The following is a 288,358-nucleotide window of genomic DNA, read 5'->3' on the forward strand; positions in this document are numbered from 1 at the left end:
ATGCAAGGCATGGCTGGGAGCCTGCTGGAATATTGCATGCAAATTTAATCACCCATGCTCTGGTCTCCATGAAAAAAGTACAGGCAACTAACAGGGAAAAAAAGGAGTCTAAAAGATTCATCTTCTTTAACTAAGGGAAGAAAAGTCTGAGAGTGAATATCGTGGTTTCAGAAATATAACAGAGCTGAGAAAAAGCAAAGTGCTATAAGTACTACTTAATCTAATTGAGAAGGCAGATAATGGATCCAGACTGTCTAGGAATACAGGTAGGCTGGAAGTCAGGATGAGTTTTATCCATCAAAGCAGTGCGGTCTGGAACAACTTTCCAGTATAATAAATATAGCGAAAGCCATGTATAGTTTAAATCTTGATCACTTTTTTTAAAAAATCATTGTATATTCTGAGGTCCCCAAGTGATGTTTTATGCAAAGATACAAACGTCGAAAATGTGAGTTGAGGCTGCTACACAACTGTCGTTGCAGACAAAGTTTACTGACAGTTTTTGAGCTGGAAGAAGCATCGCTGGTTTATCTCAGGCTCAGAAAGCCTGTTCTGTCCAACGATTAGGAGACAATGAAATCTTACCACAAGCTAAATTACTTAAGAACAGTAAATATGTATCAGAATGCAGAAGGTTTGGTACAATGCTATGACTACACATGTTTATAGTACCACAGGATTCATAAACATTTTGTGCTAATTTGTTCAACTACTAAGGCTGTTACTCCATTTATAACATTTATAACTTCATTTATAATTTGAAAAGCTTTGCCAAACAAATAGTTCTGAAATTATCTGTGTTACTAGAAGTCTCTAAGATTTCTCTTTTGTTTTTGTAGAATACTAGCTTTTAAGTAGAATCCATAAATCCTTTTTTCTAACACTTCTTTTTACTCTCAGTATCCAAATGCATATCACGTTGATATCTTTTAAAAAGTTTACTTTTATGCCAAGATATACCTGACACGAAGATGTATGGAATGTACAAAAAGAGTTGAAATCAGGGTCTCTGAATAAACAGTATGCTTGATGCCATGGTCCACTGGAACCACATGGAGACATCAGCAATCCAACTCATCAATGGCACAAGAGGGATTTTTTGGTGGGTTGAAAGGGCCTCTGACTAGTGTCCCATCAATGATTTCAAGTGAAAGGATGAAAACTTTTTATTAGTGAACACATCTGTTCTCTGAAAAACAGTATTGCAAATACTGTACAAAAAATCCTTATTATTTGAATGATAGCATCCTGAGCAATAAGCACCCAGGTATTCTAGTCTCAGGTTCTAAAATATTCATGCACACATACTAGGATGGTCTGAAACAACAAACAGCATTTGAATCACACAAATAATTTTAAAGAAGTGATGGAGAATAGCGCATTCAAAACTGCAGTTATCAATAGGTCTGTAAAATCAGAAAGCTCTGCCGCAAAAGAAGTGATTGAAAACTGATGTGGTGAAATGGCGAAATTAGTGTGTAGCTTTATGCTCACTGCAATGGCTCAGCCTCTCTTCTACTCCTCCTTTTCCTGAGAATCAAAGATGCTGGCCCAGCCCAGTCAGCAGAGATACCAGCCAAAGCACTTCATTATTTACTGGAAATACATTAGAAAACAGGTTTCTAGAGCTTTCTCTGTTTTCTGGCTAGTGCGGAGCTGGGTAGCTGAGAACGTAACTCAGAGACCCGTGAGAAGCAGCCGAGCCCGGCCAGCAAAACGCTGCAACTCGCAGAGCTGCGGGAGGGAAACGCACTGCCCAAAGGAGGGGACTGCTTGGCTTTGCGATTGCCCCTGTGCTCCCTTAGGCTGATACCAGGTCTGCAGTTCATTGAGTGTAAGAGTATGTATATGGTATGAAACCAGGAGGAGGCAAGCTGAAAGCCCTTTTTTTCTTGGTTTATACCCTGCTGAGATTGTGATAATTTTTAGCATAAATTACTTTTTGCACTTTCCTCTCAAACCTTAACAGAGATTTAATGCCTGTAGAAAGAAGCATGCATCACTGTACGGCTTTCTCAAGGTTCAGGCACTCCACAATTTGGGTGTTTTAGGACATACAATTTATGTCTTTTGATTCTTCTCGATATGCTGTCAAATTTTCCAAGCAGATTAGAGCTCTGGTAGGGAAAGTCCTAGGATAAAATTGAGGACTTCTCATTCAGCTTAAACCCACAAATTTACATCATACTGCTTCGTGTGTATTTTCTGCTCATGATTGTGTAAGTATAGATTTTGTTACAGGAAGACTTCCTAAGGAAAGCAAACAGCTAGTGAGTATTTCTTTGAGTGAGTTAATGTGCAGTTTTTCCTTAAATACTTAATTTTCTTTAAAAAGTGTAAAATTTTGTCACCTTAGTAAAGAGGAGAAACTACAGCATGTGTCTTAAGTGATCAGTTTTCAGATGGCTAGAATTAGTTACTGTAGGGTCTAATCTATTTGTGCGCAGTGTTGGGTAACCTGAATTACAAATTACTTTATTAAGAATTTGCCACCTAACTGTATGAAACTGATTCAGCACAATGGCATTTAAAGCTTCGGAGCTCACCAGGAAAATTAAATCCTGTCAGATGCAGACAGTTTGTGCAAGGTGGGTTTGGAGGAGGGTGGGCTGAGCGGGATGCTCCTTGTCCGCTTGCCCGCAGGACACAAGGCAGATGGATGGGCTCATGTCACCCAGGAGCCAGGGGCTTAATGCAGGGGCTGCGCATTGGGTAGCTCTCTGCCCCGGTGTCCAACTCCTCTCCTGGCAGCAAAGGCAGACATGGAGGCTCTCCAGTCTTTTAAAGACATTGACAGTAGTTGAAACCTATCTTTTGGAGTATGATCCCCCTGCTTCTGGGGGTTTTGTAGTTTTTGGAATGGTCATTCTATATTATAATTTTGAATATAACCACCTTGACTCTGCCCAGGTGCCCCTCTCTCTCTCTCTCACTGTCGCGACTTTGCCACAACACTCTACGTAGCTGCAGTCCCCAACCACCCTCATATATTTCACTGCTAGGATGCTATCTTTTCAACATAGCAAAACTGAGTTTCTCAAGTATGCTTTGCAGCTGATTAAGCCTTTGACATGGTGCTGTCAATACTTTCTAGACCGACTGCTTTAAAACACGTTACTTGAACTTCTTGACGAGTTTTTCTAAGCTAATTTTCCCTGCATTACAATTGCATAATAGTCTCAGATCGAACTCTCGTTAAACCTGCTGCAGCTGTTTTAATTTGAAATAAAGAGATTTTATTTACATCTTTCAGTTCCTTAATTTATTCGATCTCAGGGGAATCGATTGTTCTTGGGCATTGATTCATATTTAAATTATCTACACGAAACGCATTACTGAGTATTAGAATAATAACATAATAATACTCTGATTAAGGTGGTAGTTTTAAATCACGGATATAAATGTTGTTCCATAGGTTAATTTTTGGGTTGTTCCATAGGTTAATTTTTGGGAGAGTATGTACTTAGCACAGCCACACTGGCTCCTTAACAAAAAATATTATTAGTATATAGAATGTAAAGTGAAAGCTCTAAGTATTTTATAAATAGTATTGATGGGGTTTTGCATCCAAGAAAGATCATGATGTTAGATATATTAAGTCTTTACGTTCACTAATGCATGTGATTAGACACAAATATCTGCTTATAATAGAATCTTACTGGAGAGCTCGGAAAGTGTGTTTGTCTGTATGCACAACAGTTTAAATAATTCAAGGACAGAGGGAACTGTAGTTACTTGAATAATAGATAAATCAGCAGACTGAGAGGAAGAGATCTAAAATAAAACTAGTTATCTGAAAAGCTCTGTTCAGTGACAGGGGAGATAGTTTTGATGACTCAGAGGTTGTCTATCTTCAGAAATTAAGTGAAATAGCTGTCTCAGAAAATAGTGGCCATTTGAGGATTTACAATGAAACAGTTATTCTGACTATTTCACCACAATTTCAAAGGTAAACAAGTCTTGACTGCTGACTTATTTATGAGTTTAGCTGCTGGTGTTTATTTTAAGTTGATGTTTGCAAAAGTTGGATGACTTAAATGATTAATAGTAGAGTCAGAGATTGGTAACTACAGCCATCCCAAATGTTTCTATGTAGTCCATTTACCTTACTAGCACCGTGCTATCCACAGTTGAGGTGTCGGTATGGGAGACTAGATAGTAAAAATATTCTTCTTATAAAGAAGGTAAAAGAAAATAATTACCTTTTTCTATCATAGACATTACTAGCAGGAGTCTAATTTAATCATGCATGTTAGCACAGCTGAATAAAGTTGCCACTATATATCGAGATGCCTGAGAAGGATTTTGTGTATTCTTCAATGTGTGGCTGGATACCAACCCAGGGACCTACAGCACTGGGCTGTCTGTTTTGCTGCTACTTAGGGTAGTTGATATTAAAGGAAATACTGGGAAACTTAGGTCTGAATGTGAGAAAATCTGGAGTAAAGGATTTTTGGATTCTCCATCCAATAAAACTAAGTCCCAGTTCTTAGAGCTATTATCCTAATTCTGCAGGAAGAACACATGTAAAATCAGGCTTATCTGCAAAAACACTTCCACTGACAGGTAAAAGCCCAAAGTGTTTGGGTTGTGGAGGCTGGAAAATTTGGTCACGTATTTTCATAAGCACCTCCCCCCCCCCCCCCATCTCCTCCCTTGCAGCAATTGGTACAGTGATACGTATTAGTTATTTTCTGCTTTAATGAAGCAGTCTGAATTGTTCTCTCTTCTAAGTGTATCTTTAATAACTCATTATTCTTGATAGAGTTTTGTAGATATATTTATCCAAACTTTAAAAAGGTAGCCCAATACTGATTCGTGTGGGACATCACCAGCCAATTTATCTCTCCTTAATGAATTATTTATAATTTCCCATTGTCAGTAGCTCATAAGCCACTCACAAGCCAGCTTTTGATTAGACTAATTGTATTGTTGTCCAAGCCAAATTGATTTAATTTTCTCCCTAGACTATCATATGCCTCCTTATCAAATGCTTGTCTAAAATCCAAGTATATCCATAGCACACCCTCGCTTTGGTTTTCTGCTTAAAAACTATCAATCAAGCTTGTCTGGCCAGCTTTATTTTTAGTATTTCCATGTAGGTTTTTTTCCATGACAACAGTCCCATCTATGGACTAGATAGTGACAGCCCTTCATCTGTCACACAGGGACTACAAGGGCTCTGGGACACCTCATGACATTTCTGAGCCTCACCTAGATGTTCACCCAGGCCATGAGGTGGGCTCAAGGACTGCTCTCCCCAAAGTCCTCTGAAAGAGAAGGGCCAAGAATAAACAAAAAGCAGCATTGGCTATGGCCCACGGTCCAGCTATCAAGCCTAAATGGACAGTAAATTGTTTCACTGAAACAGGCACAAAAAGACATTCTCACCAAACATGGGGAAAGCAGTGAGAGAATTAGGATTGGGAATATCAGAGGCAATATGGGCCTACCTGACACATACCACCTGGCACGTTGCTGCTCTCAGGAGCTACGGGATCCCCTGGGGATAGGACACAACCCATAGCAAGGCAGGTTGTGTTAGTTCTGCTGCAGTCCAAGGTGATCTCACCATGTGGTGTTTGCTCCAAGATGATCTGAAACTTTACCTGGAATTGAGGATGCATGACGAGGCTGGATGATTTTAACTTGGTCTTTCAAGGAATTCAGGTTTGGCTTGAGGTAAAGCAAAGGTTCCTTCATGAGATGTTATGCATTTGGGAAAAAATAATGAATATGTTTGTGGTATATTTGCTATCATGATTGCTAAAATACAATAAGTTGTTACTCTATAGTAAGGGAGGAGTTGTTTATCAGATTAGTACCAAGTAATTTAAATGGATTCTAGTATATGTTCTGAGTTTCAAATCTGACTCAGTCTTTCTGACGAAGTCTTTTAAAAAGGAACCAAACATTGCATGAATGACATTCAAAGAGTGTAATGTGTATTGAAGCATGTTAAAATTTTCTGTGTTAATTGATTAGATATAATGAACTATCTGTCCTGTAACAATTGCTTTTTTCTTCACTGAAACAATTTCAAATTTTCCCTTTACCTGCCCCATCAATGTCATTCTAAAAGTGTCAACACATATACTGAAATGAAATTTAAAATAAGAATAACAACAATAAATAAATAAAATATAAGATGTTTTTAAAACAGCTTGAAGAGCTCCTTCTATATCACCCAAGGAAAATGGAGATTCCTTACCACACATTAGAAAAATATGCTTTTCTTTTGAGCACAGACACTTAATGCCCAACTCTAGCCATATGAGCACGGATCATTACATTTTAGTGATTTTTTTTTTCAAGTTGTTGAGGCCTTGAGGAAATTTTAGATGCAATGTTGTCTTGAGTATTTTGTAGCCATATGCCACCTGGCATGCAATAAGGCCAACTCTACCACTGTAGTAGACAAGGTAGCTTTCCTGTTCAGTGAAAGGACAAATTATAAGAGCAAAAAAAAGTTTGGGCCCAGTACAGTCTCTTAAACATTTAGTAGCAACAGCACTGTAAAGCAGAGGAGGAAAAAGTCCCAGGAGGGCAAAAGTAGTGGGATCACTGTTTTTTAACCCAAAGTGAAGTCCTGTGTCTTCTGGCCCACATATGTGTCTTCAGCCTCCATATTTTTCAAGTGCTCTCTGAGCAGCACATTCTCAAGTCCTCTCTGACCAGCAGTCATTTAGGTGTTTTGCATAAGAACAGTTTCAGTGGGACAAACCCAAATATATCGGTGTTTATGGTACACACCTGCAAGGTGGGAAACGTTGGTTCAAGTTTCTATTTCAGCCAAGGGATGGGAGACAGCTAACTCAGATCTCCAGTTTCTAGACAGAGTATCCATCCAACTGTGCCAGTCTCATCATCAGGTGAGTGTCTGTTTTATGAGAAAGAAAGGACTGACCAGATACAGATGGTTAACTGCAGGAGGCAGGTGCTGGCTGTGAACCCCAAAGTAGCTGTGATGCTTCACACTGTTGGGGAACAGCACAGGCCAACTGCTCCATAGGGGAGCTTTGTCTGTGCGTTGTATAGGGGATCCTGGATTTTGAATTCCCATGTAATCAGGCTCCTCGCAAGATTAATTATCTGTCCTTTGTCATAGCTGAATAATGGATAAACAAGTAAAATCAGTTTTGTTACCTCCATGTAGTATCTCATCACACACTTCCATACTGCTGTTTATACAACTCTACTCCATCATCTTTATGTTTTAAAAGAAGGCAATGTTTGTACTAGAAGAGATATTGGATATGTCCAAGCAGTAACTGAGCATTCTTACATGACTACCAGTAGGTTTCTTCGGCTGGACTACTGGTTTCTGCTGGCCTCCAGTCAACGGTAGGGTCTGCTCTCTCGACGTTTCATCTATATCATTGCTTTGTTTCAAAGCTGTAATACTTGAATAGTAGAAGCAAAGCTGAATCACATTAAATTTCTTATCTTCCACAGAGACACCTGAGATACCTCAGACTTTTATGCAAATGAAATATTTGATGTGCAGAATAATCTAGTAAGAGTTAACTTGTATGTTTACAAGAATTATTTCCACTGAAGAGTAATCAGGTATGCTCTCATAGTCCTCCTCTAATTCAGCTTCTATTTAACGGATTTGTTGTGTCCAGGTTGTGTCTTTTTATCTGTACTTGATGCTATTAGCTCTGCTGACTTCTACCTTTTTATTATGTTTGAAAGCTACTTTTTTTTCAGACTACTAGTTAGAAGCCATGGGTCAGACACATTTATATACAAAACCACCACATGTGGGATGGATAATGGCAATGAAATTACCATGAAAATCATTTAGTCTGAAAGAGTGAAATTACATCTATTGTGCTCCCAAGGAGACAATACATGAAGTGCTAAGGGAAGGGTTATAATCAGATACTTTGATTAAGCTTATCAAGAGAAACACGAAAAGCCGCTATTATGAGTACCCGTTCCCACAGTCATTGGCAATTTTCATAGTTAAGTTTTCAAACAAACAAAACAAAACAGCACACACACATCCCCAACTCCTCCCCTAAATTATGAGAACAAGTAGTACCAGTTTAGGTCAAAGATAATGTTTCCAATATTTGTAGAGAGTTAGGTATCAAATTTTTCGCTGTTAATTTTGGCTTAGAATAAGCATCCAAAATCTTGGTGGCTTTACTGGACTTCTTCAATCTTTAAAGCAGAATTGGAAAGAATGAAAGAAAAGGAAGGTATTACTGTTTTTCTTTTTTCCAGACCTGCAATTATGTCTCTCTCTAGTCAAATTGAGAATGTAGCTATGTCAAATAGATTTATCTAACTCTTTGGCTATCTATACCTTTTTCTTTTTTGTTTTGATGTGAAAGACCTTCTTATTCCCAACCTGCCCCAAAGTGCCACTGAGTTATTTCAAAAACAAAACCTCTTTTTCCTGAAAATTATTTTCCCCCCAAAAGTATGAAGCTATGTTGTCTCTTGGGTCCATTAAATCTCTTTCTGGATGAAAGCTCAAGAACTAAGTCAAGACAGACTTTCATGTCTTTTACATTTTTTCAACATGTCCAGAGAAAGAGTACAGCTTGATAGTCCCAGAGAAAGTGGCAGCACTCGTTCCTGGAGCACAGCAGGCTCTCTTCTGAACATTGTGGAACATGGGAAACCTCCGCTTTGCACAGAAGAATGAAATTTACCTTGAAATTGAAAAAAGTTGGAGCTGAGCAGCCAGGACCAAAGGGGGAGTTACATGCTGAATTCTGTAGTTTTAAGACTTATTGGAGTGGTATATTGCAAATGGATTGCATTTCCGTTCTAAATTCTACTTTGGTGTCTGGCTACTAAGTAAACATCCATGTAATTCATCTGATAATCCAGCCTTACAATCCCCCCTCGTTTGGAAAAGTCAAGTCCCCCAGATAAGCTGTCTTGAAGATAAAATGAGAAAGTATAAACTTTCTAATATCTTCTAATACTGTATTTTTTATGCTATTTTATTATAACTCAGAAAAAAGTGAAGTTTTCTGCTTTGGTGCTGTATAGTGTCCTGGTTTCAGCTGGGACAGAGTTAATTTTCTTCCTAGTAGCTGGTATAGCGCTGTGTTTTGGATTTAGGATGAGAATAATGTTGATAACACACTGATGTTTTAGTTGTTGCTAAGTAGTGCTTACACTAGCCAAGGACTTTTCAGCTTCTCATGCTCTTCCAGGGAGGGGGCACAGCCAAGGCACCTGACCCAAACTGGCCAAAGGGCTATTCCATACCGTATGGCGTCATGCTCAATATAGAAACTGGGGGGAGCTGGCTAGGGGCGGCGACCGCTGCTCAGGAACAGGCTGGGCATTGGTTGGGGGGTGATGAGCAATTGCATTGTGCATCACTTATTTTGTATATTCTATTATTATTATTATTATTATTATTATTATTATTATTATTATTATTATTATTATTATTATTTCCTCTTCCTTTTCTGTCCTAATCAACTGTCTTTATCTCAACCCACGATTTTTTATTTTTTTTTCCCCACAATTCTCTCTCCCATCCCACTGGGGGACGAGGAGTGAGCAAATGGCTGTGTGGTGTTTAGCTGCCTGCAGGGTTAAAGCACAACAACAGTATAAAACCACTTGCCAGTTTATTGGAGGTCTGACTCTAACTGATTCTGTAATTAGAATTTTTTTATATTATTTTATTTTATTTCTTCTATGTATAATACCCAGCTGATCTCAGTAAAGCTGTTTTCCAGGTAATTCAAATAAAATGCAGTTCCCTGTTGTTCTGCCTTATAGAAGAACAAACCTATCTGAGCAACAGTAAGGTATAATTACATTGAATAGGTTGATTGCAAAGAGACTGCCAGTCCACTGCTGTCTGTTTTGTGAGGCCTCTTACTGCTGGGAGCCTACAGCCAAATTTACATGTTTAAAATGTTGGGTAAAAGTAACAGATGAAATTTCAGCAACTGTGGGCTGTTTCTTCTTTTGCAGGTCCTTCCACTCTACAAATAGAAAAGTTACATTAGCAATATATAGATAACATTCTTAAATGCATTATGCTAAAGCTAAGGCCTGCTTGGCTCAAATGTTTGATGCAATAAAGTAATTTGGCTTAATATAGAACTAATCAAGGCTCCATCTTGATGTGACCCAAGAAAATAACTATCTTCTAACAATCAACTTCACAAGCAGTAGATAATTATGCTTTCTCTTTTGCAAAAATGTGTATTTATAGTGTAGCAGATAACTGTGCACTGGATATATTCTTGGAAGCCAAGATAAAGCCCTTTTACTTTTCTGCACAAATAATCTGGTTTTGAAATGCATTCCAATGTAAAAATGATGTTAATGAGTATGCTGCAGTAACCTCCAGTGGCAATACCATTGAAATTTATCAAGTAGGATTTTAAAGTGCCTACATCTTTATTTTTGTGATTTTCAAAAGGTCCATTTTGACCTCAAAGTGTTACTCTTGACTAAAATAACAACCTGTCCTTGAGTTTTGCCGAGTCTTCAAAAACTGATGAAAATTTTCATCTGAACTGAGACAGCCGTCTCAAGTCATGCATCTGGTTTGTCCGTCCATTCCCTTTTAACAGTTAATCTGCAAATGCAGTTCATCATCTAGACTGGAAACCAAAGTGTCCGTAGGCTCTGCAGTTGTTGATTTCAGTTGCCAGAAGATCAGAAGAACTGAAAAGTTTGCTGCTTTAAGAGTTTTATTCCTTTTGAGGCTTCTTTAAAGAATAAAACGTTACAAAATCTTCTTGCTAGCAGAAAAAAATATTTAACCCATGATTTTTTTCTTCGTACTGTATTATAGTGTTGCGACATTCAGGAGCTAACTATGATTATATAAACTACTAAGCCCTCATTCAGATGAACAATATAGTATTCAAAATTATAAAATGTTTGAAAATAACATGGTTATGGCAATGGTTTTGTTTTTGTTCCTTACAGTGGAACTATTCTTTGCTTAAAAGCTTTAATATCTTATGCAGGAGGGAATTTCTCCAGGGAAATTCACACACGTTAGTTAGAGGGAAGGAAAAATTCGTACTCATAAATTTTAATGTGTAATTTATTTGCTTGTTTCTGTGGATTAGTCTGAAGAAAAATGTGAAGGGCAAAGGCCAGCATGGCTTGATTAATGGTCCAAAAGGCTGTTCAGGGATTAGGAATCTGGATGAATTGTTTAAAAGCATCTAGAGTTTTAAGAACATCCTTCTAAATGTTTTAACTTAAAACAATACCTTTGTAAATTGCATAATAATAATTCTTACCATATGGTGAGCATAACTGTATTCAAAAGGCCTCGTTCCAATTTCACTTGCTCTGGTCTATTCAATATGTGGCAGTATACTCTTGTCATGTACAGCAGTAGATGAAATATAAATTGGTCACTAGAGATAAGAGAAACAAAAACATGTGCCTCTAACCCCTAGTTCATATCAACATTACAGTACTACAAAAGAAGTTATAAAATATTTGAAATTAACAAGGTTATGGTAATGGCACCTTGGCTGTCTACCTCTGTTTGTAACAACTAGCTAGGTCCCTAAGAGGTCACTAGCTAGAAGGAAAGTAAGATCTATCTCTAAGTCCAAATCAAAGATTACATTTTAGTTAAAGAATTGGCTGCATTGGTTACTCCTACCAAGTAGAGATTAAAGTTTGTTTTGCCGGCTTAAGCACAACTCAACAGAGTGAGAATATGCAGTGAGGCTCGACTGGAAACAAACCCCAGATAGCTGGTACACCTAACCAGGCATGCCACCTCTTACTAGCAGATAGTATTGTGATATGAGGACCTCCTGATTACAAATATTATACTTTTTCCAGTTATATTTAAAAAAATGCTATAGATAAATAAACAGGTACTGTCAAAGACACTGTGAGACAATAATTAATTTAAAGAAATATTTACTGACTGACTGTGTCTCATTCCACTCCTGTAATAGTACCTAAATCTAACTGTGGGGAGCTTTTTTCAGGTTAGAAAAAAAAAAACAAAAAACAAAACAAATAAAAAGAAAGAAAAAACAAATCTGAACTAAACAAAAAATCTAGGCAAGAACTTTTCCTGTTTTCACATAAACTTCAACCCCACCTTATTTAGATAAGCCTACAGCAAATAGGTTAATGAGGAACTTCTGACCCAGTGGCTGGGAAAACAACTCAGAATAAATGTACAAATATAGCATGAGTTTCCAAACGGGAATGATGCATAGATGTCTGAATTGTTTCTGGCACGGGAGCTCATGAATTATATTTCCTCATGAAGAAATCCATGAAGTAATTTGGAATTCTCCCAACAGAGCTATCAGGTACCATATATGTATTGGAAAAAACTTACATGAATATCTTGATATGCCGTGATCTTAATCCTCAGAACCAAAGATAACAAACTATATGTGATAAGAAAGCAGATGAAACATAAGAAAACAAATCTCTGAAAAATAAAAGAGAAAGTTGACCACAATGGACTAAGAGTAGTGTCATTTATCACAGCATTTTCAAACTGAAGTAAAGATTTCACATGGGGCAAGGCTTGACTCACCACGGGACATCAACACTGACATCGTGAAGCCCTTCCTGTATGACAGTGTCATAAATTCTGGAAAAAATACAGTTTCCAGAGAAGCAATCCTTCAGCATGGGTAAATGAGAAAATACAGAGCTCTATCAACAAAAGGAAATCAGCCAAAACAAAACTTCACTTCTCAAAAACGTTTTCAGAAACTCCAACAAGCCCACAACTCTTCTATGTGAAGCAAAATCAATAAAAATCACATCAATAAAAGCAATACAGAAAAATCCAAGAGGATGTACATGAATAGTAAAGAAATTTATACAAATGTTGAAAGATGTGATAGTAAACCACAAGGCCTACTACATTCATCTACAATATACTTAAATTATAAGGGCTAAATAAATTATGAAGCTTAACCCGAGAAAACTTTAACAACAGAATTAATAAGCCAAGTATGCTACAAAAGCATCTTAAAGAGAATAAAGACAGAGTTTAGCAAGAGCAGGGTAGATGTTAACCAGTCTTCAACCACATTTTCAGCCATAGAAGATTAATCAAAGATGCATCAAACAACAACAAATACTTAAAATATGCACTACAGATTTTAAGAAAGTATTTGATAACCTCCTTCTTGGAACACTGTATAAGCAAAAAGAAAATAAATATGATATGATGGTTTTATATCAGGTATAGCTTGCACAGACAGGGTAGACAGACAATGACAGACAACGTTAGCATTGATGTCAGAGAGGTTCTCTCAACGTGGCGTTTGGCACTGAATTTATAAGCTTTTAGGATGGAGTCGGACAGATAAAGTGAGAACAAAGTGGTCCCACAGCAGAACATTACTTGGGTTTTGCTAACAATACAACTCTTACATGAGACAACCAGCTAACAGGCAAACAAAACAGAAGTTTTCAGCACTGTAAAAAAAGATGGGTTAATAAGCAGTCATAAAAACCATACTGAGCACCCAATATTTTCGAATTTCGGCATTGTATTAGAGGGCAATGAGTATTAAGACAACTTGCTTTCCATGTACCTTCCTAGCAATATGCAGATCTGAGAAACAGTCAGATGGAAACTAACTGCATTATGAATTGGGAAGTCAGTTGTATCATTCATTAAATCAAATGAAATTTGGTTACTGCAAATTTAGGAACTGAAGACCAAAATAATCTTTGTTTCAAATGTAATTTCCAAATTCACATCTGAATGTCTCCATAACTTTAAAAGCAAGTGCCTCAGGAAAACAGTAAATATTGAGCAGGAATTAATTTATAACAAATCCATAGATTTTTCCCAAAGTTCAATAATTCCAGTACGTGCTAAGAATGAAACTACAGGCTGTATCACTGCCTGAAAGGAAAAACATGGAAAAGGCCAATGGAAGTAACTTGTGGTGGCAAGGTTCAGGGAAACTTAGAGAATATAAATGGGATGAAGAAAGGGGAATAGAAAAGTTTGGGCTTTTTTTTTTTTTTTTTCCTAGTTCTTGTTTGACTGTATGGGAGTATCCAGATTCAGACAAGAAACAAACCATTGCGTATTTTGACCCTCAGATCTCTGCACTGTTATTATTACCTTTCATGCCTTGGGGAAAGCTCATTTTTGAAAGAAGCTGTTACGTCTCACAAAATCCCTCATTACAACTCTGAAGTTACTGCTGTTTCTTATGAATGCAGCTTCCTTTCACTTTTATAACTGAGAAATATTGACCTTGGGTATTTTGAACCTGCATTTATAAAGCTGATGATGCTGACAGAATGAATCACACACGCTTGCATTTCCATTTCATTCATATGTCTTTTGAATTGGGGTTTTTTTTACATATCCTATCCTGAATTTAGACCTTGGAAAATTGAATTGCTAGTTGAATTATAGTGCTAAGTGGCACTTTAGAATGCCTATTGAAAGTTCTTAGGTTTTTTTATTCACCATATGCAGTACTAATTTTTGAAAGTCATTAGGGTTAGCTTATTCTTCTGAAGAACTATTTTTGGAAATTAAGAATTCATCTTCCCTCCCCTCTCCCTGCAGCCCAGAAGACTTGTTTTTGCTGGTGAAGCGATAGATGCTGAGCACACGAGTGCCTGAGCCCCACAGTGACACTCAGCTGCTGGACAGGATCAGCCAGGGAATGCAGACCTGTTCATTGCAGAATTGGCCTGGCAGGTAACCTGCCGGGCAGGGTAATTTCTAGGCACAGGTGAAGCAAGCAGTTCTCTAAAAGCCACTGTAGGCCCACAACTTACTTTTGTCTTTGAGCCCTGAAAAGCTACAGTCATTGCTGCGTTGACAGGAGACCACTGGGTACATGGCAGGAGGAGGGGTGCTGGTAAGCCCTTCTCCTTCCACTGGAAGCAGAGCCAATGCTCCCACCTTCTCTTGCTGGCAGGCAACTCTTTGTGGCGGTTCTTTAGCTCGCCCCTGATCTCTGGCTTGGATTTTATCATGCTTCCTTCCGTTTTTTTTCAGCAGGAATGGACAGGTTCAAGTCCTGGTTCCTCAGTCGTGGAGCAGGAAAATGCAAATGAAATGGTGTCTACACTGCTGAGAGACCCTGAGCTGGCACTGTGGACTGACAGTATGTCCATGCATGTAATGCAGGTGAGCCCAGGCCTGGCTTTGGTCAGTATGGGCCAGCCACATTAAAGGCCTGCTGGAGTACGCCCTCCTAAAACGATTTCCAGCCTGGAGGAAGCTTACGTCCACCCAAGTCAGAACCACAAGAGAGCAGCTTGAGAAAGTCCAATTCATCTATACCAGCATGCTGCTATATGATGAAATATTTGTACTGCATTTCACACAGAGCAAAGTAGAAGAGCACAAGCCTGCTTTTAATTATGCTGGAGTAAGTCCAAGATGGTACTGCAGAGTCTTCGGAAGCCACTCAAGCTTTATGCCTGTCTAAGACCCATGCCTGAATCACTTGAGCATGCTGACTAGAAAGCTAGAGATCTTGTTTCCACTTTCTTTTGGAGTTTTCTGTTCTTATACTGCTGCTACCAGCCCTAAGTGCATCAGTTCTTACTTTGCTCATAAAGAAAGTAGTCTAGTGTTTCACTTAGTACTGGAAGAGTCTATGGAACATCTATAAATATATATATAAAATTATATACCCTGCTCCTGGGCTAAGTCCCTTCTGAATGTGATTAGCCTTGAAAAATGTGGAAATTCCCAGTGCTTTTAGACCATAAATATGTCAGGATGCATCCTTTTTCTCACTTTGTGCTGTATGGGTCGAATATGAAAGGATTATTTTTTCATTCTGCCTTTTTCCAATCTGGAAAGACATGATATGTATTTATTTATTTGAGTGAGCAAAAATTCATTTTCCCATTCTTGATATTACTGTTTATTTTATGATTGAGGTCATCATAAAGGGCATCTTTGAAATGTTTTTCTTTCTTCCTGATAGCTTTTTTGATTTTTTTCCCCTGTAAAAATATTACTTTTTAGTTGAGTGAATTCTGTTATTTCTATTGTCTCTTCAATTAAGCTTTTTAAAGTGAAGTGAGGGAGAAGGAATTAGAATCAAGAAACGGCAGTTGAGCCAGCAAAAATTTTCCAGAAGCACTGTTGAGCTACAATGACTGTATCTACCATATTTCTGTTGTAATCTGTTCCTCATTTCCTGATCAGCCCGTGCAGTTCTCTGAAGTTTGTGGCCTTAACAGGTGTGGCCTGGGTCAGGTATGGACCTTAGAGATAAACAAGCCAATCTTTTCCCCTCAGTGATATCCTGCAGAAAGTGGAATTGTCCACTGAGCAAAACTACGAACCACCTGTGCTTTGGGAAAGGAATCTGGGAGGAAGCTAAAAGATATAGAAGTATTTGTTTAATTAACAAACCGTGGAAAATCAGTGACTATACCCTTGAAGAAGAGCTACCAGACTGATAAAAGGGAACATCTTGGCACCAAAGGCTGGATGGTGGCCAGAAAAACATGAAGTCTGATAAAACTGCGGTAACTCGGTGAAGGGTAAATGTGGTGAGGGGAGATCGTGACCACCGACTCAATTCAGGACCAAAAAGACCCCCCCACACACCTGAAAGGAGCATGTGTGCTAATTTGCATAGCAAGCAAGGCTAATTTAAATATAGTAAACCAATAGTGTATGAAATGTTAATCACTAACCAATAAGTGTAAAATTAGGCGGGATTATACTAATTGTAGTGGGCTAAATATCCTGTAGTGTTGTACGAAGGCGTGCTAGTTTTGTGGATTTACCACCTAGCACCCATCTCTGCGCAGACATGAAATAAAATACCTCTGCTCTTTGTGTTAATTGGCATCTGCACACTGGGCTAACGACCCCGCTTTTGGGACAACATCAACTGCAACCTATTCATTCTGTTCGTTCATGTATTAATTTAGATGTTATAGACTAGAAAAAGGAGAAAGGAGATAGCTTGCTTCAGATACATTACTTTTAAGGGCAGTTCTAAGTTACAATTCCAGGAAAAAGCCACTCCTTTTTTTTTTTTTACATTAGAGTAGGTATTCTAGATCTGTATGAGGGAACTAAAATAAGAATAAGTTCTTATATTTCTTAGTTTTTTAAATGAGATTAATCAATACTAGAATATCTCATTCAAAACTTTGTTACATGCTCCAAAACTGAAGGTTCACAGACAATCAGAAACAAATTTGTGTTCATGTTGCTTTGCAATATCAAGTCACGTAGCTTTGGGCCATTCTAATGTACATTGTACAGAGCTTCCTTTTTTAGCAAAAAATCTGCAAAAGGATTTTGTCATACAAATTAACATCCTAGGCCTTCTGAAAGCAAAAACCTTTTTTCTTAAAAAAAAAAGCATCTAAATTAAATAAAAAAAAAAGAATGTGTATGTAATAGATTATTTGTACAATATTTTTATGTAGCGACTTTAGTGCATAGGACAAAGGACTCTTGAAGACATTCTGAGCCACTTAGCTTGGGAAATCGGTGAGTTCCCAGTCAGCAAAGCAAACCATGCTGGTGGGATCTCATGAGTTGGTATAGGATCTCCTTGTGCAGCTCGCTGAAGGAACTCAGCCTTCATAAGTATATGATGAAGTTCAGGATAGTTCTCACATCCAAGCAAACAACAAACATTCGTGACAAAAAAAATCAGTGTAACAAGTATCTGCCTCCTAAATTGCTGACTAGATAGGCTTTAAGCATATTCTCATACCAATCTTATATTTTGGTGGGGAGACTAGCCCATCTCCTGTGTAATATGATTTTGAAAATAATAGATGAGACTAAAAAATAACAAACAGGGAAGTAAATATTTTCAGATGTGCCAGCTCTGGAGCCAGCATGGAGCATTTGTTGTGATGAATTGGTTAAATGGGCACAAAAAAGCAACTAAACAAGCTAAAGTTAGTAATAGGCAGCTGCAGGCTGAAAGCTTGCCCAGTTTCTGAAGACTGTAAAGACGAAAGATAGTAGAAACTTTATTCATGTTCTATGTGTTTGTGTTTCCCTCAAAGAGGGTTATGAAGAGTGTTAAGAGGAAGAAATATATTCATACATCCTATATTGTCTACAGTCCTGTTGACAGTCTGGACAGTTGGCAGAAGTCAAGAGCTTTAGAGTTTTTTCTGTCTGTTTTGTGTCCCACAACTCTGACTTTCTGCGTTTGCATTAATATGGCAAAATCTGTGATCTTCTTATAACCTTCTTCAAACAAAATTTTGGTTATGCATCTCAAAACATAGCACCGAAATGATGTTTAGTCACTGTAAGTGCAAAAAAACTCCGTACACATTCTCTTTGGTTTACATCAGGATAATTCAGAGCAGAATTCAGCCAATGTTTTGGATACTTATTTTGCTTATTTTTCCTGGGTTTTGGCAAGGTACATCATGGTCTGTTTAGTTAATGCAGTCTTGGTAACAGATCTTGCTTCATCCATTTGCTGTTGAAGGTTGGTGGTGTTCAGGGATTTGAACGTCGCTGGATTTACTATGAAGCATTAATGGATTTGTAAAACAGCAAAATGAGAACTTGCTACCCTGCTTGTCCAGTAATGATTGCCAAGAGTTTTAACAACCTCTTGAAAAGTAATGAAAATCCACTGTAGTGATCCTTCCCTAATAGCAAGGATCTGAGTTTTATCATTGCTTGCCTGCTCAGAGATTTTGTGAGTCCCAGGGCACACAGCCCCATATATTGGAAAATGTAGCCCAAGGGGAATGTAACAGCACAAGATGTGCTCACAAAATAGAGGCAAAAATTTAAATTTAAAAAAAAAAGAAGTGTTCGGGGTTTTGCTTCAGTCACTGAATTTCCCATGTGACCAGTATGACCAGAAACTCTTCCCAGTAGTATTCAGGCTGCTTCTTCCTTCCTTACACAGGGCTTAAGTAGCAGTATAGCTGTGGTTTAGTGCATGGGCAACAGAGTAATTTGCATTAATGCCATTGTTGTAGACTGTGATTGGAATCTATTTGCTTCTTTGTCTTTTGCTGATAGGAAGTTTGCTCCCCTAAATGCAAAAGAATGAGAAAATGAAAGCATCCTCTCTCCTGCAACACAGCGTGAGGTCCCAGAATGTCAGTGCTGAGGGCTGTGTGTAGAGTCCAGTCCTCTTGCCATTGCAGAATTTCTCAGATTTACATTAGCATTGTCACTGGAGAAGATTTTGGGGTGGTTAGGAAACCTCTTACTTGTTTTTTTAACCAGTTTTGGTCAAATAGAGGGCCAGATATGCTTAACATAGGATTTTTTTTTCATTTTCCGTTGTCTGGAATGGAATTCTGCTTCATTTACTTGTGTGTCTGCTCCTTGCTGTGTCCCAAATTTGGGGTAATACTCCTACGTAGACAAAAATTCCGTTGTTATCCAAAATACCTAGATTTCTGCATAGGCATTTTCACACTTAAAAACAGAGGAATAGAGCCCTCTACCCTGACAGAACTGTGAATGGGAATTGAGCACAACTAAGGCCAGAACCAAAACCTAGATAACAACTGCATAGACTGTTGGTATTCTTCTTATATGTTTGTGCAACTGAATTAAAGTCAGTGCATGAACCCATTATTTTCATTAGCTCTGGAAGTGACGGGGTTTTTCCTTATATATTTATATATTATTTTTGTTACAAAAATTGAGTTCTCAGATCCAAGATTTTCTGCTAAAAAGTAGGTTAAATCTTTATAATCAGAAGCTAAATGTGATTTTGATATCAGTCAGAATACTACCTAGCATGTGTGACATATTTTTGTAAATTAACAGTCTAGAATTCATCTCACTCAGTAATCACCATTTAAAAGGTAAGCATGACATCTAAGCACCCTCCACCTCAGCGATGGGACAAAGGCACCTCCTGCCATCCCAGACTGTTGGGATGAACCACTTCCTCCCAAGTGCCTGTTTCTATAAATTTCTGGTAGAAGGTGACCAGTAGTTTCACTCAAATACTTTCTTCTTAGGTGAAGTGAATCGCATCTGAGATTAATAAATTCAGAGAAATATTGGAGGGAAAAGAAAAACCAAACCAGACGTTCTGCAATGCAGGGCATTTGTGTGCCTTCCCACAAGTAAAATTATGCTTTGGATAATAAATGTGCCTATAAATATCAGGTAGCTATGGGAATTTTTAAAGATTGTATGTTGCTGGAAGGATAAATAGAGACTGACTGCCAGTGCTAGCAGGATGGTAATCTTTCTCTCAACAACAAACTTGTAAGTTGCTATTCCCATGTGAAACATTGTAGAGGACAACATGTAAGAATCTAGTATAATAGAAACTGGATCAAAGTGATATGCTTAATACACTGGGTAGATTTCAGTAGTGAACAAAAACTAGAGCCCACCAGACCCTAGGAATTCCTGAGTGTTCTGTAATAAAGTTCATTTTCACCACATAGCAAATTATTACAACCTTAAAAGGCAATTTCATCTTTACCTCAGCCTGAAATGACCCTTTCCCCCCCAACTAGCCTGTTGGCTAGCCTTTTTTCTTCAAAAATTCTGGGATAAGTAAATACTCAGAAACTTGGGCTTTAGGGATACATCTAAAGATTTAGGAACTTGAGAATAGATGCTTTAATGTTGAACTGCTAAAGCCTGGTCTTTTAGCCTGGTCCTCTCCTGAACAGAGCCCCCTGCACTCATCCTCATACTGCACCTGAGAATGGATACCCAGTTCTTGTCACACTCACCATACAGACCCCTCGAGCAAACCATGAGTAAGCTCTGAGGTTACATGTGAAACACAGCCCACCTTGCAGTACTTTTTGCAGGGCTGTACAGAGGCACTGCTATATATTCAAGTTCTGTAGTCTGTAACCATTCTTTGAAGAAGTATGTATAGTTCTCGCTTCCTTTTTTTTTTCCAAGTAATACTTTTTTTTCTCTCTGAACACAGATACTATTTCCCTACTTCAACACCTTTGTACTCTAGAGCACAGAGCCCTAAGTGAGAGAAAGAAATTCAAATATGACTACAGCTTAGCAGCTCTGCACCCATCTCTTAGGAAAATGCCCTCACCCCAAAGCTACAAGCTGCTCAGGAGACGGGCAGTGCTCCAAACTGCTCCAGCTGAATCCATTCCAATGTGCAGAAAGCAGGTTATTAGGAAATATTATATACTTTTATTTGCTCAAATTATATACCTGGAAAAATGACAAACTTTGGGGCTCAAAATGGCTTCATCAAGGCTACCAAGACAGAAAAAAAGGTAACTGCAGTAAGATTAAATTAAGCACACTTATGTTTCACTTGTTTTGATACAGTTTAATCATCTTGGAACTTCTTGCCTTTTTTGCTAACAAGAAACCTTTTCCCCAGACTTGTCTGTTTTCCCACCTATATTAACTTGTCTCATGGAAGACACCTACTTCTGCTTCCAAACCTTGTCTTTGATGTCTTCAATACAACCAGGGAAAAAAGGAAGGCAAAGTTATTTGAGCTACAAATTGCACAGAAGCAGCTATGTAACCACAGGGGTGACGTGTATGGTCTGGCCCTGCCTGCCAGGAGTGTGTATGTTTAAAAGATATAGGCTGATAAGATATAGATACATAAGATATTTTACATCAAAAGATCTAGGTAAAAGATATTTTTTTCAATACCTAAACTTGTATGTTATATTACTATTCTGGAGCCCTGGCAAACTTTGCATCCCATTACCTCAATCTTTAATAAATATTTTGTTACTAGAAGACTGAGAAAATATCATCAGATGTTAAGGAATTTCCTCAACAATTACTTGTTGATATTGCTGTCATTGTCCTAACTTTGTCCAGTGTGACTTAGAAGTCCTTATGCCAAGTGATCTTATCTCTTTCCTTACCAGAAAGCTTCTATATTTTGACAGAGGAAAGCAAAGATAAATAGCATTTTCCCTCCCTTTCCTTTGTGAGCATGAAGCTTATCAAGGGATCAGAGGAAATATCAAAAGACTATTGTCCCAGTGTTTACTATGTCTTATTGGCAGCTAAACAAGTGGAACAGGAATAGCCTATATACTCAGGAAAAAGCCACGGCTTTGACACTCTACTCTCTCGAGGCATATATTCAAGAGGATTCCTTCTCTCCAAGGAGGATTACAATTTTTTCATTCACATTCCTTGATTCCTAAGAGTTGCTCAAGCTAGGGCTATAGTGAGACATCTAAGCCCCTGAGGGCAAGCTCTATGTTTAGTGAGATGATGATTTCTTTTTCCCCTCACTCTGGTCTATAACATGCAAGTGCAATACCAAGTGTATGGCTCTAAATTTTCCGTTACACAAAATCAATCTGCATACCTGCAGCCAAGAATCATAGCAGCAGCATAAATGCATAAATGCACCGGTAATTTCTGGTATCCAATATGTAACAGTTTTGCAGAGTAAGAAAGAGTGTAGTCTTCACTGACAGTTTAATAAAAGAAAAAAATATATACCAAATGTAAAACTCAAGTTGTTTTTGAGTAAAGTATCATTTTTTTACAGGGTGAATTGCCTTATTGAATTCATAAACAACTCCAAAATCTACCAAAGTAAATCCTCTTCAGGCACAAAGAATGGACAGCAGCAGCAAAATAAGAAAACCTTCCCCCAAAAGACCTGGGAAAACAAAGGTCCCTGATGTTACCTTAAATATAATGAATACTAATAGATACCTGCTAAAATAAGCTTCCAATATAATCTTGTCAATCACACCAATGATTTGTGCAAATGGCGTTTGATTTATGGACAATTATGCTCCGTTTTCTTGAGTGAGTTGATCCTCAGTTGACATTCACTTGGTTTCTACCACTCTCTTACCAACATACTACTCCACAGCATCATGAATGTCAGTGTGTTAATGACTATAAAGACTTTACAGTAAAGAAGACTAGTTGTATTTCTAGATAGTTACCATCTACATTTTGAAAAGATGTTACTGGTGATCTTTGTTTTAGCTTACAGACTGGGGCTTTGGAGAGGTCTACTCTCAAATGTCTGCACAAATTAATTTGTGTACTAGCATTAGAGTCTGCAACAAACACTGCTAGTTTGTGGCTTATGAGATCAGATGTATGAATGGAGAAATTTTGTTTCACTCCTGCACCCTTTAAGTAATTTCTCATCCTAGGAGTGAGTCCACTGTTTTCTCCACGGTCTTCTGTGCCACAGATTGCTTCCAAGCCTGCCACTCCTGTCTGCGGGAACTCCCCTAATGCACAGCTGGACCCTGGTCATGTAGTGTCGCAAAAAAAGAATATCCATTATCCACTCAGAAAGGGGTAAGATAAATGCAGCCAAAGATCAAAATCTAGGGTGTTCTCTTTTTTTGATCACAATTTATTAAAATGAGCTCCTGTGCTCAACAAGTAGGAGGATGTCGGACTTCACCTGCTTTTCAAAGTCCTGGAGCTGGTGAATGAATTTCCTTCCCAGCCGGTAGCAACTATAGGTGTGACTACTATCTTGAGCTCTTCAGACTCTGCCTTTGTCAGGCTTCATTGCAGTTTAAACCAATTTCTAATCAGAGTACAACTGATATATTTAAATATGAATCGCTACATTTGGGCAGAATGAGCATGGAAATCAGTTCAATTACATTTTCCAGGCTACACAGAAGTCAGTAGACAAGAACACTATTTGTGTAGAGATTCTTGAATTAAATGAACGTGTTAGTCAGCATGTTCCTTAACATGGCATTCAAAAAGTTATTTCTTAGACTGTCTTCCAGCTGTTGTATAATATTCTGATTTCATTTATTATATGTGCAGTCACGCAAATTCTGTTGACGTCAGTTGTACTTCACTCCTTATAATTAGTGCATAATGCTTTTCTCATGTTTAACGCAGGGAAGTGGAGGAACTATTAATTTTTCTAAAATAATTAAGTTGTCATCAAAATATAATGAAGATAAGAAAATTAAACAAACTCTCTTATGAGTCTGGATGAAATTTAAACTGAAAAAAGGAGATGACTATCTACATCTGAGTTTTTTTTCCAAAAGTAAATAACCTTATTTAACAGAAAGATGGTTCAGCTGGTGCCTTGACAAGTGTGTACATCTGTCACATTGGGAGCAACCCCCAAACACTTAAATAAATGAATAATTAAGGATATCATAAATCTTATGCCACCCACATAATTATGTCACTTTAGTAAATTATCACTGCATAAAACAATCGACTTGGAATGGATTCTTCCGGTGCAAAAGTATCAGAGTGCTGACATCCAGCTTAAAGTTACCTTTGTCCCCCATCAGCTCTTCTGAGCCTGAAATTGATGAAATTCACATTGAAATAAATGAAAAAACTCTTATTGACTCCAAAAAGCCTCAAAATAATGCAGATCTCTTCATAGATAAAAGACAGGATCTAGCCTATTATTCTTATTCATGCCTATTCTAAGCTTGAAGTAGCAGTTTTAATGTCTTGATTAAAAAAAAAAAATCTAGCATGCTAGTTCAAAATGCTATTACAGTAAAAAATAAAATTAAGCCTGGAAAAAAGAAGGTATGAAGGTAGTTAATTAATTAATTCTCAAGAAGGGCATCAGAATCAGCATGGTCAATGCATCCCTCACCATGCAAAAGCTCCCACCAGTCATTCATTTAAACCTTTTGCATAACTGCTTTGACAAAAGTGTGCTTTAGGAAGAAATTTAAGCACTAATGCCAAGACTAAACCACAGATACTTCGTTTTATTCAAGCCTATTGGAAGACTGGAGAATATCTATTTTGCAGAAGAGAATCTGAAAAAGTTTTCTTCAAAATATATTTCTTCTTCTTCCAATTTCCAAAAAAAGACTACTTTTCATTGTTGCAGAAGACCAAATTTGTATCTTTTGGCATAACCACAGGGATGGTTACATCTTGCAGATAACATCTCTGAGAGCTGCCAAACCTTGTAAGGACAGAAAATCCAATGACTAAAAGCATTATTTGTTTGACTGACTTCGAAGAACTCAATGATCCGTGAGCAGACAGAAACAAAAGTTTCATTTGCACGGTACAGCCTTGGGTATGTGGGACTTTTCTGTGCACTTAGTTCCAGGCCCAGTTAGCCCAGCATATACAGCTGAGAAATTGCAGCCTATTTTCCACCTTCTAAATAGGGACCTGATCCAAATCTCAGTGAAGTCATGGGCATCTTTCCACAGACTCCAATGGACTTTGAACCGGGCTCTTTGTTCCAAACACTGCTAGTAAGGAAAGCTGTGAGAAAGTATTATGAGTGGTTGCTCTGCTGAGCCTCTTTAGGAAAAACACTCATCTGTAAGATGTGGCTATGCACATGTAAGTGTGTGGGTGTGTATACAAATTTATATACAAACAGGAAAAAAACATTTTCATAAGTAAACTTCTTTCCTTACACGACTCCCTCTTGTTGCAGCTATTTTGACTGGAAGTACTATAAACAGAGCAGGACAGATATTTGTATCATTCAGACAAGGATTTCTCTTGGGTCAGCGTAAAAGCAAACAGAATTAAGTCTCCTCTTGAGTGAGGCATGGGATATGTCTTGGTCTCCTCATACGTGCATGTAACCTAAGCTTTCCATGACCCCCTTGTTTTTGTTGCCATCTTTTCACAACTACTTGACATCACCCACACTGGCCTTATATTCCCTCCCCACCTCCAAATGGCTGGTGGCTCCTTGCTGTTCCTTCTATTCCACTGCACCCAAATCCCGTCTACCCTTTGGAAAATCCTGCCTGTATCCTGAATAAACTGCCTCTGTTTCTCCAGGACAATTCTTAATGACTGAGAAGGAAAAAGAAAAAAAAAGGAAAAAAAAAGAAAAAAAAAAAGCCAATGGAATTTTTCCATTAATTCTCAATTGATTTCCATTGAATCTGCCCATCTCTCCCTTCCAGGCTCCAACTCACTCTCTTTTAGCTGTATTTGCAATGGAAGTTCTTTACAAATGCAGACTTAACCTTGTCCAGACTATTTACTCCTTACACTGCCAGACTCCTTTGATTCTCATACAGTGTAGTTAATTTTTGCTCAACATATTCATACTATGCAAAGGGACAGTTTGAGGATTTTGCATTAACTTAGCTCAGAAAATAATTTTACTATGCCCTAAAAAAAAGAGAAACATTATCCACACCAGCGATGTGTGAAGACAGCAGGTCCCCAAATCTGCTGCTGAAAAAAACAGTGACAACCTCCTTGTGTTTGTCTTGCTGAGCTAGTTGGTAGCTACAGTGTTAGCTGCAAATACGAAGTTCTGACTTGCAACCTAAAAGAAGATTTTGTTTCAGCCTGAGTTTTGGCTGTAGGAAACAACACACTCCACACCACCAAGTATCTTGTAATTCATCCTGAAATCCTCCAAATTCACCAGCTTCACTGCTGTTTCCCATTCTATCCTTCTGTTGTAGAGCTACAGACTGCTCCCATACTGTTAATACTCCACTCAGTTCTTCTTCCTAATCACAGGCGATTGAAGGTGATGGGTGTGACTACAATGCAGGCTGCTTCTCAGTATGATAAATCAGCCTTTGTTAAGGTCTTCCATACCAGAGTTAATTCAGACAAGGGTACCACAATGCTATTGAGTAGGCAGCAATCTCCCTGCTCAAAACTTAGGAGCAAAAGCTCATTTTTGTATAGGATTCAGGGATTTGGGGTTGATTGGTTGGTTGGTGGGGGGGGTTGGACTCTCCTTATAATCACATCGCTGCTCCAAAGTTCCATAACGTAAGTTTTGTTTGTTCTTTAAGGGCATCTCAGGGAAAAAGATCTTGACAAAATTATCTGAGAGAAACCTGGATCCAGCTAAAGTCGACAGGAATTTTGCCACTGAATTTACTGAGACCAATGTTGCACCTCAAGGACTGTAGATATCTTCCAACCCTGTTGGATCTGTTCTTGTTACAGCTGATCAGAAATTTCCTGTTAGGGAAAATATAGGAGCTAAAGCACTTATCCGTACTGGATCCTCTCCAATACCAATTCCCTTTTAGCTTCCAAGCAAGGCATGAAATATAAAAATGAGCACTCTTCTTACTGTCTGGACAGCCTCCCAGCCATCTGTCTGAAAAGCCACTATGTAGAAGCTTCAAAACTGTCTTCTTTTTTTTTCCACAGGTAGCTTTGCTTATGGTCTGAAAAGCAAGTTTCACTCGTTGAGTGGAACACAGTATTGAGACTTTCCACAGTGACTTCTTCTGTTTTGGGGCAAGACTTTTGCTACATTGAGGCTGAAGGGAATATTCAACACCCTAAATGTTAGGGGCAGGTAGCAGGTGCCTAAATCAGGAGCCCAAGTCTAATGTGTCATCTCTGATGGCTCTAGAGGAGGGTACAATGTGCATAAGTTAGGCACCTACCTCTCTTCATTGACCATAAAATTCACTGTGTTCAAAGAGAAGGGTGAAATTTACTTCCATGCAGGCTACCCAAGCAAGAAACAAATCTTGATCTCCTAACAGTGATATTAAATACAGATTGTGATCAGTAAACCATAAACTGTTGAAAAAGGTCAGGACTGAGAACCACCCAAAAGTCTGAATAGCTCTTGAAGCTATTAGAATCCCTTTTATCTGCTAAATTGGGTTGGACAACCTTGTGAGAACTGTTTTTTTATGAGTTTTTTTAGTTCTTTCTGCTTCTGGATAAGCTGTAAATAGCCTGAGAAAAGACTTTCTCATAGTATTTTGGCTATTCCCATTCTAGTCCCAAGAGACCTGGAGCAGTGTGAAAACAAAGATGGAAAATAATTTTTAAGATTGCCTAAAAGCTTGAAATTGAAAGAGAAGTGCATGCTAAGAGGGTTGAGGAGAGAGGAGTAAGGTAGATGATAAGGCCAGTTTTTTGATCTGAGATGACTCCCCTAGCACAAGAAGCTAGGATGACAGTTGACAGGACCATAAAATGCAAGAACAGCCCTATTCAGACCAAAGATTTGTCTAGCCTGGTATCTGACCAGCAGCAGATGCCAAATTGAAAGTACAAGAACAGGACAAGCACATATTCATACCTCCCTGGGGCTGCTCCCAGTGGCTTGTGTTTTATGGCTTTCTTGAGCTGGTGACGGCATCCCAATTGACTGCTTATTCAAGAGATGGGCTACGCAGCCCCTTCCCACGGTGTGCAGAGAGATTATAGCTCCCGCACATCCTCTTTCTCCTGTGAATTCACCGTCCACCTACCAGCAGCTTTCCTCATAAGGCACAAACAACCCCCATTGCTCTGAGCTGATCTTTCCCTGTACAGCAGAGAGTTCACATCTTACCAGCAAGGAATATTGGGAGGAGATTTGTCTTATTTATACCAGCCTAGAAAACAATTCAAAACCATTGTGGGAAATGAGGGAAGGGTAGAGGGAAAGATGGGAGATGAACCTCCCTCCCACAGACTGCTACTGTCAACAACAGCTAATTTCCCCCTGTATTCAGGTCCTGGCTTGTGCGAACAAAACCAGAAGGAGAGCTCTGTCTCCCAGGAGACAGGCATCAACACAGAGAGAGGAAGCTACGGCAATCAGGAGGCAGAATTACCTGTCAGGAAAGTATTCAGTCAGGCACACACGTGCGTGTTTCCTACGCTGGCCCTATAACATCCATCAGCACAGCTCAGCCCAGCCCTACAGCCACCGCTCGCTGCTGCCTGGGATTAGAAGCATAAGCCTGAGGACAGCAGAGCAGCCGTGCCTAGGGCTGAGGGCCCCATGGAAAGTGGAAAATTGCATGGAGCTTTGTGTTAACAGCAAATCCCGGTGCCATAAGAATCAATTACAGTCTTTTAAATCAGAATATTCGTGAGGCAGAGAGAAGGGAGGAGACTGGTTGATCTTAATTGAAAGTTTTTATTACTGAAATGCATTTATTACTGTGTAATATATCTGCATATTATAACAGGTTATATTACTACTAAAACAGAAATCACAAAGAGTCCTGTCAGTAAAAAGGAGGCAACATTTAACTTACTTGTGTTACAAGTGTACTTTCTATCCTGATATGTCAAGTGGTCCCCTTGTACAGAATGGGGTGGAAAAGGAATCCCTTAGTTGCTGTTAAGTGTTCAAGCAGATGAAAGAGAATATGTAGCCATAAGAGGTACGACATCTATCCTTGCATAACTGACTCAAGAAGGTAAGGCCAACAGAATTAAGACACTGAATAAACCCCATGGCATTTAGAGAATCCCACTCAGCAATACAGAGGGGTGCAGGAATATTCTCCTTACAGACAAATTGTCCTTCCTTTAACAGCTAGGCAGGTGGCCAGCAGGGATTACTAACCTCATTAATATCTCATGTTTAGTTCTAGCTTATAAAAAGAGCTGCAATTATGCAAGTACATGGTCTATGCAACTATGTGTTCTTATCGCTGTTTCCCTCCTGTCCTCTTCTCCAGTCTCTCCATTTATTTTATTTGTTTATTGTGTCTGAATTTAGACTGTTAGGCTCTAAAGATCAGAATCATTTGTTTGTACAGTTAGCATGATGAGATAATCTTGTTCTGACGGGAGCTGTTGTAATACAAATATAATACAAATGATGCTAAATTGTTAATGTTGTTAATCTGTTTGACAAAATCCTTTTGCAGTTATTTTACTAATAAAGGAATAAGCACTCTGGTGAGCAGTATCTGGATTAGAGCACTGGAGACTCAGGCCCAAAGGTACGGCATACTCTCACCTTTCCCTCCTACATTCCTTAGATGATTTACGCTGCAAACTCAGCTGTCCTTGTGACTTTTTCTCAGTTCCTTCTGATCTTGGACTAAAGGCAATTGCTCGTTCCTGAAACCAGCTCTCTTTCTCATCACTTCCCCTGCTCCTGTATGTTGGGGAAGAGACCAATGATATAAATGCTTGAGGTGAACACAATTCTTTTTTGGTAGATCTGCTAAAATTGAACAACCAGTGGGGAAAAAAGGCAAAAAAATATGTTTTTTCTTTCCTTAATATGAAAAATTTAAGCTAAATATTTTCATCTGTCCATCAACAAAATGTTTCATTTGAATATCAGGCACATCCTCAACTGTGATGTAATGAAAGGATGAGTGTGACATTAGCCTCTGTAAAACTGGAGGCAGGTCATCGCACTTGGTTAGGGCCCTAAGGTTGACTTCTCTGCTCTTTTTAAAACATTTCCACATTCCTCGCCATGTTCCTGCCCTGCTCTATATGAAGTATAAAATACCAATATTGTCACTGAGACAAAGAGTGACTTTATAGGTCGGCTGTTGCCCCTTTCTGTGTGCAGTCATGCTTCAGTGACTTCATTTCTATGATTAGTATTTTATAGTTAGTGGTAGACTATCAACAGGGGAGTGAGATGCTTGGAAAGCGGGAGCAGTGGATGCAGATGTCTTAAGGCGAAAGGAGAATTTGATGTATGGTCTCCATTCCTTGGGTAAAAGCCTAATTGCTGTATCAAAGGATACAACCTCTTCCAGCATTTTGCGAATCTGACTGATGACTTCTCTTTCACTGTTTTGATCAGATTAGCTCTAAATAAATAAAAAATAAGTTATTAATAACTTTTTATAGTATGCAATAAGTGTATAATGAATAATAATTTTCATTAACAACTTTTCTCTGAATTCAGTCTGCAATTACAAGTGGTTTGGGGTTATTCAAAAGCATATTTTCTAGTTAATAAATGGCTCATGTGGAAAATATCATCCAATGCTGACCTTAGCTACAGACGAACATAATTCTCCCTTAGCTAAGATGTTTTCAGACTGTTGTTGGACTCTTCATGATTTAACATTGCAGATGAAACATAATGATGACTGTGCTGCAGAAAAGTAGTTAAACAAACATCTTGTAGCTGTGAATTTACACAGGACAGTAAAGCTCAGCTGCATCAACTTCTTTTATAGCATCACAGTGCAACCCTGAGATTTTGCAGAAATTTCTTGATATATTCCACATTAATAATTCAGAGCATCTGAAAATGTTTTTTGCTCTATACAAAATGGCAGTCAAGAGATAGTATGCAACTAATGAAGCAGCAACCAATAACCTCTAGCAGTCAGCAATCCAGCAAATCAGTTCTGTTCTTTTTCTTTTTTTTTTTTTTTGAGAAGGATTACTATAGCTTGAAGTTGTGAAAATGAGTCTTGCAACAAAACCTTCTCATATTACTTCAGGATATCTATTTAATTCCCCTTTTGCCAGCTTGTCTTCTTCCTACACCCCTTTTTTTGTTTTCAGACAGGCTATGTGCGCAAAATTTTAGGGCCAGCTAACAGATGTCTTCATATAAACCTTCACTTAGGGGAAAAAACAAAACACATTAGCTGAGTCTGTACAAATACCTTGGCTCATTCTTGAACTCCAGAAAGTGCTTTAAAATAATTTGTAGTCTTTCATAAAAGTCATCATTTCACTCAATACTTGAGTCCACCACTTGAGCTCTGCTTTTTGGTATTACTAGGCCAATGATGAAGACTGAAGTCTTGGCTTGCCATGTTGACATAAAAAGCAGGGGGGATGCTGGCTTTCACAGGAAGCATCCACTTCACACTGACACTGTGTACATGTGGTCCTGCTCCTCTGCATCCTCCTCCTCTTCCACCCCCGATTGCACTCTGACTCCAGGGCTCAGGACTGGGACAGATAGTGAGAGAAAGTGCTTGAAGTCCTGCTGGTTTGCACCTGGAGCTGGAGAAAGTGCTTACAAATAGCACCACTTCTTATTTGTTGCATCTGTGTTCTGCCACCACACTGCAGACACATTTTTTTTTCTTCTGTATATATTTACAACTATTCCATCAGCTTAAAACAAATAAGCAAAACCATCCACCAGGCATACATATGTATTCAGGGTTAATGTAGAGGTGGAAAGGGTAAAGGAAGTGGATTACAAGAATAACACTGGTCAGACTGACAGTCTTACAGTGATAAATTAGAAATGCATTATCCCTCCATAAGAATGTGCTTGAAGTCAGTCATTTAAGGCCATGGTTTTGTAGACTTAATATATGTTAAAAAGCATTTTTACTTCCTCAAAGTAAATTAACAAGGAATTTTCAGGAATTAGCACAGCAACCTTTATGGAAATGTTCCACTGAATTTAATTACAACTAAAAAAATTGGAGAGGAGGTTATGTGAATTAAATAGGTTTATAAAACAAATTTTAAATCATAGAATTTGAAAAGAATGAAATAATTGTGCATAATTTCAAGCTTTTACAAAATTAATTAGCTAAGCTTATCTCTACTGTAGAGGTCTCTGGGAAGTTTTAAATAATTTTAGAAAGATTATTATTCTCTGTTCATAAAGGATAGAAATATTCAGTACAGATTTTTTTACTGACTAAAGATGTTGTGTGCTTGGCAACCTCACTGAGCTCATTGGCACTGCGCAGATTTGGTGACAATGGTTTGAAACCCAGAAAGTATCAGCTAGAGATCAAACCAGAACACAGTGAAAACACAGGAGAGTGCTCTGTGCAATACCCTTGCAACAGGAAAACACCTGCTTTCTTGAAGGCTTTAGCGATGTTGGTTTTCCAGATTCAATACAGAAAGCCTTATTTTGCTCCTATTTAGAGCCGCCATCTAATCTGGGTTCACCACTGTAGTGTTCAAAAGGTACTGAGCATGTTTAATCATTTATGGAATAAATTTATGCTTAACTGTAAAGCTCTTAACATCTAGACTGCAATTTTTTTGTTTCATTTAATTCTTCCTCAAAAAGGTACTTACTGTTTTCAGTTTTCTGTAACTCACCAATTTCAAATGAAACAGGAGTACATAGAAAGCAGATAAAACTCACTCGCTATTGTTTTGTAACACTCTAAGAGTTTCAGCACTTTCGGTGTCATACACATCTGCAATTATTAACTGTTAAATAAAAAGTGCAAATATACTGCAAATGAACTGGTTTGCTTGCTAAAAGCCCATCAGTGTCATGATAATAAGGCTAAAGCAGCATTACTAAACATTTTTTCTATATAGCTATTCTGGCAGAAATTAATGGACTCGGAGTTGATTAATGTTGACCAGCATTTTCCATTTAAGGGTCTGTTTGAGGTTGCCTACAATGTTTTATAGAATAGAACAGAACAGAACAGAACAGAATAGAATAGAATAGACTGGACTATTTCAGTTGGAAGGGACCTACAACAATCATGTAGTCCAACTGCCTGACTACCTCAGGGCTGACCAAAAGTTAAAGCATGTTGTTAAGGACATGTCCAAATGCCTCTTAAACACTGACAGGCATGGCAAGGGTGGGGGGTGTTGCTTATAACAACTGCACATTAAAACAATCATTCCACTGAGAAATTAGGGGACCTCTTTGGTTTGGAGGATTGTCCAGGCTTTATTCCTAAGTAAATCTTCCAAAATTTGCATATGTTGCAAAGTTCTGAAAAATCACTTGGCAATAGAAACTTGCTAGTATTTAACAGCTAGGTAACTCTCCTGAGATTTTATTTGTACTCAGTATGCTGCAATCCATGCCTGCCCAGCTTGAGCTGTTCTTTCCTCACAATTGCTCTTTTCTCTTGATGGTGCTGAAAATATTAAGGTTTTGCTGTTCTCTCAACATACTTATTGTATGGAAGTAATGGCATGGGAGAGAGGGGGAGAGAGAGTCTGTATGAAGCACAGGAGGAAACAGAAGAAATAGAGGGAAAAATGTTCAGGGCATAATATAAAAATGATACATAGTTAGCAAAACCTGGAATCCTCAATGCATGCCAGAAGAGAATGCTGAACTCCATGACAAACACTTCAATAATATTAAGAGGATATCTACCTGTAGGATATATCCTGATGTTATTTTACCGTTTTCGCAAATTGAAATGACATCCAAAATTAACTTAAGTAATGTAATGGTTGAAAAATCAAGCTTTCAAAAGATAAAAAATACAACATGTGCATAGGTGTGATGTGCACAGGTGTTATGGTGAAGGTCCAGGAGACCTAAATCTCACTGAAAAACCTAATACTGAACTCTCATTATTGCTGGACTAACAAATGGCGCCAAGAGAGCTCACTCATCCCGCACAGAGTGGCAGCTCATGGCAGCAACATGTACGCCTGTCCTCCCCTGTGGTTTTCACAAGCCCTTTGTGGCATTAGTGGGAGGGCGCTGAGGCTGGAGCCTCCAAGCAGGCAGAACCCACTCTGTAGTCAAGCATCTCCATGCTCAGGATGCAACTGTAAGATCACCGTGATGGTTATTCCCTCACTATTTTGTTCCTTATACTTACACATTTCACCCCATTTGTTGTTTGCTTGAATTCCCTTCCTCCCTCCCTCCCCGCCCTTCCTCTTCCCTCTCACCTTTGCCTCCTCCTGTCCTCTCTCCCTGCCTCCTGCCCTCCTGTTTCCATGAGTGCCTCTCCAGGTAGCTGTGACATGCTTTAACAGAAAGCAGCAGGAAAAGCATAATAGGAGTGATCTTTGCTTGGATACAAAATATCCACATGCTTCTGTCATTCCTGATCTGTTTTCTTAAGCTCCCATCTCCCAGACTTTACGTTACCAGTATGCGGCACAGCAGCACAGCAGTGCATGGCCTTCACCGCCCACCCAGACCCATCTCCCTCCCACGCTGGTGTGGGAGCCCTTGCCCACGCACCAGTGGTGACTGCAATGCTCTACGGACACAGACAAAAGGGTGAGAATCTCTGCCTTTGCTTCGGGTCTGGTCTCATTCCTTTTTTAAATCTCCACCCACAAACTTCTTTTCTCTTGCTCTTCTTAAAATTGTTATCACAGATAGCTCTGTCTTGGGACTTCTCCAGCTCACTATGCTACACAGGGAAAGACCCTCTCTTTATATGAAGTATATGTTGGTTTCTTGTCCATTTCACTGCTTACATTCTGATGAGACAACAAGGTCTACGAATCACTTAGAGACCCTTCATTATATTTATCACAGGAACATTTTAGCCAAAAGACCTTCCCAGACCTTCCTTATGCCACCTCTGACACCAGAGCAGTGTAAGCTGAATGATGAGGACAATCAAGAGTTTGTGTTTTTGCAACAACCTGGTGGGCAAGGGTGCCAGCAGCGGAAAGGCTGCTGCATGCTGGAGGTGTGGATGTGCTGTAGTTCATTTGCTGTTTTCCTATTTGAGAGTGGGTTGCCTTGTCTTTGCTACCCAGTTCAGTTTTATGGGAGGAAACAAGCCATTGTTTTGTGCTGAAGGATGAACTACAAAGAAAGGGAGGCTTGAGCTAGGACTTGGTGGTTATCTGTTTTGTTGCCTTTTGTAACAGAGGAAAGTGGCTTCCTGCTAGCAGCGAAGCATCAATACTTAAAGGTGGTTATGAGGGCTTCTTTTCCTGCAGTCACTTGTGACTGAGGAGGTCAGAAGTGTTCTGTTCTGGCTAGTGTAATAACGGCTCATCTCCCAGCTATACAACCCCGCATCCACAAAAACCCATGGAAGGCTGCCTGACTGCTGTCACCGAGGGACCAGGTGAGGTGCTGATGTGCTTTTGTTGGCTTTAGCCAGGCATGGAGGCATCCTACAGGAAGTAGCATCCGGTCCCTAGAGGATGATGTACATGGGTCATGTTGGTAGGCCTGGCCTGAAGGCCTGGGATGTCAGAGGAGTCCTCCACATGCTGTCCTTCAGAAGAGCTGAGGCCATGAAGGAAAAGGCTTGTCCCCCTCCAGTAGTAGTCTGTAGGGGCAGACAGGCCCTTGGAGGTACAGTGGAAACAAGCAGCATCACAGAGGCTGAAGTTCAGTCTGGCTTCCCTCTCTTTCTGCTACAAAAGTCTGGTTGATCAAAGGCAGGAGGCTGTGCTGGCTATGCCAGGCTGCGTGGCAGGTCACAGGGCGTGCAGTGTGGAGATGAGGGGGTAAGGCTGGAAAGCCCTTGCAGGATGGTAGAAAGGTAGTGGGATAGATGACTTTCTCAGAGCATGTCTGGCATTCGATGTTGATTTCTTTGGGACTGTCTGAAGCACTCTCACCAAAGTTTCTTAAAATTGCAGTTTGTAGGTTGCTAGAAAGTACTGTAGGAAGTCCTAAGCAATTAGGCTCCAAGCATTTCAGCTTGGAACACAAAATTAGGTAGTTAGCTTTTGACCTTCATCTCTAAGTCCCTACAAAGAGCTGATAATAACGTAGCACTTCAGCTGGGTGCTGTGAAAATTAATCCATTACATATGTGAAGTACCCAAATACTCTGAAACTGAGCACATCAGAACAGCCATTGAGAAAATTGACAAATATCTGTTCTGAGGAGGGTTTGGATAGCATGAATTAAGTAAGATCCCTGAGGTCACATACTGAATAAAAATAAAAGGAAATATTACATATCCATGCACTGAATGAGGCAGAAATACTGGGGGAAAAATATGATCATGTAATGAAGGTCTGAATTGTAATGCACAAACCAGAAAGCCAAAAGAAAGTTACAGGCAATCTTAAGTCTTGTGTTCCGAAACTTTCGAATGCTTGGTTTTGTGGCTTTAGTGCATCATTTCTTTTGACCAAGCTCCCTCCTCTCCCCTCCCCTCCCCTCCCCTCCCCTCCCCTCCCCTCCCCTCCCCTCCCCTCCCCTCCCCTCCCCTCCTCTCCCCTCCTCTCCTCTCCTCTCCTCTCCTCTCCTCTCCTCTCCTCTCCTCTCCTCTCCTCTCCTCTCCTCTCCTCTCCTCTCCTCTCCTCTCCTCTCCTCTCCTCTTTGTCCCTGCCCCTCCCCTCCCCACACAGCCACTCTCTCACTCCCCCCCAGTGGGGTGGGGGACAGAATCAGAAGAGTAAAAGTGAGAAAACTCCTGGGTTGAGATAAAGACAGTTTAACAGGTAAAGCAAAAGCTGCACACACAAGCAAAGCAAAAGAAGGAATTCATTCACTACTTCCACTGGCAGGCAGGTGTTCAGCCATCTCCAGGAAAGCAGGGCTCCATCACACATAATGGTGACTTGGGAAGACAAATGCTGTAACTCCGAACGTTCCCGCTTTTTTCCCCCAGCTTTTCTTGACTTCTACACATACAAATAACGACTTTTTAGAAGGCGAATACTTCCAAGCATCTCAAATTGACTGGATTTTTCCCAGCTTTTTAGAGCTTGATAGCATACAGAAAAAATCAGAATGCTCAGATGTTTTTGTTCTAACATGTGCTGAGCATGTGACTCATCTTTACTGTGCCCTGAGATCCAGCAGAACTTGGATCCAGGGCTTAGAGAACAACAGACCAAAGTGACAGTTCAAGTTCGTTGGTTTATGTTTTTAAAGGGAATAAAATTCCTAAAACGAGAGAGGTTTGGGGCCACCGATCCACATAGCTGCATTAACTGGCTTAGAAAATATTTCAAAACTATAATTGCAACCAGTTGCACAGTGCTAATTAGATAACTTTGTAATACTGAGGCATAGGGTGGGACCAAAATTGAGCTTGTAGCTTGTTTCTGCTCTTTGTAATAAGCTCGTTTGTGCAGTGTGATGTGTATGGTTACCTCTGCATTGCCCAGCCGGACAGGCAGGCACAGCAGGAGCACCTCGGGCCCACTGGCGGGGTCCGTGGGCAGGCACAGCCCCGGGCTGGCTCCAGGCTCTCTGCCAGGCAGCCACGCGGGCAGGAGACAGAGCACACTCCGTGCACAGCCATTTCAGGGACTACTGCTTCTGAGCAGCAAAACCACAGCCCCAACCCCTACCCTCAGTATTGACAGATATATGTAGAGAGTGCCTACTTGCTGTGTGATCTTGGAGAAGTCACTTCATTTCTTTTTGCCCACAGTTCTTGCAAGTACGTGTCTGAACAACGCCCAACAGCACGGAGCCCAGGGCTAGGGCTATCACGGGAGGTCTCCAGGTGCTATAGTAACACAACAGCTCGTTATTAACTTTAGAACTCTGCCGAATCTTTCTGCAAATGTTTGGCAGGATTTGCAAACCACTAGTAATGCTTCCTAAATATTTAAGGCTTCCACGTCACAGCAAATGAAGCACCTTACACCAAAACAGCTGGTGAGAGCTCAGCAGTTCTGAAAATCTGGTTGTTTTTATTTAAACGATTACATGGAAGACTAGCTCTTCTTGTCCTGTCTTCTTCCCATGTATTTTTGTGAGCACTTTAAGAATATTAATGGTAGCACAATGATAACTAAAAATCAAGTTCATGTTTTAAAACAAGAATAGACTGTTATTACGAGATAGTCTGGCTTCCTACAGAGGTGCCTAAGATTCTCTGTGCAATTCCTTCACCAAGTCTCAGTTCACCTACAGCATTTATTTAAAAAACCCCACATCTGATCAGATCAACACCTGTCTTTAAATAAAGATATCTATCCCATTCTTAAATAAGCTACTTAGTAGATGGTTACTAGCACTGGTCAGAAAATACTTTTTCCACTGACAAAGTAATTTGAGGGTGGGGGTAGGATTCCACTTGGAAAAGCCAACACAGAGTTGCCGGGGAAACGCATTTCAAGCAAATTTTGCTTTCTTTCTTTTCCGTAAGTGAGGTTACTTTGTTGAATTACAATTTCCAAGATGCACTCTGGTCTTTATTCTTCTCAAAAGAAGCATAGTATATCACTGGAGGAAAAAAAAAGGAAGTATCAATTGCAATGGAATTCCAGGTTCTGGGTGGCAATATGATGATTGTACCGAAGCCAAAATATTTTCCATGTGAATATTTATATTCAAAATTATGTGAAAAACAGAAACATGGTGAAAAATATAAACACTATAGATAATAAACTATCTTTTACTAATACTATTTTTTGTCAGTTAAAAAACCCAAACAAATATACTCTCTTCAAGGCCACAGAAGACAGTGCTATGACTGACAGCCAGAAGGCTTCCAGTTCTGCTTGAATATTAGAGCAATGTGTGATGTTCCAGGGAGTTCTTCTGCCTCTGAACAAGAGATCAAGAAAAAGAAGAAAAGCTTGGTATTGATGCGGAATTTGGGAGACAGATGTTCAATTTCCTCCTTCAGCACAGACATCCTATGTAACTCTGAAGACGTCATTTGGGTTTCGGTTGCAGGAAAGGCTCTGATAGCCTGATGCTGAGCCTTGCAATGCCCAACTCATAAGTTGCTGGTCTCCAAAGCAGGAGTCAATAACACAAAGATAGGTTCTAGCTCTCTCCAATGCACAAAGAAGGCACAAACAGGATTGTTAACTGGCAACACGTGAAGCAGGGGGGCTGCCTGGAACGGTCAACAGGCTACAGCGAGCATATTTTGAATTCTACCTCATGCTAGGTCCTTGCTCAGGGTTACAGAGAGGTGCCTCTCTTAAGACAGAAATAGTCCAGCTAGCTCTATCACCTGATGTGCCAAAACTCTTTAAAAATTGTTTGGGCAATATGAATGATTTTTACAGCTGTTATCGTGCTCACTGATATTGTTCTCTCTGAGATCCAGATTTAGTTCCTTCCGCTGCTCTCTCTCTCTCAACTCTGGAAGTGCCCTAATCAGCAACTATCAGCTATTGTAGGGCCTGGGAAATCTTTGTCCCCCTAGTGAAGCTCTACTGCTTTGCATAAAGGTAATGTTCATGGGGTAAGAGACAAAGTCCCTAAATGTGAGTCTGCCATGGCAGGCTAACAGCTGGGGGGAGGGAGTCCTGTGTTTCAGCCACTGCCCCGAGCACTGCTAATGCATCCCAGCTGAGAGCTGTTTAGGTAAAACACATAAGCAGTGTACAGGCAAAATGCATAAGCAGCATTTTGGATCTCAGGACTGTCTTTTGAAAATGCTAAACTGCTGAATAAAAGGGGGAGCTTCCGGTTGTGCTTTAAAAGAAAGAGCAGACAAAAGTGATTAATTTACTGGTTTTTTTTTCAGGTTCCCAAACACAGGGGCAACAGATGAAGATATGTCTAGTTTGTGAATCTGGAATGGCCTTTGGGACAATCTCTCCACAAGCTACTTACCTCTGTTAGACCTGAGGTCCTACAGGACATTTGCAGAAGCAAAGCATCGTGCACAGGGAAGCTCATAATCAAGAATGCAGCATCTGTGAGGTTTTGATTCCTCCAACAGTAAGCAATGGCTAAACAGAGTTTTGGGGATCACAGTTTTGTACTTGCCCTCTATTTTCCACACAACGGCTTTTTTCTTTTATTGTTATTTTACTAGTTTATTCTTTTGTCGTTTAATCTGTTTGTGTCTCAGTCTCTCATCTATGAAAGCAGAGGGATGGGCCTACCCGAACTATCAGCTGAGCTCTGAAAGCAAAGGCTATACAGATTTTGAGTGATTATCATTGTCATTAGGATAAGGCAGATGCTTAAAATAAAGCTAAAGCTGAGGACATGTACTCTTAGAGCAGTATAAATCAGTTCTCTCGCTTAAAAAAGGTGATATCCAGTAAAATATTTTTGGTTAATTCCATTTCTTCTTTGTTTACAGTGGACTTTTATATGCACTATAGTATACTGAGGACAGAGTGTTTTGCATTCAAGTACAACCTCCCAAAAGTCATGCCACCTTAGTTACTATGGAAAGATAGACATTAAGTTGACAGAAATTTTATGAAAATAGCTGAATCAAAAAGGGAAAAATTCCACCAGTCTATCAATCCCCACATAGGAGAAGAATGCGGTAGTAGTTCAGGCCTTGCTAGAAAGAAGAGAATTCATGGAAGACAGAAATGTTAGAAATGTTCTAACCATGGGAAAAACGTCAGTGGGAACTTGACCTTATTAGGCACTGATGAATGCACTCCTCCCTCAAGATTTTTCTTCCATATGAGTTCCCTGCACTAATGTTCTCACTTAAAGCTAAACACAAATCCTAAAAAAACTTGTTCTCTTCCATTGGTCCTGCAATTACTTTTTTTGTGGTTGATCCTATTTAGATTTTAAACTTCTAGGAGCCTATACTTTTCCCTAGAATAAAAGTTTTATACTCTGGAAAATCTAGTTGCTGGTTTCATAGCAAGTTTTTAAGCAATTGAATCAATCACATTAGATGCTTATGGAAAACCTCTGCTCTTCCGGTAGGTTTGCTCTGCTAGATAATGCAAGCTAAAATACAATTTCCTCTCTCTATAGTATATGGGATTTAATGAAGCTGCAAATAAAAAAAAAAAGCAATATCCCTTTTATTCTAATATGGGCAGACTCTAGTCTGTCTGGAAAGATTAGTAGAATAGTTACATATCCTAAGTCAGAAGTGACATCCCAAGACCAAAGGCAGTGAAACTAGAGCTATTCAGAATAGAAGGGATTTTCTCTTACGCTAACAAAAATGTTCTGGGTTTTCATGGCTCTTTATTATTCATTACTTAACTTCAGGAACTGAACTAACCCTTTAAAAAATATTCAGCATTCATCAGATTTGAAAAAAGGTATTAATAGATTACAACAAACATCTTCATTTTCTCAAAATAATGATCCAACAAAACACAATATTTACGGGGCTTTTTAAGTTACAGGGGAAAAAAAAGTGAAACAAAACCCTCAAACAATCTTCTACCCAAATCCCCATTTTTTACAAATGGTAGATAGCAGACACATATCAGCAGTATGATCACAAAGGGCTCACAGCCTTAGGAAACCAGATACAATTTTTTGCAGACCACTTTTAAGACAGGGCTTCAAATTTGCAGCCAGATAAACTCCTTCATCTTAAATCTTAGTATGGGAGTTCATGAGAGATGAGTAGTTTTCTTACTTAAAAGGCCAAGACTCCAGCTGACACATGCTTTACAGGCTATAACTGAACAGATGTTGCTCTCCATGTTCAGCAAATAAAAATATTACAAAGAATGTGTATACAAATATATGCCTAAAATGAAAATTTCAGCGTGATACTCTCGAAATTGAACGGCGAAAACCATTTTTATTACTATTTTGAGGTCATCTGATGTGAAACTGAAATAACCTTAATCAAAATTATGCTGACACAGTATTTCAACAAGTTTATACCATCTTTTTCATCAAGTTATTTTAATACAGCTTTTTTTCATATCTTTATGCATTTGGGGGCAGGAAGTGGTGGAAGATATTCTACTAGCTGGGGTGGGAAATGGAGGATATCTTACATACCAAGTTCATTCACATGTGTGCCTAGGCATATACAATGAACTAAAGAAATAAAAGACAGTAAATGAGAGAGAGTACAATCTCACTTTGGAAACTGCTAAAAGAAAGTTTACTTTTCATTTAATTAGCAATTGGAATAAACACAAAAGAGAAGAATTGCATGTTTCCTGCCCTACTGGTTTGCTTCGGAATGCAATAACTATATTTGTTCAGGCTTTCCTCAGTATTTTGAGCAGATGCCACAATTTAATCTCAACAAAATTTTAAGAAGAGCATCTCTTCATTTCCTGCAGCCTAGGAGACCAAATGCTGCCTTTGGGCTCAGGAGAGTGGAATTCAGCCTCTGGCCCGTGGACTGACCTCAGGAAAGCCATGTCATCTCTCTGAGAAACTTCAGCTTCACTGCTTGTTTGGGCTGGCTGGGGTCTTGTGAATGCCACACACAGAGGTACAACTTCAACATGAGAAATGACAAGTGCTCCCCCGCAGAACAAACTTTCTGAGAGATGAGCTTAAGCCCCATTAGGTAAAGAAGAACTCTGCACACTGATTGGATACTCTTAATTGCAAGGCTCTGGAGCAAAATGATAATTCTTTCTCTGAGTGGACTCTACTCAAGGGAGGTTGAAGCGATGAAGTGCGTGCCTGAGACCCTGAGCTCCAGCGCACACGCTAGAGTGACAGAGAAGCCTTAGGTCATGGATCTCTCTTCAGCATTTTCTAGAGGTTGGTTTGGGCTGTCCCCACTCATAGTGTGGGCTGTTGCAGTTCTTCTGAGATGTGACAGTTCCCTGTGTTCACTTCATAGGCACTAGCGAGAGATTGTTATTACTCCATAATACTACTGATTAATGGATAGGGACAGGAAAAAGCAATGCATGTGTTTGAGAAACCACCAGAGAGATGTTTGTAACTGGGGACAAAGAAAACTGGTGCAGCACGGTTTGACTCGGTATGAGTAGGTACAACTAGAAGAACAAAGAGCTTTACAGAGCTCTGTAAGTGGTATGAATGCTTGTATTTGATGTAATAGAAGAAGTTGCATTGGAGGTATTTAGAAATTAGAATGACTTGATCAAAACTTTTGGCATCGCAGAAGTCTATGCATAGGTATATGACTGGAGAGAGGTCAAGAAGCAAACCAAACAGCTAAAGAGGAGGATCAGAGATCAAAGTAAAAAACAAATTCTCCTACAACTGCTATCTTCTACTCTGGTAGGCACTCCCTACAGAGTGCCCACTGTATTCAGTACCAATTTGGAGGCACTTCCTAAACTTTCTTATGAGATATATTGCACATGGAAGCACAAAAGAGAACCTGAACTTTGTCACTTTATAGTCAGACTTATTTTTAGACAAATAAAATGTTTTAAAGGAGTGCCTTTTTTGTATGAATTAAATAGCTGGAGCACTATAGAGCAAATTGCTAAAATGAAAATTTTGCAATACGCATTCTGTCATAACTTTATGTGAAGTAGGTGAGTGCAGATCATGTAGAAAGGCATGAAAGCTATCCAGTGGCTAATATTTGGTCCCATAATCAAGCATCGATACCAAAGCCTTCAAACAGAATATCTGGGCTATTTCACTTCATCTGGAATGAGGAATTGGAAACAAAGACCCATGCTAGCATTCAGAAATGTATTTAATTTTCTTTGACAAGATACCCAATTATACGGTTTAAAATCTTGGGGATAAATTCTCCATCTTCTGTTTGTGGATGGAACTGGTTTATAGCTGTTTATCTGATTTGTTTATAATTCAGTAGGAAGGATTTGGAAATTAGATTTATCTTTCAGAGAAAGTTATTATAGAGGAATGAAGCAGTTTGGAACAGTAATAATAAACAAGGATATGTATTCATCTTAGCAATACTGACCTTGCAGGAAATTAATTTATATTTTTGTTTCTGGGTAATTCCAGAGAAAACTTTACTAAATAATACACAGCTTGTTACTGAAATACATTTTATAAGTATAAATATTTGGAGTTAACTAAACAGTTTCAGCATTTGTATTGGGACTCAATCCAGCCTTGTGGTGTTAAGGCTGCTTAGTCTTCACCTTAGAGCACATTTTTAGGATAGGATCCTAAAATCATAGCCAAAGTCTAGAAACACATTGACACATGCTTTTGGAAATCACAGTCTTCCAGGAACATGAACAGGAGCTGGCAACTCTTCTCACCAGGGCAGTCTGCAAGGACGAGGATTGAGCCCAGAATTTTCTGACACACATTTTTCTTTTGTCCACTAGCAACGGGTGTTGGGGCTTATAGGACTGTTTCCTTTTAAAACTTTCCTTTTAGCCATTCTTTGGATGATATTTTTAAAACTTAGCCTCTGCCAGATTTTTCTTGATTTATAAAAAGAAAACTAACTGAGAGAGAGATCTGGATAGTCTTTAGAAATAATACAATCAAAGCCAGCCATACTGTCATAATGAAGATTTTAAAATGACCATTAAACAACATCCTATCCTGTATCTTAAGATGGCCCTGACATACAGTGTTTCTACAGCAGTTAGTGCCATATCCCTACATGCCTAATGAGATTCAAGGAAGTAAATAGTCCTTTCTGTGTGCACAGAGTTTTTTCCAAAAGACCTCACACCTACTTTGCTGCAGTAGCCATACCAGCTCAAACTTGTGAGCGATGGTAAAGTCTGTGAAGAAGTATCCCATGTTCCCATACTAATAAGGAAGCAATTGGTTTTTTCTATCAAGTTACTTACAGATCACTGTAGAAAACTACATTTTCCCAAATAACTAGTTGGTGGTGCTTAAATCAGTTACTTCTCATTTATTGGTAACAACAAGAAGCTTTCTGAGGATGACGTTCACAGATTATCCTAAATCACTAATGACATTCAGACGAGGATAGTTCCCCTTCAGGAGACAATCTCTGTGGATGTGAGGAAATAGCCTCAAGCTGCGCCAGGGGAAGTTTAGGTTGGATATTAGGAAAAACTTTTTCACTGAAAGGGCAGTCAAGCACTGGAACAGGCTGCCCAGGGAAGTGGTTGAGTCGACATCCCTGGAGGTATTTAAAAGATGTGTAGATGTGGTGCTTAGGGACATGGTTTAGTGGTGGACTTGGCAGTGATATGTTAACGGTTGGACTCAATGATCTTAAGGGTCTTTTACAACCTTAATGATTCTATGATTCTATACACACCCATGCTCTTGAGCCAGAGGCTTTTCAGTCCTAACAGTACCTGCAAAAGACATTCCTCCTTTGTGTGCTCTATACTTGAGCTGGGAAGCAACCTGTTTCTCCCAAGTGTGTTTTTGCCTGTAGCATTATGCCCCACAGTATCATTCTTTGCTTCCTCATGTACATTTATTATTCTGTCCCTTTGCAAAACAGTATATTGGTTTTCCTTTAGAGATGTATATTGTCTTTTTTCTTTACATTCTGACTACTTTTTGTTCCATCACGCTGTAATGTTCAGCCTGTGTAAGGCATTGTGTTAAATGGACATTCCTTGCATTTGTTTGGCTTAGGAGAACACGCTATACCAGAGGAATATCATATTTATGCTGCCAAGAGCTAATAAAGAGCATCTTGGAAGATCTTTCAGTTCTACCTCTGACACAGGCAAGCCATGCTGCAGACTACTGTCTACTGATTGCTAATGCAAATTTTGTTTTGGAAGTAGTGAAATACTGTGGGTCATTCCTGATATGTTGCAAGTCTTTGGAGTTCCTGTTATGAATATTACTTTAAACTTCAAGGATGAGGGGACTCCTAGACTGTATGAGGTATGTTGTACCTGATTAATTTATGGAATAAGTGATGTATGAATCAATTTATTTGCCAAACAAAATATCAATCTAAATGGATCTTTCTGTGCTTGCTAGTTTGGGAACACAGTGTACCATGGACTTGGCTAATGCATATTGCTAGTTGCTGTTCCTGCTCTTTAATAAAATCTTTTGAAGTTGATATGATTTCAGCTTTCCATTTCCTTACAGTTAAGTGGACACCAAAAAGTGCTTAAGAAAACTTAAAATGGCAAATACATTCTCATAAAAAATCATTAATAATCTTGCCTGTCAACAAGAAATAAATGTGCACGTTAAACTAATAAACAAGGTGTTTACTAATGTGTATACATTTACACGAATTGTATGAAAATCCAAAGACCAAATTAAAACTAAAACTGATGTGAAAAAAAAATAAGTAAAAGGCAGAGTTCTGATGCTGCCTGCCCTTTTCCTGTTCTCTGTTTCTTTATCTTTCAGTTTCTTCTTACACATTTTGGGTAGAGCTGTAGAGGAATTAAATAAACAGGGATTATTTGCCTCATTTGTTCATCTCCCAGGGAATCGCTTCTAATCCCAGGTCCTGCGCAGCTGCAGGTTACTGAGGATGATTCTGGAGAAGCAATTTGCCCTCTGCCAGTTAACTACTTGCAGAAGAACCAGCAAAGATACATTTGCTTATTGAAACTACTGGAACATAAAGTCTAGCACCATCAGGATTTCCATACTAATTCAATACCCTGTCTGTGACAGCAGCAAGCAACAAATATGTAGAGTGTAAAAACAGGACAAAGCCATTTGGTCTTTCATAAGCATTCTCCCAGAATCCAGTGATTTGCATTCAAAGTGTTTCCTAAGCCAGTGGTAATATCTTTGTATTTAAACCTCTGTAGGCTTTTCTTCCATTAAATTGTTCAGTGTCTAACCTGTATAAACTTTTAGGAACCCCAGCATCCTTTGGAAAGGTCTATGCATTGTCTGTGCATTGTGTGAAAAAAAGTAGCTTGGTAGTTTAATTTCATGTGCTAACTAGTCTTTGTATTGAGAAAGAGCACCAGCAATCTTTCATTATTCATCTTCATGCCACCCACACATGTCCCCTGGAATACCATTTAAAAATTTGTACCATATTAACTCACTACCAATCTTCTGCACAAAGATTTGAATGAGAAATTGCACACAATTGTTAGAAGCTCAGTTCTTTCACTTAGGAATTCCTTTAGGATCCTTTCGGAATATTGTCAGATCTAGCAGTTACTGTTCTTTTTGTCTGTTTGTTCCATAACTTCTACCAAAATCTTGACTAGAGACAGATTTTCCTGAAACATCATTTATAAGCAAGGCTCTGCCAAGGTGAGCTCTCTAGACTCCTTCACTGTGATCAGAGGTGCAAAGCTCCAGCTTACTTGCTGCTTCTGATGTGTTTGAGCAAGACTTTACTATTAGTACTGATGCCATTTGGAAGCTCGTCTCCTGCCCTATTCTGCTTTTTCACAGGTAATATGTGGAGTTTCATGGTATTTCTGGTTTTCCTCATTTGGCCACATTTTCACCTTTTGAAAGGTTCTTTCTTTCTTCTAATAACCTCCCTTACCCTTTTGTTCAGCCATGCTGGATTTCTTTTTGTCTTTCTAAAATGGGATGCACTTGCCCTGAATTCCTATATGGTATCTTTGAATAGCCTCTTTGCTGCTTGCCATAGCTTCACCTTCGACTATCCCTTTTATTGAGCTTCCTCCTCTGTATATAATTCTTCTTTTTGAAAATAAGAACAGTGGCATTCTTGTTTATGTATCTCCTACCACAACTGAAAATGGAACCAATATCTAGGCCTTAGCCAGAAACATCACTTATGCGTTAATGCAAGAGGCTCAGGGGCATCATACTCCATAGAAAGTGACACTGTTGAGTATCATCCTATAGACCTTTCTGTACTTCATCATTCCATGAACATTTATTGCATTTCATCATTCCATGAGCAACCACCTATTTCTTCAACTTTGTGCTACCTTCTTGAATTTGATTCTTCCCTTATGCACCCTTTCTGCAGCGTCATGTCTGCATCTTTCTTCCCACCTGCATTAACTTAATCAACGCACTCAGCCCTTGGCAGAATGGCAAGCCCTTTGTATTTCAGAGTAGCTACAAGCAAACAGAAAAACATACCATTCATTTTCAGAAACACATAATTCTTTTCAGAAACAACAGAAAGGCTCTTAGTTTCAAATTCAGTTAGGTAAGTGACCTCTATGAGCAATACATTCAAAACGAAGTAGTAATGAAGTTGCTGTGGCTACTGCGGTCAAAAGCATAGCCGCTGGGTATTTTGAAATCCAGATATTGATCAAACATTGCACTCCCCAGGTAAGCTAGCATCATGGCTTGACAAGTGGGAGTTGGCAAATGATCTTAAGAAGCTATTGAGGAAAAAAAAGAGTGAAATACCACCATATGCTATCTAGTGTCCAGCCAGTACAAGGTGGATAGACAGCAGTGCAGAAAGGCCAGATGACAAAACAATAAACAGTGAGAACATGAGTAGATGACACTTGGAATCTGAGCCCTGGAATTCATCATCATTATACAACCAAACTGCAAATCAGTAGCATAGGGCGATGACTGGCAGTTAAGGGACAGAACTGCAGCAAAGACTTACAGGATGTGTGAGTTCGGGGCTGCTTCAGTAACAGAGAAGAAGTAAATGAGTAACATCAACATGTAAGTTTAGTATTGCTTGAAAGCTGGTGTTAGCATTTGATCTTACAATCTTTCATGTCTTCCTGTGCCACTATGGACTAAGATACTTCTAGTGAGTAGATGGACTTAGTTCAAGCATAATGTAATTTGGAGCTCATTTACTTTAGAGCAGTCCATGCAATCAAAGCTCTGTGATGAAAGCTGTTTTTCAGATAAAAACCATCAACATTAAACGTTTGTTACCAATTGGCATATGCAAATGCATTAAGAAAAAGGGGGAAAAAGTGGAATGACTAGGAAGGGAAAGCGTGAACTGTGTGCTCTTGCTATACTCTATTTTCGATCCAGCCAAAAAAAAAAAAAAAAAAGCAAACCTTAAAATCTCTGCAGACAATTGCTCATAATCATCTTCCAGGACATTCTGAGCTTGTTCCTTTGCTCCTTTGTTTTGGGTTCTTGTCTTCTTTTAACTGCTTTGTGCCCTGTGTCATCACTAACAACTGTGGAAGGAATATGTAAAATACCATCAAATTTGGAAAAATAGGACATTACATCCATTCCAGTCATTTTGTTCCAATGTAAATCACTACATAAGGTGCAAGGCAATAAAGACTGAGCACCATTGTATTTCCATAGCCTGACCTTAATATTAAATTCTATGACTAGTGAGTCAGTTTCTGTCTGGTATTTTGACATTTGCCTCTCACTAATCATTCTGCACAATTCCAGTAAAAACAGTATATATTAAAGCAGGGAAATTGCATCTCTTAGGATTAATTTCTAAATTTTCAACCTGAAATAGCATTGCGAGTGGGGAAAAGTTGAACTGGCATTTCAGTTTGGGAGATTGGGTTAGCTAATTGTTGGCATATATAGTTAGTGCATATCATTCCTCAATATATAAGGTGCCCCACACTATAGCTGCTATAAGATACTTATATGGAGACTGTGCCATCATTTCTGTGATGATCAAAAGCCCAGCCAGCTATGTGCTCACCTCAAAAAGAGCAATGTGATTTATAGAAATTTTAGGTTTGAGCAGCATTGACATGGTTTAACAGCCAAGCGCTTGATTGTGTTCCCAGCTGAAGCCAATGGGACTGCTGTCATTGATCTCAAGGTGAACAAGGTTGGGCCAGAAATGCAGGATTAAGGCTAACAAGGCAATACTCAGTTTCTCTTGAGGGTTCAATGATTTCAGTCTGAGCTTCCTCAATATCCACTGCAGCTACACAAACGCAAGGACACTCCACATCTCTCTAGAATCAGAGCAAGAGATTTTGGAGTTAGATTCTCAGGCCTTAGTTAGCACTTGTTGAAGAATGATTGAGGAAATACGGGGCAAGATGCAGCCCACAGACATACATTTTTCTAGCAAAATGTAAGCATCTAGGGCCTACAGGCACTCTACTGCATCTATTCAAAGCCACAGTTGGCAATACTCATCAGCAGTCCTGGTCAACTGGGGAGGTCCCAGATGACTGGAAGCTAGCAAATGTGACGCCCCTCTACAAGAAGGGTCGGAAGGAGGATCTGGGGAACTACAGGCCTGTCAGCCTGACTATGGTGCCGGGAAAGGTCACGGAGCAGATCATCTTGAGTGCCATTATGTGGCACGTGCGGGACAACCAGGGGATCAGGCTCAGCCAGCATGGGTTTATGAAAGGGAGATCCTGTTTCACTAACCTGGTCTCCTTCTATGACAAGGTGACCCACTTAGTGGATGAGGGGAAGGCTGTGGATGTTGTCTACGTGGACTTTAGTAAGGCCTTTGACACTGTCTCCCACAGCATTCTTTCTCCTGGAGAAGCTGGCTGCTGACAGCTTAGGTAAGTGCACTCTGCACTGGGTTAAAAACTGGCTGGGCGGCCGAGCCCAGAGAGTGGTGGTGAATGGAGTCAAATCCAGTTGGCGGCCGGTCACGAGTGGTGTGCCCCAGGGCTCAGTACTGGGGCCGGTCCTGTTCAACATCTTCATTGATGATCTGGATGAGGGGATTGAATGCACCCTCATTAAGTTTGCAGATGACACCAAGCTGGGTGGAAGTGTTGATCTGCTGGAAGGTAGGGAGGCCCTGCAGAGGGACCTGGACAGGCTGGATCGTTGGGCCGGGGCCAACTGCATGAGGTTCAACAAGGCTAAGTACCAGGTCCTGCACTTGGGTCACAGCAACCCCATGCAACGCTACAGGCTTGGGGAAGAGTGGCTGGAGAGCTGCCTGGCAGAAAAGGACCTGGGGGTGTTGGCTGACAGCTGCCTGAACATGAGCCAGCAGTGTGCCCAGGTGGCCAAGAGGGCCAATAGCATCCTGGCCTGTATCAGGAATAGTGTGGCCAGCAGGACCAGGGAGGTGATGGTGCCCCTGTACTCGGCACTGGTGAGGCCACACCTCGAGTACTGTGTTCAGTTTTGGGCCCCTCACTACAAGAAGGACATCGAGGTGCTGGAGTGTGTCCAAAGAAGGGCAACAAAGTTGGTGAAGGGCCTAGAGAACAAGTCTTACAAGGAGCGGCTGAGGGAGCTGGGGTTGTTTAGTCTGGAGAAGAGGAGGCTGAGGGGAGACCTTATTGCTCTCTACAACTACCTGAAAGGAGGTTGTAGCGAGATGGGGATCGGTCTCTTCTCCCTAGTAACGAGTGATAGGACAAGAGGAAATGTCCTCAAGCTGCGCCAGGGGACGCTTAGGTTGGGTATTAGGAAAAACTTCTTCACCGAAAGGGTAGTCAGGCACTGGAAGAGGCTGCCCAGGGAAGTGGTTGAGTCTCCATCCCTGGAGGTATTTAAAAGACGGGTAGACGTGGTGCTTGAGGACATGGTTTAGTGGTGGACTTGGCAGTGCTGGGTTAACGGTTGGGCTTGATCTTAAGGGTCTTTTCCAATCTAAATGATTCTATGATTCTATGATTCTATGATCTTTTGTGTAATACCACAGCAATAAATGCACTTTCCCAGGAAGTGGAAAATGTGGGTTTCCAGGGCCACGTAAGCCTGAGAGGGTTTGAACCTACAACTCCTAGCTGTCCAATCTACCAGGCTCTCTGCTCAAAGACGTCCTTCATGTCTCCTCTTGAAGCCAGGCCATTATGCAGCCACAAATCTGCCATTTTCGATTCATCTATTTCTAACAACTTTCACACCAGTTAGCTCATCTCAACCAAAGAAAAGTATCAAAGATGTTATTTTCCTCCATATTTCATGAAAATGGATGACCAAACAGAAGAGTGGCTTGTCTGTCACCACCACCAAGTGACAAAGAACAGCACAATCTCGACCCTCCTCTGGTCCCAGTGTGCCTCTGGGTTGGTAATCGGGGCACACTCCTGCTCATTCACAATGATGGCCTTGATTTAGGTTGAACTAGGGAAGACGTGGAAATTAAGTCCTCAGCAACCCCGAGTCTACTGCGGCACAAGGGTTCATAGCTACTTTCTCCTACTTTAATGTTGGTTTTTGGGTTTGGGGTGTTTTTTTTAAGGAATTAATTCTGCTCAACTAGGCCTTTGCTCTTCGCAAAGCTTTCTGGATCCTGAATGGACAAAGGCATCTCATTTCTAGAGAAGGACAGAACACACATCTGCTCCTAATATTTCATTTTGCAGATAGATGCCTGCTCACTCAAATGCCCATCTTTCTTCACCCACTAACACTGGCAGCCTGTGTCGCAATTGCCCTGCCTTTTCTTGCTTTTCAGACCTTTGCTGTTTAACTTGGGCACCTGAAGTGGGTGGTATTGATTTTGTCTATGGAACATTCCTGTGGACTACACGGGCTTGTTTTGTCAACATATATTTCTTTTACCCTCCTGTTACATGGGAAAATTCTTCATACAACCTTCAGTAATCCATTCTTGATTAGTGTCATTCAGATCATATTACACTGGACGATTAGGCTTCACTTACTACCTTAGGCTGTTGAATTTTTCTCTTAATGGAGACAGCCATTTTAGAGTGTTTGAAAGTTTGATTACACTAAAGGTGAAGTTTCTCCTTTCATATCTCCTGTGTAGACTTGAGCTAAGCAATAGAAATGAAGCCCCATATTGATAACTACACTGAAATCTCATCTCTCTTCTTTCTAAAATTCTTGCTTTATGTATATCCCATTAGGCAGATGGTTATTCAAGGTTTTTGACAGAATTATGTTCTGAATTTCTAAAGTATGCTGAGTTTCAGTCTTCTTCCTGAAGTGTCGAAAAAAAAACCCATGATGTAAACAACGTTCTATCCTAAAGACACAAAAACTTAACAATCAAAACAACTTCAAGCTGTAACTTACTCTGACTAAAAATTTACTATATATTTACTTGGCTCTATTCCAAGATTTAAAATCATGCAAAATTAGCACTCAATCTTTTGACTACATTAACGCAATTTCTCCCCCTCTCCCTTTACCAAGACTAGGCGTGGCTTGGATTTTTCATCTCTTTTTTAATCATCCTTTAGTACAAGTCTTAATGTTTCATTTTCCCTTGTTTCTGGACAAGAGCCCAGTACAGGGTTCCTGATACAAATACTCCCAGATTACAAAAAAATGAAGATCCAGATCCAGCTTTTGTAAATTGGCCTAAAATCTGCTTTGTACCAAGAAAAGGTTCCACTGAACAAAAAATCTTCAAAAAGTAGAGCCTGGTAGAGACTTTTTTCCCCTTTAGCAAAATTTATGGTTGTTTTGAAAAGCCCCAAATGGAAAAATTTATCTAAAAACTAAATATTTGTATTTCTGTCATATTTTTGATGAAAAATAGAGATTTTCCACAAAGGTGGGCACTTTGTATAGAAAACTACATTTTCTGTGTAAAAAGACAAAAAATCCAGAAATCAATTTTCTGTAGAACAGTGACTTTGATGGAAAAGGTTGGAGAGGGACTATTTACCACAAAGTAGGATAAGGGCTTGGAAAAGACCTCTAGAGAAGCCTGGTCTAATATTGGTGCACAGAGCTACATTATAGAATCATAGAATGGTTTGGGTTGGAAGGGACCTTAAAGATCATCTGGTTCCAGCCCCCCTGCCATGGGCAGGGACACCTTCCACTAGACCAGGTTGCTCAAAGCCCCATCCAGCCTGGCCTCAAACACTGCCAGGGATGGGGCATCCACAGCTTCTCTGGGCAACCTGCTCCAGTGTCTCACCACCCTCACAGTAAAGAATTTCTTCCTAATATCTTACCTAAATCTACCCTCTTTCAGTTTAAAACCGTTACCCCTTGTCCTATCACTACACTCACTGATAAAGAGTCTCTCCCCATCTTTCCCGTAGGCCCCCTTTAAGTAGGCTGCAATAAGGTCTCCCCGGAGCCTCCTCTTCTCCAGGCTAAACAACCCTAGCTCTCTCAGCCTGTCCTCATACGGCAGGTGCTCCAGCCCTCTAATCATCTTCGTGGCCCTCCTCTGGACCCACTCACACCATGTCTTTCTTATGCTGGGGACCCCAGATCTGAATGCAGTACTCTAGGTGGGGTCTCTCTCGAGTGGAGTAGAAGGGAAGAATCACCTCCCTCAACCAACCAGCCACAATTTTTCATGCAGCCCAGGATGCGACTGGCTTTGTGGGCTGCAAGCGCGCATTGCTGGCTCATTCAGTTTTTCATCCACCAATACCCCCAAGTCTTTCTCCGCAGGGCTGCTCTCAATCCACTCATCGCCCAGCCTGTATCCCTGTCTGAGATTGCCTCAACCTAGGTGCAGGATTATAAAATCCTCTTCACTGGCTGATCAAGTTCTATCTTGAAAAGCAATTTTTTTCTTTGCCCTCGCTGTTAAAATATTTGTCCAAAACAGCTATCTGGATATCAATCTATGCATTTACTCTCACCTAGGTTAATTCACTTGTTATTCTGCCAAATTTCCTTTCGTCTACATAGTTCCTTTCCCAGTGACACATTTAATCTCAGTTTATATTTTTTCAGGCTACTGAACCAAGCATTCTCTAAAATCCTTAGGTCTTCATTTATTTGCTCTGCACCTGCTGAATTCATCTTTCTTGACTGCAGATTGCTGAATTTATATGCAACACTCCAGATGAGATCTGACCAGTCCTTTGTGTGTTACCTAGCCTCATTACTTTTCTACTACAGAAAGTCTCTCTCCCATATGTCCTAAGATCACATTTATTTTTCAGAGTCACATCACATTAACACTTGTATTTGCCACACACCGACTTGTACACACAGGTCTTCCTACTATTGCCCTTTAGCTTATGGTGGAAACACCTGTTCATTCTTTGTTAGCACATGACCTATTTTGCTATATTAAATTTCCAACTTTTTTCTAGCGCTTAATTTTCAGTTGATCCAGTTCTGTAAGATATCCAGATACTGCTTGCTGTTGATGACACCTTGAATCCTTAGCAAATTTTGTTTTGTTAAAAATGAGAACAATTACTAAAAATAATAAAATAGGACCTCAGCCTGATCTCTGAGGAACTTCACTGTTATTTCCTTTCATCCCCCTATTTACACATCAGCATTAATTTGTCAGGTTTATTTAACCACATTTTGGCCAAATAAATTTTTCATTAAGCTCCATCATTTTAATTTTAACTAGCAATTTCTATGGCACTGTATCAAATGCTTTACTGATAGCTATCTAGAATAAATATAATGTCTTTTTGTTGTGTAGAAAATATGTCTTAGTAAAGAAAAGTATTGAATTATGCTGGTACTGGCTCCTCTTGATAAATAATACTTTTATTTTATTCTATTTTTCATTTGTCTTCCCTTCTGCATCTACTCTTCTCTATTTTTCTAAAGCCTTGCTTGCCACTCTATCAGTTCATTTTTTCTGCCTTTTTTGAGTTTTGCCTCTAGAGTTTTGTGGCAAAGCCTATCCTTTACTTTAAATTGTACAAAAAAATTATCATTGTAATAACTAACCATTACAAAAACCCTAAAACTAATGGGGACAATTTTCCTCTCACTGGATCAGAATAAAAAATACTTCAAATTTTCAGAAAAAAAAAAGATTTGATTTCTTCATGTCCAGTAAAAGACTCAAAAATCACTGATCAAACTTGGAACTCTGTAGTAAATCAAAGCTAAAATGACATTAGCCGTGTATTTTCCATTATGCCAGATACCCAAATTATTTATTTTATATTTAATTTATAAATGTAAAAGATCAGATTCTACTTCATCTATACATGTGAATGTAACAGAATACCTATTAATTTAATCTGTTCAAGAAGCATGAATGAAAGGACCTGCCTATAATGGAAATATGAAAAATAGAATACCCTGGCCAAGAAATTGGAAAGGTTCATTATACTGAAGGGACTTCTCACTCTTTTGAAATTACAGAAGACCTGGGAATCTTATACATTTGAGGCAGAGAGGACAAAACTGCACACTTTACACTAGGTATTATAGACTACACTCTGTGTCTTTGGTGAACAATGTCGCAGTGCCTTATCCTGATGGAAGACTTCACAGTTACAGACATCTCCTTAATCAAGCCAGTTAAAAGTCTGTGAGTCCCGAGCTTAACATACCAAAAAGAAAAGTCTTTTTGTTTTCATAGAATTTCTTTGTGTTTCTAATCTGCAGAAACCTATTTTTGAGTAGCCAAGCTACTTGCGCATTACAGAAAGACCACTCTGAAGGGTTCTTCATATCACTATGTTGTTGGTTAGGAGTATGTGCTGTTCGGATGCACGTGGTATGCTGATGCTGGTAAACTGCCATTTCACAGGCCACTGCAACAAAGCAGTTTGTGGAGCAGTTTGAGCATCATCACTAGAAGATATGCTCTCAGCTACAGCATGAAGCTACTCTTCATGCCTGGAGACAGCAGGGGACTGCTGGAGATGCTGAAATGGAAGAGAATGAAAAAGCTGAGGTGACACTTAAGGACAGCCTTTCCTTAGAAAACTCTCCCTCTGCACGGTATTGCTTCTTTGTCTAAAAAACAAGCATAAGGTTCAAGAGATTATGCAGACATAAGATGATCAGTAACGACAGCAAAAGTTCGAAATAACTAGGAGGACTTTTTGAACACCTGCTGGAGCTGCAGATGAAATACACTGATGAGTTTCTTTAGTTTGTTCAGAGAATCTGCATTTCACCTTCTTCTCTTACTGCAGCTACTGCAACACTTGGTGCAGGAGGGTCAGCTGTTGGACAGCAGCAACACTGTGATGCTTCTGACAGCATGGTGTTGTAGCCACATGTCCCCTGGAGCCTGTCCAAGGTCTGAATTCCCATTGTCATGAGCAGGACACGTATCATTCGCCCCACTCGGGCCTGGCACCTTCTTTGTTGTGCTTCCATCTGATCATCGAAAGAGGCTCAATAAGATTATCTATGTTAATAGTTACCAATGCTAAAATTGGGGGAACTTTAATCTTCTCCAATATAAAAAGTCCGATCAGCACGTACATTAAAGTCACAATTCCTTTTTCTTGGGAAACCCTCTCTAATGTCTAATTCTAATGTCTAATTAATGTCTAATGGCTGATAAAATCTTCCCTTCAGTATTCGGACTGCAGGAAAAAAAAAAGCCTAACAAAATGCAGTATGACAGTAGAGAACGCCTTTGGGAGATTTAGGAATATCTGATGAAGACCTAGTGTCTTTGCTAAGTGTGAAGACTTAGGAAGAGCATCCCTTTTGCAATGAGACTTAGTACAGCGTTCCGCATAAAGTGAAAGCAAAAAACCTCTCTGTGGTCTCAAAAGCAGGACTCAAAACACGTGAAATAGCTTGAGCAGCTCAAGAAAGAGCCACTCTTGAAAAAGGCACGTTGTCCAAGACGGCTTGTACACATGCTTTGAGGGAAATCCTTCTAAGTTTTTCATGTGATTCAGGTATTTCTGGCAACTGTATGTCATGCATTGTGTAAACAATAATTGTTAGATGATTGAACAGAAGAAAATCTACTTTTAAACAATGAAAGCAATGGCTTTTTAGTCTTTATACATGACAAGAACATGATTTGTCGACAGAATACAAATTGTCAAAACACCTTGAACTCCACAAGCTTATAAGAATTCAGCTCAAAGGGGACTGATGCCATTGCTTCAGTATGGAAAGCTGTCAGCTGCTTCTCCATGGGCCTGACCAAAATCATACAAGCTACTTATTGCCAACACTGTGTATCAGAGGACTCTGAAGAGACAGATGGCCAGGCAGAAGGTACTTGTTACTTACAACTCTACTGGCATGTACCTTTCCTTGGTAGGCAGACTTTTCCAACAGCTGGAATTAGAGCAAACCTTTTGGCTCCTGCACATGCCATGGGAGCAGAGAGCTTGCAGTACCTTGGCATTGCTTGCCACTAGGTCCATTACCTGCAACTAAACTTTCCATTTCCACTTTTACTGTAACACCCAGGCTCTGCTGATTCAAAATAGTTTCTATTTCAGTCAAACCGCATTTACTTTTCTACCACCTGTGTTGCAAAGAGGGGATGAATTTCTCTTGATGTCTGGACTCCATCCTTTTCCTCCATGTCTGTGCAGTCCTTCTGTGCCTCATGGATACCTCCACAAAATCTCTTTCTTTGTTCCTTCCTTTGAATTTGACAGGCCATTCTTGGAAATGGCATCAAATCTACTATGTCTGTCTAAATTTATATGACCCCTTGGTTCCTTCATAACCCTATCCATTCTTTGCTACATAAGAGTATCAGTCTCATTCATATATATCTCTATATATCAACAACTGGTTTAGTTCCATTCTTGTTCTTTTTTCCCCCTCTACATCTGCTATAACAGAGCACTGAATTGTGCTACGTTTAAGTGAAAAGACCTTGAACCATGTTTTCTGGGCTTCATCCATCAATAATTTGTATTCTTTTCAGGCAAAAAAAAAAAAGCACTTAGCTATATCTAAACAAAAATATTAGTATTTGATGCCCCTCTTTCATCTGGTTTCTCTTTCATGTCAAAGAGTCACTGGGAACAGCAACAGAAGAAATGTCTGAGAAATAACTGATGATTTTTCTTTTTGCCTTAAAATGCTGATTTATTGAAAACAAAACATCACAAAAATCTGACTCTGGACAATCTTCTGACTCTGGACAATATTCTGATAGAACAGATACTAGTTTCAAAACTTCTTTGCCAGTTCTAGGATATGTGCACTGCCTGCTACCCAAGATACTAGTTTCTGTCATTCCACAGAAGGAATAATGATGACAGTTCCCAAGACTGTTTCTACACAGAATGGTAACACTAATTTGTTAATTGGTTTCCCAGGCTACTCAGCTTCAACAGCTTAATGAATCATTTGCTCGAAGAATCAAACACTGAGTTTTGGTGTCTGGCAACTCTTGTGTCCTCAGCCGCTGGGGCAGTCCAGCTGGGGGACAGTCTCATGAGAGTGACTGGATTTAAAGACTGCTTTCTTAGCAGGATGCCAGTCATCACAAAGTGACTAAATTTCACTTCACAAAGTGAAGAAATAACTTCTGAAGAGAGAGAAAACAACAGAAAGGATTTTTCCAAAGCCTTGCAATAATGATAAGACATCAGATTCCTGTAAAATATGAGATTAGAGAAATGGTTTTGAAATTGTTATTTTGGAAAGACCTATAGCTCTTAAGAAATTGCTAAGAGCATCCCCAGACTGCATGTATCAATAACCAGGAGCCCAAAGAGGAACCTTGGACACTGGTCTTGGGAATCAGGGGGGTTGCACTGTGCAATTCTCCATTTCCAAGAGGTTTGACCTGAAAGTCTGCTTGGGAATCTCAGAGCTAGCAGCACAACCAGGTTCTTCTCCAACACAGCTGGTTTAGAAGTAGGTGCAATTTGGCATTTCGGTCCACCTGTCACATACAGATCAAAGTCAATCCAAAGGGGTACTATTTTCTGTTACAGTGAAAATATTTTCATTACTTGATCATATGCCATCCTACAAGAAGTTTTTCTTTCTCCATTAATGTTTCCCTCTGCTCTCAGCATGCAGGTTATAACACTGCTGTTCATGGTTTGTAGTATTTATTTTTAATGATATCACAGAGGTTATAATCAAGTCTTTCTTCTCAATATATGAAAAGAATTTTTGCAAATGCATTAAAAAATATGAAAATTCTCTTCAGCTTTTCCCTAGAAGTGTCCTTGGTTTGCTTATAGCTGGTTATTTTGGGTGGCATAAGGATATTTAGGACAGTCTTATGTTGCCTGCTCAGTCCCTTTTAATACATAGTACTTAAATTACAGCACATATAAGACAGTGGAAAGACAACTCTAATTTATTCTCATTCTCAGCTAAAAGCCAGCATATAAACTCTGCTTTTTCTACAACAAAAGGCACAGGGTAACATAAATGTCACTTAATTATATACTTTAAATGTCTTGTGAGGCAAAACCAAGATCCATGCCTGGTGTAAACTGCCAGGCAATAATACAGAGTTGCCTTAAACTGTTGGTCCTCTATTGAGACCTGGAAAAAACAGCTTGGGGGGGAAGAAAGATTTTGTAATACAGTTGCTGATCTGCCCAGTGATAAGACTGACCCTGCCAGGGATCACTTCACTTACCCCACATCTGTGTGTGGGTTTTCATGTGTGTCTGGCGGGGGGGGACCGTGCTCGATTATCTTAACGGTTTCACGGGCAAAAGGCATCCCAGTGCTGGCACCGGTACGCTGTCGGGACGGGCACCCAGGCCCCTCTGGTGTGTCTGCATGGGAAGAGGGGGCTTCTCGAGGCTGGCAGAGCGGGGTAAACGCCGTCCATAACCCGGCAGGAGCCCGGGATGGCGGGGAAGCACCTGCGGGTCGCCGGGGTGGGCGGGGGGCGCCCCGGCTGAGGGGAACGGCCCGCACCTCTTATGGGGGGAGCAACCGCGGCAGGGAGAGGGAGGAGGAGGAGAAAAGGAAGCCGAGGAGAGGGGCTGAGGAGAAGCGGGAGGGAAGGGAGCCGGGGTCTAGAGGAGGAGCTGAGCGCAGAGAGGCGGCGGCGGGCAAGGACTCAGTCGGGCCGGGAGCTGACGGCCGCCGGAGCGGCGAGCGGGAGGCGGCCGGGGGCAGGTGCGGGAGCCGCCTACAGCCGCAGGGCGGCGGCCGCCCGCGGGGCTCGGGGCTCGGCTCGGCGCCCCGGCAGCGCGGCGGCGGCCCCCGGGCCCTATGGTGCCGCAGCGGGACCCGGCTCCTGCTCGCCGCCTTCGGAAGGGCTCCGCGGCGCGGCGCGGGGCAGCGGAGCCCGCCGGCCCCGGCGCTTCGCTGGCATGAGGAACCTGCCGATCCTCCTCCTTTCCCTCTGCTGCAGCCTGGGGCGGGTAAGTCACCCCGCGCTCCCCCCCGGCCCTGGGGGGTGACTCGCCCCTCCAGACCGCGGACGGGGCGAGCCCCGCGGCTCTTCCCGCCGCCCCCGTCCCTGAGGTGCCTGTGCGGAACCCCCCGGGCTGCCGGCTCCCTCACAGCTTCCCCCCTTCTCCGGAGCGGGGGCGCTCAGCGGTAGCCGCAGCAGGTGCGGAGACTTCGGCCCCGCCGCACTCACTTCGGGAGACAAGTGACTCCGGCCGCCCGCGCTTACCGGGTGTCCCCGGGCGGGGATCTCGCAGGGGAGGCGGCTCCTGCCCCCGCCGGGACCCCTAGCCCGTCTCCCCTCCGGCGCTCCCGGGGACGGGCTCCCTGGCCGCACGGGCAGCGGCGGGCCGGGCCGGAGGCGCAGGCGGCGGGGGGCGCCGCCCCGCACCCCCGGGCGCTCCTGAGGGGCCGGGACGGCTCCGCCCCGGCGGGGCAGCGCGGGCCGGGCCCGGGCCCCGTCCCCGGCGGAGCGGCGCTGAGGGGGCCGGCGCCGGGCCGTTCGTCGCCGAATCGCTTGTCCCCGCTCTCTTCCCCGGCAGCCGGTGGCCACCCCTAGTTTGCTGGGAGTTTTCACAGGGCACTGCCTTGGTGCAGTCCGGAGGGTCGCTAGCAATCAGAATTATCGTCTGGAGAAAAGGAGGCTCAGGGGAGACCTTATCGCTCTCTACAACTACCTGTAAGGAGGCTGTCTCTTTCTTCTCCCAAGTAACCAGCGATAGGATGAGAGAAAACGGCCTCAAGCTGCGCCAGTGGAGGTTTAGATTGGATATTAGGAAAAATTTCTTCACCGAAAGGGTTGTCAAGCACTGGAACAGGCTGCTCAGGGCAGTGGTGGAGTCTCCATCCCTGGAGGTATTTAAAAGGCAGGTAGATGTAGTGCTTAGGGACACGGTTTAGTGGTGGACTTGGCAGTGCTGGGTTAACGGTTGGACTCAATGATCTTAAAGGTCTTTTTCAACCTAAACGATTCTATGATAATATGAGGAGGAAAATCTGCATGATTAATTTCTCTTTAACTGGATAACAACGTACAAAGCATTCAGAATATTAAAGTCCTCAAATTTAGGGCATCTGCTTTTAACATATTTATATTTTCAAGTGTTTCTTCAATTGTTTGTAAAAGTCTATAACATTGCTGGACACATGATTTATGAAAAATAAAAAAATCTGCCCTCTAAATCTTTCCATTTTTTGTTATTGTAAATTTAAAACAACAGATCATGTCCAACAAAAGTCGGGAAACCATACTGAAGGTAAATGTCATTGCTTGTCAAAAGAAATCTTTTTCCAGTCAAACTGCTGTTCTGGATGCCTTAAAAATTGTTAAGCCACTAAGAACGTGGAGAGACTCCTCAGCTGGATTTCCAGCTAACTGTGTACCTTTACAATGTGCAACACAGCACAGACGGTTCTGCCTGCAAAGGGTTACCTGCCCTTGGTAAAGCAGAGGGAAAGGTTGATGAGCACTAGCCCTGGAAGGTGGTGAGTGCCCTCAAAATCCATTTTGGGGTTCCTGATGTGTTTTGGGAAGTGGTTAGTACCACATAGTCTTGAACCCTAAATCTCTTTAGCTTGGTGAAGTACATCTGAATGAAACTGGTGTATGTATTAGAACAAAGTATATTACAGTTTGGCATGCATCCCGGGTTTGAAAAGTAATGTTGTGTTACCTTTGAGTACTAACAAATTTATGTTCTCAAAGTAACGTTTGCTATTAGATCAGTGATGCTGAGAAACTTGCAGTTCTTTTGTAAGTATGAGAGAGAGAAGTCACTTATTTGGCAGGTTTCTTGCTTGCAGTAGCTACTTTGATTTACCCCTCATTTAGTTAACATTTCTATTTACTGGAACATACCTTTCCAAGACCCAGTAATTATAATACTTTTTGATAAGTAGGAGATCTACTTTCAGTTACCGAATGCTTGCAGTTGTAAAAACAAACAAACAAAAAAAAATCAAAATCTGTTATATGAAAGGAAAATGCAATTTAAAACATCATGTATACATGGGACTTTATTTTTCATGGGAGCTATCTGGATGGTAGATAATACACAACAAAACACAGATATTTTCAATATAATGCTGAACCTTCTATTATAAGTGCTAGAAATCCTAAATTATGTTAAGGATCTGTACAAATTCACTTTAAGAAGACAAAAAAAATCTGCCCTGAAAACATATAATTCCAATAGCCAATATAGAGAAAATGAAGTAAGGTTCTGATGTTATAGATGGTGAAATGAGACATTTGGAGAGGAGACAGATTTTCATGAGTTTTCATAACAGCTCCTGCTGTTAGACTTAAGGCTATTACACTGTATTTTTAAAAGCCGCGCAAGTGGCTTGCCCACACGGAGACTGCAGAATAACCAGGTTCTCAGTCCTAACTCTGGGTCCTAGGTTCTGGGTCCATGATCACAGCTTAATTAATTAAGTATTGCCATTTAAAATAATAGTGTCTCATGAATCAGATACTATTACCAGATTCTGCTAATAAATGTCTCCTAGAAAAAGAGAGAGAAAAGGGGAGAGAGAAGCTTGGAGAGAGACCACCCTTTTCTTGGTACAAGTGTGAGGATGACTGAAGTACAGCATAGTCACATTTTATTTCATTATGATGTCATTTCATTTGAGCTAATCTCACTGTCCCTTCAGCTCCAGTGGCCATTTCTGCTTTCCCATTTGTCACTTACTACAGTCATTTCCCCCATGCAGTCTCTTATGGACTCTGCATGTTTCTCTCTTAGGCTCTGGGAATCCAACTGACTTCAGTACAACTTCCCGGTGTCGTCTTTCTCTCCCCGCTACTGCTATATGCGTGTCTCTTCCCATGGACATAAATAATCCTTTCTGAAAACCAAGGAACTGGGGGCAGGGCTATAAATGAGTAAAGGCAATAGTACTTTCATTTTCAAAGGAGTGGGGTTTTCTTCCTGTGTAGCACTTGCTTGAATCAAATAATCATTCTCTGGGGCCTTCAGGAGGTAAAATATACATGGTGGAAAAGGGAAGAAAAGCAAAATTTACCACGTCAGAGAGAACGCAGTTTCATTGGTTTTCATGTTCTGTGATTCGTATTAAACTTTCAGCTTCCTAACTTACTACAAAAGCAAAAAAATCAAATGTGTTTACTTTCCTGCTTCAGTTTAACTCAGTTTTTCTGGACGAAAGTGTCTCATCAAACAATATTGGTGAATGCACTAGAAAGTTAAATATTTTCTTGTAAATGACAGTTGGCCTTGAAATGCTGCAGGAAGGAGCCAGTGAATGCTCTAGTAGATTATTTTAACATTTTATTTTGAAAAGTGTGAGAAGCTAAAATGGGCAACGACTGTGTCTGTAAAATGCCTAGCACATACTTGGGCAAAACCAGTGCCAGTGATGTGGATTTCGTTATTGGTATTTGCATCCTTCATAAAGCATTTTAATTCATGTTTCAAGACCCTGGCCTGTTAATTTGACACAGGTGAATGGTGTCCATCCAGAATGCAGGTTTCAGCTGGAGATTCACAAGGAGGAAACAAGGTGCATGGAACTTCTAAAGAATACAAAGCCAGTGGACTACAAAGGTAAGAAAAGATAAGCTCTAATGTAGAGACAACTGGAGTATTCAAGATTTTCTCCCTTTACTTTCTTTGTTGTTGTGGTTGCAGTTGCCGTATTTGTCTGTACCGTGCTTATAATTTTATGTATTTTAGAATTTATGCAGATTTTGCGTTAAAGGTACAGCTGCAGCAAGCATGTTGTGAGAGGTGTGCCAGGCGCTAGGCACGCACTGGGTGGGACGCTAGATGGGAGCAAATGCATTCTTATGTTTTAAGCTGTTGCTGCTAGTATTTCCTGACTGGCAGAGAAGCTGCAGGCTGGTGATGACAGGACCAACAGAAAGAGCAAGTCTGAGGAAAAGTTGAAAGCCTTGGATTCTAGCTATGGTTAAAAGTCAAGTACTAGTGGCAGGAATGATCTCTGGGTTTCCCAGGCAGATGCTTCAGACAGAAGATCAGATTCACACCCAGAGTACTAGAGAGTCATGCAAAGGAAGAACTGGACTGTAGTGTTACATTCAAACCCCAAATTCTCTCTGTTACTTTATTGTTTTTATTTTCTCTCTACATAGAAAGATAAATATATAGGTACAGATATGGCCAATTGTAATTTAATAGAAGAAAGAAGGAAGAGGAGGTGTAATTTATTATTTTTTTAATTTTAGATTTTACTAGATTTCCTTGCTACGTTTTCATGTGAATAGAACATAAGATTATGAAAAAATGACATTTTTCTTGTAAGTTGGAGCTGCTGATAAAGCCATTTGTTCAGCAAGCAAAATACAAAGGCGACAGATAAATCCAGACAGCTAAATAAAAAGCAAATCTGTAACACTGAAGTAGCTAGGGCAGAACTTGGTTAAAAGTTTTTTGCTTTTTAGGAAAGTTGAAAGTGTGTATTTATTAATTTTAAAAATTTTTTGTGACGAAAGTATTGATGTTTTATGATTAGTTATCTGTTGCAAACTGTATGCCAGAACTTGTGAGCAGAAAGCAGTCTCTATGCACCTACTGGTGAAAGGATACAAGTGCTTCTTGGAGTGCCTCATTTGCATACGTTACCAGCCCAGCACTCCTCTGGTAACATGTGAAATATTGAAGGGAAGGGTGGGCTTTCAGTGAGACTTAGAAAAAGGGGAAGGAAATTTTAGATCTAAAGGCAACTGAACATTTTTCAGTTCAAAATACAATTTTGATTTTTACAAAGTAACGTCACATCTAAAACGACTCATTACATTTCTGTTGTTAAATGATCTTTAAGTGGCTGAAAGTATTTAATTTCAGATGAGTTTTCCAAAGCCTCATCGGCGTCCTGCTTTTTGATATGGTAGTCCAGGTATGTATCATCTCAGAATAACTGGGCTCCTTGGAACACTACAGCTCTTGCAGTGCGGTTGTTTTCCCTTGGCTGAACTAGGTGATACATAGTGTATTTGTTTTTTCATATTCAGTCCTTTTTGAATGTGCTGTGAAGATGATTATGATACCTCAGGGACCTGCCATCTGCAGTGCCCTTTGAGCATAAACATGAGTCCCAACTTATGATGCTTTCTCCACCTCTCTTCTTGCTTTGAATGCGTAACTCCCTCAGTGCATACTCTAATATCAGTTTGTATACAATAAAATAATTAAAAGGATCATCAACAGTTTGTATTTTACTATAATTTTTCCTTTTGATTAATCCAGATCAGTAATTAGAAAAATTATAATAACAGTGAATAGTTTACATGGATATCTCTTCCAAGCAACATCTTACTGGAATAATTGATCTACATTTAGAATTTTTTTATTTATATGAGTGGTGAAGAGAGACAGCTGTTACATAAATAATACTAGTGTGAAGCCAGATGGAGGAGTAATTACTAGCACAGCTTAATGAATTAAATCTTGAATTAATAAATTCAGTATTAGCTATTATACAGTTTTGAAAGTCAAGCTTTCTTCAAGATCCTCTTTTGTGATCCAGATGCTGGGCTGCTCTAAGGGTGTCCTTGTGATGCACACCAGTTTTATTTTGGGTTCCCTAGGGGAAGAAAGAAGTTTTCTGTCAATATTTTCTTCACAGCCTCTTTTCACTGGAAGAAGAGTGCCTCCTGAAGGCAAACTACTGTGTAGGAACTTCATGTCTTGGAAGGCGACAGCATGTCTGATGGTGTTGATTCATCCCTGCGGGTAGTGATAAAACAGCAGTGGAAGGATTTATACATTTAATTGAATGCCTGGCTGAAACTAAGGGAATATTCTGTTTTGTAGGAGACTGGAATAAAGCCCCTGTGGTAATGAACCCTTAAAAACTATATGTTTAATATTATAGGATAATTTGTCCTATGCTTCACGTTATAGATACCTTTACCAAGAACCTGTTCAGAAGAGCCTATGTTAAATATATGCATTTCCAAAAATATTCATTCTCTATGTGTCTTTATTTTCCTAATAAACTCTCTGTATTCATACAAAGATGTAAGGAGTATTTTGAACAAAGACTTGCAGATTGTCACAGTGATACTCTGACTGCTGATAAAGAAGAATTACTAATGAAAATTGGCAAGCTGGAACTAGTCCAAGACCTAGCTCCACACCTAAAACTTGTAGTACACTTGAAACATAATTCTTTACAATAAATTCACAAAACCTATTTCACTTTTTCGTGATGATTATGCAACCCTTGTCACACTTTTCTAACTTTAGTATGTGCTACCTGCCTTACAAAAGCTGTAATGAAATCTAGTGGAAGGTTCTTTCTAGAATTTGGAAATAAAGGTTCACTGAGATTTTCCACAGGAGGCTTAGGCCTCCGTTATCAAAATCAGTGGGAATTTTTTCATTAACTTCTTGGGCACCTGAGAAGCCTTCACACCTCTGTGTAACATGCTTCAGAATTTGACTGGCGTGCACAGCTACTGAATTTTGGAGGATCCAAATTTTATGGGACAGGCAGTTTCTCCTTTGTCCTAGATGGCAATTATGTATGGAATACCTTATCCTTCAGCCTGGAGAAGAGGAGACTGAGGGGAGACCTCATCGCGGTCTACAGCTTCCTCACAAGGGGGAGAGGAGGGGCAGGCGCTGATCTCTTCTCCCTGGTGACCAATGATAGGACCCGAGGGAACGGCAGGAAGATATCCCAGGGGAGGTGTAGGTTGGACATTAGGGAAAGGTTCTTCACCCAGAGGGTGGTGGAGCACTGGAACAGGCTGCCCTGGGAGGCAGTCACGGCGCCAAGCCTGACAACATTCAAGAAGCATTTGGACAACGCCCTCAGACCTATGGTGTGAATTTTGGGGTTGTCCTATGCAGGGACAGGAGTTGGACTCAATGATCCTTGTGGGTCCCTTCCAACTCAGGACATTCTATGATTCTATGATCTAATACTTCTCAGCTCCCAGTTAGGGAGACATAAAGGAAAGATTTAAAGTTGATTCTAGTATTTTTTTTTACATAATAAAATGATGTTATAGTCATCTTACCTGAGCTGCTCGTAACATGGGCTGAAGAAGTTCACTGAGTAATTTTTGTAGTGCACCTAAAATCATTTACTATGAAGTCTATGAAGGATTTGCTTACTTCATGGCTTAATAAAGCAATAGTGTGTTTTGCAAGGAAACACTGTATAAATACTGTGTAAATATCCTCTGAACAATACTAAGGATATATTAAAACCACAGGATGCAGTTTGTCTAAATTCTGCTCATTTGCCAACATCAAACTGTTAGACATCCAGACCTCCTGCTTTGCACCCTTTGGGGGATTTTCAGGCATTAGCGCATACTCTTCCATTAGTAGAGAGCATTAGACTCCATTTAGGGAAGAAAGTCTCTCTCCAAAGATCTGTGGCAGTGCTGCCTGTTCTGTAGTGCTCTCCAGCCGATCTCGTTGTTTATTTTATGAAGCCGCATTAGCTTCCATCCCCATTTGTTGTCTTCTTTCGTCCTATAATTTGACACCCGAGGTATAGATGCCCCTTAGCTGGAAGCCTAGGAGAAGATTTTTTTTTGCACTCTCATTTTTGGAGGGCAGCTTAATTCCATTCTAAACAGCTCATAATAGCTTCAGGTTTTGAGGTCCATATCGGAAAATACTAATTTATCTTTACCTACTATCCATGGCTTATCTTCTTAATAAAATAGAAAGCTCCCAATAAAAGTGATTGAAAATACATAAAAAATGGCCAACTGTAAATTTCTGTCCTTATTCAGTATTTAAAATTTTACCTTAAAAATTAATTGATTCATTTCCGTTCACCTTTAAATGAAAAGTAAAATCTTATGGTCAAAAATGTTCAAACTCAATCAGTAGACTTTATAACACGGTTCTACCACAAAAAGTTCTAAAAAGATCTCATTATGAAAAAAACGAAGTCTGGGGTTTGGGTTTTTTTCATTTTAGTTGGAGTGGCTGCACAGTTAAATGAGTCTTTTCGGCTCTTGCTTTCCAAAATGTGTTTTTGTGAGACCCATATGCCAGACAACGTTTTTAATTTTAGATATGGCATCTTAACTTTGAGGAAGGGATGTAGACGGAAAGAGAAATGGCTTTGGAAAGAATTTCCTAAACCTCTCAAAGAGAAGCTTTGTAATGCAGCTAGTAATGGGAAATTAAAACAGACAGGACTACCAAAATGATACTCTCACTTATTCATAAACTTAAAGCAAGAGGGACCAATGTCACTAAGAAGTCTAATCTCTCCAATTACACTGCCAGTAGAATTTCACTCAGTGATTCCAGCAGTGAGCTCATGATGTTGTAGATGAAACAAGAGCACAACTTTCTGAAAGCTCTTCAGAATGGTGGGATGAATATTCGAATGTTGGACCCATGGCAAGTTGTCCAAAAGTTAGTTTATCCAACTAGCCTCTGCTGTTAAGGTTATTTCTCCAGTAAGAAAGGTGCCTATTTTGCATTCCAAACCCACACATACACACACACGTATCTCTCTGTACTGCTCAAAAGAAGGACTGCCTGTGAGCATAACTGAGCCGCCCTGATGATCATTCTCTGTTCCACATCAGTAAATAGGAGACTTACTTACACAAAGCCAGATGAGGCCTTTCTTTTGCTATGTGAAAAGTAATCTCCTCAAGGTTCCCCCTTTCTTAATCTTCTCAATCTCATCAAGGTCTTCCATCATTTTTTGTTTGTTTTTCAGCTATTTTCTCTGTAAAATGAGTCAGTAGTTCAGACTGCAGTGTTGCTTAGAGTTACCTGAGGTAGCATTAAAGGTAGAATTAAATGAGATAGTGGGATCATGGAACTTCCTTTCATGCAGCACCAGTAGCTCCTGGCAGGACAACTTTAGCTTTCTTGAATCTCTGTGCTGCTGCTTATCTAGCTGTAGTACAGATATGCTGCTACTTCTGGGTTCACACATTTTTTTATGAGGGGAGCTGAAGGGGCTGCTTTGAATGTTTGTCTATTTTGGCTTCCATTAATTGAAGTGTCATTGTTAATGACACCACATAAAACTGATTATCCTTATGGTGTTGACAATGTCTGGGCTTTGTGGAAGCTATACTTCATTATTTGAGGGCAGAAGAGAGCAGAGCTGGCTCATCTTTTGAGGAAGCTGGGCAATAGGCGAGAAAGAACCTTGAATGAAAGGAGTTGCCTACTGAAAATTAACCAACAGGAAATAAACGGTGAAGACCAAGAAAATGTTCTGATCATCCTCATTCAAAAATCTCACATAATAAAGAATACTAAGAGTGACAATGACAAACTTCTTTGGAAAGAAGAGATGCAACATGTGGTAACGGATACATTCTACAATTTTGAAAGTCTGAAATTTCTACACCCCCCCCAAACGTAAATAGAAATTCAGCAGTAGACATGAATAAATGGCATTTGGAGTCCTGAAAAAGGAAAGTGTACAGCCATAAGTGAATTTATTGTGTTTTTCAGAAGATTCTGAAAGAAATACTGCCCCACATAGTTTTGCGCTTGAGTCCTGGTAAAGACAGCTGTGGCCATGGCAGTCTACTCTCCATGACATCCAAAGTTCAAATACCACAAGGAAGCAATCTTGAATACCAAAGCAGTAAAAAAGCCCCAGCTAATACAACAAATAACGTGGGTTAGACATAATCCAAACTAACGGAAATATATGGTCCTAATACTTTACAGAGACTTTAGTATTTTGTGGTGGGATTTATATGAACAGGAAATTGATATTTAATGATATTTTTTGAAGAATGTACAGCATGTCTAAATTGGGGCAACATGAAGGTACCTCTTACAGTTTTGACTATACATCCATGAATATCTTTCCAGTATGATAGAAAATGGTGTTCTTATGGTAAGAAAGATTAGAGTGCTGTCCAGTCATACAAAAATAAATGCTGGTGTCTCCAAAGAACATTTTGAGCAATTGGAAAGCAGGATTTACTTGGTAGAAAATGTGGATGGAAATGTATTTTCTTTTTCAGAGTTTTTTTTTCAGAGTTTTTAGCTGGCAACTTCCATATTTCCTTACAGTACCCTAAAAATATGTAAATTACATTAAAAACTAAAACTGGCTTATAGATTTTTGATTCTCTGATGGGAAGCTGTTCTTCAGAAAGGAAATAAGGCATTTCTTCTGAAATGTTTCTTTTAGTGAAAAGCCAGTAATCCCCTAGAAATCCCAGTAACAGTATTTTTGTCATTCCTGGTACTAGGACTAGCTTTTGAAAACCTATAAACTACAAACATTTTAAATGAATATGAGATAAACTCCACTAGTTTTGTCATTCTGTTTAGCTAGTTAAATCTGATGCATACTGTAGCCTTCCCAAATTCTACTTGCTGTGTAGGAGTAGTTTTTGTTGACCAGTAATTAAAAAAGTTTACAGTCCCACTTCCTCGGTATTTCTGCACAATCAGAGCTTGTATGCACTCTGTACAATTTCACAACAGTGCTTTAGTTCAACATAGACATATTGGAGCTGCTTCTTGACCGTTCTCCAGCCAGTGTTTTCATTTTCACAGGGTCACAGGCCGGCAGCTCCTTGCGGAGGGGGTTTGGGGTCCCTGGGCAGGCAGGGCAGGCAGGCAGAGCCTGAGCTTCGATAGGACTCTGAGCAGGCGCGTGAGGCTGATCAGGGCCATTAAGGCCTATTAATGCACTCAGGGCCCTGACAAAAGCAGATGGCAAATAACTTTAGCAAAGTAGCTTGGAGCAACAGTATTTTTGCTACTATCTTCTTCCTATTACCGCCGTAAGCAGTTCTGCTGTGTGTTTGCTTTGCTTCCAGTTTGCTAGCTCACTATTTCTCTAGCGCCTCCTTTTCCTTTCTTTCTTAATACTTGTGTGAAAATGCAGAAAGACTTTCAGTCCGTATATGTTCATAAATTCTCATGCGGTCTAAATTACATGCTGGGGCGTTCAGACCTGCAGTCTAGAAAACATTGCCCATAAGAGGTGAGATTGCCTCTGCTTTGTCAAGTTAAGTACAAAAATCAAAACATTTCCCTGTTCAAAAAATAAACCCTGGACTAGCCGACAACTTTCTGGCTGATTTCCAAAGCACTTTCTCTTTGTTTCATGTATCATGCATGCCTAGATAGTTTAAAAAATGCTAAACCTCTCTTTGAATTGGCAATTTTAAAAATCCAAATGCAAAGTGCCATCTAGTGGTTAATATATGGACAAAATGTATACATAAACAAAACTTTCCGGTACAAACTCAGCGTTACACATTTTCCTAGATGAAGAAGCACATGTAGGTAAGCAAATTTGTTGCTCAAAGACTGGATCTCGGAAAGCAGGATGAGGAATGTGGTGGCAATACTTATGTAAGCTGAAAAAAAAGAGAAACAAAAAGTAGTTTATAGTCTGTTACGTTTCCTTTCATGATAAAGTGTCTGCAAATGCATCACAAGCATTAAAGACCAAACATTCAAATAAAGTAAGTGATCTCATTGAAACTAAGTAAGAATAGCATCTGCAATATCATCTGGAGGAATGGGAGGGGAGAGTGGTAGAGGAGTGACGCCATGGCCACACTTTTGAGCGAGTCATTGAGCAAAGGTTTTCTGGGAAGCCTGATTGTTTCCTTGGATATGCTGTGAATGACACACCAGAGAAACAAACGATGCAAATGCAGAGGTTGAAAAGAGATTGTTATATGTAGGGTGCTGGGGAGGTCTAGACACCACAGCAATAGAGATGAAGAACCTATTTTTTTTTTCTTTGCTAGCTTTATTAATCGGTAAAGAAGGAGGTAAAGAGTATAGTAGCAGAGATGCACAGGAAAAGTTGGGGAGCTAAGGCAGATCAAGAGCTGGACTGGTTTCATATGTGTACATATCAGGGTGAAAGGACAAAAAGATTCAAGGCTTGAGAATTTATTGAAGCTGGATGCAAACAGAGACTAAATCAATGAATGAACATAAAAGGATACAAATGTACATTAAAATACTTTAGGGTACTTAGAAAAAAAACTTTTAAAATATGATAAATAAAGAAAATTGCAGACATATGAAAATAAACATTGGACCAATTTAAGTTTTATTTAAAATGTGAGATATTTTCTATAGAATTATTGGTAGAATTGCTGCTAGAACTAAAACTTAAAACCTTATTTAAAGCTACAAATAAATACATTTTGTATCTTAATTAATTAATATCCTTTGGAGATAGTAGGAAATATACCTTTCCTTTATGCAGGAGATAGATAGGTAAAACTGCCAGAGAGTAAGAGCGTGCATAATGATTTTATGGAATGCAGCGCTGAGGAATGACAGTCCAGAAATCCTAACAGTGAATGAATTAATGGCTGGACAGAGAGTAGTATAGAGTAAGTGAGTAGAGAGTAGCATATCAAGCTTGATCAAGCTAGATATTCTATGTGCAGAAAGAGACACATTTAACACAGCATTTATCACACCTTCATTTCCCAACAGCGTAGGTATTTATAGTACTGTAGGCTGCTCTATAGTCACTGGGGAGAAACAGGCAATTGTTGGGAGCAATTAATCGGGCCTATTTTCATGTGTTTTAGAATAAGGTGAATCATACTCTGTCACCCTCTGACAATATTGCATGTCGTTGTTGTAAAAGGATACTATGGTGGGTAAACAGCAATATCTACTTGAAGACCTGTGAAACTCACCAAGGTCTCCAGTTGTGCCACATCTTGAATTTGCAAGATCAGTGGGAAATTAATTGCTAGTTTCAATTGTGCACAATTAAGCTCGTGCTACACAATAGAGATATGTTGTTGGGATGGAAGAAACAAATTGATGCAAGTGTAGTAAGAATGGACTTGTTAATTGTATCCCGCCTCTGCATAAGGGTGTGTTTTGCCAAGAGAAGAAAAAGATATGTGACTGCAATATTGTAAAAAATCTGGAGTAATAGGAGGAGGGGGAAATGAGGAGAGGTGTGAGTTGAAAGCCCAGAAAAGTGCATATCGTTTAGCAGTTTTACTTCTAACAGCCCCTAGCAGTGCACCAGTAACACCATCATTTCAGCATTCAGCCCTAGACCAGTTTTCAGAAGCACACTGCAGTCATTCAGTGACTATAAATGCCTCGAGGACATTTCAGCAGTTTTCTCAGATTTCCTGTACCATAATAAATAAGCCTGTAAATGTACATAAATTGAGGCTTAATGTTCTTCTTGGAATTCTGATGACAGCCACTCAAGTTCCACTCTCATGATTGTTGATGCATCTGAATGTAGTCTAGATGTAGGAAATACATCTTCCGTGTTATTTCATCTATTTGATTTAAGGAGTCTGGAAAAGTATCATTCTGTCCTGTGCCATAGATGCATGTGAAGTCCTAAAATACTGAGGAAAAACTGAGGTTAAAAAATACATTCTCCAGAAAATGTTAGTGACTTGTAATGTTTTGAATGTCAAGAACTTGTATACCGATTTCCTTTCTGCAAGCTAGCTTTGAGATCTGATACAAATTTTGTTGATTGATTTTGGTGGGAATAGGACTTGGACCTCTGTTTTTCTGTATAATATTTCATGTAAGTGAAGCTTGAATAAGACTTTTGTGGTTTTTTGTGGAAAAGGTACTAATGGAGCTCTGAAGTCCACGTTGTTCAGCTGCCTTTTTAGCAAAGCCTTAGTCCAGTCCATATAGCAGTGTAGCAAAAATTTATAAAGGCCTCTGAACTGCTTGCAGATTACTGTAGCAAATCCACCATTTTACAGAGTACACTGAACAAAAGGGAAAATTTGTGGTAGTCATCAGCTTTTATGGGTGTGCATGAACACTTTCATGACTCAACTCACCTCTCACTTGTTAGTGGAAATGGGGATGAACTAAAAAGGTCTGAAGTCACACAAGATGCTAATTATTCTTGTGTACTCCAGGGCTTGTTTATGCTGGCTCAGGCAGTACATCCATCAAAGCCAAGAGAGTTGCATTTTGTCACTATAGTTCTGAGTGCTGGCAGATCAAGAAAATAGTTTCTTTGTCTTTCTTGTATGTCATGTTGATGTTGTTTCTGGCTTAAATTCAATTGGGAAGGAAGCATGACCTGAATTGGCTGAAGTAAATATTCTTTTACTTTGCGTAAGCCCTGGTAGAGATGCAGGACTTGACTTTAATCCAGTACTACAACTCAGGAAGCACCTAAGCATGTTTAAGTTCCATTGACTTCAAAGGGTACGAAGATGACTTGCTCAGGTGTAAACCTCTTAAATTATGTATACAAGTCAACATCACCTCAGAGATATCATTACTAATGAAAAAGAAAGGCTACAAGTGCCAGAGGGAATAGAAGGCAGTCAGGTAAAACAGAGTATAGATAAAACCCATGAGCTAATTCTTAAAGAAATGTATGAACCAGCTGTAGGGGCAGATACACTAGAAAGTGTTGCTAAAAACACTCCTTCAAGAGGTAAGGACCAGAAACCTGAAAAAAGTGAATTGGCAATGGGAACAGGAACTTCTCAGCCAACTGTGGAATACAGATAAAAAGAATGCCACTCTCACAGTTCCTAGTCCTAAGTAAATCTCCCTTACCCTAAGGTAAGGCTAAAAGAAGGAATCCGATATATTGGTTTAAGGAGTCAAAGTTACTAAAGGAACCAAAACAATTAGTCCTCTTCAGGTAACCAGAGAAGTTGACAAGCTGAGGTAAGTCACACAGTATTAACCAAACAAGGGTGGGATTGACTGAAGACAGGTATCTACAGTCTAGATTCTGCAACTGAATTAACAACTTTAGGCTCTCTTGGGAAGAAATAAGAATTTTTTAAGATTAAATTCTTCTGAACCATTTTACATATTTGCTTTAGAAATATATTAATTTAAACATGAGTCAGCAGTGCACCCTTACAGAGATGAGGCTTAACCATATGCTGTGCTACATTAGCAAACTGGTAGATCAAGAGAAGCAATTGTCTGTCTCTATTTGTCTCTCGTGAGACTGCATCTCAGCAGAGTACTGTGTCCAGTTTTGGGCTCCTCTGTACACAAAAGCCATTAACAGGCTCAGCAGAGAGCATGGAGACAGCACTAGAATATGCAGTGTATAACGATTGACTGAAAGCTGGGGTTGTTCATCTTGGCTAAGGATGTCTTCACCTACCTAATGGGCTTATAGGGAAGATGAAGTCAGACTCTTCTCAGATATGAACAGAAAAAAAAAAACAAAACCAAAAACAAAACAACAAAAAAAAAAACACAACAAGAAGCAATGGAAGCAACTTGCAGCAAGGGAAATCCTGATTAGATGCATGGCAAAATTTTTCATAGAGGAAATTGTGTGGGTGCAGGTTGCCCAGAGAAGTTGTGATAGATTGGAGATTTGGAATCTCCACATGTCTTTGGAGATTTTTGGTGCCTGGCTGGAAAAGGCATTGAAGTGAGTATGGGTGAGCATGTGAGGTAATGAACAGTAATACATTTGTTGCATACCTCTTTGGAGGTTGATACAGCATACAAGGCAGCAGACAATAAGGCATTACATGTTATCTACCCACACAGATAAGCTTTGTGAAGTGTTCCCATTAGTAATCCCTTATTTTTGGCATCATCTTTCTGAATATAGAACAGATGCTGCATTTAGACCTGTGTAATCCTAAGAGGAGTGAAGAAAGACCCAGTCCCCATGAACAAGTGACTCCTCTGGAGAATAGCATTTCCTTGGGAAACTATAAAGATGACTCTATGGAATTGGTGACCAAATGCAGAATTTAGCCCATAATCCTCCTCTCATCTTCTTTTTTTCATCTCCAAACCCTATTCTTGGTACAGCACAGAGGCTTCCTCCCAACTATCACACTTAGATGTCTTCCAAAGGAAAGCAAGGCCCATGGGAATGCTATGCCACTGGCTCTCCTTCAAGCTACAGCTAGGACATACCTCTAGGGGCAAATCCAACTGCCAGTTCTGTAACACACTCTTGGGTTCCCTAGTTTACATGTACTTTGAAAGTAACTTAAACTTTGGAAGCAGGATACTAGACACTTTAAGTCAACACAAGCTATCCAAGTTTAAGTGCACTAAGAGGGTTTAACACAAATACAGAACTTTTAAATGTTCCTTTTCCAGCTTCATTTCACTCAGGTGGCTTGATTTTGGGCGTGACCTCACTAGCGCAGAGTAAATGAATAATGAATTGCTAATAGTATAAATATTCTGAAGAATAGTATTATACGTGGATATGAGTAGTTCCTAATCCAAGTTTCATGTTCTCTACTGAAGGGAACAAACTGTCCCTTATACTTTCTAATAGTCTTATGGAGATAATACTGGTAGGATAAAAGTTTTGTTTCTCTCTTTAGCATTAATTACAAATTTAAATTGTCAGTTGTCAATTGCCTTATTTGAAAACATAAATGCCCAGAATTTTGCACATGATCTTTTTTTTTTTTAAAAAGTTTTTACAAGTTGTTACTAGTACTACTATAAAACATGCCTGTAACATTTTATGATCCCCCTTTCTGAAATAAATATACAGCAGCATTCTTTGTTCAAATCTCTGTTATTTAGTTTAGGAGAGATGATTTTGTTAGTCCATGCCCATTGTTCCAAAAATTCTCCAGTCAGGATGCGCTCCCATTGTATTTGTGATGTTGAGTCCAATGAACTACTTCTACTTTTTTTAACATTTTCTTATCATGATCCCATCAAAATGACATAGTTTTAATAAGACATTTTGCAAAGAATGTATTAACTGATGTAAAAATAAGCTGATTAATCAGCAGACTCTTACAATTCCCTTAACGTTTTCATAAAAAATACCATCTTTGCAGCTTTCTTGAAGGAGTCTAGTCTTTATTGAACTACTCATCCAAAGCTTCCGCCAAGTCTTTATAAGGTAAATACAGTAGGGTGATTTGAACCAGACAGAGCTTTCAAGTCTGTTACTGCTGGTTTTGTTTCAGGATGTGTTGGAGTTTGGGATAACATCACCTGTTGGCGTCCTGCGAAGATTGGAGAGACTGTCACTGTCCCTTGTCCAAAAGTATTTAGCCTTTTTTCTGGCAAACCAGGTATTTCATTTTAAGATGTATTTTTTCTGGCTTCGCTTTGGTATTTTATAACATAACATGCTAACAATGGGGTTTTTTTGCAGTTAAAAGTTTTTATTTTCTTTTTAAAGAGTTAAAATAATAGATTCTTAACAGAGCTGTTCATGATACATCATGAAAAGACCAAATTGTCTTTGTGGTCCATATGGTGTTCTTTGAATCAGATACTAAACATATATTCTGATATAGTGACACTCGTCAAGGCTGAAGACATTGCTTGCTCTTTATGACCTATTTATGTTAATTATTAAGGCAGCTGAGCCTGACTGACATCTTTAACAATTGCCAGCAGGTTACATGCAGGTTGTTCCTTCTGTGCCTAGGAGGGGAGCTCTGCCTTACCTTCATGAGAATAATGAGCCAACATTAACACATAATACCTAAAAATTATCACCGTTGCAATTTAAGGTAGTCATTATGAAACCTTTTATTCTGCTTTTTAATGGAACTTGAAAAGAGCTCATCAGTGTCTCAGACTGCTGGAACATTTAACTGTTTTAAGTCTACCATCTTCTGCACTATCTTGTCAGTATATCATACTGTGGTTTAATTTTGCACTTTGGCTTGTTAGTGGGGTTTTAAAAATAGATGATGCACACATAGCATTTCACATATGTATCTCAAAAGGCAGCAGGAAAGATCTTATCCCCATTGTTCAGGTAAGAAACCTTTGTCATGAAGAACTGGTGAAAGATGCAAAATTTATCACAGTGATTTAATTCTGCTTTTGAGGTCTCTGTGGAGAGCTTTTTAACAATATTACTTTTAACACAGATGCTAACTTGGGGTATGACTAAAATACCTTTGTTCTCAAAACTGTTGATTAAGTCTCATTCCAGTAAAAAATAGATAACTAAAACAATCTACAGATGGGCAAAGGTTTTCATTCCTGGAGCTGGTGAATCTTGATTAGTTTATCATGGATAGTCTAAACAGTTTATAAAGGGGAAAGTATGTGTAATCTTCACTAGATCTTGTGAAATCTATGAAAGTATTGAAATGACTCGAAGATATTAAGGTGTTGTCATCAGACAAGGCAAACTAATAAATATCAAAAATTCAAAATCTGAGTTAAATCACACTGTTTCTGTGTATTTGCCAAAAGCTAGAGCATGCAAACTCTCTCTCGAGTTTGGATGTTTGATATTTAACAACTGTTAGTATCTTATATTACAATAACATTTTAATTTTCCTATAAAACAACTGCAATAAATATTTAAGTCTGAAACCTTCACAATGCATTTCAGCTCTATCTCACTTGGGCATGGCATCATCAAGACTGAAAGATCACTTACTTTTTATAGTTTGCTGTAATTTTCCTGTATACAGCTTTTTTTATAGCTACCTGGTTACTTCTTGTTTGTGGAACTAACAGGGTGGTTTTTTTAGACGTACCTGTTCAATTAAGAGGATCTTTTATATCTTGTCTTTCTCTAATTTCAGAGAAGGAAGACAGCAAACATCTTGCTTGGTTGATTCAATTAAGATCTAACTAAGTATCTCAGCACCTTTATAATTTGATTATGCTCAGGACTATGTAATTTATTTTATTCATATATAGCACATTTCAAATTCACTTGATTCTTATGGCAAGAAATTATAAAAATATCTTTAAACAAGAAATCTACCTCTCTTTATTTAGCCAGATATGCAAGATGTATGTTTTAGTTTTTTCAGGGTTTAAGAGGAATTAAAATTCTACTACAAGATGGTCGAGACTACTTCATTTTTATGGAAGTATTCCAGATCTTAAGTAGGCTTTTAAATACCATCAATTCTTTAAAGGATTTCTTAATTTAAATTGTGAATTAAAAAAGTAGTTGCCTTCTCATCTTCACAACTTTTGGAGAACTGGCTCTTAATTTCTTCTGTGATGGTCAAGGTTATAGTTTAAGCGTACCACATAATCAGTTCTCTGTTGAATATTAGTAACTTTATGCTAAATGACCTTTTACTGTAAAAGCAATCATATTATCCTATAATGTTTTTTCTGTATTGTACAGAATGATGCAAGTATATGAGTATCAGAAAGTTATTCTGTGAATTTTTTATTCAAATGTATGTATCAAGTTATAGCTTTTAAAGAGGTTGCCGTCTGAAATATTTAATTGCATGGAATGATGGTGTAGAAATAAACAATGTGTGCCACAGAACATTGTCTAACTGTCTTTAAGTTAGAAGGCCTTACAGTACTTATAATAGAAAATGCTTCAGCATCTTGAGTACATAGAGTCTTTTTCTTGCAAAACTGGCAAGAATCTTGACGTAATTTGTGGTTCTGTTAACACATTCCTCTGCTCTGCCTAGTCAGAGAATCTTGATGTGCTCTTAAAGTGAAGACTTTTCAGAGTGTATAAATAGGTTACATTTTCTTTAAAAAGTGCCACATCTATGCCAAATGGCAGAAGTGGTGCTGTTGTTTGAGGACACACTGTGGTTTGAGGTCAAGGCCTTGTTATAAGCTAGAAAGATTTGGTCATTGGTTGGTCAACCATCTGTAGGATATTTACAACTTTCCACTGAACACTTTATACAAAGAAGATATTCCAGCAAGATAAAAATCACAAAAGCTTTAGTTTGGAGTGTATATAAACACGTTTGGTTATTCTTGGCCAAAGTTGACCTGTGACACATAAATTTGTTCGTGTGTGGTGAAAAACAGGCATCTTTAAGTCAGTTAAAGACCAGTGGGAAACTCCAAACCAAAGCAGTGTGTTATTATAGATTTCAAGTATCATGGATATAAAAATTGCTGTAAGAAAGGTGAGGGGAAGTTGCTTATGATTTAACATTGTAAGAGTAAGTAACAGTAATTTTAATGACTATTCTTTGTTCTGACATCAAACTCTGCAGTTTTCTCCTATTGGAGCTGTTCCATATTGTTTGAACATTAGTTCATATTAATTAGATTAAGGAGTAGAATCATGGGTTGCCCCCATCTCATCTGCATGATTTCATCTGGGAAAAGAGTCAACTTCTCTCAGTTCCAACCAAAAAATCCTTTCTGAAATTAATAGATGTTCAAAATTCCTTTCCAACCATACTTTCACCTCCTGTATGTTCCTTGGACTACATTGTTTCAGTGATTGGTTCAAAGACTGAGATTCAGCATGCATATTTATTTCCTCATTCTTCAACCTATCACATAATTTGGCCTTTAAAGTGCATTACCAACTCTACCAACATTTGCTGTAGCAGTAATTCATCACCATAGTATCTAAGAGCTTTTATAACTCTCCAGTAGATCATTTGGTATTACCTTCTCAGAAAAGCTTAAATAGGAGGTTAGAGCAACTCTCACTTAAATTACTTTTCTATCGAATTACTGTGCCTACAAATTATCCCCTTTATAGAGTGAGCTGAAAGACTCCCTCCAGAATACTTCAGATAAAACAGCAAAATATTTCAGGCTTTTGCAGATGTAACAGAAATAGCTGTTGTACCAAAGCAGAGCCTGCCATCACAGCTTGGAATTACTTTCGTTTTTCTTTTGTGCAAAGGCAACTTAGAGCAAGAGTAAAAGCTAAAGTAACATGAATGAAGAGCCACATGAATGGAAATGACTGGGTTGCTTTAACAGGAATGCTAGAAATACAGTGTGTTAACAGAGAATGACAAAGTTAGGTTGTCTAAAGATTCATTGATGAGGAGACTTTTGAATCTTTCTGATTTAAACTCTCAAATTTTGCTTTACAGGAAATATTAGCAAAAATTGTACGAGTAATGGATGGTCAGATATTTTTCCTGACATCTTAAGTACTTGTGGATATAATGACTATGAGGATGATTATAAGGTAGGAAAAATACTTTTTCTATTCATTTAGATGCTGGTGTTCAATACAGCTATCAGACATATTCCGCTTCTAAATAATTCCTGTTTTACTCTACCAGAATTAATGGAAATCTGTAGTAATTTTTGGTAGCATTGATTGCCATATGCTTGGATTGCAAATGTCATATAAGATAAAATGAGAAATGTAGAATTCAGTAACTGGTTGAAACTCAAGGCTATAAACAGTTGGAAATTGCAGTAATGCATCTGTATTTCTAATATTGCAGTGTTACTGGGCTTATGCACAGTCTGTTTTTCATTGTGTTATTTCTAGAATTTTCTATTACATCAAATCCTCATACTGTAATAATCTGTTAATAATACATGCACCACTTGATTGCTGGTATGTGTTTAATTTATAAGTAAAATAGAATGAATTTAGGTCATTGGAATTATTGCAAATTTGTATTGGACTTTAAATTGCGTTAGCAATTAGAAGTGGTTCAAAAAGCTATCAAGATATCTTAAATACAGTATAAATGGAAAACCAAATTTGTTCACTTTGCAGATCCTATTTCTTGTTCTTTCTGTTGAAGGAAGTACTTTTTCAATCACGTTATACCTATTTTCTACCCATTTTTCTGCTGAGGCTAACAGAGCAAGATCTTGTTTACAAGGATGAGCTCATAGTGTCAGTAAAACTCTTATGACGAGCAGATGAAATCCTCTCATGAATAAAGATATTTGGCTGGCTGGGTTTTTCTGGATTTTAGTATATGTGGAATAGCTCTAGCAGACCGGTTCTCTCTGGTTTGCAGAGATGTGCTGGCATTCTAGCTAAGACATGCAGTTCTTGCCATCTCCTTCTGCATTTAATAGCCCAGCCATTACTGTAGCTGAAAATAGATAATAAAGAAAAGGGATAGAGTATGTTGTTTTCCCAACTTTTCTGAAGATACATTCTAAAACATTGGTATCATCTGACAGCTTGGGGACGCACACGCGTTACGGCTAAAACAGCCATTTTAAAACACTGTCATTCAACCCAGACATTGTCATGTGGAGTGAAAACGGGTCAAGACTTAAAAATTTGAACTAACAAAAGGTAACATTTCAAATAGTGAGAAGTATTTAATTAGCAGATGAACGAGTATAATAGAAAAGCAGTTCTTGTTTGACATATTCATTAGTAATTTGAAGGAGAAGAATGAAATGCAAGTTGACTACACTTGCAGAAATGAACCTAGAGAAACTGGAAATAGGAAGCAGTAGCAACATTTACAAAAGCCTGGGAAAGAGCAACTAATAAACCAGTGAGGATAAAAATCAGAAGAGAGATGTGGAAAGCAGGTACTGAAAAAATGATTAACAAAAGTACAATAGATAGACAGAATATAGATATTATACAGAATAAACGCATAGCATGTTGCAGGGAGGGAAAGGGGAATGCAAGCACTGATTGCATTCCAAGCAACATGGCCCAAGGGCCCTGTCCTTTTTTCTCAAGTACCAGTGTCATTGCTCAGGGAATATTCTTTGCCTGGAGATCATAAACTGGCTATTTCAGTGGGACAAGACAATAATTCTTTTCTAACCTTAAAGCTGACAAGTCAAAAAGTGGATACAAGAGTGCTGGCTTATCAGAAGATAAGCTGTTCCTGTGCAAATATTATATATTTTGTAATTACAGAAAGTACAAAAATTATCAGGATAAAATCTGAAAAGGGAAACAGGAAAGCATATGTTTAAATCCATCTCTTCATGGGAGACAATATAAAAAATGCAATTATCATGCAGTTGTGAGATTTCAGGAGGCATTTAAGGTTCTGCATCAGCCAGCTGTTACACGGAAAGATGTTGTCTTGAATTTCCTGAGGTGCTCAGTGGTAGCACCTCAAAACAAAAAAATCTGTACTCAACATAAACCAGTATAGTTCATTTCTACTTGACCTAGAATTTCAACAAAAAGAACTCAAAATGAAATCCTAAGTATTTGGATACAAAATATTTTGGACACAAAAATATCATGCAACAATATGCTTTGTGGGTGATGTGTGAGGTTGCCCTCAAAGCTACAGTAACTAAGAAGATCATATTTTAGGGAAGGTGGCAAAATACTTATCTTGTGGTAAGTAAGTCTTAAATTTTCTTCTGTATGCTTTCTCTGAAGACAATGTTAAAGGAGTAGGTAGAAACTGTCTTAGGTGTCTGTTTGGTGCCTGCATTTTCACTGCTGAATGAATTTCCATTAAAGATCCAATTAAATATTTATTCCTTTTTTTGCTGTCTTTTAGGATATGGACTTGTATCTTTACTTCAAAGGGGACTTATTTTTATACATATTTTATATTTATATATATATATATATGCATACACACAGACATACATATATCTCCAGATATGCATCTATTTTGGGCAGTTTTGAATATTCTAGAGAAGGTTTAAGTGATAGAGCAAATACCCCACAGGCAATTTATTAATAGGTACCAAATTTTTATGCTGAAAATGCACTGAAATGAGAAAGCTTATTTAAAAATACCGTAAGCATGTCATCTATTATTTGTCTGTCAAGTTCACTGATATTGTTCAGGGTATGAAAGAACTTGTCTGCTTCCAGAGTTTGCATTGATTTTACTCAAAGTTAAAACGTTCAATTTTTATTCCACGTCACATGGTGTATTAGCCAGTTCTATGAAAAGAAACAATTTGCGTAACATTTTGAAATTAACTATAAGTTCCTGGTACAGCATCCTTAAATAGAATGTTTTATTTTATGTTAGATCTTCTGTTAGTATTCTTCAGTGATCCTGTCTGTATTTATAGGGGACCAATTTGACAGGTATGACAGTGTCTGAACAAACTATCTGTATGTTGTTATCACATCAAATTGTAGTTCTAAACCTTTATTATATACTTCCAGTCTCTTTCCTATATATAAACTAGTTACTGCTAACCTTCAAGATCAAGTTTTAGGTTCATCAAATGAGTGTCTTTTTTTTTTCCTTTTATATTTCTGTTGAGGTCATGGCAGCACAATGGGAAAATTAATAGCTTGATTTGACCATGCTAGAAATACACGTCAAGGTGTGTTAACCTAATCCAAGCCTCACCGCAATCTTTCCTTTCATGTGGACTTATTTTGACATATTCTATCTAGACTGAACAAGCTAAAGATGTTTCCTAGCTGTCCTGAGAGGGTATTAAACTCTGTCAACATTATTAATACATGGCAAGATGCCTGGTGAATGTAAAGGACTGAAACGTGTCACTTTACTTAAAATAATGACTGGGTCGGTTAATACAGTGTTGTCTAATCTTAGCATGAATTGGCCCAAGGTTTATTAGATCACACAAAAACCAATATATAAAAGTTACATGCTATGTGATTTGAATACATAGGGTCATACAAAGACAAATTCATGGAGAGAAAGATCCTCAGGGCTGTTAAATGTGGTGATGCTGTTGCAGCTTGTGCATAAGTAGAAGCATCATCTATGGAAGAAGGATTCCCCTATTTGGCCAGTTTTCTGAAGCATGCTCGCTTAGGCTGCTGTCAGGGATAACATCCTGGGTGTGCTACCCGCTACCCAATGCAGATACACTACGCGAGACAAGTGGAGTCGAGGCAGTGAGGTCAGGACTGACACAAACAAACACTGACTTGAATGTCTGTAGGTACTTTTAGAAAACAGATGCATTACTACTGTCTGTGAAGTGGATCATTGCACTGGGCTAATGGACTGTTTGTATTGAGTCTAAATTGAATCCTTCCCTCTCAACAAAATGTAATGCAGGGCAGCCATCTACCAGTGCTTCTTCTGTGTGCCTGTAAGTCATGCTATTTATTTACATAACATTCTGCATTTTTCATTACTTAAAGATGCTACTATTATTAAGAGATACTTAAGGCAATACTGGTCTCATTTTTTTGGGTGATGTTTAGGCTTAAGGTGAATTGAAGGAGAAGCTTGTTGGAAAAGGGATATCATTACATAATTGCATAAAGATTATTAAATACCATGAGGAATACCCATTTTATTACATATATTTTTAGTAAATTCTGTTTTGCTCTGCACCGTTTAAAAAAGTGTAGTTCTTGGTAAGAAAAGAGTAAATTGTCCACAACATGTAATCCATCTCTTTATCTCAGTTTATGTTTATTCTAAGTAAGTACTACAAGATTTTAGGAACAGCTACTGTGTTGTTGAAGTTCATTTTGCAAAAGGAAGGAACTAGGGTTCTTTATTCCACTTCTATTTGCATTTGCTCATTTCAGTGTTTCTAAAGCACTGAACTCATTTGCTAGGCTCAGTTCTGATTTTAGTGTTTGTACAGTTTAAGGTTTTCTGATATGTTCTTCTAGTAGGAATCATAGAACCATAGAATGCTTTGGGATGGAAGGGACCTTTAAAGGTCACCTAGTCCATCCCCCCTGCAATTGGCAGGGACATCTACAACTAGAGCAGGTTGCTCAGGGCAACCTGGCCTTGAATGTTTCCATGGATGGGGCATCTACCACCTCTTTGGGCAACCTGCTCCAGTGTTTCACTACCCTCATTGTAAAAAATTTCTTCCTTATATCCAGTGTGAATCTACCCTCTTTTAGTTTAAAACCATTACCCCTTGTCCTATCGCTATTGGCCCTGCTAAAAAGTCTGTCCCCATCTTTCTTATAAGCCCCCTTTAAGTATTGAAAGGCCGCAATAAGGTCTCCCCGCAGCCTTCTCTTCTCCAGGCTGAACAACCCCAACTCTCCCACCCTTTCTTCATAGGAGAGGTGTTCCATCCCTCTGATCATTTTTGTGGCCATCCTCTGGACCCTCTCCAATAGGTCTATGTCCTTCTTGTACTGCGGACCACAGAGCTGGACGCAGTACTGCAGGTGGGGTCTCACCAGAGCGGAGTAGAGAGGCAGAATCACCTCCCTCGACCTGCTGGCCACACTTTTATTTATTCAGCCCAGGATATGTTTGGCCTTCTGGGCTGTGAGAGCACACTGCTGGCTCATGTCCAGTTTTTTGTCTATCAGCACCCCCAAGTCCTTCTCGGCAGGGTTGCACACAATCCCCCCAGCCTGTACTGTACTGATACCGGCGATTACCCTGACCCAAGTGCAGGACCCTGCACTTGTCTTTCTTGAACCTCATGAGGTTCACACAGGCCCACCTCTCCAGCCTGTCCAGGTCCCTCTGGATGGCATCCTGTCACTCAGGCATATCGACTGCACCGCTCAGCTTGGTGTCATCTGCCAACTTGCTGAGGGTGCACTCGATCCCTCTGTCTATGTCATTGATGAAGATATTGAACAGCACTGGCCCCAGAATGGATGCCTGAGGGATACCACTCGTCACTGTTCTCCATCTGGACATCAAGCCATTGACCACTACCCTCTGGATGTGACCATCCAGCCAATTCCTTATCCACCAAACTGTTCACCCATCAAATCCATACCCTTCCAATTTAGAGAGGAGGATATTGTGCGGGACCATGTCGAAAGCCTTACAGAAGTCCAGGTAGCTGACATCCATAGCTCTTCCCTCGTCCACTGATGTAGTTACTCCATCGTAGAAGGCCACTAGGTTGGTCAGGCAGGACTTGCCCTTGGTGAAGCCATGCTGACTGTCCTGTATCACCTCCCTGTCCTCCATGTGCCTTAGCATAGATTCTAGGAGGATCTGTTCCATGATTTTCCCAGGCACAGAGGTGAGGCTGACAGGTAGGTAGTTCCCAGGGTCCTCCTTTTTACCCTTTTTAAAAATGGCTGCAATATTTCCCTTTTTCCAGTCCCCAGGGACTTCACCTGACTGCCATGACTTTTTTGGATATTATGGAATGTACTGTGACACGTTTCATGAAAATGCAAGACCACAAATTTTAATATACTTGTAAGTAATCATATCTGTGAATACTAGACTCTCTTACATACAATATTACAGGAATATACTAGCCCACAGAATAAACAAAATGAAGAGTCACCTGGGATGATAATGATTGTAGTCATCAATTATATTTTTGGTTAAATGAATAAAGAGGTGGGGGTTTTTCTTTCACATTAAGGATGACGTGGTCAATAGTAAAACTCCTTTGGACAAAGAATCAAGCCCTAAACTTTCTTCAGAGCGTTTTGTCCTTCAGCACTGAATTACCCTCTCACCCCTAGAGGTCCTTCCAAACCAAGGCTGAGGTTCAAAGATCCACTGGGTACCTGTCAACTTTGCCTAGGAAGCTTCTGTGCTCTGTCTATTCTGTAAATAAACAGAAGAACTATGTCTCTTGAATTCATTCGTAAAGATAGCATGAAACTAACTTTAACAGAAACATTAGCAGGAAAAGGTGTCTGTTCTAAGAAAACAAAGCACAAGTGTGCGCAAGAATAGATTTTACAAAAAAGTGTATTGAAGATAACACTAATTACACAAACTTGTAATAATCCGATTTATTTTTATATGTGTGTTTTTCGTACTCTTTTAAAACCTGTTAACATTAGGTAGCCACAAAAGAAGAAACGTGTTAGGATTAGGTCTTTATAGTCTAGAAAGCAGTTACAGATTCTGTAAATGTTTCCATAAAATTGTTCTGAAAATCATAAGCCACTGATTTTTGCTGTGCCTGACTACCTATTGAGTTTAGTTTAGTGACTGTAATTTGAATATTTTCCTCCAAACTTTAAAAGTAAATTGTTGGATTTCAGTTTTGGAATCAGTGTTGCTCAGATAATCATGTGAATATATTGCAGAGGCCAGCTGTTCTTACTACTGTTGCAAATGTACTGTTTTTGTTAGACATGCAGAAAATCTCATGTCATTTCAATTTCAATTTCATAATGGCATTTCAGTTTCATATGCGTGACTCGAATCAGTTTATGCTTTGAATACAGTTGCAAAATCTGAACAGGTTTTGATATTTATTCTGTGTTAAAATCTTAAAAATATGATTTAGTTTTAAATTCTGTTTTGGTCAATCTATACCTTCTTTGCACTCATTTTACTCTTGCCAATCTTGCAAATTTTTTATAAATTCAGACGTTAAAGCTAAAGTTTAATTGAGAACTGGCTAATTATGGTTCACACAGAATTGTAAATAAGAGATAAGATATGCCTATCTTACATGAAAAACATTGATTTTTATGTGCTATCAGATTTGGTATTGCTTTGCCTGTTTCTTTTGCAGCAATACAATATAGAGTTTGTTTATAAATGGTACTATGTAAAATACAGAGTAGTGACAAATATTTAATAGGTATAACTAAGTCAATATTAATCTAAAGTAATTTCTTGGTTTTCAACTACCACAACACAATGCAGAATTTAATTCTTTGTCTTTAAGGGGGTTGTGTGTATATTTAATAAACATCCTTTCAGAACACCATTTGCCAGTTTTTTTGTTGAGTCACTAGTCGTTATAGAGGTCTTACAGGCAAATTAAGACACTTCTATTTACGCTCATACAGGAAATTTAAGTAGCATTATGATTGCATCCTCTTTGATGCTGAGTCTGATAAAGTACTTCATGCTAATCATCTAAAATTTTTGCTTGTTTTTGAAAATCATAACACCTGAATTTAAATAATTACAATTTTTGATGTTAATGGATTCAAAATGTAGTAGTGTTTACTTAACTTTGCAGTAGTTTGAGAAGCAGGGTTAACTTTTGATCAGTAGAAAATTTTAAAACATTTAAGATTTCTGACCATTATAATACTAGACCAGTAAAATGGTCTGAAAGAAGGAAATGTGCTCATTAGCCACAATTTCAAGTGTAGAATAGAGAATAATTAAAAATCTATGTCATATGATAAAATAATTTCAATTGTGTAATTATTTCTTATTTGCCTGTACCTAGTTTGAACACAATGACCATGGTCAGCATTAGGGTAATGTCAAAGTACTCTTGGCTGATTAGCTTCAACCCTGACTTACACCTCCATGTAGCTATTTTGTGTTCGTCCATTTGGCAGATGAATGGCCAGCAGATAAATTCAGTCCTGCTGACACTGACAGCTATTGTGCTGGACTAAAAGTACACAGGATTCTTGTTTTGATTGGAGTCAGACTATTTATTGTAGGGGTCATGCGTGTGTACAGAATGCCAGAAACTTTATTTTAAATAATGTGTTTTTTCTGGAGGAAGACAACCTCTTCTATTCTCCCTAGTGGGTAGAAGTGATGGGAGTCATTTTACATCCAGGCTGCCTGACAGTTACTGTCAAGCTCAGAGTGCATAGCTAAAGGCTAAATTAGAGGCACGGTAACATCAGTGTGGCTGGACAACTGATGCTTTGTTAGAAAGTTCAGGCGGGGTTTCACCTTTTTTTCCTTCATTTAAGAATTCTGAAATCAGATACAAGTAAGAAGGGTCCAATTTCAAAAGATTCGGTCAATGGAGTTTTTCTGAAATCAAATGTAGACAGATTTTTCAAGATGGTACGGAATGATAAAAAAATGAAACAAGTCCAGCTTTTTTGTTGGGCATGTTTCAATTGACCCAATGCTGTTTGAACCACAGCTACTTTCTTTATGCCAAAGTACAAAACAGAGCCTTATTATATAGTCTAATGGCTGAAAAATATTTAAAGTAATGTTTTCAATGCTGTGATATCAACACCTCCCATGCAAGTTTGTTTATAGATGGCAACAATTTTGGTAAGTTTATGCAACTGAACGCAATTTATGCATCTGCAGCTACAGTATTAGTTACTAGACGATAGTCCAGCTCCCAACTTGAATAATGGGGGTTTATGATGCCTTCAAAAATTGACAAGGTGAAGGACCTTTCAACTTTCAATTCGATGAACATAGTGAATATAGCTGGTATAATTCCATCTACTTCAAGAGGTGACACATGGCTTATATATAGAGGGCATGACTCTTGGGAGAATGTAAATATAATGGCTCCTGCATTTCTTGCCAGTGATATATCTTGGCCATTAAATGCTTTCTAAGGGCTGAGATCATCTCAGTTGCAAGTTGATAATAGCTGAAGCATGAGAGAACTGAAGTAAAGGATGTCTCTAGGGAGAATCCTTTATTGCCTTCAGGGGATTTCTGGACCATTCACCATTCCCTTTAGCAGATGCTTTTACTACTGACTTTGGAAATTTACTCCTTACACGTAAAAATAATCTCAGAAATGATGTCAGATAAATTTGTGTTGAATTCTGAGACCGCCTGCAAATCCATTTAAGCTGCTTTCCTTCTCTATGAATGTTTATGAACAATTCTTTTAAAATAACATCCTTCATTTTTTTCTTTGTATGTTATTCCTTTTGTCTGTTTATTTGATGCCTTTGCAAACTGACAGCCTCCAAAGTTGGTTAACTTGGCAGCATGATGGCAGATCATAGTCTAGTCCGGCCAGTCAAGAGCAGACACAAAAGGAACAATTTGTCCATTTAACCATGAGCACCAGGGGGTTATGAATTAGATATAAGCTCTCCAGGACATTGTGGAGGCATTATTACAAACAGGTCAGTCAAGAACTTTGTGCGGTATACTTTATTGGTAAAAAGAGCAGGTAGTATTTTACTCATAAGGGGGGGAGTCCATCAGGCAAAAAAATACCTTTCAATGATATTGTTCTCTCTCCCTCTACCTATTTGAGTTTAGATTCACATCTCAGGAAATAGAGGGTACAAGTCAAAAAGGCAAGTTATACGGTGAGATATTAAGAGGAGGCATAGCTCTAAGACACTGATTGTAAGATAAAAATGTGTTAGAGAAGGGCTTTTAACTCTTAATGTTTTTATGGAAACTTTTCCTCAAACAAATGCAACATAGGGATGCTATTAAAAAACAACAAATTTGAAATTAACATCTTGGTTTTCTTTAACATACTATAAAATCATTCTGCAGTATTGCCTTCTGCAAGATATCCTTTAAGAGAAAAGCACAGGATATTTTGAACAAAAATAACATCTGCAGTTTGCAGCAGCTAGAACTGGAGCTGTGCTCACTACGTGCTCTGTGCTCATTTTAGATCTGGTGAGAATGACAATTCCTTTTGACCAGTGTCTTGCTTTGAATGAATGTAAATCACAGCAGAAGAAATGAATTAAAAAGAGTAAGGCTCAGACTCTGGCTACCCCAAAACTTTAATCAGTTTAACTATGTGGTTTTGAAGTAAGCTGAATTGACGAACATTGTATTTAATTTTATTTAAAATAGGTTTACTTGAATTACCTTAATTTCTAACTTACAAAGTATATATCACCTGTGTGCATACATAGCTGTATATACATATTAACGCCCCTGTCTATTGTGAGAATGGTGCAACACAAGATTAAAATCCGCAATTTTTATGTATTTCCCTGGGAAAACAGTATTTAAAGCATAGCTTAATCAGTAGCTTCTGACACCTGACCTTTTAGTAAATTACCCTTCAAAAATGCCTCCTCCCTGACTTCCCTGTAATTTCTCTGTACCAAGCACTAATGCTTTTGCATTAGTCTTTAGCAACTTTGAGATACACACTCACTATATTACGCGCTGGCATCACTAGGACTGTGTGCAGTTACCAGTAATAGGATGATGGTTGCTAATGTAAGGACACATCACAAAACTGAGATTTTTGAACAGTAAGCAAAAAATATGTGCTTTTGCATGACTAGAATTACAAGTCAAATGAATTTCATCCGACTAGATTGTACAATGTACTCATCTGCATTTAATCCAGACAGCCTATGCCTTCTCTACAGTCAAAGAAGATCTAGTCTTTGGAGCCTGAATGGAAATCATATCATCCTAATTTCTTTGAATTACACTACAATTACACTACGACCACAACAAAGCACACGTAGAAGAGTATGTTCTTCTCTGCTGACTCCCCCATCTTGGGAGGCAATGATTAACTCTGTTGAGTTGCCTACCTTTTAGAAAAATTATATCCCACTGTTACATGTATTAAGCTAAATGACTCTTACCTTATTCATTTCACCTAGTCACCAGTAGTTATTTGAAAGAATACATTACATTTTTTCTTCATGTTATTATTGAAGAATAACAGACTTGTGGTATCAGAAATCCAAAAACAAATGCCAAACTTCAAATGTTGGCCTGCAAAACAAGACTGGAAAAAAGAATAAAGGAAAAAATCTTAATAGAAATAAAAACCAAAGTTTTGTAGTGCTTTTACTGCCCAATGGAAAGCTGACCAAATCAGTGGAGAAACTCCTGAGACAGAGTCGTGTTGTCCAACTTCAGACATTTGTCATCTGCATCTGCAGTAGTCTCTCTAGGTTCCGTTCGTATTTAATGAAGAAAAAGTAGATGTTTTTACTTGACTGTCCTTCTAAATTTTTTTTAAATGCCTGTCTTAGGGTGACGTGAATAGCACTCTGCTGCTTCTATTTATTGGTTGTAAAGAGAATCTTGATACCTCACTCAGATGGCCTCATCCCTGCAAAATTCAGTGCTACTAGTGCATCTGTTTCTTTAGTGTACTGTCCTGCACTTTATTCTAACTTATTTTGAGGAAGTAAACAAGGGCTCTGCATTCCTGGGCATGGAAAACATTTACAGGAAGGCAAGATTGCTTATCCTAAAATCAACTTTATAGAGATCTCAAAAAAATTTATTCCACAAAAAATGGAAAAAGTACTCAGCTGAATTACATAAACCAGATGATAAACTTTAGTGTTGTTACTCAGTGTAATGGATTCCAAGAAAAGGGGAAATAAAAGATATATTGAGTTCAAATTGTTCTTGACATGAAGCAATGCAGAACATATAAGCAGAATCAAGACTTTCCCATGGGAACATTGGTCTGACTGCAATTTCCTAATAATGACTTCTGGTTCAGAATCATTCCTATAAAAATCTTAGTGCACGCCATCGAAAGACTGTAGTGACCATGGATCGTTAGAGTCTGTAAGTCAGTTGATTCTGTGTTCTTAATTTATGGAAGTATAATGGGTGCTGTGTCTAGGACAGGAATGAGGGGAGGAAAAGAATGTGGGAGCAGCGCAATTCATTCTGAAATGAAGATGGGCAAAAATATGGAAAAAGTGAGAAACAGCAATGCAGACTAAACATAGATATGAATTGATATACTTGGCACCAAACAATTTACATATTTCCTAAACAAAAACTTCCAAGGCAAGACAAAACTTAAGGAGAATATACAGTCTCTGTCTAGATCTGGTATGCTTGGGCCTTTTAAAGGATTATTAACATCATAAAAATACAATACATAGATGAGAGAATTATATGGTAACACAACTGGTGACTGTTTTATAAGCAGGGAACTTGTTGAATTGCAAATAATTGCATCAGAAGAAGTGATCAGAAGACGAGATTTGTTCTTACTCATTCAGAGTAGAAGTCGAATGTGAAACCTTTCACCTTATGCGTTAGGTTTTCTTATCTGGTGGGCACTGACTCGGCTGTGTTCAGAACATCAGAGCAGGTGCTGGCACAAATTTCTCAGTCATGGTCTCTCAGTCATGTCTGTGCCAACACAGTCAACCACATCAAATTCTTTCCAGTCATTTACATTGACATACTTACCACATATTTTAAAACCTGGAAGGATGAAATTTAAATTGCAAATCAAAATTCCTGAAGTGAGATATTTACTTGAAATGTAGGTGTCTAATCCTTAGTGTGTGGAAACAGGGCTTGATGTGATTGCCTAAACATAGGTATCTAGTGCCGTTTGACTCGCCGCTGCCATTCCAGCAAAGATGTCCTTTGTCACATCTGCCATGCAAGTGTCTTGGATACCCTAGGGCATCTTAAGTGGTCCTAGATGACTACATTTAGACAAGTAGGTATGGTTTGTTCATGGTGTCAGTGGAACTTGTGTTGACCAAATGGTGATGTCTACTTAAGGGTGGAATGTCTCTCTTGATGGCATTTTTCCAGGCCTTGGTTCTGTAATCAATATCTCTGGCTGTGTAAGGAGGGGAGCTAGTATGTCTTGCTATGAAAGTCAGAAAAGTTGGGCAAACCTTTTGGTAATGTGAAATGTTGCAAGTGGGCAGATGAGAACCGATCTCTATCCTCTCTTACTTGGTAATAAATTATCATCCATGATAGCCAGCAAAGCTGTTCTTATCTCATGTACTGATCTGAAATCAGCTGCTGCTAAATCTGGTATGTTCATTTCAACGTAGTGAGTTTGTAGCTTCACTTTATTTAGTCTGGCCAGCAAAAAAAGGCAATTTGGTAATCGGGTTTTATTGCTTAGATATTTTACAGCTAGGATGATGTTATTCTCTATTTCATTTTCCTTTGTGTATTTGGAAGGAGAGAATGAATGGCAATGAGTTGAGGTATTCTATACCAATGAGAAGAATGCACACTTTTGATGGACTGTGATTTAAGACATTTAAGACATCAAATGTAAAGATGCTGATACAGCTTAACTGAATCATTATATGTGATAGTGAGACGTGTAGTATGTTTGCGTTTGTGTATGTTGTACAGCCTGGATTAGTCGTTCAGAACAATAAAGACATAACGCCTTAGTACAAGTCTTTGAAATCCACTCCCTGCACTAGATACATGAACCCTTTGGATGAATTAATAGTAAAGGATGTTATGACTCATTTTTAAGAAACTAATGTTATATTCAGTGTCAGGTAGAAGCCAAGGACTTGAGTAATGAGTTCTTAAAAATGTCAAACGTTCAAAAATAGCTACTTTCTATTGTTGAAAGGAAACGTTTAAGTTGAAATTACTTCTTATAGTTGCCGGACTCTTTGATCACTCATGGAAATATGGGATAAGTAGTCACTAGCAACAGAATTATACAAACAAAATTGCTAACATCTTTATTGTAAGCTAAATGTATTTTATTAATTAAAATATTTTTAAGGATCCCTGCATCAAAATAACAATTTTTCTAGTACCGTCAGCTTCCTAATAATTCCTGTGTATCATAAGTGTGCAGAGTTCTTTACCAGATCTGCAGAAAAAGGGGTTCAAGGCTGTTGTGGGTTAACCCTGGCCAGCAGCTCAACCCCACACAGCTGCTCACTCACTCCCCCCCAGTGGGATGGGGGAGAGAATCAGAAGGATAAGAGTGAGAAAGCTCATGGGTTTAATAGGTAAAGCCAAAGCTGCGTGTGCAAGCAAAGCAAATTAGGGAATTCATTCACTGCTTCCCACCAGCAGGAAAGCAGGGCTTCATCACATGTAACGGTGACTTGGGAAGTAACTCCAAACGTCCCCCCTTTCTCCTCCTTCCCCCAGCTGCTATTGCTGAGCACAATGCCATATGGTGTGGGATATCCCTTTGGTCAGCTGAGGGCAGCTGTCCTGGCTGTGTCCCCTCCCGGCTTCTTGTGCACCCCCAGCCTCCTCGCTGGTGGGGTGGGGTGAGAAGCAGAGAAGGCCTTGACGCTGTGTAAGCACTGCTCAGCAATAGCTAAAACATCGGTGTGTTATCAACACTGTTTTGGTCACAAATCCTATGAGCTACTGTGAAGAAAATCAACTCTCTCACAGCCAAAACCAGTACAAAGGCCTAACCCAAACGTCAGCATTGAGAAAGTCAGCCCAAGAGAGTATTTGAATGAAGCAAGGAGGCGATGGGCGGAAGTTTAAGTTCCCTTTAGCTAGAGGGACCTAATCTTACATCTGGAGTATACAGACCATGGTACTTACAGAAAAATATACAGCTGGGTCAGTTTAGTCATCTGTTTAACAGCAAATGCATGAGTTGGCATGTGTCAAACTCACACGTTTCTTGTCTCAGAGTTATTTCTGCTCCTTAGGCAAACCTAAGACTGTCTTTGGAGCAGATCCTATAACTAACTCATAGCACACTTTGGCTGCCCAGCAGAAGAAAGGGACCTTACAGCTACTTTAAGATTTTCTAGCACAATGAGAAACCTGAATAGGAGGGAAGGAGTCATTTCTACTGGGCACTCTGAAGCGCCAGGACACAGTTTCCATCAGAAGTCCTGGTTTAAGTGCTTTCCTTTTGAAGGCTTTTAACAAATGCAAATTACAGGAGGCCAGTGGTTACTTTAACATGTAAGCATTTGTTAAGCTTCTTGGTAGTTCCCAGGATAAGATGAATAGCATAAAGTTGTCCCTGTGTGCACTCTTACCAGGTGTTGTGTGCATGGCTTAAGCACACCTGGGGAGACCCCTGTCTCTGCTCTGCAGTAATGTGGTGTTGAACATCACTGCTACTATTAAAAGGGTATCTCTGCTAATCATTTTTTTTCCGTGAAAGTGAACAAGAAAACTTCCAATCAGTCTTTAAACAATGCAGATTTATTGTCATTGCAACTTCTTTTGCAAATGACATTTATCTCCCTCAGATTTACATGGTGGATGTTAAGAATTTTTAGAGACCATTCAGGCTTCTGTTTGTACACTCAGTAGAAATGTGTTTTAGTGGTTTCTGCAAATGCCAACAAGTTGATAACAAATAGAACATATTGTGGAACCGCTGTGCATCATTTCTGAGCTATACATTGTATTTGCAGCTCCTGATGTGCACAAGGTCAGGAAATAAAACTAGTTTTCTTCCAGAATACTGATGATGGGGACATGAGGCTGCCAAATTAAGTTATTAAGTCATTTATTGGAGCATCCTTTTTCCATGATTTTGCAGAGCAGGTCAGATTGAATGAATGAAGGAGGGTGCCCAAAGTATTTGCAGTGTTCTTGGTGCCGTGGGCTGTTGTAATTGCTGCTGAGAAACTGTTTATCACTCTATTCCCAGAAAATTGCCTGGAGACTGGCTGATGTTCCTTTTGCTATGACAGAAGCCAAATTAAAGAAGCGTAGGGGTGCTCTACAGTGCTTGTCTGTAGGCATAGTTTTCAGAGCTGTCCAAAAATGAGCCTAACTGAGGAGTATAATTCTGCCATTCTGGCAGGGAATTGAATGGCTGTTCTTCAGAACTGATTTTATGTGAAATTATGTTAATTTTGAAAAAAATATGTTTAGAATTGTATTTGAAACCAATTTTAGAAACATTGTTCAAGAAACATTGGACTACTTCTATTTAGCAAACACTGGATTCATATGGAAAACCAGGATCTTTTTGGGGTACCCGTCTAAGTGCAAGTACACTCTGGGTAACTACACTTGAATTAGTCACTGTGGGGCCCCTTCATTGTCTGCAGAAATATATCCAATGAAGTCCATGTTGACTGCTTCCATAGATATAAGAAGTGCTTCCTAGGAGGCCCTATGAAGAGACCCTACATTGCCTTAGATATTTACATTTGCAGCGTAGACACCTAACGCTAGTTGAAGTAGAGCCTACAATTTATGCCCACAGAGCGTTCCTAGGAATGCAGTGGGGCTCTGCAACTATATAGCAAACTCTGTAGAAAGCAATAAAGTAATACCTTAGGTTTTATCATTTTAACCACGCAGGGACACCAATTTAAAACAAACAAACAAACAAACAAACAATATTTATTCAGGATTTTAACTGAAGAACTTTCTTATGGTCATTCTAATGGCACTGGAAACCTCATTAAGTCCATATTTTCCTTCTTTATCTCTGCAGTAAATGAATATTATGTAAAGCAAACAAAACATTAAACAGTCAGGACTGTTGTCAAAAAGGCTATCACAGCTTACTTCTCTAATTAAAAAAGAGATTTTTGTTTCCTGTGACACCTCGTATACCACTTGTAGCTCCTAACAAGTGTGACAGTTGCTATGAGTACACAAGATCTGTGGCAGTTATGTTTCCCTTATTTTTCCCCTTTAACCATATCTACGATAGTCTAGTTTCAAGATTCTTCATTTCATTTAATATTTCATTTAGTCTTTTCCATATCTGTACAATATTTGCTAAGTGAACGTCCAGCTAATTTCATCATGAATTGGGATGGCTAAAGTTACCTCTGTACTTGGCCTTTAAATAAAAATAAATATATTAAGTGATTTGCTTTTCCTTTTGCTATCTTAGTTTATTTAAAAGTATTGCTTCCTTGCTACTTTTTACAAACATTGTTCAAGAAGGTGAGTGATATAACCATGTGCACTAAATATAGAAATTCTCTCTGTTATACATAGCACATTCTACACTGCTATTAAAAACTTAATTTCATAACAGTAAAAAACTTTACGATTTTAATATTTTATCTAGCTTCAGTGGGAAATAATGCAGTATAATGACTTTGTTGTAGGCATAAATAAAGAAGCAGCTTAGTTCTGAGAATAGTTAGCATTATTTTGCTTGATGGCATTCAGAATAGGATTTAATGTAATATGTAGCTGCTAAATTTACAGATAACTGCAGTTAATCAGCAGACTGGGCACTTCAGTCTGCTTTTCCTCTGTTGAAAAATTTCCTTTCCAAGTTTTAGCATATAACTTTACTAAAGAGAGAAAGGGTTGTTTGGGTCACAATTTAATAAAGTATTTGAACATTTAGATTAGGAAAGTAATGAGACTTAAACATGTCTTTAAAATTAAACTCATGTATAAATGCATTCCGAAGTACACTGGAGCAGAAGGGCTGAGAGACATTCTCTCTTTCAGAGATAATCCATTCTTTCAAACTGTGGCTCATTCTTCCCAGCTTGATTATGTTTATGGAAGTTGATAAATCTCATATTTTCTTTGACCTCATTGACATTGAATAATCAGCTGAAATTGTACCAGCTTGTGTGTCCAACTTTTGAGTTCCTGAGGCTGAATTTTCTACTGAGGTCAATTGGCTTGAGATGTTGCATTGCAAAAATGTGTTGGAATAAAAGTATAACATTCTCATCACGTATCACAGAGCAAAGAGTGAAAATAATGCTATTTATTTAGCCTTCAGAGCTATTTAATGGAAAACTATATCATTTCACAGTCAATTTTACATATCAGTAAGTGGTTTCTGCATATATTTTTTTCTGTGCAGGTCAACTTCTATGTAAGGGTGAAGGCAATTTATACCCTTGGACACAGCGTATCTCTGATTGCTCTTACAACAGGAAGTATAATTCTTTGCCTTTTCAGGTATGTATTTTTCATGAGTAAATATGAACAACAATAAGATAATTTAACTGTTGTCTGGTTGCTCAGATATTTAGAAAATGCATCGGTTTTACACTTTTCTCAATTAAACAGATGACAATAATGTAATGCTAACTTGGTTTTTGCTAGCACCAGTCATATTAAAAAATTTCAAAGCACTTTACAAATTTACAGACATTACAGCCCATGTAAGAAAGAATAGTCATTTAGGAATGGATTATATAAAGCATTTTCTATTTGATTATTAAAATCAACACCTTGAATTGCTCTTGAAAATTAGTAGGATGCTGGTCTCAACACTGGACCAGTGGGCAGCCATATTTTGCAGAAGCTTCTGAGTGGTCTCCAGGGGTACTATAATCAAAGGTAATCATGAATTTGTCCAAGTGGGGTTGTAAAGGTATGGATAATTGTGCTGAAGGATAGTGCTGGGTGTGCAATGTTTTTGTTAGGCAGTGTTAGGAAAGGCAGTACTGTCTGTTGGTTTTGCCTAATTTCTGGGAGTTTTCTGAGACTGAAAGCATTCTCCAATTGGTAAAAGAATTTGCAAAATGATATTATCAGTATCATAGCTTTTCTCAGTCTCTCCGCCTTCGTGCCTTTATGTATCACTTCTACCTAATAGAATAGCCTTTATATTCTCCATTATAAACTTCACACAACTTTTCCGTTCCACTCTGCACCAAGAAAAACAAGAAAATGCATGTCTCAGATTTGGTAGAAAAGAAGTACACGTAATATGTAGAGGATAGCATGTTGTTTGTCAGAGCCTCATTCTTCTGATGAACTATTCCTATGGTGAGTTCTGCAAGCCTTTCAGTCTGCCATCAAATTTTCTCAATATTTAATTATTCAGAGACTATTCAGAGCAGATACATAACCCATAATTATATTTTGGAACATCTTTGAAAAAAATTGAGTCACCCATGGTTATCTTCTTTCTACCAGAAGATGCTACAGGCAGATCATGCATTTTCAAAACTCTTAAAACCTAATAACCCATTTAAGACAGTGTGTTATAGACATCTGAATGTTGTCCATCACCAGAAGTCAGTTATAACTAACAGATTAAGAATTTCAGAGGTGTACTCAAAACCTTCAACTTCAGTTTAAATATCCAAGTTGAGAACTCCCCAGTCTCTCTACTGAGCCAGTGGAAAGATCGAGGCTTTTTTTCAGGGGGGAACATAGGGTCTTCCAAGTCTCCCTCTAAAGAAGCCTGTTTCTCTGTTATCTACAGGGAGTGTAGGGGCCTCCTGACATACTGAGTTAAATTAGGAACCCAAATAAGTTGTAAAAATACCCTGTTCAGAATAGTTTCCCAAGCACGTAGCAAGCATCCAGTTGTTATGGAAGGCTGCAGCTGAAGCAGTTGTAAATTATCAATAATGGAAGTGAATGCAAATGGCTACGTGTGTATGTCTGTGTGTCTCTCACACATGTTGTAGGTCATCCCATACATCATGGTCATTTTTAAGGACAGAGTTTGGAAAATAAGAATGTTTCTGTAAGTTTTAACTTCTCGCAACTCAGCTGGTAACACCTCCTATCCAAGAAACATACTTTGCCCTGAAAGGTCCCAGGGATCTTTATAGAGAATGTCAATATACTGTTTAGAAAGATCAGTCACTCACCCCTGAAACACATTCACCTTTGAATGTAACCAGCAAACGTTCACCTTGCTGTGTTTAAAAAGGAGAGCAAAGAACAACTCTTCTAAGTGAAACTTTCTAAAGGAGATTTGGTAGTTAAGCAGTGCGTTAAAAATCAGAAGTTACTAATGCTGTAGGATTGTCAAAATCCTGACTTCATCCAGCAGGATTAGGATTTGAGGTCTGGATATTAGTAACACAAGAGATTATTAAAATTGTGCATTGCTGGATTTGTATTTGTGCAGTATTTTTAATAAAAGAAAACATGGAATAATGTGGACTTTAATTTAATTGTAGGTAATGTGTTCATGACAAGGAAGTGGAAATTCTTTTTCAAGTATTACGACTTGACTTCTGCGGCCCATTCTATATTGTTACGTACTGTCTGACAGAACAGAACAGATAGAGCCTCAGGGCTTTGCAGTTGTTCGCAATATCAGCTATAAACACATGAAAGGCCAAACTGTTGGGTGGGGACAGGAGAGTTGTTTGTGAAAGTTTCCATGCAGTTGCAATATTCTGTTTTGCTTTTCTTCCGAAGAACTGGACTTGATTTTAATCCTTACAGAAACATTACATGGGTTCTCATTATTAATATCTGTAAAGGGCACATTGAGAACCATTGTAAAAGGAAAGGATTTTATATCTGGCTAATCTTTTAATCTCAAAACAAAGACATTAAACATGAATATCTGTAAATACCTTGCCAGACTAAGCTGACAGCATTTTTCAAGTTACTATGGTGCCACTCCCCACATAATACTCTATGTACTTATTATGATTAAAGCTAATTGGGAACTTTCCGGCACAATATTTTCCTGTCGGAGGTTGCTAATTTGTCAGGCACATTCTTGTTTCTGCAAACTTAATTTCTAAACAGCAAAGCTAATAATTTTGATTTTGTTAAAAGAAGTTGCTTTACTCTTCTTAGAATGCACGTTTCTATTTCTTACTTTTAATGTCTAAGTTTTAATATATCATAAAGTTTTAGAAAAGTGGAAATCAAAATGATTGAAAATAAGTAGTATTTTTCAGATATTTTAAAAAAGGTTGGTTTGTTCCAACTCAGAGTGAAAATAAATTGTAGAACAGCATATTTCTACGTAACACTGACATTCTAGTTTTAATTCTGGTATTATGTCCTTTGCCGAACTGGGGGCTACCAAAATGCATCTGTTATTTATTTCCCTACACTCACTGTAACTATCCTTGCTTTGGTAGTTTCAGAATGGATTATTTAGTGGGTTTTGGTAAAAATCAAAACATGAAGACTACTTGGAAGCTGCCACTGCACACCACCATAACATCCTATTGCATCTTCATTCTTTCATTGCTCATACTTGCTAAAATGCCCTGGCTTCTGGCTTATTTCCAGGTGCAGTTCAAGGTGCTGATTTTGACCAAAAAAACCTCTTAGCAGTTTGGTTTCTGGGGATTTGCTGTAAAAAAAAAATCTGTTAAATGGGAAGATCTTGAAGGGAATGTCTTTTAAGTGAAAAGCCCTCAACTTATAACTTGCTTCCCCTCAGCACTCATTCACTTACTTGGAATATTTAATTTGTCATTTGTTTGTCAGGCTTTCACATAGCTGCTGGACTAAAGAGTAAGTTTTACATCTCACTGGATAGAAAGGATAGGCGATCTAATGTTTTGAATGCGTTTTTAATTGTTCCTGCATACACTCACATCATAGGATGAAAAGCCATTATATAGCAAAATGCAGGAGTTTTAGTTAAATAAAAAATTAAATCAGAAAACAACAGGTGAGAGCATGTCTGAAATATATCCAGGATAATCAAAGTTTTATTTGCAAGAAAAACTCTGGGATGAGTGCACACACAGAAGGATAATAATCTATGATGTTTATTGTCATCTTATGTTAAAGTGTGGGAGAAATACCACTGGGATCTTTTGGTCCGTGGTACTGAAAAGGAGTAAGAGATACTTTATTTGTATATTTTGGACAGCCTATAATGATGATGACGATGATAAAAGAAAACAGCAAGGCAGCACTGACAATATGACAGGGGAGGAAAGGGTAGGCTCTTACTCAAGGTTCATATTGCTAAGAAACGACCGGAGAGTAACAGAAGTCTATTCAAGAGCTTTTTGTCTCGAAATCTAAAATGCCTGTTTTTAAATCTCTTCTTAGAAAACTTCATTGTACTCGGAACTACATCCATCTGAACCTGTTCCTCTCTTTCATTCTAAGAGCAATCTCTGTTTTAGTCAAGGATGATATTCTCTATTCCAGCTCCAACACAGCTCACTGTCCAGAGGATCAAACCTCATGGGTAATAAACCTCATTCGCTACTTGGTATAATACTGTTGTGTCACTAAATTTTCCTCCCCGATCCTTTTAAATATTTAGGAATACCAAGCTGTCAGTGTAGACCATTCTGTAGAGAATATAATGACTAGCAAAATGGCCTCTTAGAAGTAGCCAGAGAAAGAAAGTTGCAGCAACAAGTAAGAGAAGTTAATGTTGGTTTGCATGTCCATGAAGGGACAACATGTCATCTGCCAAAACAAATCATGACCAGCTATAGCTCAGAAGAAGTATGGCCACTGCATTAAACAGCTGGGAGAGTTTAAGACAAACAGGGGTACCATCAGCTGGGAACGATTAAAGGCAGCTCATCTGGAAATGTTCCAACAGCTTTGTCCGGGGTCCAGGAATTGGACAGGTATCAATGGAGGGAGAGAAATGAGTCAGGGAATTAAATATTTGCAGGAGATATCCTTATTAACTCCTCCGTGCTTTCTGGCTCTGACAGAAGTGTTGTCATCTGCATTCTTGGCAAGCTAATATGTTGACTGCATTTTCATGCACAGGGGTTAAAAAAAATCTCAAGTCTTGCTGTTAAAAGGCTGGCCGCTATATGATATTCCCCATTCTCTGCCTCTGTTGTTTCAGTTAAAAGTGCTGCAGAAGAACCCTACAAATACTGCTGAATACCTTCTGAATTTAATTTACTACAGTATAAGCTTGTGAGAAAAAAATGGAAGGAAGTTTACATACATGCTTTATACAGTTTATATTGATAAAGCCATATTGTCCCAAAGCGTAAAGTTCTTATTAGTGACTGCCAAGCTGTATGTATGAATTTGTAATCTGGGATGTTTCTAATGATGACAAATAGGCTCTGAGTTAGTAGGCCCAAAGTAGGCAAAGTAGTTAGGCAGACTGCCAGGGGTAATCAAAAGTTCTTAGGTCCTTGAAAGATTAGTCAATGGACTCTCAAAATACTACTTGATTTCTGCAATTTCCTTTATTTTCCAGTTATTCTTGGCTGCAAAGCCTCATACGTTCCTGTTTGAATATGTCCAGTTTTGCGGACTGTTGAGTAATGTCTGTTGTGTTATATGTGGGATGCTCTGACACCAGCTCGGCAGGGCTGTTTTGTCTTGTGTTGTCTGGATGCTGCCTTTCTTACGGACCAGTTTGCCCCTTCTGTCACACGTGTGTGATGTTCCACAGTTCTGCTGCATGCACAGGTGTCTAAAAGCACACGATTCAAAATGCAGTGTAACTGGGTCCTGGATCTGAATGACACAGAGCCATAATTTTGGCTAACTCTTTACTGACAGATACCTTGGCTGTTCAGCATCTGGAAATACAGCTGATACAGGATTAGCTGCAGGAGGAAGGGAAAATATTTTGATGCGGGGTTCTGGTGTGTAGATCGAGAATATAATACAAGGGAGTACTGGAATTTAAAAGAGATATTACAAAAATTTTAGACTCTGACTGCTAATCTGGTTAGAAGTAGTCATAAGCATAAAAGCAAATTTCAACTTGCATTTTGAAATGTTTCATTTTCTCCATGTTAAATTTTCTGGCCATTACTGGTCTGCAATGGATATCCCTTCAGTGGATAAAAAGTCCAGAGGTAAGATTAGTCTTACCAAATGAGATGACTAAACTAAACTGCTCTCTGGGCTTCTTTCTGCCTTTCTCACTGGATGGTTTATCTCATCTGCTTTAAGACTTTCTCTGGCCATGCCTGTCTCTCTTCCTGAGCTGTATAAGGAGCTAGTTGGCTGGTAGGTGGCTAGCTTTCGCCAGAAACCTTGCTTGTAGGCAGCTAAAATTAGGTGAAATGAATTCCAGCCTTTGGGCTCTTACTTAGTTGTCTGTATAGGCATGTACACAGGCATGTATGTTACTTGGGATGCACCGAGATATCTGAGACACCACAAGGGGCTGATGGATAGACAGAAGTATCTCTAGGAGGTCTGTGCCCTTCTGGCTTAGCAGCTGGTGCCTGGGGTCCCTGAGGGCATCTCACTTCGTAACAGACACCTATGTTTAGACAGAGGAATCAATCACTGAATAAGTTACTTACTTAGGCATTTGGTGTACTTGGAATTTTAACAGAAACAGTGGAGGTATGAAGGGTATTTAAAATGGGGAAGGGAGTAAAGCAGGCAGAAACTGAAAGTTTTATTTAGTCCGGTTTGTTTAGTCTGTTACATTCACCATATCAACACATTTCTCAGCTCAGTGTCAGCAGAAACATTTTTGTGTTCAATTCTCTCATCCCAGATCCCTGCTGGGAAGTACCAAAGTAGCAGCAGCCAGCCCTGTGGAACATCAGCAGCACAGACATCTGAAAATTAATTCTGAAGAGCAGCACAGAGACTATAAGTATATTGGGACTTCATTTTATGATACATGCTTATGTGTTTTGTTAATTAAGAAACACTGAAGCATTTTCTAAAGGGAAAACATAATTTTTAAAGTCCAGTCAACTTTGTCTTCCAAAGATACTTAGAGTATTCATCATGTAAAGTTATATTTTTCACTGTTTCCCATTTAGCCTTGAAATATTCATAAAGCAGTTTCTTTGTTAATTTTTACTATGTTAGGAAGCCAGCTGGGATTTTGAGATATTTATTAGCCACCTAGTGTATGATCATCTGATCTAATAGCCATTCATTAACTAACCATTGCAAATGTGTGCATTTCTTAATAGCCACCACCTTTTACAATATTTATGCTATGAAGTTTTCAAAATTTCTGAGCGAATTTGCTATGAGAGCCACCTAAATATTTTTTTTATAATTCATTTTCTTTTTATATATACAATAACATTTACAATGTCTCAATTTGCTTGACTGAAGAAAAAAAGTTTCTACTGGACCTGGGTTACTAGTATTACATGGAGAGTTAAGACCTATGGGATATATTAATAACAGGATAATACAGCATCTTTCCTGCAACAACTTTGATCCCTATTCTCGTATTTCAGGTGGGCTGCAAGGCTATTTTGGTGTTTTTTCAGTATGGTGTTATGGCAAATTTTTACTGGCTCTTAGTTGAAGGACTTTATCTCCACATCCTCCTTGTGCTAATATTCTCCCCCAACAGACACTTCACAATCTACCTGCTGATTGGATGGGGTAAGAACTTAAACATTTTCCAATAATATTCTTTTTTCTGTATGTATGTGTTAGTCAGGTTCAATATTTCATACCAAGGCAGTCATGCTGTTTCTGTTGAATGGCTTCTCAGACTCGCTAATTCCTCAGTTCAGCCCCAGTATAGGCTGCAGCCGCTGGACCACGGGAGAGATTGGGCGCAAAACTGCTGAAGCACAACTGCTAGCTTGCTCCTGGGCATGGCTCTGCCCTGTGCCGATCTGCACAATGCCCAGGGCTTGTTCAGGATATAGGATGGTGCAAGGGCTGCCACCGCAAAACATAGGATACAGGCTGTCCTGATTTGGGAGGAAAAAGGAAGCTCAGCTGCACAGCCACAGGCTATGCTATGCTATTTGCCTTTTTGAAAAGCCCAATAATATTGTCCATCTGGTTTTAAGTACATGTATGCCTTTCATTTCCAGAAAGTGCAATGATATTTATACGGAGCACTTTAAAGCTTCCAGTAATAGGTGGTAATAAACATTTAGGTATTGCTGGGAAATGGGAATAAACCAGTGTGTGGGAATGGTTCCTTATGAAATGATTTACACTTCGGTTTTATATTGTAGTCCTTGGAAGTGCATTGGGAATGCATAATTTGTATCTATCTCCCTGTAGGTCACTCTGACAGCTTGAAAGAAACCTAAGAAGGGCATGTTCTTTGTGTATTAGTCATTATGGCCGCATTTTTGTAAGAAATAAACCCACTTCCCTGCAGTCTTTGATTGTAATACATTGCTTACATCGCAGCTCATCAGAGGGGCCTCTCTCTCCATTCACTAAACTGTTTACTATGTGCTGTATATTTGGGGAATAATTGGTTACTAGCAGGCTGAACTTTTTTTTTTTATTTTGTGGACTTACTTATATTTTTGTGATCATCCTCTAAACCTCTTTGGCATTTTTCAGGAACTCCTACCATATTCATTATTACGTGGACAGTGACACGGATCATTTTAGAGGACACTGGGTAAGCGTGTGGGGGAGAGAATGCTTCAAACCTCCAACTGTGCCAATACAATCCTTGCCTTGGATATGGTGGTGTTTGCACAAAGGTAGTTTGCTGTCCTGAAGGGGACAAGCACAGAACTGAAATTCCAGATGTGGCCATAAAGGGACAGGTGTTGAGGAGCTCTTCAGCATGCCGTTTATGCTTGCTGTTTATTTGAAAAACTCTAAGGGCAGGAGAGGGCAGCGAGAGGTTATGACTAGTGTTACCCCATGAGACCCACATCCAGAGCTATCTGCTTTGGAAGTCAAAATAATACTTCAAATACCAGTGGGGGTCCTTGGGTTCAGCGCTGCAATACAGTGCAGTAAGATGCTGGGCATTCTAATTTGCTGACTAGCAACTCAAAAGATTGAAATGTAGATAACTTTGGGTGTATCTAAATTACATTCCCAGAAGTGAAGCAATGTGATGTAAATATATGTAAGAAGATGCACGTAGTCAGGTAAAACTATGACTAACTAGAGCTAGGCCTGGCTCCTGGCATGGGAAAGGGAACTGAGATAAGAATTTTGTAGGAAGATCAGACTTGCTGCTCCTGCTGGCCCCAAGGAATGGGAGAGCATTCCTAGCCGTGGGACAAACAGTTTTCACACTCCTTTTTTATAACCTGACTAATATTTTTCAATTGATTCTGTAATTAAACTGAAAAATCCCGTCCTACATAACTTCTAAGTTTTCTTTGCAAGACCTCTAACATGTAAACCGAAGGCTAAGTCCTTTTTCCTTTGTCATTATGATCACGGTTAGAGGAACTCTGAAGGATATTGCCCTTGCTTAAGACTGATCTTTCAGAGCACTTATTCTCAGAGTATTTGGACCAAAAGTGCTGAGCCCACAGCGAAAATTAAATTTTCAGGTTTTCAGACAAAGTTTCAGGTTCAGTCTCACATTTTTCTAAACCAGTTCCAGCCATCTGTAACCTAAATGTCCCACAATGAATTATGTCATTTCAGTTGCATCTGTCAGTTGCTTTAGATCTTCCTGCTACCCAGAGGCTGGTGTTAAGTGCTTATTGGAAGTGTGTCCTTGCTCAAAGTGAAACTAAGCTTGGTTTCCCTGAAGGCCAGCATCCTCCATGATGTCTGATGGTACAGTCTAGTGTGCCTGATGTTTTACCTGATTTGAATATGCATATTAAAACCAGGGAAATAAAATAAAAGCAGAAGAAGATTGAATGCCAAATTCAAGGCTAGAACAGGCATTATTTTAGTGTGCTTTGACTTGTATATAAGAAATACTTCTCCTCACAGGTCTTGCTTGCCAGGTGATATTAATGTCAACATAATTTTCCCTCTTTTTTTTTTTTGTAGTTGCTGGGATACAAATGAGCATGGTGGTCCCTGGTGGGTTATACGAATACCAATTTTAATTTCTATTATAGTAAGTAAACTTTGAAGCATGAATTATAGATCAGTTCAGCATGGTGCCGTGCATATAGCCATTATTCTTTACTGCTAGTTACAGATAAGCAAGAATTCTGTTTTAATGAAAAGAAATTGTGCTGTAGGAGAAATGTTAAACAGATGCCAAGGCCATTAAAATTTGTTGCCTTCAAAATTTATCTGCCTCCTATTAAATGAGCAGTTGCTCTTATTTGTATGTTGTTCTTTCTTTAACATCTCTCCTGTTTATGAGCCTGGGGGAAGCAAAAATCTAATTATACTTTTCAATTAATTGCAGATTTGACTTTGCGTGTAAATAGATAGCCCTGCAATTGAGAATCTGATATTATTGCAGCCATAAAAAACTATGGCTGTGTATATCTTTCTTTAATTGGTAGCCTGCTGAAATATATATTGAACATGAAGTATTTGCAAAAGAATACCATTTGAGAATGTTTCATGGGGTTTTTCCTATGTGGAACTCATTAGAATTACTGGAGCAGCATAATAAAATTCCTGTTCACTGTGGTGATTGTATAATTAACTTTGGGCATAATATGCTATGGTTATATGTCCATTTCTGAAAACAGTCACAGTGCAAATTAATACGTTTCAGATACACTTGCTTTATTTTTAACATTTTAGTCAGAAAAATTAGGGCATTATTACATTACACAAGATTTCAAGAGTCCTCATTATGCTTGGGCTTGCCTTTCAATCTGTGCCTGCTGAAAATAATTTTGAGGGAACTTCTGTCATCTTCATCAGGGTGAATTCTACAGAGTAGGCATATGTGTGAAATGACATAAGGTAAGAAAAGGTGTTTTCTGATATGAAGAAATGGGCATGCAACAGAACTACAGCATGAATACGTGTACCTCAAAGGAGCTGGAGATGGTCCAGAGTGAAGAAAATATACTGAAAGATAAAAGCAAAACAAACCACCTGGTGTTTACAGAAGATGAAGGTCTATTCTCTGGGTGTTCAGTTTAAACAGCTATCTGGTAGACAGCTGAGACTTCATGTGCCAGAAAGAAGTGTTTCTCCAAAGAAGTCCTAGACCTGGAAATGGAAGTTATCCAAGTGCTCATTGGCAGACTTGAATTGCAGCTGGATCTTGGCAAAGACTGGGAAAGGAGTTGTGAGTTAAGAAAATGGAGTACTAGTCAGTCAGCAAAAGTCCAGTATATCATAAAACGTGGACCAGAATCACTGTTTGAGGCAAAGGAATGGTCGTTCTCCTTTTTTTTTTTAATGGTTGTATTACTGATTTGATACAAAGGGATTGTAAGACATAGGGAAACATTTTGAAAGTGATCTTTTCTGGCTTGCCAGGTGCACATGTTTAGGATCTGCTGTTTCCTTCCAGATATGCTTCTTCTCTTACACAGCATGTTTTAGGGATGAAAGCAACTAAAGGTGGCCAAGTGATTCTGCAGTGTGTACTGTGTGAAGCCACTTCTGCGATTAGATGATTCTTCAGTTGTTTGATCAACTACATTTTACGTTTGGGAAATTGTGCTGTGAAAGAGAGTTATAAAAGCAGTGATACTCACCCTTTCCTGCTGGATAAGTAACGTCTTGTTGGAGCATCAAACTACAACCAGCACGTTCATTGTGGCAGCTAGGATGCTATGCAAACTTACTGCTGTGCAAAGTAGAGCGTGCATTCATAGAGCAAAAGGAGCTAATGAAATGTCGTGTAAAACTGGTCATTGATGAGTGAAAAACACTACATTCACGAGAACATAATTTTCAATATACATACACCATGATAAGCCTCAACATTTCCTGTTACCTTCTAGAAAAAATAGAAGTTGAAGATTCAAATCTTTGAATAATGAGGTCAGTGCTGCCTGCCATTCAACAATGAAAACAGATCATTGCAAGTTCTTTGGATAGGTGTTGTGAAAGAGTCATGATGTTTCTCAATAAAAGAATGATGTAATTACATCACACTCACTCACACAGTGCCTTCAGTCTGCTCGAGAATGTAGAGAGACTGGAAGACTGTCAGAGAATGGTGGCAAGGATGACCAGCAATAGCAAATGGCTTCACTAGCAGGAAGGACATCTGTGTAAGCAGTCAATGCGGTGAACACAGGAAAACCCTGCAAGAATCTGAATTTCAGGAAAATAAAGGAGAGTAGAACACCTATGCTGAGAACTCTCATCGACTGTCTTCTGTAATGGCATGAAAGAAAGCCCAGAGTATGTCTGATGTTGAAAATCTTTAAGAGGAGGAAGAAGAATGAAGAAAAGAAGAGTAGGATAGAGCCTGATTGTGAGGATGATGCCATGAATATACTTTTGAAAGGCAGAGGAAATCAAGCAAAGGTTTTAAGGAACAGTGGTTTAACCGCATTAGATGTGACACGAAGTCCGCTCACTCTTCATGCCATATTCACTCTCTTCCATCAATTTCTGTGCTAACTGCAAACATTTTCACCGCTTAGAAGATGGTACTTTCTATAAGGTTATTATCCAACAGTAAACAGTATTGTGAGAGCAAGTTCTGAAGTCACTTCTCAAAGTGGGAATGGCTTCAGTTAATTCAGTGTGTCAGAAACCTCCCCTGGCATCTCCTCCTGACAATTTTGGCTTGAGAAAAGTTACTTGGCAGGCTTCCACGCTTCATGCTGTACACATTTCAGAGTTATTTAATTGAGGGACTATTCCAAACAGTTAATGTGGTGTTACCCGTATTCTCCATTTAGCAAATGCCTCCACAGCTGCCTTCTCCATACTTCCACTTGCATAAACTGCTCTCATTTGGGAAGGAGTGGTGTTCGGGTGGAAACAATACTTCTGTCACATCAGAGTACCTGGGAAATGTTTATCTTGTTATCTCACATTGCAGGTAGTGTAAGGGACTAAATAGCAAGAAAGAAGCAACATGAAGACAGTTTAAGTGATACATGCTCAAGCAATGTGTTTAGACTCAAAGACTTGGTGTCAGAAGAAGGCAACCAGCAGAAAAGGGTACCAGCAGCATCTTGCTGTTACTCCACTAGAGAGGCATCATTTGTCATCCCTCTCTTGCAGTTTCTCTGCATTCATGTTATTTGCTCATTTTCCTGTTCTTAGATGTTCATTGAACAGTATACATATTCTATTTTATTTAAAGACATTATGCTTAAATGATTTTATAGGACTGAAAAGCTACAATACTAAAAGTAAAATTCCAGGGACTACTTGTGTCATATTTTATTGAAACATACTATTCTAAATCAGATATATACTTTAAAGGATTTTAACAAATGATCAATTCAATAGTAATCTTAGAGAAATTAATTTGCTCCACTGTAGTAAGTCAGTGGCAGTTGCCACCTTTAGATCTTAATACCCATTTTCAGCTGGCTGGATTTACAAGCTCAGTAGTGCCAAGTACTGTTACAAACTCCAAACAAAAACATATGTTTTTCATTAATCCAAGATTGTGCTTACAGACAGAAAGGTATGTGTTTGAAAACAGACTTAAAAGTAATATATGAATGTCCGTCAAGAATGTGAGTCACCTGAGTGCAGTTTTGCAGATGATTTGATGCTTCAGAAACCAAATGGATGACAGTTTATTCTGTTACAGTAGAAATTAGGAATGCCTGTGAAGAACAAGTTATTCCGCCAATCCCTTTGCAAATACAGAATAAAGATTTTTTCCTTCTCCTATTTTGTGGCTAACAAATATCCAATGAAATGGAAGCTCCCTCCTTGTCCACTAATACTGGCTCCAGTGCATACGGCAAACTAAATGTATATCCCTTGGTCTGTACACTCTGCTATGGTAAGTCTGTAGATACAATCAGCAATAACAGGCTTCTGCCTGTTACTTTTATAGGAGAATTGCAAGGAAAACTTCTAAGTCAGCATCTGCCTGAAATATGTATGTTAAGTTCAGTAAAGGTCTATATTTTCTAACATTTCTTTTTTGTTCTTTTTTTTCCCAAAATATTAGATTTAATTTTCCTAATTTTTTAATTAATCCTGGTCAGTTTCTGTCACTTTCCTTCACCTGTCATTTGAAACAAAATATTAAATACAGAGGGGCATGCAGTTGCTATGGTCATAGTTTATTTATTAACATCACAAGTTGTACTGGGTATGTCAGAGAAGACACGGAAGTTCACTGACCTTGAAAAGCTCACAGCCAAATTGTTAAAACTGGAAAAAGAAGAGTTCCAGCAATGCATCAAGGCAGAGACTGGAGGTTTATAGCAGTGAGGCAGGCACTGTCTGGTGGGGTACCCAGCCTCCTGATTTGGGGCTTTGGGATGGGCTTAGTTAAAAACAATAAAATGCTCATTTTCACAGTGATAGAAATTTTTCTCTAGGTTGGTTTCTTCTAAAATGTGTGCATTTGATGCAGCTGTTTATGTAGCTGTAGCTGTAGTTTTTAGCTGACATTGCTGCTGTGAGGGTGTGGATTCCAAGTGTTCCCTCACTTTAGTACGGCCATGCTATATTGAGTGTGTGGTTTTCTAGAGCACACCAAACAAACACAAGATGCCAAAAGCCAAGGATGAAGAAATAATGGGAGTGAGACTTAGGATCTACTGAGTTTTATACTTCAGTTTTCTAGATTGATCAGGATCTGATCATAATTTTTTTTTATGGAAGTGCCTTTCTATGAAATAAAATAATACTGCTGTTCTGTCTCAGAGGGCTGTCACAAGAATTAGACTGCAAGGATTCAGTTCTTTCAGTGATAATATCTGCATCAATACCCAAGACAGACTGGTATGTGTGACAGGCCCTTTCTATGCTTGATTGGAGTGCACAGATCACCTGTGCAGCAATCTTCTCTTCCCCTAATTCAGGCTGAAAATATTAAAAATCAAGGCAAGAGGCAAGAGAGGGCCAGCACTGTGTATGGGACTCACATTTTCCTTTGGGCTTCCAGTTGTGAATCCACATGACAATTTAGGACAATGCTTCATTGCACCAAATCACATCCCATGTCCCGTCCTGCTAGGAAACCTGCCTTCAGCTGAGGAAGGAGGGCATTTCTGACATCTGGGGCTTTCAAAGGCTTTTGCCAGCCAGACTAGAACTGGTGGCCATGCAGAGGTGTGCCGGACATAACAAACCTAGTGAGGCAGAAAACAGACAATCAGGTTGACAAGTGTAGAGCTTGATGTGTTCTGGCAGGAGGTACAGGACGCCCACTGCTGAGTTGATTTGTCTGACTTGATAAGCATTTCTTTGTGCTGCGTATTCAGTGCAGAAGTCAGAAATCACCATTATATTTGTTTTCTTTGCAGGTGAATTTTATACTTTTCATTAGTATTATAAGAATCTTACTGCAGAAGTTAAGATCTCCAGATGTTGGAGGAAATGACCAGTCACAGTACAAGTGAGTCATATTTTTAGATATTATGTACAGAACCAAAATCTCTGTAAGATTTCCTCTGCTGAAACCTGCTACCAACAATTGCTGTGATACTATAATTACATTTAATTCAGAAGTACTTTTAGATGTGGTTTAATAAAGATCTTATCACTATGCTGAAATAGAGACGAACATAATTTTTTTTGTCAAACACTAAATTCAATAAAAAATGCGCAATTTCATAAAGACCAACAAGCGATTCTTGAATTTGAGTTTAATCCATGAATGAATAAGCTGATACAAAAAATATTTCGTTCATTTCATTTCAACATAACAAAAGTTTCAAGATCAAAACACTTTGCTTCAACCTTCTTAAAAACATATTTTTTCATTTTTTATTTCTAAAATACTTTTTGTTGTAATATTTACACATATTTTAAGAGCTGGAAAGAAGTTACGTTGTTCCCAAAAAGTAAAAAATGAAATATAATGGTTTATGTTGATTTAAAATAGCATTGTAATTTTTTTAGAGGAAAACGAGTGTTTCTGATTTAGATCAACTTCATTTATGTTTAGGCTTTCTTCTTTTGTGTTTTGGTTTGAGCATCAAATCCTAACATCCATTGTTTCCACAGTTTTAGAGTCAAGGAATGTTGGGGGGTAATTTAAATACATTGCTAAAATTGGATTTGTTCTTTATTATATTGCCATATCAGTTATTGTATTATAATAGCTGCTGGCTACTGTAATACAGAATCAAGAGTCTGTTGTAGTAGGTCTTATTTTAAAGCTCAGGTATGGACACTGAGTTTGACACTTCAGGATGTTAATATGATATTTCAATGACAAAACCTAACATAAACACCGAAAGTTCAAAACCATGCAAGTGGCCTTTGAAAATGTGCTCCTGGATAACACCTTTTCTTCATTTAAAAAATGCTGAATTCCTATTCTAAAAGCAGATAAAACATAGAATCATAGAATCATAGAATCGTTAAGGTTGGAAAAGACCCTTAATATCATCGAGTCCAACTGTTAACCTAGCACTGCCAAGTCCACCACTAAACCATGTCCTCGAGCACCACATCTACCTGTTCTTTAAATACCTCTAGAGATGGAGACTCAACCACTTCCCTGGGCAGCCTGTTCCAATGCTTGACCATCCTTTTGGTGAAGAAGTTTTTCCTAATATCCAACCTAAACTTCCCCTGGCACAACTTGAGGCTGTTTCCTCTCATCCTATTGCTTGTTACTAGGGAGAAGAGACCGGCCCCCACCTCGCTACAACCTCCTTTCAGGTAGTTGTAGAGAGCAATAAGGTCTCCCCTCAGCCTCCTCTTCTCCAGGCTAAACAACCCCAGCTCCCTCAGCCGCTCCTCATAAGACTTGTGCTCCAGACCCTTCACCAGCTTCGTTGCCCTTCTCTGGACACGCTCCAGCACCTCGATGTCCTTCTTGTAGTGAGGGGCCCAAAACTGAACACAGTACTCGAGGTGCGGCCTCTCCAGTGCTGAGTACAGGGGCGCTATCACCTCCCTAAATGGTGTCACCTCCACACATGGTATGCTAAAGTACAGCATATCTTTAAAGCTAAGAGAACTAGGACCTTATGTGTTTTGTAAACAATGTGATGCAAAAAGTGAAGAATTCTGATGTGCCATAGAAAAGGTGACACGACTAGATTGACCTAAGGCTTTGCTTCACAGAGCTACAAGAGTCCTTTTTTGTGTTTGCTGCTTGAATTAACTAAACGTGTGGGAGAACCAAATCAACCTAGATGACACTATGCAGTTTCCACATTATTATTTAGCACAGTGACTGACCTATGGGCAGGAAATCCCCTCAGGTTCACTTCTTGTGATAGGAACTTTTCTTTGTGTCTGTGTGCTATTTATGTATTTTATGAAAATGAGGCATTCCCTTCCTATCAGTCCCATCATTTTCCACAGATTACTGTAGCACTTCATAGTATAAAATGTTCATTAACAGCAAGCTTGTCCTTCATTATTCAGCCCTGTGAATTCTTTGCTTTTAGCATTTGATTGCCTGATTAAATTTGGATTAGATGGTCTTTAGCCGATACCCATGGGAATGGTAGATTAGCCTCCTTAAGAAATACTGCATCTACAGAGCAAATTAAAGGTCTGGAAGGGTTGTTTTTCAAAATGCAAATGCATTTTCTAAAATTCAGAGAAGAATAAGGCTATTTTATCTGTCCCTTTCCTTCATTAAAGTGTAAGTGCAGTATAGAGAAAGCAACAGCAGCTAGACAAAAATTATTAAAAAAAGAATGGAGTGAAAGTGAAATATGAGTCTAAAATTAATACTACTGATGCAAGTCACCATTTTTCTTCCCTTCCTCTGTCCCACTTGCTTGTACCTGGCTCCATCCTTTTTGTTGGTCATTTTACTTTTGCAGTGGGTAAGGTTAAGTTTGAATAAAATCATTTTTCCATTTCACTTGGGAAACCAGGAAATTTGCTGCCATCGTCATCTCCTCCAGTTGTAAATGAATTTCTTCTGCTAAGGAAATCCTATTTGTCCCACTTACTGCTATCACCGTTAGATGTGAGGGTTTTACTATTTTTGAGAAACTTTGCTGTCAGAACTGATTATCTCCACATAAACAGATGCAGCCTCTGGGACATGAACAGAGGAAGGCCATGAAGACTGACACAGAAAAAAATAAAACTGCTTGAAATACCTTGACTTTTCTGTTAAAATAGGTGAATTCACAACAGCATGCTTTCATTGTTGAATCAAGTTATGTTCATCAAGACAGTGATGAATTATGGGACTCAACATTGTAACTTCTTGAATTTTATCTGATACCAGACATCCATAATCATGCATGACTGGCCCTGTATAATATATAAAACTGATGTTATTAGAGTGAAATAAGTGACAGATAAGGGATAACTAGCAATTCATCATTTCAGTGGTTTCCCAGGCAGTTTGTCAGAGCTGCTCTGCTTAATAATTTAAAGTTCTCCTTCCTTAACTTCAGTAGTGTCTTGTGCTAAAATGTATTATGTAATTGACAACAATAAAAATTAGTTAATGTTATATGCTTAATATCACCAGTATAGTTATGAGATTTTAGTATTTGGGGGTAAATCTGAAATTGCTCATGAAAATCTGACAGTTGAGATTATTCTGGATTACATTTCCTAGATACTGTTTGCATACTGTGTATGTGCAATGTACAGGCTAACCATACAGTTGCACATTTAAAAGAAATGAACATAAATTAATTTCAAGAGAGAGACTTTACCTTCCATACGAGGGGATCTGTCTGTATGACTTTGCAGGAAGGCACTCTGAACCCTTTATGCCAGGTAAAAAATATCTTGGGAGATCTGATGGCAGCTCGTGACACTTTGTCAAATGTGGTCCTGTGGAATAATGCAGTAAAACCCCACCCCCAAAAACTGTGCCACGAAACCAGGCTGGGAACTGAATGTGTGTCGAAAAGACCCAGCAGAGGGCAGGTCCTACACCCCACTGCTCTCCAGAGGGCAGCTGAAAAAGAGTCTTTCGCTTTAGAGAGGCTGTCCTGGTTTTGGCTGGAATAATGTTCTTCTTAGTAGCTGGTATAGTGCTGTGTTTTGGATTTAGCATGAGAATAATGTTGATAACACACTGCTGTTTTAGTGTTGCTGAGTAGTGCTTACACCAGTCAAGGGCTTTCCAGCTTCCCCTGCTCTGCCCGGTGCACAAGAAGCTGGGAGGGGGCACAGCCAGGGCAGCTAATCCGACTGGCCAAAGGGCTATGCCATACCCTATGGCGTCATGGCCAGTATATGAGCTGGGGGAAGAAGAAGGAAGGGGGGGATGTTCGGCGCAATGGCGTTTGTCTTCCCAAGTCACCGTTACGCGTGATGGAGCCCTGCTTTCCTGGGGATGGCCGAACACCTGCCTGCCCATGGGAAGTAGCGAATTAATTCCTTGTTTTGCTTTGTTTGCGTGCGCAGCTTTTGCTTTACCTATTTAACTCTTCTATTTTTATTTTACTTCAATTATTAAACTGTTCTTATCTCAACCCACGAGTTTTCTCCCTTTTACCCTTCCGATTCTCTCCCCCAACCCACCAAGGGGAGAGTGAGCGAGTGGCTGCGTGGTGCTTAGTTGCCGGCTGCAGTTAAACCACGACAGAGGCCTCGCAGTCTTTTGCCAGCTTTTGGAAGAGTGCAGGGTCAACAAGATCAAGTATAACATGGAATTGCAGACGTTAATTTATGAGGTTACTATATGGCTAATCTCACAGCAAGCCTGAAAGGAAAACAATTTGCAATAAATGACTCTAAGACTGTTTATAAATCTGAAGTCATATGAGGTTTATGTAAACGACATTGCATCAGTTTCTTATCTTAGTAAAACTAAAGCTTATCATTAAACTCCAGCTTTTTCTCTTTTATTTACCCAGGAGACTTGCAAAATCCACGTTGTTGCTTATTCCGTTATTTGGAGTTCACTACACAGTGTTTGCTCTGTTTCCTGACCGCAGTTCCAATAATTATAAAATAATCTTTGAGTTGTGTTTGGGATCTTTTCAGGTAAATTTTAAAGGTTTTGTTCAAAAGAAGTTTTATTGACCTAGGTTGGTGCTGCCTACTAACTAAGGAATATTGTCTCTTTCCAGGGGTTGATTGTTGCAGTCCTGTATTGTTTTTTGAACAGTGAAGTAAGTCTCACCTTTCCTGCTGAGGATGTTAAATATTGTTTTCAGTAAATGTATAAGTGCCCCTATAATTCCACTCTGATACATGAAGCTGGTTTAGAAGATGCTTGCGTTCCTATTTATAGAATATATATGTGGCAGTTTCTACGCAACAGGAGAAATTAGTGTATTTGGGTGAAGAGTTAAGAGCTGTTTGAAATCTAATTCCTTGCAAACCAAGGTGTTAGTAAGTGTGTCTTCTGTTATTTAACATGATCTAGTTATAGCTCTGTTACAAGCAATGTGGATTGTGCAAGTGAGGTGCAATAAGTCTAGAAATTTATCCAAAACTTGAAACACCATTTAGTAAGTATTTAGGGGTGATCTTCTGACAGAATCTAACCCCCAGATTTTCAGAAGCACTCAGCATGTAGCAGCTTTCCTGATCTCAACTGAGAAAGGTGCAAGGAATTCCTTTCAATGCAAGCCACTTTTTAATGTAGAATATACATTAAACAGCATGCAGTGTCTGACAGGAAGAATCTGTCTGAAGGAGACACCCACTTGCACAGGGAATTGACATTCAGGTCTCCTGAGTGCTATTCTGATCTTTGATACTCATGCGATGCCCGATTTTGGGCTAATCATTTGATTCTATGCTTTAACTACATGTGATTAATAGCTAGATACCAAAAGCTAGTGTTGCAGCACAAGTGATACAAAACTGATTTTGAAAGTGGCCTTGGGACATCTCCTCACAGACAGTGTAGACAGTCTTTGCCTCAATTTTGTAATCTTTGTAAAACTGATTTGATACCCTAGAGGGAAGGGAAGCCATCCAGAGAGACCTTGACAGGCTTGTGGAGTGGGCCTGTGTGAACTTCATGATGTTCAACAAGGCCAAGTGCAAGGTCCTGCACCTGGGTCGGGGCAGTCCCCAATATCAGTACAGACTGGGGGATGAAGGGATTGAGAGCAGTCCGGCAGAGAAGAACTTGGGGATACTGGGGGATGAAAAATTGGACATGAGCCGGAAATGTGTGCTTGCAGCTGAGAAAGCCAATCGTGTCCTGCATTAAAAGAAGCGTGGCCAGCAGGTCGAGAGAGGTGGTTGTCCTCAGTACAAGAACAACATGGACCCGTTAGAGTGAGTCCAAAGGAGGGCCACAAAAATTATCAGAAGACTGGAACACCTCTGCTATGAAGGGAGGCTGAGAGAGTTGGGATTGTTCAGCCTGGAGAAGAGAAGGCTTTGGGGAGACCTTATTGCAGCCTTTCAGTATAAAAAGGGGGGATTATAAGGAAGATGGAGAAAGTTTTTTTAGCAGGTCCTGTAGTGACAGGACAAGGGGTAATGGTTTTAAACTGAAAGAGGTAGATTTAGATTGCATGTAAGGAAGACATTTTTTCTATGAGGGTGGTGGAGACACTGGAACAGGATGCCCAGTGAAGTTGTGGATGCTCCATCACTGGAAGTGTTCAAGATCAGGTTGGTTGCTTTGAGCAACCCGATGTAGTAAAAGATGACCATGCCCGTGGCAGGGGGGTTGGACTAGATGATCTTTAGAAGTCCCTACCAACCCAAACCATTCCCTAATTCTATTCCTAGACATTCCCATTTGACAGCCAATAAACATGAAAAAGTTCCTCATGTAAAAGAACATTTTCAGCTCATCTTGTGCATTTTCTTTTTAACACAGGTGCAAGGGGAGCTGAAAAGAAAATGGCGGAGTTTGTGCTGGAAGCAGACAGCTGGCAGAGATTACGGACTCCACAGCTCTTCGATTTCTCGAAATGGATCAGAAAGCGTTTCTCAGCTCCACCGGAATTCAAGGGCTCAGTCATTTATGCAGACAGAGACCATCATGATATAAATCAGCTAGGTCCCCCAAAACATGAAAAACTGTGGGATGTGTCATTCATCATGCAGCTTGATGTAATATTTTATAAAATGTACAGTTTAATGCTTTGCTTTTCTACATGTTGGTATTTGGGAAATTGGTTTGTGCAGCCAACCAGTTAATAACAGAGACACCTGCCCCATGGATGTTTTCTGTTTTTTTTAAATGGTATTCATATTAATTCTGATGTTCTCTTGCCGTTTACTAGCCGTAACTATTCAAAAACTCATTTACTATAATGGTCCCTTTACCCTCCAACATGTCTACAAGATAGATGTATGGTATCCTGTTCAATGCAGACTGCTTTGGTCCATGTTGAAAAGGTTAAGATGGGAAGTAAGAAAATTTCTTACACTTTATTTATACATAAGGAAACATTTCTTTCCTTAAGGATTAGGAAATTCTTTCCTAAATATGGAAAACACAATAAAAATAAAGAAATGTAAGACTAATTAACTGCACTGGGAGTTTAGTGTACTAACCCAGGAAATCATTAACATTATTTATACAGAGGGAATAAAGGTAGTACTTCTCAGCTAATTCTATACATTTCAGAGATTACTTTCTACAGAGTTTGATTCCAATCCTGTTGTTCCTTTCAAAAGTGCCTGGTTTTATGTTTGGGTGCAGAAAGTAGGGCTGCCTTTGTAGTCCATACAGAAAAGGCTACTGTAATAGTAAATCAGCATTTTCCAGTAGTGCTATTGCAATCACCAGTTGTTCTCTTCTGTTTAAAATCAGAGAGATTTGTGTTGATCTTTTATTAAACAATTTTCTGAAGAGGTGCTTTATTGCTAGAGCAGTCTGGCATAGGATAAACAGCCTTGGATAGCATATTACCTATTGAAAATATCATATTTATATAATATTTTCATTGAAATATGTCTCTAGAACTACATACTTGGCAGCTAAAACAAGGAACATTGCAATAAAGTTACAGCTCTTATTTAAGGAATAATGTAAAATCTGTTAGCTTAGTTGTATTCTGTATCTGTCTGAGACCATTTAAAATTTAGTCCCGAGCATGACTCCAGCAAAAAAAAATTAGACAGAATCCCTAAAAACTACCATAAAAGGCATAAATAGAAGGAATTCTCAACAACGCCAAGCCTCTTATGTAGCCACTTTATAAAACAAAGACATAGAACTGACAGATTCTTATAAATATACACAGAACATCTGCACTCTTCAAAAGAAATAAACCCCATGATGTTTACTTCGCATGTCATGTTTAACCATGTCCACTCTAAATAGCAAGTGGGAATAATATATACTTGCATGAGTACCTCTGATCCATAACAGTAATAGCCCCAAAATTTCAGATAACAGATTGCATGGAGCTAGCAGAATCCAAAGTCCATAATATTGCCAGGTAGAGGGAGGAGCAGCAACAAGGGCATGTCTTGGCAGGCAGACACATTCTTGAAAACGTTACCAGTACTGGGAATATTGTTGGCAGCCGTCCAAGTGTCCATAAAGCTCTTGGTCTGATTTAATTTAGCTATTTATCAGTTAAACACAATTTATTTTAATGGGATTACCCCGGAGTGATACAAAGTTATGTCAGACCAAAGATGGCAAAGGCCCCGTGGTTCACATGAGCACTGCAGAACAGGTAACTCCGTGAATGTTACATGACACTGAACTTTTCGTAGTAGGTATCATTTGAGTTAAACAGTAATCACTTGATGAATTTTTACTTTGCCAAATTTGACTTTAAAGAAGCTATTGATCACCTCCAGTCATTCAGAGTGTTTTCTGCTGTCACTTGGTGAAGTAACTATGAGATTCTGGAATGAAGTAGGCTGCCCAATGACAGTCCCGTGGGATCTAAAGATATGCCCCTACATGTGTATTTAAACTAAATACATTCCCAAAGGCTTTAGACTCAGAAACCACTGTGAAACTTTAATATTTTTCCTGGGTCTCTGAACAACCTTATCAACAAACTCTTAACTGCAAATATATGAAGACACATTGGAGCTTTGGGGGCTGCTCCTGTACCTAAATTAAAATCATCCGTGCACTTAGGCTCCTTTGAAGTGGCATTGGGACTGCTCGGCTCCCTGGGATGTGACGTGCAGGGTGGACTTTTTTCCCCAAATTTCTAGGGTAGAAAGGCATACTTGACAAGCATTCAAGCGTACTCATCTTTATGTTCAAAGGAGGTTCTTTGAGTTGGCATACAGACAGAGTGATGGTATAGAAAGTAGAGATTTCAAGCAATCAGTTCCCTCAGTCTGTCCTGCATGATGCATCACCAATTATGTGTGTTTATAATTCATTGTATCCTAGAGAAAACTGTCTTTGTTCTAATTAGGTGAGCATGGAGAAAATCTGCATTTTAATGATTTCTGGATTATAAAACAGAAAAGCTTACATAAGAAAATACATTTTAAGTTGCAACGAAACAGCATAGTTTCCTTTAACAGGGCACAGATGCATTTGGACTTGATTCAGCCTTTCCTGGAGGGAGTAATGCCACCTGAGACCATGAAGTTGCACCGGTGGGAGAACATAGATGGTATCACAAAGTCTGTAAAGCACTCCGTGGCCATGAGAAGAATGGCACACAAGCCAGAGAGGCTTATATTTTTCTTTCAAACCAGTGAAAAGTGCGGTACTTTGTAGAACCTCGTCCCTCTATTAAAAATCATAGAATCTAATACAGAAAATATGTTTTCTGTGAAACAGTTTAACTTCCTAATGCTTTGTGCAAGGATTTTCATGTCAGTAAAGGCCCAGAGGGCACTGTGCTCGCTTGCTTTTACTCCCAGAAAATTCTGATTTCCAAATAATTTTATGCAAAGTGACAGCATCAACCCCATCATCACCTGGTTGACTTTCAGGTGCCTTTTCACACACAGATACACATCATATTAAAATGTATGTAAAAGCTGCAAAACACACTGACAAATTTAGTACTTGACCAACGTTTTGCATCTTTACGACACCCAGAAACAAGATAGCTTCTCATGACTTTGTGTTTCATTGCATTTTGCACAGGGGTGTGGAGTTAAACGCTCCTGCTCTGTGCTGTGGTGACTCTAAGAGTCAAAAGGACAGCGCAAGAAAACATCATTTGGCCTTCTGTCGTCCCTAAACCTAGTTCTCGCTCAGTCCTAGCAGCATCAGGAGAGGAGGCAGAGGCAGCAAGACAAGCATATGCTTTCCCAGCACAGCCTTGTCGCATAGGGCTCCTCTCTTTATTCCTTTACTGGCCTTTGATTGCATCAGGGTCCAAACTGAGTTGTAAAGTCTTCAGAGCAGGAAACCTGGTTTTTTGTCCCCATTGAAAAGGCAGTAGCACATCATGTAAAGTTACTGAACAAGAATGGTGATACAATTCACTTTCGTACTGCGGTTAATCGTACTTTACTTCCCTTGGAGCTGCCAGGGCAGCGCCATTCATTCTGAGTGATTTTTATCATTACTTGCTGCTGATCCCTGAGGGACGCAGTGATGAGTTACGCTCCAATTGCTAACCATGATCAAAGTCTAAATATATAGCAAGCGTTGACTTAAATTTTCCTCTGTAGAGTTGATTTCAGCTATGTGCTCAATAAACTCAGGTGAAATTCATCTGCCCTGATTTCAGTAGCTAAAAGCTGGTGTCTGTCTCTGAGCTAAAGACTCTTTGTAAGTGCCTTCCATAGTCATCACAGAGAAACAGGCACCAGCTGAAGGTGATTCATCCCATGTAGGGATGAGGTAGGTAAGCTGAATCACCTTGTTCTCTATCCTTACTACAAAATGAGCCGAGGGTAGCTGGCTAGTACTTAGATTTCTCACTCTACATCTAAAATCAGGTAAGATAAATCTCTCTAGAAGAGGCCTTTCAGTTATCTGGCTAATATTACCCAGGTACTCCTTTCTAAGGCATGTAACTTGGGTTGGCCAAAGTTATCCTCTGAGAAATGTGCATGAGGATTCAAAAGTTCAGCCAATGGAGGATCCCTCCGTTCATTTGCTAGGGTGTCCCTGTGGCTGACTGCCTTCCGTGGTAATGCCAATAGCCTTATGTCCCGTTTTCATTTGCCTCGCTACAGCTTTCAACAATTGTTTCTTGTTTTGGGTTAGGTGTTTGGCTTTTCGTCTTTTGTAGAGGGGTCATACGCTAAAACAAAGTGCTTTAGAGTACCAGAAATTTTCTTTATGTAAAGTCTCTTGAAAATCACTCTTTAAATCATGTCTTGATTTCTTCTCTGAGAAACTAAACGTCAAATATTTCAAATTCTGTCAGAGAGGCATTTTCTCAAATATTCTTCCTGATTCTCTTCTGTGCCCCTTTCCATTCATAATAGCTTCAGCTAAGAGAAGCAAAGAAAGTTTTTTTTTTCAGTATCTGCTCCTTCAGGAGTGCACACCATTGACCACGTTTCTCACTCCCACTTGCAGCTCACCTGGTCATACCTTTGAAATCTTTGACTTTACATAGTCATTTTAACAGACCAGGAACGGTTAGTGACGTGCAATGAGATTATTGCTGCATGGGTTTTGCCATATAAACTGGTACCTTTTTAAAATATGTTGGCCTTAGTGTCTGGGTCAGGTGCATTAGTGTGCTTTGCAAAATAACCTTAGGAATACGGAGAACACCCTTTTGGCTGTTGAAAGCAGCGCTGGCTTTCATGAAATTTTAATTTGACGTGTTTAAGTATGTGCTCCATGCACTCCTTGCTGGAGCGCATGAGAGCCCAACAGCTTGCCCCTGAACAGCACGGTGATGGGCGCTGCAGGGAGCCAGCTGAGGAGCTACCTGGTTTAAGCATACATTGGAACTGTACTGTACCAGCAATAACGAATTGGTGGCAAAAAGCCTTACAAAAAGCCTTCTGCAGTCAAGCTGGAGGCAGCCTGCCCCGCTCTGTAGCATCTACTTCACATCCCGATGCACCCCAGACAGGCCTCCCTCTGTCTGTAACGTGACGAAGGGGAAAGCAACAGGCACAGACCCTCAGCAAACCGGAGAATCTGTCTGGGACGGCTTTAGGAAATAAGGCATTGCCGAGTGCGCATCTCGCACTCCATGCATAAGGACTGAGGTGAGTCATTTGCATTATTTGTCTCCTATTTTTGTGAGTTCTCAAGAACATCTGTTGACTGTGAATTTGTCCATTTCAGCAAAGCGATTGTGAATGAACTCCCAATTCACTTTATACAGATTTTTTCAGACATCTCTAATGAAAAATCAAGCATTAAATATGTCTGATAAAAAGGAAGAACGGGCAAGTAACCTGCAGAGAACGCTGCTATGTGTATAAGGGTTGTTGTCCGAGCAATTGCTGCCTGCACATGGGGATATAGGAAATACCCGTACTGACAAAAGTACCTTCGCGTGACCATGAGTGCCTAGTAAGCTGTGGGCCGTCAGTACTACCCTGCCGTAACCAAAGAGCAGAAGTTAGTATGCAGTGCTATTCTGTTGGTGAAAAAACAATATTAAAATAATAATAATGTGTTCTAACATGTATGTTACGAGAGTACATCAGGATAACATTTAATAGGAGCATTCTGTGATATGGTTTAACCACTCTGTGTGGAAGCCGGAGAAGCCCAGTGATGACAGTATGTAGTTAAATCTAAGTCAGTAAGATTTCCACTGTCAGCTAAACCAGTGGCTGAAATGTCCCAACCCCCTTTATTTCCCAAAGCACTGTAATAAGTAAGTTTATGATAACCTGCAGCTTTTTTTTCCTGGCACGGTAGTATGAGTATTGTTTTGAAATTGTCTTTTGTCATCTTTATCAATAATTTTTTATCTGTCAAGTACGGTAAAAATTAAAGATGATGTGAATGAATGTGATTATTTTTTACAAAATGTACAGACTGATGTTGTATAGATTAATGTGTGTAAATAGATTTCCTTTTCATACTGTAATTCACTATACATTTCTTCTGGTTTTCCTCTTGTTCTTTTCTGCTTCCAGTTTTTAATGTCACGTACCTAACAGCCTTCTCTGAGATATGTTATATATAAAGCTGTGAACAAATAAGCGTTTACACCTTTATGCTATTAGAGAGAACAGTAGTTAATAGCACCATAATGGACTGAAGAGGAATCAGAGAATAAAAATTTTAAAGGTTTTGCACAGAACTTCTTTTATTTATGTGATTTATGTATTTACGAGATGCACTCACAGACCATGTTTTCAAAACTGAAAATGGTCCTACTGCCTTGGCAGCTCAGGCTTCCTCAGCAATGTAATTAAAATTTAATTGTATTGCATGGAAAACGAAAGGCTGAGACTGCTCCTGCCACGGGACTGGGCAGAGGGAGGAGACACACCAGGGCGAGACTGGCAGTGGGGCACTGCTGGTGGGGCCAGCCGGGGAGGTGAGCACACGGAGGAGGAGGTGGCCCCTCACGGGGCAGCAGCAGGCCTACCCCGGCAGCAACACCCAGCAGGCAGAAAGGACGGAGTGCCGATTTGCTGCCTCATGGCCCAGAGAATCCGTCCCCTTCTGTGTGTGTCTATACGTATGACAGAAGCTACATCACCAAGAGGGATCCTCTGATCCTTTGCGAGACCTGAGCTCTCATCCTCTCCCACCTTATGTGTGTGCCTGTATGAGCTGCATATCAGTCTGAACCCTTTTGCATTCAGTTATATGACTGCAAAGCACTTCAGTGTCCTTTCCCACATGTCCTCCCCCACTGCTAACTGGGGGGCTCCACAACCAGATCACCCCGATGTCTGCAAGTGAGCTGCTTTAGGGCTGATGAGCCTGAACGTGCGGGAGAGGCAGGGTGCAGGTGAGCAGGGGGGCTGGCAACTGGACTGATTCCCAGCAGTGCTGGCAGCAGCACCTGCAGGTTTCCATGGCAAGTCTGAGCCCTGTCAAATGCAAAAAGTGGATCCCTGTAAAAAAATCTGGATAATTTTAACACTATCAATGCTGACAGAGTCCTGCAGCTAGAGAAATGGATGTCCCCAGAATAAAAGCAAAATCAGTGTATTGGGGGCGGGGGAGAGAGTGAGGGAGCCTGCCCTCAAGAAGCAGCTTAAAGAAGTGAGCTTCTATTACAACTTCTGCACGGTTATGCTAGGCAGCATCAGCTGCAGGTGTCTCTTAGCTCTGTACCCATAACCACTGGCCCGCAGGCAGGCTTGAATAGAGCACAAAGCTCCCGGTTTTCTCTGGTTGTACCAAGGAGCTTCTAAGTGGGGCCTTTGAAAAGGTAAAGGAGGTCAGCGCCTGGGATAGTAAGAGCCCGTAAGACTGGCTGCACGCCCCTCCCCTTCTCTCTGTACGAGAGCTGAGCCAAAGAACTACAGCAGACAGCAAAAGAAAAGGTATTGCAGACTCTGTGTGTGTATGTGTTTATGTATGTGTGCCTGTCAGTTTGGGTGTGGACTGCAGAAGGAGGTTGCTTTTATAGGACATCTTGTTTTCCCTTGGCAGCATGTAAGCCGAATCCCAGTCTAGCTCCCAAATCCAGTTCTGTTTGCTTGTACCCAGGCAGGGGTCAGCCCTTAGGTGATGGAGTGACAGTCTAAAGGCAGATTTACACAGACCGCGAGGAGGAACCGGGCGCTCGGTGAGAGGCCCGAGAGCCTGCATTCAGGACAAGCAGCGACCTACACCACGAGCTGCAGGCAGCTGTACAAAGGCAGGGCCTGTGTGTGGCCTCCCCACAACGCTGTGTTGCCAGTGGAGTTGGGGGTGGCTTTTACTGCAGTGACTCCATGGAAGGACAGAGGTCGTTCCAGTTTGCAAAGGGGATTCCTTGGACCGCACAGTGCTATTGAGTTAATACAAAGTTCCAAATAATCAGACCCTATGTGTCCAACTGAATAAAATAAAATGTTTTACGTGAATTAAGTTCTATTATTTATAATTGGCTGTATTTTAATACCCTCATCTTTCATTAACAACATAGGCTGGGATATATTGTGAGCTAGCTGACATGCAATTTAGGTTGAATTATTGTATCAAACCATTTCATAAGTAAGTATATGTTGTATAAAACCATTTAATAAGTAAGCATATATCGTATCAAACTAGTTATAGATTTTTCACATAGGAAATATTTTTCTAGTAGTATCCTACAGAATATAGTCAGTGCCCTAGGATATTCAATTAAATATGAATAGTGGATTTGGAAGACAAATCAAAATGAAGAGCTGTGCTTTCTGTTGAAGCCCTTCTGTATTTCTGAGCTGGTGCCTTTGTAATTGAGACTGCTTCTCAACACAATCCTGTTAAGCTTTGAAATTCTCTCTTCAGAAAGGCTTTATTTAGCAATAGCCCTCAACCACTGCTTATCCCTGGTTTCCTGCTTACATTCTTCACCTGCTCTTAATTAGTGCCTTGGGCTTTGGCTGCCTGTCTCTGTAGGATATGAAAAAATACTCTGCAAATAATGAGGGAATCAGTAAGCAAGTTTATAACAATATAATTAATAATGGATCCTGACTACTAGGGGACATTTTGTTATAGAGAGCTGTATTCATGAGAAGCAATTTGAAAATTAAAATATAATCTGAGTAATACAGAAAATTGTGCTGTAGAGGATGATTATGTCTTAGCCAGGTGATGAATTGGACAATTTAATCATTCCTGCGGATTCTAGCTTCTGTTATTCAGATAAGTACCCAAACCATATGGCCTCTGTTAAAAAATACTTAACTTGACCTTATTACTCAACAATAAAAACACAAAGAAAAATACTGTTTCACTCAAATACACAACATCTTTAAAGAATCATTTTTATTTTGCCTATAAAGACCATAACATCCTGTTTCTTGGGTTAGGACAACAATTTCTCAATTTAGACACCTGGAAGTACCATTTTGTCGTGTAACATATGGAATCAATATTGTTAATAAGTTCTTAAAAAAATCCTTTAAAAGCCCAGCATATACCTTGCTCAGGGTATAGCTCTGGTTACTCGTCCTGTTGCCCCAAATATGAGCTGACTATAGCTTGGAAGACACAGACAATACTGTTTTCTTGTCATTTAGGCCCAGTTCACTTCTGTCTAACTTTAAACATCTCAGTTAAGTGTTCTATTTATAAATCCCCTTTTTGGCTGAATCCAAAGCCAAAAATCCAGCCCGCGCACTGATCCTGCCTCTGGGATGTCTCACGTCCTGCCCCGAGGGGGGGCTGCACTAAGGACCCGCCTGATGCCTGCGAGGGGCTGCAGCGGGGAGACCTCCGTCCCCGCCGTGAGTTCAGCAAGCCCTGACGGTGCTGCTACCCCTCACACACACATTTCCCTCTCGTTGGCTGTCTGACAGCGTTGTGCTATAGATATGTCGAGGTTTTCTCATTCTTTCAGCTGCTTATGAAATCTGAATCTTAATTTAAACCGGGTGATCACTAGTTTTATTGTCCCACTCCCATGACATTCAGTAGGAAGATATTTACTTTACAACCTTCTCTAGCTTCACTGCAGTGAAATGTTGAATTTATAGCAATGCTTTGAAACAGCCTAATGAGGAGAGGGGGGGGTTTATTTAAAAGGATTAGTAACGACTGTTCTCGGATGCACAAATGTTAGCAGAAGGAGATTTTTGTGGTTCTGCTACCTATGCAAATATCCATACAAAAGTCAAATATTGAGTGGCATCGCATAAACTGAGGCTGGAAGTCAGAAAGTTGTTTGTAATCACCAGAGGAGTGAGGTTTTGAAAAAACCTCATGGCATCTAAGGAAAATTCCACTTTTAGATTCCTGTTTATATGGGTTAGAGGGAGTAATATGGTATAAGTCTAAAACAGCAGGGGATTAGACCTCATGACCCATGCGGGTATACTTCCTACACCCCCATAACACTATGGGATCTTAACTGCATTAATATATCGAAAGTTTTGGAAAGAAATAGGAGAAGTTAGAAAAAAAGTTATAAACTTTTCCAAATCTGAGAGTTTAAACACGTAAATTAATCACAAAAATCATTAGGTTATGATCCTTTGTCACTTGCTATCATAAACCTCTCTATTAATGCTATTTCAGTCGCTTGTTTCAGCTGTAGGTTCAGTCTGACATGGCTCTTTTGTTCCTGGGTGAACAGAAACTGCGGTTGACGTAGATACTTTGGAAGAAAATGTGAGTACTATGAAGAGTTTTTTAGTCCAAGTTCATCTTCTCCCTCTATTGTGCTCTGCATTCATCCCTAGCCTAGAAAAGTTCTTCCAATTACCTATTCATGTACTGATCCATGAATAGTACGACTGTACTTCTATATATGTTCTCCAAATGTCTGGGCTGAATAGTTTAGTTCCTCTGAGTTGTAATTATTCATCTCAGCATTTGGCAATGTTTTTGAGTGGTTTTAGCTTTCCTCATGCAATGTGTCGTCAGGTTTAAAAAATAGTGGTTTCTTTGGACAATCTGAAGTATTTGGTTGGCTCACAGGGTGGAAAGTGGCTTCTGACCTTCACAACTAATTTTCAGTCGACTGCTTTAGTACATTTTAAAAATTTATCAAAATGATAAATTAAAATAAAAACATACAGAAAAAGGATGTGAAGTTGGGGAATAAAATGGGGTCAAAGCTAGGATCTTACTTTGAGGAAATAAGATTATTCTCTAGGAAGATGGAAGAGTGAAGGGAAGCTTAGTTTGGGGGGGGGCACATGTAGTACGAGGTGGGTGGAAAAGGGTTGTGATAGGAAGTCGAGAGCTTTGCTGAAGATCCCATTTGAGTCAGTCACTCCCTGGGGACCATTTTCATGGGGAACTGTGAATGGTCTTCCAAAAAACTTGACATTGTGTATGTATGAAGCTAAACTAGAAGCTAAATTTTCAGAAATGTGCACTGCATATAAAACCTGAGCAGTTTTGCTCCGGATGGCAGCTAAGTTATACAGGCGGAAAAGTTGAGGTATTCAGGTACAATCCACCTACCAACTGATGGTCTATATTTTCACTCCTCCTAAACAGAAATTTTACATATTTTAGGTGACATGAAGGCCATTTTTTGACTCTCTACATATGACAAAATGGAAACTTTTCTCAGTAAAGAATAGAGCTGGGGTTGTTCAGCCTGGAGAAGAGAAGGCTGTGGGGAGACCTTATTGCAGCCTTCTAGTACCTAAAGAGGGCTTATAAGAAAGATGGGGACAGACTTTTTAGCAGGGCCAATAGCGATAGGACAAGGGGTAATGGTTTTAAACTAAAAGATGGTAGATTTCGATTAGATATAAGGAAGAAGTTTCTTACGATGAGGGTGGTGAACCACTCGAACGGGTTGCCCAGAGAGGTGGTAGATGCCCCATGCTTGGAAACATTCAAGGTCAGGTTGGAAGGGGCTCTGAGCAACCTGATCTGTTTGAGGATGTCCCTGCTTTCTGCAGGGGGCATGGACTAGATGGCCTTTAAAGAAAGGTCCCTTCTAACCCAAACTATTCCATGATTCTAACACTGATTCATCTGCTAAGACAAAAAAGGCAAAAGCCGTTCACACCACCAGACCAAGAAAGCATTTTTACACCAATAAGCAAATAAGGTAATACATGTGGGAGTTATTTAATATAAATCATGATTCTTGGTCTCATCACCAAACTGAAACACTGTGGTATTAACTATGCCAACTGAAGTATTATGTTTGCTCTGATTCCCAAAACCAAAATCGGTAATGGAAAAATAAAATTTTCTAGGCTTTCATACAGCTTGAACTATTTCCACTGTGTCAGAGGTTTTTTTTCTGGACCCAGCATGGCTTTATTCTTCCATTCTCCCAACCCAAAACACAATAATTTTGGCTTTCAGTCTTTCACTAGTGTCCAGGTTGTACCTGTTTAATTGCAAGTGGTTCACTAATAGTACAATCCCAGTAGCCAGCAGGCTGCTAACCATCAAAGTATAGCTCAAAACCAGCTAAGCAGAATGCCAGTTTTTTATGATGACTCATTAATTTGCCCTTCAGTTTTCTACTTGTGAATAGTTAACATTTTGTTTCTTTATTAATACAGCTTAAAGTTTGCTATCTGCCTTTGTAAAGCCATATATTTCAGACATGCAGAGTCAAATTCCTGAAAGGTAACCTACTGCCTATCCCAACCTCAACTATGTCTCTGCTATTCCTGATATATTCATTTCAACTGTTCTTCATGTCCCTCAGCAACAGGGACTAAACAACCTTCCCAGGGCAGAAATCCCATCAGGGCAGGTTTTTGTCACAAGCTGTGGCTGGTGAAAGATCGATGCTTTGTGTGCAGCCCTTCCTCAAGTGGGATCCACAGATGTCCTGGTATCATTGTAGTTCTTTGCAGGAAAATAATTGCTGCTCTAAAATAAGTCTTCTGCAATATGTTTTAGTTCAGCTTTTGCAATGAACAAAAAACCAAAGCAACAAAAACCAGAAGCAACAAAAAGCATCTGGATATCTGTTTACCATAAAGTTTTCTTGCTTTAAATATTCAAATTTTCAACTACTGCTCTGCTGTATCTGCTGGGGGCATACAAGTGGCAGTATGGTACCAGCCAGGAATATGTGCCCATCTCCTACAAAGGAACACGCTCTCAGGCCTGTTCAAATATCTAGCTGAGTACATCTTGAGCTTTAAACTATATTTAAGTCCTAAACCATCAGCGGATGTTAAGGAGCTGCTCTGGGGTTTTGCTGATCATAAACACAGTTTAGAGCAACAGTGCTTGTTCTTCCCCTGCTTATGCTTCATGGTTTCAATTATGTAAATTATATATGATCTTGAGAATCCCTTACCAATACTAACCCACCTTATAGCAGCTGTTTGTAACTCATCTTTTGCATTTCCCCAGGATATAGTTTCTTCTTTTGCAATACTGTGAATACTTTATGAGGTTGTACATAGTTCCCTTTAATTTATATAGACATTACTTCTTTGCTGGCATTGGTCGGCACCTTATTATTGTCTCTGGATACATTCTCAGAATCATTATGGCAGGAGGAAAACAAGATCAGAGCTACAGCTGAGATGAGACAGTCATGAGATCCCTCAGGGCAGGAGACTGAGGCTGGAACATTAAGCTAAGAGGGTGAGTGCCAAGGCAGAGAGCTGGAAGACCAGAACATGTCAACATGCTGCAGGAAAGAGCCTTGAGCACCCATACTGCCACGGGCAGAGCCAAGGAGATGCAGCCAGAGCTTCCCACAGAGGGGTCTCAATCTTGGGGTTGATATAAATTGACACCCTACTAGAAGAGCATAAGGGGGGGGCTTGGATCAGCTGCACCAGTGCTAAGGGAGCTCTTCTGAAGGCTTTAGTTGACTTATTTCAGCGGGTGATTTTAAGGGACAGCAATCTCATCTGGGGCCGTTGGACAGCAGTGCAGACAGCTCCAGACTTGCAGTTTGACCTCGCAGTTGTGGGTTCCAGCGGGATCTCTGGCTCATACATCAGAAAGTCCCGCTATCATTGCTCAAGATTTCTGTTTATTATTTCAGATATCTTCTTGCAAATGTTTGTTTTAACTCCTGACATGGTGTTTCAAGTACTGAGGTGACTCTTAATTATGGATCTGATGTACAGCTTGAGAATATCATGGGAGTTACTTAAATCAAGATGGCTTTTATCATAGTAAATTACTAAGAACTTGAGAGATTTGATGTAGCACTAGTGGGAATAGTTTCTACCAGGCCTATAACTATGTTACAGTGGAAGGAGAGAGCTTGAGTAAATTAAGAACAGTTTCAGATTTTGAAGATATAGGACACACTGTGCTGTTCATGAGACTTAAGAATGACCAGCCAAGATAGTGAGTGCCATTAGGTCAGATTTTGTTTCTTCTTTTCTTGGTGAATAACTCGGAGCTAGCTTCTAACAGAATTTCAACTGACATTAAACAAGTAAACAATTTTGCAAGTCCATCTAGGTCCCAGTATCACTTACCCTTCTTCAAAAATCAGCCATTGTAATGTAGATGAGGAATTTAAACACGTGGAGACATGAGCCCACTAGATTTTCCTTCTAACCTCCAATGCAGTCCTATTTTTAGAACTGTTGTATGTTCTGGATGGATAATAAGAATAGTAGTCTTGTACAGCTGAGTAATTCTGAATGACATTTACAATAATTCCTGCTTCTTCCTACAGCCTTGTTTCTCATACATCGTTTCTTTCATCTTTTCTCCCCCTCCCCCCAGCAATATTGTTTCTGATCTATCACATGCTGTTTTAATACCAAATTAACAAACCCCAGAGGCGATGACTGGACAGTGAAAAAAATAGGATGTAAATCACTGACATAGGACACTGAAGTAGTGCAGAAGTTTCTGTGCAGTTAATGATTGTACTTGAGAATGGTACAGTGTATTTAAAGTATTTAAAGATCTCCAGTAAGTCTTACACCATGCAAATGAGATAATTGTTGTTAAAGTCATGTCTTTGATGGGGAAAAGTAAGAAAGCTAGGACTTGTGACTTTTTCCAAGTCAACAGCAATATCAGTGATTGATTGAAAAACAATCAATAGAAATTGACTTTCTATTTGTCTGCATAGTGTCAGATTCTCATAAATTTACTTCAAATACCATTTTACTCCATGAATCATTCAACTGGATTCTATGAGATGTCCCCACAAAGGGAAATAATCAGTGTAAAACAATGATGAAGACTGCTGCTCTCTGTTATAAGTTGAGTATCGTGCACATGTCTGCTAGTTTTCAAGAGTTTTTTTTTATTATTTGTTTACCGATTTACAAACATTTCTGAATGCATTGCTATATTATAGATAGTACAGCATGGCATACTGGATGAAATCAATGATCTTACAGTCACCTATACCACATGCTTCAGGAAAAACATATCTAAACATTGTTACTGAACAACCTCTGCCTGGTTTCTTTCTAACCCAGAGTGTTCATGATCTGCACCAGGACACATGCAACACCCAGCTCCCTGTGGTGCATTTTAACTATTCCATAACGCTCCCCCAGGACTTATTTTTTTCCACTGTCACCCCACCATAGACGGTTCTTTCTAAAGGGTAACTTTCTTTTCAGCTACAGTTGTTGAGCTGCCCAGTGCATTTTCGAAGTGCAATGTTTCCATGCTATATAACGCAATACTTCCAGTAGTCTAAAGTTTCCAAACTAAGACATTGCATTTGCTTATTGGCTTCTAGCCTTGGGCTCAAGTGTTGCTCTGTGTTGCTCCACGCTGCTTTGCTGCACACCAAGAGATTTTCTTGCTGTTGCTGGTCACTGGAAGATGTTCCTTCCCCTTCCCCAGCCCTTAAGATAGCAATTTCCAGGCTGCTTACGCAGATGAAAACACTGTGATGTACCAATGCTTTTTTCAGGATTTCCACTCCCAGAGGAATGGAAAGCTTCATCACACATCAAATTTCTCAGACTCTACTGTTTCATAAACCTTACAGATTTGCAAGAATAGATAAAATTGCAAAATATCAGTAGATTATTTAATGATAAAAACCTTCCTTGGTTGCTTTCCTCCCAGTTTCAACCAAGATGGAATTAACTTGTGATGTTAAGATGAAGTTTTAAGACTGTCCAAAGCAGCAACTTCTTCTTCCCTTCCCTTGCTTTTGTCCCTCTTTACTGACAGGAGCCAAAAGCCAGAATTTTCATGTGCTCACGCAAGCTAGAAAGACTTGTTGTGCCCATTTGTCTATTATAAAACTTTGTCTCTTTGTTTCTTGCTGTTGCAAGGGAACACCTTAAGATAGCTCTTTTTCCAATAAGGAAAATTTTCTCCTTGAAATTGTGTAATATTGCCCATTTTGTACTTTTATTCACATATTTCTGCTTTCATCTGTCATGTCCTTTTGAAAATGCTCTAGTAAAACCTTTTACATCATCACATGAATAATTTTCAAAGCGTATTTTTTCCCCAATTCAAAGCACTTTTCTCCCTGTGAGGCTGTAAAAAGATCTAAAGATGATACCACAGGTGGTGAAACTGGAACAAAGCTACTTAATTTGACTAATATCCCTGTCCCTAATACATAATGTTTAGGACCCCATTCCATTCATATCCTATTCTATTCATGAATAAATCATGGGCATATTGGCAGTATTTGTGCACTTCAGCTCACAGTATTTAGTTCTGAGGGTGACATCCAGAACTTAAATAATGCAGCATACCCCGCGTATTGCCAGCTCTGGGTGATTTTGTGTGAGGAGGTGCAGCTTACTTCTGTGTGGAGCTGGAAAGAGCAATTGAACTGGTTCTGTTGGAAAGGAGCAAGACTGTGATCAGGCAGTTAATTAAGCAATCAAAGTGTTTTGTTTATGATACTGCAGGGGCTGTCAATTCACATTATTTGTTAGATTAGTTTCGCTGAAGTGGAGTTGAGAGCTAAGGGGTTGGTTTCTGTCTCTCTCCTGGAAACCAGCAGCAATAGCTGGTGCAGAGCAATCTTCAAGTTCCTGGTCCAGCAGGCAAAGGAAGGGAATCACAGTATTTTAACACAGAGATGAGGTGTGCTGCTAAGCGGTCTGACCTTCGCTCTCTGATACCTTGGCACAGGCATAACTCTGTCTCTCTGCACACCTATCCCAAAAGAAAGTCACTCTGCCAAATACGGTTATTTTTAGCTTAGAGCAGTTCCCAGCTCTGCTTCACCATGCTGCCCAGCAAATGGTTAATTTGGCACACTGAGAGTTGGTGTAGGCAAAGGAATGGGCGTGCTTAAATCGGTCAGAGGCTGCTAAACCCAGAAAGAAAGACTTGTCACACTGTGCCCATGTGTGGGGACAGTATAAGATCCTACCTGTGGCCTTTCAGAGGAGCAGGAGCAATTGGCAAAGTACGAATGCAGGGAAATTTTAGTAGCTTGAACAGAAGGGACTGAAGAATGATTGATGAAGTGAGAAATCAAAGAAAATTAATTTTATCAAGTGAAAGATAAGATTATACCAGTATTTCATATTTAAAATCTGCAGTGCATGAATAATTTAGACTCCTACCAAGAAACAGAATGAGTTCCAGGTGTAGACACCCTGTAATGCACGGTGATGAAATTTAATTTATATTAATCTTTTGCAGCTCTATACTGTCTCAAACAAGTGTGTCAACGTGCTTGAAAAATATCAGCTAATAAATTCTCTCAGTTTATTAGCTTGATAGAACTAATCACATTTTTCCTAGGAGGAAAACTGAATACTTCAATATGTTTAATTCCTACAGCAAGTGTGTGGCATTCCAGGATATAGTCCAGACCTTCTGAATCCCAGCCCTGCTATTTAACTATGAATTCAGCTTTCCTTAGACTTGACTTGTTTTGAATCACATCTTGTACTCTGAAATAGCCTCCTCCCCTGTCAAAGTTTTAATTCAAAAAGGATTAAGGGTACTATTTTGGGGTGGATTTAGGAACTTTTGGTGAAAATATGCATGGAGACAAGCCTCAAAGTTACCAGCAGACAGGTTGGCTTGACACCAATAAGGAAGAGAGAACAAAGAAACTTCAAGAATAGACATTCTGAAAGTTTTAAATTGACATGTTGCAGGGTTGCATCTAAAGTGTACTGAGATGAAGCATGCTGTCAGTAACACCATCTACTCCGTTTCTGGATGACAACAAGGCCAAATCAGCCATTTGTCTGCCACTTTCCTCCTTTTCAAGAAATATGTGCAAGTTCACTAAAACCATTGTAGACTGCCCTGGGCTATTCTTGTGAAATCATTCTGGAGGAGATAGATAGTCTGTGCAATGTGATTTTCTTGAGAGCTGAAAATTCTTACTCTCTGTTCCCTCCTTACCTGCTATCACAGTATCAGCATGATAGAGTCTCTCAAACTATACAATATTCAGAGCTTTGGAAAAAAAGTAAGACCATAACATTGCAATATATCCTGCAGTCCAGACTGCAGCCACCCCAGAATCCCCTCTATATTAGGTTTCTTGATCTTTTACTTATATTCTATCTTATTTATTTTTTGAAAATGTTAATTGGTCTAGGTTATCTTCTACTAAAGTTTGATGTTGTGTTTAAAACCCCCACAAATATTTTGTGTTTTACGACGCACTTTTTTCTTAGAATTAAAAGGTCTAGGCAGATGCATCCCAAATCCTGGCTGACTCGTAGTCCTATCTTGCTCTTTTAGCACTTTTTTAGGTCAAAATTGATCTTTCCTGAGCACAGGTTAGTACAGCTGTATAAAGCATCCCACCTGGAAACCCGCATTTTCCCAAATCACTTCTTATTTCTACCTCACTAAACACCTGGGACTGCAAGCTCTTCCTCAGAGTAGCAATGGCAGTTCATAGTCAATGATGTTACTAATACATCGGTCTTTCGGTCTCTCATTCGTTCTCATAGAAACATAGAAATGTGGCTAGAAAAGATCTCTGGATCCTTGGTCCAGACCTCCTCTCAGAGTGAAACTGTTACCACTCTGGATGATGACAGCTTTAGCTTTGTGTGGCCAAGCCTTGGAACCTCCAAGGTGGCACTTTGGTTCATAGCCAAAGTTTATAGCAGTAGACCTTTGCACAATGGGCTTCCATCTCACGTTACATTTAACCCCATTTCTAACATTTTGATCCTCAAATGCCATGAAACTATATTTTCTTTACACAACAAATCCCTCTATAAGGATAATTTTTCTTCATTTTGTGTCACCAGTAGGTTTCATTAGTAAATTCCTAGATTTCTGGACCAAGGCCTTATGAATTTAATTCATAATTACTGTTAAATAAGATTAGTCTCAAGACTGATTCCTGAGGAATTCCTCTGTCATCTCCCTCCACCCTAAATGGAACTGCCTGCCTTTCAACACTTTTCTACACTGCTTATACTAATCCCCATCTTCTCTGCCTAACTCACATTTTTAGACAGTCACATGCCAAATGTTTTGCACTAATTCAAGTACATATAGCACTCTCTTTGCCTAAGAGATCAGCTGTTATCAAAAAGGGATATCGGATTTTCCAGCACAGTTAGCTGTGGCAAACTTATATTTGATTTCCTCCCATTTTCTGTTTATTTCATTCCTTAAGTTACTTTTTCCTTAAAAAAAATAAAAAAAAAAAAAGGTGTTTTAAGGCTTTGCATCCCATTCAGGTCACACTGCTCTTGTAGCTGTCTGTCTGATATTACTTCTTTCCATATATATAGTTACTACACCTGCTGTTCTCTAGACATGTAATATGTTTGGTGATTTGGACTACAGACTTTTTGCTAGAAGACTTACAGTTTTGTGTGCCAGTTAGTGATATAAATTAGTAGTTGGCACTTTTAATGGCAAGTGACACTCTGACCATGAGCTGACTCCTGTGCTGATGAATTAATTCAATTGATTTAATGCAGTTATTCAAATCTATTTCTCAGAAACATGTGTAGCTACATGCTGGTAACTATTTAAATGACTAGAAATGCATTCGTGTTTATTTTCTGGGCAGAAAGGGGCCATTTTTGAAGGCTCTAGCTCCAAATTTTTGTTTATAGAAACCAGTGGAGATATCCCTGAAATGTGTACTGTTGTAAATGAGGACAGAGTTGGTTTACCGGTTCCCATGCCGCCATGGCAATGGGAGCATTCTGCTGGAATACTGGGTGAGGCAATGCTTCTGACCCTGTGAGCTGCACACCAGACATTTCATGTGGTCTAGAGCCATGAGTAACATTCCACATATGCTAGATAGATAACTAAAAAGAAGGGGATCTCCAAAATGATGTGAATGGGTGAGGTCATAACAGCGTCCATGGCTTCCCCTGTTTCCATCCAGTTTGAGGCTTTTCAGGGTCCTATAACAACATCATGACTAGTCCCACTGGCTGTGGCTGGCTCATTTCCACCCAAAAGCCACTCAGTTTATCTACCAGCCCTCCTGGCAGTCCCAGGGGGCTGTCCTGGCGTGCAAGCACACTCAAATGATTTGCTGGCTGAGTGCAGCTTGAGAACAGCCATCATCATTTCTGAAAGTTCAGGTTATCATTTTAAAAGTTAATTGAAATATTATTTGAATGTCAACTTGTCCTCCTTTTCTGCTTGCTTCAACTGGAAAATATACAGAGCTCTATCTGTCTCCAAAAGGATCAAAGTCAAAGGCATGTATAACTGGAAGCATACCTGGAAGTATGCACCTAGCACGATTCTCCATGACAGTGCAGCCTTGCAAAGCAGAGTGGGAGAAATTGCAGGGCACCACAACATCAGCTAGTGTCTGAGCTCATGAAGGTACCCTTTGTGCATCTCCCAGAACCTCCATTGCCTTTCTGGTCTCGGTGCCTTTTCTGTGCTGGTCATAGCTGGCCTTCCCACTCGTGCTGGACTGAGAGCAAGGTGCAGAGGACTTGGCAAGCTGTCTGTGAAAGGGATGCGTTCCAGCCTGAGGAAAGCAGGAGTTCATCATTAAAGACTTGGTAAATAATGACCTGCTCATAAAGAACAAAAATGGAAGCAGAATAGCTTGGAAACTCATGAGCATTTTGAAATGGCAGGAGCCATGTTACCCAGCATCTGAAATACATTTAAATTACTATAAATGTTATGGATCAATGATCACTAAACTGCATACTGGAAGGAAACTGGTGATATAAAAAGTAATGAGAAAAGCCAGAACTGAACATTAGTAATTTTCTTCATAAAAAGCAAGTTTCCATGACTCATTCATATACTATCAATTACATGTGTTTAGAGGCTGAATTTTAAGATTAAAATAGTCAACTAAATTTAACTGTGCCATTATCTTTATGTTCTTGCAGAAATGTTTTGCCCTGGCAATTGCAGAGAACAGAAAGTGATTGTGAGCATAGGTTATGATAACATCCGCCCATAAACTGCATTTACTGCTTATATAAATGTGTGGATAACATTGAGGGTTTTTTCCATTCTTCTAAATATTTGCTTGCCAAGGTGACACTGTTTCATTCACATCTCCAAAAAGCTTTATTTTCACAGATGCATTTTTAGTCTTTTCATAAAGATGTTATTTATGTGCAACGTGAACTGAACTTCCTAATGTCCTGGACTGTGATGTTTAGAGGTTGCAGCAGCCATACCAGCTCACGTCAGGCATGATGATTTTCACTTTTTCCGTCTTGGTTTGTGTTCACCGGGCAATAACTTCTTTGCGAATAAGAACATAAATGCCATACTATATCAATCCGGAGATAAGCCCAGGTGGTTAGTCTGTCTCTAGCAGGAATTTGTGGTGGATGCAGGGGAAAAAGTGATGGGAAGAAAAGTATGGATAAAATGATTCTTTCCTGCATGTGTTCTCCCAGTTTGCAGCTTATAGTAGTCTGGGAATATCTTGAGTTAAAGTTGCAACCAGCAACTGCTTACTACTTAATACTCACTGTTAGGTTTGTCCTGCATGAGTTGGACTGAACACAATTATGTCGTTTTGACTGCCACAGCATCCTCAAAGACTGAGTACTACAATTTTACTATGCATTGTCTGAAAAAGTAATTATTTTTATTTTAACACTGTAACCTAATAATTTAATTGGATGTCCCTTAAGTTTTATATTATGAGAAGTTGTGAATAATGCTTCCCTTGTTGCCCCATCCATGAGTTGACTCTAGGGTACCTCTCTGTGGCCATCACTCTTCTAAACCAGGATGCTAGGATATTGACCTGGTTTTGGCTGGGATAGAGTTAATTTTCTTCATAGCAGCCTGTAGGGTGCTGTTTTGGATTTGTGACCAAAACAGTGTTGATAACACACTGATGTTTTCATTATTGCTGAGCAGTGCTTACACAGCATCAAGGCCTTCTCCGCTTCTCACATTGCCCCGCCAGTGAGTAGGCTGGGGGTGCACAAGAGGTTGGAAGGGGACACAGCTGGGACAGCTGACCCCAGCTGACCAAAGGGATATCCCATACCATATGACGTCATGGTCAGCAATAAAAGCTGGAGGAAGAAGGAGGACGTTCGGAGTTATGACGTTTGTCTTCCTAAGCCACCGTTACCTGTGGTGGAGCTTGCTTTCCTGGAGATGGCTGAACACCTGCCTGCTTGTGGGAAGTAGCAAATTAATTCCTTGGTTTGCTTTGCTTGTGTGAGGAGCTTTGGCTTTCCCTGTTAAACTGTCTTTATCTGAACCCATGAGTTTTCTCACTTTTACCCTTCTGTTTCTCCCCCCCTTCCCACCGGGGGAGAGTGAGCGAGCAGCTGTGTGGGGCTGAGCTGTGTTGGGGTTAACCCACAAGAGCTATTTAATCTGTCCCAACATGGTAGATACTCTGTCCCTCTGATCATGTTCTTCACCCCTCTTTGTATCATCTCTAGCTTTGCTGCATCCCTTTTCCAATAGGAATCAGAGCTGCACACAGCAATAAAGAAGCGGGTGCACCACTGATTTCTACGATGACTTACTCATTATTTTAGTTTGTTAATAAATACATATTAAAGGATCTTAATTCAAGATCCTTACTTAATATTCTCTTTGACTTTTGACTACCACTGAGCACCAAGACAGCATTTTCACAAAATTGTCTAAAGGCACCTTTCTGAGTGGCTAGAGTTCATGTGTGTGTGGCTCTAGCCATATATACATACAGCTAGGGGTTTTATTCCCCATCCACATTCTTTTGTCAGGAGTAGCTTCCAGAATAAAATTGACTTAAAGCAAAAAATGAACCTCAGAAAGGAATACATCAGAAATTTCTGAACACTATCCATAACGTATTCAATTTCCTCTTTTCAGAATGCCCTACCTTGAAAGCCTTGCAGCACAGAAGTCCTATGGATTTACATGAGATATTTGAGCAAAAAAGAATTGTTGAACATGAATCTGAATCCTTCTATTAGCAGAATATTCTTTTCTGTAACATTTGGTCTCTCTTTTCATTATATGGCGTAGCAGGAGTATTTTGAGTTGATTGAAAAGTAATTTATAATCAGTAGAAAACAGAACATAAAAAGCTGAATATAATATCCATTTCTTTTCACACCCATCTCCTGATGAGCCTCTCACTTTTTTTCTCACATGATTTTGCCCCATCTTAGGAAATACTGCAATTACAGTCAAGTAAAATCAATGCAGCCCTTAATTAAAATAATTTGATTCCTAAGGAAATGAAAAAAAAAAAAACAAAAACCACCACAATAACTAAACCCAGTTACTTCAGCTACAGATTTTTGGTATGGCTGTATTTGGAGACCTTGTAACAGAATGTCTCTTCCTTCAATAGAAATGGCTTTATCTAAATGAACAAAAAGAAGAAATTCTAATTCTCAAATATTAGCTGTAAGTCCTTTTCACTAACAGTCATGATCAGAAATGGTTCAGAGATGGTGAGAGGAGTTTCACTTAAAAGCAAATCATTCTTACAAGTTTATCATGGATTATCAGAACAGTTTATAAAATGGGAAAATATGAACAGGTGAGTAATCTCATGGAATTTATGTTAATTAAATTGGATGAATAAAAATAATCTAATGAAGGACTTTTTTCTAGAGAGACCCAGATTAACTGGTTGTTAGGTGTTTTAAACCTAACAGAAATCCTGCTATTTTTCTCTTTACCAATATGTAGTTATTAATAATAAGTAGTTAGATAAGGCTATGTCTTATCTTCAGGAACATCTGAGAGCCTAAAGCAAGGCTTCCCAAACTCAGTTTAACTGAATGACAGGATCAGTTTGAAAAATATTATGGTACATGAGTGTCTGTGGTTGCTCCCTCTCTCTGCCAAGTCCTGATGTGTCTTGAGCAACAGCTACCTTTGGAGCCACTGAACTGCAAGAGCCAGCCCTGATGTGCGTGAGGAGATACCTCTTTAATCACTGTTATTTTGACCAGCCAGTATCCATCTTGCCAAATCCTCCCAGCGTCTGGTTTAATAATGAAAGTAGTGGTTTTTCCATCCTGTTTCTGTCTTCACCCTTCTTCCACATCACAGATTCTTTCCTTGCTCTTTGTTTTTTCCTATATCTAATACTGATTTGATGGTCATTCCAACACGTGCTTCCTATAGCTATTCTGACTTTGTATTTTTCATAATTGCAGTGCACGTACAATTATGATACTTCATAATTTCACAACCTGTGAAAAACAAACCTGCAATGATGGAAAGGTTATTTTTCTGCAGGAACATTGAGGGGGAGGAATACAGCCTTTAATTTCACCTTTTTATATAGTTGGCTTAACAGTTCATATAATTTTATTTGGGGACACTTCAGTCATTTATTGATTTTATTTAACTGTTTGTTGCTTATTTTGCCATTGTATCTACAACAATTCAAGTTTTAACAAGATGAGATTTTAGTACCGTACACTCAAGTGACTTTAAATTCTCTGACACAAAACATTTTATTTCTTCTTCTGTGCTTTTGCAATAAATATTTCTTTCAGAACCCACATTTTAAGGAGATAATGAGTTATTTTTCTCTAGAGTATTCCTCAATCCAGGGATAAGAAGCATGGCACTCAGATCAGCATTTCTCAGAGGAAGTGTGTCTTCCTTGCAGTCCCTGAAGGACCTAACTTCATACCACACTATGGCCATGGCAGTGTTTTGTCATTGGGCTCATCTCAGCCTGGAGAAGAGAAGGGTCTGGGGAGACCGTATAGCAGCCTTCCAGTACCTGAAGGGGGCCTACAAGAAAGCTGGAGAGGGACTCCTTGCAAGGGCACATACTGATAGGACAAGGGGTAATGGCTTTAAACTGAAAGAGGGTCGATTTAGAGTAGATATAAGGAAGAAATTCTTCACTGTGAGGGTGGTGAGACACTGGAGCAGGTTGCCCAGAGAAGCTGTGGATGCCCCCTCCCTGGCAGTGTTCAAGGCCAGGTTGGATGGGGTTTTCAGCAACCTGGTCTAGTGGAAGGTGTCCCTGCCCATGGCAGGGGGGCTGGAACCAGATGATCTTGAAGGTCCCTTCCAACCCAAACCATTCTATGATTCTATGGTAAATGATTGCTGCTATTGGTGAAACAGGGTTGTGATTTTTCCCCACACTAGATGATTTTATACTGCCTTTGCCATTGTGATGAATATCGTCAAAGCAACTTTAAACTGGCAGTTTTAATTTATCTTTTAGTCACTCGACTCGCTGAGGTACTTCCTTCATTTCTGCGGGGTTTAGCGGCGGTTATTTGTGAAACAAATCTGAATGCTATACTGATGTCTTAGATAAAATGTGGTTACCTGGAATTCCTTTGGTGCTCTTAGTCTTTTTCATGTTTAATTCTTAAATAAAAAGTCTTTAGATCTTGAAAAATATCACTGAAAAACACTGTTTCTTCCTACCTGCCCCTGCAGGCCTGGTCTCCAGGCAGAGGGTCAGGGCCCCGCAGGCGGGCAGCTCCGTGTGGAGGGATTTGGGGGCCACAAGGGACTCTGGGCAGGCAGGGCAGGCAGGGTGGACAGGGCAGGCAGGGCAGGCAGGGCCAGGCAGGCAGGGCCCATCCCATCTCCAGCCAGGAAAGCTGGGGGGACAGCGGGGGCAGCCCCAGCCCCGGGCATCAGGCACCTCCCTGGGGACGGGGACAGCCAGGAGCCTCTCCCCACAGCCCAGGGACAGGGACACCCGCAGCCCCGGGCAGCAGCAGCAAAACCCCTGACATGGGGCTGCTCTCACAGCCATGACAGCCTGTTTTTTCTGGATTTAGTAAAGATTATTCTTGAACAATGCCAGATAATGAATTTCCCTCTTAATATAAATTATTTGTAGCGTTCTTCATTAAGAATCACTCGCAGCATTCAAGGCCCATTCTCGCTTGCCCATTAATCATATATTATGCACATAGCAAGAATTCCCAGGCGTAGGCTTGCTTGATGAAGGTTTCCATCAAAATGCAATGTGTTTGTGAACATATTCTCAGCAGATATTTATCTGTGAATATTAGCACATGGTTACTCCAAAAGAAACCTATGAAGTGCCTCATTTGCTAAGTACTTTGGTGAATTGAGTCAAGGCATAAATTGTCAAAGTAAACAAATCCATTCAGATAAATCCAAATCTGCCTGCTCTGACAGTTTTTAAACAAAGCCTGTATTTGCACAGTGTCTTGAAGTCTGCAGTTGCGCTTGTCATGTGCCTTTTGTAGAGCAGGTAATTAAATTGCTTCACGGATAGTCTCAAAATTTGTTCAGTGAGTTTAAAACAAAGCTTGGTTTTCTGATCATTTCTTATCTCAGCATTAATAAGATTATTGTGAGATCAAACATTCAGGGAAGAAAAATCATAATTAATTTTTTAAAGTTATTTCATTAGCTGCCCAAGGAAAACAAGTGGAATATATGAATTGTTAATCTCACATTCAGTAGCTCATACTTAAATCGATGCATCCTCAGCAATAAAAGTCCCAGTAAAACACATCAGTTTGTGTGGACACCAGGGATAACTGATGATGAAGATCTATGTAACGCCAGCTGAGTTGCTGCTGGGTTGCTACAAAGCTATTTAAGTTAATTTAATGGCACAATACCCCTTGTTCAGTGTATTCAGTGAATTAGTATTGAATTAATTCAAGTTCCGAGGAAGTGCCTCAGAAGCCAAGCAGCATTAGATAATTACCATTATGTGCTGACAGGATAATCTCATTTTTTTCATAGACCTTGACTAAGCAAATCACTCATGTGCCTGCTTCCCTGGCAAAACTTTTATATTCGATTAAGAATCCCATACGCATGAAGCACGTGCCTGAGATACAGTATGACCAGTCATCACCTGTTTTCCAAGAGATTTAACTAGTCTTTAGATCAAGTCCCAGACTGCAGTGGTCTAGTTCCTTACAACACTCTCTTAACTGATAAGAACCTGAAAAGGTCCTGAAATTTTATAAGGGCTACGTAACTCAACAGAGTGAAGAGAGGGCATACAACACTCCATAAAGTTAAGTATTAGTGTGCTACTTCCCGGCCCTGCAAAATATTATTACATATTGCTAAAAATATTATCTTCCATTGCTTCTATTTTCCAGTTCTTTGTGCTCATGGTTTGGTCCGTAAAAGGGACACTCAAGAATGGGTTGAAGCGTTCTTTGGACACAAACGTTCAGTGTACACGTTGCTCAAGCTGGGATTTTTTCAAGCAGACTGTAGAAGTCAGCTCATAGTTATAATACAGCTTTTATGTGTGCTAGTGCACAGTTTACATATGCAAATAGCCACTTGCATAGTTTACATGACTCAAGGTTGAAGGCCTTTGAAAATGTCACCTTCATATCAGAGAGAGTTGCAGAATGGCATCAAGAGCTTTTCACTAATAGTAACTGTGGTGTTGTATTTCTACCACAGGCAAATAACAAATGCGAGAGATTTCCTTTGTTATCCTTCATATGAGATATGTTGCTAACACAATACTGAGTGTATGTGTGAAACAAATCAAGTCATTTCACACACAGCAGTCATTTAAGTGTCCATTTATGTAACCTTGGTAAGAAGTACAACCCACATCCTTATGCTGCTGGATTCAATTGATTTCATTTGTCTGTTCATTTTGCTGCTTTTATGTTTGAGACTTTTGACATCCACAGAAAAAGATGTCTTTAGGCAAGATGCACCGCTTAGTGTTCTATAATGAAATAGCACTGACCTACATATATGCCAGCAACAGCATAAGGAACACTATACAAAGAATATCAGAAGTTCATTTCCTCCAAATTTTGTTTAATGAGTTATTTGAAAATGTTTGATATATTGTTGGTAAAGGCTTATATGTATGTGAAATCCTTCTTTAGTCAGTTCTGGTCTTTTTTATGCACCTTGTGAGGCTGTCTGTCAGCTCTTATTAACATCTATACTAAAGGTTTTCTATGTCTTAGTTTGAAGTTTTATAATTTACAGGGAAAATGGACCTTTGACATTTGCTTCTGCAGAATGGACTATAACCAAACAAGATGGGCAGTATAGTTTAATGCAATATAGCTATACCCAGTATTAAATGCCTTTTAGTTAATATGCTAACAAGCACTCCATGCAGTCTTAGAACAGTGGCAGAGATAAGAAACTTGTATCCATAGCAGCAATTCACAGTAACCAGTCTCTGTTTCTGCTTACTGTCTATTGTAAGGAAACCACATAAAATGTTCTGCTCAGCAGGGAGGAAAGAAGCTAGTATCCCTCTTGCTGCTTTTGTTAATACAGAAGTGGAGTGATTAATCATTAAGGAACAAAATGTAATATATTTTGTGGGAACAATGATGCTGTCATTAAGAGCAACACAAAGGGCACCTACACAAGTAACAAATCCATGTTAAACAATGTTGGGGATTATGGTATTTTGGATAAAAATCAAGACTGAATTCCTAACAGTTTTCAAAACTGTGAATGTTTTTCATTTTTCTAACTTCTGTGTAAGTGTCTTGAGGTACAAAGACCATCTTCTACCACCTCTGAAACCAAACTCTCAAACGTTTTTTGTGATATTTATTCCCTCTTTAAAAGAGTGGGTTTACCCTGCGAAGTGACAATGTTCAAACAATCTTATTCAGCTTGCCACTTGACTCAGCTGTTCAGTCCCAGAAACATATTTCAATACCATACTGTTAATGTTTCTTTTGGGGTTGTCTTTTCATTATTTCTTTCAATTAGCTACAGTGTTTTATGATTATTTCTCCAATGGCAGACTAAACACAAAAAACCACAGGCACTTAGAGAAGAAACAGAAGATATGCCAAGACAGTAACTTTTAGTGCAAGAACGCAGGTTGTTAATTTAGTTCTTCAGGTTGGAATAATGAAGATAGGCCAATGCTCCCTCATTCTTTAACCTAAACTGGAGACTGGGATGTGAATCACCTTCTGAAAAGCTGCTTTCAAACAGCCATCTAGAGAGAGGGAGAGGCTTCTTTTCTCATTCTCTGCAAGGGAATTTTCTCATTTCCTTTTGCAAGGCACAGAGGCTAATAGAGAAAATAAGATGGAGACTGATGTTTTAGAAGTTATTGGGGCTCCAGTCCTGACTCCCACTGCTGCTCAGGTTTTTTGTATTAAAGACCATTGACTAGAATACATAGGTGACTGGGTGTCGCCATACCCCACGCCCCTTCTCCCAGAAAGACTACTCATCAACAAGCAGCACTTTGGTTCCTATTTTGTGACTCTCCCTTTCCATTTCAGTCTAATGGCTTAGCTTCACTAGGAGGGGTGAAGGGCTGCCACATTTTACAATCTGGTGTTAGTCTTTAAGCAAGAGAATGATAGCACTTACGTATATGACTGAATGGTCTAAATGATTGTTTAATTAAAATCAAGTCAGTGCTGTACAAAATAGGTACCCCGTGTTACAGTTACAGCTCCTTCTGTACTTGGCCAGGGACAGGAACGACAGGAAGACTGTGACTCTAGGACTGTCTCCTTTCTGTTGTCCTCAAGAAAACAGGAACCCCTGGGCCCATCTTTTTCTTCATGGGGCATTATAGATCTTCAAAGAAATTCTGTATTTATCAATATGCATTGGATTAATTTCCATCCTGCAGTTTTACTGGGTTCTTTTACACTCAGGACCACCGTGTCCTTGAGCAATGACATCTGCAGTTGGATAGAACACGTCACAGGGCTTGGAACAGGTACTAGCTTGACACATTTTCTTCCTTTCCTAGAAACCTCTGGCTTTGGAGTGTTCAAAGCATGGGAAGACATCAGGGATACGTATTCACTATACTTATCTGGTGTATGCTTAAGAGACAGGTTTAAACTCTAGCAGCCTGGGAACTCGTCACGTTATCCATCTGAAAAGACAGTAGTTTCAGTAAGTTTACAATGGAACAGACATATCTTAGTTGTAATATTCTCTGGGAAAGCACTTCAAAGAGCTAATTCCTGGAAGAAGAGCATGAAGTCACAGACAATAAATCCAGCTAGTGTTTATAAAATATGTAGAGTTTTGAAACTACCGAATAAAACATACTCGCAGAAAATCAGACAGAAAAAAGACCTTTCGTTCTTGGCCTTATAGTTTGTTTGTCCATCCAAATGAAATGTGGGGTGAGGGATGCTCCCACTGTACCAAGGGCAGGAGGCAAACATTTCACTAGTGTAGCTGTGGGCTGTCCAGAGTCATGTCTAGGGTATAGAGCAAGGAGAAGATGAGGGAATGAATAATTGTTTTTTTCTGAGGCCCATAGCACTTCTCACAAGTCCTGAGTAGTTCATTATGCACCAGGTCCTTTCTGAAGATGTAGATGTTCCTAAAGATTTTCTGTTAATGAAAGTTCAGAGCAGAATTTTGCTCATTCAGTGTCCAGTTGAGGACTGAGAGGTCACTCTCTGCCCATGTGCAATTGAAAATTGAGACATGGCAGGTCCAAAAGGAGTGAGAAATCGCCAAAAGGTGCTGCCCAATGAGCCCAAGATTACTGTAGACCAGAGGAGTGACAAAACAGTTTTTTCTCCATTTTGTCCACTTTGTCCAAAGTAGTCCTATACAGGATGTACGGGACCAAAACACACTGTGGCCGTAACTGTAAGATACCGGCCATGGGAATGCTTTTCATTACAGCCTCTCATAGGGCTCTTCTTTCTGAAGGTCTTTTTTCTCTTGCTGACTCTCAGGCTGTCTAGGCAGTGGTCAGCTTTCAAAATCACTGTTTCACAGTGTTGTTTAGGTATTTTTTTGTGTTTGTTTTGGGTTTTTTGGGGTTTTTTTTGTTTTTTAAACTGTAAAAATCTTTATTCTTCTTAATAACCTGAAAATAACAATTGAGTTTGGTCACTACCAGGCAAGTCCCAACTCCTGGTAAGAAGCTGCGGCTTTTCAGCAACTTTGTTGATCAAGCCATTTGGCAAGGAGTCTGACACTGTGACCCTGGAGAGACATAAATATGTTATCAGATGCCAGTGGATGACTGGGGCCCCAGAGAAAAAACCTCATACTTCCAGATACATAGGTACCACTGATGACAGGAAGACACTTTAGAGAAGACAGCAGCTGAGATGATGTGTACTAAATCACAAAAAGTTCTGATGAAATGTTAAACTTGCAACATGTCATCAATGACTACATTGCAGTGGACTCCAACCTGCACCACTCCAAACCCTGCCACCTCTTTTCCCCAGAACACCCAACAGCCAGCTCATGTGCTCTACCTGAATCAGGACATCTCACGCTTAGCAAGGATGTTGTAGCACATACCCTATAGTGGTGGGATAAAGTCTCTTATCCATCAGGGCCATGCAAATTTCTGTGCATTGAAGTAAAGTATCAATATCTCAAATATAATTTCCATAAACAGCTACAGAAATAGCAGCCTTTAAGCTCCTGCTGCAGAATGCTGTTCTACTTTTATTTATATATACGTATATATTCCTGTACATTCACAATATACACACATGCATTCCCTTTAACAATGGAGAAACACCACCTACGTGCGACAGATGGTTTCTTATTCCTTTCTATTTAGTAAAATATCTATTTAAATAAATAATAAAGCCTCTTGAGTCATAATTTCTTCAAGATAAAAAAAAAACAGGTTGCAGCATAGTCTCTATTAATTAATGGAAATATTAATAAAATAATGCAGCATCTTTAATAGCAGAAAAGGAATTGAACCTAATAATCTGTTGTAATTAAATGAAGGGCCACATAGGAGATTTTGTCTTGGAAATAACTTTTACACAGAAAACAGAGGGAGTAAGTCAAGAAATCAAAAGAAAGAGAAACTCAGTACACAGCTCACAATTCAAGAACGTTTTCTGCAGTAATCAGTGACAAATGTTTCTTCAGAGATATCTATCTCTGCAGGAGGGAAAAACATCTAATGAAATATATGCTGCTGTACAGAAAATTAACGAGTGAGTAAATGCATTGAGTAGAGAACATGCCATATATAAAAATGAATCAGCATACAGATACATCAACACCATGATATTGGCATTAGCATAAATATACAAGAAAAGAAAGATAATTTCTCAGTGATGTTCACACTGAACTTTAAAAAAAAAAAACTCCCAGAAAGCTGATTAGGAAATTTATTCTAGTTCTAGAGAGTTCTGCCTTGTCATTTTTTTTACCTTAATTTGTCCACTTAATTTGTCTGGTTTTGTAAATAGATCACAGAATCGTGGAACCTCAAACCTTCTGTAAGAAATCTCAAGAAATCAGCTGACTTGCAACCTCTCTCCTCAAGGATCAGCTGAATCTAAACCACTACTTCAGCATTGCTGTGGCATGAAGACTGAAGGACCTCTCCTGAGAAATCTTGCTAAACGATTTCTGAAGCATATTGCCTCATCTCTACTAAAAATCTTCCATTAACAGAAATTCATAAAGTCACAGCGCAACATACTTAGCAGCCTTTTTCTTTTTATTCTGAAGTGTTCAATATCTTTCAGGCTATTAGTCCCCTGATAAACTATTTTCTGCTATAATGGAGATTGGAGTTTACACTCAGAAATGACTGTTTGCCATTAAATTACATTTAGGGAGTCCAGTGTACAGTTCATTTATACTTCATTCTGAATTTTTATAGAAATACCCTGTACAGTGAAGGAGATGGAAACCCTGTCTTAAATCATGCCATATTGTCATCCCATAATATTTCCCAGGACATCATAGTTCTGCTCACTTTTAAAAATCTCAGTAGAAGAGGGAAAAAGGGATCAAATGATATCAACTTAAATTTCTCACTCCTTAATTACTTTCACTGGTACTTACATGGCAGTACTTTTCATATATTTCAGTTTCCTAAATATAGGACTGTTTGTTTGAGAAAATCGCCTAAATAATCATTAGATCATTATTGCCATTCAAAGAGAAAGCATTTAAAATGTCATCGCACCGCTTATCCCATAAATAAAGCACTCAAAAACTGAGTACAGTTTTATGAGGGCCGAGCAGTATTTTGCAGTTAGTATGCTTTTCTGACAATGAAATATAAAGGGACAGCTCTATTGCAATCAGAGATATCCTCATGTTTTATAGGAATATGTTCTGTATCACTGCCATAGCTTGACTATTCTCTAATTTAAACTAAACGAGTCAGTGCCTTCTTAATGACTGTTCTCTATTTGTTATACTTTACAGCTTGCTCTTGGATGTAACAAACATACCATATATCTCCCAGAGCACTTGAAGACCTACTAGGCTTCCCGTGCAGTCTTCCAGAGTACACAGCTCTGGAGCCACAAGCTGAGGCCACGTTTTGTCTTTTTGCTTGCTTCACTTACTTTTGAGGACTTCCCTTCAGTTAGAGCTCAGCTAGCCGGTACCACCAACGCACCTGCTGGCTTCTCCTCTGCACTGAAGATGCTCCATGCATTTGCTGTCTCATGTTCGTGTAGAGATTATGTTTGCATTTCACATTGATTACCAAGTCAACAGATTATGCTGTGAAAAATTGCTCCATTGGGTAGCATTTACTGTCATTTCAAGTACTATTGAATACTAATTTCTGCATTGTGCTCTTCCTTTATTTTTCTGTCATATACTTATTTAAAGAGATGATACGAGAAATAATACTCATTTGGGGAGAGAATAACTTCCAAACTTTTTCATGGCTGATGGTAGAAAGCAAAGAGAAATTTACCTTTGTGTATTCTGCCTACCAGAGAGAGCACAAACAGGCATCTGCATTACGGTGAGCACAGAGTTGATTTCAGCTGGCTCTATCTCTGGCCACTGACTGCCCGTCCTGCTGGCACAGGGTCCAGGCTGGGGTTACCATGCTCCACGCTCAGGTTCATTCTCTGTGTCTGGGGCAAACTCAGCTGTGAGCATTTCCTTCCAGCTCTCAGTGCAAAAGCCCAAGCCCAGCCTGACAAACTCAGCACACGCAGAAGTATCCTTGTGCATGCCCTGGGTCTCAGACTAAATCTGAACCTGAGTGCATTTGCATGCTAATGGTGTGAATGGTAAAGGAGGCTGGGCTTTAGACAAGGTCTGGATATACATTTAAGCAATGGCAGATGGGAGAGGAAGAGGAGCAGAGGGTCTGGTCTGAGTAAGCTTGAAATGGATGTCAACATGATTAGTTCAGTGAGGAATGAGAAAGCATTAAAGAAATCTTTTCCAGACATGGAGTTACCCTCATTTCCCTCATAAGTTTTAAATTTTATTTCCCCTTCATCTACTGAGGTGAAAATCCCTTGGGACAGTCTATCAGAAGTTGAGCACCGACTTTTTTTAGGCAGTGCTCCTTTCTCAGGAACATAGCTGCATCCATCCTAACAGCACACTCCAGTGTCATTAAGGACAACCGGCTCAGCGAGAAATGACCGTTCTGCCTAGCAGCAGATCTTCCATTTCCTTTGTTTTCCAGACAGCTTCTTTCCACTGTGGCCAAGGACTGTGTGTTCAGGCACGGACACTCAGTGCAGGCCTGCAGGAAGGGGAAGATGCATGATTTATGCTGCAAGCCAGCACAGTGTCTCGCACACTTTCAAACAAGCACTTCCTATTTCATAACTTTGGCCAATTCCACAGCTGGAGAGGGCTTCTGTCCCATTGCACATAAGCATCCTTTGCATATTTCAAAGTCTAGTTCTATAGCAGAATTTCTTTATTTAAAGGGAAATGAAAATTTCCTTCACGCCACCAGTAATCTCAAGCTAAATGTCTGTCTTGGCAGGCAGCTGCAGAGAATAAGTGCTAGCCCAGAAAGGGAAGGGTGTACAGCTTGTTCCAGGTACAAATTCTAATAATCAGAGAAATTCTGCCCTAATCTTCAGCAACAATTAGTCTTTGGGAGGACACAAGCATTTAATTTTCCTTGTTGCTTTGTTACACCAGGTGTCCTTCAGCCCCAGCTGTGGTATGTGTAACCCTTCTTTGCTGCCCAGTGAAGCTAGTACAGATGTGAGCCTGATGACCCAGCGAAACACATTCAGATATTAAAATGCAGACATGTTGCATTTCAGTCTGTCTTTGCAAGGCTGTGATACCTGAAAGATGCTGTCAGTACTTAGGGCAGAAAATAAATCAGGATTGAATGGTAGCCAGCATAACTGAAAGACTGGTACTTTTTCCTCAGCAGAAGCCAAATAACAGCACTCAAACTGATGCCGTGGAAATTTCATGCTGGACAGGAACAGTTAGAAGACAGAGAAAAAACAGGATAATTATTTTATGAATCGTCTTTTAGATAATAATATGTTAAATGGTGCTGTATTACTGGCAGTGGGTCAGTCCATGACAGATTTGCTTTGCTTTGTCCTCAGAGAGAATTGTGATAGGAATAGTTAATGGCATTTTAAAATAATTTTATTTTCAGTGCAAGTCATTCTACATTTTCATTCCCTTTATACAGCTTGATTTATTTAATGGGGAGTTGTTGCTGTAGTACAGCATTTTGCTCTGGACATTTCACTTAGTGTTCTAGGCAAATGAGAGACTGTTTAAAGGAGAGAAAGAAGATAATAAAAACTTTGGAAACCCTCAGCCTCATAGAAAAAGTTGGAAGAATTATCTTTATTCATTCTGGAATAGAGAAGTGTCACAGAAACACGATAATAGTCTTCATATATGCGCAAGGATTGTTACAGAGTAAGATAATCCATGTTTTTCCATTTCCACCAATGTAAAACAAGATGGAATCAACTTCATTTGCAGTCAGAGGAGTTTGGGTTAGGAAAGCATCTGTGCTATAGGAACTGATAAATCCTACAGTAGATCACCAAGGGAGATGAAAGAATCTCCAACACGTAAATATACATTAAGATTTATGTCTTGGATTATACCTTATGTGTGCATGTCTTAGACATATATCTGCTAACAATGGGCTGCTCTTACAGATGCAGAATGGGGTAATTAAACATCAGGCCTTTCCCAGCCCTCCTTTCCATAATTTATTTGAATTTATAACAGGGAATCTCAGGACAGAATCCAGCCCACTCAGCAGTTAGCAAGGCACATAAATCATAATAAATCTTCTAGAGAAGATTTCTAGCTTTCACTTTCTAACAGTATCAATGTCTAGACAGATGCTGAGTCACCAAGAAATCAGCTTGCTCGTTTTTTTAAGCAACATAAAGACATGAAAAGGTTGTCTATGCTGCACCTCCCATAACATTTACTCCAATCTAATTACTCTAATTAGTGCTGATGGAAAGGTCACGAAGGACAGGTTGCTTTTCCTAAGCTGAAGGGACTGACTCATCCCTTGGTTTCCCTGCTGCAACTGGGACAGCAATGGGCATGTTGTAGAGTAGAAAACCACCCCTTGAGTAACACCTTCTCTCTAAATTGTGCCAGGTTATCTCAGAAAGTTCAAATTGAAATCTTACCACCATGGAGCTTGATGGGAATTTTTCCACTAGCTTCAGCAGAACCAAGGTTTTCCTCTCCCGTCTGGGTTGGATACCTTCCAGAATGGAGGATGTTTAGCTGTGAACTGGCTGCACTAACTTCATCACTTTCAGCTGTGGGAACACAACCTTGCTTTGAATGAATAATCTGAATCTCTGGAGTCTGTAAAAGCTCATATGACCAGACCTGACAGCTGTGAAGTACTTTCACTGCTTGAGATAGGGAATACTGGACCCGTACGCTGTACCATCAGGTTCTTGTTTTGAATGTAGCCAAGCTGCCAACTTTTTTGTAGGCAGTGGCTGCATTTGGAATAACTTCAGAAAGTCTAGCGGGAGCTAAAAAGCCCTGGAAATCCTCCTTAGCTCCTTTACTGGACCCTAACACACTCATTAAAATTACACAGCAGCGTCATGCAGGTTTATATACTTCTCGCATCCCATCTTAGCTGCAGCTCTCCACTGTGGGATCACCCATGCCAGACGACCCAGTCTGGGTCTCATCCACCCCTATATACAGCAAAGATGCATCCACTAAAATAGTAATGATGTGATATAGCACACCTACCACCACCACACACCTGTCTTCCTTATATATGTGAACTAATGATTCATGCATGAGGCAAAGGTAATTTCCTTCACCAGATATAAATTTGTTTGATCAATCCTGAATGCAAAACATGCTTCCTGGCACTAAAAGTATGCTATTGGCCTTTAATTCTTTACCAGGCAGTCTTTTTGGGATTTCACCTAACATTTTCCTTTCTTACCAATTCTAGCTGTCCCAGAGCTTGGAAACAAGTGTGATTTCCAAAATGTGCAGCTTAATCAAACTGCTTTTGAGACTGGAGAAATACCATGGTATTCGCCTCACTGACTTTCTGACTTTCTTAAACCTCCCTAAGGATCTGGCACCAGAAGACATGTATTCCCTTCAGTTCATTTCAGGCAGTCAGCAATCTCTGTCAGATCCAGTAAGTACCTACAAGCTTTTCTTCTACAGTCCTCCCCAGCATGGTATAAAAGTAAATATTTAAAAAGATTATTCCTTACTCTAAGACTCCTCAAGATGCTGTGAGGTGCTCAGAAGGCAGACAAACAATGTATTTTTCTTCCAACGTTCTCAGGAATATTTTACTGACTCGTTTTCACATTTAAGCTTTCTGTGGTCTATACCTATCCTAACTGTAATCTCTTGTATGCTGTTTGAGCTCTTGACTTCTGCCTAAACTGGTATGTCTGCACGCAGTGAAGTGAACTTTAATCACTCCAACTTTCCTTTTCCATTACTTACCATTGTGTATAAAGATGTTCATAGCCATCGCATTATTCTCTTGAATAGCTCTCCTTAAAGGCTACCTCTGCTATAATTACTACAGACAATTTAACAAGAGTTATATAGATGGAGTTGCCATATGTTATTTATGAATTGCTGTTCTAATAATTTGAGGTACAGACATTGTTTATGAGGTATGAGATGCTATTTTTAGAATTAAATATAATAAATCTTCAAAGGTCAGCTTGGCAAAATAGTGTCTCGATGATGGAAATCACTGAAAAGAAATACATTAAATCAAGTGAAGCAAGTTAAGATAAAACTGTAAACAGCAGTTTGATGGCTAAAAATAACCATCCAGGGCTCTCGTAGATATGCCAAAGGTAGAACAAAGTAGAAGGAGCAGAAACTGAGCCAAGTTAAGAGAAAAGTACTGCCGCTGATGCTGGTTAGCAACAATAGATGGTAGAAACCTTGATAAAGGTATTTTGAAAATAGCCAGACACAATAGAATACTATAGAAAGGATTTTTCATTTTAAAAGTGGTTACTGCACTTCTGAACTATAAAAGAATGAAAAAAAAATCCTAAAGAAATATCTTGCAGGACACATATGAGTTATGAGGTCACATGGTTCTTAATCAAAAACTGAGAAGCCCAGAAAAGATGCAAACCCACACAACAAAATTTAAGCTAGCCTTCCCATCCCTTTGCTGTAACAAGAAAAAAAGAATTGAATCACTAAGAGGAAAAGTTATTGAATTTGCACACCCCACTCTTCCATATTTCTCTGCTTGACCTCACTGCATTTTCCTCTGGGACGTCCTGTAACCATCAGAAACTGAGCTACTACTGCTTGATGATGCTGCTCTCCACAGAGCTGCTGAGCCAGCACTTGCTTTTTGCTTACCTTAACTGCAAAGAAGTGAAATGAGTCAGCTTAAACCACCTGACTTGTCTCAGCACCTTTGGGACAGTCCAAAAGTCAGTAAACAATCAGTTACAGGAGCTGAAATTTGCTTTGCCGCTGGCAGCTGAGGATGTGATGTGAATAGCTCCTCTGATGCAAGGACTGTCCACACACTCAGTGTTTGACTTCTCATACTTGTTTGAAAAGAGGCACATGCTTAAACTATTTTTTGTATGCGAGCTCCTTTGTTTTCAAGCCTCAGTACTGCCCATCTCTGAGAGCTGAGCAGTATTGTTTCTCCTGGGAACAGTCCACACAAACTGCCACCATGGCTACCAGCAGTAGTATAATGAGAGGAAGCTTATCGGAAGATTCTAGCATGGGCAAAATTATACTAGTTTACTAGTCTGTTCTGTCATGCTGAAACGCAACCAGTTTTGCACCAAGCCTGTGATCTCCTTACTGTCCATGCAAAGTATATGCTGGTTCATATTCAGGCTCCTCTCTGGCACAGGTCAGATAGCTTGAGGCAGGGAAATGCAGCTGGAACTGGAGGCCGGAGCTTTCAGGGATTTCTCCTCTGTACGTAGGATGGGTATGACCAATGACCAGTGTACAAAAGCAGCTATACTCTCTTGAGCAGAAAGGTGCCCCAAAGCCACTTGGCAAAGAATTGGAGAGCAGTTCTTAAATAGTGGAGAGCAAGCAATGATTCAGCTGTGCACTGCAGCACATACTTGCTTTCAAGTGAATGCTTAAATCCACCCTTAGCCAACAAAGTTTCAGTTTACCAAGGGTTTGGTGAATCCTTACCTGAATTAATGTCAGAGCGCCAACTTGCCTCTGAGGTCTCAGAAGGAGTTGGAGAAAAATGTGTTCTCCCTTCCTTCTACACAAGCCAATTTTTATGCCCAATAATGCACTGCACTTTAAAACAGTGATTGGAGTGTTGCACATAGCAATCCTAGCCAGGCATTGGTTGTGACAACCTAATACTAATGTGCAGACATTCAGGATTTAGCTATTTTTCAAATTGTAACAATGATCAATACTTGTTACCAACCACAAAAAAAACCCACACCTGAAGTGGTATTTATGCCCAGCTTGGCATTTGCACGGTGAACATCATTGTGTATATGTGTGTGTGTGTTGTGTGCAAACGGTACACAGAACTGACAGCCAAAGCAAATGGGGCTTATCTTCACTCCCTGACTTGGTGATGATTTCATCCTTAATAGCTCGTGTTGAGCTTCTTCAGTTTTTCTTTCTCCTATAGTATCACCATCCTCCAAAGGCAGCTGATGGGATTATGAACTTTGCTTATGTATTTGGGCTATTTCTGCTCTCCCACAGGAGCACACAGCATCGCGTGCCAGTTACCCACTCCTGGGAATCTGTGGGCTGGAGGAAGAAGATGGACAGGAGTTCAGACACCAGCAAGAAGCAGGAGCACCATACTGTGCTCTTCATAGCAAGTGTCAAAAGACATTTAAAAGGATACTTCAGTCCAGCTTGTGCTGCTGGGTGGTGAAAAGCACTGAGCTGAAAAGGAGCGGGCTCACTTATGCATTATTTTTTGCAGAGGGAAAAATTTCAGCACTCAGCAGTGTATCATGCAGGAGGCTGTTCTGCGTGATACATGGGTGCAGCACAACCGTGGCCAAGAGGGATGGTGATGACATGAGCCAAATAATTTCATTTTTTTATTACTTCAGTCTATCAGCAAGTAGTGTTCCCAGAGAGACGAGCAAATGGCACGCTTGCTGGCAGCAAACCGTGTACATGCAAGCAGAAGTTACTCATGCCACTTAACCCCACCTCCCCAAAGGAAAAAACGTTTCTGAGTTTCAACGGACCTGAATTCAGAGCCACACATGAGTAGCCTAGATGACCAGGGTAGGGATGTGAGAAATGAGATTAGCTGAGTTTAACCACCACACTCTAAAAGTGACCTCCTTTCCCATGCTCAGCTCCAGAGTTGCTCCCCCAGGAGCAGTCACCAAGTCAGGTCCTGCCTCTCACCATCCTCTGTCCTTGGGCAGAAGTTTCAGAGAAATATATCAAATCCCAATCTCACTGACGCCGATAGAAATCTCTGGAATTGGCTTCAAATTGTACCTATGGATTTCAGAGGTCTTTCCAACACTACTTACCGTTACCTGGTTTCCTGCATTTGTAGCAAAACTGAAAGTAAAACCCACCCTTTTGGCCATCTCTCAGAAATCTTGTGCCCAAATTGGTCTGAATTTGGGGTGACTCCGGCTTCCTGGGAGCTTCATGAAACAGTGGGTATGTTAACCTCAGTGCAGCAACCATACGTTAGTCCTAATCTTTAGTTTCTCTCCCTGTTGATGTTCACTTAGTGAGACTATTATCAGCTCCATTTTCCATCCTGTTCAAAGCTGTTAAGTAGCATTCTGGCATTCTTCTTTGTGTTATCTTGGTATTTTGGTTTCCAGGAAGGTATTGAAAAATGAAATAAATGTCATTTGTTATTAAAAGGCTGTCCACAGAGCTTCACAAATGCAAGCTGGTCTCTGGAGGGGGGACTCCGATTTTACCCCTCTGAGATAGAAAAGTGAGCAAGCTTTAGATAGTCAGCAGGGAGATGTGAGAGGACAGTTTGTCCTGTCTTAAAAGAGATGTTGAAGATCTCTCCTCCCTTCCTCACTCCACTTAATAATATCAGTATTTATTTAGACTGTAAAGGTCTTTTCTGCAGTGCTTTGTTCTACCTGACAGCGCAGTTGCTCCAAGTGGCATGGTTCCATCTACGAGCAAGCGAGAAAAACCAAGGAAATTGTGTTTGTGACACTAATATTACCAAAAAAGAGGCTATCTGCTGACAGACAAGGTTAGACGGCAGCAGTCATCTTCTCTGTAGCTGTATTTTTTACAATGAGAGATTTATAGAACTAATAACACAATGCTTTAAGGTTTTTGGTGTGTATATGAATTTACTTCACTCTTTTGCGAAACTTAGGAAAGCTGTGAGCTGATTTTAGTCTTGCAAGTGGCCAAGGTGAAAGAATAGCAGAATAGCCTTCTCCTGTGTGCACAAAGATGAGCTGCAGCCTCAGCACATTGCCATCCCTTGGGGGTCGGGAGCCTTGGGCTGCTCTCCCTTTTGCTCACCCCAAAATGAGCCCTTCACCTCCCAAATCCAACAGACACCAGACAGTTTGCAAGGATGGTAAGCTAAAAAGGACTGGTTTAGACAATCCAAGTATAACTGCTACTGCCTTTCACCCTCCAGACCCATCTGGAAATCTGCACGTAGCTGTAAATAAAGCATTTGCTGCTGGAAAGAGCCAGTGCTGGAGGAGTCACCATCACTCAGGCGCAATATACAGTAGCCTGGCAGCAGTCCAGAACCCTCATCTGGGACTCACACCTCACGCGGACTGAGGGCAAGGCAGTCCTCCAGCTTACACCTGGAAGCATTTACATGAACACATTTATTTTTAGAAACAGCCATAAAAAGATTGGCTGGTTATTAAAAATAAAATAAATAAATAAAAAATAGCTAGAGCATTTCAGTTTCAGAAACATTTGAAATAGCATTTTTTAAAATTCTCCTGCTAAGTCCTGACCCCTTCCTGCTTTATCCTAGATGGCAGACAAAGGGTACTTTGTTTGCTCTATTTAGTTATCTGGAGGAGCGGTGCATTACAAAGTGAACAGTAATTTTTCACTTATCAAAATATCAGTAACATATATTTTAGAATATTGCCATTTATTTAAGAATATTACCACTTATACATGCACTTTTTCCCTTATTTATAGTAATATCTTCAGACTGCCCAGGGAAGTGGTACAACCACAGTCCAGGGAAGTATTCAAAAGTATTCTCTCCCCTCTGGTTATGATACTCAGAGGAAAGTCCTGTACACCTCAGTCTTTGACAAACAAGTACAAAAGTCTGATGCAGGGATGACGTGGGTAAAGGAGAGATCTCAAAATTCAGCCCTCCTAAGTGATACCATAAATCAAATACTGTTTTTTCATATTTTAGCACTGCTTGGGTTTGCAGGAGGGTGAGGGATGCGTGGTGTCCCTCCACCAAGCTTTGGGCCAAAGTGACTGGAGCCACTGGTGGTGAGCTGATGCCAGTGGACACCACGAGCACTGCGAGTCCTTCTCTTAGCAAACCTACAGCTATAAACTCCTTGTTTCAAATGCCAGACAGCTTTCACTACGAGATAGGTGCAGCCAAGACGTGACACAGAAGCATTTTAGGTGCAAAAGTAAGTTTAAAAGCTTTGGAAGTGACACTTGAAGAGAAACCAGAGGGAGCGAGTGGCATATGTCCAGTAGAAAACACTGTTAGGTGACTGTTGGTACCTTGACAGGTCTGCACACGTCTCGTGATCTTCTAAGCACCGGTGCCACTTTTAAAATGGCATAAAACTCACTGAAATGCTTTTGAAACTCCTACCTGCTTTCACCTGCAAGCACCTCTTGTGCTTACCCATGATCAAAGAAAATGCTTTCTCTGCCCCTCTCCAATTTATCACAAATTTTTTCAGTCCCAAAGTCATTAAATGAAAGCTAGTTGTCCTAATATTGAATTATAAACCTGTTCTGCTGGCTCTGTTGTCAGCTGCTGCTCCAGAGTGGCACTCAGCGCTCTTGCTAAAACAGAAATAGATGGCGATCATCCAACCAAAGTCACTGCAGGAGGCATCGCCGGAGCTGGCACCCATCTGCTCCCAGAGCACGGCTCCTCTGCCAGCAGGCATCATGCTGGCCCCAGTGCCCTCCATCCCCTTCAAAACACCTCCATTCTCGAGCATTTGAAAAACACATAATACACATTAATGTGTAAGTACTGTCAACCAGCTTCCTTCCGCCTCAAGATCAGCTTGCATACTATTGAAAATATTTTGAGGTAATTTCACCATAACAACATGTTTAATTAGTTCAGCCATTTTGGTATGTCAGTTTTAGCACAATTAATTGCTCTCCATTATTCCATTTATTCATGACAGTGACACAATTTTGGGAGATAAAAGGTTCTCAATCACAGTTTATTAGGTAGGCAAGTGCAATCAAAGAGCAGCTGTCATCAGGTAAAATGAAGCACAAAGACTGCCTGGCTGGGAATGCAAATGAAGCAAGCCACACGTATGAAATACAGGCACCATCGTATCAGCCCATGAAACAGCCCCTCTCCACCTGCGCGCGCTGCTTCTCCCGCCGCGCTCAACCCGCAGGGGCCGGGAGGAAGGCACCGGTGCCAGGGGTTCTCCTGCACGTGGCTCTTTCCCTGCGTGCTCTCTGATGATTGAACTGTTGCTGGCCCCAGAAGCTAAGGACAGGTTTGCTGTGAAAGCATTACAGGATAAAAGTGTTCTGTAGCAATCTTGAAGTTAAAAGGAGGTCACAGGAGTACCAGGACAAGCCAGCCCTGATGCATTGAACAGATGATGTCCATTTCTTTGCCAAACTCTCCCTCTTGCCACCGCCCACGTGTGTGCAGGGAAGCAGTGCTCTTCAGCTTCCTCCGAGCTGCCTCCTTTTGTCCCTTCTTGTCTCCTTTCCGAGCATTTGCTGGGCACAGGCTCTGTCTCTTACACCTTTGCAATAATTGAGCCTGAGAAACTGCCCTGCACCCATAAGGGTACGCTTACACACCGCAGTATGCACTTTTCCCACAATTCCAGCTTTCCCCACACTTCATACTTACAGTTCATCTTTCCAGGAACCTTAATAGCTGGGACACAGAAACACAAACTATTGTTTTGAAGGATTGTTAATTAGGCTTTCTTTACTCTTGATATCACAAGAAATGAATCGGATCCAAGCACACACCCATGTGCCAGTTTTGATTTTAATTTCTTTAGTGCCTGTCAGGACTCGGGTTTTCCTGTGAAGTTTCATGTTCCCCCCAATGAACTTGTTCCTTATGTTTTTTACCGGAATATTTATCTTCCTCAACTCATGTCAGCTTTTTTTGACTGCTCCTATCATCAATAAGTGTCCATCTCCTCATAAAGACTATGCATTTGCTCTTTGATTATGGCTTTTCGCCTCTCACAGATAGAAAACTGATTACCTCAGTTTGGCTTCTCTCTTTGCCCAAATAAACCTGGTCAATGAAGATGAAACGAAAATGCCTGTGGCTGTCTCTTGTCCCTGAAAATCCTGCAGGGATAGAGAAGAAAGGATGGCAAGGGAATCGGGGTCTAGTTAATACCAAAGGTATTTCCACCCTCTCCTCAAAAGGGCACTACCCCGCAAAACCTCGCGTCCTTCCCAGCAGCACAGCCGTGCAGGCAAAGCTAGCATGGTCCATCATCCAAGGGTGCCCAGGTGGGTAATGTAATTCCAGCAGGTACTTCTATGCAGATTGAGTGGAAAGAGGTCAGTAAGATCTGCAGTACCGATAAGCCATTGGATTGCGGCACTTCATTACATTTTTACAGCTATCCCAATGCTTTTGATCTTTTTTTAGCATTTTAATGAATGGAAATGATGCAAACACAGGCAAATTCACAGGTGTTAGGCAGGACTTTTTTTATCTGCACTCTTTTATAGAACTAGCCCTTAATCCTGATGATATCTATGCGATATCCATAACGTATGTATCTCCTGAGGCTGTTTGACTGGCAGCAGCCAGTCTTTTACATGAGTTACCTATGGCTTACTATTTCCATTTGAGCTCGAAGTATCACACCAGGAACTTTCCTGTGGTGGAGCAGCAGCCCATGCCAGCCTTCACTCAGTGCTGCTGGGCAATATTTAGGAGAAAATGAACAGGAGGATATTGTGAACTTCAAACAAAGGTCACGTTCAAGCTTTGTTCAATGGCCCAGGTGCAAAAGGCTACTACCATTGCTAGCTCATAGCTAAAGTTTCAGGCATGAGGCACAGCTAAATCACAGCAGATCTGAGGTGGGACATAGCTCTCACTCCAGAGCCAGGTGCTTGTGAGCTAGTGTGGATGCCTAAAAGTTAGATACCTGTAACCTCATGGTAAAGCAAAAAGGTACTTAGGGCCCTAGAAGGTCAGCAGAGACTACGTGGTATCAAACCCCAGGTGGGATGAAGGTAGGACTCATATTCCAAATTGTTTTTCTCCTAACATTTAGTAGGACTGGCTCTGTCTCTTGTTCCCAATTCATTGCAAAGTGAATCAGTGTCACAGCTAAAACTCAGAGAAACGAAGCATCATGTGTGCATTGCACAGCAAAAAAGCTCCCAGTTTCTGCTCCAACCTGCCTGCTTTCCACGCCAGCCTGTGACACGAGGATTGCACCCTGTCATTCATCCTTCTATCATCACTGCTTATTTCAAGATAAAGAAGTGTCACTCTGGTGAACGGCGCAATCCTTCGCTTCATTACTTTTCTAACTACTGCCAACTGAATGTATTGGACAGACTGTTACAGTGCTATCATTTATGGTACTATTACACTTCTCTTAAGCTTTTTTTCAGGACTCTCAGCATGAATCTTTGCAGCCAATGCTTTTAGACTGAGTTCTAAGAAAATACTGGAAATGTCAAGGTTTTGCAAACACTGTCTTTGCCAGAGGTTATTTTTTTTAAGAACTGATTCTCTTTAAGAATAAAAATGTATTTTACCATCTAATTGCAAGCAGATGTGAGCATCCACCACCCTCTTCTTACTGGAATAAAGGGTGCTGTATTAGAGTGTGTCTCGTAGTAATTGCTAATGTCTCCATTGCTGGCATGTATTATTAGTTACATTTTATCAGTGCAAAGAAGATTGTGAGATACTGTGTTTGGGGAAGAGAAAGTGGCAGAAAACTGAAAATCTCCAAGAATTATTGGGCATCGACACTCTAAAGTTTAGAAAATTCTGGGTTTGCTAGTGATTCATAGTGAGACATGGATGTGTTACCTTTACAGCTGGGTATTGAAAAATACTGATTACCTGTTACAGAATTCAGCAGGAGGCTGAAAGCACCAGCTTTTCATCAGGGTGAAAAAAACAGAAACTGTCCATGTGTCATTTGCAAATCAGAATGGCAAGTTCAGAAGGGGATTGCTTTACTTCACTTTTTATGTTGTCAGAAAGTATTTACCTCACAAATGTTGCATCGTCCAAATTCTCAGGAACACTTTTCCTCTTTTTAGACAACTTAATTTATTCATCTATTTATTTTTATTGAGGTCAAAGTAACGGGAACTGAAATAACCAAGATCCAAAATAGTGAGAGGATAGATTACTGTCACTGTAGCTGTATGGAAGAAGAGGACAGACCATATCTTAGAGGGTTGTTGGCCTCATTTAGACAGACTGATCGTGAGGATGCTTGGAGGATTCTGTGGAAAGACGACTGCCAGGTTTGGGGCCAGCCTGACAGGAGGGATGGCGGCACACAACGTGCTGGTGCAAGGAGGTGGCCGAGGGGGTGAAAGGTGGGAGGAAGCCAAAAAAGGAGGCAAAATTATAAGTGTGAACAAAGAAAACTGCTGTCCAGTTGAGAGAATAACAGATACCAGCCCATAATGATATGCTGAGGAATTAGACAGAAGAGCTGAATCCTGCCAAGCCCAGCAGCCAGCCCCTCTCAGATCTTATGTCCTTTCAAGGCCAACAACCACCACAGGTCCTGATCTGTCAGTGCCTCACACCTTGTCTCATCCCTTGCATTCATGCAGAACTAGAGGAAAAGAGACTGGTAGAATTTTATGCTTATTTTCTACTTATTTGTAGGTATTTTATACTTATTTTCCACAGGTGCAATACTTAAATTTCTGGTGTACATCGTTGCAGCAGCATAGCAGTATTGCTCTAACACCTGTGCTTAATTATTTTCACAGGCTCACGACTGGATGGTCATGGTGGAAAACTGGATTCAAGCAGCAGGGATGACTGCGCTGTTCTATATAAAGTCTTTTAAGGCAGCTCTTTCCATGGTGTTTAAGCATTAAATTCAGTAAGCGAGATTCCAGCAGCTCCTTGCAAGGCGGCTGGCCAGTCACTGCAGTTAGGGGTTGAAAACATAAGGGCTTTCATTCAGATGATGCTCAAAACTTTATAAGGCAAATGGAAAACAAATGCTAGTAAATCCATGATGTTTTTATGCGTGATCCAGTACTACAGTCTGTTTGGTCTATGTGTATGTCAAGACACATTTCACTAAACTCCCAAACTCTCTGTGGGCAACTTTTTACATTCGGATGTATCTGCCTATCCTTTAAGCAACCTGCATAAAATATTTCCCCTTCCTTTCCTTTTTTGTATTGATGATTTTATCTTCTGTGTTAGAAGCATTTTTAATAAAACGTTAAGAAGTGATGTTATTGCTACTATTGCAAATTGATATATGTGCTATCACGCAAACAGCCTGTGGGACAATCACTGTGCTTTTGACTACATTTTAAAGGCGTCACAGTGATTGTTAAGTAGGGCATTATGGATGTTCAAGTTTTTAAACTGTATTGATTTAAATTATGTATGTTAATGCACCTATCAACATTACAAATGTAGTTTGCAGCAAACTACTTATAATATATGAATGATAAGCCATAAATAATAACTATGGCTGTAAATTAAATTACTTGATTATGCTGCAAAGATGCACTCTAATTTGGAACAGAAAATTACTTTGAAGTGATTTCAGCAGCTGATAATGCTTTTAGAGCAGCACAGCTTTATGAGCCATAGTCTTCTTTCAGTCAAGCATCAAACTTTCTGACTGATTTTGCCTACTGACCTGTTTTGTTGGGTATTGCTATGCCCTGAATGCAATGGATGTGACAGACTGACAAAATAACGAGTGAAGGCATTTGTTAACCAAAATATGGAAATTCTTTAAATCAAAGACATGAATGCTTTTCTGATAGAAAGTGAACAACCTTGGGTTGGGTATCAGCAAGAGCTAAGCTCTTAGGAAGCCCTTAGTTTTGAGAGACAACAGAGACCCAGTGTCTCTAAAGAAGTTACAGATACCTTGGAAGTTTTGAATATGCACAAAGGAATAATGGTATTATAAAAAAAAAACCAAAACAAAACAAACCAAAACCAACAACTATAGCAGAATTTAATATGAGGCTCTGAAACAGAAGCTGAGCAGAAAGCAATGTTTAAGCACTACTCCCATCATGTCTTACATTGCTGGTATAGTAGATTAGATTCTGGATGAATTTCAATAGATAGAATAACAAAAATAACTTACCAAACATGGACTTCTGTACCCAAAAGCTGCTTTGCTAGTTCGCATGTACCTAAATGGAAAGGGATAAGGTTGTGGGAAAGTACTGGGGAGCTTGTGTTCAAGGAGCAGTGAGCCTTTTCTGTATATCCCAAGTGAAGTACTGCACCTGCCTTAAAATCAGAGGGTAAAAACCAGGGATTGTTAAGGCACACGGTAGCTGCTCAAGGCTTACCTGGAGCTCAGGGCAGTGGTAGCACTGCTGTATATCCCTTCTCAAACCTTCTTGGCCCTAAAGACTCCCTAGACACTTGCTGGGGCATGTAGATCCCTTGGGGATTGTTACACAGTGTGATAGTGCTTTTTGTAATTTGTGAGCTTCTCCTTTAGAGTCCCCATTAAAACACACTAGGCAATGGCAAAACAGCTGTGATTCACCTGGGCTGGATGAGCAATCAGCTTTCTCGTTACAAAGTGACAACAAAGAGACACTAATCAGCAAAATACAAAAACAATCGCACTTTAAGAACTGTGGGTACTAGTTGTTTGGTGCATTTATTTTTTTTCTAATCCAGTATCTCTAAATGTCCCAGCTATTACAAGCGGGGTTTGGGTCCACCTCTTCCTTCTGAACTCTGCCAGTAGATCTGAACTTGTACGTTTGTTGCTCTGAAGCCAATTGCTAGGCACCTTGGGTGTGGGTTGGGTTTTCCCCCCGCTTTACTCTAGTAAATGCAAATGCTGGAAGGTGGTGTGATCGTGCATCACAAGATGTTGACGCATTCAACAGTGTTGCAAGTAAATGGGACTTGTTTGTTTGATCTCTCACCCTGATATTATAAGTCATTCAACAGCAAGATTTGGTTTTTTAATTGTATTTTGAATTCTTCTCTGCAGGATCTGGTTGGGCAACGTTGGTTCTAACAAGGAACAAATCAGAAATTTGGAAAGCTTCATCAGTCAACAATTTGTGGGTTCTAATTTGGGCAGTTAAGAGCATATGGGCAAGATACATCTGGTGTGAGAGGAGGGAATGTGCAGTATGAACATATCCTCCCCATACAGCACTGGCTTGCCCTCCTGCTCCTTCTTCCTCACCAGCACGTGGGTGAGCTCCCCAGCTTCGTGCCCTTCCTCCCTCAGTGGCAGCCCCCCAGGGTTCTTCTGTCCCATGAGGAGGGTAAGGAGGAGAAAGTCCCTACGATCCTGATCTCCTTCTACAGCAACACGGGCACCTCTCCTCTCATTACCTCCTGCCATGCCATATGGAAGCTTTCGTCTCCACCTTCACCATGGGATGAAAGAGATTAAAGAGGCAGAACAGATGCCTTAGGGTACAACCCGTAGCTGTATCCCTGTTATACCACTGGGGTCTTCATGTGCTTTCTCAGCAGCTATTGCAATTACACCACAGACACCAGTGGCCCCAGCAGGCAACCTGGCATCCTGAGATTCCCCTCAAAAAAGCAGTGGTATTTCAGGTAGCGCTTTCAGAGGAGAGCTTTGCCAGATGTCTGAACGGAGGTGCTCAGTCTCAGCACTCCCAAGGTGCAGTTCACAGGTCACTGGTTGAAGTCTTTTCCAGTGTGATTCTAATGCAAACACCCCAAATCTGTGCTCCTTTTTTATTCTGCTTCTGGGATGCAGTAACAGCACTTCCCTCCCCTGGCACGCCCTGCAAAACCCATGTTTTTTAATGCAGTCTGTCAGACTAGTGATGGGGGTGAGGAAAATAAAGATTTCAAATCCACGTTCACACAAAGGAAGACATTTATGAAATACATGTACCTACTAATTTTGCCTTGCTGTTCCATTTCATTTGAATCATGTCACTTTTCCTAGAAACTTTTCATGACCATTCTTGGAGATCAGACATTGAGATCCCCTGGGAGAGCGTGTTCTAAGTCTCACTCAGCTGCTGAATGATGCAAGTTATAGAAATATTGCAAATGACTCCAATATCAACAGCCAGACCTGCATAAGCCTGACATCGCAGATTTTCCTTATGTCAGCTGTCAGCCTTTTAGATGCCCTATGGCCCATTTGCTATATATACCTATAGTGCCTGCCCATGGGGATGGTATCGGCTTCAGCGCAAGCTGGCTGAAAGGCAGAGCAGTGAAGAGTTGCGTAGCCCTTTCTGAGGCAGTGCCAGTTGCTGTACCCTGCAATATTACCTATTTGATCTCTAAGAAATGTTTTGCAGAGAAACTACTAAAACAATGTTTCAGAAACTTCAGTTTCAGCAGCTTTCCGTGATGAAATTTTTATTGTCTTGCCTCTGTTGTTTGAGATCTGGAGGTAATTATATTGTTATAATGAAACCCCGAGTCTGTCAGACTGATGATGGGTTGAGGAGAGTAGATTTCAGATCTGCACTGACATAGATGAAGACATTTATGAGATTTACAGTGACTAATATTGCCTCGGTCTCTCTTCATTTCATTTGAATCATGTCAGTCGTACTGTGCCACTAAAAGCTCCAAGAAATGTCATGGAGGAACATTATTGTCTGTGTTTGAAATACATCACCCTGAAGTCCATTCTCTTGGGACATTCCAGGAACCTAAGACAACGCTGAATCCTAAATCTGGCTTGTTTTGCTGTTATGCAGAAGTGACACCTCTTGCCTGGCAGAGACACCAGTAGTGCCTGTCCCTGGCCCCGGGCTGACTGGGTAAGGGCAAGCCTGACTGCGAGAGGAGGCAATGGCCACGCAGCAGGCGGTGCCTATATTTACAAAGCAGCTTTTTAGTCTAAATCTAAGCAGCTTTGTAATCCAAATTAGATCTCTAAAAGTTTCCTGAATCTAGATATCAGGTGTCTAAGTTTTAGATACAGAGAAATGTATCTCTACATTTATATTATTTAATTAGCATTTATATTTAAAACTCCCATTGATTGATAATTCCCATATTCCTTTCTCATGTCAATATTTTACTAGTGTATTTGAAAGTGTGTTTTAAAAACAAGATAACTATATTTTGTCTTTGGTTCTTTCTTAGCGATTGAATGATGTCACTGTTCTCCATGACCTTTTGGCTTCAAAGATCAATACTGATCAACAAATTGTGCTTTTTTCCTACAATTTCCTACAACCTGGTTAAGAGCCAGTTTAATCCAATAGCTGTCAGCTGCTAATATGTTACACCTTGACTCATTCTGATAGTCTAATTTCCACCTCAAAAGATTCAAAATGGTAATGTTATGGATCAAACAAATATTATTTACATTAAAAAGATGTCTACTGAGGCATGATTAAGAAAAGGAGAATTACTATCTTCTATAAAGTCAAAGATAATCTGTTTGTTTCTAAATAATCACAGCTTTTCCACTGCATTATGCAGAGGACTCATTCCCCCACAGACTCCACCAAGCCTCCTATAACTAGCTCAGGCTTGGATATCCGTTTGGTTTTGTTTTTGCACTTTGAAATGGAGCATCTCTCTGGAGACACCGAAAACCAAAACAGTAAAAGGATATACACACTTACGGTTGTCAAAATGATAAATCTTTCTAACAGTCAGTCAAGCAGTCAGCACCTAAGACAAAGCTAGTCCATCCTTTAATAGATGAGGCTTATTGGATACCTGTACAGCTATGCCAAAGGACCATCAGGAGTCACAAGAACCTGGAGTTTGTCTGTCCCTGAGGTGTGTGCAGATTTGGATCCTGTAACTTAGCATTCACAAGCCCAAAGCTTCCACTGGTTCACAGGGCAGTTGTTCTTTGCCAGGTTCTTTGTCTAAGGATGGTAACCCCTCCACTCACTTCAACCGTCACTTGTCCCGCCCCAGCTGCAACGTTCCTTGCTGTCTGCTCTGCTTTGGAAATCTTCAGTCTCTAAATGAAAGCTACCTTTCTCATTCCTCTGGGGGGATCAAACTGGTTGACCTACCACATCACTAGCCTTATTCTACGCCAAAATATGGATTCCTTATTTTAAAAAGTGATCACTTTAAGAGTAATGACGTATTCCATCAGTGACCTTTACTGGAGTCAAATAGGCTGCATCTACATTGTGCAAGGGCTGAAGCTCCCAGGCTCTGCTTGAGGCTAATTTCAACACGCATCTACTTTCCTTCTCTAAACAAGTGTCCTTGGAGCAGGATCTGACGCAATTTACCGGTATTCCCAGGTGTGACTATTACAGAAAACACCTTTGTAGCTGAGACCACATTTGAGCCTAAATCATGCTCTAAATGCAACTTACCTCAACATAGAGATGAACAATGAATATTTGGAAGAGTTTCTCTATGAGGAGTCATTAATAGACAGAGATAATATGGGAAATAATAATTTCTCTATTTATTTACCAGCTAAAGTTTCCCTTTTCAGATAATACAAGATCTAGGACACAGTTAATGAACTGATCAGCCAGTAGGCTTAAAACAGAAGTATTTATTTACACAGTGTAATTATTCGGTGGAATATATTGCACAAAATTTTTGGAGGCCAAAATAAAAATAGGTTTTAAAAGCTATTGGATGAATTAATGGGAAAAAATGCCTCTCTCTCTCTTAAACGCTGTGATCTGCTATGATCTGAGTCAGAAAACTCCTATGCCACAGATTGCCAGAAGCCTGGAAGACATACCATACTTGGAAGAAAAGTATCATAGCATGCTTCCTGTGTTATTCTGTATTTTCTTTAGCATTTGCTGTTGGAGCATGTGGATGGGATAAGATCGACCTGTTGTCTGAATATTGGCTATTTTAATGTATGGATAGATTTTTTAGAAAAACCTTAAACTTCAGGGATCAGTAAAGATACCAAAGAAGTGAAGTTTTTTTGTTTTTAGAGACATGGATGGAAGGATATGAAATGTAGTATATTGTGAAATCCTTATCTTTGTAAAATATGAAAAGAATGCAAACGGGAGCTTAAACAAATGTAAACTACTCTTAATGTCTTTGAAGATTGTGGATAGGTAGTTTTCAGTTGTATCTGTACAGCCTGGACCCCATGCAGCCAGAACATAATTAGTAATGTATTTGCTTAATGAATTGACCTTGCTGAACTCCAAAAATTCTAAGTATTGAGCAAGTAAACTAAAAGCCTAAGGAAACTTAGGGAATCTACAGTAATGTACCGTCTTTCTGTAACCTAGGTCCTGCATTCCAACCCCAACAACCCCAGTGAAGGAATTCCATTATACTCAATGTGAATTTCATCATTTTGGATTAATCAATCTTTAAATAGGCCCTTTGACACTGTCTTACAATGTGAAAAATAGTTGGATATCTAAAGTAACCTCAGTAATCATTAATTTTCTAAATGAAGGTTAGAAGGGCAGTTTCAGATCCATTTTTTTCTTTATCCTGCTTTTCCGGTATTAATCAGCCTGTCCTTTGGCTCAACTGCATGGGCATTAAGAGTATCATGCTACCATTGCAAATAAATGCAGCAATCAAAAAAAAATATCTTTTCCACCTACATCAGATAAGCTCTGTGAGACAATGACTCTTTTCTTGGTCACTTATTTCAACAGCGCAATAGAACTTGACTCCCAAATGGTTGTCAAAAATTATTCTAGATGAGGAAAGTTTATTAAATTTTTCTCTTAATTCTTTGCCCTTAAGATATGGCATTTGAAATCTGCAATACTGAGTGTAGTCATGGTAATTCACATCTTTCTTTATGCAACTCATTGTAAGGGTTCACTATGTGACTCTGCTACTTAAAAATGATAGCAAATGTCTGATTATGGACTATCCATTCTCTAAGCTTCTGAAAGAGTTTCTCCATGTCTCTGCACAACTCCATTTTACTTAGCTCTCCATTCTTCTGTCTCCAAGAAGAACCAAGTGGATTAAAAGTGTGGCTTTTAAAATGTGTGTCTGACCAGCTGCTGTGTTATGTGTTTTTTTCTATAACAAAGAGAAAAAACATTGCAGTTTGAGTTAGAGGCAAGTTATGAAATCTCTGATGTGCAGCAACTGTTGTCTAGGTGAGTTGAATGGGTTTGCCTCGTCACAAGACAGAAAACGTAAAAGAGGAATAGCAGCAAAATTATCAGCTGGTGAAGCAGAACTTTTGGCTAAGACGAAAGACCTCTTAAAGAACACTGTAGCCACCTCAAAGCTAAAAAGATTAATAATATATTCTAACTGCTTTTTATTTATTGTATTAAACCTATTCAGCAGCAACAGATTGTCTGCCCTGTGCATGGGATTAGTTTCCAGTGAAGCCGTTCTATTTCAGACTCCTAAAAGTAAACCCCACTTGACATTTGGGAGAAAAGGGCAACAACTATATCACAAAATGTAATGAACCCAACAGAAGTAAGGGTTCAACTAAAGGTGAAAAATAATGATGTTATAAATGTCAATGGGTAGTATAGGCTATTACAATATTACTTTACTCCTGCTTTTACTAGGGTATCATTGCTGTTTTCAATTGGGTTGCACCAGTGTAAAACTGGAAAACAGAGTGCTTAGGCTGCTTTCCTTTATAATAGGATATAAATTATTTGGAGCTGAAATTATATCAGTTTAATGGCACAGTGTCAAAAAGTTTAAGCTACATCCAAGAAAAATATAGATTTTTCTATGTCCAAGTGTTAGTGCATTTATTTGAGTCTGTATTTGACACTATGTCAATAACCAATAGGACAAAAAAGTGCACAGATTTCCTAGCTCTCAAAATCAAGCCCATCAATGCTACCACACAATCGGACCCTCATCTGCCTCTGTAAATCTGGTCTGACACCCTCATGCCAGTCTAAGGTCGGTTTAACTCAGGACCACATTGCACTAAGCCACTGAGATGGATAAACCATATTTTGTGAAGAAAATGTGGTTCTGATTACAAATGGAAAATGTGTACACAACGCAGCTCCTGGAGTGTCTGACCTAGCATCGTCACAGAGGACAAGAAGGCACAATTAAACCTGTATTTCACATGTTCCCTTCTTGTCCCAAAAGCAGATTTGATGGAAAACAGGAGACTCTGAGCTGGCCTTGTCTTGCTGCAAATGCTCAGGAGCACCAAGGTCACACCGAAGGGCAGCCAGGCAAGAGCAGCGGTGGATAACCGCTTCCCTGCCTGGCCAGGGACAGCCAGTGCTCCCCATAACAAGGGAAATTGTGAGAGGGATGGAAACTGAATCCAGATCTCGTAGACCACAAGACTTGCTCATGCCTCATGCTTGTGTAAGTATCCTAACAGCACAGGTATGCGATAATGTTCAGGATTTAGCATAAAACACCGTTGCATCCAGAAGAGAGAAGGATCTCCAGAGTAGAGAGCTGGGATCTCGGTAAGGAGGCAGGGTGGCCAGGTCTGGCCACTCTTAGCAGCTGGAAATCGATCTCACACACACCTGAATTCTCTGCATTTTGTGTCATTCAATTCATTCTGAGCATTTTATGGATTTACAAATTACTTTCTTCTTATTCTGAGATTTTTTTCCACCTAAACCACCTTAAACTATTGAAAACAGATTGAGTGCTTTTCTCTCTCTCAGTGGCAGTTGTTGGCATCAAACCAATGTTAACGTTGACCATCCAAGAGAAAACAATGTAGTTTCTGAAAGCAAACAGAGAAGAGGCGGGGGGCAGAAGGGGAACGATCAGTCCCTATAAGTACATGTATAAAAATACAGGAAAAATAAAGACCTGTAGTGAGAAATTTGCTTTCTCTTGCTTTTCACAGCCTGTGTAGGAGAAGTGTAAGATATACATGGAAACATTTCCATTGATTTCAGTTGGCTTCCATTTGGCCCATGAGGTATAAAGAAATTATTTCATTCCAGACCGTTCACTATTGCACGCTTTCCGACACAGAGAAAACCTGCATTGCTACTGCCAGTGCAGTATCTGCTGTGGAGGTAAAAATCTCCAGCTTCCAGTGCCAGCTATCAAAACACTTTAAACTGTTCAAGATCTCAGGTGATCTGATTAAGGGATATCTTTTCGCCCCCAGTATAGTGGGCTTGGTACCAGTGGCTGCAGAACGTAAAAAGGAAAGGCTGAATGAATCACAGCGTTTGTACGGAAAGGCTGTGGAAAGTACTGCAAGGAGGGAAGGAAACATCTCCTTCCTCCCAGCCATAGTCACAGCTACTTGCAGAATTGCATTTGCTGACTTGTTTAAAAATAGCTAATGCTGGGCATGGCCGATCTAAAGAAAAAATTATTATTTTTTACCACTAAGAGTATATGTAAACACTTCCCCCTTCATGCTAAGCTGTTCCAAAACATAATCAGAAGTGTAATTTCGATAACTGGTATGATTGTCTTTTGCTTGGCTCGGTTTGTTGTCACTCTATTTCCACCTGTAAAATCCTGTGGGATGTAACCATTACTGTGTCAAGTGAACTTTGCTTTGGTTTTACCAGCTTAAAGACTGGCAAATGCTGTGAACTAGACTGCAATTGCTGAAGCATCAGACACCGACAACGTGTTTTTCTTCCCCTTCATGAAGAGGACATGGTTGGTAACTGGAAGGCTTGGGTGAGGATACCTTCAGTATCTCCCCGCAGCAGCAAGCAGGTGTCCTAGTTATTCACTTTCAGAACAGCCTGAATAATGTCCAAGCTTCCAGGACTGGGCAGCCCACATCTCTTCTCCACCTTTCATGCCAATGATTAGCATGGGAGAGGTGAGCAGGGAAACTCTGTAGTGATGCTAAGAGACTCTGAGTAAAAAACCAGTCTGAAATATAATCCATACTTAAATAGCTCCAGTGGGATATTTCATGTAGCATTAAAAAAAGGATAAATAATTCCACATGCTACTCAGCTTTCACAGAGCACCACCTAAGTCACCACTTCCTATGTTGCAACAGCAAGACGTAGGCCCTCTTACAGCCCTTTGAATAATGCACGAAAAGGCCTACATCAGGAATTAGGGTAAGAGACTTTCTATTGATACACTTTCTGAAATCTTCAGGAACTGCTAGTAAAAGAGAAGTTAGCTGATTTTTTTAAGGGGAGCTGTAAATGGAATTGCCGTCTTCCTTCTCACAGCTGAGGAGGCTCAGAAACACACGGACAAATGAGCATTTGTCTATAAATAGAATCCTGATAAGCCTGAGTGATTGGAAATTAAGCTAGCAATGAAGACATGGCTCATTAGCCATTCTCCTGTACCTTCACAACTTTTCCCGGTTTGCATGCCCCCAAGCATGCCACTGATGGCCAAATTCTGATTCCTTCCGACGTGAATTTTACAGATAGGCCTATTCCAAGAGTCTGTGTAATGCAGTGACACTTTAGTATTTGCTTTAGTCCAGCCGATTTCTACACCTAGAACAAAACTAGATGGACTTTCTAACTCCATCAGGAAAAAACCATCTGTCTTTAAAAAGAGTAACTATTTTTATGATTTAACTGTGTTCCGCTAAAAATATTCCAGCTATGGAAGCTACAATGCTCCTGTATCCTTCAACACTTCTTAACTAAATGACAGCTATGATTAATTACAGCAAAATTGCATTGGGTAGGATGGTCACCTTCAGTACAATTGAAAAGAAATGTTCTGGTACAAAAGAAGAATCGTGCTATTTCTGTTCTACCAAGCTCTACTGCAAATATAGGCTGACAGGTTAATAAAAGCATTTCTAAACAGTTGTAAGAAATCAGCCATCTGATTCAAGAATTCTGTTCCTCAGTTAACTTATTATTCAGCTACTGAAAACTTCATTTTCCCATCTGTGAGATGACAAAATCCAATGAAAACAGTATTAATATTTATGTTCTAAATAGAAAAGGCTTTCAAAGCACGTTCATAAAGTGGAAATTAAAAGCAGAAGTTTATCCAAAACTTTCTGGCATTTTGCATATTTAAAATTTTTCAGCCTTGCTGCCAGGGTTTGTTGGCTTAAGAGCAAGAGGTTATATTTTATAAAAGTTATTAACATGGGTGGATAGTGATTCAAGTTTTATATCATTTGAATGGTAAGTTTCTATTATATGGGTCAGTTAATTTTAACTACAGTTCATTCTGTTAAGAACACGGATTCCAAAATTGCTCACAGGTGGAAAAAAAAGAGATATATATCATTGGGGCTATTTTAGATGTTTCACAATAGTACTGTTTACCTCCTATACAAAGATCATTCAGTAGAATATGTATGCATATGCATATGCACACATATCAGAGCTACTAGTAAAAATCATATGGATATGAAAATAATTTGGAATTAACAGCAAACTTTTTTTCTTTTGCATACAGGGTCATGTTGTTGCTTGCTTATGAAACATGAGCAAAATCCAATACCTTATGTTAACAACACAAACTTGATCATCATTAGAAGTAGCCAATGAAAAATTCAATATTTTTTTGTTTGAAAAAATTTTGTAAGTCCTTATGCACGGAACGCTTTTCTTGTATTGCAGCCTACCAGTACTTCCCACTTTTCTGATCAGATACGTGCTCAAAAATGGTTACATCAATACGCCCAACTGCTAGGATTACACGGAGCGTCACTCTAACGGTCTGCATTTGCCCAGTGAGAGAACGCGCCAAAGAGCAGCAACTTCTACACATTTTTCCCTCGCATTCCCGTAACAGCAACTGTCAGCACAGGATACATTCATATTATTACATTAGTTTGCAGTTCAAGAGAGAAAACTCATCAAGAAACACAGGCCCCATGTGGGACACGACTCACACTCAACTCTCCAGGTTGTACAAGCATAACTGGCCTAAAACATTTGGATCTTTGAATTCAAGCGTACCTGTTAACAGCAGCTCAAAAGTAGCGACAGGTACTTCTGTGTGAAGGTTGACACTATCTTTTTCTTTTTGCATATTGGAAAAAGCCCCACCACCACTGCACACAGCACAAGGCAGAAAACCCCCAACCCTTTGTTTACAGTTTCCATGTGCACAAGTGGCTGCAGTAAGAAAATTCAGGATGGTAAGTCCTGAAAGTGATGAAACGATAATAAGAAAGAGATTTCTTTCAGAAGACTAGTATAATTTCAAAGCTTAATTTTGATCTTAAATTGGGGAGGCAGGGAGTGGTGGGGTATGCGTGTCTCTCTGAGAGGGAAAGAAGAGATAGATTTGGGTTTGGTTTTTTACTATGGCTCTCAGTAGCAATGATCTGCTACCTTATTGTAAAAAAGTACCTGCCGTTTGTTCTTTGTCTGAATTACTAAAGCTATTCTAATTTAACTTGTGTATATTATCACTGTATAAACCCAACAATAAAGATGAGGAGAGTCATTTGTGTTTATGCCCATAAAAAGCCAGGGAACTAGTATAGTGAAAATGGCCTCTGAAATATGCATCCCTCGGACAGTTCATCAGGCTCTCTGGATTGCAGCCACTGCTGTTGAGGAAAGGGGAACGTGCAATGGACTACAACAAATTCATTCCCAAAGTGGTGTATGTTGTTTATATACGGCACTCATTTTTTACTGCTGTGACTTGGCACCATCATGTGGCCACTTTGAGTTTGCTCAATTTAAGTAACAATTTACATAGAAAAATGTTTGCAACAAATTAATTAGAATTTACAAATTGTTTCAGTCTACTTTAGAAGGAGATGGTACATATCTTAAATATATGTTCACTAAATTCTGAACACATTGTCTTCCAATTGTCCTTTTCTTCCCTGAACCTGTGCTCCTTTAATCATGGTTTTCCTCATGATCTTTAAATCAGAAGTTGTTAGGCTACAAAAGTTAAAGACATTTTCTGTTGTTGGTCTTGGTCCAAACTTTACCAATAGCGTACAAAAATCAGAATAATATTGTAGACAACTATCCTCTTCCTCACTACACGAGCTTTGGGAATGATTTTCAGGATTAAACAGGTCAGTATTTTCTGTTTTACATCAGAAATCCCAAAGGACCTAGAATTTCAGTAAATCTCACAAGCGTATTGTTTACATAGTTTGATCCAAACAGGTAGTGTACATACCAGGACAACTTGAGTTAGCTAGGTATCCCTTTTGCAAAGTTTCAGGGTCAAAATCAGAAGTGAGGTATTATGTGATGCAAATCTGTTCTGGTATGTTTGCATAATGTTTTTAGGTGGATATAAGTAAGTTTTTCCAAGTGTTAGTGTGTAAAAGGCCCAGAGGTAGAAGGCTCCATACATTCAGGTTGCTTATACAGGGACACAACTTTATGCTCACCAGACAAAGGACTGCTATCATTTATTTCAGAGCAGAATAATGAGAAACAGCAGCATAATTTATAGGAATATATTTTTAGTATTTTTTTGAAAATATATACATCTGGAGTACTTTCAATAATGAAATACAGTTCATCATCATTTTGAGTACAATAATGTTAAATTTGGTTCTGCCATTTTTGTGATAAAATACATGGTTTCAGCTGAAATACTGTACTGATATTCTTTAAAATATATACAAGTTATATACAAATACAAAATTACATTACAAATCTTTTAATTGCAGTCAAAAATAATCTAAATATTTTGCAACAATTTGCACACCCAGACAGGTGTACTCTTTCTAAAAAGTCTGCAATAAAAGCAAATGTAGTTTTTCAGATTCCTCAGGCTGAGGTAATGCCCACTTCTTCTTTACATATTGAATGTCTATCTGTCCAGATTCTTTGGCCAGCACAATGCCTAACAATCCGTTTGTTTTTTCTGGTTCTCCCAGTAGAGCCATAGTTAGAACACTGAAATCAAAAGAATGGGGGAGTGTTTTTAATTGAGGCAAAATTAATAAAAATATGTGTTTTCAAATGTGTTTTTAGCTACTGATAGTTAACTAAATGATTCCTTTTTTCTGCTCATCACAGCGTGATATTCCTCACTATTTCAAGTCCCAGCATGTTCTTTAGCTTTTCACCAGTTGCAATCATTTAATGTAAACATAACAGGCAATTCTTCCTCTGTTCACAGATTCCATCATCTAATCGTCTTAAAAATTATTTCAAGCTTGTAAAAATGAACTATTTTTTATGGTATTTTCCAGTACAGTGTAGCAACTTTGAAAATTATATTATTTTCTCCCAAAACTAGCAGCACTTTGCTATAGTTTACAAGGCTGTAAGGAAAACTTCTAGCTAGAGGGATATTCACCAAGACTAACTTAAGCCTAGGGAACAGACAGTCTCCCAGTAGGGCTCCCATCAGGGAGGAAAGAGAATCCTCAAGACTGTAATTCAGGCAGGCTAAATTAAACTCCTTTTCTGCAGCAATCTACAGGATGCCCAGGACTACACGGACTACAGGAACAGTACGGTGAGTCTTGGTGAATATGTGCTAGCCAAAAACAGTCTTGTTTCCTTTGTGACAATGAACACAATATATTTCTTTATATTAGTAACCATACTATATATAAGCATTTTAAAATGTTGTCCAACATCTTGCCTATTTTAGGGGTTGATCCTGATCCAGCAAAGCTATCTTTGAACTTGAGCAGTCCAGTGATTTTAGTGGAAACAAAACTGTTCTCTTCATACAGAGTAACTGCTCCATGTACGGACACCTGTCCCAACTGATAACACTACAACTGATTTTGATTTATACCAACATTATTTCTCCTTTATCAGACTGTATAAAATAATAAGTAAATAAGGATAAACTAAAATTTAGCTCGCTATAGTCTCTTTCCACACCTCCAACAGTTTAAAAAATACAGTCAGAAAAGCAAATTCTAATGAACATTTAATGTCAAGCAAAAAAACTAATCCATACTCTAATCAAAATGAAGATGACAATAACATTAATATTTTGTTAAAAATAGAGTAATGTAATGTACTTACTTCTCTGATGGAATAGTCTCCTTTGCCACAGGGAACAAATCATTTTCCAGAAGATCCCAAATGTAAATATTAGATGACGCATCCAGGACAAAAAACACAGCAGGTCTTGTTAAAGCCCACTGCAGGGCAACAATTGGCTGGCCATTTGTGCTGTCGTTCCACTGCATGAGGGGATACTCTGATGTCATTCCGTGCAATCTAATACTTCCATCTGAACAGCCAACCTATATCATCGTCAAAAAGAAAATAATTTCTGGGAACAGAACAAACTAAGCAGGATAAAAACAATTCAATTCTTGGGAATATCAAGCATATAAATAAAATTAGTTATCTGACTCAAGTGGCCCATCTCTCATATCTCACTCTATGGACTATCCAGATTGTAACTTTTAATGTAATTTTGAGTTCAAAACAAGTACTCTGTACTGAGCATACTAGAGTAATCCAACCCACTAATCCCAGGATGAAGTCCTAATTTCCTATTTTGAAAAAAGTTCTCAAACTATCAACTTCACTAATACTATGATCGAGCACAACTTGACAGTAGTCTGAATCGGAGCAAGGTCAGAGCCTAGAGACCAATTCAGACTTAGTGACACATGTAATCTGTAAAACCAAGAATAGCTTTCAGTAGGACAGGCTGTGCTAACAGTATAATGATATTAAACGGATTCATAATGAACAACTAAATCCGAAGACAGGCAGATATCACCGCTTCCAGATATTTTCTTATAACCTTTGTCTTGCCTAGTATAACATTTACAAGTTTGCTCTAATCCAGGTACAAAAGAAACTATTCTATGAAAAGAGAAAATAACTTATTGTTACTACCCTGGGCCACCTCTACCTCAGGAAGACTTCTTAGAATTTTCAAATTATGATGACTTTTTACAGTGACTCTGCAAATTGTGCTTACATTTAAAAGGACTGAAGACACAAACTTATAGAAGTCAGTATCACTCTAAATAAATACATTTGGGAAAAAGGTAAGAACATCCACACTGGTAAAAGAAAGTTCTGTCTGCGCAATGGTGACACAAAATATGTACACTGTAGCCAAACACATTAACTTTATACCTTAGGCAATCCCAATGAAGTCATGTAAATCATGGCAAATTTAGAAAGAAAGCATTTTTAAGAGAGAATCAAGTACAAATATATATGCAAGGATAAGCAGATGGAAAATCCTACCAAAGTCAGATTCAACTTGCATTGAACAAACTTTCACAAGGGAGACAAATAAGAACAGTGGGTGTGTCAATATGAACTGCTGAGGGCAGATTTGAACATACCTGACTACACGGTACACTGCCACTCTGCTGGTGCGGAGAGGAAAGGAAAGCAGGGAACGCCCAGAGCTGCCCCACAGACCTTTATTTCACAGCAATACAGATATTTTGTCTCTAAAATGATTATGTCACTAAGTAATGTATGACAAGAGTGACAAACAGCTGAGGCTTCATTAACAGCAGAAGATCTGCTTGCAGTGCTGAATTTCAGTAAAAACAAAGAATAAGTTGTAAGGCTGAAGTGAGATTGCCATTTGTTTCTGTGAGCCAGATGGTCCACCTTTTACATAAGCAAAGTTTGAACACCAGGACACAAGATTTGTTGTCACCCTTCATGGCAGATTAGAGTCAGTGAAGTAAATCAACTATCACACCTAGTTAAATACGTCAAATTAGAAATCCTCCCTCAGCAAGTAATTAAAAAATGAAACTTGTATTATATTAAAATGTTTTCATACCAAAAACAGTGGCTTTCCAAAAGGGAAGAAATCAATTGCATTGATGCTTATTGATCTCAGTCTGCTCCCCTGAGGTCTGAATAGCTTTGGAAGAACTTTTAAATCATGTCTCGTACCGTGGGCTACCAGCCCCTACAAACGACATACAAAAAATGAATTAAACAAAACAAAACAAAATTTGCATTATCAGTATTACAAGAAAAAGTTAAATAATTCACAGAGCTACTTGCCTTAAAAGATCCTTAACAGCTAATGAATTTTAATAGCTAACAGATTTTAATAATAGCCTCCAATTATAAATTTTATATACAGTCTGGTAAAAATCCAAGTAAATGGGGCAGCTTCCAAAACAAAAAATAACAATGAGATTAATTTCAGCACATTACTCACAATGTTTGTTCCAACAATGAAATGATTAGGATTAGAAGACAGAAATTTAATAGTCAGTGTCTGGGGCAGTCTCTGGCACACATCCTTTGGGAAAAGGCTAGGAAAAATGTACAGGTAAAAGATGACATAAATGCAGGAAGTTGTCTCTTAAAGCTATGCATGTACATACAGAAACTCTTGATCTAAAATGTCTACGACTAGCTCTAGGAAAAGTGTATATTAAAAAAACCCCAAACAACTAATGAAAATATTGTTAAATATATCTTACGTAACAGCAAATTAATAAACTACAGGAAAAATTAGCTTTGTGAGCTACACATGTAAAATCTAAATGCCACTGTTTTCTTACCTGTTATTCAATTCCATAGTAGAGCTATGTACTAACTTCACTTTCCCTCCAGGAATTAAACCTAAAATTATATAAAACAATTATTTAAGCTGATTTAAGCATTTTCCATTAAGAAAGTGCTATCATCAAATTAAAACCTAAACTAATAAGTAAAAGGATACTTCATAATTAAATTGTTCATTGTAGGTATAGCTTTTGATATGTAAGAATCTTACATCATTTAGAACTATTTACTTCAGAATTCAAATCTGAAGAGTTGTAATCTTTGACAGAAATCAAAGAGAGAGGGCAGAGAAAGGGAAACATGATTATATATTTTAGTTTTACAGTATGCATATAACGTCCTGTAATATCACTCTATAAAAACCAATTCTATCAATGGTGAAAATGCACATGTACGTCACTTGGATCTTTGACAATGAATTATAGTAATGAGAGACTGTCATAATGCTTTCATAAAGTAGGTCTATGTTATTAGAGAATAACATAAATAATTCAAATCCTTCAAACTCAAGAACTTTTTGAAAAGGAAAAAAATGAATGCTGGTGGCAGTGAAACTCTGTCAACACATGACCACAGCTTTAGAATGTACCTCTCCACAGAAATAATACCCAACTTCAGCAGCTTAATATAGCCAGACATTGCACACAAGCTTATAAATTAGAAAACTGATCAAAAATTCCAGTTTGTTAGCATGACTTCATTGTTTACACATATATTTTAAAATTGGTTTTAATCACAGCCTTTTCCAGTTAGGTAAGTATGTAAGTCTAAACTTGTTCAAAGAACAAAAAATACAATTTTCTTCATTCACATAACTCAGAAAGGCCTGAATGGACTTTGTTCTTTACTTTTTTCATGGAAACTTTTTTCTCACGCTAAATTAAGTACCTTACCTAAAAGAGAACTTTCAGGGCAAGTATCAAAATGGAGATAAAAGCAACAACAAAAGCATTGTAACAGATTTGGTTAAAACTAAGGAAAGAACAGGAGGATCGAGAAGGACATGAAATCTCATATTCTTTGAAAAAAAGCTGTTGAGGACACAGGAATCTGTTTTGACATGATAAGAAATGCAGTTGTCTGTGGTGGCAATTACCAATACAGAATTAGCAGATGAGATTCAGAGAGCAGTGAAAATAACTCTCATGATACCTAACCAATAACCCCAAATATCAGATATATGTCCTATTCAGAATTAATCTTTTCCTCAGTAATTTTGCCTTCTTCTAAACTATTTTTTGTCACCACTGACTCTTCCTCACTCTTCTAACTTCATAATCTCAAAACTCAAGCACTTTATTCTACCTCTAATGTACAGTACTCACCTAAATCAGTTTGTGAACCAGCTAAATCCACTTTTTGTAATTCAACAACTACCTGAAAAGTCAATATTTAACATTAATAAGCAATAAATATTTACGAGACTTTAAAGCTTTTTAACTAGTTGTAATAATGTATGACATAACTCTAAAGGAACGTTTAGATAGGTAGGTCTAACATTACAATGATTGCAGGTAGATTCTCTATGCCCTGTCAATGTCTGCAATGCTAAAAATAGCTTCACATGCCTGCTGGATGCTCCCTGCTGGAAAGTAAAATATGGGAAGTTACATTCTATGCTTAATCACTAGTTGGCATATTGTTGGTTTGGTCAGTCACAAAAAAAAACACCCTAAACTCCTAAATAAGGAATTGTAACACATTTCCTGTGCTTTTCACTATTCATGAAATAGAAAAGGTAGATCATTTGGTCTGAATCTGTTGCTACTAAATCTACTTAGAGCTTTAAGGGACTTAACTAGTGATACAGAAGGGAAATACTTTTATCCCCTTATTATTCACTGAGCCATTCAGTTCCTCAAGTAAGATCAATTCAGACGCAAACAACAGGTTCAGCAGCTGGGCGAAAGCTGCATCAGAAAAAGACCGAAAACATCCGATAGAAAGAAGAGTTGTCAGAACAGCAATTAAAAGCAACAGACCTGGTGCTTACCTGCCCATCATATTTTAGGCAGGGTAATCCTATCCACAGATTTTCATATTTTGCCTCTTGAACATTTATTTTATATAAATTATGAATGTCATTTCTCACATACATTCAACACAGTCTCTAACACCACTGTGATTCAAATAAAATAAAGCAGGTGGATGAAAGAGGACTGAGGTCTATTATTCAATTAATAGAAATATGTGAACATATTCCTATGAAGCAGAATGACTGATTGCCTGTTTTCATGAATTCATATACCTGTTAATAGTTTTGCCTAGGGATAACATCATGGCATTAGGGAGACAAGTCAAAAATTTTGAGGAGAATTCCAACAGAATGGATAGTATTGCTGTAATTTTCAGGGAGGAAATTCTCATCAGAAATCCTGGATTTGGGTTGCTATATTTGAAGAAGTACTTTATTATTCCAACATGTGATATTCTCTCTTTTCATACATATATTACTCACCCACATATTGAGGATTCCATTTTCATCCATTGACGCTATCTGAAATGGAGGGCCTGACATTTCTATGGAAGGAATAGTAACAATTTATACTCATACACCGACCTTCATCCTGAACAATATCAAAGGATTTAAAACATTTCCTAACTTAATACATTCTCTGAAACTTTTATGATCCTCTCAGCTGCATAAAAAGGGAAAGCGCCCTAATTCTACCAAAGAAGAAAAAGGCATAAAACTAGTATGTTCAGTTTGTCCTACAAGATAGGCAGATGTTCTCTGTCTGCATCTTTTAAAATGTCTGGATTCTGCATGGACTTCAGAACAGAACATGAAGTGCAATAGATGAAATCTTGTAAAACCTGCAACATGTAGCACATTGCTTTGGACTACTATGGATTTCAAAGTGAAAATCTGCAATGGAAGTAATAATGTCTCCGGCATGAGGATTAAAGTTTCTTTGCAAAGGTTGGTCATAAGAAAATGAGGCAAAAGGCACAGGAAGAATCACCAAGTGCAGTCACATATTTTAATTGCTTTCAGATACAAGCAAGTTGCTCCACTTTTTTAGATAGGGTTTTTTTGGACATTATAGGAGCACTAAGACTCTCTAAAGGCATTCTGATTTCTTTAAAGACATTACAGAAGCACAAAGACTTCTCTAAAGGCAGTTTTTAAGTGATAATTTGTTTTATCATGGAAGAAAAAAATATTGTCTTGAAAACAGACATTATAACAAGCATGCACCCACATCCAATGTGAAACTGCACTGAATGAACGTTACATAAAAATGAGAGCAGAAAATAAACATGAATGTTGTATGCAATTGATACTACAGACAACTTAAGAGGCAGAACAGAATTATAAACTGGATTTTGGCTATGATATATTAGTTTCACTAGATACCTAAAGAAAGAATCAGACGTATTGATGCTTTGAAGAGCAGCTTACATACCCTCCTGATAAGACAGGCTTGAGAGCCCATAATTCTGATCAGTGTAGAGAGAGGTCGAGACAGGTTCCACTGCTAGTATAGGAGAGGTGTGGTTTACTGAGCTTAGAATGCCATCTGTAATTAAGGATAATGAAAGGTAAACACCATATTATTTTCAACATAAACGACAACAAAACCCTAATCACTTTTCAGCTTATGGGAAAATGATGATTACAAAGAAAGAATGGCAAATAATAACTTCATAAAGAATTACTTTGTAAAAGTCTCAAATACAATACTGCAAACTGTTTCCTAAATTAACAAGATACTACGAGATAAATCAATGTTTCACCATTTGTATTTACTTCTCATTTTCCAAATGACTGCTGCACCATTTATGCCACTGTACCAGACATTTCATTAAAATCTGCCATTTCAGGGTTACCATGAAAAGAATTATATTAATTTTAAGCTCCATAAACAACAGAGGTAGAAATTAATCACTGCTTACTATAGAAAAGACAAAACTGAAGAAAAATTACTCTTACAGAGTATTATTTAATAGAAAGTAACTATGCTGAAACAAACAATTCACCACAAGAAAATATGTATTTACTCTTTAATAACATTTTAAAATAAATGTATACTTACAGCAATTTCAATATGCATTCTTTGTCAGATACTCTTGATTTCTGGACTTGCTCTGTGCACTGAACTTAATCTCATTTAAGGCATAAAGCTTCCTAAGTATACAGCATTAAAAAATGCTTGCTCATATAAGCAACTGCATGAAACTGTATACATATATTTGACTACTAGCCCATTGTGCAACACAAGACCAAGCATCTTTGATCTACTAAAAAAAAATTAAAAGTCTATCAACAACCAACTAATGTTTAATTTAACATGGCTACTGCAATTAGATACACTTGTGAACAAAAGAGGATTTTGTGCATGTGTGTGGTGTTTTTTTTAGAAAAATAGTAATACCTCAGTGTAAGTTAAATGGTAGCACCTGCACACAAAAAAAGGAAAAATACATGAAGAAGGACTTATTTTGCATAATAAAATTATTAAAAAAATATTGCTATGTGTTATTTTTCACTCTAGGGTACAATAGAGTGCCAAGAAAAATGGCACCAATTTGTAATTAAGATTGAGACGAACCAAGGCTCAAACTGCTGGTGTGTACACCTCATTCCCAAACTCTCAACATACAACTACATACATTGAAAACTTCATTAAGTTTAATGACTTGCTCTTCTATTTAAATTTGCAATGACAAACATTGGTAATAGGCATAGAGATCCATTCATTTCCATCAGATTCATAAAATTGTAACGATCTCGTACACCAACTCAAATACAGAGTGAAGTACTTTGGATTGTGTCTTCTAGTATGTCATTTATATGCCCTACATAAACTTCTGTAACTTTTGAATTTGTTGTCCATGGATTATAAGAAGATTTACAAAAGCCTATGTTATTTTGATCATACACTAAGGAATCAGAAGTGTAGGAAAAAAAGGAGAAATGCAATGACAAGAAAATGTCAAAGGATGAAAGGAGGTCACCCACGAGCACTTCTGACAATCAATCCAGCTAACCATATACAGATAGCTACATTAGGATGAGATGAACAGCTCTCTAGATCCCACAGAGTAGCACTGCACTGATTCTAACGGAGGTTATGCACATATACACTTGGATATGTCTTGAATGCAACCTTATAGAAACATCAAGACCTAGGGGACAATTTGTACAGATTGTAACCTTAAAATGAATTTGAAAAAACATGTTTTACAGTCTTAAATTACTTTATTTTAAATACATCTTAATATGTGTGTTTAATGTTTAAGGGAGATAGATGATGAAAATTGACTAAGCTAATGATTTCAGATGAGGCAGTAGTTGAGAGTCCATTTTAATATTACCATGCTCCTTAGGTTCTACATCTGGTCCACCTCTCCCTTCTCACTGCTTGATACATATTGAGCTGCCTTAAATTTCTTTACAGCTATTACTGATTGGCAATTTTTACTAGACTAAATATAATCTCTGAACTGGCTAAACTAGGCTACTGAGAAAGAGTGTTCTTAGCAGAATTAGTAGTGGAATTGCTTCACTGCCCACAAAATGACTAATCAGAATGCATAGATACTAACCAGTGGAAAATGTTGGAACTCTAAATGTCCAGTCAGTGTCACTGATCGTCATATGAGGGTGCATTCTTGAGTCTTCCCGAAGATCCCACACCAACAATGAACCATCTATTGTTCCAGCAAAAACTAATGTTGTTTTATTGGGACTAAAGCAGCAACATACCACCTGTTAAGCAGTAAAAATATGCATGGTTGATATGATAAAGGCCAATGATGTGATAAGCCTGAAATACGTTTGCTCTTCCTAGGCATGCAAATCCAGAAAAGACAGATTACAGGTGTTTGCAGCAGAAGAAGAGTTTATTTAAAATGGAAGTAGGATACAAGGCTTTCGGTAGGCCTTCCCTTTTCAAGACATTTGTTGTGTATCTGCATCTACTACCACAAAGCTGAAGGGGGTGATCCAGCTGTATGGTACTGATGGGTAGAGAGAAGTCCTGACAACATCTGAACCAGCTGGTTTACTTCCATTCACTCTTCAACCATGAAATAGAATCAAAATTAAAAACCAAACCAAACCAAAACAAACAATCCACTAGGGCCATCACTACATTCTAGTACGGGAGCACAAAACGGAATGAGGGTAGAGTTTTGCTCAGTAGGCTCAAACATGTATCTCAAAAGATAATATATCTTGCAGCAAGACAAGAAAACAAAATACACATAATAAAGCCATTTATTCAATGTGCAGCTATATAATGTTATTAAAATGTACCTCTGAGTCACATGTTAAAACTTTCTGAGGACTGGAGGGCTGCCAGATGTTCCAAACGCATATGATACTCTTTCTGTTCAGTAAAACACCACCTGCCTTTTCAGGTAATCCATGAACAGAAAGTAGCGACTGCCTCTGAACTTGAGAGACATATAGGCAGGATATTTTTCGGTCTAAACCATTAAAAAAAATCAAGAAAGAAAAGAAATAAATAAAAAAGTAAACTCACTGCAGATGAAAAAGCATATTTAGCTGCTATAGCAACAACCGGAGAAGCTAAGATGTAATTATGAAGAATATTTCTATTAACAGTGGGTGGCTTTTGATGCTATACAAGAAAAAAGGAGAGACTAGAGAAGGAATCCAAAAAATCAGAAGCAAGTAGAAAGCAAAAAGGAAGAGAGCCAGGAAGTTAATAGAATAATTATTCTGGGCATAAGCAAGCCAATCTGATCTGACGTCAATACATACACTGAAAATTAAGCTAAGTCTCAAACACGAAACAGCACAGGCCAGGCTTTTTCTGCTACATCTCATGTGTTCATGTTAGAATATGTATGGTTTTGTGTTATAATAGGTCTTCCTAACATAGTTACAGGTGGTTTATTTTTTCATTTTTCCTTTCATCTGAACATCTACTGTTTACATGGGGAAGATATAACTGCAGTTCAAATATATCAGGCTATATTCTCCCTGTTCAATAACTTTGCTTTACTTGCAACTTTGGCTCTACTGTCAGCATAAAGAGCCTAAATGAAATGACACCTGTTGGGATGGCCTTTCAACAACAGGGGCAAGAAGTTACATCCAGGGCACCCCTATATCAGGCTAATCACTGCCTATATTTCTGGTTTCACAGCAGCTAGGATGCTCTGATGTTCTCTATGTGAAACCAATCTGCACAGAGTTAGAGCAAGATTAGCACAATTAAAAGAAAAGTGGGCTTTACATCATCTATATATCCTGATATGTGCTGTTTGCACTTCAGTCATGACAAAGAGCGTGGTATTTTGCATAAGGAAGAAGAGTTCACACTGTAATACTAAAAGGTGTAGAATAAAGTTCCCTTACCATGGAGGAATGGCTGGTTAGTATTTAACTGGAAACAGCTATCACTAATAGACAGACTGGTTTGTCGAGATCTTAGTTTCCACCTGGGTTGTGTTGCAACTTGATCTTCCTCTAGCAAAACAGCAATCACCTTTCAAACATAATTACATTTATAGAAATAAAAGGGTCGTCTTATCTTTCAGTTTGCTATTTGTAGCTTTCTAAAGTATATGGATTAATTTAATAAACCTTTATCAACTCTCTTGTTAATCTTATATCTTTGCAAATACGACTTTACAGACTCCGGTTCCATTCCTTTGCAGAGAGATGAATCTCACTGATAACACGTATTATTTAAGTAATTTATTTAAATTAGTCAGAACAAGTACTGTAAGTGATCTATCACACTGTACACTGATGCAAACAACTCATAAGGGATATTAAGAACATAAGTCTACCTGGCAAGCAGACCGGAGGAAATTTGCTAATCTTTGTGAATCAATTTTAGGTGTTAGAGTTCCATTCACTGACATATCCTGGCTGTTTATGGGACCTAAGAAAAAACAAAACCCAAAAACAAACTCGAAGCTTCAAAAGGGAATCAATTAAGAAAACCGTAAGAACAATGTAATTTTTAAGCAAAAGGAGAGTGACAGGAGTCAGCTTCTCTTCAGCAGAAATAACAGTACTGAAGAACAAGATCTGTTAGGGAATCATACCTGCTGCCAACAGAAACAGCAATCCAGAAGGAAGAAACTATTTCTGCCTTTTATTATCCACCCCCTCCACAACGGGATTCAGAGTGCCTATAGCAGTTTGCTATCGATGCAGCCTGCCACGTTACAAATTCTGACAATTAATGGGTTCAAAAGAGAAAGTTTACATGTATACATCCATAAATGAATAAGATTTAAAAGTTCTTCACCTCCAGATACAACGGCACTTTCTCCTGGATGCTGTGTCCATTTCTCCAATGTCTCAACTTTCTCAGTCTGAATGTCCCTCTCAAGATTGTCCTCGTTACACTGAACATATGCCTAAAGTAGAAAGATAAAGTGATCAATATATGGGTGACCCAGCTAAGAATGACAGCACATAACTGAACAGAATTTGAACAGTCATTTTAAAACTGATGTGCTCAACCTCTTCTGTTTGTAAATTCAGACCTAAGCATACTGACAAAGACAGTGTCACTATTTTGTGCATGCACAGTTCACCACATTTTGCACAAGACTGCTAGACCTACTGCAAAAATACAGAATGTCTTACATTATGCGTAAACACTAAACTCAGCATACCTGGGACAATGAGCTACAAACATACAGAAAGTCCTTTAGAATATGGGGAAGGAACATGAGAGAGTCCTCTTTTAACACAGAAAGGAAATGGCATGTCAGGCCTAAAAGTTTTGATATCATTGCTTTATGGTAAAATAAGGCTTAGAGATGAAAAATATTAATTCATTACTTTCCTGTCCTATTGGCTTTAGTAACATTCTTTTGTAAGGAAAATTATTTTCCACAACAAGAATCAGCACTTTCAGGACTTAAATATTGCTACGTATTTGTTACCCACCTGCTTAGTGTTCATTTTACCAAAATTCCTGATATACATGTCGTACTCATTTACAGGAGGCAAATCCAGTAAAGAAAAACTAACTGAGAAGTCCAGATCAATTAGTGGCAGAAGCTCTGAACTCCGTTTTCTTTAGAATGAATTACAAAAGAGAAACAAAAAAATGGTTAGGACCAAGTGTTTGGCATTCCAAAAGAAAAACAACCTGATTTTGTACAGTATCAGAGATCTAACAGTCCATTGATCTATGCAAATTGAAGCTGTACCAAAATTAACTGATAGATAAAAATATATCAATAGAAGTACATATAATAGTGTTGTGAATTCTCATTTAATGTTACACTGAGATAATTATCAGCCTTGAAAATGCAATACTCGTTGCAAGTGGCAAATTTATGTGGTTTATTATAAAACAAACCCAAACTTTCAAAGCCTAGCACCACCATCTTGCCTAAATATTCAAAAGCTGATCTGTGATGTAACAGATGAATGTCACTTTCCTCCTATAGTTAGAATGGTGGCTAATTCTCCTAAATTCATTTTATTAACTTATATCACCTATATGTCTACATGCTCTAATACCCCAGTTTTGTTAGACTTATTCAAATGTATTTTGAATTACCTCCATTGGTAACAGACTGCCTGAATTTGTACCTCTTTATATCACCAGACAAACAAATAAAAATAGCAGAAGTCCTAAAATGTATTTTGAATATATATATGAAATTAATTTATTGCTGATCCCTAACCTGTGGACATGAATATTGAGCTCTTCCCCAAAAAGCAGGCCCCCAAAAAACATCAGTTACTGGACTACTGCACTTGATATAAATTGTATAAAAATGAGTACTCAGGACTAAGGTAGATTATATATTTTTCCACTTGTATTTTTTGTTTAGAATAAGATTAGCACGTTGTACAGTATTTGAGATACTTGAATCTCTTTGTCCTATGAAATGCCAAATCTTTACATCTTCCTAAATTCCCTTTCTGGAACAACAGAAAAACTGCTTTATCCAGCTTCCCTCAATTTTTTTACCTTCTGCCTACCTCAATTCTTACTTTTTTCATCTTTGCTCCCAAATAATACTGCATTTTGATTCTTAATTGGAAAACAAGTCCATCTTCATATACTGTACCTTACTCTGACAAGATGCTAGAAACATTTATGTGATGTTACTTCTTATCATCAACTACAAAGAGATTCCTACTGCTCCACTTGGATAGACGTGTGGATAATGAAAACAGTTAATCTTTGCCACAATTTACACAACTATCTATCTACTTCAATGTCATAAAACTGTTAAGATATTATTTTATTTTAAGTGTTAACTGCTTGAATTACATACAGATGTCAGTTTACAAGTTAATTCCATGCTCTTGTTATTGTACAGATTTCTTGGCAATGAGAAAATTTTTGTCATCTTTTCCCTTTCTCTCTCTTGCACTTTCAGGTTTTTTGAAATATACTTAATATAAATACAGCCCAGATACAATTATGGACCTGTAGCAATTACATATCTAAACAGTCTTCTAGATGTATATTCTAGTTGCAATTTCTTCTCAGTGAGATAGTTTTTGAAAAGGGAATAGACTAGAGCAACATGAGCTGAAATTGCTCCTCAAATATTTTAGGCTGGATGTTTCTTTATGCGTAGGGACAATTTTCACATCTCCTTTTTGCTACTTAATGACATCTGTTGCATTTTCTTATCTACATTTTTATTTTTACTTCTACTTCCTAATACACCACCTCTTCACAAACATTGTGGCACAGATTGCTGAGATCTAATTCAAACGTGTGAAAGTTACTTCCTAGTTACAAATCTTATTGATACACACAGACAAATCCTTAAAATAAACTAATAAGCCTCATATTAATACTTACAACTCCAAAGTGCCACAGCTCATTTATGGGATGCTTTCAGTCTAGTTACTGGTAGCAATGTATTTTCACAGCATTAAATTCCACAAACCCTTTCTCTGTCCATGAAAATGCTAGTTATCTTCACAGGCTATATATGTTGTTAGCTTGTACACAAAGTTATATACATAGTCATAATCAGTCATCGTATATAATCAGTAGAGGCTGACAAACACTTCAGAAGGTAATTCTTCAGAGAGAGACCTTCCTGAATTTCCTAATCTGTCTCCACTGTCTAGACAGAAAGCCTAGACAATGAACTCCTGTAAAATTTGGGCGTATAAATTTAGGCAAGGTGAATGAGACAGACTAGACAATAAAATCTCCCTTATGTGAAGATTAGCCACTGATGTGCAGCCACGAAGCAGTGGAAGCTAGTATTAGCAATAAAATTTAATATTCTTGCTTTACATGTCCAACTGACGTAACAGAAAATTGGAGATATATACAGTGCTTCAGATAAATCTGGAGCCCCTGGCAAGTTCCACAAGAAACAGGCATCAATTGGTTTCTTTAATACAGAGCTGTCTTAGATGCCTCAAATCTAGATCAATTTTAGATCAGTAATAACATGTTTTTACACCAACTGGTGTTATCCCTGAAAGGGAACATGCTATTTGGCAACAGTGTGTACCATACAGAGTCTTGAATATTTCAAGAAATTACAGTTCTGCAGAGCCCTGAGAGCAGCTAAAAGGCTTGCTCTTTAGTACCATAAGTCAATATCTAATTAAGTGACTGAAGAATCATACAAAGAAACGATGATCCTGGCAACTTATTCTGTAATAAAATGATACACAGAAACTGATACATAGATAAATTTCTGTCATAAAATGACACGTAGCAAAGCCTGTAAATTATATTTACTTAAGAACTAATTACTGTTAGCTTACAAAATAATATTTTACTCTAAAAGCCTCAACTTTATAAACTTCACGTCTTTCAAATACAATGAAAAAAAATACATCTCACACAGTGAGTTGCCATTTTGTGTGGGTTATTTAAAATACACTTACTTCTGCTTACTAGCCATACTTCGGCTATTTTGTCGTTGGTTTGCCATTTGAAAATCCATGAATATTCCACAAAAAGAGTTTCTGACAGAAGGGTATTGCCTTTCTGTGATATTACAAAATATTGTTAGTGTTATAATTCACACTTTACAGTGCATTAAAATGTAAAGTAGTAAGTCTAAAAAGCAACAGAATTATTATGACACAGCTACTAAAAGTTACTAGGTTGCACATTACACAACGTGTTCTAGCACAGTTGTCAGTACAATAAGCTTCTTAACTTCAGTAATGGGCCAGCATTTTTCCCTTATTATGGTCCTTTACCAATCAATTCAAAATGACTGACTACTGTAATTTTTATTTTAGAAGACTACGATGCAGAAAGTGCCTCTTTTTCTCCTGCCATTAGCAGGTCCCTTGTTCCCCTGTGTACAGTAAAACACTCTATGACCAATTCTAAAAGTCATCAAATTCACGCAGACTACCCCACGTGCATGCTACGCCTCTGAATAAGAATTCATCACTATACCTAGTGTAGATCGTCAGCAACACAAGCTTAACTGATGCCCTTGGATGAATAAGCAAAACATTGAAAACTGTTGCTTTAAAAGGCACAGTTAATGGAACAACTACAATATCTGATGTCACGTCGATTTTACTCCCTTTCCTGGCTAGGTGGTAGCTAACTGACCTTAATATCCAACTTCCAGCCAGGACCAGTGGTGTTTCACGTCCTCAGAGGAAGACTGCCTTTTTAGGTAATACTTGTAAAATGCTTTTAAACTTCTAAAAATCATTACCCGAATGATCAATAACCATTTTAATGAAATGAGATCAAAACTTCATCAAGAGTGTTGTGTAATTTTCAATAAAGCACTAAGTGCTACAATTCAGAATTTAAAAATCTGATTCTATATTAGAATTCCATCCTGTTCATTAGATCTATAGCATTAATGGAATTCTTTTATTGATTCTGTATTGTTTATTAGAAAAATAATAATAATTGCATAAATCTTCTGCAAGAAGAAATTCACATTACAGTATACTGATTCTGACTTGCAATGACTACTTAAACGAAAATCTATTGATACTGTAAAGACTTACAGAAACTCCATGCTATTCTTCCGTGACTGTACTAACTTTGCACAAACTAGAGTAAAAAGCTGTTTAAGATTCTTTTGCACAATGATTCTATACTGCCGTTCGCATGAGTGGAGAGTGCAAAGGGGAACCACAGCTGCAGTTAGTTAAATAAGTAGATCTGGCACTCACAGGTATCAGATCAACTGAATGCAAGACAACAATTCCATAGTCACATTTCAGATAAAAACCTGCATTTTAAAAGTGATATAGAACTATATATTTAAGTAGTGTCTGTATTTCTCTCGCCTTCCCACCCACAGCAGTGACTTCGAATTTGCTTAAAAGAAAAAGGCGAATTAATGTCACCGGAAGCCCCAAACTGTTCTAGCACTCCTCCAGTTTTCAAAATCCAGACTCTCATATCCTCCTCTTACCCAAAATAAGACATATTAAATGTCAGTCTGTAAATTTTTATACTTCACATTTTCAATGATTAGTAATGCCTCTGAATCATTCTTTAGCAATGTGAAAGTTACAGTACTTACTTACCCACAAACCTAAGTGACTCATCCAGAGGACCAGATTTCTGCCTTTAGGCAGACTTGTAGAAAAAGTGGCTTGTTTACTCCTAAGTTGTATGTGTTACTCATACATTTAATAAAAAAAAAGACTGGTATCTAGTCACATACCTGTGATTGGTTCCTTTTTTTCATTTTCAGTTTTCTTTGGTAGTGAAGTATAAATTCTATCATTTTCTGCACTAATTGCTCTTTGAATTTCTTCAATTTCTGATGTTCTGGAAAATGGAATGTCTCTTAGGTTTTCTTCTGCATCTCCTTCTTCACCACTTTTGTCTTCATCATCATCATCAAAATCATCTTCATAATCCTTTAAAAGTAACAGGACTTTCAATAACTAATAAACATGGATTATAGATGTATCTTTCAAGATCTTTTTAAGAAATTATAAAATGCTGTCAAAATAGAAATCAAATTCTCATACAGATGGCTATAAATCCTCGGACTGAAAGCCATTTTAAAATAACTGTTTGATAGAAAGAAAATGGCATGTCTTGATTGTGCAGTAATTTTAATCAAGAAAAGAAAATCCCAGTGCTGTTCTTCAGTGCCCAAAATAGATTCCTTTGTTTTTTAAAAAAATATCCTCAAGTAGGAACTATATGTTTAGGTGAATTATGTGTTCTTTAAAGAAATAAAATGACAGTGTTCAGTGGCATAAATGCTTCATAGATGTATAAAGTTGTGTATTTGATAGTTTCAATTCAAGCTGCCCTTCAATGGCAGGCTCAAATTTACTAAACTACCACACTATCAGCTTGCAAGTCCATGCATAAGGCTCATACTTTAATAATGCTCTTCACTAAGACAATTCATCGCGTGCTAAAATGATCACCTAACACAAATGATACGAAGAAGTCTTAAACGTGCTCATTTCTCTCCACTGAACGACAAAGGGCTACTACAGTGAGCAGCTCAGCAGTGGATATCACTCCTAATGCAAGTGGAGGTGAATTCTAGCTTCGCTGAAGAAAGATGTAGCTGGTTCAGCTAGCAATGAAAACACATTCAACACACTCTTCTATCTTAATAACTTTAAAGTAAACAAAAGAGACCTAAAAGTAAGAGAGTTCAGTTAAACAAATTAGTGAAGGGACTGCTGTGTGTCAATACTTTTTTCTACAATATTTTTGTAATGAAAAACAATGAGGCTTTTTTTTCCTCCTGAAATTGATTATTTGCTCCCATTATTTAAAAAAGTCAGCATTTTTCACAGAAAATCATTTAAATAATTGAAATCCAGGAAGACAGAAAGAGCATCTTGTGAAGACAAGCTTAACTGATGCTTAACTTAACTGAAGCATAACTCAAAAGCAAAAGTTGGCTTCCAACCCCTGATGAAAACTAAGTAAATATAGGGCAGAGAGTTTCTGCATAAGATTTTAGTTAATTATTATCTACTGTTAGCCAAGTTAAGGTCACTGTCACCAAAACAAATAAGTAAAAGCCATCTAACATCCTGTAATTGTTATTTCTGTGAATAAAGTTAATCGCTATTCTGATACTTGAGAATTACTTCAAAAGGACAATTGTGTGCTTTTACTTACTTCAAAATCATCTTCATAATCTGCTGAAAAGTTATCAAATCCCATGTCTGAATTATAAACCTGTGTATCTTTCATTTCCTAAATGAGAAAAATAAATGAAACTGTTAAATAATCTTACAAAAAATTAAATCTTTATCTGCCAAATCTTATAATAAAGATAGATGGATAGTTGTTCTTCTCAGATATTTCTAGATTTTCAAGTAAACATACAACAAATTCATTTTAGAAATATAAATAGGAGTGTATTAACAAGTGATAATTACTGACTTAAAATAATAATACAGAAAGACAAAACAGAACTCAACGCTATCTTGGGAAGACCAACAGTTTTCCCACCGGTATTTTTACTGGGAAAGACATAAAAACTGCTGTGTTGCCTATAATTTCAACAGTATACAGTAGCTCTTATGATGGTGTAACAACAAAATAAGACTGTTTTGCTTTTTCAAGGATCAGACAAAATTATCCCTATAGCTAAGTTATACTGGGGGACTCAATCCTTTAATAAAATAGTGCAGATGTTGGAACCAGGAAAACAGAGACATGGATACAACAGGAAAATAAGATATTTTTATATGTAAATATCTTTTTGTTAACATTAAATGTCATTTAATTACCCCAACATGTACCCCAAACACACATAAATCTTAAAACAACACACACTGATCTATCCAATCTTCAGTCAGCCTTTTCCTTCAATAGCCTCTTCAAACTCATAGACTAAAGTTATCCACATGTAAGGGATTTCAACAGATTTCAAAATGGAAATAAATGTGAGGTTTTATGAAAATTATCCAGCATAACAGCACACCTATTACCCGCTTCCACATTTACCAAAGAATAGCAGCTGGCTGTCAAACGCCAAGTTAGGCACGCTTTTGATCCTTTCATGACTCTTCAAGAGCTAGAGCCGCCTAGTTTTCACAGAATGTAGTACTTCCAAAAGTATTAAGGACATTATATAGCAGTAAATAGCTTCTATGGATACCTTACTTTTCAGAGTCATCATACTCCTAGAACTAGGACTACAGTACTTCAGTCTTTCCAGTTGCCACTTTTTGTCATTTCTCAGATCAATCTTTGGATCAAGAAGAAATTATATTAGTCAGGTTGTCCATCCAGGCAAAACTGGCCAAAACTGGGCAAAATTTTCCCAATTTGTTCTGCCTGCAAGGTTGCAGGTACCCAGCACTAACTAATTCATATAGAATTTTTTTTAAGTCCTTATTCCATTTAGTCAAAGACACACATAGTAATACACCCATAAAGATGGTTATAGTCTTTACAACCTTACTATAATCATCTCTGAATATGCCTACAGAGCTGTCATTTTTATTAATAACACATAGATGTTTATAAGATTGCATGTTACACATGTGGTTTTTACACACTAAAAATCTCCACCTGCCAGTAGTTGCCAAAATCTTACCATCCTCCTAAGAACCTCCTACACTCTCACAGGAAATCAGAATCATCCTATCACAGCTGGGTTCCTACTTTAAAGAATATACGGAGAATATATTGTCAATACAAAGCAGGATGGAATACCTGGATGACTGTGGCATTTGGAAAAACAAATATATGACGAAATTCACCAGCACAAAGTGCAAACCCACGGAATTTGATTTAATTATCCCTGTTGAGTCAGGTCTTAAGTAGAGATCTCACCCTCCTAGGTTGCCTCCTATTGCCAATGAAGACAAAGAAGATAATGGAAAAGGAGGCCAAATATAAAAGGACTGAACTGCCTATTTCTCTCCACAAACTACAAAGGAAATTTAGGTCCTCACCACAGACAATTCACACCTAAAGGTGAGCTGAAACTGGGCCTTAAAGATTAGCATCAATGCCAGCTGCTACCTGGAACCTCAGCTGCTGGAAACAACAGAGGAAGAGAATAGTTCGAACATATTAGTTGATCGCGGATGACTGTTGGCCACAGCGGTAAGAGCTGTGCAGACTAAATCTAAGAATATGTCAGAAAGCTACTTCTTTCAGGAACAGGTAAGTATTTATGTCACGCACAGTATTACACACGGCAGTGATAAAAATTCACGTTCAGTACTGTGTTCAACTCTGGTCACCCATATTCAAGACAAATTAATGCAAATTGAAACAGAGAGAGACAGCTGCTAGAATGATGAGAGGAATGAAGAATTTGGCTTGTATAGGTCAGCAAAATTAAGTCAGAGACAAACATCCTTTCTATTAGCTCATTAGGGGAGGAAAACCCTAAAAAATTATTTGAGCTAAATGCTCACTCTAAAGCAAACATAATGGAAACGTGTTGGAAATCAGAAGAAAAGAATAACAGAGGTCTTAGAACATCCTTGAAAGAGAAGTATTTCTGGCATGAAAACAGTCAGGTTCTAAAAGAAGTTAATATGGTTTTGAAAGATACATGGCTGAAAGGTATATGAAAGATATATGGCTGCCCATAACATGAGAATATGGAGAAGGATGTCATTAGGTACTACTACTTTTTCCTAGATCAGGACCATAATGCTACAACATTCCAAAACAGAATTTGGATTTTGGGGGATGGTTATGAACTGTTGAAAAGATGACAAAATGTTTTAAAACTTCTTATGGTAAAGTTAGCCTGTATCTGCACAGACTGGTCCAAATTAACCCACGTCTATACAGCTTGCCCTTCAGACTTGCTGAAAAATTGGTTCTGTCTGCACCTGTCCATTCAAACATATAAAAATACTTTCCTCTTTCTTATGGCAACTGTTTTAAGAGACATACGTGAATTACATTGCTAGCTGCATTTTACTTGGCTTACACTACATATTATCTGCTTATCTCAGCTGTTTACAGAAAGAAATAATATACTTGACATATGTATAGATGATTTGTATTACACGTCTAAACTCTTCCCACTTATTGAGAATTATTTTTTCAAGCATAGAAGATACTGAAATACAGTTGAATAGATGGCTACCTTCAATGCTTAGCAAATTTATACAGAATAAAACAATTTTCTAATGCTGTATCCAGAAAGAGGTTATGAGATACCTGAAGACCAATATATATAAACCTTATCTTAGAATGGCATTATATTGAAATACATATTGTAATTGTTACTAATCCCAAGAAAAACGCAACAGTCTAAGTTCTAAAACCAAATATTTTTACCTCTTGTCTTGTGTCCCTTTCCTGCTTTTCAATGAGTTTTCCTTCACTTTTTACAGTCCTGTTGAAAAAGAGAACATCAATTTTATTGGTTAACTCAAAAGAAAGCACTAGTTTTGTTTTGGTTTTGTTTTCTGGGTTGGTTTGTTTTAGAAAAAATAGGTCTTTTTTCCTGAAAAGGAAAAAATAGTTGAAAATTTCCAATAAACCGAAATATTTCTACAAATACTTTTATAGATCTCTATTTATGATACGAAATTATAATGAAACAGCCAAGTGATTAATCAGCTAAGAACAGCAAAAACCTTGTCCAAACTTAATGCCTATAATTGCATCAAAACAGAAGAAAAAATGAGGAAAAAACCCTATTAAACCCACACATCTATTAGTTGTATTAATATCTGCAGCAAACAGGAAATCAAGATCAGGTTACTGTAATGTGCTCTAAAGCTATAAATCACTGACTGACATTCAAAGCTGGTCTTTCATTCAGGGGGTTTATTTATGAGGACAATACAATCAGGGTCAGAGAGCAGGAGAAAACCAACAACCAGCTCTGCTCCTTAACAATCTCTTTAATTATTTTATAAGGAGAGTATCAGACTTCAAGAAGAGAATGTTCTGACTTCTTAAGTAAGCGCGTATTCATGTATACTGCTGTTGGGACTGACGAACATACGAAAAGGCAACAATAAAAATAAAAATTTGTCTGAATGCTCTCATAACAAATCAGAATGATTCAGCGTTGACAGTGCTTGAGGCTGAACCAGGGTTTTGGGACATCCCAGTAAACCATACTGCCTTCCTTGCCATTCAGAAATGGCTAACTCCTTTTTCCCAGCTATGCACAAGCGATGACTCCCCCACAACACCCCATCAGCAACAGCTTCAAAACATAACTTGTATATTCGGCACTGCTTGACACAGTTGAGTGCTGCTGCTAGAGAGCATCCCAACATATGTATTCTGAAATATTTCATTTTTTTCTTTTGTACAGGAATACACTTCCACAATGACAAATTTACTACAACTAAAGTGATCTGTCCCATGCTTAAAAAACAGTAGTAATACTTAGGTAATAGTGATAGTGACTTCACTATCTCTGTCAGTGTCCCCAGAAGCCAGAATGCCAAGTCTTCTACTTAGCTAGGAAGCTAAACTAGGGTTTAAGAATGAGAACTGTGACTGACAACATACCTAGAGAGTTATATTTCAGAAAGCTGTATAGGAATTTCACACGGCTGAAGCATTAAAGAATGCAAAGAGAACTAGAATATATAGAGAACTTCTGCAAGATTTTATATTTGCTAGTAATAAAACTTAGAAATATCAACCTGATATTTTACTGAGGATGACCTGGACCTTTTCCTTTTACATACAACAGTAAACTTGCTATATATATATCTAATGTTTTAGATACCATCCAGAGTAGGAACTAAGTAGAGATATTCAAATTAAAATCAACAATGTAAGAGAGTCCTATGTAGTTCATCATGAACCTTATATGCGTCCATGTGACTGCATAGTGAATTTCCACGTGGTACAATACAGCATTTCTGTCTCCCAAACAAAGTGCCCAGATTAATATATATGTAGTTTGCAAGAACTGCAAAATATCTCTTGCAATCCTGGGGTAGAAAAAAAAAAAAAATGGAATACAAATGCATACATTTTTATATGAATCCTCTTAGAGGCACACAGATTTATTTTTTTTTAATTGCTGTAGTATTGTACAAAAGGCCTATGAAAAAAATTATATTCGCCCTAGATATTTCAGATCAAGAATTCATGCATATTGTTTTGGTGGTGACTGAATCTTAGTAGATACCATACAGTATATACTTATTTTAAATCTCTGAATTTACCTTACATGCTGATGGCTCATCTCTTCTTGAATCCTCTCCTCTTTTTTGTATTCGCTCTTCTGTAAAAGAAGTCAACAATATTCACGTGTCAGAAATGCTGGGAGGAAATATGTGTATGAACCTGTATTAGTAGTAGTGATGTTAAACAGCAAGAAAGGTTTCTAATGAATTATTTCAATAACACATACTATTTTTTTATCAGTCATTGCTTGTAAGAAGTTCTGTGTATGAACTAATGTCAGAATCATCTCCCCCTTACATATAGCAAGGAAAGAAAATAAACACCCATAAAAGATATGCTATACGCATAATATGAGCTTCTCCTGAAAATATTAAATACTTGGGAGTGAAGTTTGGCTACATCTCCTTCTGCAATGCATTTCAGAAAGGAAACAAGAAGGGATCTTGAGTCTTCTCCTTTACTCAACAAAACCTTACAATGCTTTACCAGAGTAAGTTCTGGCTTTTTTATAGGATACCTGCACATTAGTATATTAGTAACAATGGTTAAAAAATGCTCTGGGCCCAGTGTATACTGCTTAAATTGTGAGTCCAGAGCACGTTCCTAAATAGCCCCTAGGCGTGCCTGAAAAACTGATAGGGACTAAGGGCTGACCTCAGTAGGCCGTGGCCAGCCTGTTTCAAAGAATGAGATTTTAACAGTATGGACTGCCACAATTCACACCAGTTGGACCCGGGGACAGGCACTTTTAATCCCCAGTATAGGGACTTGACTTTTAAGTTCTTTATTATGAATGTTTGCCTAAGTTTGGAAATATATTCAATAGGTTAAGATAAAGGGGCTTTTCTCTATCCATGAACATCAGGAAAAGAAATGTAACTCTCAGACAGAAGCATCAGCATCAGTGCATATATTCAGTAACAGCTACTAGAGAAAACTTCCAAGGAAGTCAAACCTTGCGCAAGCTCCTGACAGACTTTTGAATTCTGCTGCAGAAAGTCAGTTACAGGAATCACTTGTGGTGGGCCCCTACACTGACAATGCCTAGTATTTTCACTAGAAAATATATTTCTGAACTTTTCTTTGAGAAGCTTGTACATCTTCACTCTTTAGGCAGCAGAAGAAACTACCCTAGACCATCTGAATGGTTCTACGTTCCATAAAACTTATTTGATTTTAACAGTGACAAATTACTATGTATTCCTTCTCTCATTCTTGTAGAATGAGTACTTGTATTATAAAAAACAGTAAAAAATGTCAAAGTTTTGATTAAGTCTCTAGGACATAACATCATGCTCTGTATTAGAAACATAAAAGATACTCTATGGCTTCAGAAGTAGAGGCAAAAAACATAAAGGATCTATACTCACGTGCCTACTTGTGAGTTACATATCCGTGCTCCCATTATAGGCAACATCAAAAACAGCTTCTATTAAAATCATATTTTTTTCTATAAAGGCAGCCAATACATTTTAATGGAACTCTAACCTAATCTCATCTCCACTTCAAAGCGTTAGTAAAAATTTCAAAAGTCATAGCAATAAAGAATTTTATGAATAAAAGACATTTCTAATATATAGACAAGTTTAAATTTCACAGAAAGAATCAGCTCTGGGTTAGGATACTTAAATGTAGATGTAGTATTTTAATCTACCACTTTAGCCTCAAATTTCAGAAAATGTTGACTTACAATCCTAGTATTTTTATTATTCACCTTATCAATGATGATATATCAACAATTAAAGTAAGTTATGAGGTAATGTTTCAAAGTCTTAACTAAACTAACCCTTAGATCATGCTTCTTTCTTTCATTTTCTCTACTTTTCACCCTCTCATTAGCTTCTGCTGGTTGCCCTTCTCTGTCTCCATGGGAAGATCCCTCTTTAGATCTCTTTGATTTATGTTTTTCTTTCTCTTCCTTTTCATAATGTTTATGACTTCTCTCTTTTGAAAGCCTCTCTTTTCCTGGCCTAACAGAATATTCTTTTTTCTCTCTGTGTCTTCTTTCTCCCTCTTTATCCAACTCTTGATCTTTCTGTAACTTGTGTCCACGTTCACCTTCTTCAACTTTGTAGGCTAAAAATTTGTCAATGCTTTTTCTGGAATTGTTATCCTGGAAAGAGAAAAATAACATTAAAGAGTTAGAAAGTTCTCAAAGATTATTTTATCTTCACAAATTTATCAATTTTTGACCATTAGAATGATGGATTTATAAATACCTAATCTCTTTCTGCCACGTAGATCTTCCAGCCATTTTTTTATTAATCTCCTATGATGGCAAGTTTCAAATTTTCGTTATCACTTGAGATTCTGATATTTCTTCCGGGACATTGTGTACTTTGCTACAGAAAATTATTTGGATTATGTATTCTTCACAAAAAACTTTAATTCTTTGTTTACTAGGTGGTCTAACATAAAACAGGATGTATACTTACCAATATCCTTGTAATAAAAGCATAAATAGCAGATGGAAAATTTTGATGTAGCTGTACAAAAGCACCGTTTGCTATGAAAATTTTATTTTACTTCTACTTTAAAAAAAGAATGAAGTACGTCCTTAAAATAGAATGGCTCAGATATATTTTGTTGGCGTGTGTTTTGTACACTTGTGAGGCCCTTACTATCTAATGCACCTCTTGAATTTCTTGGGAACTGGAGTCTGATCCAGTTTCTTCATTGTTCTACAATTTTCTCTTATTCCATTGTGAAACACTACATTCTTTTTCCTTCCTTTACCTTCTTTTCTGTATGCCTTCTTTCTCGCTCTTCACTTCTTGTTTTTTCCACCTCTAGAAAATATATGTATAAATTAATGAACAAATTTTATTATACTCAAACTCTGTACATAATTAACTCTAGCATGTACAAAACAGTATTTCAGTGACATGGGTTTTCTAAAACATAAGAGCTTTCTAAAAATAACTTAATATTCTGTTGAAATTCTCTCTCCAAAGCTGGCTACTCCTTTTTCTTTCCTAATGAATCCCTCTGTTCTTAATTGTCTTGTGTAATGGTAAGAGTAACGACACACGCTACTAACTTCGGCAATCACTCTGCAACTTGGGAATTCAAATGGATCACTCAGTAAAGAATGTCTAGGCAGGAAGGTACTTATTTTCTTCAAGTCAACTGACCAACAAAAGCAGTGACATTCACCCTCTCTTCAGAGGAGGGGAACCAACCATCAAAACTTTTGAAAGCACCAGAATAAAACTAGGTTACCACAAGATTCTGTAAAGATATACATTTCAGTAGGTACTCACACCTGCCTGTCTTTATCCTCTCTGTACACATGGGGTATGGTTTCAGAGTATTTCTATCTATATACCAAATATTTCAAAGTATAACAGCAACCCAAAGCAACTTACCTAAATGATGCCTGCTTTCTCTTCTTCTGTGATGTTCTTTATCTCTTCCTTCAAATGATTTCAGATTATTTTGTGTATCTATTTGCTTTATGTCATGTCTTTTATGCTTTTTGTCTCGTTCTCTATCGCTCTCCCTGTCTTTATCTTTTGGTACACTGTATCTTTCTTTCTCCAGACTTGACTCTTGAAGCTTATCTTTGTATCTCTCTCGGTCTCCTTCTCTCTGGTGCTCTTTTCCCCTTTCTCTCTCTCTCATTTTGTCCCTGTCTCTTTCACCAGATTTAAATCTCTCTCTCTCTCTCATTCTTTCCTTGCTCTTCCCTCTGTCTTTGCGTTCATGTTTATGAGTGTCTGTGTCATGAACAGACTTCTCTTTCTGTAGTTTCTTTTCTCTGTGCTTTTGGTCTTCATTTTGACTATCTGGTTGTGATGCCTGAAATATAAAAAAAAAATTAAAAATCTATTATTATAATTCAGCAATCTATTTTGATATAGTATATTCTATGTGAAAAAAAAAAAATAGTGGATTGCCAACTATGAATTTAATTTCCCAAACTGTATTAAAATGCCAATCTATTTCTAGGCTTACTTTGTAAAATTACTAACATTATGTTTGTACTTACTGTAAAAAGAACTAATAAATGAAATAAATAATAAGCTGCATTTTCAATGTATTTGAAAAGAATTTGGTAAAAACAGAAAAGTTACTGTGGAACTGTGCATTCTGTTTAGAGCTAGGTTCAAAAACTAACTAAGCATCTTAAAGCTGTTAGCTCATGCAGACAGAAACTGTGCCATCTTGTAAAATATGTTAGATATAAACAATAATGATAGATAACTGGGCATCCTGCAGCTGCCTTTAGAGCAGAAGATTAGCTTTTACTTGAACAGAAAGCAGCATATAAAAACTGTGAAAGAAAGTTTTTGGCCTAGATCCCTTGAAGATGCAACTAGTCTTATATTTTTCTAAAGTCCTAAGAGATTATACATTCCTGAAGCAAGTAGCACAACTCCCACTGATTTCACTACATCCATGATTTCAGCTATTTACTCAATGCAGAACAGAACTCACTTTGATTATAGTCAATGAGTAAAGTGAATTAAACTTCAGCCATCTGTTTCACAGAAATGAAAGTCCAACCACACCACTTCTGTTGCAACTAAAGCATTTCAACGCAAATTTGTTTGCTTTAGCCCACATGAAAGTAGTGGAAATGTTATAAAATGTCTAAAAAATACAAAGTACATATACTGTAGCACTGGCTGAAATAATGGGGAGCTTTGAAATGTAATTGATAGAAAACTAGGCAACAGATGAACAAGTAGGATGCTTTAGTTTATCCAAGGACTAATGAAGACCTGCACAAGACATAGAAAAGAAGATACGTATTGGAAAATAGCTTTTAAAAAAATATAGCACAAAACTAATATGAATATCAATGGTGTAACTGACTGGAGCCTGAATGCCTATTTGACCAGTGGATAAAGTAATTAAACAGTTTAAAAGCGCATGACAAACATGATAGGTGATGATAACAAATACAACACATAATATACACGTAGGAAAGTGAATAAGTATATATAAAGCAGAGCTGTAACTTGGATTTGGTTGGCCAACAAAACAGATCCCATTGTGTGCTGTGTGATTACCATAACAATGGTATTTTTTCCATTTACCTAATTAAGAAATCTGTACAGTAATCTTATATGACTTGTGTACCTAGAAACAGTTGAGTGAGCCAGCCTCTGGACACACGCGGACTAGACAGATTCCAGAACAGTCAGCTGTGGCAACGAAGTTAGCAGCTACACATGAAAGATCTGTACTGTTTGTATCCCATGATGCAGATTTAAAGTGTCTGGTGTACCAAAAAGCCTTAAAGATCTCTTATAGATCCCACAAGGCAGAGTGCCTAGTAGAACAAGCAGTTAACCCTCTATTTTTAGATTGTCAATAAATTCCACTGCTGTAAGGTAACCTAACATCAAAACTAGTAGAAATAAAATAAAATCACCCTAAGATGTTTCCTAAGTTCTTCTGATTTCCAAGTATCTTCTTTGGTTCTTCTCTAGAACAGAAAAGACAGCAAAAGACTGAGTAATCAATCTGCAGAGAGAAGTACATCATTTAACAATGAATAGTTTGTCAAAGGAAAGGATCAAGTATCAATATGGCAAGTATCACTGAATTTTGTAATGTAAACATTAATTTGATTTAGCCTTCACGTGTATACTTACAGCATGCCTGATCTGACTGGACCTGGAAGAGGCCTGAAGCTCGGACTGCTACTGGGTTATCCAGCTCGGTACATACATGGTAACCAATTTTGAGGTCAGTGCCTATGGTGGATAACAGTGCACCCCTTCACGGAAGATTTAAAATTGGTCTTCCAATGACAGGCCAAATGGGTACACAGTCAGGCCACTTTTGGAAAGTAATCAATGTATCAACGTCATTAGGTCAACCTCCTGCTCTATTAGATCTAACTTCAAAGTCTTTGTCAGGGACTTATTTAGGTGAGGTTTTAATATGTCTGAGGTTGGAGCTTTTCTGGACAACCTGGTTCTTGGGTTTGACCACTCTCAATTAAAAATGTTTTTCTTATACCGAGTCATAATTTCCCTTGCCGATAATTAGGGCCACTACCTTCTGTCCCCTCACTGTACATCTCAGAGAGGAATTTGGCTCCACCTTTTCCACAGATCCTCTTTAGATACTTGAAGACAGCAGTTAGACCTCCTCTTAGTTTTCTTTTCGCTAGCCCGAACAGCTCCTTAGCTTTCTTCCCACACACACCAGGGCTCCAGCCCCATTGCCATCTCAGTGCCTCTCTCTAGAATCTCTTTAACACTGGGGGCCTTGAAACCAGACATAGTACTGCAGGCAGGGCCGCGCAAGTGCTGAGTAGAGGAGAATAGTCTTCCCTGCACCTGCTAGCTATGGTCTTCATGATACACACAACCAGTGTGTGGTTAACCATAGCCACCTGAAGAGCACTCTGAGGACTTACGTTCAAGTTTCTGTCCACCAGGACCCCCAGATCCTTTTTCTACAGAACCACTCTCAGAACCCATTCACATGGCAAACAGCACATACAGTATTTTCCCCTTAGACATATCATTTGAGCTGCCCCAAACTCAGCTGTAAGAACACTTCATAAATAACATGGGTAACCAGTGAATCTAAAAATACCATGAAAAATGTAATCCTTTTTTTTTTTCATCAGCAGGGATCTGACACATCCACAACACATTTTTGTTAGATTTTTAAACACCAGAAGTTAAAAATAAATTACTGCGCGTTTCAAGTGAACAAAGGAAGCTTCTGGTTTAGTAATTGCATGCATCTCAAAAAATGCTGGCACTCGTTTTCAATTAACTGTCACTTAATATTTTAAAATGGTTCAGACTACATGTGTAAGTTGACTGCCATATGAAATATTTGTACATAGCACTGAAGAAAAAAGTAAAAAGTTAATGAAAATAAACAGAGTATGCATGGAGATTGTTTCACTAGACTTCTCCCTAGTTAAATAGGTTATATTACTTCTGTCCTCATTTGCAGAGTTACTGCCCTTAACCGCTTGGCTGCTGCTAAATAGATTAAACTAAAAAAACCATATTGCTTGAGATCACTAAAGCAAATGAGGATTTTAATCCACCAAATATTTTTAACTAATTCATTAAAGGATGATGACTATATTCAAAGTGACATGACCAGGCTATACTCACTTTCAAATTTAGACTTGGTAACTTAGTAAAAGTTACTAAAGATTAAGAAAATAATTGCTGACAAACATTTGAACGATGAGCTGCACTGGTGGAAGAAAATAAACATATGGTGCCCATTTTTTGCTAATTGATTATACAGGAGCAGCATTTTAGCAGTATATGTTAATTTTTTAATTATTCTACATGAAAAAAATCTTGTCTTTTCAAACTTGGATTTTATAGAAGATTGTAGTAGACTGATAAACTTCACCTAAAGTCAATCAGAAATACCAAGAAGGCAGCCTTTGTAACAAAAAGAAAGTGCTCTTTAAGTTTTATTTTCTTCTGATCCTTAAAAAAGACAAAAAGTACAAATATTTACTACTGCAGAAAGTCAGATGAGAAAGTAAAACCAAAGGCGATCATTTTCTTCAGTGGAGTTTTAACAAAGCCTAAGAAACTCAACAGAACTTGTGTGAGGGTAAGCTGGAAGGAACAATATGTGTGGGAAGACAACAGAGTGCTGTATTGTAGTCTCAAATAGTAACCTATTTAAAATCTGTAATATATAAGATTATGTTTTGGTTTTAGGAAATATTTAGGTACATATCAGCAAACAAAGAAAGGATGCTAATGATGTTAATAGCCTAAAACCAGTATAACCGATAGACAATATCAGATAAGGTAGTTTGAGATTTATTTCAAAGCTGAGGCAAAAAGCATGCAGCAAACATTTCGAGATGATTCTCCAGTGCCCAAAAAGGTGCATCTGCCACTCTTCTGGGGTCTGCAGTTTTCATCTCACCACCACCACTAGAATCTGTTGCTTTTGTATATGACTTTCCACATAATTCTCTGCTTTTGCAGGAGACTAACAAACAAACAAATAGAAAAAGAGAGATCTTTTATAAACCTTAAAGAAACTTAATACCTTTGAGACCACTGTCCCTCTGTAAGTAGAGGAATCATTGTGCACACAAAGGAAATGTTTAAAACAAACTTTAAAAGAACTTATTGAAGTTTCTCACCTGTCTGCTAGTTTAGAAGTCCTTATATACTCACTGAAATCCAGATTAAGATTAGTTATGTAAACCACACTGGGGTTTAACTTAATTCATCCACTTGAGAGCACAGGGAGCTCATCAGCTGACACAAAATGCCACAGATTTACTGAACTCAAAAAGTGCTATGAAAATTTTTAACATTTAAGACTCTATCCTTTAAACTAAACAAGTACGTTGCCTTATGAAGTTAGTGGAATAAGAGACCTTGCTACTTTAGATAAACTCTTCAAAAGAGATCAAGAGGGGTTTCTTCACTCACAACCTAGAAAGACTGAAGGCTTGCAGAACTTAATATTAAGTTTTTAACTAAGTAAAGAACTCAGTTAACTATGATTCTAAAGAAAAAGAAACAGAAAAACAGTAAAATGTCTGTAGTTTTCAAGCCAGAGAAAAGTACTTTATTTTTTACACATGAATATTCATCTTTCTTATTTCCAATATGAGTTGCCTATTTGAGAGCCCTCAAATGGGTAACAGCATGAGTGATAGACTCAATTTGATAGGATAGAAACAGCAAAAGGAGGCTTTCTCACACAGTGTGGCTGTTCGTGGGACCGCCTCTGGGTCAAAGTTTAGCTTTCCATCACAATTCACTCACTCACCTCTTTTCAGTAAAGAGGTTATTATGTACCACAGTTACTGAAACGATATCTGAATGAAAGGTGTTAGGGTGGTCCTATCACACTACTTCACACACCCTGCCCCGCCACTCCATTTCCTACATTTTCTATTCAGCATGACCACAAATTAATTAGCTGTAAAATCTAGATTCCCACAACAGTAATGAAAGAGATTTGATACTTCTGCTTTTTCAAGTGAATATGTAACACAGTAATTGATGTGGAATGAACATCCATGCGGATGAACATCCATGTAGTTGTTTCCTTTATTTTGGAGCTCTACAAGCTTTTCATCATTTAACACCACCATGCGAAAGTTACGTGGGTTCCTAAGGAACTGAAACCCAACAATTAGCGGTTACGGGAATATCAATTATTAAATATACCTTATCAACAATCTGAAACATTTGCAGTTTTGGATATTTTCATAAACCACCTATCTTCTTCTGCATAAAGACCTGTGGTTGATACGGTCTCATCCTTCTGCTAGAGGAATAAGGGGTTCTGTAATACCGCTACTTGGGTGAGAGTTTCATCGGCGTGCTGACAGAACAAGGAGACCTGAATTGCCCAGGGAGTGCCGTGGGGTTCCCAGGGCCGGCAGAAGAAACGCTAGGGCTGCTTCCCGCCTTTGCCCCCACAGGTGCCCTGGCTTATTCAACGCCAGGACACGAGTGGCGGCAGCGAGACGCGGCCGGGCGAGGGGATGGCTTTGGCAGGCGCCGGGGCACTTAAGGCATAAAGGGCCGGGAGCAGGGGGAGGCTGAGCAGAAGAACAAGCCGGGCCGGGCAGCGGCCGTGCCCCGCTGCCACCGCCCCCGCGCCTCCTGAGGGCCCTCCTGGAGAGGAGGGAAAGGGCCGGGCAGGGCCGGGTCGGGCCGGGCCCCCGCGCGGCGCCCGCAGGAGTCGGGCCTGGGCGGACCGGCAGGCTCCCCGGGGCCCCGGCCGCTCCCCAGCGACCCCTCACCTTGTCGCCCTCCATGGCGGGAGCGGGCGGGGCGCCGCCTCCCGCCGCCACCGGCCGCCTCCGGCCGCCTCCGAGCGGGCAGGAAACCAGGGCGGCTGCGTCCGGGCCTGCCTAGCAACAGGCGGCGAGGGGGGATCGGCCGATCGGCCGAGCGATGGATGAGCTGCTGCCGCACAGGGTTGTGGGAAGGGGAGAGGGCGGCCGGCGCTGAGGCGAGGGGCGGTTTCATGGCGGAGCTCGGCCCGCTGCGGGAGGGCAGGACGGCGTCTGGCCGCCTCCAGCCCTTTCCGAGCGAGAAGCGACGGTTTGGGATGCCCGCGTGGCTGCGGGAAGGTTTTCCTCCATGGGCCGGTGCCCAGCTGGGTTTCCTCAGGCGGAGGGGCCCTGGGGAGGGCTCGGACCCGCCGAGCCCCCTCCTGTGGGGCGGGACGGGCCGCTCGCCCAGGCAGCCTTTGAAGCACCGTAGTTCTCTTCACTATTGACCTCTTACAGGCTAAGTATGCCGTGAAACCATTCCTAATGCTAGCTGAGTCACTTCTAGTAAAGTCATGCGCGATTACTGTAGGAAAAAAAATGTTAAGGATAAGGGCGATATGCTTAACTTAATCTGCCGTTTACCCAGATGTTACATAGAGACTGGTATGAAGAATACCTGTAAAAATAAAAATGTCAATAGTATCCCCACAGTAACAAATACCGGAGCTGCTTTCTGCAGCACAGAGCAAGCGGCGGCTTACCAAACACGCGTGAAACGAAGCTGGCGCGCGCGGCGATTGCCGGCAGGGAAGGCGTGCCGTCTTGTCACAGCAAATATTTACAACCTATTGACATGTGCAATTTAAAAGACCGGGTGAAAATTCCTCGAGGCGTTTTTAACTTTGTTGCCTGTTTTTTTTTTTCTTTTTAAGAGTTAAAAAAAAGTTAATATGTAACCGTTACTGCTAATACTAATTCTTAATGTTTGTAGAAAACTCACTACTGGGGAAAAAAAAAGCAGAGGAAGAGGCATTTTTGCATTTGAGAAACATTTTTGTCATAGTTCAGCAGGAGTTTGTCACACTGACTTCAGAGAGAGAAAATTTAACCCCTTATACTTGGGCTTAAATAGTCAGTTGACAAATACATACAAAGCCTTGATACAGTTGCCTCTTATTCATGTTTCCAGAATAAACTAAAAATGCTGTAAAAGTTGCCTCACTGGCTGGACTATGAAATATTTTCCTTTATCATGTAGCAGAAAAGCAAAGGCAAATTAAGCAAGAAATTAGGAGGAAAAAAAAAAACTTGATATTTTATTAAAAAACCCAAACCAACAAACTACCGTTAACTGTAAGTGTGACCTTTAAGGGCTAAATTACATCCATTAAATATAAGCATCTATGGATACTAAACTATTTATAAACATTCTTATGAATTACTTAGCTGTCTTTGGCAAAGCAATAATAATCTATAAGCATTTTATATTCTTCCCTGAACAAAAAAAAAAAAAAAAAGCACTTACAAGCCATCTTGGATTAACTCAGAGCTCTTTAGCCAAAGTGGTGACAGTGCTACAAACACATGGAACTAGGCATCTGCTTAGAAAAGGATGCTCTGCAGAAATGCTGTCCTAGATATAGAGGCTGAAGGACAAAAACTACCTTCAAGTACTCTAATTGTATTTTGTTATTAACTACAATATAGCAAATAAATATAACTAAAACTAGCAAATGTGGCAGTGATACCAGAGACTGGACAGAAGAAAAAGCTTTTTTTCAAGTTTTAGTCCTACCATCTACTCTTTAGAATAGCATACGTATTTGTTACCAAAAAAAAAAAAATCAATTTTGGCTGCCAATGCCTTTTTATTACCCCTAATAGAGTATACTAGTCAGGCAGCTTTATGGCAAGGGAAAAATTACAGGTGTGGGAAGGCACCACTAGAGGGTTTGGAAAGACATTTTCAAACCTTAAAGCCAGGGATCAAACTGAAGTTTAACTAACTGCTGCATGAGAACACGCGCTGGAATAACACCTTTGGAATAACAGAACTGAAATTTGTGCGTGTTTAAGTGTTTCCACCATGTATTAAAATAACCTACAGTTTCTCACCAATGTAGTGGAAAAAATGAATACATCAGTAGTTTTACTGTTTTTATAAAAATGGGTGTTAGAATTATGTGAATACAGGCAATAAAATGGCACATATCTGTTGTATTACTAGACAGCATAGAAAGATGCCCTAGCTTTTCTTAAAAGGAAAGAAAAATGTTGTAAACGAGGCTTTTCGTAGCCCTGGGAATTTTAATACAATTTTAGCTTATACATGCTTTTCTCTTGTCTGGCTTGGTACACATATCTTCTTCTTCACCTGCACTGTTACCTGAAAAACAGGAATATAAAATAACTCAGCTTTTTACATTCTGTGGCAATAAGCTATTTTTTGTCTTCGGATGTTCCTCTAATCCTGTGAAGCAATATTGCATTTTTCTTCACCTCTGTATGGAATGACACACTACCGCATTACACCAAAAAATTACTGGAAATATCAACCCTCATAGGGACAACATGGCAAACCTCCACCATGCTTAAAAATGATGATTCTAAATGATTACTAAAAAAAAAAAAATTAAAAAAATGCTTTTTTTGTATGAAGGAAGAGACTTGTTAGGATCTAGGCTTTGTAGCTATGTTGTTTTTTTTTTTCCTTTTTTAAACTAATTTCTGCTGAGGCCTTACGAATATGAGAAGAAAACTCAAATATTATTATCAACGGAGGTGCATAGATGACCTCCTGCAAAGTGTTCAAAATGCTTCTGTTAGTCAGTCTGCCCGGTTCATAAATAGAAACAGCAGAAATGTGGATCTCTGAAGTAAACTTTGTGCCTTTAGTTTTGAACTAGAACTTGTAAGAATCCCATTAGGGGAAAAAAAGATGATGATTATTGTGAAAACTTACTAAAAGAAACACATTTTAGTGGAAAGTATTTCTGTCTTCAGGAACAATAAATATTTGAGGATCTTATCATGAGAGCACAGTTTATGCATTCAGTGAAACTGAAGCCAGACTGGGTGATACCAGGGATCAGACATGTATGGTTTTGTTCCAAACGACAGAAGCTCTGTATACTGAACAGGTATGGTAGAGTCTTCCGACTCTTCTTTGTGCTATATGTTAGATAAATTGAAGCAGGCAGAAAATATTTGTGCTGTATACTAGATAATCTAAAGCAGGTTGAGACAGCTGGATAAAATCAAACACAGAAGTAGTGAGTATTCCATCATGAGAATTTACTAGGATGAAACTTCATGTAAACTTTGTTTCCATTAATAATTCCAAATTTTTTAGGAAAAAACTCCTGAGCAAACTTTCTCAGATTTCTATTCAATAAAGATTTCTATTCACTAGTTAAAAACCTGTGGAGAGAAGCATCAGACCGAAATAATGCTGCTGGGACAAATAAGGTATAATATCAAATAGCGTTCTTCAGGAAGATTAACTGTTACTGAAAGTGGTCAAGAAGAAACAATTAAAATTGCTTCTAAAACATGTTTTCATGTGTGAAATCCAAAGAAGCTGGGGAAACTTAGGTTTTCTTTTTCAGTATATAAACTGAATTTTGCCAATTTTTCTCATCCTCAAAACACCAGATGTATAAATAAGATCTTTTGGGAAGTTATTCTGAAGAATAGTGCCACTACTTACTGGAATAAAAGCATTATAGCAAACTGATGTGATGCAAGGTAAAGATAAACATAGGATGACACTACTTTGAGTCCAATGGAAGCTACTGAGTTTGAAAAAGCAAAAAAATGAATTCAATAAAAAGGAGGAAAAAACATATATGACTAAGAATGGGTATAAAGGAATACTGCAAGCAAAAAGTATTACTGAAAATTCTAAGAAGGCAACAGACCTACAAAGCAGGATATGAAAAGAATAAATATTATCTAAATGAGATAAATATAATCAGCTCTCTATCTGATACAATAGGATACTTAAGGAAAAGCCAGAGTAATCTCTGTGCGATAAGTGAGTATCTTCAAGAGTTCCTGATGCATTGGAAGACTGCTATCATAAGTATTAAAAAATAGGATCAGGAAATACGTGAATTAACAATTCCAAGATTCTCAGGCAAATTATTAAACAATTTATCAGCACCAAAAAGATTAGAATAAACCAATAACTTGTGTGTATCCAGAACATTTTATGAAAAATTTTGTAATAGAGTAACTGACCCTAATTTATCCCCTAGCAGCAGAGTTTATATCTTGATTTTAACAAGACTCTCTTGTCCCGATTATAATAGTGGCATGCTAATTTCATACCACCCAGTTTCTTCATCAAAATCCTGTGTGGGGCCAAGTCAGTTATCTACAGAAGTTCTAAGAAGTCAGCAGTGATCTCCCTATCGGAACTTGCTATTGATGTTACAGATAAATGCTATCAAATGAATGCTACAAGGTCTTGCTTCTGTCTTCCCGTTCGATTGGCACAGTATCACCTACCTTTAGTTCTGATTAATCAAACTTCCGTATCAACTAATGAATTACTCTGCCCAGGATCAATGCTAGGATGTCAGGCCTCCAATTATGTGTTTGTCATCCTAAATGTTACTACAAGATTAATTTTTTTTCTGATGTCCTTCTCCAGTGTATTAATACCGACTCCACAGGGTACTCCTCTACAAACTCTATATCCAGCTCATTTGTAGAATATACACTGAGACATAAAGGAGAGCAGAATAAGATGCAGCATATGGTAAAGTGTTAGTTGGCAAACGTCATGTTAATTCAATCACTTTTTTTTTTTCTCGTTTTGAATTTTCTTTTTGGTTTTTGGTACAATTGTGTTCTGCTTCAGATGCTGTGAAGCCAGATAGAGAAGTAAAATGGAGCAATGGAGTCGAAGACTGAGAACAAATGGCTTGAAAAAAAAGGAGAAAATATTAATAGTATTGGTTGTAACGGAGGGGGCCAACACACAATATGCCCATTTGTACGAGGTGTGACTGAAACTCAGGAGAGAGGAGTTCACAAGGAAGTCTGTATAAGCAAACTAAGTAATTAGAAGAGGAATACAATAAATGCAAAAAATCACCCACATTTACTGTAGTCTGATATTACTGGTATCCAAAGGGGTCACAGAGTCATACTTGATAGCCCCAGTTTAAGGTAACAAGCTTTTATAGGGTCTTATGCTGCCCTGCAGTCCCCTCACCGTTACAGCCTGTAGGCGTTTTGAGTTCTCTAGAAGTAAAGGCCCAAAGGAAATAAATTGTCATTTCAAAGCTTGGATTACCACATAGTTGTAAATCGTTGATTTTGTTACTCCTTTTTGTATCATTTGGTCATTCTGAATTTTCATCCTGACTAACCTAATTATACAGGTGGGGAACACACACTGTCAGTGGTAAAGAGGGAATAAAGAAGAACAACATGACTCTGTGGCCAGAAATTGCTTTTGCTTAGAGTGGTCCATTGTGTGCGATTGCAGGCATGGAGGGAATGTGGAAAGATGATACAACAGAACGGTACACTCAGTTGTCAAGATATGGATTCTTTTTCCAATTCTTCTGTGCAGCACTGAGCAAACAACTTTTCCTTTTCTGCCATTTCTGACTTTCCATTTCTCTGGATAATGGAGATGAGCTTGCTCTCATTTCTTAAGGAAATGAAGCTTATGCAGCTTTCCTATTTGTCCATTGGTATGTGTTTTTATAACTTTTCAGCCAATTGAATACATTTGCTCTCCCTTCTTCCCTGCCTGCAAATACTAGCCTCATAAAGTCCTACAAATTTTGTGAAAATTGGCAGCTGAAAAGAGGAGAAAGGACTCATTCCCACTAAGTGAAAGCTTGGCTATTTAAAGCCAAAAGAAAAAAACCTCCTGGTAAATGCTGAGTTTAATCAGAAAGTGCATAGCAGCAAACTGATTAGCACACAGCTAAGGACAAGCAACAGCTGCCTCTTCCAAAACCGGTGGTTACATAAAAATTATTGAAAAGATAAAGGAATGGTAGGAGGAACGATGTGGGAACCAGGTGTTACTGTGAGAAAGGGATACAGGACACAAGCCTATAGAAAATCAGTTCGGTTCCACAGATCAGGGCTCGCATAATCCCAAGAGCCTGGATCGTGGGTGCCACCCTAGGTACTCCTATACGAACAAGATGACAGAGGAGTCAGCTTTATCTGAGGCTGTGTGAGCAGAGCTTCAGGAACACCTGCTCTACCTAAGGAGTGGAGTGCCTGGCCTCTGGTTCCTCTGAGCCATTGATCGGCCAGTCCTTTAGTAATAATCATAGAACCATTAAGGTTGGAAAAGACCCTTAAGATCATCGAGTCCAACCGTTAATCCAGCACTGCCAAGTCCATCTATACCATGTCCTCGAGCACCACGTCTACCCTTCTTTTAAATACCTCCAGGGATGGAGACTCAACCACTTCCCTGGGCAGCCTCTTCCAGTGCCTGACTACCCTTTTGGTGAAGAAGTTTTTCCTAATATCCAACCTAAACTTCCTCTGGCACAGCTTGAGGCCGTTTTCTCTCGTCCTATCGCTTGTTACTAGGGAGAAGAGACCGACCCCCACCTCCCTACAGCCTCCTGTCAGGTAGTTGTAGAGAGCAATAAGGTCTCCCCTCAGCCTCCTCCAGACTAAACAACCCCAGCTCCCTCAGCCGCTCCTTATAAGACTTGTGCTCCAGACCCTTCACCAGCTTTGTTGCCCTCCTCTGGACACGCTCCAGCACCTCGATGTCCTTCTTGTAGTGAGAACAAAGAAAAATATGAAGCTTGTTACTGAAGGGTATAACAGGTAGAAACCACTCAACTGCATGCGTGACTAAAGAGAGTGGGGAGATGGTGTGGCTTGCCCACGAGGAAGCACACGTTCGCGGTCCCTGACGCCGTGGCGAGGTGGTTCTGCTTCGTGCCACCCAGCAAGAGCCCGTCTCCTTGCTATGACCCCCTCTTCCCGCGGCACGGTGCCCCCCTCGCTCCTGCGAGGCCAAGCAGCGATGGCCGGTGGCCGCTACGGGCGGGCGCTTGGGCTGGCTGCCCCCAAGCGAAGGCGGGCGGGGGATCCGATGCGACGACGATCTCCTCCTGGCCCGGATCCCGAGTGCAGGGCGAACCCGCGCTTCCTAGGGCAGGCCTGGAAGGGAAGGGTGAGAGAGAGTAACACCGGCCCGGGCCCGGCAGCGGGGAGGGAGGGGGCCGGGGACGCCCGAAGGCGGCGGGTCAGAGCGAGCGTTAGCAGCACCGGGCGCCAACAGCGGCGGCCGGGGGCGAGGCGCCTCCTCGCCGTGGCAGAGCCCGCCCCCGCCGCACCACCCTCCCCGCGGCGGCGGCGGCGGTTTGGGCCGGGCCGCCCCGAACCCGGAAGCGGGCGGCGGTTGGTGTCGGTGCGCGGCGAGCGGGGCCGGGCGCAGGATGCGAGGCGCCGCCGCCGCCCTGCCCCCTGCCCGCTCGCAGCCAGCGCCCGAGGAGGAGGAGGAGGAGCAGGAGCAGCGGCAGCAGCGGGAGGAGCGGCAGCAGGAGTAGGAACCGCCGCTGCGATAGCATGAGCGGGGCCGCGGCTAAGCAGTCCCCCGGCGCGGGGTCCGCCACGGATCCCGCCGCCGCGGAGAAGGCGGCGGCTGGGGACGCGGTGCCGGAGCCGCCGCCGCCGCTGCTGAGCGTGGACGTGACGGGTTTGGTGTCGCAGTTTGCGAGGAGCTTCGTGCTGATCTTCCCCGTGTACGTGCTGGGCTACCTGGGGCTGAGCTTCAGCTGGGTCCTCATCGCCCTGTGCGGGCTCTTCTGGATCCGCAGGCACCGCGGCGGCAAGACCTCCCGCCTGGGCCGGGCGCTCGCCTTCCTGGAGGACGAGGAGGAGGCGGTGCGGCTCAGCGTCTCCTCCGCAGATCTGCCTGCGTGGGTGAGTGGCCAACACCCTTCGGCGCTTCCGAGGAAGCACCCGCGCCCGGCGGGCAGCGGAGCCGCCGGGCGGGCCGGGGCCTGTCACCTCCCCGGGAGCTGCGCGACGCCCACCCCCGCGGCGGCCCCCTCCTCCCCGGGCTGCGGGGGAAGAGGCTCGCCGCAGGCCGGAGGCCGGAGCCCCGGAGCCGGCCTGGCGGGAGGGAGGGGTGAGGAGACGGCATCTCCCGCGCCCCTAGGCTACTCGTCCCGCTTTGCCAGCCTCTTTCCAGACTTGGCGTCCAGCGGCGGGAGCGGCGTTGCCGGGCGGGGGCGGGCAGGGGGCGCCTCCCTCCGCCGGGGTGGCCTGTCCCGGCGGGCGCGGCCACCCGGTCCGTTAGCCCCCGCTGGCAGCTGAGGCGGCCGCGCCTGCCGCGCGGTGACAGCCCCGCGGCGCGAAACCTGTCATGGCCGGGGTTTCCTTCGCAGAAATAAACTTTACCTCAGGGTTTGGGTTTTTTTTTCCCCTCAGATGCCAGTGACGCACACGTCTCGGATGTAGCGAGGGCTCTACGGTGCACAGATCTCGCCACTTGCGCAGGAACCTTTTCTTAAAAAGTTGAGATTAGAGGCAGACAAAATCGGTATCTTAACGGTTTTATGGTTTTTGGTAAAGCGTTACTTAATAGGGAGTGACAGAAAAATGAGGTTGGTGTTTGTGGCTGATTTCAGTGTTGTGATGTGAGGACTGAGGTCAAGGGCCTTTGGTGGCCTTATTTGTCCATTGCTGTGGCTGGTTTTAAAAGGCTTTTTTCAAAAGTGGAGTCTTCCTTTGAAAGTTTCAGGCTTTCTGATAAGTCTTTAGAACTACCATTATTAACTTTTTTTAGCTGAAACTCAGCTTCAAAGTTGCATGCTTTTTCTTTGTAATTTTTACTTTGGAGGATTAACAATTTTTTAAATACGGCTGACAGCCAGCCACCCGACAACGTCAGTGCCCACCCAGGCCTCCGGACGTCCTGGTCCGCCCCGGTGATCTGCTGTGCAGAGCTTGCGGCTCTCTTAGTCCCCATACCTGGAGTCTTGAAGGTTTCTGCTAAATCTTTCTGTGCAATTTCTTGGTTGACTGCTCTCCGCTCCTCATTCATAGCTATCCACTTCTCTGCTAGGTGCTCTTTGCAGTGACTGTGCTTTGAGCAGTGTTGCGATGACAAGTATCCAAGTAGCTCTCTTCATGTGATCGAATTGCTGTACCTGGTGTGACCTGTCCCAGCTCTGCTAAGGAAGTTACAGGAGTTCCAGATATCTGGAGAGAATATAGTGTGTAGGCGGGAAATAGGAGGCTTTTTTACTCCCGTTTCTTCATACCTTTTATCCCAAGTTCTAGTGGAAGATCATGGTAAAAATGGGGACAGTGTTTAAAAGAGATGAGGTGGTTTTACTGTTTGAAGCTGAGATATGAATCTTAAATAATGTGATTAATAGCTCTTATGTTAGCTCTGTGGGGTTTTTTTGTCCCCCGTTCCCCGCCCCCCCATAATCATGCAGTCATATAATGGAAGTGTTCTGATTTGATGCATTTAAAATGAATTAATTGAAGCTAGATTCATTGTGGAGGGTTGTATATAGTAACTATCTACTGGTAACTAAGCAGTAGATATTCAAGCTTAAGGCTGTGTGTAAATTTATTTTGAGTCACAATTTGTTACCTTTGATAAAATGGCAATTAATTCCTGTGTGGAGTTGTCCAAATACCTAAAGATTTAGAAAGGGGCCTCTTAACTGAAGTCAGAGGCAAAAAAATCATAGAGAGGATTGAGTGCTGGCTGCAAACACCTGCATATCCTATGGTATTATGAGAAAGCAACTGATGAATATGCAGGGTTTCCCCAGAAGTGTGACCTTCTGATACACTAGTTGGCAGACGTTTTGTAAATCACTGTTGGGGTTTTTTGTGTTGTGTTCCCCTCCCCCCTCCCTTTAATCATGTTCTTAAATTTTAAAGGTCTTGGTTCTTTTCTTTCTGCTGACATATATGCTATATTCTGGAAGTATCATGCTTCCAAATACATGTAGCTTCCAGATGAAATGCAATCTGGAAAACAGAGGTCTTCTGAAAACTGAAGGCCCACTTAAATCAAAAGTGGTCTGCTATCATAGTCATTAAGCTTTATATGAGTCTTTTTGCTGCCTCCGTGATGTATCTTGGAAAACTGCTGTTCTCCTTCCTTCTGCTTTATGTGTGTTGTCTTGGAGATTCATGGATTTCAATCGTATTTCAAATAAGAGCTACTGGATGGTATATGGAGCCTGACATCTCTTTAACAGGTATCGAGTTTATCCATCTCTATGTGAACTCCAAACTGGAGTGCGTTCCCTTGGTTTCTGGTCAGGGAAATAAACTTTAAATTACTTGAGTAGGACAGTGCTGTGTTTTAAATATAGGAAATTTTTTACTCTTCTGGGACTGAAACTGAGATGTAATAAACCATTTTTCAACTAAAATCATCCTGAACATTTATTTGACATGTGGTATCTTTCTGAGCTCTTGATTGGAAAAGAACTTTAGCTGAGCAGCGGTGTATGTGAGGTGTGATTTCCTCCCCCTTCCTCCACCTCAGGACTGATTGCTGCTTTAGTGATTCATGTTAAGTAGTCAGTAATACTGCAGAGAGTTATTTATTTTTAAGGAGGTGGTTATTGCAGGATTAATGAATTAAGATTTTTCTGCTGCAATATGCTCAGTTACAATTTGAAAGTGATACTCTTGTGCTATCACACTAGAGTTCGTAATGTTAATTATTAGTTTCCTAAATTAGATTTATTTCTTCCATAAGCAGGTGGTTACACAATAGGAATATTATGTACTGTGCATGTAAAACGAATTAATTCAACAAGAATACAAGTTATCTTATTTAAAATGTCAACACTGAATTATTTAAAAGAAATATGTATGTGCTAAAAATATTCCGTTTACTGTCTTAAAAGAATAAGATCTGTACTCATAGACTTGCTAACATGTAGTTATAGCTCTGCTGTGTGTTTGGAAGATGTCACTGATTGTATGGGGTGGGAGGGAGCAGAGGTGGGTGCTTTTCCAAGTCATTTAAAACTAGGCAGCAGAATTTACAATGAGAAAGGACTGGAGATCAAAATGGTCTTTAAATAAAGTCGACATTTCCCCTTTCTTAGCAACATTTTTATACACTAGGTGTACTTTATACTGGAATGAATGTCATTAAGATGCAAACATATATAAGGAAAGTAGCAATTTAAGTGTCACTACTTAGAGGATAGAAGGTAGGAAACCAGGACTCTCAATTTTTAAAGGCCGGGTGTCATGTTGCCTTTTATTTTTAAAACAGTAATGGAATTTCATAATCTAAGTGGTATAACAAATTTACTTTGTTATTTCTCGGAACAACTAAAAAAGTTTATCTAATTTTGCCATTGTGGGCGTTCTTGGTTGCTTAATGTGACTTTTATAACATGCTAACATATCATGTTCGACATCTTTTTGGATAAGTGAAACTTTGACTCCTGTTTTCTTCAACATACAGATAAAAAGCCATGCTGATTTTTTTTCCCCAGATTAATTGTAAATTTGGCCTGGTACCAGGAGCTGTGTCTGTGTGCAGTCTGTCAGCAACCAACAGGAGACCAAAATAGGAATAAATCTTAGTGTTTTTAAATAATTGATTCTGAAAACAGATTCAGAGAGTTTTCTTTGTATCCCTAACCATGTATTATACAGAAACTGAAATACTGTATGTCATTGTAGTAAAAGTAATGCCATATTAAAACATTAATTATAAGTCTGCTGTAGCATTTTGGGTCCTACAGACTCGCTTGAGTTTCTGCTCTAGTTTGGAGTGCTTTTTAGAGTTTTGGTTTTGCTATTTTGTTTTCTCATAAACTTAAGGTAAAAGGAAAAATCTGCCTAAACCTAAGTAGGTGTCTAGTTACCATTTTAACTGTATTGGGTTTGCATGGGAAGGTTTTGGTAGTGGGGGGCTGCAGGGGTCACTTCTGTGAGAAGGTGCTAGAAGCTTCCTCTGTGTCCAACAGAGCCAACGCCAGCCGGCTCCAAGATGGATCCGCCGCTGGCCAAGGCTGAGCCCATCAGCGATGGTGGCAGCACCTCTGGGATAACATATTTAAGAAGGGGACAAAAACCTGCACAACTGCAGCCAAAAAGAGGAGTGAGAATATGTGAGAGGAACAACTGTGCAGACACCAAGGTCAGTGAAGAAGGAGGGGGAGGAGGTGCTCCAGGCACCGGAGCAGAGATTCCCCTGCAGCCCCTGGGGAAGACCATGGTGAGGCAGGCTGTCCCCCTGCAGCCCATGGAGGTCCATGCTGGAGCAGAGATCCACCTGCAGCCTCTGGAGGACCCCACGCCAGAGCAGGGGGATGCCCAAAGGAGGCTGTGATCCCGTGGGAAGCCTGCTCTGAAGCAGACTCCTGGCAGGACCTGTGGGCCCGTGGAGAGAAGAGCCCACGCTGGGGCAGGTTTGCTGGCAGGGCTTGTGACCCTGTGGGGGACCCATGCTGGAGCAGTCTGTTCCTGAAGGACTGCACCCCGTGGAAGGGGCCCATGCTGGAGCAGTTTGTGAAGAACTGCACCCCTGGGAAGGACTCGCGCTGGAGCAGTTCGTGGAGGACTGTCTGCTGTGGGAGGGACCCCACGCTGGAGCAGGGGAAGAGTGTGAGGCGTCCTCCCCTGAGGAGGAAGGAGCAGCAGAGACAACGTGTGATGAAGTGACCGCAGTCCCCATTCCCCGTCCCCCTGCACTGCTCGGGGGGAGGAGGCAGAGAAATTGGGAGTAAAGTTGGACCTGGGAAGAAGGGAGGGGTGGGGGGAAGGTGTTTTTAAGATTTTGTTTTGATGTGTCATTACCCTACTCTGATTTGATCAGTCATGAATTAAACTAATTTCCCCAGGTTGAGTCTGTTTTAGCCCATGACGGTAATTGGTGAGTGATCTCTCCCTGTCCTTATTTCGACCCACGAGCCTTTCATTATATTTTTTCTCCCCTGTCCAGCTGAGGAGGGGGAGTGATAGAGCAGCTTTGGTGGGCACCTGGCATCCAGCCGGGGTCAACCCACCACATTAACTAAACTGATTTACAGTCCTATTGTAAAAAAATCTAGTAGATCTTCTTTCTCTTGGGAAGCTGTATCAAATTCTTGCAGACTGTGAGTATTGTGAATTACCATTGAACAGCTATACGACTGCTATACCTATAGGGGAGAGATAATGTCAGCATGTACCCTTTTTACTAGATGCTGATGTGTAGCTACAATAGTCAATAAAATAGTTATCAACCCATGTTTCGTTGAGTGTTTTTGCAATGGTGATGTTCAGTAAAGCACAACTTAAATGGTAGTTGCATATTTCTTAGTTGAGTGTTGTATTGAATGTTGAACAAACTGCTAGTGTTTAAGGGATGAGGAACCATTCTGAGTAAAAGCAGACTTCAGAACACGTCTGAAAAAGGAAATTGTGATTTATAACTATGAAATTATTTGTATTTAGTCTCATGTGTTAGAGTAAAATATGCATACAGACTTCTTTTTTTTTTTTCCCCAAGCCCTTCCATGAGCTTTTTGTCAAATATGCCACTTATGTGGTTAGCGCAACAAAGACTTTGGTATTTGCTGCTATTAGGAAGACAGGCCCAGTACGTTTGTGGGAGAAAAATGGTTAGGTAGCTCTGACTGCAGGGTCATATCCTGTACTGAGTGACATCTGCAGAGAAGGTTGAGGTGGTTATGCCCTTACATGTATTTGATATGAAGATTTCTTAATGATGTAGAATCAAACTTGTTAACTGGATCTTAAATTGATAGTGCAGGACAGGAATCTCCAAAGAATGTCTGCTGATGGGTGTTAAGTATGTACTCAGTAAACCTGATAAACAAGTGGACTTCTGTAATGCAATGTTTGTTTTTAATTGCATTAGAACAAAAAGTTCTTCCTTTTAACTTCTAATTATACCTTCGGTTAATGCTGTTATTCCTGTAGCTGTAGGAATTGTAGATGGGTTTTTATACAACATACTAAAATATGAAAAGGAAGGCTGTGAGGCATTGTGACACATTCTTCTGATCCCTTCTCCAAATGTTAGTTGAGCATGTTAGATTTGAATTTATGGAGGAGTGATTTATAAGAAAAATTACTTCCATGTATGGCTACTTAATGCTAAGCTGGATCTAATCAGTTTATGTGGTTAGTACTGCAGATGGCCATATACTCTAGGCTGCCAGCCTGCATCTGGAAAGTATGAAGGGGTGCGAGAAGGAATAGAATATTAACTTGCGCGTACTTAACAACTGAAGTCCATGTTCGTCTTCTGCCTGATTATTTTTTTTCAAAACTGCCTTCTGTTCTAGGTGCCTCGTAGTGTATGTGTACATACATATGTGTATTGTGGGTTGTGTGATATTTTTTTTTTGTGTGTGTTTTTTTTTCTTTGTTTTTTGTTTGGTTCTTTCTTTAAGGAAGAAGTTTAATTTGGTTCAGTATTACTTCTTGTAGTTAAGAAGGTAACCTGGATGACTTGCTAAGAGTACTCCATAGTTGAGAGACATGTGAATGATGGTTTTAGGGATGGAGAACCAGAGGAAAAAAAAGGCATTTATGTTGGACAATTGATCGTATCTTCCTGTTTCTCAAATAAAGTTTTCAGATTTAGTGTGTTAAAACTATGCTGAGATAATGTCTGTCACATAACACATTCTCTCACGTAGTAATGTGGTAAGCGTCACTATGTGATTCATATGTAAAGATCCTTTTCCAGAATATTTATGGTAGAAGGCCGCGTGGTGAACTGATGTTTATGAACATGATATCAAAATACTAAAGAAAAATATTAACCTGAAAGTATTAGTATGTTTCTTGAACTGTTTTTAGGTACCACAGGCCTTCTAAATAATATATTCTTTTTTTCATATAACAAATTGATATTACATAACAGTTATTACTGACTTTTGGGACTACGGCAGATGTGTTCTTTAAATGGGCTGTTTGTCTGAATAACTAATGAAGATGTGTACAAGTCTTTCTAATTTGTTTTGGTTTTTCTTTTTTTTTTTTTTAATTTTCATTTTAGTCTGCTAGTGTTGTTTCCATGCCTAAACAGTTTTGCATGTAAGGGCTGGCCCAGCTTTAACCATATTTGAAAATGTGGGAGTCATAAAGATCTTGTCAGTAAAGACTGAGGTTTTATGGAAGAAAAAATGGTCTGGCATATCAGTTGAGCTTTTCTGCCTCTTCTACAAGATTCTTCTCACTTTAAATTACTACTGCTTTTGGGCATTGTTGGCACATCACACAATGTGGTTGGATATGCATTCTAAGATTTTTATTTTTTATTTTTTTTGCACATGAGGGCCTGCTGGGAAATAGGAAGATGAATCAGCGTTATTGTCAAAACATTTTCATTGTAGTTTTTAGTAATGAAAGCCTGTTGTAGAAATTTTAAGTATTCAAAACAATTCTTTAGTGTCCTCTTCTTGTTTTATAAAATGAAAGAAGAGGCAACGTTTTGTTTCTGGTAAGATAAAAATCTTTGACTTAAATAATTTGATTTATGTTGCAGTTTACCTACCATTTATCAAATCATCACTAATTATAGCACTGAAAAGGTCCTCTAATTGCTGAAATTGCCTTTAGCATAACTTCTTTCAAGCTTTGCAACAATTTTGTGCTGACCATATGCCTGTACTGAAGGTGAGGTGTGGGTTTGTGGAAGCTGTTTTTAAAACTTATTTTAAAATACGACGTTTTAAAAGAATGCTAATTTTTAAATATCCTCTGTAGTGTCTGAAACCAGTTTGTCAGAGCCTTGTAGTAGTATATTAGATTCTGAAAGCAGCAGTTAATGATTATAAATTAACCTATGCCATTGATTTGGTATGTTTCAACATGTAGATACAAGGGAATCAATAGAAGAGTATGATTCTTCTGAAAGGATTACAGAAATAAGAGATTTTGTATGAGACACTGGTAGTTTAGATACAGAGTTTTTTGACCTGTGAAGTCTCATCTTTCTCTTTGTTTTTCCTTATTGTTGGACAATATGAACTAAATCTGATACTACCCTTTCCTAAGGAAGTTTAGAATGGACACCCACCAGCAGCTCTGGAGCTTTCCTGTGGCCTAGCAGGGGCCAGCTTCTAAGTTTTGTGTACCAAGCTTGACAGGCCAGCAGAATTTCAAATGTAGTATATGTAGAGCTGCTTTTGCATATTTGGGAGAAATACTGCACCACTTGCATGGTGTGAGAAGAAAATTAAATCCTTATCTTTGGCTGGTGTTTGTGAACACTTAACAAAAGTAAAGAATATACAGAGGTGGAGTATTCAACATAGAATCGAATGTGAATAAGAAGAGTGGGGAAACAGTATTTTGATAAGAAGAGGGGAGAGTGTTTTTATTTTAAAATAACTGTTTGAATTAAGTAAATTATGAAACCACTATTTAGGGAGGTCTGGCATTTTATCATTTGTATAACTTTTGGCTCATATGGGACTTCGATATTTCTGGGTAAGATTTGTTTCAGTTGAATGAGGAGAGAGTTCTGTAAAGTTTAGAAAGAAAATGTTGGATGAAGAATAAGAGGGAAGAATCAAATCAAGAATTTGCTAAAAGTGACCATGTGTGAGTTGGTGGAAGCCAGTTGCCAGCCTGATGTGTTTGACAGAGTCTGTAGTTGTCCAAGATGGTGTGAACTGACCCAGGACCCTTTTTCAGTCCCGTCTTCCTTGCACTAAATCCTTTTCTCATTTTGCAGCAAAAGAAAGAGAGGATCTGGACAGCACTTGCATTTCTTAGACAGTCTTGATAGCTTTTTTGAGGAAGCCTTGATTGCTCACTGGATAAGACTAAAGTTCTGTTGGGGCAAGTAGGAAAAGATGATAGTGTAATTAAAGATGTGTGTGCATTTTTTGAAAATAAAGAACCAACTTAAATTTGTTTTCTTTCTGGCACTTGTCACCTTCTCTGTGTTTTGATTTCACAGATGTTGTGCCTTTTATTATGTTTTTAATGTAAGTTTTATGACTTTTCTTAGCTGGGAATCAAAGAGTAAGTCACAAAATGGATCGTTGTCAGGCCTGGAAAGTGAGGATACAAACTTGCCACGTCAGCTAATGTAGTAACTGATAGCAATAGTAGACTAATAGAATTAGTCCAGATTAAACTTGCTTTAAAGGAAGTTTCATTGCAAAAGTGAGGTTCAGAAATCCTGAATTCTTTCCTGACTTTGGGGGCACGTGTTCAACAAGTACACTGGCCTTGCTAAGTCCCTTCCATTTACCTCAGCTTCTCAAGATACTTTGTTTTGATCCCTTGTTCCTTAACATAGTCCTGTATAGTCTCTGTCTTTATGTCAGAGTTCAGGTGAGGAGCTGTGTCCCATCTCCTCTTAAATCCCATTGGTATGGTGCCTGGGAGAGGGAGGAAGAGAGGTGCTCCTCAGTCTTCTTGCAATCATTTGATCCCCATCCCCAACTTACTCCTAGTTTTTTATTCCCAATAGCTTCTACCAAGCTTCATGTACCAGTCTTTGTTAGGCTGGTGGAGTTATTTTCTTTGCAGTTTAAATGGTGCAGCCTTTTTGTTTGGTTGGTTTGTTTTGTTCTATGTGCTTCCTGTGATATTGTGTAAAGTTAGAGGAGCAGTGAGAATTCTAAAGCTTCTTCCTACTAACAGTTCTTATTCATGAGATTATGTATAAATAGCATCCCTAAATTTTATTCGTAGGCTTTGTAGGCTTTTCTCTGCATTCAAATATGCTTATTGCAGAGAGAATCAGGGGGGTTAGTAGTTAAAGAGAATGATTCTGCAGTTTCAAAACAAAGTAAATGTGCACTCCTGACAAAAAGGATGTTCTGCATCCAGTTGCATTTTCCCACTGCTTTCTTGTGCCAGCATTAAAATTTACTTGGCCACCTAATTGTAAGTTTTTTGCCAGGTTTAGTGTTCAGCTGGATCAGTTCCATGAGTTAGTTTACTGTGCAACCACACACGTTCTAGTGCCTACAAAACAGAGATAATGGAAGCCTGTGGTCAGCTTTAAAGTGAACTGGAACAATAGCCTGTGTGAGGAGGCCCTTCTTAGAAAGAAGTGGCAAATAACACTGCTGAGGTGTCTTTGTGGGGGAGCAAAGTTTGAACGGGAACAGTTTATAATGTCAAGTTGCACATCCATGTTGTTTTATAGCATTTCAACAGACCGGTTAATGTACTTAATCATCAAACATATAAACTCTCAGTACTTTGATCCAACTTAAAAGTTGGCCCTATTTTTAGTGCGTGGTTGGATCAGATGAGCTCCAAAGGTCCCTTCCAACCTCAATTATTCTATGATTTTTTTTTGTTTGTTTGTTTTAAGGTGTCATTTAAATTAGCTTTCAGTCTCTAGTTGTGGCTTTCAAACAGTAAGAAACCTTTTCTGCACAAAATACCAGTATTTGCTTAACTATTAAGTGTACTAGCAAAAAAAAAAAAAAAAAAAAAAAAAAGGATGGCTATCTTTAGAGAGGTGTTTTGTGGGAGGTAGTGAGACTTTTTAAGTCGTTCAGATGCCTGTCAGCTAAATAGCTAGTATTGAAATTCTGTGCAGCAAATTGCTAAAACATACAATTTTTCAAGTGGAACTCCTGTTATATAAATAACCTTTGGAAGAGGAGCGTTCCTGTGTAATGAGTCATTGCCCAAAGTTTTGTCTGCTACACCCTGATGTGACTACAGAATTCTCCTTAGGAGTTGAAAACTTGAAACAGGGCTAATGGTTTTCAGCTGAAGCAGTCTAGAATTATGTACCATGAAGTTACTAGAAATACGAAACTGGTTTTACTTGGCTGAAAATAACTGTCATATGACAGACAAGCATTACATTGTCATTTGGCTGTCCTTATCATATAGCAGCATGGGTCAAGTTTACATTAGTTCAATTGCAAGCACTTTCACCTAAGAGATTTATATTTGTGATGTAAATTGCATACCTTTTTGCATCTGTTTTAATGAAGACTTTAATTGAGAGAGTCTAGTACAGACTCTAGCACTGTCGTGTTCATAACCTTTGCATTCCTTCGGTTAGATACTGGCTCATGTGAATTACCCAAACCGACTGAAATAGTTTCCTTCGGGAAGATTTTGAAAGATGTAACACCGAATGCAAAATTAAATGTATTGAGAATCTATTGTCTTGTATTCCATCACTGTCTACCTTAAAAGGAAGGTGGAAAGAAAGCGGCTGAATCTCTAAAAATGCAGTGTCTTCCCGTTTCATTTTTAAAAGTAACCACAAGGTATGTTGAAGCATGAAGGTAGCTATAAAACCTTAATTGTTCTGATTTGAATTAATTGTGCAGTATTATGATCCACACTTCTGCTCTTAAAGTTTCTGAGTGTTCTTTTTTAAAACAGCTTACTAAAAAAAAGAAATGGATTGTGGGGAGGGGAACATTGTTGGGGGGAACTCAGATGGAACTTATCAGCTGGGGAAGCTCATAGTTGGCTTTATATTTAAGCATCATTACTGCTCCTTTGTAATACATGGTTCTTCATGCCTTATCTCAGACCTGCATAGCTTGATAGAAAAAAATGTATCTGTGCTTTCTCAGATGCCTTTATTCACACAGCATGTTCTGTAGACTGTTAACTTGGTCAGCTTTGAAAAACCATAGTGAATAAGTTTACTTACAACTCTGTATCCAAAAACTCAACGAGAACTCTTGTGGCATTCTTCTGCAGGGAAGAGTATTACAAGACATGCTCTGAGCTGTTAGTTTTTGTGCAGGCTTATACAGCAAACTCTCAGGACTTGTTGGTAGTTAGCAAGTTTGATTTGTCTGCATGTTTCAAGCAGATTGTTAATGTAGTGAATGTATGATGCTTCAAATGAGGAAATGTCTTCTCTTAATTTGTTTATATTTCCTAGTACAGTAAGCTTGCTGGTCCAGAATTTTGAAAAATGGTAATTTGTGTTGTGGCAAGTCTCTTCCCTCCTCCCCCAGTCTATTGATTCATCTTGTTAATTGTTGAACTAGAATGCTAAATTCTGTTGTATGTGTGGCTAGGAAGTTGTCTTAGTCTAGTAATCAATTTTATGATGCAGACTGTATTTATATTTTAAAATGCCGTGTTCCTCACCCAATGACTTTCTCCTAAAATACTTGAACTAGAAAAAGAATGCTTTTCCACCCACCCACCCTCTGCCAGTTAAATGTCAAATAGCAGCCAGGAAATGATAAGAGAGTGTTTCATGGGGGGAACAGAAAACCCAGTGTTCAGTCATTTGACTTGTGTGTGTTACAAGAATACTCAATAGTGATCGATAAAGTAGTTTAAATTATAGTAGTTTCTTGTGCTCTCTGTGTTCATGATAGTCTTTATTTTCGTTTACATTTTAGGGAAAATATTCAGGCGTTTGAAAGTGAGTTTGTTTTGGTTTTTTTTTTTCCTTTTTAGGGTGTGTTAGGTACGAGTACTGTGTTGATGTGAATGTGCCTAAACTGTCGGCGTTCCTTTGATAAAATCAGTTTTCTTATTTCTGTCTTGTTCAAATAAGTCTTTATCATAAGAATTAATTTTCTACTAAATTTGGCTATGTATAAAGCTTTTTAAAAAGTTGCAAATAATATATGCTTGTGTTGTTTTCAGGTCTTAACAAAGATGTATGATAACAGAAAACATTTGCCAACAATTGTTTTTTTCAGTTCCTTTGTGTTTTGGAAATGTGGCAATTATAGTCTGAAGTTTCTTTCCTGTATGTGTTCTATCTTTCATGAGTTCTCTACAGAATAACAAAAATGTTACCAATCTGTTCACTTTGTTACCTTGGTTTACTAAAAAAACCCCAGTGAAGTTTTGGGCTTTTTTTCCTTTTTAGTTCATTAGAGTAATCCATTACACACAGAGCCATAGTAACAGCCTGTAAATAGATTTGATTAAAAAAAAAAAACAACCAAACCTTTTTTTACAAATCGATTTCTCATACAAGAGTACAAACTTTAGTTTTACTATATGAGAGATGAGGAACTACAAACGCGTTCTTTTAAAACAGTAGTTCAAGGTTAAGTGATTTGTTCCAGCACACACGTGTTGTTATTGGTGTACCTGCTTCCTTTACATTTTTCGGTTTTCTGGCACAGCTAGGAAGGCAGTCTGTTGTACTAGTAACACCCGAACAATACTTCTGACAAAGCTGTCAATGGAAGTACAAGTATCCATACTTGAAATTAGGTATTTTTCCTCTTTTTAAAATTTCTGTGCTAGTGCTTAAACCTCTGTTGGGTTTGGGGAGAGGGCCTGCACAGTGTTCTTCTGGATATTACACAGGAGAGGGAGGGAATTGTAGTGGGCAGTTCTTGTTTGGGAGTAAGTGAAGACAGGACCGTTAAGGCCTCATGGAAAATTTTTGAAGACGTTTAAACATTTACCTGGGAAATGGGTAATAGGAAAACTGTATGGGATACCAGGGGACAGTCTGTGTTGGTTCTGGCTGAAGACATCCAAACTTTCATCTTATCGTCAAATGAGTTTGGTATTTGGGATGTAGAATATTTGGCAGATATTCTCTAAAACTTTTTTTAGAATAAGAAGTCGAGGCATTTGTGCTTGAAATGTAACTCTGCTAAAGGGATAGAAGTGATTGCAGCTTTTACTTACAGTTGCTGTAAAGCATTTATCCTTGACTTAATAACATTGATTCACATCTGTGTCCTCAGGGTGCAAGCTGAAAAACTATAGAATATCATTTAAACTTCAGTTTATTGCGAAGCAATGGAAATGTATCCACTTGCCAGAGAGAGGAGATTAGTTCATCAGTGTTCTTAAAATTAATGGGTTTTAAGCTCTGACAAATCACTTTGGAATTTCCTCTACTGTAAAGATCTGATTCTCGATTCCCATGTGACACATAAGCTTCTAGTTTAGATATAACCTGTAAGAACTTATAAGGTCATTTGCTTTCTTGCTTGAGACTTGCAGTGCTTGGGGAAGTGTTTTTTCTTTTTGTCAGCCCCAGTCATCTTGCGGGTGTTCGTTTGTTCTAGTTTCTTCTTCCAACAACCAAAGTGATGAACTCCAGCTCTGCTTTCTGCTGCTGTGATTGCTTGCATTGCCAGGCACATGGAAGTAACATTCCTGTCTGTCATACCCCAGGGAACGCAGTGTATAAGTAAAGCTATTACACTGTGATCTCCCAGTAAGTGAAATGGAAAAAACCTCTGATTTGGAGCAGCTCAGATTAGTCAATGACGTGGGCTTTGAGATGTCACTATTTTAACAGAAAGTAACTATATGAGCTCCTGAGGATAAAAGAGAACATTGAGAATGAGACATTGAAATACAGATCTCAAAGACTGTTTTAATTTTTTCCAACATAGTTTACAAGTTACTTTTGATTGCAGACATTTCCATAGGCAAATAGATCCTCAACTATCTAGTTAAAACAAAAGTCTTCAATTTATTTAGTTTAAAATAAAAATGTGTCGTAGATGAGTGTTAAGCTTGCTGACTGTTTGATGTCCTAACAATTTTTCAAATACGTTCAGCAGAGTCAGGACTGTATCAGATGTAGCAAATCATATAAGGCAACAAGAACGGTGGATTGGATTTCAGCATCCCTTTGATATTGAAAAGAAATAAAATCCTTGCTTTTTTCTTGAGAGGCTAGTTGTATGTGGTAAAGCCTTTATCAAATTCTTGAAAATACTTTTTTCAGCTGGAATGATATAGTTGTAAATTAACTGCTATTTATGCAGATCTCTGAAAATAACTGTGGCATTTTACTCAGGGGGTTTGATTTTGTTTTAACTGTCATCACTGCATTCTTCTAAACTCAAGTGATGTCTTTTGCAAGAAAGCTATTACATGTGATTTAGAGCTGCTTGCAGATCTTAGACCGCTGAAAATATCTGTTAGCTGGGCTGGGCTGGGATTCAGGCCTAAACCAACACAATCAACAGTAACAGCCATAAAAAAGTATCTATTGCCAATTAGTGCACACAATGAGGTTTGCTGCAGCAAACTGAAATGTAGATTCATCCTACTGGACTTGGGCACCTCATTTCAGAGATGTAAGTCTCTTTCTGCCATCTGTCTTTAGGCAGTGGGAAGGGATGAGCTGAATTTTTTGTAGGTGGTCCCTTTTCTCTGTATAATAAGAACCTAGAGTAATGAGGTCATAACTTCACTGCTACTTTTTACATACCTAAATTTAGCAAGGAATAATGTGGGCCACAGCTGTTAGATTTTAATTAATACATGTAGTAAATATTCTGTTGTAGAACTTCCAAAAAATTATTAGCACCGTGCAGCAGCATCTGTTGTAAAATCTGCTGAGAGTTTAGGAGCTAACAGGGACTTGGCTGCATGTATTACTCCCTGTGTGTGCACAAACGTTAACCTCTCCTTCAAGAGAAGTGCAGGCTAAGGAAGGTTCTGCTTAAGAGCAATCAAATAAAGTGGCATAGTTATTCTGGCATTACCATGGCCAAGACTTCCTGAAGCTACATTTTAGGGAACTGATCGACCAGGTGGTTGATTACTCACGGTTCAGGCAGCTGTCTTTAATTGACAGAGATTTATTTCCACTTGTAGAATTAATATTCATCTTGTTTGTAGGCACAAGGTGTTTGGTTTCCACTTAGAACTAGAATTTGCTGAACCTAAATTTAGACATATAAGTCTGAATTCATTTATGATCAATACAGGCATGTCCAGAGGACTTTATCTGACCACAGGAGAAATGTTTCAAGATGTCAGATGTGACGCTCCAGAGGCCCTTATTTCTCTCTATTAATGATAAAGCAGGTGTAGAGTGACTAGATTATTCTTGGACACGTAAAAGATAGAGTTTTGAAAATCAGGGAAGAATAATTCAGCAATTGCAATTGCCTACTCATCATCATTACCATCATTACCTGGTCATCATTTGAATCTTTAAAATGGAAACCTTTGCAATTGCTGTGAAGCCATGTATAGGTAAAAAGGGTTGTTGAGATGTAAAAGGAGTCTTCCTGTTGTTGTAAACTGCAACCAGGATCTAGTGGGTATGATCTGATTATCTCTGTTCCAGCTACACACTGTGCAAATATCCAAAGTGGGACAGTAGGTGTGGATTAAAATGCAGAAATGGTGAGCTTAACTATCAGTTATAAGGAACTCAGTCTTGAAAGACTATATTGTGTGCTTCATGTTATGATTCGATTGTAGGCCATGTGTTTATGAAGTGACTAACTACTGCTGTCATCAATTAAAGTAGTATGGATTTATGATGGCTATTTTTACTGCTAAATTTGGAAGTAGAAGAATATAGACTCTTTGTAATGGTTGAGTTTGGGGTAAAGAATATTCAAAAGAGGTTATCTTCAACATTGATGATAATCAGCAATATGAGAGAAGAGGTGACAGCTCTGTGCTGCATTTATAAAAGGAAAAAATGTACTCAGCTGTTCTTTCTTCACTCTTGCTACCTCTCCATCCTGCCTGTCAAAGACCCAACAATTCCAGTAGTCTAATGCTGGAACATTCCTCCTCTGCATCCAAGAAAACACCGAATCTTAATCACTGAGCTACTTGCTACCCATCATTTGTTTGAAGTGCAGTAACTGCCTTTATACAAGGGCTAGTTTCAGTTGCGGGTAAACATCTTCATGCAAGCGCTTGCTGAGCATAAGCAATGGCTGTGTGTATAGAAACAAGTTTTTGTGGTTCAGGTCAGCAACTATGCACACTTGATTGGGCATGCTACCTGGAAGTACTTTGATTATTGAAAATCTTTGGTGTATGCTCAAGATGGTATTTTTTCCACAGTTTACTTTCCACTTAAGGGCTGGTTTTGTAACTGCTTATGTAAAAACTGCAGTATATTCTTTCAAAAAATATAGGAACTCCTCTCTAAACATACGCAAATAAAATAAGTGAAGTTATATTAAAAGCAGAGAAATTAAAATGGAGTGTCATTTAAGATATATATGGCCAAAGGTTAAACTTCCCAAATGACAGGGGAAGGCAGATTCTTTAGTTTCCAGTGTTTTAAAAAATAGCTTAGCTTAGAAAGAGGATTTACATTTTTTAGAGTTTATGATCACTTTCTTTCCCTGTTTTTTAAGATGGAAAAACTCTTTAACAGAGGATGGAAAATGTTTTGATGCAGAGCATTGTAAGAGAACTATTTTGAAAGATGGTATCAGTGATGATTTGCAGTCATAACATGAGAGAAAGTGTCTGTGTCTGCAGGAAGCTGGAATCTCAGGGGATGTTTCCTGGAACCAGGATCTGCAGGAATTTTGGTAGGGTGAAGGGGAGCATTGCAAGCTGACGACTGGGCTTTTTATTTGTATTGTTGTCATTTGTATTTTTGTATTTACTACTGACCTCTTAAAAGATGTCATCTTCTTGAAACCTGGTCACTAATTTTAAAAAAAAAAAAAAAAAAAAAGTCAAATGTTGGTTTTAAACTCCAGATTTCCTACTTACAGCAGTGTTCTTTTTCCCTTGGCTTTGTTGATTTGTAAAAAGTTGCATGGATGGACAAGTGATTGAACAAATGTTGCTGTGTACAAAAGTCAAAGGATCAACAGGACTGTCAAATATCTAGGCGTGTTTTAATTAAAATATTGCAACATGTAGTAGCGTGTTGGAGAAAAGGTATTGCATGTCCTTTGGTACTCATTTACTCATTTGCTTCAGTTCCACTTGAGGGGCTTCGTTTTCCTTTTTCCCAAGTGTGGACTTACTATGTTGCAAACTCAGAGGTGCCTGCCAGGCGGTATTCATCTGTTTGTGGATGATCGTAAATCTTGTAGTGCTGTGGACAGTGTATTTTGGTATTGAATTGACTTTCTGGTGAAAATTCTTGTACAGTTCTAGAGAGACACTGCAAGCACACTTTGTCCTCCTCCTTGTTGTGTGTGTAGTCTAGAACAGCCGCTTCTGTAAGTGTGAAGTTCTGTTTATTTCGATCTTTTACTATTTTTTGTGGAAATTGAGTTCATCAGTGTCAATTTTAAGTCTCAGTGCTGGGCTGTCAATCTATTTTTAATGTTATATTTGTCTTAGGCACTGTATCCAGATTCCAGGGCAAAACTGTATATGTTGTGTCCACCTGCTGAAGGGTTCTTTCTCTGAGCCTATGAATTCATAGGAGTTTGGCAGCTGACTCTACTTGGACCAGGATTTTACCCACTTTTCTATTTCCAGAATAAAAAAAAATAAAACTTTGCATTTATATATGAAAACCTACTGCTTCTGACCTTCCCACAATATTCTTCTGTTGTGACTGTGTGGCTGACAGAAAGTGTTGGTCTTGTGGTAGATGTTATACTGTACAGATGCCAAAAGTGTCACTCCAGTAGCGTACCCATGTATGTTTTCCTCAGAGGATGCGGTTTCAGTAGTGTCCTTTCCTTCTGCAGGTTTGATTTAAGTACACTTACTCTGCTTTTTCTAAAATAGCTTCTTGGATAAGAGGTGCTAAGCTCAGTCATGGGACAGATATTCCGGCTGAAAGATAGGCTATCGAAATGGATCCACAATTTGGATGTATACAGGAATTACAAGCTGCGGGCACATATTGAAAACATGCTTGTAAAACCTTTTCAATATATAACAAAAATACCTTTTCTACTTCAAAACCAAGTGATGCTACTGGGTGCGGATTTGGTGGGGATTTTTATTTGTGTTGGACATTATCTTCTGTCATTTGATGAAGATTTTTTCCTCTAAAGTATCTTTTGTTGCTAACACGTAGAGTCAAAATAGTTAAGACTGATATTTAAGGATGAGGAAGTTAATTTAGTTGGGAGGCAGTCTGGGTTTTGGTTCCACCTTGCAACTCAAGCATATGATGTAGCATACCTAAGTTTAGAAACTTGGTTTAGCAGGGAGTGCTTCAGTGTTTTTCCTTAGCAACCCAGCCTACCAAAAACACACTAGAGCAGCCTGTCCTGGTCTGTACTGAGGAATGGTAGCAAACTCCATGGTTTGAAGGTGGAGTTTATAAACAGAAATAGGATAATGACGCCTGCAATTGCAGGGGATTGGAATTAAGTGGTCAGAGTGTTTTCTAGTTAGGTATTTCATCGGTCTTGTATTTTCAGCATGATCCTGCCTGAGGATAAGGGCTGCCCTAAAAATGTAGAGCATCAGTTTTGCCTTAAGTAAACTCATCTGATACAAGTAAATTTGTGAAATGGAATTAATATTTTCTTTTTTTTTTCTTTTTTTTATTCTTTTTTATTCTTTTTTTTTTTTTTTTTTTTTTTGCAAGGGGCTGAGCATTTTTGGGGTAGAAGGGGTGAAGGAGGGTGACAACAGCTGCTAAGGTTTACAGCCAGCCTTTGCAGAAGCTGAGAGGATGTTCAAAGAAGGATAACTCCATACTACTACTTCGTTTTTTTGTTTTCCTTAGACATCACTTCTGGTGGCTGTGTTAGCTGGACCTTTGATCTCTAGTGCAGAAGTTCCTATGTTATGTGTTGCCAATGAAATGTGTGATATATTTTGCATATCTTTTTCTAACAAATAACACCATACTGTATTCTGGGCTGAAAGACAGTCCATCAGGGGAGACAAAATTGTTCTAGAGAGGATAGAGAACAAATGTAATGAATTGTAGAAATTTTAGTGTGCACATGATTTTTAGACATATTGAGCTTTGTATAAGAACCTGGTATAAGAATCTGGTTAAATGCTTGAATGGAAGAACCAGAAAGAGTTACACATGTAAGCTGGTTGTCATCTGATACCTGCTGCTATTGGGTTAACTAGGGCTTTCCTCCCCACCATTTGTTATCACTATGTTAACTGAGACCCAAATTAAACATTGCCACTCTTTTTGATTTCCTGTTATTACAATGTTCTGCCTTCTGTTACTTTCTCAGCAGAGTTTTATAGTTTCAGAGAGAGTTTATCACTGATTATTTACCGGTTCAACAAAACTGCCAGACAGCCTGTCTACACTTTTTATACTTTCTGGATTTTATATAGTAAGTTTCTAGTGTTTCAGCTAGCAGTGATACAGGGGGATTTTAAAATGCCTGTTATAGCTTGAATGATTTCTGATTATGTTTAAAAAATGTTTTAATACTAAGAATAAACTCTGGCTGGATAGTACTGGATGCAGTGCAGTTCGTAGAAGTTACACGCTTGTAACTTCTGATGTTAGGAGTCAGATTCAGTCAAAACACGAGTGTGCGTATATTTTCTTGTAGTGTAAGAACTAAATAATAAGCATATAAGAGCTAAATAATGAGCATATTCTACAGACTTGTTTGACTTCTTAAGATGCAGGTTAACCCAGCTTGAATTTGCATGTTCTGATACTGTATTTTAGCTTGAATACCACAAAAAAAAATCAAGTTCTCCCTTTTGCTGTTTTGTATTTTCAAACACAAATTTACAGTTTGCTCAAACCAATAAAAAATAAGTGAATGATATTTGTCTTGTTGGAGTTCACATAGATGTGTTTCAAGTGTAATGTGAGTTATAGGTTACATTAAAAAAAAAAGAAAAGAAAAACGTTAAGCTATAAAATTTGGGGTTCAGTAGATGGAGATGTTTCATACTAAAATGTGCACATCGAGTCACAGGAGATAATTCTGCTCTTCAGTAATTAGCTGGTGGTAAGCCAGTTAACAGGAAAGCACATTTAGTCTGCCTGAGAAAGGACAGGCAGTCCTGAAGGAGGTGGTCAGTGCTTCTGGAACACTTCTCTTTCTTGAAAATTGATGTCCATTTTAGTCTACACAGAATGTCTGCACGGTTCCCTTAGAGGGATTAGCTATGTAATCTAGCAAGCGTTAGCAGGAATAAGATCTCCCTGATGAAGGAACCTTAGTCTTAGCGAATCAGAGCTCCTGACTACCGGGGTTAGTAAAGCGGGTAGTGGGTCAGTGGAGTGAAAGGAGAAGAAACCTTCAATGTTTTAGTCTAGACAGCAACAACAAGGATGGCTGACAATTTGGTGCAGAGCCCAGCACTTCTTTTCATAGCTGTAGACAATTCAAAGGGTAGTAAGTTGTTCTGCGACACTGGTTGTATAAGCTATTTTGAAAGCTAATATTTAGCAATCCAGAGAGGAAAATTTTTCTTCTTTTGACCATCAAAAGAGCAAGACACTCTGGCATGCAGTGGAGTGGGAACATGTCTGGATTCTCAAGGGAACTGAAAAGGAATTTGTTATACAGTCTTAAAAATACAGAAGATGTCATGTTTTTGAAATGTGACAAGAAAATAAGGTGCTAATGCCTTTATAAAATTTCTAAAACCTGAAAGCTCGAATTTCAAGGTATTAAGACTTTGTTTGGGGAAGGAGGAGAAGGAATTAAATTACTTTTGAGAATAAAAGGGTAAAGTTGAGAACATGCCAAAAAGTAGTACTGTGCAAGATTTTTCCAGTGGTAAACTTCAGTGAGTCCTTACAGCTATGGTTCATGCTTCGCCTTTCAGCAGTTTAAACATTTAAAATCTGGGTCTCTGCTTTCAGTAATGATTGCAATGCTTGTGGGAATTTGGAGATGTGCTCATGTGGGCTGTCATGAAATGTTTTATTTTGTAAACATTGATTGCCCTAGGTGTCTGTAACTTGGTGTGACAGGAAGACTTTAATCAGTATAAATCCAGTTCTTGGATATTTTGTTTGTGTAGAGTGTTATGCTATTCAGTTTTTGGTTTGTCTCTGCTTGTCCTGGCCTTTCATTGGACATCAGCATTTAAGATATAATTGTTATTGCTGTGAATGCCCACTGAAGGTGAGATTGGAAAAGGGCATCCTGCTGTCCTAACAGTTGATAATGAATTCGGGTCGTCTGAATAAGGAAGTAGCGTAGATAACAGCGCTGTTGTAACTGTGGGTAGTAAGCAATCAAAATGCTAAACCTAAGTTCTTATGTTGCCTCACTTTAAGAAGTGCTCAACATCACTTCTGTTCCAGCTGACAATCTAGAAGAATGATAAATGGTTAGATGAAGAATGCCTTGAAATATTTTTGTTGGGAGTTTTCAACTCCTTGTAAACTTGAAGATTGCTGTCTCTCAGTGGGTCTTTATTCTTGACGGGTTCTGAATGATGGACATGAATTTCAACGGTGTCATTGAAGGGTTGGCTTTTGGCAGGTGTGCCAGGCAGCAGATACCAGTCAGATGTCAGGAAAATGTATATACAGGTGACTTGTTAGGTCTCAGTGGACCTGCATGCTAAACATAATGTTGGTTTTAGTCCTTGCATTGCTAGTATATCCAGTGATTTCATGAGTGCTTTTAAATTTAAATCCTTTTATATGAAATACAACAGATTTTTTATTGTTATATTAAAGAGATTTTTAAAATTAAAATAAAAAGCCTAGCCATCAAACTGTGAGAAACATAACTTCATTTTCTCAGTCTATGTATTTGTCATGATTCGTTTTTTTTTTTTCTTGTAGAGAAAGATTAAGGCAAGATTAATCTTTTTATTTAGTGAAATTTAGTTCTAAAGGCTCTATTTCTTGTTGGTAATAACTTGTTTTGAGTCTTAGGAACACTTTCTGTCAAATTTGACATATTGTGCCACATTGCTAAAGTTACTTGTTGGAAATCTCCCACCCTGGGAAGCAGAGATCTTGTTTTAGACATGGTCCAGAAACCTTCATTAAATTCTAGAGAAAAAATACTAGCAAGCTGTGAAAAATATGTCTCTTTCTGTGTCAGGATATCAGTCCTATGCCAGAGGTTCTGCATTTGGATCCTTCAGAAAGTGGAAACCATTAAGCAACTTAATGCCCCCATATACCTTCTACTTTTTTTTTTTTTTTCCTCCTCTCCTGTCCCTGTCCAAACTGATCACTGAAAACTTAAAATCCTTTTCCAGCTGGAAAGTAGAAAAGAAGTGTGAACACAATGATTCAGGAAAACCTACAAAATCTTTTTCAACTGCAGTGAGAATGAAGCAGTTTCGCTAGAGTTGACTTCATCTCTGTATTGAAGCCTGAGTTATGATGTACAGTACGAGGATACTAGTACTTGAAGGTAATTCTGAGATTAGGCTGGACTAGAAGATGAATTTGCAGTAGAAGACTGAAGGCTTAAAGGTTTCCATTTAGCAAGAGATAATGGATGAGCATAGGAAAGCTAAGTGGTTCCCTCTAGCAGACATGGTTTGCATGTTTAGGATAGATTTAGGATAGATTCATCCAGACATGACAGAAACTCATGCCAATGTATTTCCAGATATTTGGAAGGAAATTGTGTAACCACTAGTGGTAAAGCAAGGGATTTTTGTTTTATGTGGTGTTCTTCAGGTGATTAAGCCAGGATGCTTCTGGAAGTTAATGATGCTCAGTTTTTAGTTTCTAGGCTGAACAGCTTTTCTTGAGTTGGGGTTGCAAAGGCTGAGTGTCAGGCTAGAAGTAGGATTTCCAAGTTCCCTTACTTAATAGCAAACTACTGTTCTGTCATTCTTCCAGAGCAGCTGTTTATAATGCCTGTCCTGGAGGATTTTGTTATGGCAAGCTGCTGCTAAGTAGGAGGTTTCTGAGTAACTTTGTATTGCAGCATGCTTGCTCCATCTCTGCAAAAATAGCAGCAGTTAGGCAGATTTTATCTAGTTTTTGTACTGGTGAGTCAAATTGCTGAAAAGTAATGGAATTCTTGACAGGCCTCACTGTCAGTATGAGTGAAGCATATTTAATAGATGTTGAAATGAAAGATATGCATGGAGAAGATGAAACTGTTGTGCTTCGCAATGTCTCAGCATCCTTCAGTTCTGAATTGCATGACTGGCTTCTGGGCTGCTGTTTCAGTCTTATCAGAGCTCTGGAGCCTCTTTTAGTCAGGGCTTTTCTTTTGCAAATACAGCATTATTTTGCATGGCCAAAGACATTGTTTGCCACAGAAGTTAGAGGGAATGTCCAGGGGAGAATATTCTGGTGGTATTGCAGGGCTGCAGAGGGATAGATTCTGAATCCACAGCTGCCACAACTTTAAGCTGATCAGATTTTTGCTAGGCTGCTAGCAAAAATTGGAGTATTATTAATTTCCTAAATGCTCTTCCAGTGAATTCTCTAATCAGAAGGAAAACAGAGGAACAACTTTCTCAGTTACAGTCCTATATATGTGTTTTGTATATAATATATATTTTTTTAAAATCTAAGCAAAGTAGCATCTTTGTATTAGTTAAATAAGAAACAAAGGTACATTTATGGTCATTGGTAAAATTTTAAAAAGCATTAAATATTTTGAATTTAATTTTGTGTTTTAATTCTGGCATGGCAGAACAGGTGGATGTGAGATCCCTCTGTGTAGTTTGGGCTTTAGTTAAGTTCAACAGTGTATGTATGGGTAGCGGCGGCTCTTCTTACAGTGCTGCTACCGTTTGCAGCATTTTATGAAGACCTCTTTTATGGTAGTTTTGCCTGACTTTACAAAAAACTGCCTATGTGCTGCTAGTCATTTTCCTTGCCTCCCAGATGTGATATCTACAAATGAATGTTACGAAATATGTCCTTCAGGACATACCAGGATGCTGAAGTGTCCTGTGTATGTGAGCTACTCTTTATTCCAGGTTTGAACTGGTCAGTAAGTTAGGCCTTTCTTCATACTTTAAGAAGGGGAGAGGAACAGAAGTAACAGGAGGCTGCAATGAAATAAAACTTTCTGTACCATATAAAGAGTCTCAGTTTTATTACTTGAAGTACATTGATTTTATTACAGTAGCTTTCCTGTGTTAGTATTAAAACCCGGAGGTGTTGAAAAGCAGTTTGTTTCAGACTTTCTACAAGTGCCAACTTGTTTTGTGTTTAATTGCCATGCTGTTGAAAGAATTATATTTCACCTTGATGCTCACACTGACTCTGAAGCAGGGAGTTTGTGAGGCAGTGGAGAATATGGTAGAGATCGCACTGGAAAACTTGTGCTGAGTGGCCATCGGTAATGGGTCGTGGCAGCCCTTAGGACTTGCCGAGCTGATAGCGGCAGTTCACGTGGGATGACAATGTTCGTGCTGGTAGAATGTTTTAGGAACATTGGGCGGGATGCCAAGTATGTGTTTCTAATGCCGTTCTCATCTCATAGGTGCAAATCTGACTCCAAAGGGCATGTAATTCCTTGTTTGGTTTTTTTAAACGTTTATTTTGTTTTCCAGTGTGTTGTCCAAGCACTTCAATGGCTTACCTTCCAGTTTATAAATAAATACAGTCCTTAACCTTGCCTGGCATTACAGCTGTTTCTTCCATTTAGATATGTTTCCACTTTTTCCAATATTTCCATTTTATTTAAAGGTTTTATAGTGATCAGAGAGCCATGGCAACGACTCTAGGGTCCTTCCCCACCTCCTTTATCTCCGTATCTTACTTACTCTGTGTGCGTGTGTGTGGTTTTTTTGTTTTGTTTTCTCTCCCCTTAATTTTCTGATGTTTAATTTTTTTGGTTTGGTTTGGTTTGGTTTTGGACAATTACTATAAAAACTGTACTGCTTATTTATCTAGCTTGTAATTTTAGGTTAGTAGTACTGATTTACATGGATCGGTCTAACTACCATTTTGTGAAGTACCCTGTGGGCTTTGATAGTTGCTGTATTTGACAAAACTGATTTTCTATATTCATCCTGCTTTCAGATCTTCCAGATGTTTCTGTTGAAAGACATTACATATGCAACACACTCCTAATCATAGAATCATTTAAGTTGGAAAAGACCTTTAAGATCATCAAGTCCAACCATTAACCCAGCACTGCCAAGTCCATCACTGAACCATGTCCCTAAGCACCACATCTACACATCTTTTAAATACCTCCAGGGATGGAGACTCCACCACTTCCCTGGGCAGCCTCTTCCAGTGCCTGACTACCCTTTCAGTGGAGAAGTTTTTCCTAATACCCAACCTAAACTTCCCCTGGTGCAGCTTGAGGCCGTTTCCTCTCGTCCTATCGCTGGTTACTAGGGAGAAGAGACCGACCCCCACCTCACTACAACCTCCTGTCAGGTAGTTGTAGAGAGCAATAAGGTCTCCCCTCAGCCTCCTCTTCTCCAGGCTAAACAACCCCAGCTCCCTCAGCCGCTCCCCATAAGACTTGTGCTCCAGACCCTTCACCAACTTCGTTGCCCTCCTCTGGACACGCTCCAGCACCTCGATGTCCTTCTTGTAGTGAGGGGCCCAAAACTGAACACAGTACTCGAGGTGCTGCCTCTCCAGTGCCGAGTACAGGGGCACCATCACCTCCCTGGTCCTGCTGGCCACACTGTTCCTGATACAATGATTCTCAGTAAAACTGTTTCAAAAGTCCTTGTTTAATCACCATACTGAAAATATACAGCATTTGTAATACTGAATATGAATCTTGCTGTGCAAAGGCTAATCATTTTAATATATTTAAGACTGCAAACACAAAATCCATGCCAAAGCATGCTGAACAGAAACAGAATCAGATTACCAAAAAATCACGGAAATGGCAGTTGTTTGTTAATTTAGTAGCAAGTGCCTATGGTTAATTGCAGCATTTTTTGAGGAACCCTAATTATTAACAATTTGACTTTCTCTTTCAGGAATACTGAATCCTGCAGTTCTGCAACAGTAAATAGCATGTTTTCCCTTGTAATTCAGAAGATATGGGGACTACAGTATTTCTGGGGTTGAAGAAGTTAAGAAAATTGCTAGGGTAACCCTGGAGGTGGATTATTGGAGTAACAGGAGACAGCCTGGCTGCTCTGCTTTCCCTTCCAGCCCCCCTGTTCTTTACGGCCTGTTAGAAAGGCAGGGTTGCCCCCCAAGTCTGTGTTTGAGGCTGAGCCTCTTCAGGTTGTGTTGAGTAGCAGAAGACTCTGCATCGATTCCTCTGTGCAAAGCAACAAATACTTCACCTACTGCTGCTCCTTGTTTTCTCCAGGGAGAGAGGGGATTGCTGGCTGGAAGACGTGGGATTAAGCCATTAGCCTGCTCAGCTCTGTTTTACCTAAAATGTCCTTAGGCCAGCTTGCTTTACCGGCTGGAAAAGGCTGGAATGAATAGCTGTTAAATTGAGCTTGAATACCTCTGTATGATAGTCTTTATTCTGTTCATGCTGGGATTCTTCTTAATTCTTTTACTAAATTTCTCTGGCCTTTTTGAGATAGAAGTGCAGTGAGTTTAGACAAATTAATCTGGCAGTTATAATTCAAAGGATAATTTAATTTTAGTGTGTTTCTTTTTTGCCACACCACCTAGCTTTAGGCTTAGTAGTTAAATAACTGCTTACGCTGTGCGTTCAGAAGGTAATTCAGAGCACCTAAGTTGGGCTTCTGTTCTGAATTTCCTTCTGTGGGGTGCTCTCCCTCTCCACTGATGATGCATGAAGAGACTATGAAGGCTAATTGCGATACCCTTGTATATTTTTACATTTAAGCTATCAAGTGTGCTTTTGAGAGAGAGGAGGGTTTTTGTATGCAATTCTAGCTTTCCAAAGTAAGCAGAAGGGGTCGATATCTAATACGGGAGATATTTGTGAAATAACTGGAAAACTGTTCAAGAATACTTAGTTACATTGGAACTATATGAAGAAACTTGGTTATATTGTGTGACCTTATAATTAAACACAAAGTTGCTGGTATGGTTTCTTTAAGATTTTCGTCTACAGCAACAAGTAATTAAACAGTGCAGATAGAAGGAACTAGACATAAGCTAAGTAATGCTAGCTCAGATAAATATCTGTTAAACATAGTTATTATAGCACATTATTTTTAATGTAGTTTAAAATTGAATTCTTACATTTAATCCTTGGGGGGAATAGAAGGGAAAAAAGCCAATATACAGTGGTGTGGGGGTTTTGTTTCGTTTGGTTTTTTTGTTTGTTTGGTTGGGGTTTCTTTTAATCTAAACTTTTTTTTTTTTAATCTAAACTGCTTTATTGCTTCTTTTTCTTACTTTGCTGTAATACACAATTAATAAGAAAGTGATTGTTTTGTAGCAAAAAAAAAAATCACTTTATGGTAAATCTGTGGAAAAACTAAGAACCATGTCTTGTCAAGCAAGGTCTTAATAAGGACTGTAGAGTAGATAAAATTAAAAATTAATAAATTAGCATATATGGCTAGATATTAGTGTATGTGGCCTCTCGTTTGCTTCCCAACCTGTCTCAAGTGATTCTGCATAATTCGGGACTGAACATGAAGGGTGCTTGGTGGGTGCAAGAGAGAGATGCTACCTGTTTTATTCCAGTCAGATGTATTGAATGTCAGCTGTGTGCGTAGCACAGGGAATGTGGCCTATGCCTTGGCGAGTTTATACTCTAAATCTGGGAAGTTGGGAGCACTCTATGGAGGAAGATGAATTTCATCTGGGCTGAGATTATATTTAGGATGGGAAGTCTTTCTCAGTCTAGTGTGGCTCTCCTGTTTGATGTCAACTGGATACTTGTACAAAAGACTAAAATGAATTGTGGACATGGTGACTCTGTTATGTCTTGCATTACTCACAGCAGACAGGTTTGCTTTTGGGGTTTGCATGAATTTTCTTTTTCTCTTTTTCTTTTTTCTCTTTCTCTTTTTCTTTCTCTTTTTCTTTCTCTTTTTCTTTCTCTTTTTCTTTCTCTTTTTCTTTCTCTTTTTCTTTCTCTTTTTCTTTCTCTTTTTCTTTCTCTTTTTCTTTTCCCTTTCCCTTTTCCCTTTCCCTTTTCCCTTTTCCCTTTTCCCTTTTCCCTTTTCCCTTTTCCCTTTTCCCTTTTCCCTTTTCCCTTTTCCCTTTTCCCTTTTCCCTTTTCCCTTTTCCCTTTTCCCTTTTCCCTTTTCCCTTTTCCCTTTTCCCTTTTCCCTTTTCCCTTTTCCCTTTTCCCTTTTCCTCATCTGTGTCTTTAATTTGTTGTTTCTATTTAATTTGTTTTGTTGCTGTTCATTCCAATGGCTGTTGTTCATGTTCTCCCCTGTGTGGAACAGCTCTTGAGTTCCCACCCCGTGGCATCACTGATTGCTCTCCTAAGCAAATCAGAATGAATTTTTCATGTTGATCCAACATAATTTTTAAGAGATAAGTAATTATTGAGAATTGGCACATTTTCTCTCTGAAGATTCAGAAGGCAAATATTTTAGGAGAAAGATCAAGATGTTACTTATTAGCATTAGGGTTAACATAGTGTTTGTTCTTTTTGTTCCTTTAACTTTTTGACCACTGGAAGCAACTTGAGAACCCTGCAAGACAAAAACTGAGTGTAAGCTCTGTTCAGCTTAATTCATGTACGTACAGTAACTGCTTCTGTTGTTGCAAATGCAAAAAGAAAGCAAAAAAAAAAAATCCCACCCAAACCTCTAAATACAGACTTCTGACATGCTACCCACTATAATTTTCTAGGAAATTAATTCTAAATAAATAAAATATAATAATATGGTTGCAAACCTGCTCCATCCGTTAATATTTATTTTATTCTTTGAACTCACTAAGTAAAATAAATCCTACTGAATGTTTTTGTTACAGTCAAGCAGATCATTGGTCATTCTTGTGCCACTTGTAATGGTCTTGATAGATATGTGATATACTTGAAAAAAGTCATTTGAAAAAGATGCCAAGAGCCTCTCTTTTGACAGTGGAAGACAGCAGTATTTGTACTTCTTTAGGAACCTGTAAAAATGTATGGCCCACCTTAGTGAGAGAGAAACAGGGTGGAGAAATAACTGATGATATTGGTTATTCTGGAGGGGCCAATGCTCCAGCATAGCAAAACATGGATGCTTAGATGAAATTAAGGACTGCTCTGAAGGTAACTTGAGTATATTCAAGAATATGATAGTGCTGGTTGTTAATGCAAGAGTTTAATAAAAACTAGACAAAGAAGTCATTAGTGGGGCTTGCTTTCAAATCCAATTTGTTGAAAATACAGTTTAAAAAGTGTATCTTTAACTGACTGTTCACATTTGGGATACATGCATAATAAAAATAACCAGTAGGCACTGCTGTTAAAACCAGCGGTACAATCTGTTATGCTATGAAGAGATTAAGACTTCGCAATTCAGTTAAGTAGAGACATTGCTTCACGAAAGTCAGTATATCTAGGTCACAGTTTTTTAGTGTGTTCAAAGGCTCTTTGTGTTTCAGAAGTGTGATCTGCATCTCCTTGCAGAAGCTGTTCCTTTCTAAAGAAATGTTTAACTCTGCTTCTACTGAACAGCTTCAGGTTTTTAATTTTTTTTTTTTTTGGTATGCGTGGAAGATGTAAAGCTTCTAACCGTACTCTCCTTCTGTGTCTGGAAAAGTGCGTCTGTTCTTCCAGCGTTTAACTGGTGTTTTCCTGTTGTGATGGGTACTTTCCATCACGTGTATAGACTGTCATCCTTCTGTCTCTTACTGATTTCTGCAGTTGTTTAAGAGAAGAAATCACTAAAAATGTCTTTTGAAGGGCTTTTGGTGGAATTTAAATCCATACTCCTGAGCTTCAGTTTCACTGATTAACTATTTCTAGCCATGATTTATTGACACTGCACAAGATCTGGCATGAATGAAAGGAAGCAGAAGTGCAGTCAGGACTCTGGCAGTCTTGTGTATCACATTAAAAACCCCTGAAACATGAGAGGTAAATTTGGTTGACGCTAGCTTTGTCAGCTATGCTTATTATTTTTTTTCAGTTCGTTTATAGTGTTAAAGCAATATTTTATTCCAGATGCCACTATTAAATATATGCTTGGACTTGAATCTATGTAGTTCAGAAATTAGTTCATATTTTATCTGCTCAAATTCTAATATTCTTGTCAAGAATGTTAACTGCTTCATATGTTGTTTGCTGTATACATTGCTCATAGGGAGATCCCTACATTTTCCTGTATCATAAATGACTGGGCATGATTAACTAAAGAGTGTTTTGTATTTGTATTAATTTTTTTGTTTGGTGGGTTTTTTTTAGGTCCATTTTCCAGACACAGAGAGGGCAGAATGGCTCAACAAGGTAAGTGTAGTCATTACCATCGCTTCCAAATGGGAAGGGGGAGGAGGGAAATCTAAAATAAAAAAAAAAAAACGGTGAGCCAAGAATCTGAGAACAGAGGAGTTTTAACTTTCTGTGCTCTTCATACACTTGAAGCTTCTGGTCGTTGATCTAGTTAGTCACGAGAAAGATTAAATCTATTTTCATGGTCTTGAAATTGTGAGTTTTGGAGAATGACTTTAAGTGGCATTAAAATAATGACAGCTATAATTGTGTGGAAGTTATAGCAGCTGTAAACACAGTCTTATTGTTCTACTTGTCTGGGATACTTTCCAGTTACTGTAGGTTCCTGACCTACAATCTAAAAATAAATCAATTTTGCGGTTTTAATTTTTATGTGTAGTAATCTAAGATCTAGATCTATGTAGCCTGGGTTTTTTTAAAAATATCTTTCATTCAAAGAGCATAGAAGCACATGAGTTAATTAGAAAATGTGACAAAAATAAACAATATAGAATTTTCAGATATGACAGTAAAATACTCTATTTTTTATATTTATAAACCTTATGCATGTATTTAAGAAATGCACTTGACCCATTTTTTCGTATTCCTCTTTACATGCAAATAAACTTAACCCTCTTCACCCTTCTCCCCAGCATTCAGCATCAGTGCTGAATGTGTATGAGTTTGTGGGATAAAACAAGAAAATTCTTAATACTGTTTTTCTCCTCCTCCAGTGCTTCAGATTTGTGCAAATGTATAAAACACACAAATTGAGAATTCCAGAAAACTTTCCTGTATGTAAAAAGGAACCAGTTCTTATGTCTGTAGTGAACCCTATAGAAAACTTGTATGTTTAAAACTTTGTACAAAATTTCTTACATATGCCTTGAAGAATATTTTTTAGTTATGTGTGACGTTGTGTTCCGTGTAGATTTTTTTTATTTTTTTTTTCCCCCCCTAGACTGTAAAACAGATGTGGCCTTTTATTTGCCAATTTATTGAGAAACTCTTCCGGGAGACCATAGAACCAGCAGTAAGAGGAGCAAACAACCACCTCAGTACCTTCAGTTTTACAAAGATTGATATTGGTCATCAGGTCAGTGTCTGGCAAAGTTTTTCTAAGAGGCTCTGTCTTACATACTGTTTTCATGTAGCCTGTTTAAATCTACACAAAAATATTCCTTGGTGACACTTGGTGGTAAGCCTGATTCTGGTTTCTGTTGTAACATTAAAGTAAAAACATGTCTGGCTTTTTTAGGAGCGGCTTCATTTTTATTTTTTTATTTTTTCCTGGGGTCTCTGATTCAGAAATTTGCCTGAGAATTAGGAGAAGACTCAAAGTATAGTAACTCCTAGTCATGTGAAGAGCTCATAGCAACATGAATTTAATACTGTTCATGTAATGCTTTACATTAAGTGAGCAGGGACCATTATCCTTGTCTTGCCAGATGATCCAAGGGCAATTAACTTTCTTGTAACAGATGAACTTTTAATCACATTATGTATGGAGTCCAATGACAAGGCTGCTGGTTCAGCTTTCCAAAGGACTGCACATAACATAGTATCAAGGAGCAGACAGGTGTTTATCCTCTGTTCGGTCACATGAAAGAAGGGGCCGTAATGTATAGCTCTTACATGCCTGCAGAAGAGCCTGTTTGACCAGTCCAAGCTAGGAGTAAGTTACCTCTGCTTGCAATAAGTTTAGCACTGCTTACTCTTACTTGCATCAATCAGAACTGTGCTTCTATTGAGGTGTAGCTTAACAGCTTTTTCAGCTTTTTTGTGAAGTTGTCTTTTGTGTTCTTCTTGCTTGTCATAAATGGGATTTTAAGTAAGGATTTAAAAATCCGCCCCCCCAATGTTAGGAAAACTGAAATTAAATTTCAGGTGTGATGGAGGGTAATTATTTTTCTCTCTTTGTGACTCTATTTCACGTATATTACAGTTCATTATACTTTATTGTGTGTTTTTTTTGTTTGTTTGTTTTTGTTTTTTAAGTTGTAAATCCTTTTACACAGGGGCTCTGTCCTGCCCTAGATACACCTGTGTTACAGACTGTAGAATAGCATTCCCTTTAAGCCATACTAATTTTAAGTAGGGTTTAAATTGGCTTCCAGACCTCTGTGTGCTTCTGCAGCTGGACTGAGTTATCTCAGCAACAAGAAACAACTATTCTTACTTTATATTGCAGCCTTGATTGAGTTGCATCCTGTGAGCTGCACAGCCCCAAACACAGTGGGAATCTGACAGCAGTGAGATTTCCAATTTACTTAAATTACTAAAAAGGTATAAACAGAAATATGGCAATTTTTCCAGAAAGGAAAAACTCAAAATGTGACAGGAGGTGGTGCTGAGGTCATTGGTCGTTTTCTCCCACCTAGTATTTGATGAACGTTTGAGTCTTGGGAATGTTTCATTGATATGCGTTGTTTCTGTATGAGAGAGGGAGGGAGGGAGAGAGAGCACCAGCACAGCGGTTTAGAGAGAGAGAGCACAGAGTGGTGGACACAACTTTTTGTGGGGATTATGGATTATTTTCCATCCATTCTGACTAAATTTCACTTTAGGCAACTGCATTTTTGTGAATTAAATTTGGCCTGTTGTTATAGTTGCACAGAAAAGAATACTTTGGGAGTGTTAGACATATACTAGGACAGAGAAATCAGATGTTTATTGCGGGGGGAAGGGAAAGCTTGATATTAAATCTTCGGAAAATCTAGAAATCTAGTGGTCTAAACCCAGAGTAATTGCCAGAAGGGCTGTGGCTGAGTGGATCCTAGCAAGGTAATTTTTACCCTTGAAATAACATTTTGAGCTAAATTGATAGCTTTGCTTCACACCTTTTAATAATGCTTATAGTAAATTCTTAACTTCAGGCATGAATGTGCGTATATTCACCTTTATTTCGAAGTTAAGAGTTTAATATGGTATAGTTCAATAGAAGGATCCAACTTTTACTTGCTTCATTGTTTCAGCCTCTGCGGATAAATGGTGTAAAAGTGTACACTGAAAATGTGGACAAAAGGCAGATCATTTTGGATCTTCAAATCAGGTAAACTTTATTGTCATGTTACAATGGTGCCCATGCTTTATAATATGTGATTTGTTTGATTGGGCAGTTATGTTGGCCTGAAAGGAGAAGAATTGCTTCATTACACAAATATAGTTAATTCTAATTGTGTATGAACGGAGGAAGGAACTGTATGCTGTAAATAGCATTTGTCAGGGAAATAGTATTATCAACTCAGTGTGACTGCATCATTAAAGTAATGTTGGTTAATAAGAAAATACTTTCCAAAGCTAAAGCATTATCTTTGATTTTGTTTTCTAATGTATTTAAAACTCTTCCATGAAGTTTAGTCTAGTCTAAAATTAGGATACAAGATGTTTGGGTTTTTTTACTTTTCTGAGTTACTTAGATTTTTTTATAAACACAGTATTAGAAAAAGAGAGTGATAGCTACCGAAGTACTTGTGCTCGTGCCACTAACCGAAGTAAATCTATGTATTATATAGTGCCAGAGCGACTGTGCTGTGCTGCTTCAGGTTTCTTTGCCCTTTCATCATGACCCCAACAGCCTGTCCCTACTGCCAGTGGCATAGGCTTCCAGGAAGAAAATGGAAACAGGAGAGCTATGGAGTGACTATCGTAGCTTCTGGCAATTAAGGCTTAGACAAAACCACCGTTAAAGGAAGTCCTGTTTCATATTTAAGACTTGTCCTTGACACCTTCTCATTGGGAAAGGGCTCTTTATCAAAGGCTTTTAGTATGCAAGGTTAAGATGGACGGCACCCCAGTATCAATTGTTACTGTTTGATTCTGTGTTTTTTTTTTTTTTTTTTTTTGGTATGTTCTCTAAGGGTCCATTGCTGGGATTGTTTCAGTAGTAACAGGAAGGAAGAATAAGAGTCTTTGTAATAAATGTTCTTGGCATGTTTAGATACAGAGTTATGTACAGATAACAACCCTCAAGTATTTCTTAGGGAATCAACTTTAGTTCAGTTTTGCAAGATTCTAAAGAACAGTCTTACTGCTGGAGAAAAGTCTGTCCTTTGGAATATTTATCCCTGTAAATTTTCATCTCCAGTTAAATTAGTTTGTTCTAATTTTAAGTTTAAAGTTAGGAGCTTTCGATAAGCCCTTCAGTCCCTAAATACAGTTGAGAAGGAAAACAATCTCTCTAAGCATTCGTAAGAATAGCTGTACAAAGCCAAGCCCTGTGGGGGGGTGTGGCGGGGGGAGGCATGGAAAGATATTTTTGTTTGTTTTTTTTTTTTTTTTTAAGTACATTCATTCTTTTAATAATCTCCTTTTATCCTGCTCTTTCACCATTGTGGCCTCCTTTAGCCCCTTCTACTGTCAGTTGTTTATGTTGCGGTATATGCATTTCCTTTGGACCTTCCATACAGTACATTTAAGTAGTTTCAACGTGTCTCCAAAACACTTCTTTACTAGTTTTTGCATCTTCCTTGAGTTTTTTTGGGTTTTGCTTTTGAGTTTAATTGCAAAAGGAGTGTGGTTAGTTTTTATTGTTTCTGCAAGGATATCGAGTGCATTATGATCATTGCTTCAGAGTGTTTTTCAGGACCTTTTGAAACAGGTCCTATGCATTGCTCAGGATCCAATTAAGAACTTTACTCTTGTAAGCAGCTTGACTAGCTAATCCACAAAGCAGTCACTGGAAAATGTATTTAAAGATTCAATTTCAGGACCATGTTTGCAGAGGGAACATTTTACCTTTCTATTACTTACTGTGAGCTTTATGTTAAAAATATTGTCAAAACTCATGCTACAATTTAAAAGTCTAGTTTCTGGTGACAAAGGCGTGCAAGGGAAAAATTTTAACTACTTGAGCAAATGAAGATAAAGTCTAAATAAATTGTTAATAAATAGGAATCTTACATTTGCGAAAGTGTATGAATGTAGTCAACACTTGGGGAAAACTAAAGGTTATGGATCAACAGAAAACAAGATAAACCCTGTCAAATTAAATGTGAATTGTAGTAAAGAAAGCCAAAAAAGATTGAGAGATTGAGGAAATACTTGTTAATAGCGTACAACTGAGTTTTTTCACCTTCTCATGACACAAAAAATAGAGGCACTAAAAGAAAGTTTTAGGCTGCAGATTTAAACACATGGAAATTTTTTTTTTTTTTCATGTGGCATACTTGGATGGAGAAACTCACTACCATTGTACAGGCAGAAGACAGATATAAAAATGGGGTTGAAAGACCTTCTAAAGACCTTCTAAAAATAGTGAAGATAGTCCAAAGTACAGAAGCAGAGATCATTGTAATCTGGGAAATATGTGTGTCCTGTTCTTTGTTTGTTTGTTTTTCTTCTGGGTATCTTCTATGGACTACAATGACCACATATAATATACTATGCCTTCTCATCTGATTCAGTACAGCTGCTGTTATATTCTTACAAGACTGTCCTCATTAAACTGTAATCTATCTCAGTGATCTGTACATTACAGGGGTCATGAATATTTCTGCGATATTATGATTTGAATGTATAGAATTTGCTTACTAAATGAGCCTTCAAGCTGTATGTTATGTTACAGTGTAATTCCATATGGCATCGACTGTTAATGGACCCGGCCAAATATCTTAGGGGATAAACCCATGTTTAACTTTATTATAAGGTTAAAAGTTGTTGACTTATTACCTTCAGATGCAGTTTGTTACTATTTTTACTTGTCATCATGTTATCATGGATTTTCAAATGAGCATGTTGCTTCCCAGTCTCCATAACACAAATAGTTCTCATGCTACAAAGTGCCAAGATTGAGGTTTCAGTTGCAGGTTTTAATTGACCTTGCTTCTCTGTGTCAAGTTGTTATGCAATTATATATGTGTGTGCGTATTTATATATATCTCACTACTATCTCTATATATAGTTAGATAGGTAAAAATAGAAATTACATCGTTTTAAATAGTGTGTTAAAAATTATATACCTATTTTTAAACTGTACAGTCACACTACATTCTTTCCAGGGAAAGCAATGGTCACCTTCCTTTCACATAGACCCCTGTCATGTTGTTGTCTTCCAGTTCCCCAAACCGGTCATTGTACCAAAATGATTCTGCATAGTGTTATCTTTTGAATAGTCCAAAATAAATTCCAATGTTGGATGCTTACAAGAATGTCTTGGTACTGTTGTTTATTTCTGTTTAAGGGATTGATAAGATTTGCAGTTGCTTGAAATCCCATAGACAGCACCATCACACACAGAGCACAGGAGGCTACAGATGATTTGAATAACGGATATCCTGAATGCAGCAACTCTCACCTTCGTTTTCTTTTGATAGAACCTTGTGGCCATTGGTTGTCGGGGGGAGGCGGCAGGGGTCCTGCTGTTCTGCTCTTACTGTGAGAGTAATTTGTTTTATCTTGACTTGCTTCTAAAATGGCCCCATGAGGAGAGCAACTCCATTTTCTTCATAATTTCCCAGGTATTTCTGTAATAAGATTCCATCAGACTCCTAAACACGGCTGAATAGATTTTCACTGTCCAGGCTAGGTCTGAGGAACCTAATGTGAGGAAGCCTGGGCTCTACTGCAGAATCTGGAGCAGGATGCCCTGCAGAGGAAACAAATTTCCCCCCTCTCCCAGCAGTGTCTGGCTTTGTTTAAGCTGCCTTATCTCCTCCCCACTTAGTTCCTTCTTCCATTTTCCTTACCTGGGCAGTCTGTTCAGAAAACTCTTCAGATTTCATTTGTTCTTTTGTTATAACCCATATCTTCTTAGCCAGTCTCCTTGTCCAGCCAGTCTCTCCCTAGCCGTAGCTTGGTATTCAATCTGTTTGGTTTTGTTTTTAGCTCTCGTTCTGTAGAATCGTTGACAAATTCCCTTGCTAAATCAGAGTCTCAAGCTTTCTTCCTAAATTCCTTGTTGAGTCTCAGAATTAGTTTGTTTTCAGACCCAATGTGTGTTCTTGGAAAAGATCTGCTCAGCTCTGCTGGTACATGCTTGACCTGCATGGAGCTTCAGAAAAAGCAGCTGCTAAAATCCGAGTGAGTTGTGTGCAAATCATCTTTTAGCCTTGTAGCATGAGCAAAATAGATGGGGCTTTTTTTACCATCTTCTACAAATCTATCTCTGAGATATAGGGCAGCATCTGCAAAATTTCAAGCCCTTCACCTTGCATCCCCAAAAATGGAATGCAAGAACTGTTCAGGGGAAAACTTACATCATTTTTGATATATTATTTTCTAATTTGCTTCCTGCCTTCTTTCTCCCTTCAGAAAGGGCTCAGCTGTTTTTGCCTTAAACCTTGCTTAGTGGATCATCCAGCTCAGCATGCCCAGCTTATTGAATTTCTAAATACGACTGTTTTTGCAAGCCTCTGAATATTTCAGACAACTTTGATTTTTAGCAAAATAACCATCTCTTTCTAGTGCTTCTCATGATTATATTAGATAAGAGTGGATTTGGGTACACTATCAATGAGACCTGTGTGGAACTTTCCTGAAATGGGGTATGAATTCTGTGTCCGTTCTTTCCCAAAACTAAGGCGTGTTTTCTGTTACGTGTGCTTCTGGAGATGACAACATACCTCTGTATTAATTTGAGTGATTTTGATGACAGTGGTGATGTTTTGAAGGGGATGTAATTTTTTTAACAATCTTGACTTTGTTGTATGTTTTTATGTTTTAATATGCATTTTTTTTGTATAGACTGGGATACAAAATATATTGTCATCTCAGTGCAAAACAGAACTAAGAGTGTATTGCAGTTTAGTGCATAAAAATGAAATGTATACTTTCTTTTTTGTTTTAGTTTTGTTGGAAACTGTGAAATTGATTTGGAGATCAAGAGATACTTCTGCAGAGCTGGTGTGAAAAGTATACAGGTGAAATTCTATTTTTTTTCCTTTTCATTTTGATACTGAGTCGTCACTGAATTGTTACTTTTTGATGAAATACTTTATAAGAAAGAACCAGTAATTGTGTAGTTTGTTGCTTACTATTTTTTTCTCAGTTGCATAATATTGATATTGCATAACAATTCTGGTAACATGACTTAGCTGAAAGGGTAAATTCCTTTCAGATGTAGAACTGTTTTAAATATATAACATTTTCTACTGGAAAAGATGGAGATAATTTCACATCAAGCCAATGCTCATGTGATGTGTAGGTTTGTAAAGGAAACATGGAGCTTAAAATTTTGTTTTAGTTAATATTTCAGTGTTAGATGCAATTATTAGTTTAGATGCAATTATTAGTAGTAGCCTTGCCTTCTGGTATTGTTTTTCAAATTTCCTTAACTTTCTGATAACAGCTCTCTCTCTCTCTCTAACGAGGAAAAATAGTATGCTTTTTTTAATGTGTGTGTGTCTTGACATACCTAAAAGCATTTACTTACTTTTGTTCTAGTGTCTGTGGATGCCATTATATTGGTTTGTGCCACATTTGTTTACATTGAGCTGCATGAACAATCTACTTCATATTTTTAGCAAAATTACCACTAACATGGCACAGCATCATGTAGATGAATGTAATGAATTTGTAAGCCCAACTATTTAGTGCCTCTGTTAAATTTTTGGGGTTTGGATGACATGTAAAGCTATATATATATAAAAGTCTTCCATAATCAAGAATTTAATGAATTAGAAGTGTGAGCATTGCCAGTGAATAAATTTTATTTAAAATTTGAACTGCAGTCAATACCATTGCCTTTTTTTCCTCCCCTTCCTCAGATCCATGGCACTATGAGGGTTATCCTGGAACCACTAATTGGAGACATGCCCCTAATTGGAGCACTCTCCCTTTTTTTCCTTAGGAAACCTGTAAGTACTTTTATCTCTGTTTCTACACTTTTTAGAGTGCTGATGACAGTAATCAGTATGTCTTGGTAATTTGGTGCAGCATTGGTAGAAGAACAGAGGATAAATAGCAAATGTAATTTTCAGTGTCTGAAAATAAGTAACAAATACTCTACAGTTTTAACTGAATTAAATCTTATAAAATATGACAGTAATTCTAGTCCAGGTTTTACTACTTCCAGGAAATTTCTTTTTTAATCTACAGATGCATCAAGAAATGTTCACAGATGTTGCAAAGTCCATACAACAATCTTATTTTAGAAAAATATACAGGAGATCATAATACACATTGCACACTTGCTGGCGGAAACTTCTTTGATGTTGTATATGTGTGTGTAAGGCAGTTTCAGCAATTTGAAGTTTGATACTGCTTTTAATAAGTATCAGCAAGAGAGCTTCATAAAAATGTGAACATCATGGAAATTCTTATGCTACACAGACTTCTTTAAAGAAATTAATTGTTTCCATCTCTTACTTGGAAGTCTGTTTTCCATTGGAAGCTTTTGTTTATTGGTTATGTTCTAATTAAACAGTAAAACTTGTGATCTCAAGATTTAAGAGTTTCAGACTATGCTAGGTCATAAATTACAAGTATATGGGTTTAGGCACTTTGAAACAGTCTCAGATTGGTCATCTTGGTTTCCTCAGCAGTCTCCAACTCTAAAAAGTTGATGTAGTTTTCAAGGTTTGGGGGGTGGGAGTGAATTCTTTACTTCACCAGCTTTAGAAGGTATGTTGCTATTTTCTTCAATGAAGTCACATTCTTGTAAGACAATTCTTTTGAACGAATGTCCTATGATAAATTTTTGCAAACTTGTTGAAAAGATAGGTTTGTATGGATGTTTACGTATGGCCTAGGAAAAACTTACGGTGTCGCTTGCATCATTTATGTGGCTTGTTTCATCTGTCTAGAGATACCATGTGTGCTTGGGTAGAGGGAATGTAGACTTAAATCTTAGTAAAACATGCAAGAATTTGGAAATGTTTTGTGGATAATTTAGTGAGTTTTTTGTAAAAGTGAAACAGTTTATGCAAAACTGATGAAACATCATTGCTCTTTTTTGGAAGGGGTTGGGGAAGTACATTGGGATAAACCAAATTTGGATTTCCACACATTTCTTTGAAGCGAGTCTAAACATTAGGAGATGTCTGCTTAAGTTTTGTCTCATTTTTACCCTCTGGCTGAGCAGTATGAGTGTAGGGCATCTGTTAATGTTCATGTTTATACTAACAAACCAAGCAGGGCCATGACAAGGATTGAACACTGCCTTATGGTGGTCTGCACTGCGTAATCGTTAGTGTGCTCTCTGATATTATTTTGCTGTTTAGTGCTCTCCCAAACAATTTCCAGACTCAGTACACTGCCCAGCTCATTACAGGGACCATCTAATAAACAAGTTAAATGCAAACACTCTCTTTTGGAGGAGCAGGGAGAAGGGTTTAGCTGTGTGGACACAGGTTTTACATTTTTTTCTACAGGAATGATCTTTCTTCATGTTGTAGATGTGGTTCATGTTGTCTCTCTCAGTTCTGTTTTGTATTCACTGAGAAAGAAACCAGTGTACAGTCCTTCTGCAGGAGCCATTCTGACACCCTTGGTGCCGGAGCCATGAGCTGATGCAGTATGTCTGGACTGCTTTCCTCGAGTACCTCCTGCAGCTACTGCTGCTGTGTTGCTTTCTAGGAGAGAGGTAGGGAAGCTGTTAGGGGACAGGGAGGGAGCGATCAGCAGCAGGCGTGCTCGTAAGCAGTTCCTGACACTTCCTCTGTTTCCCACTCCCAGCACTGTGCTCTGGTAGCATTTGTCTGAACCTTTCATTTCTGGTACTCCCAGATACCGCTCCAGTCAGCTTTTAGCTCCGGTACCTGTGCCCAGTCCTTTCTGTCCTGGTCCACGTTAAGTGCTGTGCATTTGCTGAGTGCTTAACTCGGACAGCTTGGACCTGAGATAGTAAACTGAAAATACATCAAATGAAACACCTCTCATTTGTGGTCAGTAACTTTCTGGACACGTCACTTTGGGAAAGACTTTGTCCAGAGTAATTTTGTCCTTCCTCCTCCCCCCATGCCACTTTATTAGGGGTCTGGTTGACTTAGTGGGACAAAAAAGGATGGGAAGTAGACTGGAGTATGAAAATTAAAAAGTCAACCCCTCCCCAAAAGTATTCAGTTACAAAAATATTAAAAAGTATTTTTCACCCTCCTTTCATTTAAAAACTAAGCTAGTGGTCAATGTCTGGGCAAACTTAAGGGTGGATTGTTCAAAAAATGTATCTTTGAATCAAGTTATTCCATAATTTTGACAGTTATAAATGGATGTTTAGTTTTTTTCAAGCAGACTTCTCTCCCCACTGCAGTGTGTCTTCTTGGTGTTTATTTTTCTAACTTCTGTAGAAAAATGTAAAATAATGCTTATTATAGCAATAACCAAATTCTGTCCTCTTACTAGAGAGCAAGTGGCTGTAGCCAAGGAAAGCTTTTCTTCAATATTTTTGTTAGAAGAGAAGAGGAATTAGTTGGCAGCTAGCATTAGATTTTGTTCTCATGTTTTCCAGTCTAAAGTAACTGGCAACAATTCCTCTTGCTCTCTATCATCTGTTTGCTGTCTTTAATGACTATATAAGGCAACGCTCTCTAAATTAGTAGTTCCGAACATACTTGTTTAATGAATTTACCAGTCTCGTATTTGTGAGTAATGCATGAAGTTTTTGATGCTATACAAGAGTTCTTACTTTGTATGAAACTTTTTAAATACTGTATTTTCTTGTTATTATTGTGAAGAAGATACTAAATGTTTCATCAGCTTATAAAATATGTCCAAATATGTAAGAAATTTCAAGAGAGAGAAATATGGGCATTCTAATGTTTCAAAGTAGTCTTTGAAATCTCTCAGCTTCAGTGCTAGAGAGAAGTTAGTACTGTGTAAATAGTCAGGATTTGTAAGGTTTTTCACATTACTTCTCATTATGTTAACGTTATGTAGATTTACCATATATTCTGCTTCTCTAAGTGTAGTTATCTTTTACTTTTAGAACAAAATATCACATAGTTAATTATTTTGATTTTTGGTTCAGTTATAGAAGTGTATATGGCTTATAGCTGTACTGCAAATTGGTAATTTTCAAAAGCTTGTTTAGTGGCATACTTAATATTGAAGGTGTGGCCTAACCCAACCCTTTTCTCTTTTTTTTTTTTAAAAACAAACAAACAAACAACAAAAGAGACACATGAAAATACCAATATTATTGTTCTAGAAAAGCAGCAGCTGGAAAACAGGATGCCTTCCAGGAAAAGTGGGCAACTCTTCCAAAGCTTTCATTTTCATATTCGTACTGTAGCCCTCCACTTGCTGACTTGAGCACTGCTCTCCCTCTACTCCCTTTGCAGATTAGGACCATCTGGTAGTTTTGATTTATTTAATATTGGTTTTGTTTCATTTAATATTGGCTGCCTTTGGAAAATTCAGTGCTGGATGTGATTTTCAAAATTATCAGTACTGATGAAAATTAGACTCAAAAGGAGTGCTGGCACCAAGAATGTGCCCTAGTGAAATTTCTGGAAAAAATCATAAAGTGGTTATGTGGAATGCAGAAGAATGTTGTTTTGGTTTGCTTTTAGTTGATCAAAATTCCTTCATACCGTATGGGACTGTCAATATCTTTACTTCAAAACTTTTTAACCTCTTTTAAAGGGGTTTGTGGAACACTTGGATAAATTCTGAAGCGTAGGTAGTGCTATAATAATACTTGTTAAGAATTAATCTTGTTGGTTATAAAGTCAAAGTGATTTGCACTGTTACTATGTATACTTAAATTTTCTTAATTTTTATTTTGATAACTTATGGAACGTTTTAAGGGCCATCACAGTTGGTGCTTGCACAATACCATTTTCTTCTCTCCCTGTGCCCTCCGACTCAGTGTTAGTATCTCTCTCATACCGGTGTTGAAACTTCTGCTCCTGGAGCAAGCTGGTTAAAGGGTGTAAGCTGGTAGAATATTAAACACAAGAAGAAGTGACTAGTTTCCTGTCCTTCAAATGTATTTTAGCATCTTGAGCTGGCTCACTAATGAGTCAGGAGAGTGTCAGTACTAGTGTGAGGGTGTGAACAGAAATGCAGGACTGGTAGAAGGATAGAAAGCAGTAGAAAGTAGAGGCAATCGGCTTGAACTGTAGCTTTGAGTAGTTGACACTACGGAGAATAGCAAGGTGTGCTGGATTTTTGTGAGACCAACTGTGATCCTTCTTCTGGTCACCTTAACTCAAAAACTTGCCTGCTCTGTCTCTTACCACCACGACTAATACATTTTATCTCTGTAGCAATTGGCTCGCTTAAATCTTTAGGCAGTTATTACTGAAAAACTTACTACTGTTAAACACAGTTCCTGTGCAGAGATATGCTGTGTTTCCTATAACAATGATGAAAAACGTCGTGATTTCTACTTTCTATGGTACGGTATAGTCAAGCCTTGTTTGAGAGGCTGAGTTTATTGTATGTTTACTGGGGAAATACACTGAATAATGTTACTTATTAAATTATTACAATACGGTTAGCGCTTTAGCATTGTAGTGGTAATGGGCTGTGCTCTACAAGTTGTACTGTATTTCTGCATAACCATTCACCAGTAACAGAAGAGAGCATGTTAGTCCCCTTATAATGAATTTCTGAGAAGAAACACAACTTATCCCATGGAATTGTATCATCGTGCCCTGTAGCAGACCTTAAATTTGTTCTGCAGAAATCTTATACTTCCCTAACTTGATTAGCAGGAAGTTGTTCATCAGCATTTTAAAATACTTTGTGGCTTCTCTTCTGGGAATTAGTAGTGCTTATGGCAGCCAAATCAAGCCACAAGGTTGGCAGTGTTTAGAGGCTGCCTTTTGTGCTGATATGAACTTCAATAACGGCCCTGTATGTTTCATATTCCAGTACATTCTTTTCCCTTTGTAAAGGCATCTAGGATATTGAGAACACCAAACATGTAAAAATGCTCATCAGTTTTTAGCCTACCTTTTCTTATAGGCTGCAGGGGTATATATGTTTTTTTAAACTCTTCCAGTGTAACACAGAAGAAATCACAAAAGAATACATTGCGAGTATCATAAAAGAAACTAGTTTTGGTGCGGAACTGAAGGCAGTAGTCAGTCCTGCGTGCATGCCATACAGCCAGTATAATTGCATGACTGAACAGAATAGAAGAAATGAACTGAGCTGCTACTGTCTCTGTTCAGAAGAGAAAAAGCCCAGTTACATGATTAACTTTCAAAAATGACTCCTACTTGTCTGTTACCTACAGTGGTTTGTTGTACCAGGAAGTTTTAAAGGATCGCTGCTTCCTGGACTTGTTTTTTTTCCTACTGCACATAATAATAAATGGAAGTGTAAGTCACATCTCTACAACATTCTGTTTCTTGCATTCTAACAAAAGGTGAATCAGTTCTGTCTAATGTGTATTCCTCATTTTTCCTTTCAGTTAAAATCCCAACTTCACAGGCTGTTGATCTGTACAGTTTTAGGAAGATTGTTCTATTACTGTTTGTTTAAACATACATGAACATCAGAATTATTGTCTCTACTGCTTATGCATCCTGACACTTGTTCTGTGCTGCATCTAACTTATTCAGGGATTTATCAAACTCATTAATGTAGTAACAGATTGAAGTAGACCTTTATGTGTTTACTGTGACATCTGCATGGCCCTTTCCCCAACAATGAATTTGAATAAGGTGTTTATTCATTTGCATTATTTTGCTTTATCAACGCTAAAATACACACCTTGCATATTAGATGCTCTTGACCTTTTTCATAGCCTCTTGAAACAGAAAAAGCAACATGGTAATTAGCAAATGCTTTTCTTTTGTTTTCCAGTTCTCTCTACTATCGCTTTTCCAGATGATTAATAAGCATTACATGTAACCAACTCTCCCTGTCTCTTACATATGAAGAATATATGGGAACTTTCCATTTCTGTTTTCTGCAGGCTCTCTCTAGAATAAGCTTTGGAAACTTTCCACTTTTCATGATGCTTCTGCCACTGTGTTATGTAGGTGAATTCCAATGTTCGTGGGTTTGAGGGCTTTTTTTAAGCATACTTGACAGTCTGAAATACTGCAAATAAAAGATGTAAGGAAGGAAGGAAATAGCAAACATAGGAAAACTCAATAAATATTTAGCAGTCATAGCTTATGCTGGGATTTCCACCATATAGCGTGATATACAATATGATTCTACGTAATACCTGGTCTTGGTTGAACGTTCGATAAATTCCAAAATTACATTATCCTGTGATGAGACCTTAAGTCAGCCAGGGTTTTGAGGTACTTTTAATCACTGGGTTTTCTTAAAATGCAAAATAGGGTAGGTTTTAAAACAGATCTCAGCTCTAATACTAAGTGAAAGTCAACTAGCAAAGTTTGAAAACTAGTTTTGAGTATTTTTCCATGTGGGGTTCTTGTCCCCTTGCAATAAAGGCTAGGAGAAGGTGTTACATCAGTGCCCTTGCTGCATCGCTGCTCGCACTGTCTCCCCCTCATTCTAAATGCTTCTCTGCTCAGTAGGTTCAGCTGCTCTCGGGAGGGATGTAATTTCTGGTTCTTAACTAGATGGTGCCTTGATCGGACATCCAGTAGCCCAGTATGGAGCAACTAGCAGCCTTTCTTACCTTCATCTCCCCTGGCTACTGTGGACAGCTTCACTTTGAACTCAGCATATAAGTAGTCCTTTGTGTGTGTTAGTAGCTCCAAACTTTATTTCACTGTGTGTCCCAACTCCTGTATCTGCCTCATCAGATCACAGCTCTCAGGCTACCTTTAACACTAGCTCAGGGCCTAAACCAGTAAGCCTAGGACAGCCCATGAGCATGAGCTTTGGACCAAGTCTGTGTTTAAATGTAGACGTGTTTTGTAAGTGGAATAGCAGGTGCAATAACAGAGTCACTGTACCTTATGAGTACAAAGGCGTCTGATCAATTTTTAGCTATTAACAATGTTGGACAATCACTGGTTCCCTACATAAAGATTTTATGTTCCTTTCCCATTCCTCCAACTTACATAACAAAATGTTTACAGGAGTAAGAAGGATTTGTGTCTTGGTATGAGTACACTTTGGCATGTGTTCCATTAGTTCTCAGTACAGAGCCTTGATAAGACACAAATTTCTTGGTTTTCAGGGAGGAAACATACTTTGTTTTTGCTGCTCTGAGCATAGGAAGAACTGAAAGAGCTTTGAGTAACATGACACACATACTGCTTCATCGGAAAGTGTAACTGGTGTCTGAAATCTCACTCTAGGCCAGTGAGCTGGCTGCTAACAGTCTGTGCAAGGCATATCACCTCTCTTGGTTGCAGTGTGTTGTGGAAAGACACCACATCGTTTCTGGCTCCTGGCAGAGTTTCACTTGGTGACAAATCCTGAACGCAGTCTTTCCAGTGCCCTGTTAGTTCTGCCGCGGAGAACCAGCTGGCATTCCCTGAATTTAGCTAAACTAAGAGAATTATGCATTGCTGAAAGTGGTGACAGAGAAGGAAATGATATTGTTGAGCTATTTGGGAGATTTTTAGGCCAAAACTTTTTTTTAGGTATGGAATTTTTTATATTCAGTGCTTCAAAAAATGATTCATCAACTGGCAGTCTTTAGCTTGCTCCCTTTTTCTCCATAGGGCTCTTCAGTTTGATAGGGTGGTGGCATTGCTTTAACTTACTGTCAGAACTACAAGTTAGGGGGTCTTTTTTCTTTCCAGCAAGTCATGATATGGTAATGCCCAAAACGTGGAATGAACATCCTTGCTATTTGACTGGACTGTGACTGGAAGGGCTCCCTGTTGTGTACCAAGCAATGCGTAGATTTGACTACTTTCTTCTCTCTCTACTGTGAATTTGTCTGCTGTCAGTGCTCTTTCCATACTACTGCAAGTATAAACTTTTTTTACCTGAACTTGGTGTTGCTTTTTGGAAAACTCTTCTTTTCTTATGTTACAAAATGTGTGTCTTATGCTGAAGCCTGATTAAGTTTGGAAGCCAAAAGTGCAGACTGGAAACAACCTTATTGAGAGGAATGTGGGAGCTAGGGGGGGAAAGAACACCAAAACCAAAAAAACATGAAAAGAAAAAGGCATCCACTAATATATGTAGACTAAGATTAGAGAGTGTGTGTTACTGCACTGGTATCGGTGTGCTTCATTACTGCTAGGCTCTTCTGGTAGAACTGGAAAGGAAGCACTGTGGTGGGCAAATGTAGCAAATCTTGTCCACAAGGAGAATTTACCTTCAAAGCACAAGTAGTTAAAGCTTGATTTATGCCAGGAATTTGAAGGCTTGTCTTCCTTCCAAAACATTTCATGGCTTAAGATTTATTTGCAAAGCTCTTCTAATAATCCTGTAAAGTGCTTAGCCTTAGTAATGTTTTTTAATTGCTTAGCTCCAACTTTGAATGGAAAAGGATTTGTCTTTAACGTTTCTGAAATTGACCCCTGTCTTTGTAATTATTCCTGTACAATAAGTGCATGAATAGAAATTTCTGATATTATATGTACTAATTGCATTTCTTGTCTAAATGACCACTCTTAGTAGCACTGTTTTTTCAGTTTCCTTGCGTAATTATTTTTTACATGCTTCATGGTCTAAGGATTGATGACAGAATGAATTGGTAGTGTTGCTTTTGAGAAGAGGTGTGTAATACTCAAAATATTGATAGTGATGTTGTACCATAGGCACTGTATGTGTTCCATATGCTGTGGTGCAAGCTTTTGACATGCTTTTTGGTCACATAAATTGAAAATCTTTCAGTTCTCAGTGGTATCTCACAGGTTGTTCTTTGTTTTCTTTGGGGTTGTGGCAGTTAATACAGAAACCAGTATGATATATGTTTCAGTCTAGCACAGGAGATGTTTCTCAATGCTGAATTGCAACATACATTATGTTGCACAATTCATTTAATTTGGTTAAGTCTATTTAGGAGAATGCATCGGACTCTGCTGTGTTAATTGCTGTAAGCAATATACTAAACAAAGCATGAAAAAATCAAAAGGAACTGCAAATATTTTCCCACTCCCTATTTATTCTGAAAACATCAGTATGTAAAACTGTTAAATATGGGATGCAGGTATGAACACTTTAGGACCATTTTTAAAATGTATTTATGGTGTGTATTTGCCTTCTAATTTGCCTATAAATAATGAAAAAGGGAATACGTCATGTAATAAACTGGGTTCTTTGTCTTAAAACAGTATAAAATTACTTCTTCCAGAGCCTTGGTAGCCTACATAGATTTTTAAAGTGTGACATAATGTAACGTCAAAACTTGCGATTAGAACATGAGAACCAGTCTGAAAGCACAAGTTGTGGTTAGCCTTATCAGCTACTACCAAGCTACTTGTATGTTATATTACTTAAACATTTGTGGGTTTGCAGGAGTGAGGAAGTAGTCCAAACCCAAAGTTATTCATGCCAAGTTGGACTTCTCATCCTGGTTTAATTATTTATTTCTTAGCTTTTTTCCAGAGTTAAGATGAGCGTAAGATTTGAGAACATATACCAATAATGCGCACCATTGATTTTCAAAGAAGAATACACTGAACTTACCTTTGATTTTCTTAAATATAAATGTTCTGTGTATTCTAGCTCATAGTTTTTTATTGTAGAACTGTACAAGTAAAACTTACATACCAATGTAAGATAACCCATTTTACAACAAATTATTTCTAACAGCTTTTCTTTGCATTTGGAAATTAAAAACCAAATAGCTTTAAATTGATGCTCATGTAGAAAAGAAATCATAACACCTTAAAAAACCCCAAAAACCAATAAACAAACAAACCAACCCAAAAACCCACCAGCAACAAGCCTGTTCAGTGTACTGTATGTGTTTTAGGTAAGACCTCATCCACTTCTGGAAGGTATTACTGCCACTTAGCCTGTCTAGCATTCCATAAATAAATGTGCCTTAGCAAACTGAGCCTTGCACCTACCTGAAGAGGATCTTTTCTAATCCAGTTGTTAACTGTGCGTTCCCTTGCTGAAAATGTTAATTGCAAAACTGTTTTCCTAATGTCTGTGTTCATCTCTCGTGCACAACTTCTTGTAAGTGCTTGGCTGACAGTCTGATCTATAATTGATAGAGGCATTGTTTGCTAATGGAAGATAAATTTGGAGGAGAAAGGCAGAGTTTTAATGTAAACACTGGTTCTTAAGCAACCTGAATGAGTGGTTTTAACCTTCTTTTTTCTGTTTGAAAATGAGTGTTATAACCTAAGTCTCTCAAAAGCATTTTCTAAAAAATCAGCCTTTTCAGAAGTATAGGAAACTTTCACATGTACTAGCTGAACTTTCAGTATGTTTATTAGAATATGGATACATAGTCAAATAACAGTGTGGTAAGTGATGATGTGAATTCCACAGCGCATCAGTTCCCCCATATTATGTGCTCAAGTACGTACTTTTTCTTGTATAAGGTAGGTTAGCCTTTTCTCACTCAAATAACCCTGCTAGCACTGTAATGGAAAGTGGGCAAAACTAGTTTTAAATGAAATGTCTTTAAAAAAGACATTGAATACAAAATGGTACTGGAGCCAATGACACCTTCATGCTTTCACCTGAAGAACGATGAAAGTCACCAATTTCTACTGGGCTCTGTGCAATCTCTGTACAACTACTAATGATAGTATTTTTCACTTTAGATTCTGACAGTCTGGTTTCAGATAGGACAAATGTATATACACAAGTAGATGGCTTAGGCTGAATTTCGTTACCCTCACACATTCATCTAGTGTGATTCTCTGTAGAAGGGGGGACACCTGAAACAGGACCTCTGACCTTCTGGAGACACTACTGGATGGGATTCTCCCATGATGGGGAAAGCTGGAAGTTTTCTGGCACAAGGAAGATGACTCCTACCCCACCTGCATATTTGCAACTATGGAACAGATTGTATGGAACAGTATAGCAGAGGAGGGCCCGGGAGCATCTGAGCCAGCAAAGCCTGAGCTACACTGAAGCACCAGGAGGAAGTGGCAAGTGATAGTACTGAGTCCTTCCTGCTGCAGGGGACAGAGGCCCCTATCTGCCATCCTGACCTATTGTCTTGGGAGGTTTGCTGCTTGCCTGGGTCTCCGATTCAGGATGTTGTTGACTCTTAAAGCTTGTCTGGCCCTCAGACAATTACCCACTGCTGCTCTTCCATGTGGGCAGCAACACCACTTCCAGGGGAGATCTGGGAAACATCAAGAGTGATGGCATGGCTCTCGGGGCAGTTCAAGGGCACAGGGACCCAACCAGTGATTGCTGGTAAGGGAGAAGGGACAAGAAGGTCATTGGGAGTAGTCAGGATGGATTTATGAACAGGAAATCATGGTTAACTAAGCCGATAGCCCTCTGTGATAAGGCTGGCTTGGTGGATGAAGGGAGAGCAATGGATGCTGCTTATCTTGACTTCAGTAAAGCTTTTGATGCTATCTTCTGCAACATCCTTATGGATAAATTGATGAAGCCCAGACTAGATAAGTGACCAGTGAGCTGGACTGAAAAGGGGCTGAACTCTTAGGGCTCAATGGGTTGTGGTCAGCGACATGAAGTCTAGCTAGAGGACAGTCAGTAGTGGTATACCCCAAGGGTAAATGTGGGAGGCAACACATCTTCGTGGCTGTCCTGGATGGTGGGCCAGAGTGCACCCTCAGCAAGCTTGTTTGCTTAAAAATGGAAGGAGTGGGCGATGCACCAGCTAGTTTTGCTGCTATTCAGAGGGACCTTGACAAGCTGGAGAAATGTGCTAAAAGGAATCTCATGAAGTTCAACAAAGGGAAATGCAAAGTCCTGTGCCTGGGAAGGAATAACTCCATGTACCAGGACAGGCTGGGAGCTGACGGGCTGGAAAGCAGCTTTGCAGAAAAAGATGTGGGGTGTCCTGGTGGACAAAAAGGTGAACAGAAGTCAGCAATGTGCCCTTATGGCAAAGATGGCCAACAGCACGCTGGGCTGCACTAGGAAGAGCGTGGCCAGCTGGTCAGAGGAGGTGATCTTTCCTCTCTGTGCAGCACTGGTGAGGCACATCTGGAGTGCTGAGTCCAGTGCTGGGCTCCCCAGTACGTGAGAGAGGTGGACATGCTGGAGCGAGCCCAGTGAAGAGTCACAAAGATGATTAAGGTACTGGAGCATCTTTTGTATGAGGAGAGGCTGCAAGAGCTGGGCTTGTTTAGCCTTGAGAAGAGAAGATTTGGAGGGATCTTATCAATGTATATAAATACCTGATGGGGGAATTAAAGACCATGGAGACAGACTCTTCTCAGTGGTTTCCAGTGACAGGACAAGAGGCAATGGGCACAAATTGATATACAATAAATTCCTTTTAAACGTAAAGAATTTTTATTATATTTTATTTTGTAACTGTAAGGGTGACTGAACACTGGAGCAGGTTGCCCGGAGAGGTTGTGGAGTCTCTGTCCATGGAGATACTCAAAACCCAACTGGACACGGCCCTGAGCAACCTGGTCTAGCTGATTCTGCTTTGAGCAGGGGTGTTGGACTGAATGATCTTCATAGATGTTTTTCAACCCCAACTGTTCTGTTTCTGTATCCTAATGGATCTCAAATGAAACCAGATGCCTGTGTATGATCAGTTAAACCACTATTTTTACTCTGAGATTTTAATTTTTATTCCCAGCATTCATCCCAGTTGTTTTGACTTCAAAACTTCCTAAAAATTAATAAAAGTTAAAAAAAAAAATCTTGAAATACTACTGAGTTTTAGAAGAAAAAATTTGAATTTATATTGTATAACCATTTGCTGAAAGTAACCACGTGCTCAGGATATAGGAGTCTGTAATGGTTTTATGGATGGTGAAGAAGAAAACTGAGTGTAGTAGTACAGAGACTCCCTTCAGACTGACAAAGACAGTTCTTTGTATGTGTCTTCTTACAGAAAGGTCTATATTCCTATCTGAGAACCAAAATCATGTATTTCTTGGGCAGAGGATAAAAACGCTTAGGGGTATTTTGTGCAATGGAAACCAAAGCCTGGCTTGGAAAGTTTTCAATTTCCCAGTCAAGAGATATCTCCACTTAAGCAGAAATCAAGTGTGCTGTACGTGACATTAAGGGAAAAGTAAACCCAATTGGAAAAGTTTTCTGAAAATGCTCATATCTGCAGCATTGTCTCACCTTTTACCATTGCATTCATCATTTAGTTGGTGTTGTGTACAAATCATTCAGTTAACTTACTGCACATTCATCCGGGGTTTGTATCACTTCGTAAGTGGAAAACTAAAAACAAGCCTGTCAATATTTATTGCATATTTTAGAATGACTGTTGTTACAAGTAGCAAGAATATGATCTGCTTCATTATTATGAAATGTGCTTTAATTATTAATTTCTACCACGTTGTGCACTTAATGCTTTTGAGTGTTGTAAAAGCCCTTGTACGTTTCAGAAAAAAAAAAAATCCCATTCTGAGATGATGACACATTCTATGTTTTGAAGTTATTTTAGAATTAGAGCAAATATCAACTTCACACATATAAATAATTGCAGAATTTCCATCTAACACTAAGTGTTTATATCATGTAAAAGAGCAAAGAGACCGTAACTGCTTACTTCATGTTTATAAAAGTTAGGATTTTAGAGGTATTGCAGCCTTTGGGTAAGGACACTTTTCATTAAAATTTCTAGAGTGCAAAAATCAATTATTTTATCACAGAACTTATTTTTGGAAAGCTATGTTTTTCCACCTGTTTATGCAATTTGGTCACTAGACCTACTGTTATATTTAGAGAATATCTTCCCTAATAACGTTATTTCGTTTACGTCCAGTGTTGTGTCATCTGGAAACGTGAACTTGGAAACTCAGATTTATATTAAATAGTATCTGATGCTGTGTTTCATTTTGTCCTGCAACATATCTTGCAGAACAAAGTGAAACAAATTAATTTTAATACACAGAATCAAGTAAATAAATGACTAAGTGAGAGGATGACTTTGGAACATACTAGTTATAAAGACAAAATATCTTAATTGTGAAACGTAATTACCAGCAGACAAATAAACTTTTTCATTTTCAGTTTATCCAGTGGTGCATTTCACCAGTGATGAAAAGGCTAAAACAGAAGTGATACCAGCAACTACTGCAAGGAGTATTTTATCTTTTGTTTCTTTATGCCGTAAACAGCAAAAAGAAATTATTGCTATTTAGTAAAAAGTTCAAAATTCTGTTACTTTTTTCCTCCTCTGACATATTATTTTCAGTGTCTGTTTGGGATATTGTGCCCAAAAGTAAACCAAAAGGAAAAATTAACTTTCTGATTAAACTTGCAAAATACAGTTTTAGAAATCTCTTAAAAATAGACCTAAGTTTTCACAGTAGCATCAATTCTTCAATATCTTATTAGAAAACTCCTGTTAGAAATAACAGAAAGCCACAGAATTAAGCTTATAGGAAGCACGTTACTCATAGTTCGGCAAAGTGTCTAAAGCTTTACATTTCAGTTCTCTGTACTGCTGTTACTTGACTGTATTGCTAGCTGGTCGAGGGAGGTGGTTGTCCCGCTCTGCTCTGCACTGGTGCGGCCTCACCTTGACCACTGTGTGCAGTTTTGGGCACCACAGTACAAAAAGGATATGAAGCTACGAGAAAGTGTCCAGAGGAGAGCCACAAAGATGGTGAAGGGTTTAGAGGGGAAGCCGTACGAGGAGTGGCTGAAGTCCCTTGGTCTGTTCAGCCTGGAGAAGAGGAGACTGAGGGGAGACCTCATCGTGGTCTACAGCTTCCTCACGAGGGAAGGAGGAGGGGCAGGCGCTGATCTCTTCTCCCTGGTGACCAATGACAGAACCCAAGGGAACGGCAGGAAGATATCCCAGGGGAGGTTTAGGTTGGACATTAGGAAAAGGTTCTTCACCCAGAGGGTGGTGGAGCACTGGAACAGGCTCCCGTGGGAGGCAGTCACGGCGCCAAGCCTGACAACATTCAAGAAGCATTTGGACAACACCCTCAGACATAGGGTGTGAATTTTGGAGTTGTCCTATGCAGGGACAGGAGTTGGACTCGATGATCCTTGTGGGTCCCTTCCAACTCAGGACATTCTATGATTCTACTGTAGATACTTTGGGAAAATGTTTTTTAAGGGTTGGAGCAGAACAATAAAAATGTTGAGATTTTTTTTTTTTTTTTTTTTTGCATTCATAGTTTCATCATTATTGTATCTGAGATATTTAATATAATTCCTGGGCAAAAAGCTGTATACAAAATAGATGGATAAAGGGAATACTCTCTAATTGTGCAGGGAAAAAGGACGCAAAGGCATTATTAAATATAATAAAATACATACATTGGGCAAAAATGTATTGTTTATTGCATTTTAACTCACACAAAATTACGTGAAGTAAGAAAATTAATTGAATAGAGCTAAACCATGAAGTTTAGCTGTCACTCTGAGGGCTCTTCTCTTCTGTCTGGTGCTCTAATGACAGAATGAAAAATTGTTTTGACTTTCTTTCTTTCAGAGTCTGGGAAACATGAATAACCTGAAGGGTTTAGAAAATTGCACTTAGAAGAAGCAAACAGATAAACTGTAACGATCTGTATAAATTTATAATTATTTTGTTCTAAGTGTGTTGGTTTCGAAACGTTTATATATGGCAGATCTCCACTGGATTCCTTTTAGTTGTTGGAGGTAGAGAGAAAGCTTCTTTGACTCATCCACTGGAGTTTAAGTTGGATGCCTACATTAGAGGAGTCCCTATTTCTGTTTCTCTCCTGACTATATAGCAATACAGGAGTGTAATACGGTAAAAGAAGGAGGCTAAGAAAAATCTTGCAGCAGTTTTCTGAATGGATATCAGCAGGGCAAGTGCTAAATTTTAAGCATTCTATTGAAGTCTGTAGGTTTATTCACCCTTCTCAATGGCATAGTTAGGAAGACACTAATCTTATTCCCTGGATGGGAGCAAATGTTTGTGTTCTATGTGCACAGACTCGTAGAATAGTTGAGGTTGGCAGTGACCTCTGGAAGTCATCTGGTCCAACCCCCCTGCTCATCAGGGCCACCTAGAACTGGTTGCCCAGGACCATGTCCAGGCAGCTTTTGAGTGTCTCCAAGGATGGAGACTCCACAACCTCTCTGGGCAACCTGTGCCAGTGGTCAGTCATCCTCACACTACAAAGTGTTTCCCGATACTCAGGGAGAAGCCCCTGTGTTTCAGTTTGTGCCCGTTGCCTCTTGTCCTATCACCCAGCACCCCTGAGAAGAGCCTGGCTCTCTCTTCTTTGCACCCTCCCTTCAAATATTTATAGACATTAATAAGATTCCTCCTGAGCTGCCTTTTCTCTGGGCTGCACAACCCTAGCTCTTGCAGCCTTCCCTCATAGGAGAGGTGCTCCGGTCCCTTCATCATCTTCATGGCCCTTTGTTGGACTCTCTCCGGTATGTCCATGTGCTGAGGAGCACAGAACTGGACCCAGTACTCCAGGTGTGGCCTCACCAGTGCTGAGTAGAGGGGAAGGATCACCTCCCTCAGCCTGCTGGCAATGCTTTGCCTAATGCAGCCCACGACAGCGTTAGCTGCCTTTGTGGCAAGGGCATGTTGCTGGCTTGTGTAGATTCTTGCAGTACATCCCATAATATATCTTGCCTTTTGTTTTGGAATATTCAGTTATTCAATCTTACTACCTTTTCCGTTGAAGAAAGGATGATGATTTTTTTCTGCTTAATTGTTTGTTACAGGTAGGCTAGGTGCTTCATAGATAACACTGTTGAAACGTTTGGCCACCATTACAAAAGTATATTAAGTAACAGTGCTCCTTATGTAAGTAAATGTATTATGTGTTATCTTTAGTCAAAGTATTCACAAAGGAAATCACTAATTAAACTATTAATAGATCCTTTATAAAGAATAGTACGTGCTGGGTTTTTTAATAGAAAATGAATGTAGGGTGATTCTTCTTGCCTGTTTGTGGAAAGATGCAACATAGGTTCTTGTAGAGATTTGCTGTTTTGTTTCAGCATTTAATCGAACCACCACAATTAAGTTTTTTAACTGAGGAATCTCAAAATCCTTTTAATTTTTTTCATGCAGTTCTCCTTAGATGGGGTTAGTTGGATTTGGAAACATGGTGGTAGTTGGGTGGGTTTTGATTTGTTGCTTATGTTCAACTAACTTCTATGCAGTTAATAGAAAGTTTTCACTGAGAAGGGGGGATAAGGAAACTCGGTTCTATTAGTTTTGTTATCTAGAATGAGAAGATTATGGGATTGAAAAGAACATTAGAAATTAGTTGTTACTGCCAGCAGCCCTGAAACAGAATAATGTACCTTTATAGCATTTGTATGTCTAATATTCTGTAAAGATTTTCAGTGAAAGAAGTATATATGATCTAGCAATGAGTTATTCCTATTAATTATTTCTGAGGATTTTTCTCACTTCGATACCTCATCCCATTGATACCTTTCTTCTTATTTACTGCATCAGTGGTAGAATGAATTTTATCTTTTTGTCATTGAAAACAGCCTCCTCTGTGTTTGCAAGCTGTTGTCACGTCCTCCTTCCACCTTCTTAATCCCAGTCCTTCATTCTTTCCGTCGGTCATGTCTTCTAGATCTCTTATTTTCCTGGTCTCAAATGTGATTCTTCATCAGCTCATTATACTTTGCAAATTCATGTTGGTGGCTGTTCATCTATAACAGTTCTATGGTGAATATTAAAGTATTTCTCCAGAAAATAGGACCACATTTCATTATTTGATGTTGACTGTATGTAGTAGATATTATGTACCTGTGTATATTGGGATGTGCATGTCTGTATTTATACATATGTGTGGAAGGGTGGGTAAGAGGATGGAGAGTTGTTTTTATAACTCTGTTTTAAAAACTATGGCTAAAAATTATTTAACATGGAAGAGGTTTTGGTTTTCTGTTTAAGAAAATCCTGGAAACTGGTTATTAACCCTCCACTGATCAGAATCTATAGTGATCAGGTTTATTTATTCAGTGTTGTAAATTCTAAGTTGCTTTTCTTTTTTTTTTTTTTTTTTCTTTTTTTTTTCTGTGTCCTTTCTCTGTAACTCACAGCTTTTGGAAATTAACTGGACTGGACTGACCAATCTTCTGGATGTTCCGGGGCTGAAGTGAGTATATGTAAAGCAGTGTTTGATATTCCTCCACCCCAATAAACCCCAGAAAATCTGAAGACCATCAGCTAAATAATTTTAGGTTAAATGACTCTGAGCAGTTATCTCTTAATTTAGAATTATATGAAATTGCTTGATATGCAGAAGGTAGTGATTTCACTACAAATGGAAGTACATCAGAAGTATATCTAGTAGGTCTTGTTCAAAACATTTTGAAAAGATAATTTTTAATCTGCTTTTTTTTTTTAGTGTTTTCAGCCTTTCCAGATTTCCAGAATCTTGTGAATTTCCTATCTGCCATCTCCTAGGACAGCAGAAAGACAAAGAGCCTTATTTTTCATGCCAGCGGGTTCACAACATCTTGGCTTATGTTGTTGTATGCTGATACTTCTCTAGTTGCTAGTGTAAAGCTAGTTAGAAATACCTTAAGACAGCAATCAAATTAAATAAACTTTCTAATCTCTTCAAGTCCTTACTTCTAAAGCTTTGAGTTTATTATGTGAATATCAAATGGAGTAGCAAAAATATTGACCATATATAGCTAGAAAAAATGCTTGGCTTATTCAGAGCTTTTCAAAATAGTACATGATAAAAACCCAAAGGAAAAAGCAGAAGCAGAGGTGAAAACCAAGCTGTTTTGAATCATTGCAATCCTGATAAGATTAAATCCATGAATATATTCATGATTATCAAGTTGTAATACTTACCCAGGGGTTTTTTAATATTGAGACAATGGCTAAGGGGATAATGGTGGATCTGATACACACTTGGATTCTGTGACTAGTCCTTTTATTGGATCCCATACTCTCAAGGGTTGACTGACTCCAGAATTATTTTTTATTGTTTAAAAACAAGAGTTTGAATTGAAGTATTAAATTAATCCTCTAGTGCTCAATTGCGTGACTGAAATGGTTTTTGCTTTACGTGGACATGTGAAGCTGTTGCATGGAATCCCAGTTGAACAGTTTGAAATTAGAACTTGCATTAAGTAGGTTAATGGCTGCAAGAATTGCTTATGTTTCAAGCCTGCTTAAGACTGCCTCTGAGGAAAGAGGTTTTCTCGATGAGTGAGAAAATGGCTTCCAAAGTACAGCTCCTGAGTAATAATTTGCTATTTTGGTATAGCACTAATAAATCTACGTTTAGTGCTTAAGCTTACTAGGCTCCTGAGATTCATATCATGCTACATATTTGCCTGACTGCAAACACAAAACCTCAAATGTAAACAAAGTCTCGCTAAGTATCTCAAGTTTATGGTTTCCAGAGCAACCAAGCTGGGCCACATATCCATATAGTGGTGCCATCTAGATGTGGTATAGTTTCTATAGTAACTGTAACTGAGGTGACTCATGCTCTGCCTTGCCAAGAGATTTCTTCAGTGCCGTATTTGTTTTTCTTATCTGTATAGATAGATTGTATATTTTGGTAGGAGAGCTTGACATATTGTAGTTGTCATGAACACTGATGAACAAGAGATTGCTGCCGCCAGAGGTACCTTTTTCGTCCTATGGCTGTTGGCTGCACACTAAACTACTTATTTGTACTCTGTTTGCAAATGCCTTCTGCTAAAAGAATTTTTGCATTTGCTGCTGGAAGCTTCCCTGTCAGCTGTTAACAACTTCCATTGCTCTTCATATATGACTCTACAAGGAGAAGGACACAAAAGTAATTCATATTCCATCATTAGTGTAGCTTACGGAGGAGTGGAATTAAAATCTCCATGTGAGGAAGAGCCAGGCTGTGAGAATACTCAAGTGCTGTCAGGAGGGGATATGGATGATGGGAAGATGAATTCTGTTGTGGTTGCTTGAGATATAGTAAAAATACTCCGTGCAGTCAGAGATGTGCTGTCTCTGCAGTACGAATAAAGACAGCACAGGAAAAATACTTAGCTGCTTATTCTGCCACTAAAAATTAAGTAGAGCTAAATAGAGAGCCATACAACAGAGTAGGTAACTGCCAGTTATTTTTCTGCAATGAAACCGAGCTTTTGAAGACATTTACTATAATAAACTATCCGAAGCATTTCACACTTCTCATTTTTGTCAGTGGAAAAAATAATTGTACTTAGAATCAATGACTTGAGAATTTTACGATCTTAAGAAGCTGTTTATCAATGATGCATCAACATAAGGGTTTAAATTGAGACATCTTTCTCTGTTGCTTGATCAGTGATTTGTCTCTGTTTTCCATAGATCGGACGTCTTAGTTTAAGTAATAAAATAATAAAAAAGATTGTAATTTTTGCCTTGTATTCAGGAAGAATACTTTCCAGCTGGGAGCTTCCCAATTGGCTAATATTTGGTTAGATGGGTCTTAAATAGCTTGAAAGTGTCATGTTGTTTTAGAATTCATTTAGTTCATTACTTAGTTACAATCTTCGGTATTCTTTTTCAGCTCCCTGTTTTTAGAGACAGAATATCTGCTACCTCCTCTGAGTCCGGTTTCTCTGTGTAAAATTCTGTGAAATTGCATTAAGACTGGTTCATTTTTCGTATCATTTCTCAGATGTTTTAGTAAAATTCAAGCATTTATGTTGGGATAAAAGTGTGACACTGACCTTTGGAATCACAGAGTTGGGGTTTGGTCCTAGCATAAAGGATTGCGAATCCTCCAAGTGACTGGGCTCTGTTTTGCTTCAGGCTGTTTCTTTCTCTTATTTAAGAAGATCTCCTGTAGCTTCATTTGAACATTAATCAATCTCTGAACCTTTTGCTAGTCTAGGATAGGTTTATTTATGCCTATAGCTTATTTCATAATGTATGTGATCTTAACTAAATACTAGAGAAGAGCACGACAACTGTTCTTTCAAGGCAGCACTGGTACCATTGCCTCTCTTGCACTGCTCACTTGCTTTCTCTGACCTAGGTCAGTGAGTTTTCTCCATTAATCGTCTGTTCTTAAGGCATGCACTTTACTGAGCATAAAGGCAGAGCTTTCTCTTCGTGCCAGGTAGGGACACTAACAAAAGCGTGAACAAAACAAACTTATCTGATCTCTCTACCGCAGATTTGTCTTCAGACCTGTATTTTGAAAAGCGTGATTGTTGCTTGTGTAGTTACCATCACCACAGCTTTTTTTTCCTTTTAATGTTAAGAATGTTTGAGATGTTTATCTTAAATTTTTAAGTCATCTCTAACAAAATAATGGGTTCTATTTTCTTGGCTCATTTTAGAGAAAGGTTAGCATACATAAGTTGAAAACTTGATGTTGAGTAAAAAGGAACTGAAAAAGTTTGAACAGCAACATGTGTTACAATGATGACTAAAGGAAGCTACTTATTTTCAAATAACATAATTATCTTCTTGTAGTAGTTGTCTTAAGAGTTACTGAAACTATAAATTTGTAGGGTTCAGTGTTCATGTAGAATGAAAAGCTTTGTAAATAATGATTGGATAAGCTCTGCAAGAAATGAAGGGGAGTGAAGACTCCTCTTTAGGACAGATGTGAGTTAACTCACAGAAGTGGAGAGGAAACTTTTCCTCTGAGCATTTCCTCTTAACATTGTCCACTGTTGCTTCTTTCAGAGAATGAACGGAGGTCTGCACAGACCTGTCCATTGATCCAGCCTTGAGTTTCTTCTGTTTCTGTTGTACTGGATGCCATTAAAAAGTCAGCCATGTTCTATCATGTAGCATAGTTCATCTGGATTTACAGTGGAAGTGGGCAGCCAAGGGGATTCAGGCTATACAGGTTGCCAATCTCTGGCATGAAAGGTCAATGTGAATTTGAAATGGGCCAGATTGTTTTAATGGGTTAGTTCTGTTACCCATCTCTACCATAATACGTTTGTTGCTCACCATGAAATTTTCTTCCTAAATGAAAATGTAATATATATTACATTGCGCTGCAGCTTTTGTGTTTTTATAAATATGCTAGCTGCTGAGTCAGAGCTCTTCCCAACTGCAGATTCAATCTTAGAAAAACTTCATAAGGTGATTGCAGACAAGTGCTTTGAGAAATGTTCTATATAATCAAACATTATCTGCATCTTAATTTCATAAAGACTATAAAAGGAGAATCATAAAGTGGATTTAGGAAAAGAAATCACTCATCCCTGAAGCAGCTCTACCAGCTTCAGCGAGAGTGCACCTGCAGTTCAGAGTATCTCAAGCGTTTTTGTAATTTTGTCTCTGAACCTTTGTACATACCCCTGAAATCTTCCTGGTTACTCGTCTTCCATGGTGAATTGTACCACTCCAGTTCTGCCTTTTTGCCGGTGTGGGCAATGTGTGTAACCAGTGCTGCTGGTCTGACAACGTACCGAGTTGTCAGTTCAGACCCAAACTGGGCGAACGCATAGCTTGGGAAATCTTTTTCTTTTCCGTGTTTGTGCGGGGCTATGGGGCTGGGTTTTTTAAATGATTCGTTACCATCATGATTGTACTGCCACTCCCTTTTCGCCAGAACAAAACCTGTTTTGCTTCCCTAGGCTATATTTTACCCGGCCACCAGCATGTTTTCTTTGTGTTTCTGTTTTAAATGACGGTCCTTCCAGCTCAAAAGGACAAAACTTCTTTCATAACAATACAGGAATGGTTAGCCAAACTTTCAGGGACAGTTAAATCATCATTGAAATACAAAAGTAGATTAACAGTTAACGTCTGCTTGGTTATATGCAATGCGGGCAAGGAAACTTATGCAACAGCCCTTTACCCTGGGTGGCTTTACCAGGCGGGAGCCAGGGGGGAACTCGGCCGTGGCAGGGAAATGAGAACTTGATGTTCATCTTCGTGGTTTCTGCTGTTCAGTGTCAGCTGCTTCCACCTGGTGGCCATTTTTGCAAGAATCTATTATATAAAAAACTGTTTAAAAACCAGATGTGTCTCCTACCCCACAAAAAAGGCAAATGTTTTCTCCATTTAGGTCGTTAAGCAGCAAAAGGAGTATATTAGTGTTGATGTAACGTGTTTAATTCTCATGAAGTAAGCAAGGATTATTTTCTCCAACAGTGGCTTATCAGATACAATAATATTGGATATAATATCCAACTACCTGGTCCTTCCAAATAGAATTACAGTCCCCCTTGTCAGTGAAGTGCAGATTGCTCAGTTGCGGTTTCCTATACCAAAGGTAAGCATGTTTCTGTTAATACTAATGATTTGGCATTTAGTTTTTTCTGTAGTAGTAACTGTTAAAGATATGCACATCTGTGTGAATTCCTAAATGTAGTTATTGCAGTAGTACAACTTATCGTGAATCCAGTCACTTAAAATAGTTGATTTAATTTATAAATAATTTCTGTGGAGTTAATGTTTCAAAATAACGCCAAGAAGAATTTTTTTGTTTTGCTAGAATCTTAAACATATTATTTGTTAAAATATAGTTCAACTGTATAGACTAAAAATTAAGCAGCACATGTTTTATATTATCACTGCAAATTATTGTTAGTGCTCTTCACTTGGAAGTTGTTGCTACTTATTGCTACTCACTTCCAGTAGCATGGCGTTACTTGAAATAACTGGCGTGTTTCTGATTGTTGTTGACAGTTTTTCTTTTCAGCAATCTCTTGAGTGCTAGGTCTGCTGTGTATGTGGATCATCATTGGTATCCCTCCATTTACAGTGTGTCCAAACGAAGTTTCATGTTAAGGAAATCGCAATGGAAATTATAAAACGTATATTGCATAAATTGTGATGACGTGGAGGCTTTCAGATTACTACATAAACTCATCTTTTCCTTTTTCAGGGTGTTCTAAGGATACACTTTATTGAAGCTCAAGACCTGGAGGGGAAAGATACTTACCTAAAAGGGATTGTCAAAGGAAAGTCAGATCCTTATGGAATCATCCGGGTGGGCAACCAGATTTTCCAAAGCAAGGTCATCAAAGAAAATCTCAACCCGAAGTGGAATGAAGTTTATGAGGTATAATCAATAAAAATACCTTGTTGTGTGTTCTGTAAAGTTGTCTTCTGAAGAGTCTTTTGTTAAAGAAGACGCTATGGGGACTTCCTTGAGGAGCTTCTTGATGTCTTCCTCTAAAAGCCCAAAGTTCTGTAACAAAACAGAAATTCTCCATTGATGTATATATTTCTTTTGTCGAGACTAAGCATCAGTAATTCTGAAAAGCAGTCTAGTCTCTTTAAGCCAACATTAGCAAATCACATCTGAAAAGCTCTTAAACTTGTTCCACTCATTAAATTGCAGCTTTTTTAAATCATTTGCTTATTGATATGTATTAATGCACAAAGGCACTGCAGTTCAATGTTTTACTGTTACTACACCATTTAACAAAGCTAGTTAGTGTTACCATTGACAGTACCATCTTACTGTACTTCCAGGCCTTAGTATATGAACATCCAGGACAGGAGCTAGAGATTGAGCTCTTTGATGAAGACCCAGATAAAGATGACTTCCTGGGAAGGTAAATGTTATAGAGAATATGCTTGTAGGTATTGAAAAGAGATGAAATATTTTGATATAATCTTTTTTTTCTTTTTGCATTTTATTGCAGTTGTAGTTCTGCTATATTATTATATGTATAAATTCATTATCTTTTCAAAATGGTGGTAGTAAGTAGTTCCCTAATTACTTCATATATGTAAATATATGTATATAAAACTGTGCTTGTGTGTGTATATACACATCTATATGTTTATATATTTTTTTAAAAAAATAAGGTAAGTATTGTGGGCACCCAGGAAAAAAAGAAAGGTGGTGGGTTTTTTTAGGAATTGTACCCTACCTGCTTTAACGTTCGTAAGCTAGCACTAAGTCTTAATTATTTCTTCAGACAAAGTTAATGTAGCTTTATAACTGTGTATCTTTCTCATCTTCATAGGTTTTAAATGGCTAGCTCACAGTTTATTTTTCTCTAAGAGCTGATCTTAACTATTTGGTTAAAGAAGACAGTTTTGCTGTAATGCTTTCGCAAACATTACTCACTCTTAGATTCCATAGGCCTACCTTTAGTGTTTACCCATAAACATTTCAGGGTTTTAGTCAGCTTCTTTCTCCAGTAATTTGTCACCTTTATTTCTTGCAGAGTTTTGGAGCTTCCCATTGTTGCTTTCCATACAGAGTAGAACTCCCTTATCTTTCCAGCTCCTTCTCTCTTAACAGGAGCAACAGTACCTACTTCTCTTCTCATTAAAATAAAGAAGTAGGTAGTACAAAGGCTTCTTTTCTTTGCACTTCCCTAATCTTACACTGAAGCGGTGGGGGGGGAAAAGTGGCATAATGTGTACATCAGTACTAATAAAATACAAAGCCACGACAAATGTTCATGCACTGGCATGCAGTTGTCTGCCCTATTTAATTTTTAGCAGATTCCCTGGTACATTTTTAGCTTGTGTGAACTAGCACTCTCCCAGACAATGCCAAAGCATGAATTCAGTCATAGCATATGTCCAGGGGCTATTTCCAGTGGGTAGTTTGGATGTGGTCACTGTTTTGAGAGTTTGGTCATATGTATGTGAGCCATATTGTGCCAGTTGCCCTCGTAGCTACAAAATGGGCTCTAGTATAGGCATATTTTCTGTTATCCTGCATTCATCTTCGTTCAGCCATTTCATTCCTTACTTCTTCCTCTCTTAGGGGCTAAAAGAATAGTATTCTGCTCCTTTGATCTCAGTGGAAGCCTGGATATTCAGCCAGCACAGGGTGGGGTTTGAATTCTGTATTAGATTTTTTGCTTCTTGGCTAAAATACTGATTTGCTTTTTCTTTTCTTTTTTTCTAGTTTGATGATAGATTTAATTGAA

At 38.9% G+C, this 288,358-nt stretch overlaps 3 protein-coding genes and 1 long non-coding RNA gene across 7 annotated transcripts in view; 2 read left to right on the forward strand and 2 right to left on the reverse strand.

Annotated features, from left to right (window-relative positions):
- Positions 1-6,768: 6,768 nt before the first annotated feature.
- LOC148057681 (uncharacterized) lies at positions 6,769-60,982 on the reverse strand. The gene is made up of 7 exons (XR_015698516.1): positions 60,815-60,982; positions 48,714-48,839; positions 12,326-12,421; positions 11,253-11,372; positions 9,802-9,971; positions 7,286-7,403; positions 6,769-6,880 (listed from the first exon to the last, which is right to left on the reverse strand). It is a non-coding gene; the product is annotated as an uncharacterized LOC148057681 (long non-coding RNA).
- VIPR2 (vasoactive intestinal peptide receptor 2) lies at positions 60,257-124,845 on the forward strand. Of its 2 annotated transcripts, none has more exons than XM_087729878.1 (13): positions 60,257-60,309; positions 64,055-64,157; positions 77,465-77,572; positions 81,308-81,405; positions 99,210-99,307; positions 103,130-103,271; positions 106,234-106,384; positions 107,315-107,375; positions 108,728-108,797; positions 114,061-114,152; positions 118,555-118,684; positions 118,771-118,812; positions 120,489-124,845. In XM_087729878.1, the coding sequence occupies exons 2-13, from the start codon at positions 64,118-64,120 to the stop codon at positions 120,660-120,662; spliced, it is 1,206 nt and encodes a 401-aa protein (XP_087586004.1). In that variant the 5' UTR covers positions 60,257-60,309; positions 64,055-64,117; the 3' UTR covers positions 120,663-124,845. The 2 variants fall into 2 exon arrangements, with proteins under 2 accessions (XP_087586004.1, XP_087585994.1); XM_087729868.1 differs by lacking the exon at positions 60,257-60,309 and adding an exon at positions 60,333-60,557.
- A 56,348-nt stretch (positions 124,846-181,193) lies between these two features.
- Positions 181,194-215,084, reverse strand: DYNC2I1 (dynein 2 intermediate chain 1). The gene is made up of 24 exons (XM_087762550.1): positions 214,965-215,084; positions 210,618-210,671; positions 208,603-209,035; positions 207,971-208,023; positions 207,021-207,347; positions 205,273-205,331; positions 203,411-203,468; positions 200,270-200,347; positions 198,834-199,032; positions 197,065-197,167; positions 194,125-194,254; positions 193,475-193,586; positions 193,008-193,102; positions 192,571-192,700; positions 191,500-191,672; positions 190,788-190,950; positions 188,645-188,758; positions 187,693-187,754; positions 186,560-186,611; positions 185,231-185,291; positions 184,882-184,978; positions 184,492-184,623; positions 182,745-182,968; positions 181,194-181,652 (listed from the first exon to the last, which is right to left on the reverse strand). Exons 1-24 carry the CDS (start codon positions 214,977-214,979, stop codon positions 181,481-181,483), a joined length of 3,096 nt encoding a protein of 1,031 aa, XP_087618676.1. The 5' UTR covers positions 214,980-215,084; the 3' UTR covers positions 181,194-181,480.
- A 7,212-nt stretch (positions 215,085-222,296) lies between these two features.
- The window catches only part of ESYT2 (extended synaptotagmin 2), a 90,322-nt gene continuing 24,260 nt past the window's right edge, over positions 222,297-288,358 (forward strand). For all 3 annotated transcript variants that reach the window (XM_087729921.1, XM_087729932.1, XM_087729943.1), the window contains exons 1-11: positions 222,297-222,866; positions 253,697-253,738; positions 254,682-254,816; positions 256,696-256,772; positions 261,507-261,579; positions 262,426-262,515; positions 280,598-280,653; positions 285,609-285,729; positions 286,345-286,521; positions 286,938-287,020; positions 288,337-288,358. The exon at positions 288,337-288,358 is cut by the window's right edge and continues 27 nt beyond it. In XM_087729921.1, coding sequence (XP_087586047.1) covers positions 222,510-222,866; positions 253,697-253,738; positions 254,682-254,816; positions 256,696-256,772; positions 261,507-261,579; positions 262,426-262,515; positions 280,598-280,653; positions 285,609-285,729; positions 286,345-286,521; positions 286,938-287,020; positions 288,337-288,358 — 1,233 coding nt within the window. In that variant the 5' untranslated portion in view covers positions 222,297-222,509. The remainder of the gene's footprint in view (positions 222,867-253,696; positions 253,739-254,681; positions 254,817-256,695; positions 256,773-261,506; positions 261,580-262,425; positions 262,516-280,597; positions 280,654-285,608; positions 285,730-286,344; positions 286,522-286,937; positions 287,021-288,336) is intronic.

Source organism: Nipponia nippon, unplaced genomic scaffold (assembly GCF_047370975.1).
Source record: "Nipponia nippon isolate SJK-2023a ecotype South Korea unplaced genomic scaffold, ASM4737097v1 scaffold_1, whole genome shotgun sequence".
NCBI lineage: Eukaryota > Metazoa > Chordata > Aves > Pelecaniformes > Threskiornithidae > Nipponia > Nipponia nippon.

Coding starts and splice junctions, on each gene's coding strand:
- DYNC2I1 (XM_087762550.1), bottom strand. Junction 208,024..208,602: donor AGAAAGCAGGCATCATTTAG/GTAAGTTGCTTT, acceptor TATATTTTCTAG/AGGTGGAAAAAACAAGAAGT. Junction 199,033..200,269: donor ATTATGAAGATGATTTTGAA/GTAAGTAAAAGC, acceptor TTACTTTTAAAG/GATTATGAAGATGATTTTGA.
- VIPR2 (XM_087729868.1), top strand. CDS start 60,507: ATGAGGAACCTGCCGATCCTCCTCCTTTCCCTCTGCTGCAGCCTGGGG. Junction 77,573..81,307: donor CCTTTTTTCTGGCAAACCAG/GTATTTCATTTT, acceptor TTTGCTTTACAG/GAAATATTAGCAAAAATTGT. Junction 118,685..118,770: donor TGTGTTTGGGATCTTTTCAG/GTAAATTTTAAA, acceptor GTCTCTTTCCAG/GGGTTGATTGTTGCAGTCCT.